Source organism: Catharus ustulatus, chromosome 16 (assembly GCF_009819885.2).
Source record: "Catharus ustulatus isolate bCatUst1 chromosome 16, bCatUst1.pri.v2, whole genome shotgun sequence".
Taxonomy (NCBI): Eukaryota; Metazoa; Chordata; class Aves; order Passeriformes; family Turdidae; genus Catharus; species Catharus ustulatus.
In genome coordinates, this window is record NC_046236.1 from 760,220 (window position 1) to 1,046,165 (window position 285,946).

A 285,946-nucleotide genomic window follows, 5' to 3' on the forward strand; every position below is an offset into this window, starting at 1 on the left:
AAAGGGGCTCCAGGAGAACTGGAGAGGGGCTGGGGACAAGGGATGGAGGGACAGGACACAGGGAATGGCTTCCCACTGCCAGAGGGCAGGGATGGATGGGATATTTGGCAGGAATTTTTTCCTGGGAGGATGGACAGACCCTGGCACAGACTGGCCAGAGAAGCTGTGGCTGCCCCTGGATCCCTGGCAGTGTCCAAGGTCAGGCTGGACAGGGCTTGGAGCAGCCTGGGACAGTGGAACCCTCCCCATGGCAGGGAGTGGAAGGAGGTGATATTGCAGGTTCCTTCCAACCCAAACCATTCTGTGAGTCTGTGAAGCTGAGGACTGCAGTCCATTCACTTAAAAACTATCAAAGAAAGAAGAACAGAATCATAATTTGTTGCTATTTTCATGTGCAGATCAAACTGAACTTCTTCAGGACAAACACATTTGCATCTTCAAATGTTCTTTGAAGCCTGAGACAGTAAAGTGCACACTCAGCTTTGAGCATGTGGTTTATGATCTATGGCATTAAGCTAGGCCTTAAGGGAATACTGATAAAAAAACATTGTCTTAACACATCATCTGTTGTGGTTTTTTTCCCCTTCCCACCAAAAATTGCAATTTTATCCATAATATAAATGTTCATAAAGGATTCTTGATTTCAACCTTCTCTTGAATCGTCCAAAATTCCTGAGTTAGAATAAACTTATAGATAGTCACTGGTTTGTTTCTATGTTTTGGGTTTTCAGTGAAAGTGAGTTTGGTTAAAAAAAAAAAAAACAAAATCAGTTTGCTTTTCCTTTTTAAGTGGAAATAAAACAAAATAATGCACTGCTTGCTTCCTCATGAAATTTATATATTTGTATTCTCAGTTCCTGTTTTCACAATATTTTATTTTTCAGGTTGCGTTGGGAACAGAAGACTTCCCTATGGACTTCCCTGTGTCCCAGGAATTTTCTTGGGAAGGAAAGAGCTGTTTCCTGCCTAGTTGGTACATGGGTTTGGAGAACCTCAAGCCAAAAAATCCTAGACACACCAAAGTCATCCAGAGCTTTCTGATGGTGCTAATGTTACTGAGACTCTCATCTCCTCCAGCCCAAGTGTCTTTGTGGTTGGGAAATTGCAATCCTGCTCTAAAATCCATGCTGTCCAGCCCACTTTGCACATGGGAAGTGGTTTTGCCCACAGCATACAGAGCAGGCCAGTGTGTGGTTTCCCAGGAAGACTGGGACCCTGAGCAAAGGCTCCTGGACACGAGCCTCAGCCCTATAGGGTTTTGCTCAGCAGAGCTGCATCTTCTGTGGGCATCTGGGCATGGAAAGCGTGGGCACTCTGCACTCTGCAGCCCCTCGATTGAGCAGCATGAACCCCATCACACACTTCCAATTATACAACACTATTCATAAGCTCCATGGGTAAACAATCCCTGTCACTGCACAGGGTGCCATGGAGGTCCTACAGATGATAGAGAACTAATTAACTTAGTAATTGCATGTGCTGGGATATCCCTGGAACTTCCATGCAGTTTTGGATGGCTGGGATGGGTCTTGCAACATGTTTTCACCTCCTGTTTGAGAGGAAAAGGGAGAAAAGGCTTTCACTGCCTTCAATGGGGCAGGCTCAGAGCATCTCACCTCTGTGGCCATTGCAGCAGCTCCTCAGCCATCCCCTAGAGCCAGAATTAAGGAAAGAAGTGTCCCAGGCAGAAAAAAAAAAAAAAAAAAAAAAAAAAAAAAAAAAAAAAAAAGAAAGAAGAGAAAATAAGAAGGAAAGAAGTCTCAAACAAACCCAAGCAAAATACCTCCATGTCTCAGACTCAGAGAACAAAACTTTGCAAAGCATGAACCTGGATTCATGTCTGATAAACTGAGCAACTCCTTTTGGACAGGAGAAAATATATAAAAAAGATACTTCAGAATTTATGCCAACAAGCTCCTAATTCTGGGGAGAAAAGTCAGTGCACAATTCAGGTTTACTTCTATGAATTCTTATGATGTGAAGCAGAATACCACTGAGGCATGGCTCCTTTGGCAATAGAAAATGAACACGTTCCCATTAAAGCTGCATGGAAGTACTCTGGTTTTCCCCTACTGTGATTCTGGACCTGGACCCACCTCCACGTGAAGGGAGAAGACCTGTTTGTCTACCCGGACAGGTTCATACTTTGCTTCACTGTGCCCAGGAACAAAAACCAATACACCGATCTGCATTTTTATGCCGTTAGTGATGAAATGACAAGGACAAAGAGACAAAAAACCCTCCAAAAAGTACAAATTGTTCTGCAGGCATTATCTCCTGGTGCTTCACAGCACCTGGAAGAGTAGAATGTCAGCTGCCTCCAAGGGAAGCTGGCATTCCCCTGTGGTGTCCACTGCTGCCCTCAAATCCTTCTTCCCACCTCCTAGATGAGCATTGCTCATACCTACTCCAGCCCAGATAGGATTTTTAGGGATGTGGGATTGTCCAGGGGGAGCTGGTACCAAACCCAGGTGGGGATGGTGTGTGCAGGTGTGGGGTGGTGTCAGTGTGTCCAGTGGGACCTGGGTTGTGACACTCTGTGCTGGGCCACTGGTGAGGCCACTGGTGAGTGCTGGGGTCAGTTCTGGTCCCTCATGATGGAAGGACAGGCTCCCACTCCTTCCCTCTTCCTCTCCCAGGCAAGGGGAGGAGGTTGCATACTGTCCCTGCAGCCAAGTGATCCAAGCTGCTGTGTGGCCAGAGCAGCTCCTGCAGAAAAGCTTTGCAGGGCCAGTGAGACCCTCCCAGGGACAGAGCTCTGCATAGAGGTGTGGACAACCAGCTCCCAGCTCCAGACATTGTACCAGGTCTACCCCAAAGACCAGCACCTGGCTTTGGGTCATGGCTCATCTCTCTTGATGGAACAGGGCTTCTAGGAAGGGAGAACAAATTCTTAAGGAAAGGAGAGGCCCTTTTCCCGTTCTGGGGTCAAATAAAAGGGCATCAGGAGTTGCACGACTTCCATGCTGAGGGAGCATCAGGGGACACAGATATAGCTTTCTGTACACAGCCCTGACTAACACTGAATTCACTCAGTGACTTCCAAAAAGGCACTTACAGTAATTTCACGAATACAAGCCGCACTGAGTATAAGCTGCATCTCTGGGTCTTGGCAAACATTTTGTTTTTTGTCCATAATAAGCCGCAACCTGAGTATAAGCCGCTCTGTCCTTCGCAGCGAGGACCAGCGTGAAATTAGTAACAGAAACCGCGGCAGGGCGGGGTTGACTGGCTCGGCTCGGGCTGTGCAGGCTCGGCCCGCTAGGGGCTGCTGACGGGGCCAGGTGGCCCAGCCTGGCAACTGCCGCTCAGCGGGGCCGCTGGGAGCCAGCCGCCGCTGCCACTGGGCTCGGTCACCCTGGCCCGGCGCTGCCCCGTGGTGGCAGGCAGGGACGGAAGCCCCACCGGCACCCGCGGCGGCGGGCAGGGGACGGAGTACCCCGCCTCCTCCCCGAGCCGCGGCAATGGCGGCGCGGGGGCCCCCCCCCTCTCTCCCCCGGGCTGCGGCAGAGGAGGGAAGGAGAGAGCTCTCCTTCCTCTCTCCCCGCCCCCCGTGCTGCCTGCAGGGAGCCAGGCTCCACCCGCGATGCAACAGAGTAGCAATTTGTAACAATTGTGAAATGCCGGCTTTGCAGCTGCTCGGTGCGGCACTCTGGCTGGCACTTCTGAGGTTGTAAATGTCAGAAAATTATTCACATATTAGCCGCTCCTGAGTATTAGCTGCATTTCCGGTTTGGGAGCAAAATCTTAGTCAAAATGGCGCGGCTTGTATTCGTGAAATTACTGTGTAGTTTTCCACCAGTTGTGCTTTCACTCTGCCTTGCCTCAGGCTCTGAGCATCAGCAGGTGACACATGCAAAGGGAAGGGCCACCCTGCAGCTCCTGCCTCTTTGGGATATCAGTGCCTGTGGATGTCTAACAACAACCAACACCATGGGAACCTCTGCACTTAACAACCCACTTCTTCCTTAACCTGGGAGAGTGGGGTTGGTTTTAACTTGAGGCAGAAGACAAGCAAAGGAGAGAGGAGATGGGAGAAGTGCCTTTTAGAAAGTTCCTGTGCTGGCCTGCACATCCCATGGCGCTGCCTGCACTGACGTCAGTGCGGTGCTGGTTGATTTTGCACCAGCTGGAGGGGCTGGCACAGGATCCTCCCCTCCACAGTGCTCTGACGTGGGGCAGGAAGGGCTCGTGCTGGGATATTCCCTGCCCATGTGACACTGGCTGCCGCAAGGCGAGGAATGAGGAACCTCTGTGGAGCCACAGCCGACACATGTGGCTGCCCACAGAGTCCTTCCTGCACCTTGGCAAACTGCTGCCCAGCACTGATCCCCTCTGTGCCAAGGGAAGGACAGTCAGGTGGCTGCTGCAGGGGCAGCAGCACTGGGAGCCTCGCCTTTGCCAAGGGGGTGCCACTCTGGCACCTTGCTGGCAGTGTTTGTGCCAGCTGTGACACAATTATGAGCTCTTGCTTCCCATCCCTGCTCCTCTCCAGGTATTCTTCCCTCAGTGGAGGCTGTAGGGACCAGACCTGGGCATCCAGCCCTATAGCTCTGGGGTTTCACCACCCTGTGGAGGTGACTCCTTGGCACACCCAAGGTTATCTTGCTGCCTTCCAGAGCAATGAATCCCCAAAAATAATTTTTAACTTGTACTTTGCTCCCACACATGTGATTTGTGTGTTAATGTAATGCTGCACAGCATGGAAAGCATCCCACTAAACACTCCCGGAAAGCAGAGCCCAGCCCTTGGAATCAAGGGTTGGTTTGGGAGATGGATGGATGATGGCATGCTATGCACCAAGCCCAAGAAGGACAAGTGACATGCGGTCAGCAGTAGTTGTCTTTACTATGGACCACAGGAGATCAGAAAAGTAACCTTGTTAACAGGAGACCTAGTGGCTAACAAAATTGTCATGCTGTAGGACATATTAGAGAAGCACAATCCACCAGAACAAAACAGCACCCAGGGGGACAGCGAAGCCAAGGGCGTTGCAGGAGATGCCCTATAGCAAATCTCTAGTGTGGTATAGACATGTCTGCGAGTGCAGGGGGCTGGTTGCATGGGTTCCTTTAGTCTTGGACACAAGCCAAAGGTCTTCACCTTCACCCAACTCCAGTGGCTCTGGCACAATGATTACTGACTTTTTCTCAGAATAAAAATACTAATATAATTTTGTTCCACAAACTGTGTGCAAGAATCATTTCTCCAGGTGCAGTGAAAGGAGGGAAGATAGGAAAACACCCTTCGCAGGGTTGTCCCTTGTGGCTCTTGCCCTCTCCTCACTGACACCACAGCCCTCCCAGCAATTCTCTGTGGCTTTGCCTTCAGTGAATTCCAAACAAGGCTTTTCAGAAAAAAAAGGGGGAAAAAAGAGTATTGCTGCTTCTTCTTGTAATATTTTTCCTCTCTCCCCCCCCACCCTTTTCTCCTTAAAAAATGTTTATTTTCAAAAATTCCATTCCTGCAGAGACTCCTCCTGAGCTCTGAGGTCTCTGGACTCCACCCTCCTCTTCTCCAGTCAGAAAAACTGAGTCTCGATGTCTCTTTGGTTAAAAAAAAAAAAAAAAAATCTAAAAAATATAGCACAAACAAATAACACACAACCCAATATGATCCCATTCCACCCCGCGGACGCCTGATGAGAGGGTGTCTGTGGAAGAAGGAAGCATCAGAGAAGAGTTTGTCTGCTCTCTGGAAGCCAAGGTCTCCGCTTCTCTCATACAGTGGTCGCTGGCCCATTACTGGAGCACCAGAGGGGAGATCTCCTTGATGCGGACATAGAAACCTCCCCTCAGGCTGGCTGGTGTGGAGGGACAGAGGCAAGAAGTCATCGGGGAGCCACTGCTCATTCTCGTCAGCAGCAAACACCAGTCCGAAGTGGCTCCAGCTGCTCCTCATCGTAGCAGACGGCAGCCGAGCCGCCCAGCACGTCCTGCGAGATGTTGTTTCATCTCCAGCACCACCAGCTTCACCCACCTCCCTGGCAGGGCGTCTGGCTGGTGATGTGCAGCTGTGGAGAGAGAGAGACAGGAGAGATGGATGGTAAGGGGGAGGGATGAGGAAGGAACAGGGCCAGAGGCAGCACACGGCGTGGAGGAATGGTGAGGGGGAGAAACAGCTGCCCAAAATGGTGGGTGCCTGTGAGCAGGTGGCAGCAGCCTGGCACAGGCCATGAGCACTCCATGCCCAGGGAATGCCCAAGGGGTGCCCCAGCATGCCAGGGCCCAAAACTCATGGACTGCTTTCTTGCCTCCATTGTTCTCTCCTAAGCTCTTGCCACTCAAACCTTGTATGTGTCATCTATAGTTATGCTGAGGCTGCTCCACGATCTCATCACTTGTAGCTGGAGAGAGACAGTCCCTGTCCTGGTACCATGGAGGGATCTGTGTGAAGTCCCTCCTGTGAGCATGGCCCACACCCTCAGACCAGCTGGACCACAACAGCTCTGCAAACCACAACTGAAACCTCTTTGGAACATGGTGCTAAATTTATGCCCTGCACAAACTTGGGGTTCTCCCACCAACAAGCTATCCTGGTTCTCTGCTCCCCTGGGAACAGCCCTGTGAATCCCAATTCGTATCAAGAAAAACGAGCTCATCACGGCTCTGTCTGCTAACAGCAGGAGCCGCTGCTTGGCTTCAAAGACCCAAAGGCAGGACATCCATCCTTGCCCAGGCAAAGCAATGCTTCCTTTGGCGTATCTGTGAGGGCTTGAGGAGCGCCAGGAGTGCTGCCCCGGCAGGGTGGTCCCAGCCCTGGGCCCACGGGAGCACTGCCAGCCCTGAACAGCCGTGGCAGGGCTCAGCTCATTTACACCAGCTGAGGAGCCATGCCTTTGAAACACCTTTCTTCGAGAACATCATAAAATGCTTTCAAGCAGGCGTGTCCAGAGCTTTGCAATTTCAAAAGCCACATGGGCAGCCTGCCAAGAACCCGAGCGCTATGCTTCAGTTCCATGGAAATCTATGGACATTCCTCAAATGGAAAATATTATGGTGAGGCAGAGTTGTCTCTGCTAGGATGTCCCGGCTGGGTGTAGAGACCATGGCTATCAAACCTCCCCAGCAATAAACTAATCAGCCAGTTGGCTCTGTTCTTTCTCTGCCATTCCCTTAGGGTTGCTTTCAACCCAAACCAGTTCATGATCTAATGATTTTCTGCTCCATCATCCTCAGTCCTGGGCACCAGGAATGTCTTGGAAGGGAAATTTCACCATGGAAAGGATCTCCATAGCTGGGACCAAAGGAGGTCAAAAAGTCAGAGGGGGAGCTGCCCAAGATGTGTGTCCTGGGGGATGTCCTCTGTGAGGGATCCCACCTGGAGCAGGTGTGAGTGATCAGAGATGGAGGCTCAGCTCTTGGCAGCAAAGCCTTCATGGAGAGGAGTCAGGTCACACATCTGCTCCTCAGCATAGTCTGAAAAAGCATGGAAGGAGCTGCTGCCCCAGCTGGAACTGGAGTGGGTTCTGTCACTGGAGTTGCCACAGGTTGGAAACAAAAGGCTCCTGCCCTCCCTTCCCTAATGGGGCAGGCTGGAGCAGATATCACACACACTGGGGAAGGGGAGGTTGTAGGAGGAGCATGGCCAGGGCAGGGGTGATGGCCTGGAAGGATGATGTGTTTGAACAACAGGATAAGATGGCAAAGATGTGGCAAGGATGTGGCAATGTGTCCTTTGCTCTGCCTGCCCACACTGGGTGGCAGCAACCTACTGTCACCTGCTGAACCACAGACCAAGAGATGGACTTCAGCCCCACCAACTTGTCCCCAAAAATCACTACGTGTGGCCTTGGCTCACTCCTTCTGCAGCTCACTTGCTCCTGCAGAAACATCCTGTCTTATCAGGAGCCTCATCACTACAGCAGGGACAGAGGGAGTCAGGGCAGGAGTGCTGCGGGTCTCCAGGTGACCTCACCCCTGGGATGGTGGAGGATGGAGAGGGGAGTGCCAGGTATGAGGCACATGAGCCCTGCCTCTGTCCCCATCCTGCCAGCCCTGTCCCTCTGGGCATGGCAGAGCCGCTCTGCTACCTGTTACAGGCTCTGGTACCTTGACACTGGTCTCTTTGGAGAGTCCTGTTTCATACTGAGGAAAGACCCTCAAGGTGACAGAGCCCAGCTTCTTCCCTTGGTCGGCCAAGCCCCCGGGCTGCTCTGGCTGCTGCTCTGGCAAGTTCTGAGTCCACTCATCTGAGCGCATCCAGCAGACAGGTTCTGAGCCCTGCCCACCCCGGTGGTGCTCGGGGCTGGCTGTCAAGCCAGTCCCCAGCCTGAGCTGGCCGCAGTGGCCCATGGTCCTGCACTCGGTCGGGGAACTGTCCACAGAGCCGGGGCAGGACTTTCTAGGGGTGGGGCAGTGGGGCTTGGGGAAGTCCAGGCTGCTGGTGCGGACACAGTACGCCTGTCGCTTCTCCGTGATGCGCAGCAGCTCGATCTGCCGGCTGGGCAGGACAAAATCACTGTCATAGAGTGCAGGCAGCGGCCGCAACTCCTCGGGTGGTGGTGGCACCGGCGATGGGGTCTTGAGCTCGTGGCTCTGCAGGACATCCGGGGCACTGTCCTGCAAGGTGTGGGCCACCCTCCGGCTGCAGCACTCAGGCCCTGAGGAGGAGTACACCAGGTCAAGCTCCTTCGGGCTCTGTGCCTGGCTGGAGTCGTAGTCACTGTCGGTGGCCAGGAACACCTCTGAGGAGCCTTCCTCATCTGACAGCCCGTGCGAGTCTGCAAGAGGTGAGAGAAGCAAAGAGGGGCTCTGCCTGAGTGTGGGTGACCCTCGCTGAGGTGGAATCCAAGGAAGGCTCTGACGTTTAGCCCCTTGTCACACACCTGAACTGCACTTGCCACAGCACAGGCAGAGTGAGTCCAGCTGCCCTGCCCATCCTCCCGGCCCCAGCCCCGGCCAGGCCTCGGGCACAGCCACTCTTGACCACGGGGCACGGGTAGCCCCTGAGCCCACCCAGCAGGAGCTTGGCACAGCCCTGTCCTTACCAGAGTTGAGCTTGCGGCTGGTCTCTGGTGAGGGCACGGGGGACGGAAGGTAGTCAAGATGGGATGAGGAGGATCGGGTTTTCTCCTTCATCGGCCCCCTGGCCTCATTGAGGAAGCCACTGAGAGAGACCCCACAGGAGGGCTGCTTGTAACGGGCATGCTGCAGGACATCCATGATCCAGCGCATCTCTCGCCAGATCTCCTCCATTTGCTGCCAACAAAGAAAAAGGAGGAGCCCTTTCACACAGCAAATGACAGCAACAAGAAAGTCCCATGACAAAACAAAGTCTGTACACACACCTTTCCCCAGAGCTTTGGGGGAATCCCTGAGCTGGGAAATGCAAAGAAAGTGCTCTCAGGTAGGAGGAGGATGCAGCTGCTAGTTCAGCAGGGGTGCTGGGGACAGGGGCAGTGTGGGAAGCTCTTTTGCAAGTCCATCCCAAAATGCACTTGCAGACCCTTTTCTAGCTAGGATGGCACGTACACTGCAGAAGCCTTTGGGTGTCTCCTTGGGATTTTTAATGTGATCATTGCCGTGAGAAGTTGTTTGATAAAGCAACTGCGGCCTGGAGAAGAAAAGGCTTCAGGGAGACCTCAGAGCCCCTTCCAGTGCCTAAAAGGGCTACAAGATGAAGAGAGACTTGGGACAAGGGCCTGGAGTGATGGGACAACGGCCTGGATGGATGGGACAAGGGGCTGGAGTGACAGGACAAGGGAGGATGGCTTCTTACTGCCAGAGGGCAGGGTTAGATGGGATATTGGTAAGGAATTCTTGGCTGTGAAGGTGCTGAGGCCCTGGCAAAGGGTGTCCAGAGAAGCTGCGGCTGCCTCTGGATCCCTGGCAGTGTCCAAGGCCAGGTTGGACAGGGCTTGGAGCAACCTGGGATAGTGGAAGGTGAAACTGGATGAGGTTTAATATCTGTTTCAACCCAAACCATTCCATGAATCTATGAAAGACCAGCCTGCTGCTGCCCACCAGCCACATCAAAGGAACCTCCCGGGGCCACTGAGACCAGGGAGTGCCCCTGGTGCAGATGGCGCTGCCTGAGTTCTGGCACATCAGGAGCACTGTTGAGCTGGGTTCCCACCCCATACCTGAATGTAGTCCTGAACCTGCTGGTGCCTCTGCTTGGCGGTGGAGAGCTCAGCATCAGAGAAAGCCTCCCTGAGGCTCTGCTGGGAGAGGAGTGACTCCAGCTCCAGGAGGGCAGACACCTGGCAGTACTGTGTGATGAACTCCCGGTCGTACGTGAAGAAGTGAACTGGGAAAGGAAACAAGAGGTGGGGGTGAAACACACGAGGTCCTGTGCTGTGGATGCCCTACAGGCTCCTCCCTATCACCCAAGATGAGGAGGCAACACTGTCCATTAGTCCACCTGGACAGCCCTCAGTACACCCCTCCATCCCTCCTCCCCAGGGAGTCAGGGAATTGAAGCCATCCCACTGCCCAGCCAGATCTCAGGAGGCCTCAGAGGACAAGCGGACCAGCAGGGTTGGGTTTTGGCATTGCCTCTCCTCACCCAGCTCGAAGATCTGCAGGGGCAGTGTGAGGAAGCCAGAGCGAGGGGTGTAGGGATTGTTCTGGCCTGGAGCAGTGCAGACATCATCTGATGGAGGCAGCAGCAGCAGGAAGGAGACCTGATCCCCAAAGTCCAGCACTTCTTGGCTGTACAGACGGAAGTCTTTGGCCTGCAAGGAGACAGCGGAGGTAACAGCTGCACACATGACCTGGTGGGGCCCCGGCCCAGTCCTCATGCACAGAGCAGTCCTCAGGGACCACCTGCAGCTAGGGGACATTGCAGCTTCATCACACAACCAGAGGCTCCTTGCTTCTGGCATCATCTGCATCATCTCATCACCTCTTCTCTAATTTTTCCTAAAAGTCTTGAAACTTCTGGTCAAAGTCACCATGGCAGGGTGTCAAAAATGTGCCACCAGTGATGGCTCAGCAATGTGCAGGAAGGTGCCCTCCCAGCTGCCCAGCCAGACGTCTGGCCCATGCCTGTGACTGGTGGGTTGTTTCCCAGCAGATCCTTGGCATGGTGGAAGAAAGTTTGTGCCCATGCAGTCTGGCCCCAGGGGCTGCAGTTCCAGCCCAGGACTGGCCAGGGACCAGACTGTTTTGGAGGGCTGGGCTGGTCTTGTGCTGCCTGGGACCAAATCACTGGCAGCAGCAACAAACACAGACACTGTCCCTTGGCCAGGCAGACTCACCACTCACCTGTTTGCGTAGCACTAAAATCTGGGTGTTCCAGCCCCACAAGGAGGGCCAGACATACAGTTCCTTGCCTGCTGCAACCACCATCACCGTGCTTACAGCCCTGTCCCCTCCCTCTGCCCCAGACCTTGGCTCCTGCCTCTACCTCCTGCAGTGGGATGTTCACCAGGGTCATCAGCTCCTTGATGGCGACTTGGAGCTCCTGAAACAAGGGGTTCTGGGTCCTGTCAGCTTCTGTCTCTGTGGGAACAGGCTCCTCCACGCTGGCCATCTTCTGCAGCCACTCCCACTCCTCCCTGCAGAAGGCCAGAGACAGACAGGTGAAAGAGGGCTCAGGTGGATTTGGACCCAATTACTCTGAGGGCTGTGTTTGCTTGGCTGTTCCTCTCCCAGACAGTGCAGCATCCCCAGAGATGTGGGAGGGGTGGAGGTGGAGAAGTAACTTGGTTTGCTCTAGGCTGAATCAGAATTACAGAATATGCTGAGCTGGATGGGACCCACAAGGATTGTCGAGTTCAGCCCTGACCCCACACAGGACACCCCAACAATCCCACCCTGTGCCTGACAGTGCAGCATGGCAGGGTTAAGAGAGAATATTATGCTGCTGCTGAAGCAGAAGGTGATGGATGCTGTTAGCCTGGGTGGGACAGAGCAGTCTGGCTGCCCTGGCTGAGCAGCCCTGCAAATCCCACCTGGAGATGTTGGGGTTGGAGCGAATCTTGACGTGGCACAGGATGTTGGGGAGCTGCTCTGGCACCAGCACTCGGATCTGATCCACGGCACTGCACAGCTTCAAGTAGCCCAGGTAAAGGCCTGGGGAGAGGGCATGGCTGCTCCGCTGGTGATAAGCCAGCTTGTCCTGGGAACAAAGGCACTGCTGGACTGAGCAAGTCCTCACAGTGGAGCTCATGCTGATGCAGTAGCACAGCCAGTCCAGTTGGAGAAGAGGAGTGGCACAGGAAGACAACCTGGTGTTGCCAGGGTGTATCTGGCACCAACTTGATGCCTCCCCTTGAAACAACAGCAGTTTTGGAGGCTGACTGGGCTCTGGTCCCCCTCTGCTGTGACCTTTCCAGGCCAAGGGGGAGCAGGGAGTACTGGTGTTTCCCAGGGGAGCCCACTGCAGTCCCTGCCTCAAGAGCCCCAGCACAGACCTGGATGGAGATGAGCAGCATGTCCAGAGCAGTGGGCTCCTCTGGGGATGACACTGACTTGCGGCTGCTCTGCAGCTTGCAGATGGGGACCCAGCGGACACTCTCAAAGGTCTGGTTGGTCTTCACCTCCTTCAGGGTGATGATGAGGATGTTGCCCTGTTTGTCTTTGATGGGCTCGAAGAAGACCTGCCCCAGGTCCTGGATGCCCAGCAGCCCCTGTGCAACAGAGTGGGAAGGCAGGAGAAAGCAGAGTGTCAGGGGGTATCCCTGAGGCACGGTGGGTTGGGACAGCTGGGATGTGCCTGCAGCTGCCTGCTGGAAACCAGTCTGCCCAGAAAAGCACCCTGATGGTCCCTAGCCCCTCTGCATGAGACTGCCATGACACCTGGCACCTCACTGTCCCATGGCCAGAGTCCTGCCCAGAGGATGAGGCACGGACACACAGTCATGGCCATCAGATCCTGGGTTTATCCTGACTGTGGTGCATCTGCATGCTGCTCCCAAGGGAGCTTGGCCCCCAGCATCCCACTTAAGGTGTTTGTTCCCCACCCAGGCTGACTCTCACCTGCATCTGCGAGATGGCCAGCAGCATCTTGAAGCGTGTCTGCAGGATACAGGAGCAGGAGGACTGGGACACGGTGACACACTGCCGCAGCCACAGGATCTCATCCCACATACATGACACCTGCATAGACCAGTATCACTGCTGCTGCAGCTGGGTCATATGAGGGGGCTTTGGGGAAATCATTTGCCTCTCTGAGTTGCATTAGGAATGTGCATGGGCATGCAGCACCTCTCAGCTGGGTGCAAATAAATCCTGTGTCACTGGCACTGAGATGCCTCCAGAGTCTGTACATGAGAACAGCCCTGAGCCCTGTCCACTCAGACATCTATCTTCATCTAGGACTGAAACCTTAAGTTTGAATACAAGTTAGCCAAGGTTGAGAGGGAGAAGAAAGCACTCTCCATCAGTAGATAAGGACCACCCAGCAAATTATTTTGGCCCTGAGCTGCCCACCTGCCCTTTCCCTAAGTCTGCTGACATTGGAGGAGCTGGCAGCACTTCCTTGTGCATCCTATAGCAGAGGCAGAGGTGCCATGGCAGGGTGCTGAGGGGAAGCAGTTCAATAGTCACTGACATCCCTGTGGAGAGGCAGTGCCCACCCACCCTGGCACATAGCCTGCCCAGTGTGGCACTGGTCTGTCACCCATCTTTGGGCTTCCAGGGGTTGGGATGAAATGCCATTCCCTGGAAGTTTCCTGCCATGCTGAACTCCCGCAAGCAGCAAGTCAATGGGCTGCCTGCACTGCCAAGCCCCAGTGTCTGAGCTTGAGGGGCAGCGGTGTTGCCTGATTCCTGCCTGGGTCACCCTGGCACTCCTGGCCCTCTGCCCAAGCCCAGGGTGCCTGGGCCACCCACCTTGGTAAGCCAGAGAAAATCCTGCATAAGCAGGCAGGAGTAGGTGTCATCAATCTCCACCACAGGGATCTGGTCTTCATGGGTCACCAGGATGTTGTCATCCTTGTAGAAGATGGCTGTCAGGTAGAGGCCCCTGCATGGGAGGGAAAACAGACTTCAGTGCTACCCCCAGCTGTCAGCTCCATCTCCCAAAGGGTCTCTTTTCCCAGGAAAGAGGAGATGCCCTGCCCCAGGTCTCCACTTGTCTCCAACAGCCTGTGGCAGAAGAGGCTTGTGGCTGGTACGACGAACAGGAACCCAGTGTGTCCCAGCAGATACCATGGCCCATGACCCTGCAGCACATGGGACAGAGATGGGGAAAATTGTGCAGGGGATACTCTGGTCTGGACAAGGTGGAGTGACAGGTGACCTTCAGAGGTGGTGCATGGATCTGGGCACCAACACAGCTTGGCCAGTCCAAATGGAGACACCAAGAGAACCTTTTATCTCTGGGCCATGGGACTCATCTCCACTGACACCACCAGCTCACACCTGGTGCAGATCCTGTTCTGAGCACCCACAGCTCTTGCGATGGGCAGCTCTGCTGGGACAGGGGCTCTCACCAACCCTGTGCGCCAGCCTCTCACCGCTTCAGTGTCTTGAGAAACTTGCTGCCAGGGTGGAAGAGGTGCTTGAGGCTCTTGGAGACCGAATGCTTTCTGCTCTGGGGCTGGTTCTTGCAGGGTTCTGTGGAGCAGAGAGAGTAGAGAATGCTGCAACAGGAGATGAAGAGCTGATGCCAACCCACTGGGAAGGCTCTGCTGAGGTCTCCACTGCCTGAGCTGCCTCCCTGCTCTGCTCATCCATGGCACAGCCCTGTTCCTGCACACCACCCCAGCTCTGTGGCTCACACCACAACCCTGGGGGACTCAGCTGTCCCCTACCCAGCCTCCCTGGAGCACTGTGCTGTGGGCTCACCGTGGCAAATGCAGTGCTGATGGACGGTCTTCACCTGGCCCAGCAGATGGTCCAGAGCCTCAGCCTGTCCCCTCCGCCTCGGCGCCCGGCCGTCGTACTCCCGCCAGTCTGTGGGGACACACCAGCATCACCCCTGCACCCCTTGGCCTGGGGGAAAAGGCGTTCCCATCCCCCCTCCCACATCACCTGGGTGTCCCCCCCTTGTCACAGCTTGTGGGTGCTGGGCACCTCTGGGTGTGCTGGGAGATGTCCAGTTTTGTACCACTCTGCTGAGTGCCCCGTGGCCCCCCCACAGTGTGGCAAGGACACACCAGAGTGAAGGAACAAGGTTCTGTCTGTTGCTGCTGCACTTCACTGGCCTTAAAAAATAAAATTCTTTCCTGTCTCTTCCTCCAGGTCTTCCCCAGTTACTCCAGAGGAGCAGTGGGAGCTAGGCTTACCTCAACAAACACATAAATAAACTCCTGCCAGCTCCACCCGCTGTAGGATGGCAGCAGGACCATGAGCAGGGCTGGGGACCTGCAGGCTCTTCTCCCTCAGCTTTATATTAATTGCTTTAAACACCCAGTGTCCTGTCTGCTGCTGTTTTCCATGGAAAGTTCAGCTCTGTTAACTTTGGCTAGAACTTGCCGCTATTTTTAGTAGCTTTAAAAACACCCAGGGAGGTGCCTGACAATATTCTGCTGGGCCAGGGAGGGATCTCTACTGAAGGGAGAAATATTACTGGCAATCAAAATAAATAAACTCCACTCCTGTCTGATTCACTTCAGCCACACTCAATTGATGCCACCTGGATCTTGGTCATAGGGAATGTGACCTGTGTGAGATGGCAAATGAGCTTTAAAGTGGGTGCAAACATGACAGGAACAAGATAAAGCCAGGGTAGTGGATAGCTGTGCCCTTGCTATGTGCATTCCTAGATACAAAAATTGATTTTTGGTGATTTCAGCACTCTGTGGATCTGCAGCTAGAGCTGTGCATGGTGCTGCACATCTCTGACCCATTACTGATCACCTCCACCTGTCCCAGTGCCCTCACTGCTCCTGGGAGCAGCAGCCCTGTTCCCTAGGTGCCTGCAGCATGGTGGTAGAGGATGTACTTCCATGGCCTGATCCTTATCATTCACAGAACCAGTCCCATGGGATGCCACACATGCACCTGTTTTGGGACTGGTGACAAGTGGTAGAAGCCATTCTGGAGACCCCTCAGTCCTGAGCTTCACTCCTTGGGCTGCTCTTTCCAGCTCAGTCTTCCTGGCTCTTCTCCACCCAGCATCTCGGGGTGCCTTGTGTGACATTGGGTGGATGTTTCCTGACACTTTTCCTAGAGCCAGCATGGGGAGGAGAGTGCTGACAACCCAGAGCTGGTCTCTGCTGGGGCTCATGACCCCATCCCATCTCCATGCCAGGGAATGCAGATCCTTGCATCTGGGCTGGATGGAAGAGACCATATGGTGGCATAGTCGGAGGCCTCTGCCACACAGGACCACTCTGAGTCCTGGCTCTTAGCCACCTCCCAGCTTCCTCTGTGGGATGAGCTGATCCAGGTGGCCTGAAATGGCTCAGTCTTTCCCAGGTGTCAAGGATAATTCAAGGCTGAAAAATCCCTATTTGGCAAAGCACCTGTTGACTGAAGGCAATATCCCAGACCCCCAGGCACAGCCTCCCTGCCTGGCCTGGGATTCCAAATTCTGCCTCTGCCCTTGGATCTGCTTGTTCCCATGCCAGCAGTGAGAGGGACCCTTGGACAGCACAGGGAGCTGCTGGTCCCCACGCCAGCAGTGAGAGGGACCCCTGGATGGCACAAGGAGCTGCTGGTCCCCCACCTACCCTATGCTGGTTGCCATGGGAGTGGTCCTGGGGGTACTCACTGGAAGGGATGGCGAAGGGCGGTGTGGAGGCTTGCGGGGGACCCCAGCCCTTCATGTTGTAGGCAGACATGCGGACGTGGTATGCTGTTCCCTGCAACGAGACAGCACACTCAGCATGCCTCCACCTCTCCTGGCTTGGCAGGTGAGGCAAGGAGGATTCCCCCCAGGCCACTGCTCCAGTACACCATGAGGAGCATTCAAGTGGGAGCCCACAGCCCAGGTCACTGGCTCTCATCCTCCCTCTTGTACAAAGTCCTTGTTATGAGACACTAGAGAATCCCCGTGGCCCTGCTGGGTGGGTTTGGAGCACACAGAGGAAGGACTGGACATTGCAAATGCCCTTCACCAGAGATGGTCCAGCCTGAAAGACTCAATGCTTTTGTGGATTGGAGTGCTGGTCATCCCCTGGAGACAGGGAGCTGGCCCAGCACTGTCAAGGGCTTGTAGCACAGTGACAGTGATGAAAGCCTCCGATTAAAGCTCAGTCAAGCTGACAGATGTTACCAGGCCTCCAGGCACTCATGAAGGAGACAGGAGCCTGTAAAGCAGCTCTGAGAGTGTGATTGATGGGCTTGGAGCAGTTCCTTTCAGCAATGCTGCTCCGGGCTCTGCTTGAGCCCCTCCTGCTACACTGAGGACAGCTCCCACCCTGACAGTGCTCCTGTGCTGGCACTGCTGCTGTGCCTAAGCCCCTCTCAACTCATCAAGGGTGTTCTCTGCTCCTCGAATCAGTGCTCCCTCCTACCCCTGGTAAGGCTGACCCACTTATTCCAGCAACTGGCCGTGTTCCCATCCTGAGCTCCACCCTATCACAGTCCCCATGTCCCTGGTGCTGGCCCAGGCATGGCTCTTGTGGTTCTCAGAGAGATAAACCAGCAGGGAGCCACATCCCACCAGCTATCACCTTGTCGAGCTACCGAAGATGGAGATGGGGCTGGTCCCCCCCTCTCGGTGGAATCGGGGCTGGGGTGAGGGGGTGGACTGTGCAGGTGGCAGAGGAATGAGCCGCTGATTTATTGCCCAGGAAGAGCCTGGGTGCATACAGGAGTGGGGTGGGGGATGGAGGATAAATCAGGCGTTGGGTGAATGAGCCCATTCTGCCTGTCACTGCTGAGTCCCCAGGCACCCTGTCAGGGAGGCTCCCCACTGTCGGTGGCTGCAGCCATGCAGGGACAGACAGATGCCTCTCCTAGCCCCACGCTCTTGGCTCTGCCCAGGCTGCGTCCATGGCACGCAGTGTGGTACAATCCTATTGTTCCTGCTCAGAATGATCATAGAAACAAAGAATCATTAAGGTTGGAAAAGGCATCTAAGATCACTGAGTCCAACCACTGCCATGGACACCACTAAATCATGTCCCCAAGTACCAAATGCACATCTTTTGAACATTTCCAAGGATGATGACTCCACCACTGCCCTGGGCAGCCTGAGCTAGTGCCTGATCCCCTCCCCATGGGCTGTGGCTTTTCCCAGCTGTGGACTCTCCCTGTTGAGCCCCGCCCACTGTGGGTAACCCCGTCACTCACCGACACCAGTCCCTGGATGGTGAAGTGCAGCTCCTTTAGTTTGTCAATCACGGCTTCTCCCAGCAATGGCGAGAAGCTGGGGGAGCAGCTCCACTCCACTGCAAGGAGAGAGACCCCAAGGTGCCATGAGGCCCTGCAGTGGGGACAGGCCACCAGGGCTGGCACAGCATGTCACACACAGCAGCTGCAGGGGGACTACAGACAGCACAGGAGGTGGAGGCAGCAGAGTGAAGGCAGGGGAAAAGGTGATTCATAGTGGGTGGAAGGTCATGGGGACCTGCTCTCCTCATCAAGCCGCGTAAGATGGGGTCAGCACCTTTAATTGGTGGCTCAGAAGTGGGGGATGGAAGAAATTCTTCCAGAACCCAAAAATATCTGGTTTAAGTGGGTGAGGGGTGCAGGACAATGGTCTTTCCAGAGTGCAGCATGAGGGGGCAGCCAACAAATGACACCCCAAGTTTTGCCTTGGTGCAGGATGATGTTTGGTCTAGCTCAGAGCATTTGGGTGGTGGCCAGGGTGTCCAGCAGCCCTGGTTTCTTCTGCGCTCCAACATAAAAGTGGCCTGACTGAGGCTTGGCAGCATTGCCCATGGCTCTGTTGTGTTGACATGGGGTGCAAGGGGTGCAAGGCACCTTCTGTAGCTGTGTGGCACTGCCCTGCTGCAGGGATCCTGGTCCTTACCCTTATACTTGGTGACAACAGCAGAGTTGATGCTCAGGGGCTCCCAGAAGGTCACCTGCAATGAGGAGCTGCTGGCCACAGAGAGATGGACGCTGCTGGGAGCATCTGGCACTCCTGGGGACAGAGAGTGCAGGGAATGCTACAGTGAAGATGGTTGCTCCTTATCTCCCTGTGTCCCTCTTGGGCCCTTCCCCAGCCCCAGGGACATATTCCTTGATGGAACAGGTTCTCCCCTCCATGCACCCATATTGCAAGTCCTGGCCACAGGGTGCAGGGACCCTTTGATGGGTGCTGGTGCCACTACTTCCCCCACAGCAGGGACAGCCCCCCAGCCCTCCTGCGGTCACTCACGGGCATGCTCAAACCCTGCCTTCATGCGCTTGTAAAGCCGGAATCGCCACTCCCAGGCCTTGAGCTGCTTCTCCTTCTCGGAGCAGTCAGCATTGGGTGCCTCATTCACCACCTGTGCCATCAGCTCGTTGACGCGCTGCTCTGCTTCCCGCACCAGCGTGGAGAGGTGCAGCAAGCGGCTTTCCAGGCTCACGACTGTGAGAGGGTAGCCATGGCCGTAGGGCCCAGGGGGAAAGGGAGGAGAAGGTGGTTAGGGTAAGCTCTAAGATTCAAGATTCATTGCCACAATGAATCCCCACCCTGAGACCCCATCCTCTCCTCCATGTCCTGGTCCTGGGGTCCACCGGAGTGCATGATTCCCCTCGAGCCCTGCTGCAGCCTGCACCAGTCTCCCAGAGCCCAGTGATCACCTCCCCACCTGCATCCAAAGCCCATGGTGCCCCACTGCACCACGCCCATGTGATGGGCACAGCACAGCTCCCTGTCCCAACTCACAGTGTGGGCTCTCCTTCGCTCCCGCCTGCAGCAGGGCCCTGGCAATAGGAGCGTTGTTGGTCATGATGGCAATGTCCAGGGGCAGGAGCCCCTCACTGTTGGGGGTGTTGAGGTCCAGCTCCTCAGGGCTGTAGTGCTTCAGCATCTCCTGAACCCTGTCAAGATCCTGCAGCTCCACGGCCTCAAAGAGGGCAGCATTGCTCTGGAACTGGGTGAAAGGAGAAATGCAGCCAGGCTGAGCACAGGGCACCCTCCTCCATCCCACCAAACACCCTGGACCCTTACTAGCACCCAATGAACCCAATCAAGGAGACAGTGCCCTCATTCCAAGGGCTTGGGAGCATCAGCTCTTTGCAGACACAGCTGGATGATGCCAAGCAAACACCTGGACCAGCTCCAAATGAACTTGCTACAGCTTCACTCAACACACTCTTTTGCTCCCACCCAGGCTCCTGCACCACCCACACAGGGTGCACAGCCCACGCAGAGCCTCTGTCCCCATCTGGACAGAGCCAGCAGGAACTGACCAGATAAGACTTGCGGAACTTCTCCTTCTCGCCCCGTCCCACCAGGCTGCCCTCATCGAAGGATGTGTAGTTGACACGGAATTTCCCGGACAGGTTTCGGTAGAGCCTCTTGGCTGCATTTGGTGAGGAAGGGCCTGGTGGCTTCCTGGCCTGCGTCAGCTGCAGGTCCCGCATCTGCTGTGTCATTTTAGGGGAGGATGACCTGGGAAAAAGCAAGGAGGGAAATGAGGCATGGAGGATGTGCCAGAAAGGCAGAGGCACAACTGTATTATCAGGACCAAGACAGGAATCAGAACAGCCAGAGCGCTCCTGGGCAGCACCAATGGGAGCAGCTGCAAGGTGGAAGCCAGTGCCAGCAATGCCCTCACCCATCTGTTTTCAGCTGGGGCAGATCTGTTCCTTCTCCTCACCACTGCTGCTGGCCCTGCAGGGGTGCCAAGGGGCTTGCATGATGCCTGCAGGTAAGTAATTTCCTTCCAGACACAAGCTGGGATGCCCAAAGCAATGTCAGGCTGCTCAGCTCTACACCTGGTCTGGATCCATCTCACCAGGGCAACCACTCCACACCAGTCTCCACCATACAGCTCCTATAGACTGCACCATCCAGGGATGCCCAGCCTCCTCAGCAGTGCAGACTGCAGGGCCTGGCAGCCCCTCAGAGCTGTGCTGGGTGAGTGCTGTCCTTCACTGTTGGCTTGGGACAGTCTCATGTACTTTCTCCACACCCACCCTGTGTCTTGCACTTATTACTATCCCTCAGCCCCCAGTACATGACTTTTCTCAGAGTTGTCATTGCAGCAAAGGGCACTCTCTGGAAGTGAACTGGAAGCAGGGAACATTAAGGGCCATTTCTAAGACAATGCCAGGTCCTGATGGGGACCAGTGACCCCAGTCTTCTGTTCACCAAGAGATCCAGGCTCCATAGCTGCTCCTTACCTTCTCCACCCATTAACCTACAAAATCTTTTCTCCTCTCTGATTATAACATCACAGACAGGTTTGGGTTGGAAGGGACCTTGAAGACCATCTAGTTCCAATGTCCTGCCATTGGGACATGATTTTGATTCTTATTTTCAATATCTACAAATCACAAGGAAAGCTGGTGTCTTTTCTGGGGCTCTCCAGAGTGGGAGCTGTCCCTCTCCCTGCAACCAGGACCTTTCTGTCTCCACCAAGACCTCATCCCACCAGTCAAAACCCCCTGCTTTGGTGTGAGTGTGGCCTTGTTGCCGCATGGGCCTTTTGCCCATGAGTCATTCCCTACGGCATGGGGGGTGGTTTCCAGTGTGTCAAACATCTGATCCCAGAATTCAGCATGACTACACTTAGCACAGTTTCTCTCAGTTTTGACTCCATCCCCCTGTGTATAAGATATTTAGTGGCAAGATCTTCCCCCCTTGCTTTATTGGTTAAATATCAAGTGTGATAAAAGCACGACATTTGGCTGAAGGTCAAGCCCAAATACTGCAGCGAGGCTGTGCTTGTGGTAAGGATGTTTATAAAGCCGTAATTGTGAGACACGATATTAATAATCCCTCGCTCTGCACTCTTTGTCGTCCTCATTTCAGATGAGGCACAGTGAGCTGCAGGATTCTAATGATTTTACCTTTTATTACTGTGAAATTTAAGAGTGGAAAATGCTGCAGAGGTTGGCTCCTGGCAATCATTCACTTGCCAGCTTCAGCCTGTGCATTTAGAAGTCTCCAGTGCGGCCCAAGCCACAGTGTCAAGTTGCTGCCCTGCGTTGCTCCAGGAATGGACATTATCTGAACACAGGGCTTCATGGATCAGACAGTGAGCACTAAGCACACTAACCAAAGGCCCATTTGCAAAAGCAGACAGGTATTTTGTCACTTCAGGTGGCAAAATATCCCTGAGCAGTCATGTGGGAGTGGGTGAGTTTTGAGCAGCAGAGTCTTACTGGTTCCGGTGGGAGGGGATCAGCAGCCAGGGACATGTCACCATGGTGGGAGAGACCTGCACAATGCAAGGAAGGTCCTGGTCTCTAGGACCTGCCTGGCTCTGGAGAGCAACATGGTGTGCTCCAAGCTCAGGAGTCCTGTATATACCATGTGTTATCATGGACAGGGAGTAGCTCCTTCCACGGCCTCTCCTGAGAGCTCCTCATGCCAAGGGCTCACACACAGCATACACAGCCTTCTGCAGAGGGCAGGGACAGCATCCTAAAGGGCACAGGGGCCGAACAGCAGCAGAGCTCTGCTGTCACTGGTGCTCAGAGATGAGAGAAAAGCCACCTGTGCCTGAGCAGAGCTGTTCTGTCAGGAAGAGACAGGAAGGCAGGTCCTGACCCTCAGGCAAAGCCTGAGATGCAAAGCACTGCCTGGCATATGCAGGATAGAGAACTCACTCAAGAGATTCTCCAGCAAAACCTTGCCCTTCTCCTGTGTTTAAGAGTTCCCTGCTGCCCAAGTTCTCTCTCCTCTCCACCTCCAGCTGTGGCTCAGAGGTGAAGGTGGCTCTTTCAGCTGGCTCATCAACAAGATGTGTAAATGATACTGTGGCTCCCCTTCTTCAAAGGAGGCAACAATGCTCTCTCTCCCACACAGAATGCTCTCCCCTCTACGGAAGCTGGAGCAAACCCTGTTGTAACAGATCCCTGCTCCATTCGTTTCTGCAGGTTTTAAAATGGAGTGGTGCTTTGGAGAGAAAGTCCTCTGTTCTGCCAAATACACAGCAAATGACCCAGTGCAGGCAGACTGCACAGTTGGGAGGAAGCTCTCAGAGATGGCAGAAACAGAAACAGGGAGAAATTTCTCACTGTTTTCCCTTCTCTGATTTGCTTTTAATGGGAAGTAAAGAGATGGAAATTATTCAGTGCTCAGGAGTGAACATCTACGTGTATTAAACCAGCTGCCCCCAAGATAAAAGACTTTCCTGCCCTGTGGTTATGAGTCATTTGGACTCAGTGAAATGGTCTTGATTTATCTAGAGCTAAACTTTGCCCTGGAGCAACTGATAGCTGAAAACAACACCTACAGATGTCCTGCCCTCAGGGGCTGAGCAGCCATCACCAGCTCACCCACGGCAAAGCCCCATCCTGCAGGGAGGTGTGGGAGGAGATCCCACCTCCTCTGCCTGAGCAGTCCCAGTGCAGCCAAATTTATCCCAGCCACAACTGGTTCTTGTTGTTAATTTTTGTCCTGCAGTTTGCAAGGAGGGGACAGGTGCTTTGCCTGCCCCAGCAGTTCAGCTCTCTGGCCATGGGGGATGTGTTTGTGACCATCAGGGAGGTGATGTGGACAGCAGGTTTGCAGTGCTATAAACCCATACACCAGCAAACTCCATCACCCTCTTCATGGAAGAGGCTGAGGTTCTGTGGAAGGATGAACTGGAACTGGTCAGATCTCTCTGGGTCAGTTCTGGGCCTCTCATGACAAGAAAAACCTTGAAGGGCTGGAGCATGTCCAGAGAAGGGAACAGAGCTGGAGAAAGGGCTGGAGCCTAGGAGAGGCTGAGGGAGCTGGGAAAGGGGCTCAGCCTGGAGAGAAGGAGGCTCAGGGGAACCTTCTGGCTCTGCACAACTCCCTGACAGGCGGGGACAGCCAGGGGGTCGGGCTCTGCTCCCAGGGGACAGGGACAGGACAAGGGGAAATGGCTCAAGTCATGCCAGAGGAGGTTTAGATTGGGTATGGGGGAAATTTCATCCCGAAAGGGTGGTCAGGCACTGGCACAGTTGCCAAGGGCAGTGGTGGTGTCACCATCTCTTGAGGGATTTAAAATTGATGTGGATGTGGCACTTGGGAACATTGTTTAGTGGTGGCCTTGGCAGTGCTGGGTTAATTGTTGGATTTAATGATCTTAAATATTTTTTCCAACCTTAGTGATTCTAACTATGATTCTGTTTCAGGAAACCAATGCAATAGAGGTAGTTTTCTTTTTTTTAAAAGCACGTGAGGATGGATGAGCATAAGGCACATTCATTTCTTCCCTTCAACATCAAATACAAGCAAATCTACTGGGTAGTTTATAATGTGGTTTATGGATACTCTGAATGTTAATGTTTGCAACACTGCAGATCTTGGCCTAGTAAAAAGTGTTAACAATTGTTGCAATTCCTTGATTTTAAGGGCATTTTGTTGAAGGGCGTAGCCCCTCTGAATCTCCAACTGAGAAGCAGTCCCTGACAGACAGGGCTGCTGGGCCCATGACAGAGCCCAGAGCCCACCCTGAGCCCAGTGGGTATCTGAACAGGCAGGCAATGACCACCCTGCCAACAGGTCATCAGGTCAGACATAAAGAAGAAATTTTTTACCACGAGGGTGGGGAGGCCCTGGTACATGGTGCCCAGAGCAACTGTGGCTGCCCCTGGATCCCTGGCACGACAGGGCTTGGAGCAACCTGGGGTAGTGGAAGGTGCCCCTACCTATGGCAGGGGGTTGAAATGAGCAAAACGATCTTAAAGGTCCCTTTCAACCCAGAGCAGCCCACGATTCTATGATGTGACTGGTGTGGACCATGGTGGCCATCCCACAGACCTGTCACCACCAGCTGCCTGGGCTGTGAACAGCTTGTGTGGCAGCAGCGTTGCCTGGTCCCTGCTGCATCCCCAGGCTGGCTGTGGGAAGGAAAACCTCCCAGGTGCCTGCCCAAGGTGGCAAGGAGAGGGCAGGCTCCAGGCACAGCAGCTGACACGAGCTCAGCACTATGTTCCAGTCCCTGGGATCAGTGTGGGTGGCTGTCGCTCCAGGGGGCTGCTCCCACCATTCCCAGCCTGATGCAGCAAACAAGGAAGCAGCAGTGCTCCATGTATGAGAAAAAGGGACCCTGAAGGATGGGGGATGAAAGGTATTGACGGCTTTCAAAGGACAAGGAGTGGTATTGGGAGCTGAAGAGGAACTGGGCCCTTGCAGAGTTTGCTGAAGCCTCACAGCCACGTGGATGTCAGTGGTGTGTTAGCACAAGATGCCAGGGATGCTCTCCTGAACCATGCTCCAATTCAGCCCACAGGGGTACCCAAGGATGGAACAGGCAAAAGACAGGAGGAGCCTAAAAAACTGTTATCAGAGAGATACACCCCAATCCAACCCAGCTCATCCTGGCTGGATGTCACAGCAAGAGGAGACCAGCACCAAGCATAGGCAGCAGGGCAAGGGGGTGAATCTGCCCCTCTGCTCTGCTCAGGTGAGACCCCACCTGCAGAGCTGCCTCCAGATCTGGGGCCCCAGCACAGGAAAGTGAGTCCAGAAGAGACCACAGAGATGCCCCAAGGGCTGGAGCCCCTCTGCTCTGGAGCCAGGCTGGGAGAGCTGAAGGTGCTCGCCTGGAGAAGGGAAGGATTCAGGAAGAGTTCGGAGCCCCTTCCATGGCCTAAAGGGGCTCCAGGAGAGCTGGAGAGGGACTGGAGACAAGAGATGGAGGACAGGACACAGGGAATGACTTCCCACTGGCAGAGGGCAGGGATGGATGGGATATTGGGAAGGAATTGTTCCCTGGGAGGGTGGGCAGGCCCTGGCACAGGGTGCCTAGAGAAGCTGAGGCTGCCCCTGGATCCCTGGAAGTGTCCAAGGTCAGGCTGGACGGGCCTTGGAGCAACCTGGGATAGTGGAAGGTGTCCCTGCCCATGGCAGGGGTCGAATTGGATGGGCTTTAAGGTTTCTTCCAGCCTGAGCTCCATAACTGTATGATCCTATGAAATTAAGTGGCAACATCAACATACAGAGTTTTCTGAGTGAAAAATCTGAGTGTGGGAGGTCTCTTCACACCTGAGCACACGTGACCCAGGTCCAGGGACACACTCAGCCCTGTGCAGCAGGAATTCACAACTATGGCCATGGACAGTCGGACACCAACACTCTACAGCAGAGACCAACACTGAGCAGCTCTTCTACAGCCATGGGGACAGGAATAAGAAGTGGCAGCTCTGACATGAAGAGAAGTTGCTGATGCATTTGCATTTCCAACTCTTTTTACCCAAGCATAAGCAATTTTTCATGACTGACAAAACAGAGGCTGGATTAAAACTGGAATAAGAGTAGGGGAGCCCTTCCAAAGAGTGGGATTTCATAACCCATCAAAAAGCATGCTCAGAACTAGGACCAAATGCCATGATCAGCATCCCTGCAAGGCAGCAGGGCTCATGGAGCAGCAGGCACAGCACTTATCCACCCTGGGCTGTGCAGACCACCAGGGCATTTAGGTGCTGTGCAGTGACCTGGCCATGTAGACACAGAGCAAAACACTCCTGGAAACATCTGTGTGCCTAGAAAATGCACTTGTTTATTGAGACCTGGCTCCAGGGAAAGGCACCAAAGCAGACTTTGTTTGTTTGTTTGTTTGTTTGTTTGTTTGTTTCCTCCAGCTTTTCTCTTTTCTCCCCATTTGGCAAACCTGCTGGGTTTTGTTTTGAGTGGAGCTGAAGCGAGCATGCCTCTTTTGTTTAGCAATAACAACTAACTTATATAGATGCTGCTCCTGCCAGGACATTTTTATTGGCGCTCCAGAAGCCCAATGCTGTTAGACCCCAATGCTCGGAGGAGCTCAGGCCCCTGAGTCAGTGCAGAACTTCCTGACTACCGATGGCAGCACATGATCCTTCTGTCCCCATGCCAGGCACACACCATGGTGTGTCTGTGCTGCCCGAGGAGCTCATGGCCCGTGGCAGCAGAGAACATCCCCTGGACACAGAGCCCACCCTGGTGCAGCACAGCTCTGGGAGTGGAGAGCTCAGTACCCACATGAAAAGCACATCCTGAGTGAGATCTGCAATATCCAGCAGTGCCCAGCACGCTGCAGCTCTCAGGGATGAAAAGGAGCATTCCCCCTTGGAGCACTTCCCCTCCGAGCATTCCCCCTGTGCCATCCAGGCTACTCCCTAAATTAGAAGAGTTTTGCACCCTTTTGAGGAGCATTTGTGATGGGAGCACAGTGCAAGGATCCCCCCCCATTCCCCCTCCCGGGTCCAGTCCTCATTCAGCCATGGCAGAAGGGACTCACACAGGCTGGACACATGAGATCCCACACCACAAGGCCAGCTGGGAGTCAGCAGTGTCCGCCTGAGGCACAGCCATGTCCCCTGGCGCAGCACAAAAGAGCCTGCCCAAATGTCTCACCCCCACTGCATCTCCCTCCTAAATCACAGGCTGATTTGGGAAAGACAGAGACTTCAGGACTCCGAGAGAAGCTCGGAGCCAAGCAAGTAGATCACTCACTGACAGTGTCCCATAAAACAGCCCAGCAGTGCCTTTGGGGAGGAAGGGATCAGAGATGCTTGAGCAAACTCTGCAGCAACACAATAATGCTGCCACTTCTTGCTTTTATTTATTTTTTTAATTAGACCTTCCAATCACTGCTTAAGAGTGAGACCAGAAGGATCTTGTGGTTCAATGTCCATTGAAATGTACCCCAAATTACTTTCACTTGCAGTGTCCCTGTGACATCTGCCAGCACGGTCAGGACTGCTGCCAGGCAGGGGCTGCCATCACAAAGTGCCACCGCCCCAGCCGTGCCATGAACAGGCATCCCCTGCACCCCCACCTCAGGCAGCACTGCCAGGGCATGAGGGCACCTCTCCCTGGGACTGTGCTCAGGGACATGGCACAATGACTGGTTCACCACCCAAGGCAGGGGATGCTGCCAACAACAGCAGCCCATGAGCACCACCTTGGTCTGCAGTGAAGGGGGCACCAGTGGGCACAGTCTGGCTCTTGGCATCCTAGCCTGGCTTCAGGCACCCCAAACCATCCCTTGAGGGAGGAGATTCAACATTTCAGTCTCCATCCACAGATCTGTGTCAGGAAGGAGATGCTGGAAGCTTCTACACCCAGTCCAGTCCTGCTGATTTTACTGTTTTCACAAGGATTTACCCCAGCAGAGCTCCTGCATGTTCTGCCCAGAGGTTCCTACCTAGAAAATCCACAGAAAATCCACTTTTCTGCTTCTGTGCCGCCAAACGCCTGTGGGGATGGAGCTGAGCAGTCTATGCATTGCTAACTGAGAGCATCTCTCACTGGAGAGGATCGGGAGCTGCTGCAGGGATGCAGCATCCCTGTGTGTCTCTGGGGCACCTCCCAGTGCCAAAAGCGGTCCCTCCCCACCGGCACAGGCACCGGGATGGCTGAGCCCTGGGCTCCTATCTCCCGGCCAGGGCAAACTTTCCTCGCTGCCTCGCCACAAAGCCAGCTTTTAATTGCTGCTTGACATTAAGTATCTGAGCAAGGAAGTCTTGGGTAAATGTTCTTGCTATGGGAACACACAGTGCTGAGTCTCTTTAATTACATTGTTTTTGTTTGGCTTTTTTTATTAGTTGTGCTGCGGCTTCCCCTCCCTAACAGGCCAGCGAGGCTCACGCTAAATAAGGCCGGGTTTAAAGTCCGCCGTGAAACCCGAACCGCGGCACCAGACTGGCTGGACGCGGTGCAAGCCAGGGTTACGCGGGACACGCATTCCAGCCGCCGGGTCCGGCCCGCGCTCCCCCCGCCCTGCTCACACTTCGAAGACTCTCTGAAACAACCACCACGCTCCAAACCACCTCTACAGCTTCCTCTTCCTTGCCCTGTGAAATCCTCCTGTGAACAGCCCAACCCTGGGCCCCAGGCTGCTCCATTTCTGTCATGCTCATCACTTCCACGCTGGCCCACATCTCCATGGTACCCATCGAGCCTGTGTCCATCACACCCATCACTTCTGTGCTCTCCCATCCCCAAGCACCCAGCCCCACACCTGCTCAGCCCACCTCCAGGCTGCTCCTCAGGGTCAAAGAGCCTCCTTCCCACTGGCCACACTGCTTTCATCTTCCTCTGCTCTCCTTGTTATTTTAAAGGCATTCCAGCGGATGCTGTCAGGCTTGGATGTGGTTTGGTTGGGTTGTTTGTTTTCGTACTGGAGGTTTTATGATCGCATTGGGAACAAGCCCTAATTGAGCTGCAATTCGGATTGCACTCCGTGGGTATTTGTTTCATTTTTGGAAGGGCTCAAACGGCTGTGCAGCTTAGGCTGGAGAATGCATTTGGTTTTAACTGGAACCTGATGGAGACAGGACAGAGCAGGACAGGCTGCCCTGAGTCATGATCAAAGTTCCTGGGGAAGTCCAGTGTGGTCAGCCTGGTGCCAGGTACCCACGACACAACAGGCAGTGTTGGTTGTGATCACAGCCCTGTGACCACCCAAAAACCCTGGCACTGGCAGGGAGAAGGCAGAAAGAGCCAGAACTCTGATGTCAAGAGCCAAGCACACAGCGCTGGGGCCTGGCTTGGTGGAAGCTTGCAGCCACCCTGCAAACCTCTGCCCCTGAAAAATACTGTCCCCTGCAAACCCATGTTCTACAAATATCTGTGCCCAGCAAATCCCTGCACTTTGTAAACCCCTGTTCCCTGCAAACCTCTGCAGGGGTTTGTGACCTTGTGCTTGCCTGGCCCCCTAAGAAAAGGAGCCCAGCATCCCAGAGGGAGCTCAGCACCACTGCTGACTGCTCCTTGCTGAGTCAGGAGCTGCTCCAGACCAGAGCTGCTTACAGGGAACAGGCAGCAAGAAGGGGTAGGACCTAAAGGTCATTGCCCAGACTGCCCTCATGGGAACTGTGTGGTATCACCTTCCACTGACCATGTCCCACGCTCAAATGTGTTCAGCCCCCCACCCAAATGCACCCGATGCTTCCAGCACCAGCAACCAGCCAGACCTTCTCTGGTAGAGATGGGTGGACAGGTAGACAGAGGGACCAGAGAGTACCTGCTCTGCTCCTCTCCACTCCTGTCCTGCCAGGATCTCACAAGCCCAGGTCAGCAGAGCTCTCAGAGATACCTCCAAGCCACTACCACCACTCTGGTTAAATGAGACTTCCACATGGGAAAGCAGATGAGCTGTGGGGACTCGCTGGCCCTCTGTCATGAGGAAACCCTATCCCAGCCTGGCCTGCCAGGAACGAGCAGCACTCCTGCCACAGCATGAGTGCAAACCCTGCTCCAGGGGATCAAATGCAGGAGCTGAGTCATACGACGACTGAAATCAAAGATCACTGAAGGCAAATGAAGGGAGCAAAAGTATCCCTGTGGGTTCATAGGGACCCACTTTGGATCCAACAGGAGCAGGAGGGAGATGCTCAGCACAGAGATGCCCAGGGCACAGCTGGCATACCGGGAGGAGTGAGAAGGGATGTAAGATCACACTCACCCAAGCCTGGTCCTGTCCTCTTCCTTGGGTCCTGACACACACTTTTGGGGAGGAAGCAGGGCAGGGGGCCGGCAGAGCACATGGGGCCAGCGGCTGTTCCAATGGGAGAAGGAAGGGGGCTATGATGGCAGTGTCCCAGATGCTGTGAGGGCTGCTGCCATGTACCTGCACCCCACCAAAAAGCCTGGGACCTTCCAGGAGCCAGGAAGAAGCACTCACCTATCTGTGCCCAAGATAGTTTGAGCTTGTGCCAGAGGGATATAATCTGTTTTGTCATGGCCCACCCCAGGGTAAGGTTCCACTGTCTCCTCACTCCCCTGACACCACCAGGGCTGTCCCTCTGAGTGTGGCTCCTTTGCCTCGCTGTGCCTTTTCCTGGCATGGTGGGTTCCACACTCAGAGCCCCCACTACGGTTCAAAGACTGGGCCAGCTCCTGGTTCTGCTGGAAACAGGGCTCCAGGGAGCCCCATCGCCACTGCCTTGCCCTGAGGCTGGTCTGTCATGGGAGCACAGCTCTGCATGCTGGGGCCTGAGACCTGCAGACTCATCACAGCAGTGGGAGGCAATCCATTTGCACCCAGCCCTGCAGAGAACCAAATCCTTTAATCTCCTGCGCCATCTGGTGCCCCCGGGAAGGACGTGCCACCGGGATGTGCCACCCGACGGGAACCACCTTTTCTCCCAAACCATCAAATTGTAGGAAAATGGCCCAAGAAGATCTTCTGGAGGTCCCCCGAGCTCGCTTCCCCATGCCTTTGGCCAGGCTCCATCCTCAGCCACCTACATCCCACCTGTACTTCCCACTCCTCCAGTCCATCACTGGGATGTTTCTTCTGGTGGAAACCCACCTCCATTTCATTGTCCCACACAAGACATCCAGTCAGATGGGACCAGCACTCTGATGGAAACCAGGCTGAAGACTTCCAGAGCTGCACCCAAAGGGGTTACAAAAGGGAGCCCACAGCCATTGATCTCGGCAGGGAGGAGGAGACATCGGCCAAGTCACAATGGAAGAGCAGACAAATGCACACACCCGGCTCCAGAGCTGCTGCCCAGCTGGTTAATGTTACTGGAGTCAGAAACCCGCTTCCCACTGGAAGGCACCCAGCAGGAGCCAGCCAGCAGTGCTGGGCATGCTGGCCACTGCCCACAGACTGTCCCTGGCACGGCTACCAAGAACAGACACTCCCACTGGGATCTCCCTGGACCAGCATGTCCCAGCCTGGCAAAACTCTTGCCTGGCACAGCTTTGTGCCAGGATTTGCTCCCAGCTTGCTCCAGTTCTGCTCCCTCCCCAGCACTCACTGGGACCTCCCCTGACCACCCCAGCATGTTGCCCTGGGGCTGGTCTCATGCCAGCACCACCCAACACATGAGTAATACCAGAGGGGCTGGGCCACTGCCACCCAACTACAACAGCATCTCCATGGAGTCAGGGTCCAAAGCCTGCAGTCCAAGAGGAGAAGCCAGGCTTTTTTTATACCATTTTGCTAGAAAACACCCTACAAGTGCCCAAGTGCTCTTGTAACCACACTAACAGGGGCAGTAACCACCAGCAGGGCCTCCTTCCAGCTGGGGATTGCCTGCTCCTTCATCAGACTAGAGATTTCCCAGCTCATGTGTCATTCCTCTCTCTGTAGAAAGCTCTGAGGTACCATCAAGTAGAGAAACCCCAGCTGAAGATAAGGGAGTCTGTGGAGGAATTTCCAAAGCCCCCAGGACAGCAATTTCCACTCTAATATAAAAAGGCAACTTTGAAAACCATAGGGATCACCAGGTCAAACCTCTAGCTACCAGGACCTGCTCAGCCTGGACTTGATGGCCTTGAAGATCTTTCCCAGCTATAATGATTCTCTTACTCTGTCCTTCCATGCACTGATGTGATGCTGCTGAGCTCATCCATGGGACAGGCAGGCCTACAAACACTCTTTCCCAGGTCTCACGTAGCAGGAGTGTTACCTCAGCATCTCCTCCCCTCACAAGGCACTGCCCAAGCTGGCCTGAGCTCTGCTCCTTCTCTCTGTTGAGGGTGAGAGGCAGGTGATACCCACAGTGAGTGCCACACATGAGAAATGGGCACAAGGACAACGTTGTCTTGGGTAAACTGCTGAGACTTGCTATTGGGAAACAGCTCCTTCAGCCACCACTCCTGACCTGTACTTGTGTGGCAAGGAGGTGTCCCTAGAGAAAGGGACAGGAGGACACAGAGTGGCCAGAGTCCCTTTGCAAATGGGGACATCAGCAGTTGGCCCCTGAAGAGCTCCTCCAGGCATGCCCAGCCACGTTTTCCAGTAGCTAACAAATTGACCAAATCCATGTTGATCTCCAGCAGGAATGCATCTCTGCCAGATTTCAAGCCTCTTTTTCAAAGAGTGGAGACACCAGAAGCCCTCAAACAAAGAGACAGGAGGGGGAAAAAAAGGAATTGGTAAAGCTACCATTTCCCACAATCTTCTGCTGAAAACTGGGATCAATAGAGAAAAAAAAAAAGGAGAAAGTTCAACCTGAGGCAGAAAAGCATAGAACAATCCAGCCCAAACAGTTAAAGCCTGGTAAAGGTTAAAGCAAAAAAACTTCCACTGGGAAGTGCTGTACAGCCCTACCAAGGGCAAGCTATGGTGCCCTCCTTGCCCCTCCATGCAACTCACAGGGATGACTTCCCTGCAGCTCAAAACAGCAAGGGTGGCAGGGGCCAATGGCTGCAGGTGGTCCTGGAGACGAGAGGTGGCAGGAGGGCAAGAGGAGACAGCACCTCCAAGATCTCCCACAGACTTGGGACATCCCTTCTCACACAGTTACACCAAGCAGGACCTTTGAGCCATACACAATCAGCTTGGGCCTCTCTAGCACCAAGAGGATGGGAAATATGGTGGCCCCAACACGTGGTGGGTGCTGCTGCCCCCTTCCTCCCCCTCCTCATCACCTGAGCAGTGAGGTGAGGGGTGGGGATATGCTCATGCTCCTCAGACACCCATCTCTTCCCACCATGCTGCTCACTGTGCTTTTTCACACGTACTGCAAGAGCTTCCTCAGGACCAGGATGCTCATGAACCTGGGAAACCCCACTGTGCCCTGCCACAGGCTGGCCTAGGATGCCACAGCTTCTCCCCGTGTTCACACGAGCGGCTCATGCTGCAATCACACCTTCCCATCAATGACCCAACAGGCCCTCAGCCCTGAGGGCCTCTCTTGCTCCATTACCCCAGTTTTTCTGTGGACTGAATGCAGACAAGGGAGGTAGCAAGAGTGATCTCCAGGTAAAGTGTGGGAGCATAATGAGGAGGAGGATTTAACTCTCACAGGCCACCTGGGTGATCCTGAGCAGGCCACGAAGGCCCTGGTGCTGCGATAGGGTGCCCACCAGGGAGAGCAAAAGTTACAGTAGCACATTCCCAGTGTAACACAAGAACAGCTCCACCTGTCTGCTGGTGCTCCTGCCTGGACACCAAGAATTACAGAATCCTGGAGAGGCCAGAGCTGGAAGGGACCCACAAAGGTCACAAGTCCAGACCCTGACCCTGCACAGACACCCCAACAATCCCCACCCAGTGCCTGAGATCAATGCCCAAACACTCCTGGAGCTCTGGCAGCAATGGGGCCGTGCCCATTCCCTGGGGAGCCTGGGCAGTGCCCAGCACCCTCTGGGGAAGAACCTTTGTGAGAAATCCAGCCTGACTCTCCCCTGGCACAGCTCCAGCCATTCCCTGGGTCCTGTCCCTGGTCACAGACAGCAGAGGTTGAAGCCGCCCCTGTCCTTCAGAAGGATGAGGTGATCATGCTGGTGCACGAGAAAGGCAGCCTTGGGTCGCTGTGCAGCGCAGGATCCCAATCCTGACCTGCCTGCATCATCAGGAAAGAAAACAGCCAAAGAAACTTCGAGTTCATGTGAAGTTCACTCAGTTGAGCTCTGCTCCATAAGCAAAACTTTCCTGCCTGCCACGAGCCTTCCAGAGCTCATGACCGGGGCAGAGCAGGGCCAGGACTGTGCTGGGAGGATGGGATCTCCTGGCAGAATCCATCTTCCACTTGCAGAGATCAGGCAGGAATTCCACCTCGTGGCTCCCACAGCTCCAGGAGTGTGCTCACCGCTGGGACCCCAGCTTGAGAGCAGCAGGACACCAGGCACAGACAGGGAAAGCAGGACCATTGACTAAATGCCACAGTAGCTTATCAGGGCACAGGAAACCCAATCCAGGTCACCTGCTCGCACAGACCTGTGGGCACAGCAGGACTTGGCTCTGGAGTCCCGCTCGTGCAGGGAGGATGAGCAGGAGGATGGGGGCACAGGCAGGGACAAGGCACATGTCAGAGCTTGAAGAACCTGCACCAGCAAACCCTTGCCTTTGCCTGGTCCCACTGCTCAAGGAGATCCAGAGACAGGGCAGTCTGCTCTGGGGAGACCACAGCCCAGTCCAGTCTCACCAGGTGCCTCTGTGCCTGGGGCTGGTCCCTGGCATGGGACAGCAGGGACTGATCCCCCAGGAGTCTCTGATGGGTAACTCCTTCAAGACTTGTGTCCTCTGACACAGACCAGACTTGCCTCCAGCACACAGGTGGAGTGAGCACCCTACAACTCCAGGGCCTGGTGCACAGCGACATTTAAACCCAAAAGAATTTGGTTTAAGACGATACCTGCCTGGATCTCCCCAGATTACTTCTGCTCCTCACTGCCTCTGACCCCACTAACTGCCCTCTCCTCCCCACGGAAGATGCTTAGAAATGAGAATGCTGCTTGGGAATGAAAAAAGACACTTTTTTTAGACCCTGCTTCCTGGGCAGAAGTTTCAGCCTCTCTGGACACAACTTCCAGAACAGAAACTCTGAACTTGGTGGTCTTAGCTGCAGTGCCAGCACAAGCTGATGCACAAAGCCTACCAGGAAAACCTCACCTGCCAGCCTGGAGCTCAGAGCAAGCCCACAAGTCAGCTGTGGGTTTGGGGGATGGCCAGCACAAGACCTCAGATGCCAGGTGTCCTAGAGCAACAGCAGCTCCTTCATCAGCAGCTTTTTCATAGAATCAGAGGATTCTGGAAAGGTTTAGGTTGGAAAGGACCTGAAAGATCATCTTGTTCCTCTCCATGAGCAGGAATGTCAAAGTGCCTGAAAACGGACATCAGCATTGTCATGCTCCTTTTAAAGGCTGAAAAGCTGAGGGACAAGGAGGGCAAGCTCTTGTCCTCACTGCTCAGTGGGCCAGGAGAAGCCATAAGTACCACAGGTACTACAGGTACCAGAGGTACCACAGGTACCCCAGTCCTCTCTGCAGTGGGTGAAGCTCAGAAGCTCTGGTAAGTCAGTTTGGGTTCTGACCTTAAATGTGGAGTCTTGGGGTGGAGAGGAGAAGCAAGACCAGGGGAAGAAGTGAGTAACCACAGTGCCAGGCAACAACCCTGCACTAGGAAACCTGCAGGGTTTGTATGGAGACCACAGTTCAACAAGACAGAGTCCCATCCAAGGTGATGGTGGCTCCTTTTGGGGCAGTGGGCCAGAGCCCATCCTGACAACACCAAGAAGAGATGCTCCTCAGAGCTCTGCTCATCTCAGCAGCTGTTCTGAGGCCATGCTTAACAAACCCTATGTAATGTCACATGTTCATTTTTCAAAGCTCACAAAAACCAGCTTTTTACAGCAAATCAAGAATGCAGCACAAGAAAGATGCAGACTTGTTGGAGAGACTCCAGAGGAGGCCATGAAGATGCTCCAAGGGCTGAAGGCCCTCTGCCCTGGAGACTGAGAGAGCTGGGAGTGTTCAGCTGGAGAAGACTCCTGGGAGACCTCAGACCCCCTCCCAGTGCCTAAAGGGAGCCTGCAGGAGGGCTGCAGAGGCAATTTTTGGAAGGATACACAGTGATAGGACAAGGAGGAATGGTTTTAGGCTGAAGGAGGGCAAATTTAGATTGGGTATTGGGAGGAATTTCTTCCCTGCAGTGGAGGTGAGGGCCTGGCACAGGGGGCCCAGAGCAGCTGTGGCTGCCCCATCTCCAGAAGTGTCCAAGGCGAAGTTGGACAGGGCTTGGAGTAATCTGGGACAGTGGAAGGTGTTCCTACCCATGTCAGGGGGTTGGAATGAGGTGATCTTGAAGGCCCCTTCCAACTCAAACCATTCCATGATTTTATGATTGAAGGCTAAGGGAAGCTCAGACCTCTCTAGGGAAAGGATGGGCAAAATAGAACCCACTCCATGATTTTGTGATGGTATGAAACCATTATTAAGAACCCTGCCCTCATAGGGCAGGAGATTTGTCTCCCAGTTACTGCCTGATGAGCCCTGACAGGCCCTGTTGGGACACTTCTTGGATGGAAATCAGACACTGAACAGACCTGGAGGGGGCTTGGGAGAACCTCTGCACTGTGGGTAGAGTGAAGACCACATGCAGGTTCTCAGGGTGATGCTAGCAGCTGCTTCCAAGTGTCCAGTTCCACTTTGGACACAGCCAAGCATGAACCTTGCCTTTTCCTGGCCTGAAATCTATCAGACCTGCACTATCTGGCACTGCCCACGTGGAAAATTCTTGTCCACATTGCCCAACAGTTCCTTGTGGCAGAAAATCTTCATCCCTGTCTGACCTTCCCTGTTACCAGAAAAATAAAGGCAGCAAAAGCAAAATGAGACAGGGAGATGAATGCCCTTGGGGAGGGAACTGCTGGGGAGATGGATGAATAGTTTCATTTTGAGGAGACAGGGAGGAAATGTGGAAGTCAGAAGTGGAAGGGAACATAACTTCCCTCTCTGACCTCCACCAGGCAAAAGGCTCAGCAGGTATGGAGGCCAGCTGGGCACACAACTTCCCCGAAAAGATCCAGCCCACACAGGAAGAGTGAGTATGAGGGATGGGGAAGAGTCAGTGTTCAGTAAGACTCCATCAAAGGTGGAAAGAAGTCCCAGCACATCCAAGGACATGGTCCTCCTTGTCCCAATGTCCTGGGCTAACTCCTGCCTTCCATTTGGCCTCCCCACAGAGTGCTGCCCATCCTGTCAGCATCCAAGCCAGTAGATACAATATGAACCTGTCACTGTGAGACACTCTCCAGGAAGATAAACAGGAGGCTCCTGAAGCCCTGGCAGGCGGAATTGTCTATGCCAGAGGAAACTATCCAAGAGCAGAGGAAACCTGCCCAACAGTGACTGCCACTGCTCAAGGGACAAGGAAGGATTAAAAGTACTGGAATACCTTGGAAGTGTCAGTTGTCAGGACTATCTGGATATGTCCACGCTTCTCTGTTTCCTGACCCAGTGTCTCCAGAAGCATCAGCAGGGCCAGTGCTCCCTTCTGCTCCCGGGGATGGAGGGAGTGCAGCCTGGCATTCCAGAACAGGAGTGAGTTGCTGCCCTTGCTGGAGCTGCTCTAAACACACAACTCTTCCACACTGCCCTTTCCCAAGTCCAAACTGGCTCATGGGGAAAGAGGTTCATGGCTGGAGAGCTGAAGACCTGACCAGTAGTAGGAAATCAAGACTATTATGGATATTCCCATTAAAAGAAACATACTGAGATACTTTTGTGTGCTGGATAAGGAGTCTGGGAGAGCAAAGACCTTCCAAATCCAGCACACTGGCACTATGCAGTGATGAATAAGGGGGAATGGCTTCACACCAAAAGGTTTAGGCTGGATATTAGGAAGGAATTGTTCGCTGTGAGGGTGGGGAGGTCCTGGCACAGGGTGCCCAGGGAAGCTGTTACTACTCCTGGATCCCTGGAAGCGTTCAAGGCCAGCTTGGACGGGGCTTGGAGCACCCTGGGATAGTGGAAGGTGTCCCCGGACATGGCAGGGGATGGAATGAGAAGAGCTTTAAGGTCTGTTCCAACCTAAACTTCCTATGATTCCATGGGAATACCAGGTGGTGTGAAAGGCTTGACTTGCACTATTTAGACATTCATGAGGTTTCCTTTTCATACCAAGGATTGCAACATCTCTGCAATTTCCCCAGTATATCCATGGGGCTGCCTACTGTGGAAATCCACTGGCACCTTCCAGTCAGAGGCACATACATGGAGAAGAACCAGTGGAGATCCTGCACAGCATCCATCACACTCTTCAGCAAGAGACCAAGGCATTCATCCTGCTTTGCAGATCCTGGCCATGGGGAATGGCAGAGGAATGATAACAATAAAACAAAACAAATTAGGCAATTGGGCTATTTGAGAGAAATTAAAGTGTGCTGAGGGTAATGGACTGAAAAATAATCTTATCTGAGATATCAGCTACCAGCAGAGGGAAACGGTCAGAGCACAAAATCAGCATAATATTTTATATTTGTCTTTTAAATGTTATTTGTTGCCTGTGCTCTCAGAGAGGAAGGGATGTGTCTGAGGGCTCAGGTCCCAGACAGGGAGAACCTGGACATCAGTCTTCTCTGAATATTTTCCTTCTGTTGCTTCCCCAGAGGGCTCAATTTCTCCCACCGCACTGACATGAGAAACAAATGGAGATGAGAATGCTGGACCTGCTGGAGCCTACAGCAGCACAGACAGGATCCAAGCCTCACTATGCTCTCCAGTCTCATTGTAATCACAAGCTGAGCTGCCTCTCCTGAGGAGAAAAACTGGATTCCCAGAGGCTTGCGGCATCAGGAGGGGAGGCACAAGATCTCTCCTTTCCCATCTGCACCCAGAGGTCAGGATGCTCCTGGCTCCCTGCTGGCAGCATGAGGCAGCAGAAGCAGAGCTGCAGGACCGTGGCTCCTCTGCCAAAGCTGCATGTCAGTCCCACCGGGACCAGCAGTGGCCTCCAGCCCCTGCCTGCCCGCAGGCAACTCAGAAAATGAGGATAAAAAAGTGATCGTTCACAAGTGAATTATTCCTTTGCAATGCCTTCCTAAGGTTAACTCGACTTTCAGGGAGATGTTTGGAGGGCTCACTCCTCCCCACCCCCATTAGCATGTTCCTCACAGTCACTGTTAAATCATTGTCCCTCCAGCTCTGAGGAGGGGGATGTGAACCCCTGCTCTCCCTGTACATCCAGAAGCACTGGCTATAGCCATTCTCAGTCTGCTGGGGACACCACCAGGGACACCACCAAGGTCTTGAACCACATTGCCCCACGTGTAGTTCACCACTGGGACCTCTGGGGCTCCCTGCCTGGCACCCACCTCATTCCCAGAGAAGTGAGCTGGGAGGACGGCAGCAACCACGACTGCAGCAGAGCCCCTGGCACAAGAGTGTCTCTGCAGACAGAGCCCTCCTTGTTCGCTGGGGGCTGCAGCTCCTCTTGACCACATTTATTGCCTCTAAACCAACTGTGCAGCGTCCTGCTGATGGCAAGGTCCGTGTGCCACACGGGGGAAGCTGTGGCTGCATGCAGCCCCGGACAAGGGACCCTGCCGCGGGCTGGCTGCAGGAGCCCGGACACCCGGCAGAGCCCGGCGCAGTGTGCAAGTCCAGCTCCCATCCGGCTAATTCAATAAGTCACAGATACCATGACTTCATAAGGCACAGAGGCTCCACAGCTATTAGGAGAATTGGGAGCAGGGGGAGGAGGAGCTGAAATGGAGAAGGGACGGAGACGGGGAGGGTGGAGAGGGGGAAGCTAAAACAAGCAGCAGAACAAAACATCCCATAAATCATGAGGAGCTGCTGAAATACCAGAACAAATGACCCCATAGCTTGGCCATTGTTCCCGAGCGAGGGCTTAAAGCGCTCCCAGTTGAGACAAAGCGCCTCGCCTTTCATTTCAGGGCCACGCCGGCCCAGCCAGGACCTGCGCTCGGCACGCCTGGGCTAGGGCTGTGCTTCATCCACCTGGGATCACACCCGGGCTGGGGTTGTGCTTCATCCACCTGGGATCACACCCGGGCTGGGGCTGTGCTTCATCCACCTGGGATCACACCCGGGCTGGGGCTGTGCTTCATTCACCTGGGATCACACCCAGGATGGGGCTGTGCTTCATCCACCTGGGATCACACCCGGGCTGGGGTTGTGCTTCATCCACCTGGGATCACACCTGGGCTGGGGCTGTGCTTCATCCACCTGGGATCACACCTGGGATAGGGCTGTGCTTCATCTCAGGGCTGGTCACCCACAGAATCGCTGCCAGCGCAGTGCCTGCAGCTCAGCCTGCTCAGAGCATCTCCTCACTCCTGCATGCCCCCACAGCTCCCAAGCTCTCATATTCCTCCCCTTCCACTGCAAGGCTCAGGGTTTCATTTTCTTTGTTTTCCCTCACTCAGGCTAAGAGCTTCCTGGTCTGGGAAGAGGAAAAGCTCCAAGATTTCTCTGCAGCGAGACAATTTGAGTAGGGCTTGGAAAGGAGGAAACTTGGAGGAGCTCTAAGCCATCTTCATGATGCTGCTACTCTTTGCCTCCCAAAAAATTGATGACAACTCACTGTGCTGGCTGGCTGACAAAGGGACAGATGTCACACAGTGAGTCCTAGGGACAGTCCCATACGACTGTGGACAGCTGTGGGAACAGCACCAGGCTCTCAATGAGCTGTACAACAGCAGCACTGCCATGCACTGCATCAGGAACAGCGAGACAGATCAGTTGGCAGCTTGGCACCTCCCCCAAGCCCTGTAGCTCCACCAGCACCACAGCACTTGGTGCCAGAGGTGAGGACCCCACGGACGGGGACAGGTTATCTGGCTGCAGCAACAGCACCAATGTTAGGAGGCACTTCCACAGCAGGGATTCCATGCCCAGCCACACAGGGAGAACCTCCACACCACTCGAGAATGCTTAAAGAGGAAACATTATACTGTGACACTTTAAATGACCTTCATGAAAACAGTTCCTTCAAAAAACTTCTTAATAACCAAACCCAAAGCATGAGGCAGAGTGCAGCAGCATCACATGTGCCACCTCCACCAAACAGATGGTGCCAGCAAGGTTGCCATGTCCAGTGGCTCCTACTCACCTGGCACTTTTCACCCTGGCCTGTGTGGTCTGCACAGTGGCTGCTGGGCAGGTAGCTCCAGGCACATCTTTCGGCAGCAAGGAGCTGGGATCCAGGGGTGTGCCAGGGGTCAGGCAGGAAAGCAAGCCGCAGGCAGGGCTGAGCCCAAGGCAGCAGCCTGTCACCAAGAACAGACACGCTGCTGCCAGCATGGCTTCAGCCTCGTGGTGGGCAGCCAAGGAGCAGAACCGAGATAACAGCATGGGGAGAGACAGGAATGTGCTGCATTTTTCCTGAGCTGCCATGGGAATAGGCTATTCTGACAAGGAGGTTGTCTGACAGGGAAAACGAGAGGAGCCCAAAGAGAAAAAGCAGTGAGTAAGCAATGGAGAAGAAAATAGAGGGAAATCAGGGTGAACAAGTGGCGAGTATGGGAAAAGGAGTGTGGGGGAAGAGAAAACCCAGGAAAAAACAGAAGAAGGAAAACCAGAGCTAGAGCTAGAAAAGAAAAGGAAAAGGAAGGGACAAAAGGATTTCAGAAGGACAAACCTGCCAGGGCTGTAGCTCCCAATGAGCAACGGAGCTGAGAGGATGTGAGAGGGAACAGAGGCTCCCAGCTCTGCCCACACAAGAGCAAACCATGGATTGTAGCCCTTCCATTGGATTAAGCTTCTCTTAAGAGAGAAGATAGATAGAGAGCGTATCTCAGGTAACAGGCATTGGAGGAGAGGAGGCCTCAGCTCACTCTAAGTGGGGAGAATAGGCATTGTTGGAGTTTTGGCATTGCTGTAGGACAGTGTGAGGTCTCTTGGGAATCACCAGCTTTCACCTTCTTCACCCCAACAGCAGAATATGGTGGGCTTCAAGTCAAGAGCGCTATAGTAGCCTTGTGCTGTTTAGGCTTGGGAGCTAGATTAGGATCAGAGACCACAGAAAGCAGGGCTTTAATAAAAGAAATCCCAAACCCTTCCTTGCCTCCGTTATCAGGTTTTGCCTCATTGGGAACACAAGCTGCCTTGGTGACCCAGCATAAACCATCCATCAAAGAAGAGAAGAGAATCAGCAAACCTGAGCAAAACCAGACCTGGGCAGCCCCACAGGTTTCTCCCAAAGACTGGAAAAGCTCCTCTCCAGCACCTCCCAGCAGCAGGACACCAGCACAGGGAGCCATGGGCTGAGGTGATCCAGCCCATACACAGGCCCAAACACTGGGGACTTTGTGGCGCTAGCTTTTAAAAAAATACCCTAAAAAAGCCTAATAATGAAGTATTTATTTCAGTAAACAACGTATGAATGAAAGAAGTGTTTTCTCAATACTTCACTTTTTCTCTGCCTTCTCTCCCTTCCCCCCAGCAATTTTGTTTTTAATAACTGGAACTAACAGGGCTTCGCTCGCTGCTGGCCTGGCAGGGGAGCAGGGCTGTGCTGCTGCTGTTCCTGTAGCACAGGAACACGTGCCATGAGAATAGGGCTGCCTTGTGCCTGGGGGAGCATGACCCAACAGTGCGTCCCAGCCACTGAGCCAGGGAGATGTGCTCTGATGGATATACACACTGTGAGACCTGCCTTGGGAGCATCCCTGTGCTTGGCAGCAGCACGGGACATTCACTATGGCACGAAGAACTGCACCTCCTGGCCCAGGGCTCCTGGCACTGGAGAAGGGCCAAGTGGAAGTGAAGGCATTATGTCCTGTCCTGTCCTGCCTGGCTGTGTTCAGTGCAGGAACACAGTGTCAAGCTGACTCTGACCCTGTGCAGCTCCTTCTCTTCTACCTCGGCTCCATCCACCCCTACCTGAGCACCTGAATAATTGGGAACACTGGAAAGCTGTCTCAGCTTGCCCTGTGTGGGGATGGGTTGCACTAACAATGCTTTAGTAGGAATTTCAAGCAGGAAACTCTAATCCCTGCCCCAGACTGACACCCAGCTTTTCAAAGCAAAGAGCATAGATGATGTCATGCTTTTCTACCTCCTCCTTGGCAAAAGGCAACAGCAGGTTGAGAAGCTGTCCTTTGCTTCAAGCCTTGGGATCAAGATGGGTAGAATTCTCAGAAGCTGCTGATTGGGGAAAACATGGTCCATTGCTCTTCCATGCCACTCTTACCCATGTGGGATGAGCTGAACCCATCACACACAGTGTGGGTACTCACCTCTGTGCAGAGGCAGGTGAAAGAAAGGATGCAGCGGTAACCCTGGATTGTAAATACGGACAGATTTGATGCAAGAAGGTATTTGCTCTGGAAGACACATTAGACGTTTGTAGATTTGCCAGAATATGAGCCAAGTTTCCCATCAGCTAGAACACTGAGGAGCAGTCTCAGCTGCAGCCCAGGATGGTTTGGAGTGACTGAGGGTGCTGATCCTGCTGTGATGAGCAGAGATCCCTGGTGATGCACAGGGAACACAGAGAAAAGCTGTTTCACACCAAGGAAAAGGCCAAGAGATCCCTTAGCAGGTCATGGCTACGGAGAAGGCTGGAAAAATCTCCGAATGCCTCTCTGAGGACCTGTGCATGTGAGATGGATGGGAGCAGGCAGCAGCAGGGTCCCCAGCCCACTGCCACTCCTCATAATTGTGATCATCTGGGGTGACGTCTCTGTGCCCTGCTAGCACCTGAGCTCCAGGAGCCCAACCCACTGAACCTGGCTGCCTGGGTGATGTCAGATCCAGCTCAAGACGTCTTCAAGCCAAAACCCCCAGTACAGGGTGGGAGTCCTGCCTGGCTGTGCCTGTGTCCCTGCAGGACACGACATCAGGTCTGTCTCCCTCAGCCTCACAGCCCAAGCTCTGGCATGATGGCATACGGCAATCCAAAGGCAAAGGCAGTCCCTCCTCATCCAGAGCTCCTTTCCAGGCTGCTCCACAAAATTCCTCTAAAAGAGCATCGTCTACCACTGCTGCGAGTCACTGCTGCACAAGGTGGTTTGCCAAATGCAAGACAGATGGTTTCCCCCAGGAAAACACTATGGAGTGGGGGAAAATGTACCACAAATATCCCCCAACAGGGTTAAACTGGGACCCAGGGGCTTCAAAGACACATTTAGAGAGGAAAGAGATTTGCTGGCTTCTCATGATTCTTTTTATGAATAAAGACAAACTCTGATTGTTTTTTAATCAGCTCTTTGTTGTTTCCCTATTTTCTACATTACAAATTCCCATATTTGTCTCCTTGGGAGATTGAGAGTACAGTAATTTCACGATTATAAGCCGCACCATTTTGACTAAAATTTTGGTCCGAACCCACAGTGCGGCTTATAATCAGGTGCGGCTTATATATGGACAAAGAACAAAAAGTTGCTGTTTTAGTTTGGAGGACAGGTGTCTGCTGAGAAAGGCAGGAACTTCTCTTTAAAATGGAGAATGTAAACACCCTCTCTCCAAATTATTATAATTTGGAAATCAAGGGGCTTTCAGGCAAAAATATGGAAATTAGGAATAACAGTTCTTTTCTAGGGAAATCAAAATAGAAATACAGTACTACAAAGAAACAAACTCCAAACCCCGACAAAGTCAGAGTACAACCTTACACCCTGTCAGGCAGGGTGTTGGCAGCAGTCCCATTCCATGGTGGCTGCATCCTCCTGCAGTGACAGATGTGGCTCAGTTGGAGCAGTGCTCCTGTACAAGGTGCAGTTTCCCTCTGGAGGTCCAGTGGTAATGTGGAGAAATCCAGTTTTCCTCTGGAGTCCAGTGGAGAAAGGGCTACCTTAGTGTCCCAAAGCCTCTGTTTTTATCTTGGTAAGAAATGTTGGGCTCTTCCCCCTGGCTGGAGCAACTTTCAATGGGATGCAGTAATTTTATCATTCCCACAGTGGGACTCAATGGGCCATTAGCAGACAATGACTCCCTAGAGGAAGGATGGGGTGTGAAAAGATAAAGAACAATGCCCTGCCTGGTTTCAATGGATGGCCCGTTAGCAGATTATCTACCATTGAGATAAGGATCACTGTCCCCACCCTCAACAGATGGTGATAGAACAGATACCTTTTATCACACTCTGTATTGTAACATGCGGCTTATAATCAGGTGCGGCTTATATATGGACAAAAAAACAAAAAGTTGCTGAAACCCAGAAGTGCGGCTTATACTCAGTGCGGCTTATAATCGTGAAATTACTGTAATTGCAGACCAGGTTTCCTCAATATATCATCTGAGCAAAGGGAAAAAAGTTGTGTAAGTGGAGAAGAAAGCAATCTGTCCTCAAATATCCAGAATTCTTTGTCTGGTTCATTAATACCTGGTGAGCTTTGATATTCAAGGAACCTCACAGACAGAGGAAGCCTTTGAGGAGGGCTCCACACCCTCACACTGAAGTGTTAGAACACACAATAAATGCCAAAAAGACCTCCAAAAAAAATCAGGGAAATTGAAAACCAAACTCTACATTCTTGCAATTTCTAAGTATTTTTCTCATTTCTCATTTTCTTTTCTTTTCTTTTTTTCTTTATTTTTCACTTTCCTTTTTTCTTTATTTTCTCTTTTCTTTTCTCTTTTCTTTTCTTTTCTTTTCTTTTCTTTCTTTTCTCTTTTCTTTTCTTTTCTTTCTTTTCTTTTTCTTTTCTTTTCTTTTCTTTTCTTTTCTTTTCTTTTATTTTCTCTTTCTTTTCTCTTCTTTCTCTTCTTTTCTCTTCTTTTTTCTTTTTCCCTCCTTTATCCATCTAAGGAAGCAGAAAGCAATGCAATTTCCAACTCTTTTAAATATCCTTAGCAGGTCACCTCTAATGCTGTGATGACTGGGTGTGATCTGCTTCCAAGACAGTTGCATCAGAGCTCGAAGCCCAGGATGTCCCCTGCTTGAGTGGGGACAGTCCTTTGAGATCTGTGTTCACATCAGGGGCCCCAGGCAGTGCAGCAGTGGGGAAGGAGGGAGTACTGTGTCCCTCTGGTCCATGGGGCTGCCCCCAGGGTGGCTCAGGCTGAAACAGCCTGGGACCCTCTCACTGCTCACTCTGGATGTGTCCCTGAAAGTGTCCCTGCAGATCCCAGAGCTCCCACAGCGGCTGAGGCCACCCCACTGCAGCTCTCAGCTCTGGCTGATCCCATAGAGGAGCACTGGGCAGTGAGGGACCACGGGATGCATCCTCCAGCATCTTCCCTATGGCTTCTTATTCCTGCTCCTGGGAGAAGGGAAGGGAAGGGAAGGGAAGGGAAGGGAAGGGAAGGGAAGGGAAGGGAAGGGAAGGGAAGGGAAGGGAAGGAAGGGAAGGGAAGGGAAGGGGAAGGGAAAGGGAAGGGAAGGGAAGGGAAGGGAAGGGAAGGGAAGGGAAGGGAAGGGAAGGAAGGAAGGAAGGAAGGGAAGGGAAGGGAAGGGAAGGGAAGGGAAGGGAAGGGAAGGGAAGGGAAGGGAAGGGAAGGGAAGGGAAGGGAAGGGAAGGGAAGGGAAGTTCCGGGAAGGGAAGTTCCGGGAAGGGAAGGGAAGGGAAGGGAAGGGAAGGGAAGGGAAGGGAAGGGAAGGGAAGGGAAGGGAAGGGAAGGGAAGGGAAGGGAAGGGAAGGGAAGGGAAGGGAAGGGAAGGGAAGGGAAGGGAGGGAAGGGAAGGGAAGGGTGCGGTGCAGGCAGTGGTGGGAGTTGCCAGAGGCTGTGTGCTCATGTGCCCCAGCTCAGCAGACACCCCCATTACCCACATGAGCCCTGACAGACCTTCATCTGGGGGATGTTCTGTTTTGACACCTCAGGGTGTCAGCAGGTAGAGAGGTTTGTAGGGGTGCTGTCCCACAGGACATCACTTCGACAATGGCAGCAGTGGGAAAAGGGGACATGAGGGCAACTGGAGAGGCAGAAGCTTCTTCCCCCAGCCCTGTCCTGCAGCTCTTACCATTCAATGCTCAGAGACCTGGGCCGGAAGGCAGACAGCTCGGCAGAGCCATACTCAGCTTTCCTTCTCTTCTCCTGCTTCTGCTTCACCGACAAGCGGTGGGCAAACCTAGCGAGGCTGCTCTCCGACCTGGGGAGGGGAGAGGAAAGGCGTTAATGGCACTGCAGCCCTGGCTCCAGTGGTGCACCCGGGGCACAGCACCTGCAGTGCTCAGTGCTGAAAGGAGGGGTCTCCCAGCGGGGCAAGGCCACCAGTGCTGGGGTTGGGAAGTGGAGGAGCAGCAGCAGGTTTGGTATTGCTCAGCAGGCCAGGACCAGCACAGGTCCATGTCAGCTGAACTGGAGCTGCAGCCTGGCAGGCTGAGAGAGGCAGGTCCTGCTCCCTGTGCAGCAAAACCACCTCCCCAGATTCCTCCCCAAACTCCAACTGGTGACAGCCAGCACCAAAAAAACAGCCAGGGACACGTCAGTGGAGAGAACCAAAGAAGACTGAATCAAAGGTCACACACTCCGTTAGAGAAACCCTGGAGCCCCTGTGGCCTCCCAGCTGGGGTTCGCAAACACTGGAACTGCTTCCCTGAGGAGGATAAACATGAAAATCAGCCCACATTGGAGAGGTTTTGGAGGAGGAAACAGAAAGGTGTGGGAACAAATGGATTCAACTGAAGGACCCATCTGTGCTGACAAAGCCCCTTCCCACCAGGTGGGAGGCTCCAGTGTCACTCTCAGCCCCTGGGACCAAGAAAAGCACATCAGAAGGCTCTGGGAATGTGCTGCACATTCCAATCCATCCCAGCCCTGTCCAGGGGAGACCTGTTGACACAGGGCACACCTGCCCTGTCTGCAAGCCCAGTGGCACATGGGCACACAGGCTGAGATTGGCTGAGGAGACGCCAAGGGTGGCACCACAGCCTGTCCCTGCTGCCAGCATGGGGGACGAGCCTGGGGACCTGCGACACCCGGACTCGGGCACACAACCAGGCACTGGGGCCGTGTGCCAGCCCTGCCACGCACGCTGTCACAGCCACTGCCTCTTTTCCTCCTTTAAGGTGCCAGCACAACCTGCTCCCACTGCTCAGCCAGCCCCGGGCTGGGCATGGAAGGGGACAGCAGGGATTTGAAAGAGGTCCTAGGGGATGAGGGACAGAGTTGGGGACAACTTTGAACCTACACACATTGCTAAAGCAAATCTCCTCTCCTCTCCTCTCCTCTCCTCTCCTCTCCTCTCCTCTCCTCTCCTCTCCTCTCCTCTCCTCTCCTCTCCTCTCCTCTCCTCTCCTCTCCTCTCCTCTCCTCTCCTCTCCTCTCCTCTCCTCTCCTCTCCTCTCCTCTCCTCTCCTCTCCTCTCCTCTCCTCTCCTCTCCTCTCCTCTCCTCTCCTCTCCTCTCCTCTCCTCTCCTCTCCTCTCCTCTCCTCTCCTGCCTCAACCAAACAAAATGCCTCCAAAGAAAAAGAGAAGCCATTTCCCAGAACTGAGAGCTCCCTGCCTTTCCTCACAGTAATTAGGCCAGCCCCAATCAGCTAACAGTTTCTTCCCTGATACATTTTAAACACAGACATCTTCAATTCATTAACTGGTTATTGATTTATTTTTCAGCTTATGAATTGCTGTTGCTGGGCATGGGGTGGAGACAGCTTTCTGGAGAGGGCTTTGTCTCTCCAGTCTCCAGTTGGCAAAGAGCTGTTCAGACCTTCCAGGGTCATTCTTTACATTCTTGAGAAAAAATTCTACTTTGATGTAAAGGATGAGGTTTGCCTTAAAAGAAATCCAACAAGAACACCAAACCCCATCTTTCCCCTGCTCACAGCTGGCAGAAGAGGCGATGAAGAGGAGTGATCCTGGTGCCCATAGAGCAGAGCCCAGCACCAACACCATCCCCACCACCTCACTCTCCTTTGATCTGGTGCCAAAACTCAGCTGGAATTGAGAAGATCCCATTTAGGGAGGGGTGATGGGCATTGGCAGCCAGTGCTCTGCAGCCTCAGGCATGGTGTGGACACCAGGATGTGCAGGGTTGACCCAGGAATGGGTCTGAGCAGTGGGAACAAGTGCTACTGGTTCCCTATAGCACCTCCTCAGTGGCATTTGGCTGTTCCTGCCTCTTCCCACCTGCCTAGGAGGAGCTCCTGCCACCCTGCAGGAAGAAGGGCTACAGCCCCAGCTGAAAGGATGCTGGGGGTGTTCATTTCCTGAGATCTGGGAACAGCCTGGAGAATCCTGTCCTGTCTGCTGTGCTGACCCCACCTTCACCACACTTCCTGCACCATTACAGCCACCCTCCCAAACTGGTCCCCAGCACGGATGAGGGGCTGGGAAATCCTAGATGCTCTGCACAGATGCAGGAAGGCAGCAGTCTCTGTGACAAGAGCTTCTGTGATGCCGGTACACGGCCCTTGCAATGACTACCACGGGGACAATGACACACCCAGGAGCTTTACCTGGATGTATCCACCTTCCCAAGCAGGGCAGGAGCAGCCACTGCATCCTTCAGATTGGATAAAGCCAATAGCATCTGTCAAGAAGAGCTGGTGGGTGAAAACAGGGCAATGTGCCACATGTCATCAGGGTTAGGGATGAAAGAGAGTTAGCCCTGGGAGCAGGGTGGGCTGGTGGGGCTGGAGAAGGCACCTGGGTGCTCAGGAACATGTGGCCTTGCTGTGAGTCGCCAGACAAGGCACAGGGAGACAGGAGATGGATGCTCTCCAGGCCAAGGCAGGTGCTGCCCAGATCTGCCTGATGCAGGACAGACAAGCCAAAGCCAGTCCGCGTGCGAGTCAGAAGTTGACTAAGAATCTTGGGGTGCTGATTTCACCCCCCAGACCTGCTGGCCACAACCTCCAGCTGCTATAGCCCAGGTAAAGGAATGGCTGTGACAGCTCTGACAGCCCAGCACTTTCCCCCTGAGAGCTGTCAGCAGCTCATCCAGCCATGAACCACCCTCTCTCACCTCTGACAGATCCCAAAGCTTCAGCAGAAGCACCACTAATTAGAAGACAGGAACACATTACAGATTCTCTGGCAATTTATCCAGAGCTGCTTTACATAAACCATGCTGGAGAAGGGGGAATGAATCATACCTGCTCTGCCATGGCTGCACTGGGAGCACAGCCGAGCCACTGCCCCTCGCCCCAGCAGGGCCCTGCTGCTGCCTCAGCTCCTCCAAGCCCCTGTGCTGAGCTGCTCCGGTCCCCCAGGATCAGAGTGCTCCCAGGGCTGGGGTGCTCCCGCAGTGCTGGGCACTGTACAGAGTCTGGGCTCTGTGGGTGGCGCTGGGGGTGAGCCTCTAGCACAGGGAGGGGGATGCTGTAAAGATCATAATGTTACTTTCAAGTGCTCTCCAAACAATAATAGATGTCCCTGCCTCTTAGTGTTAGGGATTTTACAGTAGAAGCAGGGAAACTGAGGCACGAGAGGAAATGCAGGTAAGACAGACTCTGTGGTTGTCAGCATCCTTCCCCTTGTGCACTTATGTGATGGGTATGGTTTTGGTGCCTTCCCCCATCTGGACCACACACTCAGCCCCACGAGTACTGGTCTGGGGAACAGGTAGCTCCAGGTGCCACTGTCATCTTGAGCCAGTTCCATCCCAGCCATGGGATGGGGACAGGGCCAGCACTGGTTCCCCCAGCCCTGCCACTGCACGGCACTGCTCTAGGTCCATACGGCCAGGATCTGGACTCACCTGCCCAGCCCTCCGTCAGAGGCAGCATCTCTGCAGCAGCTCAGCGCCAGAGCAGTCAGGGCTGGGGACTGCCAAGGCAGTCCCCACACACCAAGGGGACTCGCGGGAAAAGCCATCAATTGGAACGTCAACCGCAGCACCAGGAAGAATTGTCTCCTGACAACCAGAGGAGGTTGTTCAGCTACTGTGCTGTATCATAAATCACACCTCTATGACTTGCCATCTGTCAGCCAGATTACACATGTTCAGAGTCCCATGTCAGCATTTAAGTCAGAACACGGCATCTTTTCCCAGAAATAATTACCAGTGCTGAAGGTTCTTGCAGCAAAATATCCATTCTCAGCCTTTCTCTCCAAAGCTCTGGACAGAGGAGAGCTGATGTTCCCAGAGGGCAGGATCACCACTGTGGCACAGTGATGCACAGCCTCCATGTGACCTGTACCCCCTAAGTGCACTGCTTCAGGCACAGGGAGGGTCAGGGTCTGGCATGGCAAATTGTCCCCTGGCATCAGCCACAGCACCCAGCACCCTGAACAGAGCAGGCAGGGATAGGCAGAGGCAGATGCTAAAGGGAGACAGGGACAACGTTGTCCACAGCCTGGTATGTGCTGACAGCCCAGGAGTGTCCAACCAGGATGAGCAGAGTGCCCAGAGCAGCACTTGGACCTCAGCCTGGCCAAGGGGGAAGAGTCCAGCTAAGCACAGGGCACAGGTCCCATTGCCCCGGTGCGCTGTGTAACATGAGTCTGTACCCATCCCTTTACGCCACAGGGGAGCCCAACCCCACAGGGGTGACTGCCAAAGGCCCCAGCCTGCTGAGGCAGTGGGAAGGCAGGCAGAGCACAGACGTGGTGGGCTGGCAGCCTGTCCCCATCCTGCCTGTGCCTCCGGCACTGGACACAACACCCCAGCACACAAATCGCTCAGCTGCCCTGGGATGAGGACAAGGGGTTGAAGTGCCACTCTCCACCCCCTCACTGGCCAGGCAGGTGGATGAGCAGTGACATTTCCCCAAGCTCAGGACAGAAATACACAGGCACTGGATTCATCCCCCTGGCTTCACCCGCCACACACAGGTGTGAATCTGGCTTGGGGGTTTGCAATCACCACAGCATTCCCCACTCCACAACTGGGAAGTGATGACAAGCAAAATCCTGATCTCTCCCTCCCTCTCTCCCCTGTGATGATCTGCTAAAAGCCTTTTGGCAGTTTGCAGACGCAGGGGTAAGCGTGTGCCCGCAGGAGCCCGGGTGCCTCAGCCCCTGCTAGCACAGCACCACTCTGCCATGGCCAGAGCTGCAGGGGCACCAGAGCCATGGGAGAGCAATGGCCAAGGCCACAAGAGTGCCAGCCCAGGCAGCAGCACAGGATGACCAGCACCAGCAACACCAAAGCCCTCACCACTACACGCACCAGCCATCCCACAAGGTATCACATCCAGGCACAAAAAGCTCCCACTTGTTGCACACTCCTTAGCCTGAGACTTGGGAGCCAGCACGTGCCTGTGGCTCTGAACTAACCCAGATGTGTGTAGGCATCTCTCAGCCTCTTTCATCAGCACAGGCAACAGTCCCAGGAGGAGCCATGGGCTGCAGGCAGCCTGGGCAAACAAGCAGTGCTTCAGCTGGTCCTCTCTCCTTGGGGAGCAGCCCCTGCACGAACAGCTTTGAGCCAGGCTTATCCTCAGCAGCAACCTGGCTGCAGACGCTCTGGGGAAGGTGGTAGTGCCCAGGGTGAGCAGTGCTGGGGGCATGCAGCCCTGCACTCCCTGCAGTTGTGGAGTTTGCTTGCTGCCAGTGGCTTATTTGCACAGGTACAGTCACAATAAAATAGAGGGAAAATAAACAAATCTGGAAAGGTTCTTCCCAAGCAGGGAGCAGTCTTTTGGAAGAGAGAGGGTTTGGAAAGGACAGATTCATGGCCATGAACATGCAGCTAACCTCCAGGAAAGCACTGGCTGTGCACACCACTCCGGCAAGCCTCGCTCACCGGCAGCACCACAGTCCCAGTCACGAGAGTGTCTCCAAAGCAACAGCCTGTCCCCGCAGGGCCAGGACCCCAGTGAGCCATGCCCAGCCATGCCCTGCAGGACAGAAGCCCTCAAGCCGCGCAAGCAATGCTCACTCACCTGCACAGCCTCTGCTCCCTGTGCTCCTGGTGCTCGGCTCACCTCCTGCCACAGCAGCAGCTCATCCCAGAGTGTTTCTTCAGGAGAGTCCCTGTCCCCTCTGTGCATGCTCCCATCCTGAACAGGGTTCCCTGCTCCCATCCGCGTAGCCTGACCTCCTCAGCTGCCACCTCCGCTTCCCTCACCCATCACCTCAGGTTTCTCATTTGCTCTGTGCTTGGTTCCTTTTTTCTTTTATTTTTTTTCCTCCCAATCTTGTTTCTATAGAAACGAGATTAGCAGAGGGGGAAATAAAACAGCCCCATGTGACTCAGATTCCGACACTGAAGAGATCTCCTGGTTGCGCCTGCCGTGGTTTTACATAACCAGGAGCCTGTGCGGGCTCTGACGGGGGTACCAGGCTCGGACAAGGGACACAGGGCTCAGCCAGGGACAACCAGGCACAGGAGAGTGGGATCAGGCTCAGGTGAGGAGTATGAGGCTCAGCTCTGAAAGGACTACCAGGCAGAAGGCAGTGATGCCTCACCTCCACTTGCTTTGGGTTTGCTGTGACACCCCTGATGCAATGACATGTCACCAAACCCTTGTGGCACCCCATGAGTCCTACCTGAATAGCCCTGTCTCAAGGGGACAAAGCACAGGCAGGGATGCTGAAAACTACTCCGGGTCCCACCAAAACTTCTGGAGTCCCCAGGTGAGCTTTGGAGGAGGAAGCCCCAAGACTGCCCCAAGCTGCCAGGCTATCCTGGCCCTGCCCTCAGCACTTGGGAAAGTGCTTTGGGCCACTGGTCTCCAACCTGCATGGGCTCATGGGTGACCATGCAGGCAATCTGGTGAGCTGCAGGCAGCCACACATTCCTCTGCTGACATTCCTCCTACTCAATCTCCCAAATCTGTGAGCAGTGTCCATGGCTGGTGCACACAAACCATGACTGCCACTGTTTTGGGGACTGACACAGGACACTGCACAAAGTGACTTGCCAAGCCCAAACCTTAGCTCCAGGTGAGCTGGGAAGTGATGAGCACCCTGCCTGAGGACCCCCCCCACCCCATGTGTTTCCTTAGCTTGGGGACAGATGCTGATTGCACATGGCCTACACAGTGCTGCCTGCCAGGGTGACTTACCAGGGCTTCTGCTGATGAACTCCCATGTCTGCATGGGACACTGGACACTGCCCTTCTGCTGCAGCTCTGGAGGCTCAACCCCCACTCACTCACTGGTGAGTAGGACCAGGTACTGCCCAGGACTGAAAAAGACGCAGCATGCCCTTTCACTTGGATACTTTTTATAGTGATAGGACAAGGAGAAACAGTTTTAAAGAGGGGAGATTTAGATAAGACGTTTGGAAGAAATTCTTTGCCTTTAGTGTGATGAGACCCTGGCAAAGGATGCTCAGAGAAGCTGTGGCTGGATCCCTGGAAGTGTCCAAGGCCAGGATGGATGGAGCTTGGAGCAACCTGGGATAGTGGAAGGTGTCCCTGCCCATAGTAGAGGGGTGGAACAAGATTATCATGGAAGTCCCTTCCAACCCAAACAATTCCATGCTTTTTAGGATTCTACGATTCTATGAATCTATGAATCTATATCTATGAATCTAGGATGATCTCCTGCAGAACACAGCAGTGAGATGCCTTTCCCATGGAACAGCACAGGAGCTCAGCTGGGCTAGTAAGGCAGCAGAACATCTCAGGAGGTTTGGCAGGAGCCAAAGGACGGGGCATTGGCTTATCCAGTTTCTCCAAGTTCCTGGTTTTCCTTTGGGATTTCAGTGTCCCACTTCTCAGGCTGACTCAGCTGTCATTAGCTGGTGAGCTCTGCTGCTGTGCCAGCCCCAGGCCTGCCTGCAGGATATGACATTAGGAAGCCTCTCCCCTCCAGGGCACACTGGTGTTCAAGGGGGTCTCAGTTCCCTCCCTGACGAGTTCAGGACAGATTAGACATGTCAGAGCAGCTGTGGGCAGCCACACTGAGAGCAAGTGATGAATTTGGGTAGATCCACCCAACCAAACATTTCCATCCCAGAGGGCTGTGGATCTGTGTGATGTGCCAAGGTTGGGTGGTGCTGCAGAGAAGGAGCCAAAGGCTCATGCAGTGCTGAGGGGATGTGCTCTTTTGAGGGCCCTGGCTCAGCCACCTGCTGAGGACAGTTTCACACCCAAACCACCCTGTCTAGTGGGAGCCAGCAGAGCTGGGGATGCCTGTTCTAACCCAGTGAGGAGGGTGCTCAAGGCCAGGATGGCTGGGCAGCAGCCCGAGGCTTCCCAAGGCCAGGGAGAGGGAGCCTGGGGATGCTGTACATGGGGAAGAAGTGCATGAGAGGGCAAAGAAGGAACGTAGAAGGTTCATCAAAAGGGAACAAGGAGAGATGTCTGACAGCCCTGGGTCATGAGGTTGCAGCTCTAGACAAGTTGATCCTGAGACTCTGAACCATTCCTATCCTTGCCACAGCTCACCTCAACAAGAGCCATTGCTTTGATTACCCTAAAAGAGTAAAGGAAAGATGGGTCAGAGTGCAACCCTCTGAAAACCACAGTCCAGGCAGCCCCTTTCATTGGCCCAACACAGCTGTGGTCACTGTGGACTTGAGGAAGGGATTTTTGTAACAGCAAAAGTCTCAGTGGTCACTGACATTTGCCAGATATTGAGGGGACATAATCAGTGCTTAAAGCCTGCCAGTGAGCACTGCTGTGCCAAGCCTGGTTCTTCACAAGCTGAGCAGATGCAGGCACCAGGACTGATGCTGGGCTGGCCTTCCCTGGAAGGACCAAGCTGGACTCTGCAGGACCTGGCTCTGCAGCCAGAAGCCAGGCAGAGCAGATGGGGTCCTCTATTTAAAGTATGATAACAGGGTCACAGAAATGTCTGCCAGCAAAAGCACTTGGATACCTTGATCTAATTATAGCTGGCATTATCAGGCTGCATTACAATTAGCAAGTCAGTGGCCAGTCTCTATTTCTGGTCTGCAACACGAGGCAGGTCGGTATTCCAAGGAAGAAGGAGAAGGGAAGCAGGGGTAGCAGGATGGAGATACCTCAAAGTATGTTTAAATAAGAAGCACAGCTGCTTCCGAGTGCTGTGGTAAGGCGAGTTTTATTTGGAGGGTGTTTATATGGAAAGCTAAGGAGAGAAACACAAGCCATCCCTTCAGCACAGCCTCCATCAGTCATCTGCAGGCAGCTCCTGACCCTGCAGCCACTCGTTCCCCTCGATGGTGAGGGCTGTCTGCACCTCCAGGTGAGCTCTGGGTCCCACCAGACCTGTGGGGTCCTGTGCCTCAGAGCAGAATCCTGGCTCAGCTTGTCATGGAATTGTTAGGGTTGGGAAAGGGCTCTCAGATAATGAAATCCAAGCATTCGCCCAGCACTGCCAAGGCAACCGCTGAACCGTGTCCCCAGGTGACACACCCACTCACCTTTTAAACCCTTCTGGGAATGGTGACTCCACCCCTGCCCTGAGGCAGCCTTTTCCAGCGCCTGACCACCATTCCAATGCCTGACCACCCCTCCATTTCTTCCAGTGAAGAAATATTCTTAACATCCAATCTTTTCTAAGCTACTTAGAAGCCAGATTAAAACAGCATCCAGGAGGGAACCCAACCACACATCCTATTTGAACTCCACAAAGTCTATTCCCATCAGCCTGTCCAGTGCTCAGCACCAGACCAGTAACTTAAGGACAGCAGCCAGAATCCCTGGAAATGGCTAGCATTTTTAGAACATCTTTTTGTTTTCTTTAAAAACCAGAGCTTTGTCAAACTTAGAGCATTTGATGCAAAGTACATGATGCTAATCGAAGCAGAAGGAACCATCTGATGAGTCCCAAATTAAAATGTTCCTTTGTTTTGGCTTTCAAACATTGCATTTTAATACTAATGCACAATCTGAATGGAAGGTAAATTTGCATGTCCTTCCCCTAAAAATTATCTCTCAAAACAGTAATTTTACTCATTTGCATTTTGACAATAACAACTGTCCCCTCTCTGACCAACATCTGTGCTGTGACAGAGATGCTGGGCACATCTGCCATAGCCTGGTGAGTCATTCTGCACCCCAGTGTGCCTGTGCCACTTGGGGGACTGGACATACAGCAGCATCATCTCCCCCCTGAGCAGATACCTTCCAATTGGAAACCCATCCCTCAGGAAGCATCCCAAGGGTGGACATAGCAAGGAGGCAGCAGGATGTGCAGCTGAGAGCCCAGGGGTATGAATGTGTTCTGGAAAGGGACTACAGGACCTTGGGAGAGGTGGGATCCTGAAAGCAATGCAAGACAGCCAGAAAGTTTCCTCTCTCTCCAAATTCTAAGCAATATTTAGGCTGGGATCTGCACACCTGTGCCACTGTCACATGAAGATCCTGTTGGTGAAGGGTTTGGGGGTGCTGCTGGCTGAGAGCTGGAGATGCCCTGGCTGTGTGCACCCAGAACCCCTCAAGTCAGGGCTGAGCCCCAGTGTGGGTAGCAGGGGAGGGAGGGATTCTACCCCTTCAGGTGAGACCCCACCTGTGGGGCTCTAGCCCTGGAGTCCAAGCCCAGGAATAACATGGAACTGCTGCAGTGAACCCAAAGGAGGCCACAGAGATGCTTCAAGGGCTGGAGCCGCTCTGCTCTGGAGCCAGGCTGGGAGAGTTGGGGGTGCTCACCTGGAGAAGGGCCCAGGGACACCTCAGGGCCCCTTCCAGAGCCTAAAGGGGCTTCAGGAGAGCCCAGAGAAGGACTTGGGACAAAGAATGGAGGGACAGGACAAGGGAGAATGGCTTCCTACTGCCAGAGGGCAGGGACAGATGGGACATTGAGAAAGAATTCCTGACTGTGAGGGTGCTGAGGCCCTGGCACAGGGTACCCAGAGAAGCTGTGGCTGCCCCTGCATCCCTGGAAGTGTTCCAGGCCAGGCTGGACAGGATTTGCAGCAACTTGGGATAGTGGAAGGTGTCCCTGCCTATGGCAGGGGTGAACAAGATGAACATTAAGGTCCTTTTCAATGCAAACTGTTCCATGATCCTATGATTGTATGCAAGCAAAGATCTTTTTCTGACTCCCAACCATGAAACAGATCGTTGCCAAGGACCATTTAATGATTGGCACATGCCAGTGTGCTTCACTCTCAAAATTAACAGTCTACTTTAAACCCCAAAATCTATCCATATACAGACAACAAATAAATAAAACCTACAAAATAGCACAGTCAAAAACTCCATTCCTTTGGCAAAATCCCCACCATTTTACTTGTTTTTAAGAATTCTATCATTTCCCTCTGTGATTGTTTTCAATGAAGATATCTATCACTTCTTCCTGAGCAGCAGGACGGAGCACTTGGGCTCTTCCAAGCGGGCTGTGTGAGCATGATGGATTGTCCATGTGCCAAGTCAGAGGAACGTGCAGACTTTCTCCTGTCTTGCCAAGAGCCAGGTTTTCAGAATTCCCCTACTACCGATTACAGTTTTTATTCTAATTAAAAAGATACCAGAGAAAATAAAGAAAATAATGAAATCCAACCAATGTCTTTGCTCACGTGCAATCAGCAAGGATGGGTGAGGCGGTTCCTGAGGGGCTCAGCCCTCCTGAGAGCTTTGCCTCCCTCCAGTCCCTCCAGCTGAGCCCACACACAGTGAGCAGCCCCATGCCGTGCTGGTAGCCCCTCCATGCCATCCCCAGTCCCCAGGCACCCCCAGCACCTTGTGTGTGCCTGCAGCCTGCTCTCCCTGTGCAGAGTGCAGGGACAGACACCCTGGGGGACGTGCCATTGTTTAGTCTGTGTGCAGCCCTGGCGCTGCAGCCGCCTCTTGTTTTCCATGGCCCCGCGTCCCACGCTGTGCACAGCAATGGAAAACCTTGTTATTCTGGGCTGCTGGGCTGCCAGGCCCTTCCAAGAGCACAGAGTACTGATGTGGTTAAGGCGAGCCGGCCGCAGAGCCTCCATGCTTCAGCTCCTGGCTGGCACCCATCTCCTCCAGCAGACCACACCGCCTGCACCAGTGCGACAGGCAGGTGACACCAGCTGCCTGGGCTGCGCACACTGAGGGGCTCTTGTGTCCAGGTGTACTCACACGGGCCTGCAGGGAAGGTGAAGGATGGGAGAAGGGTAACAGAAAACAAGTGCAGACCCCAAAGGCACCAGGACATCTGCCCAGAAATGGATCCCTCAACATGGTATAAAGCAGGGCCAGGACATGTCCCTTCACGTGATGGAGCACTGCAACAGCGTGCCGGAGGGGCTGGGGAGTCTCCTTCCCCGGATATATCAAAAACACACCTGGGCAAAATCCTGTGCCACCTCCTGTAGGTGACTGTGCTTTAGTAGGGATTGGACAAGATGATATCCAGAGGTGCCTTCCAACCCCAACCACTCCCTGATTCTATGGCACACACAGCTGACCCATGGCTCTGCTGCCTGTGCAAGATCTGGGTAGTTGGGGGTTCTTGTGACTCCTGAGGGTGACCAGTACCTCTGTGTTTCACTCACAAAGTTTCTCAAACTGGTAAAGACCTATCAAAGAAATTAAGACCTATTAAATCCCAACCTATGGAGGATACTGGGCAATCAAAGAGAAAAAGGACAATGGCAAAATTCCACAAGTCTGATTATGAGCTGTAACACTGGTGCTCATCAGCACCAAAGACAAAAAACTCATTGAAGTATTTTAATGGTCAGAACAACATGACCACTGTATTATCACAGCACTATTCTGCCCTCTAAGGTTCCTCTCCTACAGAGAGTAAGTGATTATTAGGGACAACTGTGCCTACACCACAGAATCCACTCTTCTGCCAGCACCTCCTGGTCCCAGGATGGGCTGCAGGAAGATGCAGAGCTGGGGCACCTGTGGAACTTGAGCCCTGGTCCCTGGGTGGATCTGGCTGGGGGTTGGGAGGTGGAGACCCTCCAGGCCACAGTTCCAACCTCATCTGTCCATGCTAAACAAAAACCTCCCTCCCTGGTTTTCCCTCAGGACTTGTGAGCATGTCAGGAATTAAACTCCACTCTCCTGGGCTCATTGCACTGGTGCAGGAATCTGAATCTTTTTCTCTTCCCTGTGTCCCAATCCTTCCAAATTCAGTGAAAACCCGTCAACACCTTTCCCAAGGCACTTCAACACATATGAGGATGCAGGACTCTGCTTAGCAGCCCTTGAAATAATGGGGACCAGGAGAATGGGAAACACATCCCTACAGGCACACCATGGCTTCTTCAAACTTCCTCCCAGTCTAAAATTTCCCTTGAAAAGGCATGACAAGGAGTTACAAAAGTCCCTCTTGCAGGAAGGAGGGAAATGCAGGACAGAAAAGCCCTTGGTGTGCCTCCCCCGCAGCCAGCTCGGGCCCCGCGGCTGCCATGGACGTTTGAGGGACTTGAAGGGATTTGCGACGCAATAAAAACATTCCTGTTTGCAAAGCATGAAACCCCAAAAGTTTATGGGAAACCACTGTCTTCAGGATGTCTGCATATCTTCAGGCATCCTGGGAGCTGTAGTTCAAAGAAACCAAGAAAAAGCTAGCAGTCGATAATGATGGTTTCTGGATGGAGGTTGTGTGACTATTGGCTCCTACACAAAAGCCTGAATTTCTGGGATGCTGAGCCCAATTCTGCAGCCAAGTGAGAGGAGAGCTCCTTGACGCCTGGGGCATGGGGGACTCCAGCACCACAGCAAGGGAGAGTGAGAGGCACCCAGGGAAGGACAACCCAAAACCCAGGCACTGATGACTGGGAAGAGGGATGCACTGCAGCAGATGCCCAGACAGACAGACCAAAGCCATTTTCAGGGTTGGGAACTGGCTGGAGCACGGCCTGGTCTGTGAGCTAAAACCTCCGTGCCCCAGTTTCCACACAAACTCATTGTCCCCCTATTGCCAAGGGCTGTGAGGATTGGCCTTTGCTGTTTGTACACTCATGGGGAGCTGAACTCCTCAGAAGCCAGCGGTTCACATGGCACCAGCAGCATTAAATCACCTCCAGCCCCATTTCCTCTGTGCCCATGAAGGACAGCTGTACCAGCCAGGCTGCTGAAAGGCACTTTATTCCCATACAAGACCCTCTTCACACAAGAGTCACCTCCCAGCAGGAGAACCAGCAGCATCTGATGTGACATCTTCCAGATGAGGCAGTGCTCATCAGCAGAACAGTCACATCTGAAATGCCCTAGGGTGCAGGGGCAATGGTGGGAGGACAGAGATGTGAGAGGCTGTGTATCATCCTGGACTGAGCATGGACTGATGCAGGACATACTTTCGTCTCCAACCAAGGAATCCTGGAGCGAAGATCACAACCTGAGTAATGCCAGGGCTGGAGACATGAGCCGGGCAGGTCATCTTCTCACTACCTGCTTTTTATCATGGGCTTGGGCTTCACAGACCAGAGCATGAGACTGCCCCATGGTTGTGCAAGGGCCTCTCTGACACAGGACAACACCTGCCCACCAACACACCATGGCACAGAACTGCAGGAACAAACCCACAGTGTCAGACTTTGCACCAGCTGACACAACCAACCACAGCCTGGTGTGCTCTGCTGGCTGCTGTGAACCTGAAGGCCTCAAAAGTGGTTTCCAACACTTGGAAAGCAAAGATAAACCAGAGGAGAGTTTGTCCCTGCGGAAAACCTGTAGCCTTGAAGAACAAAAAAGAGATGGAGCATTTACACTGGCAATAGCAGTATTGATGCTATTCAACAGATAGTCTCCAGCTGTGGCATCTTCCCGCTCCAGAGCAGAACATGGTGCATGTTGTTGCCAAAACCACACACTGGTGCTTGCCAAACACTGTTCATGGGGTGGGAACACCACAGGAGACAGGTCCCCAGGACACAGCACTCTTCATACCTCACTGCCACTCCATCCAGGTTGTCAGAGAGCAGGGGCTTTCTCAACACCACTCTGGTGTGACAAGGCAGCAGGTCCACAGGCCGCTGCAGCCCAGAGCTGAGTTTCTGGAGGTTCTGCAGACAGACACCTTGGTTTTGCAGAGCTGAGCCCTCTGCTCTGGAGAAGAGTGGCCAGAGTGTTTCTGGGCCAGCTGTGCCTTCACAGGCAGTGGAAAGGGTCAGAGTCAGGGCACATAAGCTGAAGACTTACCAAGATTTAGGATATGATGCTGGTACCTCTTGCTTCCTTTGCCTTGACTGCCAAACTCACACAGCAATCCTAATGTCCCCTGGACAGATGGACTGAATCGACCCAGTGGACACAGCCAGTTCCCTGCTCTGAGGCTCCCAAACTCCAGGCAACATCCACAGGCCATGGCCAACGTCTGCTCCACCTCTCCCAAGGCTGGAAGGCACTGTGGGCTTGCAATGGTTGTCCCTGTTCACTTCAAACCTCAGTTTGGAGCCCTCGTCCTACTCCTTGGAGCTGCTAAAACACACTTGAGGAAGATAGTGGGGGCTTCAGGAGCAGAGCAGGTGCTCAGAAACAAGGACTACCTCCCAGCCAAGCTCAGCTAAAGCACAGCATGTGCCTCCTACACCCACCTCTTGCACTGCAGGTCTTCTCCTGCACTGCCCAGCCGTGACTGAGCCTTTTCACTGCACCATGAGCCTCAGGAATGGACATCTTCAAAGCAGAACCTCAGGGAGAGAAGGAAGGAGCAGGAAGCTGCTGTTACAGGCATTCTTGAAAGGAAAAGCAACCATATGGGTTCAGAGCACCTCTCAGCAGCAGGAGGAACACACAGGCAATGCCGTGGTTTGAGACAGGTTGGCTCAATGCTCCCCAGCATGTACCCCAGGCCTTCTGCAGTTATCTCCCTTTGAATTAACACTGCTTTTCAGATCTGACAGACAATGCTGATGTCTGTCTATTATACCAGAAATCATTCCCAAAGCTTCTGTATCTCTTCCCAAAGAAGCCAAAGCAGCAAAAGGTTATTAACCAGGGAGACAGTGAGTACAGGGAGGGAACGTGCTGTTCTTTGACAGGAACTGTGCTAATGAACATTACAGAATTAAAGATCAGGAAAACCTCAATGACAACTTCAACCCTAGAAAAGCTGCCATTCAACCCCAAGGAAAATAACCAAGAAAGAAGAAAGTTCATTGTGGATTCTGGGTCCACATTCCAGAACTTTCACCTCCAGTACCAAGTTGCTCCATTAAAGCAGAGTCTGACATTAGGATCATCACAGAGGAATCCCAAGGCCCTCTGCTAATTCTAGGTATGATTCCAGCCTGCCACCACCCGATCCTGACGGGAAGCAGTTAGGTGATAGCTGACCAGGGCTTTGCAAGGCACTAAGAGCACCATGCACACAGGGATCCCCGCCTTTTCTTCAGCACATTCCTTGGGGACAAGCAGCCCTGGTGTCCTCTCTCCTCGTGCCTCCTTGGAGCTAGTTAACCCACAGAGAGGAAGAGGAGCTGCCACACCATGATGTTTGGGGCCTAGCAAGTGGCTTTCAGGTTTGCTTGAATGGTTTGCTTGAAAACTTGAGCTTCAGGCCTCATCTCCTTGGCCACTACTCCTTGGACTGCTTTTACAGGAGGATGTCCAACGAAACACTTCAGCATGTACTCATCTCCCAGATAAGAGCAACCTGTGGAGAACAGTGTTCCAGAAAAACACTTTCCTGGATGTGTTGGAGATGCCAACATCAAAGCCCTACCTGAGTGAGACCTCTCAGGGCTGCCTCTCCCCAGGAAAAACAGCAAACCTATATTCAGTATCAACCTACACTTTAGGTGTTTAAAAACACAAAACACTCTGCTCTACAAAATAGCAAAAATCCTGGAAAGAACAGAGCACAAACTGTACCTTCATACATGTTCCACCCAATGTCAACACAGGGTAAACGGAAGCATCTGAGTCCAAAGAGAGCCACATTTTCTAGGGAACATTAATGCAGCCCTGGAGCTAGTGGTGACAGGTGAGCCACGGGCTCCTGGCTGTGCAGGACTCAGTGGGAGACGGAGCTGGACCCCCATGGGACGGATGCTCTAAATTGGGAATGCAAACATTGCCCCCCGGCTCATTAGAAGGGCACACTCAAAGTGAGCCCTTGTCTGGGACAGCCAGTGGGCGAAGCAAGGCGATAACAACAGCCCTGCCAGAGTCCAAAATATACCCACAACTTGTTTTGAATTACTTTGTGCTGTGCTTTAAAATATGCTGAAAAATTTCCATCCAGCCTGGCTGTGGAGTGGCAGGAGGAGCCTGAGGTTTGTTTCCACGTACAGTGATGCTGATCTGAATTTCTCCCCATGGGTGGTGAAAAGAGAAAACACTCAGGGAGCAGCAGTGCTGAGAGGACCAAGGGGACAAGCAGCCGCTCAGTGTGCTCTGGCAGTGATTTTGAGTGGGGACTGCACAGTACCAACACCAGCGGCTGTGGAGGGGAGCGAGGCTCCTTCCCAGCACAGGGAAGCACCCCATGGACATAGGAAGCTGAGTTAAAGCACAGAGGGAGATCTGCTCCCTAAGCACCCCACGGAAATATTAAGCTGAGTTAAAGCACAGGGGTAGATCTGCTCCCTGGGCACAGCAGCACAGCCCCCACCAGTGCTGAAACCTCTTCCTTGCAGCTCAAATCAACATGGTTCCATTACAAACAAACCTGTGGGAGGGAGAGGCAAAGAAAGAATCCCTCGAGGAATCTGCAAGGCACTGGAGGAGCTAAAAATAACCACCACCACCAAATCAATCTAGAAACAGAAAGCTAAAATCCCTAATAATAGAAGGTTGCCAGGTGGAGGAGGGAGATGCCTGGCACTCTGCCTACCAAAGATCCTGCAGAGAGAGGGGGCACAGGAATGTGGGACTGAGGGGCTCTACCCCCAAAAGACACCAGCTCCCATACAGGGAAGTGTGGCATGGTTTTCCTGTTGTTTCTTACCTTTGCATCTTCAGATTGTCTCTTGAGGTGGGCCAGCTGACTCCAAGGAATCAAGGTGCTTCAGCCAAACTCTCCAGTCACTCCTCCACTCCATCCAAGCTCCAGAAATTAAGCCAAATCTCGTGTCCTTTCCAGTTCTGGTCAACATCTTTCCCACATCCCTCTGGTAAAATCAGTCTGATCTTAGGACTCATCTCCCTATCTATCAGTGCTTGACTCTGCTATTTTCCCCTCCCAGACCCCTCCAAAGATGCACATCCCAATCCAGGCCTCCCACCCCTGAACATGTGCCATCACAGACAGAAGCCTCAGAGTGTGGGTCACAATGATCTCACAACTGTAAAGTAACAGAAACACTCTTGGAAAGTGGATAAAAGGCTCTAGATGGCAGCTCAATTGCAATATGAAATTCAAATGTGTATTTTAGGACTTCACAGGATCAGAAGAATCCGGCCTGGATGTGGTAAGTGAGCAGGGTGGAAAAGCCCTGGGCTTGTTCACCAGGCACACAAGAGAATTCCCAGCCTGCTGGAAGGTCCCAGCACTTGGGCAGAGAGCTGCTCCTGTCCTCCACATCCCCAAGGCCAGCAGGGAAGAATGGCTCCCAAGGGGCAATGGGAGAGCCTCCCATGTTGGTGCCATCCCCAGCCCCCAAGATGCCATCCACAACAGGATGGCACGTCCACAGCCAAGCAGAGGTGTGTCATGGAGGCTGCACCTATCCATGGTCTGGGACAATGTCCTTGGTCTGTCCTCACCCCAGCCATGGCACAGCTCCCCCGGATCTGAAGGGGGGACCTGAGGCAAGGACAGGCCACCCAGGAACAGGGACAGGAGCCCAGAAGAGGTAATTTGATGTCTTGCCCTTGCCTTTCCCAGCCCAGCTCAGCTCGGGTGACAAGCGCTGCAGGAAAGGGGATGCTGCTTTCCTGACACGGTACCCGCTGCTAATCCCACGACTTGATCTGTCACATCCTGCCTGGCTCCCGGGGTCCTGCATGGCCTCCAGCTCACCCAGCTCTGCTCCCTGCCTGCCTCCCAGCCTGCTTCCCCATCCCAGCTCCTTGCTCCCTCCTTTGCAATAAAAACTAAACCAGGGGAAAAGGGTGCTGATGGGGTGTTTATTAAATCAAATGAGCTAGGAATGAGTGGGAGCCTCATCAGGCAGTGCTCCCAACTCTCCTGCCCAAAAAGTACCTCCTTGGGCGGGAAGGGGAGAGCAGGGCTGCCGTGGGGCTGGGGACTTGCTCGTAGGATCCATGCCCACAGGCAGCAGGTTTAGCACTGGGCAAGGAACTGTGGAAGCACAGGAGCAAAGTTCCCAGTGGCCACCAGCCCCTGCCCTCTTGTGTGCCTCCCTGCCCCACTGCTCCCTGCAGGGACCCCTACAACCCTCACATCCCCAACCTTCAGGGACCAGCAGCTTATCCTGACATTCCCATCCAGCACCTCCTCTCTGGCTGTGAAGCAAGAACCCTGTACATGCCTGGAGGGATCTGCCCCAGGGACACAGAGCCCAGCCCGGGGGTCCCCATGGCAGAGCCCACCTGGGCCAGTGTAGCCCCAGAGGCAGATAACCTGCACTGTGCAAGTGCTGGGGCATGCAGCTCGGCAATAGCCCAGCTCTCCAGCTCAGGAATGTCCAAATAAATACAGAAATACATAAAAAGGCCATAAATAAGGTTGCCTGAGATGGCTGTTTGTCTCCTGCCTGGCCAGGACCCCTGCTCCCCCACTGCTGTTTGCCTTGGCAGATGACAGCTGGGTAATTTGTTTCCATTGCAATGAAGCCCCAATTAACTGGAATAAACTTTTTACACTAAGTGTGTTTGTTTAACAAACTGGCTCTTTCAGAGCCTCACCGAGACCTGATTGATGCATTTGAGGGGAGTGGAAACATGCTGGGTGTTTGGACATTAAAGCTGCAGTGTCTGAGCAGGCTGGGGCTGAAAGGGCTCTCTCTATGTTTGGGAAATCAAAACTGACACCTCTGATGTCTGGACTGGGACAGGGATTTCAGCGTGGCCTTTGTGTACAAATATTGACAGTGTCTCATTCGCTGTGGCTGACACCCCCTCCAACGTCCCCGTGTGGCAGGAGATCCCCCAGGGCCATGCTCTGCTCTGCTGGGAGAGGGTGGGATCCATCACCCTTCTAGGATGCACATGGTCCCTCCTGGGGACAGCACTGGGCACTCTAGCCAGCCAACAAAATCCCAAAGAAAGGTTGGATTGTCTCCACAACGACACTGTTAATGAAGCAGAGCCAATGTCTGCAGAAAGCAGCCATGCTCCTCCTCCCAGCCTTCAGAGATCAGCTTCATGGCTCATGAAACCATTGATTTACAGCAGCAAAGCCAAGATGGTGAGAGGCCAGTCTGAGATGGCTAGAAACTGCGTGGGAGCCTGAGTCTGGTTTCTGGTTCACACCAGAGTTTTCAGCAACACACTCCAGGTGAGGGGAGGTGACAGAACAGAAAAACCTGATAGAAGCCCAGAAGCAGAGTCCTCCTCATCCTCAGTTGGGATGGAAATGGCAAAGCCAAGTGGACAAACGGCACAATAGGGACCTGGCACAACTGAGACCCAAGGCAGGCAGTGAAGGGGCTGCCTGGGCACACCTGGAGACAGCAGCTCTTGTGCTGTGCCTCCTTTGGGAACATCTCTGCTGGGAGCACCCTCAGGACAAGCAAAACTAAGCCCCCACATCTGCTAGGTGGTGGCCTAGGATGTAGAGGGACAAAAGAGGAACACTGTGGGGAAAAGATGACGCAACCATCCCTAGCAGTGGTGCCAAAGGCAGGTACCAAGCACCAGTGCTGGCTCTGGTGGGATGTCCCACGAGGAGGGAAAAGCCACAGTACAGCTCCATGGCAGAGCCCATGCCAGGACCAGCCTCACACTGGAGCTGTGTTCCAGCTGCCTGGTGAGACACTGCATGAATAATAAGCACTTCTGGAAAACAAAGCACTTCTGACGTCCAAGGGGACAATGAGTGCAGCTGAGCTTTCTCTCCCTGGGTGCTTTTTCCTTCCTACCTCAAACTGTAAAGGAAAATCTCTGACAGACCCCACTTGAGAACAATCAGCTCCAGAGGTATTCTTGAAGCATTCGCTGGGAAGGCATTTCTATTTCAACTCTAAAAAAGGGAATTTGCAGGTCCTACAGTTCCTTTCATCCACTTCTGTAGTCCATTTGCTCAAAGCACCACACACACTTCCATTTAATGTGGGACAAGGTGGTGTTTTCCTGTGGCTGGGAGTTGAGCTGATCTCCCACAATCCCTTAGTAAAATGCTCCAAAGTCTGTGTGAAGTCAGTCTGCCTGGATTGTCCACAGCTTGATTCAGTCAAGTCTTTAATTTAGGTGTAAATGCCATTATTCATTGTTCCAGGCCCTGGCACAGGGTGCCCAGAGCAGCTCTGGCTGCCCCTGGATTCCTAGAGGTGTCTAAGGCCAGGCTGGACATTGGGGCTTGGAGCAACCTGGGATAGTGGGAGGTGTCCCTGCCCACGGCAGGGGGTGGGATGGGATGAGATTTAAGGTCCCTTCCAACCCAAAGCATTCTGGGATTCCATGATTCTTCAATGACCATTATCAGCTTATCCTACGTTCAGGATGCATTGAAGCCACTAATGGCAAGCACTGATGGCAGAACTCTGTACAGTCTGCCCAGACTCCCTGTGCAGTCCGTGGGGAGATAAGAATTCATTTCCCCATAAATTAGATGGAATGCTGGTTGTGATGCCCTTTCACATAATTCCTAAACCTGAAGAGCAATAAGCACTCTCACCCTCATCCCTTCCACTGCACAGCCACTGCACTACCCTAAATCTTGTGTCTGTCAATGCCTGTAGGAAAGCTGAAATCCTTGGATCAGCCTCCATGCACATGGCACTGTCAGGATGCAGGAAAGACAGCACATTTCCTCCTTTAACACCTTTAGTGGCACTTTTCCCTGAGCAAATCAGGTCTATCTCTATGTGTCCCTGCAGTCTGCCAAGCACAGCCCAACCTTGCTGACCAACCCTCCCAGAGAGAGCTGGGGGAGCTCCCAGAGATCTGGCTGATTACTCACAGAACCTGTGGCTGCCCTATCCCTAGAAATGTTCCAAGAATGGGGCTTGGAGCACTCTGGGGCAGTGGAAGATGTCCCTGCCCATGGCAGGGGGGTAGAACTAGATGATCCTTAAAGTCCCTTCCAACCCAAACCCTTATGTGGTTCTCCAGTGCCACAGACCATCACTGAATCTGGCACTGAAGGTGGGAGCATGGAAAGAAAATACCACAATGGCATTTGAATAAAAACCCAGATTAATCTGTGGCTGTTCTGAGAAACCGCATCAGAGTTCTGCTTGTGCTGTACTGAGGGACAAAGTTCTTGAGATGATGTGAGGCAGGAAGGTGGAGAATGGAGAATGAGGAATGGAAAATTCTCCCTCGTGAGCAGAAATTGAAGGCACTCCACACTCCTGGAACTGCTCCGCTGCCATACGTGATCGGCAGTGTCTGCGTGGGAGGGTGGCAGGGAGTGAAGAGGAGGGCACTGCACACTTACAATACACACCATTATACATTTTTCTTTGCAATTACAGATCTTTTAGCTGTTGGTGCTTGAATAAACATGTATTTGCCTTCCCACCAAGGACTGGGACAAGGCACAGTACATCATACCTAAGCCAGCTGCAGGAGCTCAGCCTTAAATGCACATTCCCAATGGATAAGGAATAATGTGTTACCACACTGGGAGACTCATAGAGCCAGCAGTAAAACATGGAGTCATGGGAGGGATTGGGTTCCATCTGGTTCCAACCTCCTGCCATGGAGTGCAGGATAGAGTGGTCAATACAAATTAAATGCTATAATATACAGGAAATTTATTATGGAAACTAAAGAAGGGGAAAATTCATGGCTGGACCTGGAAAATCTGCTATTGGGAGCCAAACAAAGTCCAGCAATAGGTCCAGTTTTAAGGAACACTGGGGCTACTTTAAAGTAGAGTCTGTAGGATGCTCAAATGATGCAGAAAAAGAAAACATAGTCCATATTTATTATGTGTTTGGGAAATATGTGTGAGTAAAGTAATTCCTAGGAGAGATGAAGCTCTCCTAAATCATTAGCATCCAGGTGAATCAAATGTGACCAAATAGCACCAAGCAGCCAGCACAGCCAACACGTACCCAAAAGCTGGGGAGAGGCTTTTGGGCTCTGCTGCTTGTTTTAAAGTTCAGGCTGCCACATCCAGATGGAAATGGCTCCTTCCCCCAGCATTCCTACCCAGCACTAAGGGTGACCTAGTTAACAACCAAATGGTCAGCCTGATAGACGACCCAGAAGGCAAGGCTCATCTGGAATTAAATCAAGAAATAATTAAAGGATGTAAGTTCTAATTAAAGTCAGTCACTGTGTCTTGGTGGAAGAGATCTTATCAAATGAGCCTGGTGTCACTCTGTAATGAACACTCACTTGCAGGAAAAGGCCCTGTGCACATCCCGGTTGTGCAGGCAGAGCTCTCAGTGCTCCTTGATGTTCTGATCTCAGAAGATGGAACTGGGCAGTCCAAATCAAGTACTTTAAATAGATTTAGAGCCGGCTGACAGGTCTCACACAGGAGGTGTCAATGGGGAATCATTAGCGAGGCTCCATGGGGAACACACCAGTCGATATTTCTATCGATGATCATGATGAAAATACAAAATTCTCACTCAAAAAAATTAGTGGATGACAGGAAGATTGATGCAATGGTAAATATTGATGAGGAGAGAGGGAAATGTGGGCTGCCTGGTAATGCAGAGCCCATTCAAACTCTGCACATGATAAAGCAGCCCAGCACAGGATAATGCAGCTCCAGAGAGGGATTTCAGGCTGTATTTTTGGACAGGGACTGGATCCTAGCCAAGACGGAGCCTCCAGAATGGGTCAGGGGTCACCATGGGTGAGCAGTGCAGCACAAGGCTCTGATGTGATGCTGTGATGAAAAAAGCTGACGCAGTTCTTGGGGGAGAGCAGGAGAGCTGCACATACGGCACTGCTGGGACTGCTACTGCCAGTCCTGCAATTATGGTGTCCACGTTTAAAGTGGACACTAAAACAGCAGAGCCTGGAGGGATGAGTCACAAAATTGACCTGGTGGCTGGAGAAAATACCATGCTGCAAAAGATTTGAGTTATATTGAGTTTATTGATAAAAATTTGCCACCCACCAAAAACCAGAGTGGTGCCAACTGCTTTTATCAGTGAGACGTGCCAGGAGGCAGGGGCTGGGAAGTGGAGCCCAGTAAATTCGAGCAAGTTTTGGGTCAGGATTAGCTACATCTCAGGGAATGCTCAGAGAATTAGATTACTCTCAGAAGGCAACGGAAACCTCTCCAGGAGCTTGTGGGCAATTCATACCCTGCAGCAGATGGGAGACCAAAGGACTCATCTAATGGACCTAAATCCCAACAAACGGAATCCCAGCAGACAACTGGAGTCCAGGGCTAACTTCTGCCATGCACAGGAAGAAGGCTCAGGAGGGGTGTTTCATGGCTTTAAACCAACAGAGAGCAGGTTTGAAGTAAATGCTAGGAAGGAATTGTTCCCTGTGAGGGTAGTGAGACCCTGGCACAGAGAATCTGTGACTGTCCCATCCCTGGAAATTCCAAGACCAGGCTGGACAAAGCTTGGAGCAACCTGGGACAGGGGGAGGTGTCCCTGCCCACAGCAGGGGGTGGAACTGGATGAGTTCTCAAGTTCCTTCCAACCCAAACCATTCTGGGATCCTATGAGATAGTCCTGGCCTTGGAGCAATGAAGAGCTGGGGTGGCACCAAGCTCCTCAAAGCAGTTCTGAGTTACAAGTCCAGCTACCTTGAGGAGTCCCATCAAGTCTTGTGCCAGAAGCAAAGCATGAGGGAAAGGATCCCTCTGTCTCAGAAAAAGCCCAGCAGGGACTACTGGCTCAGCAGCTCAGGAACCACCTCTCTCCACTTGTTCCTTTTGTACCCAGCTGTCTTTGGGACTGATGGCTGCTGTGGGTGGGAGCAGTACCTCCCATGGCTAAAGCATCTCTGTGTTGACTCACTGCAGCAAACATTTTGCTCTCTTGCTTAGGGGAGGATGCAGGCTTCGTTATTTGTTAAAAAATGTCCACCTTCCTACGCTCAATTCCATTCCCATGATTAATGCCAGGCACCACAGTCGTGGCAAGGCTGCAGCTGGTGCTTAGGTGGCTCCTGTGCCAGCCTGAGTGCTGAGCTGGCAGCATCGTCCTCCCAGCACCGGAGGCGAAGGCAGCCCCGGGCTCAGAGCAGCAGGGCAGGCAGATGCCATCCCAGTGTCTCCACCAGTGGCCCAGGGAGTCCCAGTGCCCAGGGACGGACGGGCTGTCCCCACTCTGCTCTCTCCTTCTGGAAAAAGCAGCAAGGAGAAGGACCCCATCATGAGCAAGGAGTCTTGTGCTGTCCAGAGGCACTGAAAGGGTACAAGGGCTGAGCCCCAGCCCCTGCTGCCATTTCATGGGGACAGAATCCCCTCGGTACACAGTTCAGGGGAACACATGCCCTTCAGCTGGGACAGCAGAAAGCACAATAGAAAGACTTGGAGTCCTTGTGTGGCAGTGCTGGTGACAGGGAATCAGGCCCAGGCAGGTTTTTTATTGGAACGGAATTGAATTTACAGGGAAGACAAAATCCAACCCTGCTTTGGTGTAAAGAAAGGGGCTGGGGGAATCAGGGAAAAAAGTCCTGCAAGTTTCTATGACAACTGGCACAGTAAGAGTCCACACTGCAAGTTCACTAAACACGTTAAAAGCTACAGGGAAAGAATGAAACCCAAAACTTTACTTTATACCAGGCGCAGGAGAGCGGGCACAGGGCCTGGGGTTGGTCCAGTGCCCCCGTGGCCTGTGTACTCAGTGCAGGGTGAAATAAGCCAGCCCCAGCAACTCCTCTTGCTGTCCCTTGGGCTCCAGGGACCACTAAAACCAAATCCTTATCCCAACCTTTCTTGGGCCAACATATTTAATTCTTGTTATCAAGGTTCCCAGCCAGGGCTTCTGTATTCTGAAAAGCCATGGATCCGGAATGGTTTGGGTTGGAAGGGACCTTAAAGTTCATCCCATCCCACCCCCTGCCATGGGCAGGGACACCTTCCACTATCCCAGGCTGCTCCAAGCCCTGTCCAACCTGGCCTTGGACACTGCCAGGGATCCAGGGGCAGCCACAGCTTCTCTGGGCACGCTGTGCCAGGGCCTCCCCACCCTCACAGGGAAGAATTTCTCCTCAGTACCAAATCTAAATCTCTTATTTTACTTTAAAATAATTCCCTTTTGTCCTGTCACTGTCTGTCCATGTAAAAAAGTCACTCTCCCCTTCTTTAATAAGCTCCTTTAAGTACTGGAAGGCTGAAACGAGGTGCCACTTGAAGCCCCCATGCTGAACACCCCCAGCACTCCCAGCCTGTCTCCAGAGTAGAGGGTCCAGCCCTGGAAGCATCTCTGTGGCCTCCTCTGGACCCATTTTGTGTGCAGAGCATCCCACCGTGATCCTGCAGGCCCAGTGGGCACAGAAGCCCAGGGCAAGCACTCTGACCCAAGGAGCAATAAAAAAGAAAATGAGTGAGAGCTGTGTTCACCCCAACTTCACCAGAGCCACGGTCTGCAGCAAGAGCTGCCGGGCACACACTGCAGTGCCGCCAGTGCTCCTAGGGTGCTGTGGGGAGGGCACAGGAGCAGGACACTCAGGCCTTTCGCAGGGGACCCTGCTCTCATCCTGGGTACAAATTGGTACCAGTTTCCAGCTTCCCAAGCAAACAGCAATGTTAGCCTGGGCAGGGAGACCAGAGACCACAGTGCAAAGCATCGGGGTGATGGCTCCTCCATGCCTGAACTGTTGGAACCCTGCCAGCACCACTGCTCCTTGGGACCCTGTCCCATTCCCTCCTCAGCCCAAAGAAACAGCGTGGACCTGGCTGTTCTGAATCAGCAGGAGATCAGCTGAACTCCTGTACCCACTGCAGAGATCCAGAACAATCCTCTGCCGTGCCATTATATACCCGCTAGTTCATTCCCACTTCTGCTAATTCCCAGCTCCCTGCTGTTTCCCACTGCTCATTCCTGCTTCTCCTAACTTCCCAGGCTGCTCAGGGTCAGCTCTGCTCTCCATTCCCAAACTGGCATTTGTTAAATGACTACATTTCTCCAAAGTGTCTTTCCAGGATTCCCTTCCTTTCTCTGCACTCCAAGGTATTAAAGCCCCTCCACCTGCCTGGAGCTCAGACTGAATCCACTGGCCAAACTCCAGGAAAAAATATTTTGTAAGTGTGCTGTATAGTTTCAGTGGCTCAGCCCCAATGTCAGGATACCCCAACTAGCACCAGAATCTTCTTTAATTATGTTGTGTGTAAAGGAGATCACTCGACTCTCCAGATATCTGCCTTGGCAGATCTGGGGTTGGAAGGGAGGAGACCGTGTCCATGATCCCTTCTGTCCCTTCTCCCCTTCAGCCTCAGCCCAAAGAACACCCACCCCACAGATCCCAACACTGCTCCTCCACCCTCCCCAGCTCTGCCATCCCACTGCCACCAGAGATGTTGGTGAGGGTGCTTCATCCTTTCCTATAACCAAAGCTGGGAGCATTCTCCAAACTAGTGCAGGTGGTTTGGGGACAGTTTCTTGCATCATTGAGTATCCCAGTGAGTACCCTTCAGTACAGGGAGATGGTCTTGGCATTGTTTCTCCTACCCCGCAGCTTCCTAGTGTCACTGGCATCACCTCTTCCTCCCTAGTTCCCATGTGTCCTTCTCCCTCTGCTCAGCACTTGGACCCTGAACTCCCAGCTGAACAACTCTCAGCCACCATGGAAGAAGTCAAGCACAGTCTGTATGTGTGTGATTATCATCATTACTATAGCAATAATGTCTGAGGGAAGGAGGTACTGAAATTAAAACCTGGCTTAGGAACACATTGCGCTTATTATGATGGTCCTTAATGCTTCCAAAATGTAAATACTGATTTCTAGAGCCTTAAAACCACCAATGTTTTATGAGATAATGATTCAGCAAGGAAATACTTTCATCTAAGTGCTTGCATGGCAAGACTGGAGTCTGGGAGATTAAATGTTACGCTGTAAGGGCCAGGTGACAAAGAATTAGCTGCAGAGACAGCTCTGTGTAATGACTTTGAGGTAAAACAAACAGGAGCTGCTGCTTTCTGAGAGATGGTTTCAAAGGTTCCTCGTGTGTTTGCACATCTGAGGCTGGAGAACAGAGGGTGGGGGCAGCCTTTAATCCAAGATGGAAACAGAGCCACGAGGTGACTGCCCAAGAGGGCGGTGGGATCTGCTGCTCCGAGACAGCCGGACCCTTCCGCACAGCCATGATGTCCCAGGGGACTGGAAGAGAGGATCAGTGGAGAGTGTTTGGTGTCACTACAGCTGTGTCTCTCTGACACCTCAGAATGCCTAACAGATATTCCCTGCTCCCGCGTGACAGGTCCCTGACAGCTGAGCATTGCCATCAGCATCAGAGGCAGCATGGGGGAAGGGATGAGGGCAGCTCCCACTGCAAAACACTGACACTTAATTAAGCCAGGTATTTCAGCCTGCACTTGCTAGGGGGTTTATGGGTGTCATTACTACCAACATTTCTTTCTGTTATAAAGAAAATGAGTTCCTGACACTGAAGAGCAAATATATGCCAGGGGCAATTGCAAACATACTGGACAACCTCAGTTCCTGTCAAGACATTTCCACCCAGCCCTGCCAGGAGAGTTATTACCTCCTGTCCCAAGAAAGCCTATTCCTGTCTCTGAGCATGGTGTCTTTGCCCCTGTGTCCTCAGCCAGTGGCTTCTTGCTGCCTTGACAGAAAATTCAGGGCCCTGTGTTCGAAATCTGGAAGCACCTCTGGAAGTCTGGATATTCTGACAGCATTACAGTTGTATTAGCACCTTCCAAAAGTGGGGTGACAAAGCAGTGAGCAGCTCAGGGGCTGGACTGATACCACCCTATGTTTCTTCCCCAATCCCCACAAACTCTGGTCAGATCCCAGACAGAGCAGAGCTGCAGCCCGGGCTGCACTGGGGGAGGCATGTTCCCACACTGCATCATTTGTTAGGTCAGGATAAACCATTCTGACATGGGAACACACTGTTTTGGAAACACAGGGAGGCACTTGTACCTCTTCACGTTGGACTGCTGAAGCAGTCAGCGCAGGTGAGGATACCTGTGCAGATGATGACTAACAGCTGGACTTGTGGCAATTCCCAGGATGCCAGGTTCCTCTCTCAGGTATTTCAGCTATGGGAGCTTGTTATGTACCTGTGCTGGTCCTTCCTTGGCTGGTCTCTACCCTTTCAGTTCTCAGTTGATACAACTTTTCTTAAGATTAATGCTTCAGCATTCTCAACTCCGTCCTGCTGGATTCTTCCATCTAACACAGGAAGAGGGAACATTACCTCCCAGACTAAAAACCAAGAGACCCAGCTCCTGACATGAACCAGCTCTATAGGTACTACCACTGAAGCCCTCACAAGCAGAAGGGCATCCCCCAGAGCAGGCAGCAGCAGCACTTCAGCTCCAGTAGCTTCATTCTGGGCACCTCTGACTTCCTATGGCTGAGATCCACCTGCACTACACCTCCCTGTGTGCTTTCTGCTGCATCTTGGGGCAACCCAGGGGACATCTGTACCTCAAAACCTCATGGATGGACTGGGAGGAGGGTAAGGGCCATCAGAGGCTGATGGGCAAGGGTGGACACGTCTCCATGCCCTTGATCAGCACTAGGATACTCCAGGAGCTTAGGAAACACCCACCTGCTGGCCAAGACAGACTGACGGGAACTGTGGGGTTAGGACAGCATTTCCATTTCTGAAGGGAAGAGGAAACAAAGGAAGGAAAGGAGTGACTCCAGGAGACACAAAGAAATTCAGCAGATGGACTATCTGATGTCCATTGAGGAAGAGGGCATCTGATTAGAGAAAGCTGAACACAGGAAGCTGAAAGCAGGAACGAAGCAGCAAGAGTCATTCCCAGGACAAGCAGAGACAAAACTCACTGCTGTGATTTCTGGCATGTGTCTCCTTTTTCTGCTTTCAGGATCAACACCTGCTGCGGGAGAGCCCAAAACCTGACACAAGCTCAGGGCTGTGGTAGCAGGTGAGCCAATGCCTCAGAAGCCAGAAAAGGAAAAGCAGAAGCACAGTCAAGTTTGCTCTGGCACATGGGAGCTGCAGGACCAGCTACACACTGCCAGACTTCTCTCAGCTCACCAGCCTCATTGCACAGATGTGTCCAGGAACCATCACAGCTCAGCTCAGCTCTGGGAACCAGCTCTCCCCATGCTCTGGCTGCTCGCCACCACTTTGCCCAAGCCTCAGGGAATGGTGAATCTAGGCTGTGCAGCTGCTGCAGAAGAGCTGAGCTGTCTCAAGTCCTTGGCAGGGCCACCCGACCTCTGGCATTTTCTAGCAACCCTTCTCTGCTGAGGAAGACCAGCTCCAGCCCTGCCAGCAACTGAAGGCCTCCATAGAGAGCACCTGGTCCAGCCTTGCAGATGGGTTCCAAAAGACACAGTCTGGCATCAGCTGATGGATCAAAAAGCCAGATGGGATGGGGGCAGTGGTACCAGGCCACATCACAGCCACAAACTTACCCATCACAACCCCAAAACAGCCACTGAGGAGTGTAAATTAACCAAAGTCACAGTGTTCTAACCAGCCAAGTCACAGTTGCTGGGCCAAACTGTGGAGGTCCCACGGCCTTGTGGCACAGAGAAACAAACACCCATAAAACATCCTGTATCTACAAGAGCTCCTGCACTGGCACCACCCACTCTGACCCAGCAGCTCCACACCTTCAGCGACATGGGAAGACCATGTTCTCCCATTCAAGGTAGAGAAACATTCCCCACTTCTCAGAGGAGATGAGTTATAGATCCAGCACCATCAACTGTTGCTACCAACCGCCAAAACCACAGGAAACAACATGAAATCTGAACAGTAAGAGCTCTTTACAGATTTCCTCCAAATCTCCTACTTCAAGCCTCCCCAGAGCTTCAGCTGGAACTGAGACATGAGAGATGCTTCCATCTGTTCTAAACTTGCTTGTCAAAACAGACTCCTCACAAACACAGCACTACACTCCGGAGCACCACAATCTTGGACAGCTGTTGGGAAAGGTCACAACAACACAGCCATGAGCTCTTCGCCAAATATGTGTTCATGTTGTTGTGGCAATACACAATGATTCCATAACCTCCTTTGATATTCCTCTGAGCTCACAGAAAGCCATGAGGCATTAAACAGATGTTCTGTATTTCCAGAAGTCTTTATCTGCCTGAAGTCTTGGAAAGCCAATGAGCCACACTGCCTTGGGGTGAACAGGCAGAGGAGCTCCCTCAAATCAGACTTTCAGTATAGGCCTAGAAAGCAGCACCTAGTTTTAAAAACTCTTTGTTGCATAAAGAAGAATCAGCAGATAACTGAAGAACATACACACATCCCACACTTGCTCTCCCACCACAGACAGTGAGCAGGTAGATCCATACAGCATTCCCTGACACAGTCTGTCACCTCTGTACCTGCTCCCTCTGAGCCAAGCCTAGCTCAGACCAAAGATGCTGCCATGCTGCTTGAACTTCTGGGATGCAGCTCTGCAGGAATCCTTGGGAAAGCAGCAAAGAGTGAGCAAGAGCAGAAGTGAGCTTTTGGAGGAGCTCTCATGCTCCCCTGACAATCTTGCCCATCAGAGCACTGTCCCACAACTTCAAATCCACCTATGCTTTTTGTTTTTTTTTCAGAAGAAAGGTGATAACCAGAAGACCTTCACTTCCCCAAGCAAAGCAAGGTCCCACAGGTGACATGCTCAGCAGCACAACACATAATTCAGTGCCAGGGCAGAACCCAACCTCACAGCAGGGCTTTTAACAGAGTTTGCCACTATCCAAATGATAATGGGAACAAACCTATCCTTCCAGCAAGCACAACCTTCTTACCTGGAAGGTGCCATGCTGTGGTGAGGTTCTGTAACCTAATCCACACACCAAGTAACCAACTGCTTGTGTTGGTGGAGTGGTTTGCAGTAACTTTCTCATGTCCATAGCTCTAAGAAACCCCCTTGCCCTCCTCTCCCCCTTCAGCTCCCAGTGCTGTACAGGTGAAGACAACGGGTACAGCATTCATACACAATTGTGGGAGCTGAGATCAGCCCACTGTGACACACAATGAAACCCTTCCATCCTCCAAAGCAGCTCAGCTGTGCAAACCAAGAGAAGAGGGAACCAGAGGTGGGAAAGGTCACCTGTGCACTCTCCTGTCCCAGCTCTGTCCCCCAGGCTCAGTCAAGCTGTCATGGTTCCTTCTGTCCTGATGGAAGGATTTGCATATGCCCCGAAGCCAGTATGACTGACAGTCCTTCCACTGTTATCCTCACTTGTGTAATTGTAGCAGCTATTCTTGTACACTGAAATGTCTAATCTTAGCAAGCCATGGAGCTGCTGGGTAATATGGACCAGCCGGGAATTTCCATGCAATTACTCACTACTGCTACTGGCACTTACTTTGGTTGGTAAAAGTCCTTCTTGTCTGTCGACCCCAGGCTCTGCAAGACACAAAAGACAGATGTATTTATTTTTTTAACCCTTTACCAAGCAAGTATCACTGATGAAGATGTGTGGGGAAGCACTGAAAGGCACATGTCTGTTATTTTCCTGCCCGATGAGTCATAGTGTGCTAGCTGGACAGGATAGCTTGGACCTCCAGCCATAGGCAGAGCCCACAGCAGCCAAAGATGTAAAAATAGAGAGTTAAACTAGAGGTGAGAGGATGCATTAGATCTGAACTCAATGTACTCAGGCATATGTCTCCTGCAGAAGTGGGCACCTTGTGTCAGGAGGGGAGTCAAGTTCTTTCAAGTCTGCCCAAGCTGGAAAGAGAACAAAGTGCACATTTCAGTGGAGGGGCTGAGCCACCACCACTGCAAAGACCCTCTGGCAAGTCAGAGGCTGAGCCCCAGGCACACAGTTTCTGCCAGGAGCAGGACAATAAAATTCTTCTGCCAAGAAAATCACATCAGGCCCCAAGCACATGCAAAACTGGGAAGCAGAGACAGCCCTGATGCTTGCTCAGGTTCCTGTCTCTCCAACTCCTCTTGAAGCATGATGGAGTAGAAGTCTGAGAGCACCACAGCTGGGCTGTGCCATGGACCCCAGTGAGGCCAAGCCCCGCAAGGGGCCCATGGGAGCAACGGGCACTGCTCAGACCCCATCCAGGTGCGTGGCCAGGTGTGTGCATAGCACACATGAGAGTGTGTGTGCAGCTCCTCACACAGTAAGGACAGGACCATGTACCCCACACGCATCCCGGTCTCTTCTCCAACACACCTTGTCCCAGAGATGCCCACAGCAGGGATGGCCCCCAGCCCTGCTCCAAGGCCCCAGCGCATGACACAAGCTCCCTGAGCACACAGTGGTACCTGCATCAAGGGTTGTGCAGGGCAGGCTGTGCCAGCACTGTGAGATGCTCATGGCAGACAGCACCAGGACAGACAAACACAGACCCACCAGACCTGTGTGTCACCAAAGCTGTTGCACCACCACAGCCCTCTTCTCCTCCTTCTCTTTCTCCTTGTCCTGGAGATGATCCTTGTCCGTGCACCGTGTGGGGTGGGGGGCAGTGAGCAGCAGTAGGGGTGGCCGTGCCGCCCTTGTCCCCTGTGCCGGTGTGCGCAGCCTGGTGGGCACTGCTTGGGCTCGGGGCTGCTGTTGTAGTTTTGCTCCCTGGTTGCCAGGCAATGGTGAGCTCCAAGTTGAAACAGCGAGAGCAGAGGGGCCGAATACTAATCAGGCCTGCAAGAGCCTCCCAAAGCTTCCCCTTGCCAGCCAAAGCCTAAGAGAACTCCCACTGAAGCCAGCAGGGAGAGGAGGACCCCAGTTTTTAAGCAGGCAGGGATCCACTGTCACCAAAACATAGCCAAAAGGGAGCTCTGGCCAAGCCACAAGATGGGCATGTGGTTCTGTGGTGGGTGACCATCCCCATGACACAGAGACGAGGGCTGGTCACCAGCAGAATGGGGAGGCTGCAGGTACCCAGGGCACAGGGTACATCAGTCTGCAAGTGTGACGTCCTTGTGCTCAGCCCAGGGCACACCGAACTCTGGGGGTAGAACTGGGAGCACATGAGGAGCAGCCTCCCTTTGGGGTGGAAAGCTCATTGGAAATGGCTGCAGCCCTGCCAGGGGAGGTTCAGGTTGGATATCAGGAAAGGCTCTTTCCCCAGTGGGTACTGGGCACTGCCCAGGCTCCCCAGGGAATGGGCACAGCCCCGAGGCTGCCAGAGCTCCAAGAGTGTTTGGACAGCGCTGCCAGGGACGCACGGGGTGGGATTGTTGGCCAGGGCCAGGGGGCTGGACTCAGTGATCCTCGTGGGCCCCATCCACCTCAGGAGATTTTGTGATTCTGTTGTTCTAAGATGTCACCTGCCCTGGTACTGATTGTCAACATGCAAGAGCTCTGAGCAGCTCCTGGCTGTCCCTGCTGCTCCTCTGATCCCACAGCAGCAAGAAGCTGCAGCAAAGCCCCATGAATCAATGACCATACAACAATTGGGCTGATCCAGCACTAGCACAACCTGCCCAGATAGGTGGTGGAGTCTCCATCCTTGGAGACATCCAAAACACACTGGACATGGTCCTGGGTGTCCAGGACAATCCAAGGTAGGTGATCCTGCACTGATTGGGCTGAGAGATCTCCAGGAGATCCCCAGATCTCCCAAACCACTCCATGCATTCCTGAGGTAGCAGAAAAATGAGTAACTGCTCAAGGGTGAGTGATGGGACCTGAGCAATGGGAGCTGTGATGTAAGCCCACAGCACATTCAGGAACAGTTCCACTCCTTCCAGCACAGCATTCCCAGGTGGTATTTCCTTACTTCCTTAAACTTGCACCCAAAACCCGAGCCACAACAAATTCAGCTCCTTCTGCTCTCTGTTCTAGTGGGGATCATGAAGAACTGCTGATATTTACGGAGAAATCGCTCACAGTGTTCTCAATGCTATTGAAACAACATCTGGAAAATCTGCACCTCACATAGCCAGACCCTCCACCCAGCCACAGCTGAGGTCCATAGGAAAAGCTCCCATCAATGCCAGTGGAAAACTAAGGTTTTAGATATGTGGGATAAAACAATGAGGAGCTAATACTGCAGAGAGATTTAAAAAAAGAAAACAACAATAAACTGGGTAGTGATTACAGCAATGATGAGCCAAAATTACTAATTTTAAAGCTCATGAAGAAAACAGTAAGTAAGGAGGAAAAGCAGAATTTCAGCAACATGTCCAAGGAATTGGGCCTGGAGCAAGACCAGGAGCTTTGAATCAGCTGGTGGCTGTACCACCAGCCCAAAGTCTGGCCTCGAGCCATTTCTTCCCAGCTTGTGCCTCAATTTTCCCATATTGCCCATGCACAGCCTTTTGCCTCCTTACTCTCTTTCCAGAAGAGAATAGGACCATGACCAGCAGGCAAATGCACAGGTCAAAAAGTGGCCATGGAAAGGGTGGGATGTAAGGAAGCAGGGTCAGGCAAAGGGAGCACACATCCTGGATCTTACGAAAAATGTTCTGTCACTGGGTTTGAACAGAGTTTTAACACCTCTGAGTGGGAGGGATAGAGCAGGTTTTACAGCACTCACTAAACAAACCAGTGTAGAGAGGACAGGTCTTGACCTTACTGGGAGCTGGGACTGGCTTTTCCTTTCCTGCCTGTGCCTGAAGCCTGGGAACTGAAAGAGGCAGAGGAGCAAAAAGTGGCCTGCTGTTTCCCCCAGCCATCCTCAGATAGAGGCAGAGCAGCATCAACCAGTTCTGAGTCCCTGTGAGCCCCACGCTGCAGCATGAGTCACCCCCCAGCAGGACCCACTGCTGCTCCTCGCTTGCTCACTTCACTGATGACTCAGGGCTGAGGAAGCACAGTTTAAGGCCCTTAATGAAATAATTTTTATTAGCTTGTCTTTCTAAAACAAACACCTCAAGCGAGGCTTGCACCCATCTCCACCCTTTCCTCCTGAGACACCAAGGGAAAGGGACTGTAGGCATGGGCAGCACAGAGGCACCTGTGGGGGCAGGAGCAGGCCCTGCTGCCTTGGCATGTGGCACTGGGCAGGGTAGCCACCAAAACCTCCCAGGATATGCACTCCATCCCTCCAGTGCCCCAGCAGGGCCAGGAGAGGAAGGTGAGACACAAGGCTGCTGTCCCAGATGATGAATGCCCCATCCCTGGAAGTCTCCAAAGACAGGTTGGATGGGGCTTGGAGAAACTTGGGATAGTGGTAGCTGCTCATGGCAAGGGGTGGGACAAGACGAGATTTAAAGTCCTTTCCAACCCAAACCACTCTTTGATTCTATGAATATGGGCCAACAGGAACGTTTGAATTTGTTAATTTAATTTCACTTTTCAGGCACTAACTAAATAATTTTGTGAGCTACACAATATAGGTAATACAGCAGTCCAGATTCCCTAGGCCAGCTCATCTCCAGAGGCAGCCCTGCTGGTTCCTAGTAAAAATTAGCACAACATGCTGCAGACAGAAATGATGAGTGATTTAAAGGAGTGTGTTGAATTCCAAAATTCAACCATGCTGGGGAGATAACAGATCTGGGGTTGGAAACAAGGATGTTCGTGGAGGGGCTGAGACAGAGGTATTGTTTTATTTATTTCTTCCTGCCGCAGACATCAATCCTGTTGTACTTTTTTCCTCTCATAAATGTTGCCAAGCATAATCTTGGTTCATCTTTTTTTCTAGGCAGTGTCCCTGGGAGAACAAAGTTATTAGCAAGGCTGAAGAAGCCTCACGCAATTATTTAGAAACTACACTAAAATAATCCCCAAAGACTGGTGGCTGCTCACAGGTGGCAGCTTTCTATGTCATTCCAATAAAATCTGGCTTGGTAACTCCCAGCGTAATCAATGCCCACACAAACAAACCAGAGGAAAACTGAAGGATGAGTGATTTTTCCAGGCTAGAAGAGGATTCTGCAAAGCAAACTCACAAGCCATCACTGGCTACAGGCTGTGCTGCCACACTGCCACTGTCACCTGCTCACCTGCCGGGACCTCAGCATCCTTGAGCTGCACTTGGAGCTGGGCTGGACAGATTGCAGGAGATTTGGGCATGAGCAGGAGATGCTTGGCCCCCAGGGCAGGTCAGGATTTGGGGACCAGGGCTACATAGCCTGTTCCCCCCAACCCAGCTGTCCTCCTGGATCCTGCTGGTTCTGCTCCCAGGCACAGCCATTCCTCAAACTCTGTGTATCTGCAGCATGCTGCAGTTATGAGTAATCAGGAGGCGATGCCTGACTGTCGGAAGGGGAATAAAATTCAGAGTCTGGGATGTGAGTGGTTGGTTGGGAGGAGAAGAAAGGAGATGGCAGCCCCCACCCCAGCTCACAGCATCCTTGCACAGGACTGGAGCAGGGCCAGGCTGGGTACTCCATGCACCCCATCTCCCTCCAGCCCTCTGGCAAGGGTTGGCTGAGGAGCCAAAGGGCTCTGGGAATGCTGCCTCCCCTCATCCCACCTGCCCCCAACACTGCACTCCTCAAACAGCCCCAGGACTGCCAGGGCCCTGAGCTAATATAGCCCCAAGCAGCCCCACAACATCAGCTGAGGCCAGATGAACCCTCAAATCCTAAAACTTGAATTTCATGCTGGATGAGCCAGATTGCAGAGCTGAAAATCACAGAGGTAACTCCTGCCTTCAGTGTGGGTCCCAGCCTGGAGGGAGCTCCAGGTCACCAAGCTGGGGGCAGCCCAGGTTCCCTAAGGCCATCCTGGATGGAGAGCAGATCCTGCCTGTGTGCTGAAGTATGGAGAACCAGGAATGGAGAACAAGGAGCGGAGAACCAGGATGTCTAATACAGGGTGGGTGACACAACAAAACAAATCTGGTGGCACAGAAGGGTCAGGTGGGGCAGGGAGTGCTGCCCAGATGAGAATGGCTGACTCAAGGAAAGGAGGGAAGAGAACACAACCCACTGAGAATCACAGAAGGGTCTTTGTGGGAGGATGGTATTTTTGCAAGGTCAAAGCACCCATGGGACCATGGGGAGGAGGGGTGTGAGCCACCAGCCTCCCACCAGCATGATCCTGCCTCTCCTGCCTTGACTGCAAAGGATCCAAGGAGGGGTCGTGATTGCCCCCAGACCCACCCCAGCCAGGGCAGGATGCCAATGGCTCCAGCACATTCATTCTTCCACAGCTGCCTCATCCCAGCCAGCTCAGAGCAGGAGCCTGACCAGCTCTCACACTTGCCTGCAAACACTTGCCTGACCCTATGCATGCACATGGGTCAGTAATGCACATCCAAGCTGGGCTTTGAGTCCAACAGGTGAAAAACAAGCTGGAAACCAGAGAAAAGGGGGGTTGGGCCACTGAAGGGGGAAGGAGAAGGGAAACATGGCTATGCACACACAGTACACTGAAGTAACCCAGAGAACAGAACCAAGGCCCTATTGCCACCCCCAGCAGGGCAGCAAACCCCACACTCGGGAGCTGGGAAGCTCCTGGTGTTCTCTAGACACCTGCCCAAGACACACAGGGCAAGAGGGGGTCTATGTTTCAGTGTCTCCCTGATGCCACACCCTTGCTCAGACACCAACCTGACCCCAGCCCCTGACAATGCCAGGACATCCTTCTGTGAGCAGGTGGGCACCACCCTGCTCCAGCTCAGCTCAGCAGAGGCTCAATGGCAACTCTGGCTGCTCACCCACCCTCACAGTTAGGACCCAGGAGGCGAGGCGTTTTTCTGGGGCCTGAAACACAAACATAAACCTGGTTCTTCGGAAAATGGGGTGACCATCAGAGGATTCTGGGGTACTGCCCAGGTTCCCCAGGGAATGGGCATGGCCCCGAGGCTGCCAGAGCTTTGGGAGTGTTTGGACAGAGCTGCCAGGGATCCACAGGGTGGGACAGTTGGTGTGTGTGTGCAGGGCCAGGGGTTGGACTTGGGTCCAGCTCTTAGGTCCAACTTGGGTCCAGTCCTTGTGGGTCCATTCTAAGGTATTCCATGATTCTGTGGTCTCCACTCAGCCTCTCCCTGAGCCCCAGGGCAGTGATGTGATGGGCACTCAGGGATAGCAGCCCTATCACTGGCCCCTCACTCCAAAGTATGTCTCTGCAGCTCAGCCTGGCTCTGCCAGCAGGTTGTTACACTCTTCAGGACAGGCCAAGCCAGAACAGTGTCAAATTTCCCAACATCATTAATTCTGCTTCCTCTTCCTTCTCCTCCAGCTCGGAGTTCACCCCTACAGGTGCACTGCACAGTGGAGCAGGGATCTGTGTTGGAGCAGGAGGAAGGAGCCAGGCCCTGGTTCCACAAGCCATGCCGGCATGGCTCCAGGGGCCCCCAGCCCCCTCTATCTCCCTCCCTCAGCAATGATACCCACACAACTGGGCTGGCTGCAGCACAGACCCTCACAGTGACTTGGGCTTCCCCATCAGCCATGAAAGGAGGAACAACTCCATCCCAGCCTGCCTTCCTGCGGGAGGAAAAGTGAGTCTACTTGTGAGCATCTGCCAGCACCCCCATTAAACAAGTCCTTTTGCACTCCCTCCTTTCCCTCCCACCCCTTGCAGCATCTTCTCAGCCCTGCTTTCCCCAGCTGAGCCTCTTCCCAGCCACATTTCCCGTGCCAAGGGGAGCTCACCCGCAAACGCCTCGCAGCTCACACCAAGCTGAGACTGACCCGAGCTTCAAAGCATTTCTTTCCTGAGAGCTCATCCAGGAAGCTTTGCTATCCCCAGTGCTATTGTAGCACTGCATGCCTGTAGGAATTCATTCATGCTCAGACAGCCACACAGGCACGCACAGGCTCTGTGCTGGAGTCTCCCTGTGCAAGGAGCTCCCAGAGCCCTGACGGGGCCAGCACAGCCAGACCCTGCACTTGCTGCTTCTGGAAGGAAGAACTTGTCAAACTGCTGGCACAACCACAGGGGCTTGTAAACCTGCCAGCCCCACAGCACCCAGGTCTGGGCACCTTGGCTCCCTGTTGTCATTCATCCAAGCCTCGGGAGCAGCAGGAGCTGCAGGATGTGCCCGAAGAGCCACAGGCACGAGGTGCACAGTCACCCATTACCAGTACCACCAGTGCTGGGCTGCACGCCCTCCCTTCTCCATCTTCTTTTTCCTTCTTTTTCATGATTACAGCCTGCAAACCATTACAGCAGCTTGGAGCACATCGGGAAGAAGCTGTGCTTGGGCTTAAGTGTTTGCAGGATCAGGGCTGAGCTGTGGAGCTGAACTTGTTGCTATTTATAGCAGGAAGCCCTGAGCACAGCACGTGCTGGAGAGGAGCGTGGCCGGGCCTGTGTTCCTGCTAAAACCTGCTGGATTTTTTATTTTGCCTCATTTTGGGGACGTCAGCTGCCTGATCATGAATTGCATTCATGTGCTGCCTGGTATTTACAAATGGTCTTGTTATTTTTTAATCATTGGGAACACCAGGTCATAGAATCACAGAGTGGTTTGGGTTGGAAGAGACCTTAAAGCTCATCCCATTCCACCCACCTTCCACTATCCTAGGTTATTCCAAGTCCCATCCATTCTGGCCTTGAACACTTCCATCCTCCTACATATTTATACTGGTTTATAGGTGAAGTTCTATCTTTCATCACCGGTTAAAAAAATAAAACAGGCAAGAAAAGAATCTGGATCCAAGTAGTAAGCTCCCAGCTCCCAGGGCATGCAGCTAATTAATTACACCCTGTCCTGCAGCGTGCACTTCACATGTGGCCCTGCGTGCCCACAGCCAGGTTGGGTGTCAGCAGCCTGACAGCAGCTCTGCCCACCAGCCCAGCTAATTATAGCATGGGGAGCAAACGAGGGTGTTCTCCCTCCCCTTCTCTTCCCTCACTTCCTCTCTCCTCCCTCCCCTCCCTGCTGGTTGCTCCAGTGGGACCCAGGGCTGCAGCTTGGGCTGGGGAAGACCTTTCCCTGAGGCACCCAGGGGGACCAGTGAGCAGCACAAGCATGAGAGTCTCCAGGAGACTGTGTCAGGGGTTGTTCAAGGGTGCTGACACCCCCAGGGGTACCTTGGCAGGCAGCTAGCCTCCACCACATCCCCATCCTCACCCTACCCCACTGCTGAGCCAGGCTGCTGGTCTCATCCCATCCCTGCTGTCCTTCCAGCCACCCCACCTCTCCTTGGACAGAGCTCTGCATCTCCGTTGTCTCTCGCACTGCCTTCATACACCCCTGGCACCAGCTCCAGTCTGCCTGGAAAAACAAGCTCATGGGAATGTCCCTCTCCTCCAGCAGCCTCAGCCCCTGGACAGGGAGAAGGCACCAGCTGTAAGTGGACCACAGTGGGGTGTCCCACCTCCACTGCCTGGCGTTTGCTGCCAGGCACCACAGCACCCTGTTTGCTGTCTGGGCACCACAGACCCCTGAGCAGCAGCAATGCCTTTGTCTCAGTGAGCAGGACCAGGACCAACAAAGCACCCCCAGGAAGTGTCCCCTGTCATCAAACCCCTCCTGGGGTAACACATGTGGAAAATGGGGAGGATCTGAGCAGAGCAGGGATCCAGGGGACCTGGTTGTCACCCACACACAAGTTATTAACAACCAGAGCACACACAAGACCTGTAGGGACATAAACAGAGCCCACACTCGTACGAGACACAAAACCCTACAGGGCTGGAATGGATTGGAAGCCACCTTAAAATCTCATCTCATTTCATTCCCTGCCATGGGTCTCTAGCTCTGTCTTGGCAGCCATGGCTTCTCTGAACATCAACATCCACCCAGAGTTCAAAACACCACTGGAGAGCAGTTTTTTCGTACTTTTGGCCCTGGAAGTGTCTCCTCAGGGTCATACAACATCTGACTCAATCAGTGTAGAAGTGAATCCCCACTCCCAGGAGTGTGGCTGCCACCACAAAATTATTTTAACTGCTCCTAGTCCTTCCTGAAGGAAGAGGAGGGCTGTATGCAGAATGACATGCCTACCACAAAACAAGGATGCTCCTCACAGCTGGCCTCTTTATCATCCTCCTCTTCCTCTTCAGTACCTAGCACTGAGCCCAATGCATGGGAAGCCTGCTCCTCCTGTACTGCTCATCCCCAGGGAGCTGATGGGGCTGGGCAAGGTGTGTGCTACAGAAGGCTACAACATGCTCCTGGAGTGCTGCCTCAGCTTTGTCTCAAGCCAACAGCAGCTAGCATAGGGTTTGGTCAGGACAGGGACAGATGTGACTCAGAGGGAGCATATGAGCTCTACCAATACAGAGCAAACTCACTGCTTAGACATAGCAGGAAAATTTCACCGCCTGGATAACAATGAAAGGTCTGTTCTGAGCATCCCTTTGCCACCATCACTGACCCAAGGTAACTCCTCTAGGCCTAAAAATTCACTTTTACTCTCAAGTGAAAAGTGGTTTTCTGTTTGTTTGTTTGTTTGTTTATTAGGGCTTGTAACGTATCAACCAACCCATTTTGGAGCAGCAAGCTCTCTGAAATTCATATGAAGCTGTGTGTGCCCCATCCCTGGAAGTGCCAGGCTGGACAGAACTTGAAGCAACCTCAAATCATGGAGTGCGTACCTGCCCATGGCAGGGGGTGGATGAGATGGGCTTTAAGGTCCCTTCGAGATGGGTCCCTTCCATTCCAAACCACCCCATGATTCTAAGATAATACAGCACAGGTTTTTGGGAGCATCACCAATGTGAGCAGAGAAAAACTTACAAGAACTTTATCTATTTTGGCTACAGGTAGGGCTTTAAGAAGAAGGAGCCCCTGGAGCTTTGCACATTTCTCTTGGAACCGCCTTTCCTGAGGGATGGAGGCACTGGTTCAGTCCTGGCCATCCATTTCTCATCCAGATAGGAGGGAAGAAGGAGCCAAAGGACAAGGATGCCCCTCCATCCCCAGGAAGCACACAGCTTCCCACAGAGCTACCCCATCTAGTAGTCAGATTGAGGTCAGCAGTAAGGTAGGGACAATGATGACCTTGATGTCCCCAAGTCCACCTTTCCAAGTGGAAAGGGACTGGGATAGTCCATACCTCACTGCTCCCACAACTGCATCCAGACCCTGAGCATTTACACAGGCTCCAGCCAGCCAACCACCACCAAATATTTAGGAATCAGACTCCATAAAGAACCGTAAGACACACTACAGAATAAATTGAGTACATTAGAAAAAACCCAGAGAGGAAAAATAGATTTTTGGAACGTGTTCTCAATCTCATTAATTGGGAAGACAGCCTTGAGGAGGGCGGGGAATGATTATATCCTCCCCAAACCATTATCCGCTCTTCAGAGTGTATCATATGAAAACAGTTATATAAAAGAATAAATTATATTTGGAATGGCAAAAACCCCAGAATAAAGCTACAAACTCTGATGTTCCCATATAAAGATAGGAGACAGTTATCTGTTCCAAATTTTCCAGTTTTCTGCTGCGCCAGTTCAAATTCACTACATACCAGCATGGCCATATAAAGGGGACTCCACCCATGTGAGCTTGGAAAGAGCAGTAATCCCCCAAACTATCAATTTAATGTATGGGGATAGAAAATGAGGGAAGAATGTACTCCCAGAAGGAGTGCTCTGTTAATGACATGGCACAGGGCTCCAGAACGTGCACACAGGAATATCGTTTACAGGGACTTTTGCATTGTGAGACCCAAGCTGAAATCAAGATTTCTGCACGCAGACACCATCCATGTTGCAAATTAAATGTCCATTTCCAGATCCAATGTGAACTTTATTTTTGTTTTATTTTCTGCTATTTGCTCAGTGTCATGTTTCTTGGCCAGCACTAGGAAATCATCTCTTCCTTGGGGATTTTTTAATTAATTTTCAGCCCATCTTACCCAGACTCTCCTGAGCAGCAGAGTGAGGATGCCTCAGGGCAGGGCAGGGTCCTTTCAGCGTGATGCTTGTGGAGGTGCTCCAGTCCCAGCCTGGGATGTGGGTGCTGACCAAGGCACTCAACCATGCAGGAATGCCCCCACACAAGCAGCCTCAAGTTCCCCCTCACTCTGCACTGGATCTGAGGTGGATAAAAATCCTCCTTTTTCCTGGATTTCTGCAGATGCAACACAGCACTGGGGATGCTGTTAGCATGAGCACATGGCACTGGTGTGGACTGGGGCATAGCAGCAAGGGCTGTGCAGGTGACACTAATATGGGAGGCAGAATGTGACCCTGAATCTGGCAACACACTCCGGAGCCCCCAGGAATGTGTTGTAACGTTTGATACAGCACAGCAAGCCAATTCTTCTCCTGAACTACACAAACAATACACAAAGTGCAGGTAGTATCTTTCCAAGTTTTCTTTCCTGTTTGGAATTCCTGCGCAGAAGACCCAGGGAGTGCCCTGGCACCTCCATATTCCTCCCACCAGACCTCTGGAGCCACTGCTCACAGCAGGAGGTGAGAATACAGGAAGGGTGGTTAGGAGATGGAAATCTGTGCCAGGAGATGGTAACGAGGGCTACAGCCCATCTTTTATCAGTTTTTAGTCAAGGGCTGGGCACAGAGCGCCCTTGTCACCAGTCTGAAGCATCCAGGTCCCCCTCCCTGGAAGTGGTCAAGGACAGGTTAGATGGGGGACAGGTATGGTGGAAAACGTTCCTGCCCCATGGCAGGGGGTCGGTACAACGTGAGCTTGTAATTTTCCTTCCAACCCAAACCATTCCATCATTCTACTAAGGAGCAGCCTGAAGAAGAAATTATTTTCTCCAGCTCTACCAATCTAAGAAAAATCATTACAAAAGAAATAAAAAAAATCAAACCTGAAATACAAAAATCTTCTAGAAAGCACCTCTTCTCATGTCCTGACAACCTGATGAGGAGCAGCAGCATGTCTGAGCTCCCCCCGCACCATCAGCACTGCGCGGCACTGGCGCCGGAGCCAGCAGCGCCCTGGAAAGCAGTTGGAGCCAGCAGTGAGCCTTGTCCAAGCCATCAGGATGGATATGCAGATAAACCAGGTCACAGAAGTGTTTCCATCCCAGCCAGACAGTGTCTAAGAGACGGTACTAATTTGTTACTCGGTCCAAGTTTAACTTTTCAGACCAAGAAGAGCCAAATGGTTGTTCCAAGTGAAAAAATACTGCAGGATGCATTCCTTTGCCCTGTCCCAGGAATACCCAGGGATTCATGATTTCAAGATGGAGTTGACAGTTCTTTCATATATCACTAAGAATAACAAACCAACCTTTCTGTTTTTCTTTTCATTCCCCAAATGCTATGTACTGGTCACAAGAAGCCACACGTCATGTTCACACAGCGCTCCGGGGAGGTGGGGCTGGATGAGGTCCACATGCTCTTAGCACAGCACATCAAACCAGCACAGACAACTAAAAGTTGTTTTATTGGCAGTCCTGCTGTCAGCATGGAGAATTAAGTGTGTGTGAGGGAGCATCCACCTTCCACCCCTTTCGGGACTCAACGGGAAGGCTCCTGGGAGCTTTACCAAGGATGTGAGACCGAGAACACAACTGATAAACCCTTTGGAGCTTGAAAGCCCTTCCAAATTTATTCAGTATTTGATAACTTGCTACAGCACCTGTGCCTGTTGCACTGCCTGGTTGGGACAGTCCCCACATCACAGCAGGTACAGGGCAGCACCTCTGTGCCAGGGTGCAGGGAGGGACCCCCATGCCCAGGTGAAGGCACAGCAGCCCAATGCCTCACTGCAGGGTCCAGTGACCCCAACACCAATAGAGGATTGGGTATCACCTGAACCTATCACACAACAGCCTTGTATTAATTTTTGCCTTTTAGGGCATCCAGAAAATGGAGTTTTCAATGGCTGGATTCAGAGATTCATCCAACATCATGCCAAGATGGTGGCAGCTGTGTCCAGGGAGAGGCACCCCCAGCCCCACTGGTACCCTTCTGTCCCTGGGCTGAGGCTGCAGGGCGTGGGGCACCACAGGGTCCCTGGGATGCCCCACACCACTACAAAGCAGTTGTTCCTGCAGGAAGAGGAGATTTGACACTGTCAGCCAAGTGCAGGACAGCAGAGATCTAAACAAACACTGCCACAGTGCTCACATCCAACTCTGTCTGCAGATGGAGCAGAAGGGGATGCCCATGACATGATACAGCCTCAGTAAATCCTGCCAGAGAGCTCAGACCATGTCATCCTCGCATCTTGTTTTATAAAACCATGTGCTGTCTCACAGTAGGTCAGGTCAGAGCTGTGCAGAGCTTTCAGCTCCAACATTCCTCTCCTGAAAAATTCCCAACCAGCTCTGCCAAGGGACCACGATTCAGAGCTCCAAATCCACTTCCCTGTGGCCACCCAGCATGAGCTAGTACCACACACTGCTGCCCAGCTCCCTTGGAACCCAAACCATCCCTTCTCCTCCACCACTGAGGACCTGGGAACCAGTTTTAGTCCATAACCAAACAAGCCTTAGGAATGCCTGTGGGACAGCGGCGTGATGGGAACACCCAGAGAGGCTGAGCCCTACAAAGGACCTTGGTAGCAGCACGATGTCACTTGAGGGACAGCACAGACAGTTCTCATACCCCCTGACATGAAACCAGGGAGACAGGACCCACCCAGGTCTCACCTTTACCTCCAGTAAAACCCCAGCCAGCTCCAGCTGATCTGGGCTGTTGTAGAAGGGCAGCCCAGCCCAGCATCCCTGCAAGGCAACACTCACAGAGAGAGGGCTCTTACATCGAGGCAGGGCATGCTCTCATGGCAGCCGAGGTGTCACAAGGGCTGTGCTGAAATGCAACAGCTGCTCAGGAGGCAGGTGACACATCCTGCGTGCAAAGGGCACATCTCCAACCTGCTGGGGCTTCCAGGGCTTGGCAGGGCTCCTGCTCCTCCCCGTGCCACCCACACATGTGGCACCTACTCCAGTCTCACCCTGCAGCTCCTGCCATGTCCTCATGCTCACCCCATCCCACAAGCTCCTGCCCAGCTCCAGCTCAGGGGGCATGGGAACCCCCCAAAACTGGGGTAAGGACTGGGCCAAACCCACACCCCACTTAGCCACAGCTCAGAGCCAGAGTGTCCCCTGCCAGGCACAGCCCCTCCTCTGGCACATCCTCCCACACAGAGGGGTCTGGGCAGAGTTCACCTCTGCACTCCACACGGCAGCAGTTCCCCAAGATGCTTGCTCAGCCCATCTGGCCTTTACCACAGCCAGAGCCACAAAGTCTTCATGAACCTTGTGAAAAAAACAACTGCCTTGAATGCATTTTTGCTTTTTCCCAGTAAATCTCTTTGGTACTCCCCCTAGTCTGATGTGAAATCACTCACCATCTCTGTAGTACTCAGAGCTGCACAGAGGTCCTTGCTTCTTCCCTATTGTTCTTGTCTTCCTTCTCTCCTTGTCTTCCTCCTCTCCCTCCTGGGTGGCCAGGCTCTCCCTGCTGGGAGGGCAGCAGCCTATTCCAAGATTCCTATCCGGCCGCCCACAGCCTCTCCCAAAAATTACAGGCCTCTGCGTCTGTCCCAGGTAAGCAGCAATGACAGACCTCGAGGCAACTTCATGGAAATGTCTGTTCAGAAGCAGGATTACCTGTCTCTGACAACTCCTGCCTGAAAAGGAGCATCCTGCACACCCCAGCAGCATGATGATCCCAAACAAATGGACAGAGATAAATGAAATTACACCAACCTGTACCTAAAAAACAAGGATATAAGTATTTCCTAGGATCCCTGAATCATTCCAGTGGAACCATCCCCAGTCCCATGGCTTCTTCCAAGCACAGAGAGGTCTGCAGGGCTGGGGTGCCCACCCCAAAAGCTTGCACAAGCCCAGCATTTGCAAAGGCAAAGTGATCCTTTAATGCCACGTCCACATCCAAAGGTTATTGGTGAAAATCCACAGGACAACCTTTGGCAGCCACACTCTAAATGTGGGGGCTGGGGCACTGGGCAGTGCAGGGAAAGGCCCTGGGCAGTGGCTGCAGGAGAAGCCTCAGCCCCTGAGCTCAGGGTGCAGCCGTTCCCAAGAAGGCATAGTCAGGGGTGGCAGTGGGACACAGAGGTGATGGGTTGTGGCTCTTCACCTCTGATTTCCTGGGTGTGATCACCATGAAAGCCCACAACCCCCATCCAAAGGGCAAAGCTGGGAATTTCCAATCACAGCAGACACCAAGCCCACACTGCTGATACAGGGTACAGCAAACTTACAGCTTCTCTCACCACAAAACTCTCCATACTCCACAAGCAACAAATGACATTGTTCTCCTGTCCTGTCTCACAGGAGCCACTGAAGGCATCACTCCCCTTGCCTTATCCCTGTATGACTCTAAGCCCTGCCCAGCAGCACTGGCCCTGCCAGATTAAGGCTCAGCACAGACTCACCCCAGCTTCCCTCTACTTTGAAAACAGCAGCCTCTGGCCCTCAGGAGGGGTTTGTGCCCTCAACAGTGTCCCATGTTTCCCACTCCCACAGTCTGTCCCATAAAAGCCCTCACACCTCCGCACTAAGCAGGACAACCAGGACCCCCGTCCTGTCCATCCACTGCCAGAGGCAGCAGCACTGCAAGCAGTCCCCTGGTCACTTCCTGTTGGTCTGTCTGTGTATTTTAGGGACATGTGGCAGATGGGCACAACAGGGAGGATGCAGGAGCCTCTGGTCCTGCACAAGCTTGTGGCAAGTGAACAGCACCCAGATCTTGCTGACCACAGGTGGAGAGAATGACTTAGAAATAAATATGAGGATAGATCTTTGGCAAGGGTGAGGAGAAAAAACATTGAGGAAGAACTTCCTGAACTGGGATAAAGAAACTCTTGCATCCAGACCCCACTTCTCTCCAGAAAGAGTCAGAACCTTAACAGGAGCCTCTGATCTTCACTGGGGTTTCACCTCTGGATACTACATGTTCACAGAGCCAGGGACAGCCACTGCCCCAATTCAACTTTAATCCAAATAACATTAAAAAGATACTCCAGGGATTAAGTGACCTGACAAGCTACAGGCACACCCAGGGACAGAAAACTAATGGTGTGTGCCACAACAGGGCTGTGATTGCATGGTCCTCCTGGTACTAACTCCCCGTGCCTCAGTTTACCCAGCCATTATGGGCAGGTGAAGCACTGCCCAGCTCCTGCAGGGCAGGGGCAGGTCAGGTGCATATCACAGAATCATGGAATCATGGAATGGTTTGGGTTGGAAAGGACCTTAAAACCCATCTCATCCCACCCCCTGCCATGGGTGCCATCTCCCACTGTCCCAGGTTGCTCCAAGCCCCAGTGTCCAGCTTGGACACTGCCAGGGATCCAGGGGCAGCCACAGCTTCTCTTGTGTGCCAGGGCCTCACCACCCTCACAGAGAACAATTCCTTCCCCATATCCCATCTAATCCTACTCTCTCTCAGTTCAAAGCCATTCTCCTGTGTCTTATCACTACATGCCCTTGCAAATATATAAATGTACATATATATATATACACACACACACACATACACACACCCTCCCACCCACACATACTATATATGTATTTGCATTTTATGTTTAATAGTGCTGTTCCCAGGACTGCTCCCATGGGAAGCACAGCCCCATACTGCTTTGGCTGGGGGTCGGGATGAATAAGCAAAAAGAGGGAGGAAAGCCACGGCCCTGGGGGGTCTGCCTGCAATCAGGCAGCATTTCAGCAGTGGTGAGGGAAGAAATTAAAGAAATAAATCGTATTTTGTTCGTGCTTAGTGAACACTCTCTAGAGAGTCATGATGAAGCCACACATATGCTTTTCCAGGCAGGAGACAGCAGGGCTTGGAATCACAGGCTGGCCCCGGGGTGGCAGAGGGATGTGGGTACTCACAGCAGGTACAGGATGGATGCTGACAGGGAAGGAGGTGTCAGAGCAAAGGGAGCTACAGCTGGGGATGTGAGGTAGAGCAGTGGTTTTGCTATGCTTGAAAAGCTGGGCTGAGATGGGATGGTGGGAGAGGAGATGAGGGAGGAGAGGGGAGGTGCAGCCTGAGCCCTGCAGCTGGCACAAGAGGGGCAGCAGAAAACCCCCATCACAGGAGAGACCCTGCCCGATGCCACCATGGTACCTGCTCCCCTGCCTGTCCCCTGACCTCACGAATGAGCTGTCCAGGAGCATCCCAACACCTTGAGATTCCCATCAGCAGCAGAGTGGGCATAGTGCCTGCTACAAAAAATGAATTGGGAAAGCCACTTTTGAGGCAAAAGGGCTGTTTTTGGAGAGGATGGGAGAAAAGAAAATAATTAAAAAAAAAAAAAAAAGAAAGAAAGAGAGAAGAAGAAAAGGGAAAGGAAAAGACAAAACCGCTGTGTAAGAGATGAAGGGAAGGGGGGGGTGGGGGGGAAAAGTTGAAAAGAAATCCCTGGGGAATTGTGGAGAAGAAGAAAGAGCATAGACACGCCAGGCGAGCTGGAGTGAGAGCCAGGGAGCAGGAAGCGCCTAACTAGGATGGAGACAGAGATACTACAGAACCCTGGTGACGTCATGCCGGAGTCGCAGCGGTTTCCAAAACAACTCCAAACTCCAGTGCCCTAAGAGGGAGTGAGGAGTGCAGGAGAAGTGGAAACGAGATGGGGCTCGGCGCTCAGAGGGAGCTGGAACAGGAGCTGGAGGCGTCTGCGGAGCTGAGCCTGCTCCCAGCTCCCCATCGGATTGCTCTGGCGGGACGGGCTCTGGGGAGCCGGCAGCCACGGAGACAGAGGTTATTGTAGAGCCAGGCAGCATCAGAAAGGAAATTCCTGAGGGTGTTTTCCTAATTGACACGTACAATGAAGTTACAGTCCCCCAAAGCCCCTGCTGCAAGAAGGTAAATGCTGGATGCTCCCAGAAGCAGAGCCAACGGCAGAGCCGGCGACCCAGAGGAAATAAATCTGCACTAAATAGGAACCACACACAGAGAGTTGTCCCGATGGCAGCGGGCGGCTCTGCCCCAGCCTGTTCGGATTAGAGGCTTTTATGGCTGTGCTGGCCCTGGGGAGCCCGGCCAAGGCGGCTGGGTCGGCTCAGGGCTCTGTGAGGAGGGCGGAGAACAAAGTGAGAAGGCAGAGTGAATGCCCAGGATCAGGCTGCGGTGCTCTTCATCCGGGGCTTGCAATGTGGGGCTGCCCCCTGTGCCCCCAGCCCAGCCCACAGCTGCTGGATGGGTGTGGTAGCCCTGGCCCCCACACTATGGATGAGGAATGGTGGCATAACAGCCTGGTAACTTTTCCTGTCGCCCAGCCCCAGGTGTGTTTCTACCCTGCCGGAGGCTGCAGGAATTCCTGCAGGTTCTCCACTGCCTGCCTGGCAAGAGCCAAGCCCAAGGCAGCACCTGGGTGCTCCCACACCTTTGCTCTCCCAGCTTTACCTCCTGCCAGGCTGGAGCCTGCCTGCTCTCATAGGCCTGTGCTGCTGGTAATTGGCACATAAAAAAGGTGTAACTGGGCTGATCCTGGTGGTCTGGTATCCTGCAGCAATCCAGGCTTGGATCCTGCTGGGTTCAAGGATCCCCACTCTGTAACACTGCTGCGCATGTGATGAACCTGCTTGGTGTCAGTACTGTCCTACAGCTCCCACGGCTTCTGCCAAGGGCTGCAGCATGCAGGGAACACTTCCAAACACACACCTGCAGGCTGGTGGAGGGGTCCAGGGTGGGAAAAGAACCCAAGAGGGGTGAGCAAGGCACAGTCACCACAAAGCAGGTTTGGCCATGAGACCCACCTTGCAAACCACCCAGGGAAATCCACAGGAAGGCAGCAAGACCCCCAAGCTGGCGAGACAGGCAATTGTTAGGATGGAACTGCCAGGAGATGCCCTCGGTGGTGGCACAAGCACATCCCCTCTGCACATGCTGGCTGGCCACAGCAGCAGCTCCTGCCTGTCACCCTCCCCTGGGCCCCTTCCTGGCTCCCTGGTTAAATCCCACCACGGCTGCTTTCCTGCCCGGGAGCGAGGAGAGCCTGACTCATGCACAAGCAGAGATTAATAAGCAAGCAGAGGAGCCGGGCTCATCCTCTGAGCCGGCAGCTGAATCACCGGCCCCGGCTGCCTTGTGCATTGTTCCAGCGCTGAGTCAGTGCTGCTGTGCTGGGCAACAACGCAGCGAGCAAAACTTGTGGCCTGTGAAATGCAGTAACACAAGAAATTAGACAAGAAGTGTTGCTATAAGCAAGCTAATAGGGCTACCCATGGAGTTCCAGAAAAGCAGTGCTCTGGGCTTCAGCTTCCACCCCAGAAATCCAAACCCCCAGCCTCTCACAGGGGCACCATGCTTGGCAGCAGCAGCTTTAATTCTGCTTAAAAGCTGCCACCTCTGTATTTATCATTTTTTATGTTCAGCCTTAATTGGATGATGTGGTCTGGTTGTTCCTCCCACCCCATCTGGGCTGTGCATGCACTGCACGCAGATATCCCAAACCTTTCCTGTCCCTGGCAGTGTCCAAGGCCAGGCTGGACACTGAGGCTTGGAGCAGCCTGGGACAGTAGAAGGTGTCCATGCCCACGGCAGGGGAGTGGGATGGGATGAACTTTATGGTCCTCTCCAACCCAAACGTATGCTATTCCCACAGCTCCCAAACTCACGGTCCTGGTCTATCACTTCCTCCTGAAGTACAAGATGGGATTTTGAAGGATGAGCGACAAACTAATTCCTGGAGAAAGTGCTGTCTCAGAGCAAGTGAAAGCCATCCTTCTCAAACTCTCCAGATCATCTCTAGCTGCCAGGCTGCCAGGGTTCTCTATCTCTCTCAGATAAGGAGAAAGTCCCACTCCAGCCAGGTGTGCCAGCCCCTTTTTGCCACCCCAGAATAGCTCCTGCATACAGCAGTGTGGACAGCCACCACTTGCTGGACTTTGCAAAATCGATCATATTTCACCTCAAAATGAAGCTAAAGCCTTCTTCACTCAACATCCTGCTTCCTGAGGTTAGGAGGGAGTGTCTCAAGTCCTCTTAGGGTCCTTGTCTGCCCACAAGCAACACATCTGGCAACCTGCAAAGTACTTTGCTGATACACAAGACACAAAATCTTGGAGAAACAAGTGACTAGAACCTAGATTAATGGAGCAGAGAGATGGGAATCAGCTTGAGAAACAGGGTCAGCTGCTGGTCTGTCCTTAAACACAGCCCTGAATGACAAACATCACTGTGCCCTAAGTGCCTCTTTCTGATTCTACCACCCCACAATGAGTCTCAGCCTCCTCTGACACCAGCTAATGACTGGGTTTTGAAGATGCTGCATGGCAGCAAGTTCTGCGGGTTAATGGGAATGTGTGGTAGCGCTGCATCTCCTTCCTTCCAGCCTGGTGTGATATCCTGCCCTAGAGAAAGACCAAGTGCCCAAAGAACACACCAGGAGTCACGGCATCACCCCATAGCCAGCAACCCCCAGTGCAGCTCTGGGAGCCTCTGCATCCCAGATGGATGGTCCCAGCCTGAGTGCTGCCAGCAGCCCCTGCCCCCACCCTGCCCCACTCCGGGCTGACCACAGTGGTGCTGCAGATCCCACACAGACACAACGTGCAACTTCCTTGTCCATCACCCAGCCCAGTGTCATCCAATCTCCAACCACCCCAATCTCAATGAACCATCAACCTGAAATAAAAGAAAATCCACTCAAAATCCCAATGAGTGCCAGGTTGCCTCTGTTTGCTCTTACAAGGATCTAATTCAGGTCTAATAGGACAGTTATGATATATTAAATGAGTGGCAATTGATTATTAAGAGCTTATTCATTGGACCTGGGCAGATGGGTAATCAGATACTTGCCTATTACATGGCTGTGAAACCACTCTGAATATGCCTCTAATGATCAAGTGATATTTACTTAACATTCAATATCCATCACTAGGAAAGCTCTCTCTAGATTTAATAAGCCTCTGTTATTTTATGTTTAATTAAATACCATCCACTATTAAAAACATATTTAACTGAGGTCAAAACCAGTAAAAACTGTATCTTATAACATAGCTGTTAAACCTCAAATATCTTCTTAATGATTAATTGGGATTTAGCACACGATCGCTGTCCTACCAAGAGCGGATGGAAAGAGGAAGCTCAACGATTCAGGGACCAAAGTGCTTTGCTTCTGCAAACAATTTTGCTGGTTAAATGGTTTGGCTAATAGAAATAAAACAGAGCAGTAGGAGCCTCTGTTCCTACATCACCCAACTTTGGGAAATTCAGAATACAGCACAGTTGCTTCACAGTGCCCAGCAACTCGCAAGGCCATGCAGGGAGCTGAGATCACCATCCTCCTCCCAGCGATCTGGGTACCACAGGTACATTCCTGCAGGCCACAAAATCAGCAGGACCTTTCCAGAGCTGCTCTGCCCCAGCTTCAAGGCAGAAGCTCTGGAGCAGTGGGCCAGGGGACTTCTGATGGAACAGTTCCAGTTGGGACTGTGAATGGCATCCTTTCTGCTTGGGCTGACCAGCTGGGGCAGTTCAGTGGTCCATCACACCCACCAGTTTCCCCAGCAGAAATAACAGTGCCTAGAAGAAACTGGAGACTGACTTCATAGAATCATGTAATGATTAGAGTTGGAAGGACCTTAAAACTCATTCTATTCCAACTGCCTCCCACAGGCCAGTACCCCTTCCATAGACCAGGTTGCTCCAAGCCCCATCCAACCTGACCTTGGCCACTTCCACGAATGGTCCAAAACTTCAGTGTTAGAAACAAAGACATGTTTTCAGGCCAAGAGAACAGGGAGCTCCCAGAACCAAGGTCCTGGAATCCTAAGTCCTGCAGCAGCAGCAGACTAAAGACAGATGTTTCTGTCACTGCCCTGCACAAGTGTCCTCCACGCCCTCCACTACAGGCAGCTCTGGACAGACACAGCACCACATATCACATGCTTGCTTCACCCCTGGGCACAGGGACAGCTGACAGGGGAAAAGAGCCTCCAGGCAAGGGGGAATAAGCTTAGACAGGGAGCAGGGAAAAGTCCAAAGCATGTCAGCACTTGGGAAAAAGCCATTCCACCTCAGTGACCTCCTGCAAGAGGATTTATTTTTATTGGGTTTGTTTTGAAAGACCTGGAAAGCAAAATCTGATACTACCAAAGTATTAAATATAGCAATACAGACCCACATGGATTGCACAAGAAAAGAATTTCAGAATAGGAACAGCAAGAACGTTTAGAAACACTGAAAAAAATACCAAGAGACGGAAGCCAAGAGGGTCCTTTCTTTCTGTTGTTCCCTTCACAGCCTCAGGAACACTGGGGAAATCGGGGTTAGAGCATGGTCTGCATGCTTCAGTCCTAGGAAATGAGTCAAGAATCTGGAACGTGTGCTCAGCACCAGGCACAGCCAGGGCAGCCCTGGGCCATGAACTCCTGAGCTTCCTAGGAGGGACCCTGGTGGGTCAGACCTGGGCTTGTGGTGTTCCAGGGAGAGGCACAGAGGGAGCATCCCAAGGGAACTGCTGGATGGGCTTGGAGATAAACAAAGCTCTTCCCCAAAGACATGTCCCAAGAGTGAATCATCATCCTGCCATGAATGACATACCAAAGGGGTAAGAAAACATTTCCAATGTCTGACAAGACACTGTGTTATGCATGAGGGGGTTTCTAAATATCCACATGGAAAAGATGTTTTTTGGAGGAAAACCTCACGGCTATTCAGTGTTCCTAAAAACAAGAGACTCTGGGAGTCATAGAATCTGGAAGCATGGTTTGTGTTGCAAGGGACCTTAAAGCCCATCAAGTGCCACCCCCTGCCATGGGCAGGGACACCTTCCACTGTCCCAGGTTGCTCCAAGCCCTGTCCAACCTGGCCTAGGACACTTCCAGGGATTGGGGTAGCCACAGCTGCTCTGGGGAAGAACAAGTCTTTTTTTTCTTTTCTTTTCACCAGAGAAGTCCAAGAGAGTCCAAGCACCAGAGACCCAAGAACCTCAAGCAGAGGGAAGCTGTTCTGAGCAGAGCTGGGCAGTAGGCTCTGCAGGCCAGGTGGAGGTTGCCTCCACAGAGGCTCCATGGAGAGGACATTAATCTCTTGGGAGGACACTCATGGAGTACCCTTATCATCAAAAACACTCTATCACTTCCCAAATTTGAGGACCAGGAGGAAAGTCCAGCTGCATTTCATTTCCTTCCCCAAGCACTGCTGTGTCTGTATTAGTACATATACAAATACCCAAACTACCTCCTCACCCTCAGCACCTCCCTCCCATGCAGGAGCCCCAGCACCAGGGCAGGCAGGCCCAGAGATATCATCTGGGTACCAGATACCATCTGGGCTGCTTCAAAGCCACACAGCTGATTAGGGAAATAGCAGAGGTGCCTGTCTGGGGGATATGGTGATGAAGGATGTCTCCATCTCCAATCAGCCTTGGAGACTTTGCTGGAATATTGAGAGTGCCCCACAATGCCCTGGGAGTAGCTCCACACCTGATGTGTCCTGTCTTTTTCTGGAGAAGTCAGAGAATGTGAGGAGTGAGAAGGAAGCCTCTCTCATCCAATGGAAGAGAGCAAGACATCTGCTCCAAAAACATCCATCTCCACTGGACAGGGCTGGACGTTTTCCTTTTCCCTCTTTCAGACAGAAACTACTGCTCATTTAGAGTCAGTTAATCTCACTTTTGATCAACTCTTAACAACAGCCTCACAACCTACAACTGCATTTTGGTCTCTGCAAATGACTCCCATGGGGTAAGGGAGGCCTTGGGAGCCGCCCCAGCACCAACACAAGGGTTTGCCCGCTTCAAATTTTCTCTTTGTATCCTCGCAACCCCAAGGTTCCCAAGAAGGAAAGAAGCACCTTTTCCACCAATCCAGTCCTCCCGCCGAGGCTCTAGGCCATATTCTGTTGAGTTTGAGTGTTTCCAGGGAAACCTTCAGAGATGAACAGGTGGGTGTCATGGATGTGTGGGTTAAGGAAACAGAGATGGGCTGTAAGAGCCTCCACAGAGGTGCCCTTGCAAGTTTCCTTTTATAACAACCAGGACACTCTTGGCTCAAAGCTGAGGTGAGGCTGGCCAAGCCCTCCATGGAGGCAGATAACTAAACACACACAGAGCCAAATCCCACTCCTGCTTCTGCTGCGTGCTCCTCACATCACTTGGGAAACATCACCAGGCCCATCTTCCTTTCCATGCCTGCAGCAGAGGCATCTTCTCCAGTCCATGGCAACACGGGGATATCCAGATGTGCTCCTCTCCTGCTCCACGCCCCCACCCACACAAATGGGCACTCTGGTGATGCCCATTTCCCTCCACCACCTCCCATGGCACTCCAGACACCCAGCCTAGACACCACTACATCTCTATTTGGACAGGCAATTCCCATCCCTCCTCTTCCCATTACTCAGTTTCCCCCATGGGAGAAGCAAACCAGTCTGTGGGTGCCATCCCACCCCAACCCCAACAACACTGCAAGGCTTAACTCATCCCAGCCTGCAAACTCCCTGAGATCTCCCTCCAGCACCACGTAAATCCTGAGCTGGTGTTTGTTTAACCTCGGTGTGCAGATGGAGGCAGGCACCCTAACCCACAGCCCCACTGCCTTCTCACAGCCCCACTGCCTTCTCACAGCCCCACTGCCTTACCACACAGCCCCACTGCCATCTCACAGCCCCACTGGTCACCCAAGTGGCAGCACATGGATGGGTTGCTGTGAAACAACAGCTTCCTTCTTTCTTTTTGCTGGAGTTAACTGAGTTTAGACTGGGATTTCAGTTCCATTTGTGGGCAGCCTTTCTGGAGACATCCACCCGCCTGATGCTGGGGAGAGCTGTCTGAAACCTCGGGCACTTCGTGTGTGTTTGGATTCCAATCATGCTGTTGTTCAAAATCCTGGGAAAATGAATTGATGCTGACGAGGTGAAGTTTTTGGTTTGGAAGTGTTAGACTGGAGGTAACTGGCTGTGCAGCCAAGCTGCTGGGAGTTTGGGCTCCCTCCTTTGGCTGTCCCATGCCTCCCTGAGCAGGAGTTCACAAGGACCGAGGCTATATGCATGGCCTCTGGGACATTTGGGGGCTTGCAGAGCAGGGAAGCACAGGCACACACAGAGCTGCCCTCTGTCAAAATCCGACACCGCTCTGGAATGCAGAAACTGCAAACGATACTTTAATTCCACAGTCACTCAACAGTAGCTCCAGCCTTGGGAAATACTGGAAAAGGCTCAGCAGCACTTACATGGAGCACATCCAGCCCCAGCCTAATCCATGGGCTGGAAACCATGCTATCTTTATCAAAACTTCCCACCCCCACCAGTCCCCATACCTGCCTGCCCTTGAATGAGCAAGAAATGCTGTGAGGCATTGGCCAGGCCTGGAGACAAAGCTCAGCTCAGTTCAGCTCCCTGCCAGTGCCACGGGAAGAGACACTGGCAGTGGGGACACTGCCCACAGTGCCATCCTGCCACCCACACCTGGATGGCCACAGAGTTGTCCTGCCACCCACACCTGGATGGCCACAGAGCTGTCCTGCCACATCACACTTGGATGACCAAAAGGCCCTCTCATCCATGGGCACTGTGAATGTCACCACTGTCCTCCCCTCCCAGGACACTTGTGTGCTGAATGGTTTTGTGCAGATGCCCCTCTCCCCACAGGGCCCATCCCAGAGCACAGCCCAAGCCCCGGGCACGGGGGCTCTGCACTAAGTCCTGCTGGCTCCTAGCCATGTCTGGTGCTGCCGGATCAGCGCTGCAAGAGCCTGTGTCCCCTGTATCCCCTGCCCCACAGCAGGGATGTGCTCAGACACAGCACCTAAGGAGCCAAGAGAGCCTGCAGGACTCACTTGGCCCCCAAGTGCTCTGCTCCACCAGGAGCTCACAGCTTCTGTGCTTTCACCCTGCTCTGCACCTTCAGCCTCCCCTTCAGGGGGACAAGACATCACCAGCACATACGTGGGGACCACGCGGTGGTGAAGAGTCAGGACAGACCCACAGAGCAAAGGTCAGAGTACATGGTAAACTCAGAACAGCCGCATAAGGAACTCAACAATGGCCATGGTTGGATTTATTACCAGGAGGGAGGATGTGAACTTCAGGAGAGTTTGCAGTTAGAGATTTAGCACCTCTCAGTGCTCAGGCAATGACCCTGGGGAAGAGAGCTCAGCACATTGGGATGATGGCTGGTCTCGCCTTTCAGGAACTTCCTTCCTTCCTTCCTTCCTTCCTTCCTTCCTTCCTTCCTTCCTTCCTTCCTTCCTTCCTTCCTTCCTTCCTTCCTTCCTTCCTTCCTTCCTTCCTTCCTTCCTTCCTTCCTTCCCTCCTTCCCTCCTTCCTTCCCTCCTTCCTTCCTTCCTTCCTTCCTTCCTTCCTTCCTTCCTTCCTTCCCTCCTTCCCTCCTTCCCTCCCTCCTTCCCTCCTTCCCGCCCTTCCGTCCTCCCGTCCTGCCATCCTCCCTTCCTTCCTTCCTTCCTCCCTCGCATCCTCCCTTCCTCCCTGCCTTCCTTCCTTCCTTCCTTCCTTCCTTCCTTTCTTACTTCATTCTTTCCTTCCTTCCTTCCTCCCTCCCTTCCTCCCTCCCTCCCTCCCTCCCTCCCTTCCTCCCTTCCTTCCTTCTTTTCAAGCTGTTCCCTTCAAAGTGGATGATTTTGGAGATCAAAGAATAAAACAATTTGCTTCCCCATTCCTTAAAAGGGGCTTTCAGGTCCCTGCTGTCATGCTCCAAAAGCTCTCAGTGGCACAAGGGCCAGGCTGGGCATTCCCAGGGCAGGTGCCACATGCCACAGCTCAGCAGAGTTTCCTGGGCCCCTGCCGGTGCTTCCACCTCCCCGCCACTCCTGCTCAACCACCAAGGGCACCACAGGATGGGCTCCTGTTCCTGTCTGCAAACTCCTCCTGCCCTCCAGCAATGCACTGCACAGTGACAGCTGTCACACAGCTTACTGCTGTCACCTGACATGTCACACCACGTCCTGTGTGTGACACAGCCCAGACCTGCAACACGAGGCCCCTCTCCACATCACAGCCTGTTTGGATGGAGATACACTGTGCCTGCATGTCAGCACAAGAATTCAATGCTTCTTCTGCCCTGGGTCACACAGCTACTATGACCTTAAAACCTCACCTGCACCAGAGGCATGCCATAGGTGACCTGCACTGGATCAAGGTTATCATGATGGAAAAAACCTACGGTATTTAGTGTAAAACCCTCCTCTAACCTCTGGTACTGAACTAGCCCCTCAAATCAAGGCTCTGCATGGTAAACACGCAGGGTTCTGGATCAGGGACAGCTATTGCTCCCCCTGCCCTGCTCCCCGCTCCCCAGTGTATTCAGACACACTCCAGAAAAACAGGTTTCTTGCTATTTCTTGTGTCAAACACTGGTTCTTCAACAGAAAAGACTCAGTGGGATATCTAAAGTTTTGCACAAGCTCTCATTAATCCTGCATGTAGCTGATTTCTGAGTGTTCCATAAAATCACAGAATCACAGAATATCCTGACTGAGAAGAGACTTACAGGGATCATGAGTCCAGCTCTGGCCCTGCCCAGACACCACAACAATCCCACTCTGTGTAACCCTGGCACTCGTGGAGTTCTGGCAGCCTTGGGGCCGTGCCCATTCCCTGAGGAGCCTGGGCAGTGCCCAGCACCCCCTGAGGGAAGAACCTTTCCCTGATATCCAACCTCAACCTCTCCTGGCACAGCTCCAGCCATTCCCTTGGGTCCTGTCCCTGTGACAGAGAGCAGAGATTGGAGCTGCCCCTTGGGATGAAGCTGCAGTCACTGATGAGGTCTGACCTCAGTCCCCTCCAGCTGAACAGACCAAGTGCCCTCAGCCCTTTGTTTGGCCAGGTGAGGTCCCTGCACCATAGGCAGCAACACCCAAAGCTGAAGGTTCCCATATCCTGTGGTACCAGAGTCCACCTATACCATCTCCAAGGGTCCTGCTTAGTACAAGCTCTGTCTCAGGTCAGGGAGCCTGGCACAGGGTGTCCAGAAGCACAACCACCACTCCAGGAACCACTGACCACAAGGTGGTTCTTTGGGAGGCTCAGATGGCAAAAACATCCATTGGAGAACATCTCTGCCTGAGTGCTCTTCCATGTAGCTCTGGTTTCCTGGGGAGGCTCGACTTGTGACCAAATCCCTCAAAACCACGAGTCAAAATAGAGCTCTGGCTACTTCAGGGCGTGTGTCACATCAGACAGTGGGGAGGGCACTGCTCTCCCAGTGCCACCTGCGCTGGTTTCTCCTCCCAGAGGGCCCTGTTTGCCGCCTGGAGTGAGCAGCTTCCATCTGCCTGTATGTTGTCACTTCCCAGCAGCGATTCCCTCTTCTCACAGAGCTCCTGCAGGCCAGGACTGGGTTTGCGCTCTATCTTAGCGAGGCAGGGAGGGAGAAGCCCCTTGTGCCGTCTCGCCAGAGCACCATGCCGTGCGCTGGAGCAGGGTAACCCGAGCTGTGGCTTCCCGACATTCCTTGTGGCTCCAGCTCCCCAGCCAAAACAAAACCAACATTTTCCCTTTTTTTCCTTTTTTTTTTTAAATTCCCTCTTCTCCTTGAGGCCAAACAGGAGGAGGGGGTCCCCCACAGCACTCGCCTTGGCTGGAAAGTAGCTATTCCCAGCTGATTCCCTACTTCCAGTCCCGTTCCTGCAGCCCTGTCCCCACAGCAGCCCTTGGGTGAGCAGGGCACAGGGGGGTGACACTGTGGGATGACACCGTGGAGCAATGCTGTGGCACCAGGGCATGCAATAATCACACAGGGATGTTGTCTAATCCTGGCTCATGGAAATCACTGCAGCTCCTGGAGGAGCTGGGGAAGCATGGCCGGGTTCCACTGACAGGGAGCCCAAGAACGGTGAGCGAGAGAAAGGACAATGCAGCTCCGGGGTAACACCAGTCATGTTCATGTGACACGTGGCCACATCAAGAGCTGTGAGGCTTCCCAAGGAACATGAAAAATGATCTGGAGGCCGTCCCCTAGGTGGTGTGAGCACAGCAAGTGTGGCCCAGGTAGAAAGGAGGGAATCACACCTTGAGGCTGCAGAGTGGACACAGATTCATCCAACATTCGGAGCTGGAAGGGACCCACAGGGATTATTGAGTCCAGCTCTTAAATAAATGGCCCACATGGGGCTTGAAAAGAGCTCTGTTTGTGCCAGTCCAATGAGCAAGTGGCATCCCCATCTGTCACCTTCACAGAGGCTCCTGCTATCCACACCACCCCACAGCAGGGCTGGCAGCCATGGGATGGTGTCAGGAGGAGGGTACAGCTTCACTGCTGTCACCAAGCATCCAAATCCACCATCCCATGCCATCCCACTCTGCTACAGAACACAGCGAAATGCAACTGGAAGGCAGGCTTGCTCTCCAAAACACTGGGGCACAGGGACATGCTGAGCCCTGTCCCCAAGCAGGAGAAGTAGCAGGGAGCAGTGAGGAGCCTCACCTGCTAGGGATGGCTGGGGTTTACCATGACTTGCTGCCCAGCAACCCCCAAAATGGTCTCTTGCTCCCTCTCCTCAACAGCAGCCCCAGAGCTGCAAATCCCAAACAGCTCCGAGCTGGCTTGGGAAGCCGCATAGTTCACTAAAGCAAAGCTCTAATCCCACAAGCCCATGGTGTTGAGGCACCATGCAAAGGTGCCAGCCTGGACAGGGCAAAAGGGGCCAGTGCTGAGCTGTCCCATGCAGAGCAAGTGCTGAGCAATGTGGGCACATTAGTCCATTGTGCCAAGGGACTCTGGAGATGGCAGGAGTGTGAGCACAGTGCCCTCACCGTAACAGGCGTTTTTCAGACCCATGCACAGTGGGCAGAGTTGTGAAATTTAACTTTGATCACCCCAGGGCAAACCCTGGCACTGCTGCTCTGCAGCTGAGTGCAAGCTCAGTGAGAATAGGATGAGAGCGGGGTGAGCAGGGGCTGCCAGCCTGGGTATCCTCCTGCCTGGGTGTCTGTTGCCAACACCAAGCTGAAATTCTCTGCTTCCATTAGAGGAGCACAGATTCAACAATTACAACAGTTGGACCAGTGTGTCAAGCCCCATCATATGAGGTTTAACAAGGCTCAATGCCAAGTCCTGCTCTTGGGTCACCACAATGCCCTGCAGCTCCAGGCTTGGGGCAGGGTGGCTGGAAAATGCCCAGCAGGAAAGGCCCTAGGGCTGCTGGTGACAGCAGCTGAACCTGAGCCCAGGTGTGCCCAGGTAGGCAAGAAGACCAATGGCACCTGGCCTGGATCAGCCATAGAGTGGCCACAGTCCCAGGGCAGTGACGTGTGCTGGGCACTGCTGAGGCACCTCCAGTCCTGGGGTCAATTCTGGCTCCTCATGCCAGAAAAACCTTGAAGGGTTGGAGCAGGATCAGAGAAGGGAACAGAGCTGGGAAGGGGCTGGAGCACCAGGAGAGGCTGAGGGAGCTGGGAAAGGGGCTCAGCCTGGAGAGAAGGAGGATCAGGGGGAACCTTCTGGCTCGGCACAACTCCCTGACAGGAGGGGACAGCCAGGGGGGCTCAGGCTCTGCTCCTAGGGAACAGGGACAGGACAACGGGAAACAGCCTCAACTTATACCAGGAATTTTAGATACCGGGAACATTTCTTAACAGTAAGGGTGGCCAGGCACTGACATAGGCTGCCCAGGGCAGTGGTGGAGTCCCTATCCCTTGAGGGATTTAAAGGCTCTGTGGATGTGCCACCTGTGGCTTGGCAGTGCTGGGTTAATGGTTGGACTTCATCTTAAAAGTCTTTTCTGAACTTAGTGATTCTATGGCCCTACGATTCTATGCTGAATGGCTTACAAAGCAACTGCTGCCTGCTGGCCATAGGAGGGGAGTCTCCACGATGGAAAAAAAATTACATTCACCAAGGAATGGGAAAAAGGAAATGCTGTCCTGGTGAGCAGGAAACGTCACCACAGACAGGGCAGGAGTACATATAAGTGTGAGGTAGGAAATGGTCTCAACTGGGCTGGTACAGCCAGGATGCAGAGGCACTTCCCATGTGGGGAACATCCACTCTGGAAATGCTAAAACTGCTCGTTAGTTACCAGGAGAAGGAAAAAAATCAGAGATGTGCCAAATTTAACAGCAACCAATGCCTTGTCAGTTAACATGACTTGGTAAATTCCTAACTAATTCAAAAGTTCTGTGGTAAAATATGCCACATTCTGCACCCCTCAGTCATATGGGGAGAGACCATGTTCCCATCGTTCTTGTCCCTGTGCCTGGAGCAATCTTGGGACAAGAGATCCCCCCAGGGCTGGGTTTGAATATCTCCAGCCCTGCCCATGGGACAGCAGCTCCTCTGCAGAGGCTCCCACAGTGAGCTGCAGCCTAGGGAAAGAGTTAACGCTTCCCCCGTTTCTGACAGTGTTATTCAATACATTATTGACGTTGAAAAGTCGTCACATTACAAGCCAGCAGTCCACGAGTATTAGGGGTAAAGCAGAGGCACGCAGACACACAGAGCACGGAGCTGTGGGCCCCTCCGAGCTACGGTTACGTTACCACACACAAACTCCTTTCCCAGACTCATTTTCCTCCCCCATTTGGGGCGATGCCGACTCGTCTGTTATTTGCATTTAATGCCACAGTGAATCCCTAAATCCAGCTCAGGGAATGGATTACTGAGGGGGAGGGATGGCTGCACTGGGTTTTTTTTCTCAGGCTTCAGCAGTTCTGATGCTCTAAGGTTGAAACGAGGAGTGAGACAGTGGTGCTGGGGACTGGAGTCCCTTCATGGTTGCTTGGCCAGATCTGTGCCCCCAGACTGGACCAACCTCCCCAGCTCTGCTGGCTGCAGAGCCTCTCCCAGCAGAGCCCATGTGTTCTGCCCAGCTCACCCCTGCCAGCTCCAAGTGCTGAGGTTCCCATGGAGCCGGGGCTGGCAGCTGTCTGTGCCAATTTCACAGAATCCCAGGATGGCTTGGGTTGGAAGAGACCTTAAAGTCCATCTTACTCCAGCCCCTGCTATGGGCAGGGACACCTCCCACTATCCCAGGTTGCTTCAAGCAATGTCCAACCTGAACGGGAACACTTCCAGGGATCCAGGGGCGACCACAGCTTCTCTGGGCACCCTGTGCCTCTCCACTCTCACAGGGAACAATTCCTTCCCAATATCCCATCTAGCCCTGCCCTCTGATAGTGGGAAGTCATTCTGCCTTGTCCTATCATTTCATGCCCTTATCCAAAGTCCCTCTGCAGTTTTTTGGAGCCCTTTTAGGCCCTGGAAGGGGCTCTGAGCTCTCCCTGGAGCCTTCTCTTCTCCAGATGAGCACCCCCAGTTCTCCCAGCCTGGCTCCAGAGCAGAGGGGCTCCAGCTCTCTGAGCATCTTTATGGGCCTTGGAACCATTAATTGCAGAACACCAACATCATGATAGTTCACAGGAACAGCTGTTTTTTATTCCCTGTCTCTTCCTCCAGCCCACACCTCATCCTCACTCTGGAGAGCCCACACTCCAGACCCCACGATGGTGATGGTGCTTTTCTGGGGAGGTCAAGTCCAGCAGCAGAAAAAGAAAATTTAAAAATAATTTAAGGACTGTCATCCCTATGGCCAGTACTGAGAAGAGGAATCCCACTGTGGTGCACATCTCGAGGTCAGAGCATCCTGAGGGCTTCAGGTTCCACCAGTTGCTCCAGCATCTCCACCCCGCCAAGCCTATGGGAGCCCCAAACTGCACCTTGTGCCTTGCCCATCCCAGGTGAGCTGGGAAGGTCATGAGGCCCCAGGTGATGGCAGGCAGGGGCCAGCAGCACCTGCACATCACAGGGCCAGCCATGCACAGGGCAGAGGAGGCTGGATGGACACAGGAGGCTTGCCAGGCACGCTCCCTCCCTGCTTGTATTTTATTTCATTTCCTGATGGGTGAAATGTGTCCTTAATTTGTTCAGAAAGAAAAAGCGAGTGAGCTGCATTCTCACACCCCTAACGAAGACAACACGCAAAGCCCTTTCAAAGCCGGCGCCACACACACGACATGCTGCCTTGTTCTAATTAACAATGTCTTTTCTCATTAGCCACGGCCACGCGTGCTCTGGGCCACGTTGCCTCTTGGGTGAGGGCCCCATGGAGCCCACTCCTGCCCCAGCACCGGCTGGGCACCCCCTGGGCTGGAGCTGAGTAGTGATTCTGGGCTCCGTGGCCGGGCAGGGGCAAAGCAGCACATCCAAGCCCTTCCCAGACTATCTGTCCCCAGAGGGCTGTTTCTGGCTTCGCTGGCATTTGAGATAGAGGGGTGCATCTGGTTTTAATCTCACCCCTCGCGGTAGCTGTCACCATGGGTTTGCTGTCAGCGTAAAAGATGCCTTCACACAGCCCCGTGCCAAAGCAGCAGACATGGAAACCACAGGCCACAGTAAAGCACCAATGTCCTGGGCTACCCTGGGCTCTTGCCCTGACCCAGTGGGTAAGGCAGGGCTATTACCCCACGCCATTACTCACAGGGCGCACAGCGGGCACAGAAGCCCAGGGACGTGGCACTGGGGAGCACACACCTCCCTGTCAGCCCTGGGATGTGGGCATTGTGCCAGGCACTGCAAACCCCCCAGGGCCGCTCGCCTGACCTGCAGGGTGCTCCAGCCCAGAGTCTGGGCTCCAGTTGCCTCCTCCCTTCTCACAAAATACACAGGGAACCACAAGAACCACAAAAATGTCTCTTGTCCGCAGCACAGAGCCTGTGTCTGAAGGGCAGGGCAAGCTGCTGGAGGACCGGCCACACCACTCACCCCGCCCATGCTCCTGGAGAGCCGCCAGCCTTTGAAAGCAGCTGTCACATAAAAGCAAACACTGAAAGCAATCGCACTGACAGGGACCAGCTCTGATGCCCGCTCGGCTTTGACGTTGCTCCCTCCCGGTTCAGTTCAATGGTTCCCCCCCGCAGCCCCTCCTGCGTGTTCGTGCCTGCCAGGAGCCTCCCCCTTGGGATCACGGCGCTGTGACATCACCCTGCCATGCCACAGTGACAGCAGTGACATCACAACTCACAGAGATCAGCAAAACTACTGCCTTCCCAAGCATGGGTAGAAGGGGAGAGAGCAGGGCAAGAGGCAGATGGTGTGGACATCACAGAATCATGGAATCATCACAACTAGAAAAGCCCTCCAAGACTGAGTCTACCACTAACCAAGGACTGCCAGGTGCCTCACTGAACTTTGTCCCCAAATGTCATATCCACATCTTTTTTGAACACTTCCAGGGATGGTGACTCCACCAGCAATGTCAGCAGAGGCTGGAGCAGAGCAGCACCCAGGCTGTCCAAGCAGGAACTGACCTCCCCCTATCCCCAGGCCATGTGGTCATTCCATTGAAGGAACCTGCAGGGTAATGGGTTGGAAGGAATCTTAGAAGTCAGATGAGCGTTCCCCAGCTGTATCTGGGAATATCAGCCAGCACCAGTGTAGGAAAATCAGCTCCCCTTGCCATGTCCTGGGATGTCCTGGCACGCATGACTCCTCCTGCACCATGCCCAGCTGGAAGAGAGGCCAGCTCCAAACTACCCCCAGTCCCATGGGCCATGTCTTGTTCCACACCAAGGGGCTCCAAGGGCGTCCTCACTGCCACTCCTGAGACCGACCGGGGTTTCACCTTCCAAATGGGGTAACAACCCAAGAAAGCCAACAGCATCCCTGGAATTTCTCCAATGGACTTAATCAGGAGCAGTAAATGCCAGTAAATGCCAATTTGCAAATACAGTTATTTGTATAATAACTGGGTCTCATGAAAGGGCAAGGTCTGGCTCTCATGAAAGGCCCTCATGGATATGCATCCCAGTAACCATAATAAAAAGTGAAACATGACAGGATTTATTGAATTTCATGGACTGGTGTCCCCTCTCCCTTTTAGAGTAATGAGGAACAAGCCCTTCCTCCAGGCTGCTACCCCCACAGCAAGACCAGGAATGGCTGATGGGCTGGGAAGAAGCTCCCAGCTGGTTGTGGTGTCCTGGCAAAGTTGGCAGCAAAAGGCTCTGAAGCATAAAACCCCCAACCCAGCCAGTTCCTTTGCCTGAGCTGAGCAGCTGCAGCTGCCAACATCCTGGCACCCGAGGATGGGGGAGCAGTGCAGCTGCCAGCACACTCCAGCTGGAGTGGCTAAGGAGAGGTCACACTGCCAGGTCCCCATCCAGCCCCCAGGAACACTGAGCCCCAGATTTCAGTGGGCACAGGATCTGGGAATGGTGCTGGCAATCCTGATAGAAAACCTGAGCCGAGGCAGCACCTGCCCTGAGCTGGCCAGAGGGAGGGTGGAGGGTGCGAGTGCCACGACTCCACAGCTGGACTGGCTCCTCTGACTCTCAAAGACTTCCATTCTGCCCTTGGGTTTGCCGAGGGTTTGCCGCCTCGTCCATAAGCCAGAAGAGTTTTATGGATCTCAGAAAGGACTGGCACAGCCTCAATGGTCGGGAACAAGTCTCTCCCTGCTGTGTCCCTGCCCAGCCTGCAGACAGGAGGCCTGGAGGTGCCAACTGCCCCCAGTCCCGCTTAATAAGGTGTTAACTCCCGGCTTAATTGCCACCACTTAATATGTCAACACCCTTCACCTCACTGCTGCTGAACAAGAAGGTTTGAACCAGCACAGTTCAGTGTACACTCATGTGTTTGATCCTTTGTTTCCTTCCCACCTCGCACCCCTCCATCACTCCAGGGTGGGAACCCAGTGTACCCCCATCTCCTCGAGTCCCTCTCTCCAAGCAGCAGAGCATCTCCCCTCCAACCATCCACGTTCGGCCCTCCCTCCTTCCCCTCACATTGACAAAGGGAACTTTGCTTACAGCATCCTGTTGTTTCACAGGAGAAAAAAAGGCAGGAAATTAAGAAGGTTCTTGTAACAACAGTAATAGAGCTGCAATGCACAGCTAGGATGTACATAAAATACCTTCTAAAATAACTTCTGGGGAGTCCAGCCCCTCCCCAGAAAGGCAGGCCCACGCCAGTGCCTGCATCTACACAGCATGGGATCAGTGCAGAAGGCAGCACACACATTTGCCATGATCACAGCCGTGTCCTTCCAGTTTTTTCTGAGATTTTTCCAAATTTGGCCATTACCGTGTTTTATATCTATTCACATCACTCCATCTTTTGCTTTTTAAGGCACAGAAGATGGAAAAACAATAAAATCAGTCTCTGAGTTTAGTCCTCTGCCCCATTTGCACAGACAGTTTCAGCAATTTATTTGAAGCTGCTGTCATAAATGCCTCTTGCTCACGTCCTAACAAACTGGCAGCACAGAACTCTCTAGAAAAGTGTGATTCATGCATTATTTTTCTTTTAAAAGGCTACTTCCTAGAGCATCCAAAGCAGCTCTTCCCTGCTGTAGTTGGATATAGTTCCCATCCTTGCAGAAGTGAGTAGGAGAGCAGGGATGGGCTCAGGACTGCGAGAGCCAGCACCAACACTCACCCTTGCAGAGTACCTGCCCAACCCCCTGAGGTTCAGCCAACACTCCAACTTTCAGCAGAGCAGAAAATTCACCTGGTCTCCAGCTGGTCCAGCCCTTCCACTGTTCTTTTTCCAAGCACTCCTCTGCAGAGTCCCAAGGGATGAGCTGATTCCACCCTGGCATTGTGGGCCCTTGGATTCAGTGTGGAAACCCATTTTGGGTGATCAGGCTTGCTCCTCACCCACCTCATTCCCTGACTTGGAACCATAGTCTCCCTGTCTGGCCCTGGCTTTGAAGGCCACTCCAAGGCTTGCAGAGTGTCTGTGCTATGGACTGGCAGCAAATTCATGCCCTGAAGTTACAGGGCAGATGTCAGCATAGCCATGAGCTTCCATGCAGATGCCCCCTCTCAAAGCTGGGGTGACCTTGAGAAGCAGAGGCTCCAGACACTTCTGCAATGATGCTAATGAGATGGACATTGATCTACGTGTGTTGACTTCACCCTTTGGAGACACGCCTGATCTCTCCCAGGATTCTCCCTGGGATGGATGCAGGTGAGGAGCCACAACCCTGACTGTCACAGTGAGCTGTGTGGGACACAGCCTAGCCTCCTGAGCCTCCTACTGCACATGGACACCCACCAAACCTAGAAGAGCTCATTTTCTGCACCTTATGGCTGTCCTGGTTCCCCCACTCCTTCTTCACCATGGAAAGAGCCAAGAGCTGAGCAAGTCAAAGAGTGTCCTTGGCCACAGCTACCCAGCAGACACCTGCAGACACCCCAGAGCCTGGCAGACCCTCTCACAGCCTGGGTGGAGTGGTTGAGATGACCTGACCCTCCACTGTAGTCACAAACTCCCTTACAGGACTGGTCCCATCGCTGACCCACCAGAGACTGAATGAGAAACAGAGAGCCAAGCCTCTTGGTCGAACACAGTCAGGTCTCCTTCCTCAGCTGTCCACCTTCCCTGAGGTCCTCCCATGAGCGAGGAAAGAGAGACGAAGGAACAGGGGGGAATTACCCTGTTCCAGACTCTGGTTTATTGCCAGGACACCCCACTGGAGCAGGGCAGGCATTCTGATGAATGTGGTGGCTCATCCTGATCTACACACCAGCGAGGGGACAGGAGCTCTCCAAGAATCCCACTCAGAGATGGCCCCAACCAACTTCTAGCAGCATCACAAATTAAAGCTCAACTTGAACCGAGGAAGGGGATGGAGAACCTGCAATGTGGTCAATGCCATGGGAGAGAGGAGGGAGGGCCTGGAGTGGATAAAGGAAGAGGAATGGGGAAGGCCGGGTTTGGGAAAGCAAAAGCCAGACAGCCAAGGGATTGTGCTCCATCACCAGTGTTGGAGCCACAGCCCTGAGCGCTCAATGGGGATGTGAACAGTGAAACCTGATCAGCTCTTAAGCCAGGAATGTGTGGAAATGGCAACTGCACATAACTCCAGGGAATCCGCCAGCGGTGCCCCAGCACCCGGAATCACACGGATAACCCGCGCGCTTCACGCATGAGCTCATCCTGGGGATAATGCTCTCACATGAGCCCAGCCAGCAGGAATTCTCTGCACGCTCGGTGGGATGGGGGGGGCGCTCAGGGGGACACCCTTCTCCTCCTGCTTCTTTCCTCTAGCCCTCCTGCCACCATCCCACATTTCCCACGGACCGCACGCTGCACCCTGGGAATGCGCGGGTCCCAAAGCCCTGAGAGCTGTGCTCTGCAGGGCTGCAGAGTGGCTGGCACACACCCCACAGAATACTGTAAAGCCAGGGGGAAAGAAAAGGAAGGGAGAGGCACCTGTGATCCCACATTCCTCACACTGAACCTGCTTCTTTCTGTTCCTCCAACCTGCTGGGAAAGGGAATGTCTTCCCTGTCTCATCCACATCCAGGCTGCTGCTGGTGTTTCGTGCACCCAGCAGGGCCCAGCAGCACTGGGAGCACATTGGTCACCATTAGGTGCTGTACCAATCCTCACAGCACTGCATCCATGCAACTCCTCTCCTTGCCTCTGCCTTCCCCTTTCACCATAGCCAATCTTGTGGAAAGAAGCTAGAACCATGGAGGTCCCCCTTCCCTGGGAACCATCCAGCAACAAACACAGCTTCCTTCTTGCAAGCAGCAAGTGACCCGCAGAAGAACCATAAATAATATTTGCTTATTCTGTTCCTTCCCCTCCCAAATGCATCAGCCCAGAACTTGCTGTCTGCTGAAAGGGATGGTAAAAGTCTCACGGAGCAGGAGCAGGACTTGACCTTTGATGGAGGATTAGCTGTGCTCCACAGGGCAGACATCCAGGTGGTCTGGGAAGCCAGCTTGGCTCACAGAGGACATGTCTGTCACCGCTCAGGCACTGACACCTCCCTGCCCATGGTGGCTTTTCTGGGGACCATCTGCAAGTGAAAATCTGCCCCTTCCACACCTCAAGGCGTCTCCTTCAAGCAGCTTCCCTGTATCTATCTCTTGGTGGGAGCCAAGGAGAGACAAAACCACCCCAGGTGGAAGAAGAACTCAGACCTGCTTGGCAGGAATTCAAGCTGAATTGCACCTGGCACCAGGAGTGCTGCAAAGGGAGCTCCAAGGTCCATCGGGTCAGGGGGACCAGATTCAGCTGTTCAAACAGCACCCCATCCTGTCTTGCGGGCCGGGCTGCATCCTGCTGGGATGAGATCCCTTCAGAGCCTGGCAGGGGTATCTTGCAGGGGGCACAGCACTCATGCCCAAAGTCAGGTAATTCGAGTTTTGGAAGCAATTCCAGGCTTTTTTGAACTACCTCCAGAGAAGCAGATCTACCTTTGAACTGAATATCTTTTCACAGCCAAATCCCTCCCTCTCCAGTGGCTCAGCTCTGGAGCCTCTGATGTCACTCACCCTGGAAATGCCAGGGCAGGAACGAAATGAGCCAGCCCAAAAACAGCTTGGCCAAGACAAAATGCAGGCAGCACATGAGAGTTTGGGTCTATAACCTGTCCTCTTCTGGTTGGACAGGCTCCCAAAGATGACTGGAAATGCAATTTAATGTGCCAGCAGAAGGATACTTTACACCTGGACAGCTCTGTTCAAGGAGGGGCCACACTGGGCTGTGGGTCTCTTGGAGACCCCCTCTCCCATCCCAATATTCCCCATTTTCTCCTCCAGGCAGGGCTCTCCCCCTCCATGGGGCAGCAGGAGGTGCCTCAGGACCCAGGGGTGGGCAGAGAGCTATCAGTGGGAGGAGAAGGGACCAAGGCTCAGACTGCAAAAGAACAAGAAAAATGAAAAAATTAGGCCAAGAAAATGGAAAGATGAGAGATAACACAACAGTGGGGCAAAAACCCCAGGGGGGCAGAGACATGGGAGACCTCACAAGTAGCCTGCCCTGGGGGAGAGGGGTAGGAGCAGATGCAGAGTTTTGGCCCCTTCCAATCCTGCAACCCACCCCAGAGCTGGATTTCTGCTTGATCTCCAGTGCATGGGCCATGGAGCAACAGGAGATGAGTGCTCCTGTCCCGGGAGTTCCCAGAATTCCCCAAAACGTTGCCCACACCGTGTCACCGCCGTGGACTGAGATTTTCCCAGAGCTAGCCAAGAGCCCTGAGCAAAGCACTGGCACGTGAGACAGCCCGGCCCTGCGAGGAGGATGCCCCGGAGCCCGCGGGGCACGGACACCCTGCAGGGACAGCGACTGATGCCCAGGGAGAGCGGGGAGCCTCGGGGCGGGGGAAACGGCACCGGGTGGCACCCTGGGAGACCCCCTGAGATCCCCAAAATCCCAGCAGACCTCCAAGCTATTTCCAAGTCACAGACTAGAGTCCTGCCAGCCCTTTCCGTGCATGCCAGGCGATGTGGCAGTCACGGCTCCGCGTGACTCGTCCGGAGCCAGACGCCAGCAGCCACCGGAGCGTCCCGCGGCCAGGCTGGAGCAGCAGCAGCAGCAGGAGGAGGAGGCCGAGGGCTCACGGGGGACTCGCTGCTCCAGCGCGACATCTAAAGGGCTCCGCGGGCGGGTGCACGGGAAGGATTCCCCCGCTGCATCCCTGCTCGCACCGCATCCCTCCGGCTGCAGGCACCGCTGCGGGGCGGCTGAAGCACCGGGCTCCCCACCGGGCTCCGAGCAGAGCGATGCGGTGCTGGGATTCAAATCCCGCAGTGACTGCACAACTCACCCATAACAGCACGTATTTTCAGCCCCAGAGGGGACGAGTGTGTGGGGGCTGCAGGGATGCACCAACATCTTATCAGCTCTTTGCCCTCCCTAGGAGCCACAGATACAACAGCTCTGCCCCTTGCAGACACATCCAAACCTGGCCCAGGCATCTCAGAGCTTATGGATGGAGGTGCAGGATGCTTTGGAAGGTGAGGAGCAGGGCTCAGGCTGCAGGAGCAGAGTGGGGGCTGCCTTTTATCCTCTACAGAGCTGTGGGCTGATGCCACACACTCAGTTCAGCCAAGGAACAAAACTACTCCTGAAAAGAAAGATAAGCAAGATGGAAAGGTGCAGAACACAGCAGGTTTGGGCACAGAGACAAGAGCAGCCTCCACATCCAAAACTTCTGATTCTTCCTGCCCTGCCCTCCTCTGCTTCCCATCTGACACCTGATAAATGCCTAATGGCAAAGTCCTGCAAGGAACTTCACAGGTATCAAACAATTAGACTGTTCAAGACATTCCTTTGAAACCTACAGAGTTTACTATTCTTGAGAGTCTTTGCTGGGCTTCTTATACACCAGCCCGAATTACTCCTCAGCAGGCACAAAATTCTTTCCTGAATTCCAAACAAAGGTCTATTCCTAACAAATTACACTCATTGCTGTGAAGCCCCAGCTAAATCAGTGGAACCCACATTTTGCCCCATTCCGAGGAAGACATTTTTTTCTTTCAATTGGAACAGGATTTTTCAAGCAGCCACAGATGCAGGGAGCAGAGGTGGATTTGGCTTAGTACTTCGACTCCTAAATCCCTACAGGTGATGAGTCGGCTGCAGACAGAGCTCTGACACCAGACCTCAGGCAGAAAACACGCGTGGGTGTTGCAGGGCTCAGCATGTCCTGAAACAGCTGAGGGATGGAACACCTCTCCTATGGGGAAAGGCTGACAGGGTTTGGAGTGATCTGTTCTGGTGGAAGGTGTCCCTGCCCATGGCAGGGGGGTGGCATGAGATGGTCTCAAAGGTCCGTTTCAACCCAAACCATTCTGGGATTCTGTGAACACCCTTCCCTCAGCTTCCCATCCAGCTCCTCTCTGACCCACCTCGGCACAGATCTGTCCTTGGAGGGGACAACCAAGATGTCCCAAGTGCTTCAGAAACTTATCTTGTCAGTCCCAGCACCTTTTCCTTGTCCAAAGTTCCTCAGCAGCTCTCTTGTAGCCCCTTTAGGAACTGGAAGAGTCTATAAGGTCTCACCAGAGATTCCTCTTCTCCAGGCTGAATAACCCATTAGAGGGGGAGAGAGACCCAGGAGCCAATGGAGCCCACTAATTACCCTGGCTAATTCACTCAGTGAAGCCCCAGGTCAGTCCAGGTGGTGGGAGGAGGGGGTAGGGACTCCCTCAGCAGCTTTCCCAGCCAGTGGGGGGCAGGGAGAGGGGCAGCTCTGCCTTCCCTGCCAGAGTCTCCTGTTTCCAAACACCTTGCTCTCATCTGCCAGGATTGCATCAGCTCCCGCACTTGTATTTATAACCAGGGTTTAAAACCTGATATTCCATTTCCAGTAGCTCGGTGGGGGTGAGCTGAATCCACAGGGCCCCCAGCCAAGCAGCTGCTGCCAGCATGATCCCTCTTCCCTTCACATCCTGCTCAGAAAAGCTCCCACCGTCAACCTGGTGCCACAGCTTACTGGCATGGGCTCTTTAATTAGCTGAGCAAGGCAAGAGGCAGGCTCTCATTAAAGGGTGAGCTAATAGAGCCTGGGCAGGGGGACAGGGAGCTTGGTGGTGTTTGACACGGTGCTGGTTAATTGAGCTCAGTGCATTCTCAGGCACATCGCTCCTCCCCTTCCCAACCAGTATCACCACCAATCTGAGGCTTTTGGGAGTAAAAAGCCCCCCCAACAGCTACTTTTTATACTGATGGATGGGTGGGAAGAGGTTGGGTGAGAGGAGCGGGGAGTCCCTCTCCATCCTGAGTACCATCTCTCTCAGCACAGCCTTTCCTTGCAATAAAGGCCATCGGCTGAGAGGAGCTGCAGGTCCTTCTCCAGAGGAGGATCCCAGCTCCCGCCACCATGGCTCCAGGACTCACCCTGAGGCCAGCTCACAGGAGGCTGGTGACAGCAGGACCGACCCTGCCATCCCTGCCAGGGCAGCTCCAGCACCTCCACTCCCTCCAAGAGGGAACTTCCAGCTGCTTTAGGTTATAAATAAAGAATGACCTGATGAGAACAGCCAATCTTCTGGCACCAGGATCAGTCACACACCTACTAAGTGTACAAAGCTACCTCTCAGATTAACAGCAATCCATAAACCATCAGGAGCAGATTGAGAGCTTGGCTGGGACCCATCACCCTGTCTGCTTCCATGTACCATCTAATTCCACTTTTATTTTGCTTTAGCTACCTTTTGTGGAGAATCATAGACCCAAATTTGGCAAAAACAGCATGAAACAGAGAACTCAAGCCAGGAACTCTTAAAGGAATCCTCTCCCTCCACACTGTGTGTCTCTGTGTGTCTGCAGAGGCCAAGCAGCTCCTGTGTGCCTAAAATTGCTTCTGTGGAAAAGGAAAATAGCATTTACCGCCTGAAAGGGACAGTAAAAAGATTGTCTATTATTTTAAATGTGCTTTGGGAACCTCTGCTGAAAAGTATTTGGGGAACACAAAGTAAGCCTGAAATTATCCAGGCTGGATGCTGCAGCACTGCTCCACCTCCACCTTGAGCACTGAGGACCAGCTCATTTTTTGGGGTATTCGGGGAAGGAGGGGTGGGTGTCCAGCACATTTCCCTGCTTTTCCATCCAAAGCAGCCCTCTGGCCCTGTCCCATTCCCAGGCACCCGATGTCACCTCACTGGCCCCAAGCCCTGCTGGCCAGCCCCTTGCAGCACAGCACAGGGCACTGGCTGGGAAAACCTGCCACAGAGGGAAAACACTGCACAGCTCCAGCCCTGGCGGGACATTCCAGCCACCCAGGACTCATGGCTGCTGCAGGGACAACCCCGACCCTGCTGGCTGCAGGTGTTCCCTGTGGAGCAAAGCCATCACCTGCTTTCATAAAGGCCCGACTGAGGAAGGTGAGGAATTTCCTGCTATCCAGCATGGGTTTCAAAGCACTTATTTACAGGGGGAGAGTTCCCCTCCATACTCAGCTCTCTGTCATCCTTTGGGACTCCCAGCAGCTGTAGGGATGGAACAGGCTGGAATCACCAGACATTCTGTGACATTCAAGGCAGGGATGTGATTCCATTTCTGAGAAAGTAGCAGTTACTGTCTGATAATCTCAGAGAAGAGTCTGAGCAGATGCTCAGTGAAGATGAAAAATAAATGCAAAATTCAGTCCTGCTGCAGACTGGTGTTTGAGGCCATACTGAAGCCCATCCTTCCCTGATGGGTAACTGTTTTAGACAAAGGTTTTTCTGGCACCTACAGAGCAGGAGAAAGTATGGGGGTGTCCCAGCAGTCACAACAAACTGTTTGGAGCTGAAAATCCATTTGCCTGTAACAGGGAAGCCAGGCAGAGCTTAACTCTGATCCACCTCCACCTCATTACCCCCAGGCAGCATCCCCAGGAGGGAGGCAGCCTGTGTTAAGGAGGGACAAACAAGTGCCTGCAGATCCCCTCCAGCAGTGACAGCCCCTGAGCCTCAGCCCTATCACTGGGGAAAGAGAAGAGCATCCTCAGGAGCCTTTTCCTGGGCAGCTTCACCTCTGAAAAGCAAAGACAAACCTACACCCAGAGGATAACATCTATCATAGAATGGGGTGAGTTGAAAGGGACCTTCAAGATCATCTGGTTCCGACCCCATTGCAGGGACACCTGCCACTAGAACAGTTTGTTCATGGCCTTGGACACTTCCAGGGATCCAGGGGCAGCCACAGCTTCTCTGGGCACCCTGTGCCAGGGACTCCCACCCTCCCAGGGAACAATTCCCTTCCAATATCACACCCAGCCCTGCCATCTGGCAGTGGGAAGTTATTCCCCCTTGCCCTGTGACTCTAGGCTCTTGTCCAAAGTTCTCCAGCTCTCTTGGAGTCAGTTTAGATACCTGAGGGTTGCACTCACAATTTCTGCTTCAATATGGAATCACTTCATCTGCTCTATCCAATGACTCCACTCCTGCTGTGTTACAAGTGGGGAATACTTGAGCCATACATGGCAAGAGGAGAGGAATCCCATCCCTAGCCTGTGTGGGTTTGCTGAGCACATCCTAACCCTGCTGCAGAGCTGCCTCCTCTCCCAGGGAGTACAAGGACTTTCTGCCTCCCCACTTGCTGGACAGCTTGGAGCTGTCTCAGCTGAAAGGCACTACAGCACCACAAACCATGAGTGTGTTTGAAGTTGGAAGGATTAAGAAACACTCATCGTTATCAGTTTTAATATTGAGATAAGCCTTGTACCTCACAAGCTGAGCTGAAGAGATCCCAGTGCCAGAGGCAGGGAGGTGCTGTCTGAGATCCTTATCTATGACAGCAAGATGCTTCCACATGATACCAGCACCATGTGTTGGTCATTACCTTGCAACTACCCAGAAGTCAAGTTTTGTTTGTGCAGAACTGGTACCAAGCCATTGTTTCCATTCCCATTTCCTCCCCAGTCAGAGGCATCATCAGAGGAAGGCAAGGCAGGCGGATAGCCAGGGACAGCAAGCAGAGCATAGCTAAGTACACATCGCTTTCACGCACCAGACTTGGGTTGTCTGGATAAATTTCATTCTCCACCTTCAAGCAAGATGGCTTTGGATATCGCCACACACTGTGGTTAGCACTGAGCAATCCAGCAGCTGAGATTTGGATAAGAACTCCAGGCTGAATTAAACCCATCAATCACTCTAACCCCAAATCTTGGGAAGCTGCAGGACATGGCAGGAGGACTTGCAGATCTGTACTCAGACATCTGCACGCTCCTTTTAACAGGGAAATGGGATTTTCTTCTCACCCAGCTGTTGTGTAGGCCTCTGTGAAGGCAATAGGTGGGAGCACCCTGGGAAAGTTGTGTGTCTGGTTTCCAGCTGGTCCCAGTGACCCAGGACCAGGAGAGTCTGGAGGACAAGGGATCTTCCTGCACTTCTTATTGACCAGCAAAGGAAAGTGGAAACAGAATCACAGAATCACAGACTAGTTTAGGTTGGAAGGGACCTTAAAGCTAATCTCATTCTACTACCTACCAATAGGAGGGACACCTACATTGCCCCAAACCCCGTCCAGCCTAGCTTTGAATACTTTCAGGGATGGGACATAGCTGCCTTCCTGCCATAGCTACTTGTCACAGGCAAGGACAACAACAAGGCTTGTGACACCTTTGCTTTGATTGCAGGTTCCCTGTAATTAAGAGCAAGAGCTACTGCAACAAAACAAATTGCAGAGCAAATCTTCTGCATGAGCAATGAGGGCCCACGCAGAGTCATCACCATGTGTAGGGGAGGGTAAGGTGACAGCCCTGCAGGTTTCAGTAGGTTGATGGTGGTCAGATGACGTGCCTAAATTAAAATCTGGTTCTCACTGGACTGAATGATAAAGAAATGTAGGAACTGGCAATCCCAGCTTGCCGGAGCTGCTGTATCCCAGTCATAGGAGCCAAGGCATCTTCAGGGTGGCCACTCATTCCTGCCCACAGACCACTCCTGTCCAAATGCAGACAATGGTCAAGAGCCAGGGTGCCCCAAGAGCCTTGACAAGTCCAAAACCAAAAATACCAGGGGTGCAGAAAGGATGCTATATCCATAGCAGACCTTGTGACCCACCAGGAGAGAGGTGACTCAAGCGCAGAGCCTGCGGCTCCAGCTGGCATTCCCAAAAAACTGCTCTCTGCTTACCCCACAGGTGAGCCAGCAGGGTGGAGCAGAGCCTGTTTGCACAGACAGGCACCTGAGAAAGGAATAAGGGCAGGAAAACCCCCAGGGGTTGAGAGGGAGGCATTTCCTGTTGGATGAAGGTATCTGGCAATGGCCAGCTCTTGGCTGGGGGAAGGAGGCAGAAAGTGCCTGGGCTGTATTGCGAAAAGCCCACAGGAGCTTCCTCCAACACAGCAGCCAAAGGCCATGCAACCCAGCATGGAAATGTCAGAAAAGCCCATAAACACAGAAGTGACCCCTGCAGTCAGGACTGCACAGAGCACAGATGGGAGCCATGGTCTGTGCCAGCCTCACAGACAAGGAGCACCATGAGACAGCCAGAGAGCACATCCCAGCATAAACAGAGAAGCCCTCAGTGGATTCTGGCAGTCAGCCCAACAGCCTGAGATGAGAGATGTCTCTCCTGCTGTCACCAAGGGGGAATACCCCTACCTGCTGCTCCCAGAAATCTCTGAATAAGCACAGGTGGTTTAAAATACCACCTCTCCTCAGGTAAAGCTTCCTGGTCCTGAGAACACCCAGCAAACCAAAAGCCAGCCTTGCTCAGCTGGCTGAAGACAGCAGTGACCCCAAGGGTCCAGCCCCACACCTGCAGCAACAGAGAAGCTGAAGGGAGAAACCCTTCTCTTGTGCCTTTGGAAACCAGAATCCACCACTTTCAGGTTTTTGGTGAAAATCCTGGACCAGGAAACACATGGGAGTGTGAGAGTTCCTGCCTGGTTGAAGGACAAACCACCTGCTGAACCTTCCCACAGGTGAGATTCTTTTAACCACCTCCATCTCCACTCCTGGCTTAATCCTGGGCAATGGAGCACTTAAAAACCTAAGATTTCTAAGAACCAACAGGTACAACATCCCAGTTGGACTGAGATACTGAATAAGATGGAAAACCTGATCCTTTGGATCTTTCTTAAAGACATAAAGAACCTAATTTTAGGAATAAAGAGACTTTCAACAATTATAACTTTTTATTCCTTTAGAAACAAAACCCAAAAAAACATCTTCTGGGTCTTTCTCAGTTATTGAAGAGGAAAAAAATAAAAAGCAAGGGAAAAAAGGGCAAAAAAGGAAAAAAAGGGGAAAAAAAAGAGGCAAAAATCCATGTTTCTAGTGTAAAAGCAAGTGTGTGCACACACACATGAACCCACACACAGGTAATTGCACCCTCTGACCAGATTAGTGATTTGCAGGTATGTGCAAGTGCAGCTCCTAGCACAGTGTGTGTGGTAGAGCACAAGGGTGCCTCTGGAGCTTTGGGGGTTCTGCTGTCATGCCAGAGGCACAAATTCATTGATTCCTTCCCACGGAGGCAGAAGAACTACAGTAACTGATTTCCTCCCTGCTCCTGCTCCTTGATCAGCACTTGTGCTATTGGGAAGATCTGCTCCTGAGGGAGCCAAACCTTCCTGCCTGTTAATGCCACATTCATATAAATGATAGGGAGTAAAAAAAAACCACACTAGCCTCCTTCCCCTTGGCATTGGTTCTGCCCACTCCAGAGATGAAGGACCCACTCAGTGCAGCACTCAGTGACTCTAAGCAGCTGCACTGCCAGATTCCAGGGCACAGATTGCTTCCAAAGCCAAACAACCTCACTGCTGGCAGGCTGGGACTGTGCTGATTTAATGAAATCTGACTGCAGTGCTCAGGAGCACCCCTGCAGCAAACGGGACATGCAGATGTTCTTCTGCTCCACAGCATTCCCAGTCCAAGGCAGGCAGGCTCAGGCTTGGGAGCAGAGCTGAGGTTTACAGTGCTGAGCAGCAGTTCCAGCTCTTATCTGAAATGCACTGATGCCAAGAGAAACCTTGAGGCTGCTGGGGAAAAGCCTCTGCCCACCCTGCCAAGGCCTTGGAGCAAAGACAGATGATCTATGTAAGCAGCAGGGTAAGGCCAGCCCAGGGCATGATCCAGACTGAGCTGCCTAGAGGAGAGATGCTTGAAAACACATCACTGGTGTGGACAGCCAGGCCCAAGGGAAGCAAGGACTAGCCACTTCCAGAGGTGACTCCATGGGGCTCTGGGGGGCTTTAGAGGCTACAGCCACCTCCTCATCCCCTGGGCTCCTGAGGCAACCTCTGCCCTGAGCTCAGAGCAAGATGAGCAAGCAAATCCTCCTTAGGGTGCATTTGCTGTCCTTGAGCTGGTCCCTCAGGGTGATGTTCTTACCTGGGGGAGGTGTCCTGCCTTGCAACTGCCCATGTCCTGCTCTGCACTGCCCTGCCCAGGGGAATGGGCCCTGTCCACACCCCTCTCTGCCCTGCTGGACCCTCAGGAGATCACAGAATCCCAGCATGGTTTGGGTTGGAAGGGACCTTAAAGCTCATCCCATTCCACCCCCTGCCATGGGCAGGGACACCTTCCACTGTCCCAGGCTGCTCCAAACCCATCCAGCCTGGCCTTGGACACTGCCAGGGATCCAGGGACAGCCACAGCTTCTCTGGGCACCCTGGACCAGGGCCTACCCACTCTTACAGGGAAGAATTTACTCCTTAACATCTGGTCTAAATCACTCCAACTTCAGCCTAAAGCCATTCCCCCTTGTCCTGCCAGTGTACCTTAAATCAAGATCTTACAGCAAGGTCCCATTGGGGGTCAAGGAAGGCAGGTGACAATCTCCACTATGAAGAAGGTTAGCAGCGGGACAAAGATTTTTACTCGGAAGATCAGCTGATGGCACGGTGGGTAAAACATTCTCAAAAGTTTTGCATTATGCCTGGTCCTAACACTGTACTGAGCTTAAAATGGTGCAAACCACTCCTGCATTCCATCCTGATGGGTGTCCTAGTGGAAAAAAGACTTTGCAGAGGGTAGAGCAAGATCAGACCAGAGACTCCCTGCAGGCAGAAAAGCCATGTGCTGGTTTGGTTTGGATCATTACTCACACTCCAGCACTACTCCACCCCAGTAAAGTGTGCAGCAGCTTGAGGCTGGACATGAGGACAGCCAAGCAGCTGCCATGTCTTAGCGTGGCAGTGTGGAGACAGCTCTGTACCAACAGCAGCCAAGTGGCTGCCCAGGGCCACCAGCAGAACTGGTGTGAGCTGGCCATGTGTCCTGCAGGCATCACTCTGTTGCCTTCTCCCCACACACCCCGGGGCTGCGGGCTTCAACCTCCCCACGTCCCAGGGGCATTCCCTCCCAAGCTGTTCCCAACCCTTCATGCTCTCCCAGGCTTGGGTGGGCAGTTGTGATGTTTGGGGGACATGGCGGGGTGAAGCAGAGCCTGGCTGAGCTCTGGCTTGCCCTGCAAGCACCAGGGATGTGCCTGTGCCCAGCTCCACCAGAGCCTACCTGGGGACCGGTATGCTGAAAGGAGCCAGAGCCCAGAACCCAAGGCATCGATTCACTTTGCTCACCCTCTGCTGCAGCTGCCCAGCTGGGAGCTGGTGAGAATTCCCTCTAAAGACACAGGGATTCATCCATACCCAGCTGGAAACCAAAAGGGGACATGTCCTGTCTTCAGGCAGCGCTGGGCATGAGCACAGGTACCAACAACAACTTGAGAGCACTGTCAGGGCTGGGGCTGCCCCTTCCTCAGCCCCATGAGGGGGATGGAGAGTGAAAAGGCCTTTGCAGTCTCCTCCAGATCCCAGCAGCTCAGAGTGTGTGAGCAGCAGTACTCAAGCCCAGAGTAGCACCCTGGTGTCTGGTCAAGACGGATAAGTGAGGTGTGCCTGGGGATCACAGCCCCAGATGCGCCATGGGGATCACAGCCAGGTGTGCCATGGGGATCACAGCCCCAGATGCGCCATGGGGATCACAGCCAGGTGTGCCATGGGGATCACAGTCCCAGATGTGCCATGGGGATCACAGCCAGGTGTGCCTGGGGATCACAGCCCCAGATGTGCCACGGGGATCACAGCCAGGTGTGCCTGGGGATCACAGCCCCAGATGTGCCATGGGGATCACAGCCCCAGATGTGCCATGGGGATCACAGCCAGGTGTGCCATGGGGATCACAGCCAGGTGTGCCTGGGGATCACAGCCCCAGATGTGCCATGGGGATCACAGCCAGGTGTGCCATGGGGATCACAGCCCCAGATGTGCCATAGGGATCACAGCCAGGTGTGCCTGGAGATCAAAGCCAGGTGTGCCACCACACACAGCCACCTGGAGATTACTTCATCATTCACGTTACCCAACATGACACCACGAGCCAAACAATTGGGTATTGGAAGTGCCAGACCAAGAGCTGCTATTAAGGGCTTTAGACAAGAAGAAACAGGGTAGGGAATTGGTGTGAGCACTGGGATTTGTCCCAAGCATGAGAAACTAAAGAACAGTTTTGTCTGTATCCTACTGGGAGAAAAAACACACCAGATCTTAATAATAGAGGAACCACTGTCACCATTTGGAAAGGTTCAATCCCTGCAGCCCAAGCACGACCACAGATGAGCTCCCCACTAGGAGAGTGTCTTGGGTTACAGTACAGGATGTGATAAAAGGTATCTGTTCTATCACCATCTGTTGAGGGTGGGGGCAGTCATCCTTATCTCCATGGGAGATATTCTGCTAATGGGCCATCCATTGAAACCAGGCAGGGCATTGTTCTTTATCTTTTCACAACCCATCCTTCCTCCAGAGAGTCATTTTCTGCTAATGGCCCATTGAGTCCCACTGTGTGACTGATAAAATTACTGCATCACATTGGAAGTTGCTCCAGCCAGGGGGAAGAGCCCAACATTTCTTACCAAAATAAAAACAGAGGTTTTGAGACACTAAAGTAGCCATTTTTCCACTGGACTCCAGAGGAAAACCGGATTTCTCCACATTACCACTGGACCTCCAGAGGGAAACTGCACCTTCTGCAGAATCACTGCTTCAACTGAGCCACATCTGTCACTGCAGGAGGATGCAGCCACCATTTAATGGGACTGCTGCCAACACCCTGCCTGACAGGGTGTCAGGTTGTACTCTGACTTTATCAGGGTTTGCAGTTTGTTTCTTTGTAGCACTGTATTTCTATTTCACTTTCCCTAGAAAAGAACTGTTATTCCTAATTCCCATATCTTCGCCTGAGAGCCCCTTGATTTCAAAATTATAATAATTTAGAGGGAGGGGGTTTACATTCTCCATTTCAAAGAGAGGGTCCAGCCTTTCTTAACAGATACCTGTCCTCCAAACTAGGAGAGAGGCCAGAGCATTTGCCAGTGGAGGTGCTGACCACAGAACTGGCCATGTCTTACCTCTTCTCCCAGACTTGCCCAACCATGTATTCCAAAGCAACAGAAGATTTAGGGCACAGAGGTTTCTGCATTTTCAGGGGGGTTCTATCATCCCCCCATCATGCCCAGTTCCACTGGGAAAAAAAATATACCACCAGATCCTTTAAAAAAGTGCCAGGCTGGGACACTGGGAACAGGGATTTTGCTCAGGTGAGTGTAAGAGGAGTGAAGGTATCTCTTCCCTTGTCCATCTGCACAGCACCTGCCTACCTGCCCAAAGATGCTGCAAACCAGAGAGCATCCTTCAGCAGGAGATGGGCCTTGGAACCCCCTGTGGTCCAGTGACAAGGACAAGGGCTGAGGCTTTTAAGCTGAGCAGCAGGTACTGCCACAAGCTGCCATGGAACACAGGCTGGAGACAGCACGTGCAGGGAAGGGCAGCAGGAAGAACAACCCCACAGCTCACACACTTCTATTTCTTCAGAAAACTTTGGAGCTGAAAGGTGGTCGCTGATGTTGGAGTGTTTAAAATTCCATCTGGGAGGAGGCTGGGGAGGCAGTGCGGGAGAAGCACCATCGCTCCCGAGATAAATGAGAGCCAGTGTTTGAGCTTGGAGGGGGAGCACCACATGGGGGGCATCCCTGGGCCTCCCCCCTTCCCCTCATCAAAACTTTCTGGGTGGGCTCTGCTCATTCCCTGCGTTCCAAGGAAAGTTCAAGTCCACGCTGGGCGAGGGCACGGAGAGCTCCAGGATTTACGGAGATGCTGACAGGCAGCTGGAGGGGTGACCTGGGCTCTGCAGCCTGCCGTGACCGAACCTTGGGGGGTGCAGCAGCACCAGCACGGGGGCAGCCCTGGGAGGGGCAGAGCTGGCCCCAATAAACACATCGGGTTCTCCTGGGGGCTCGTGCACAGTAACCACTAAACATACACCCAACGGAAAGTGTGGAGTGATTTATTTTTGTTATTGTTGGTCTGACGTCCTGCCAGTGCTGCTGAGTTCTAGGCACTGGCTGAGCACACACCAAGCACTATCAGAGATGTGTCATAAAGCAAATATTAGCAGGGCTTATGCTGGAGGTGACGTGGGGCCACCAGAGCCGAGAGCAGCCACCACACAGCAGGAGCCACCGCAAAGGGTGACATAATCCTGCAGGTCCTGCAGCGGCCCAGCCACCATCCATCGGGGGGAGGAGGAGGAAGACCATGGCATGATCCTGCCTTGGGAAGATGCCAGGGTGGAACAGGCTCAGCTGCATCAGATCCCAGCCACCATGCATGAGGCAGGAGAAAAATCCCCCCTGGAGAAGGGGTCTGAGCTGCCTGGCTTTTCCCTGGAGCCCATCTCTGGTAGCAAGATGGAATTCCCTCAGGAGCTGCCAGCCGGGAGTTATTAGCCTTTCGTCATCCAGTGTGCAGATGAATGTTATAAAAATCCCAAAGCTACTATGGACTCCAGATACCCAAACCACCCAAACTCAGGCGTGCATTTCTCTGGGACATGTTTCCAGAATTTATTTGGTGCTGGAGGGGAGGTCACTGACAACAGCAGGCACCTCCCTGTTTTCTCACAAGGGTGTTTCCCTGCTGCCTTTCCCTCCAGTGACCATGGCATTGTCCTGTCTGTGTCCCCATCACCCTGCACATGCCTGCAAAGAGCAGTGACCCTTTGCCACAGGGTGGGCTTTGATGGGCAGCAGGGAGCCCTCACCCAGGTGTCTGTATTCCCAGTAGAAGTGCCCATCCATGGAGAAATTGAGAAAGGGGACAGGAAGGTCCCACCAGGACAGGTTCACAGCAGAGGTTATGCCAAGCTGCAGAGTTGCACTGGCTGCATGGGTGAGCAGTGGTGCAGGGCCATGGGTGCCTGGGTGGACCCTGGGCAGGAGAGTCAGAGCTCCCATGTCCCCTGGCAGTGGAGCAGAACCTGCACTGCCTCTCAGCTCCCCTGGCCCCATACAGGCAGCCCAGGGCAGTAGGTTCCTTACCAAAACAGCAGTGACAAGCTAGTACCATACTTTGGGAAGTTTTGCCCTCTGAAACCATAATTCCCCCTGTACAGGCTGCTTCAGGTGTGGAGCAGGATACAGAGGGGTCCAAGCTCAACCTCAAAACCTAAACCAGGAGATAGGCTGTTTTTTAGGCAGCATCATGCTGTGCAAGCTTGAACCCTGCAGACACACAGGTCACAGCTCCTGAGCTCCAGCTCATGAAATGTGCTGATCCTTGCACCTGAACCCCTGGAACTGTGCAGATCCAGAGTCCATGGCAAGGGTCAGGGCAATCCCCAGCACAAGTACAGGCTGGGCAGATAATGGATCAAGAGAAGCCCTGAGCAGGAGGAGAGGGGGTGCTGATGGATGAAAAAGCAGCCATGGCCCAGTTGTGTGCACCCAGAAACCCCTGTGTGTGCTGGGCTGATCCCACAGCATGGGCAGCAGGGCAGGGAGCAATTTGGCCCCACTCAAGTGAGACCCCACCTGCAGAGCTGCCTCCAGCAGCACAGGCACATGAGTCCAGGGGAGGCCATGGAGATCCTCCAGGGCTGCAGCTCCTCTGCTCTGGAGCCAGGCTGGGACAGCTAGGGGTGCTCCCCTGGATAACAAAAGGCTCCAGGGACACCTCAGAGCCCTTCCAGGGCCTAAAGGGACTCCAGGAGAGATGGAGAGGGACTGGGGACAAGGGATGGAGGGACAGGACACAGGGAATGGCTTCCCACTGCCAGAGGGCAGGGATGGATGGGATATTGGGAAGGAATTATTCCCTGGGAGGGTGGGCAGGCCCTGGCACAGGGTGCCCAGAGAAGCTGTGGTCGCCCCTGGATCCCTGGAAGTGTCCAAGGCCAGGCTGGATGGGCTTAGCTGGGCTAGTGGAAGGTGCCCCTGCCCATGGCAGGGAGTGGAAGAAGATGAGCTTTAAGGTCCCTTCCAACACAAACCATCCTGGGATTCTGTGATTAGTCTATGATAAGGTTGCACTTGGGGGCATGGTTTAGTGGTGGCCTTGCAGTCCCATGCTTATGGGTGGACTTAATCTTAAAGGGCTTTTCCAACCTAAATGATTGTAGAGTCCTACAACCACCACTTCAAATGCCTTCACAAAGCTCACCCATCTGATGGTGTCCCTGCCCCATCCCGACCCAGCTCAGGAGGCAGCAGCCTGCAGGAGCATTACAAAGTGCTTACTCAGTGCTGCTGACTGCTGGCATCTCCTCTCTCCTGGGGGCAGAGGGGTGCAGAGCTCAGTGCCTCCCCCTCCCATGGTCCCATCTCACCCTCACCATCCCAAAGCACATTCTGTCCTGTTAAACCCTCCAGGCCTCCCTCCTGGCTCTCCCTCCCTCAGCAGCTCCTGCACACCCACACTCGCTCCACGCAAGAGATGGAGAGCTGAACAAGCTTCATGTACAGAAAATTAAGACAATCAACTCTCCCTACAGATCATCTTTAAAGTTGTTGGGGATTTTTTTTCAAATTGTCCTTCTTTATTATTCCCAGACAGAAATCTGAAGCCCCTTTTAAAAAAACAGAGATACATAATGATTTTCAAAGCTGTATCACATAATTAATGTCACATTTATCTCTTCAGTTGTAGAGATAAAAAGAAACCATCTATCCATGTCCTCATTATTTTTTATTCTCCTTTTAAAGCCAGAGTTTAAATCCACAGGATGGGGTACTCTAGAGGGGGAAGGTCTGGCTTTCCCTTTACCCCCCACAACTATGGTGATAGAAAAATTCTCCCGCCCCTCTCTCTGCTCCATTTGCTCCATCATTGCTGATCTGAGGGTAGAGTATCCTTTAAGCAAAACCTGTGTAACTGTTCCTCTCCTTCCCTCCTCTGTCCCACCACCCTACATTCAACAGAGACATTCCAGTAGCCAGGAGCTTTTCTCCCATTTTCTTGGGCCAAGCCAAGGGCCAACCTTTCAGGGTCTCCTGTGACACACAGCCCAAGTCCCAGAGTAATATTAGTTTTTAAAAGCCATGGACATTTTCCACCATTGACACGGTTTTGATTCATCTCATGTTGCATTTTGCTCCATTTAGGGGGCTGCTGTCCCCATTAAAATGACATTTAACACTGCACCGCTGCCCTCAGAGTGGGACCACCAGTGTTTCTCCCATGGCTCTCATTCCCACCCCTTCCTCCCCTCAGCTCAAAGTTTCCTCCTCCTGGACCAGACAAGGATGTGGCAGTCATAGCCTTACAACAAAGCTCCAAGAAGTGAGAAGTACCCTTTAAGATCTGTGATGGATGTGGATAATCTGGTTTCCATCAGCTTATGACAGCTCTGAACATCACAGCTGGAGCTCTCAGGGCTTGCAGCGTGTTTTGTGTCCCACACATCCACAGTCAGCTTTCACTGAGCCCCACAGGATCCCTCTGCCCCCAGCCCCTGTCCAGGACCCCATCACTGGGTGTTCTCCACAAAGCAGGGGTTGAATAACAGAGAGATTCAAACGCAGCAATCAGTGAATGAGTTGGAAGAGAAAGGGCTGCTGGGCCTTGGGAAGCACAAGAGAGCCAAGCCCTTGCCAAGGACACCTCTCCCAAGGAGACCCCTCCTCTTCAAGCAAGCACCCAGGATGACTGTGCTGATACTGAGGAAGTTACTCCTCTCCCCAAATAGCCCAGAAAGCTGAATGGTATTTGGAAAACTCCAGGAACAGAGATCACCACATCTCCAGACCCCTGTATCCCACTCAGGGCAGCATAAGCCACATGGCTCCTCCACAGACTGCTGGCACCAGCAGCTTGGGCACAGGATGTGGGCCTTCTTTCACCAATGGCAAAGGGAAAAACACGCCACCCCCTTCTCCCCACTGTCCAGGATTCTGCAAGTCCACACCCCTGGCATGTGCTTAGAAGAAACACATCAAAAAGAGCAACCTGCCCTTCTCCTGGTGCTCCAAGGTAAGGTTTTTGGTGGCATACAAACAGCCTCAGATGGCAGCTCTGGCACACCCACATCCCAGCTCACTGCCAGCAGGTCAGAGCCCTTTCATCCCACATGTGCCTTTATCTGAACCAGGGTCAAGCAGCTGCCACACACCCACACAGGTCACTGTCCCCTGGGTTAAAGCAGCACTCAGCTAAAGAAACATGCTGCTGCTGAGTTTATCAATCAGCGCAACCCATGGATAGCTGTAAGAAAGCATTCCTCCCTTCACTGTGGCAAAAAAGTAGAGTCATGAAAGAAAAACAAGCCTGGAGCATCCTCTGGGCTGGGAGCAGCCCAGGCAATGCAGCCCAGCAGCAGCCTTTTGCTGGGGGAGCATTGCCAGCCAAAATCCAGCTCATATTCACACTTGTTGTGGGATGAAGGTGGTCACCTCTGGAACAGGGTCCTGGAGCAGCTCAGGAAGGGCAGTATGAAACCAGGGAGAGCTTTGCCGTGTCGAGGCACCTGAGCAGTGCCAGGATCTGCAGTGCCAGCACAGAAACTTAATCTGTGTCAGCTCTTCCTAAGGGGTGCTTTTGCTCGACAACCACTTGAACACACTTGCAGTCATCTAACCCTCTCTTGAGAAAGGGGAAAGAAAAAGCAGGACAGTCAAAGTGCCTCTTCACTTGTTCCCACTGAGCACGTGGAGTCTCAAAATCAAGCAGTTGCTCTGGGTAAGGAATCTTCAACACACAGGTGCTCACAGCACACCTGAGCATCAACACTTCCTTCTGCCCTGAAACACACACAGGTAGCCAGAGAAAAGCATTTAATGGAGGAATTCCATCTCACAGAGCCACTGACAAACAAATTACAAATTGAAATTGTGGCTTGTCCACAAAATTACTTCTAACCAAGTTGGTGAAGGGCAGGAGAAAAGCAGCACCACTGAGGGGAAAGTGTCCCTGTGCCTCCAGAGTGAGCTGCACATACCCTGAGCATCCTGTGTGGGACACGCAGGGAGAGGCAAGAGTGCTCCCCAGTGTACAGACACACAAGTGGCAAACAGGAATAAAGGACTCTGCAGGGAGCATGGAGCTGAGAGAGGGCTCAGCTGTGTCCCTGTGCCAGCAGAGGGGCTGGGCTGCTGTGACAGCTCCACTCACGGAGCTGTGCCCTGTGCCCCAGCAGAGGGAACGGGGCACTTTGGAGTTACCAGCTCCCAACACCTGAGATAGAATAACGGAATGGTTTGGGTTGGAAAACACCTTAAAACCTCATCTCATCCCATCCCCTTCAAGCCTCCCACTACCCTAGCTTGCTCCAAGTCCCATCCAACCTGACCTGGAACACTTCTGGGGATCCAGGAGCAGCCACGGCTTTTCTGGGCAACCTCCCTACCTTTACAGGGAAGGATTTCTTTCCTATATCCCATCTATCCCTGCCCTCTGGCAGTTTAAAACTGTTCTCCCTTGTCCTGTTGCTATCTATCCATACAAAAAGTTCCTCTCTTTCATTCTTATGAGCCCCCTTAAGGTTCTGAAAGATGCAGTGACAAGTGGCACTAGAGAAGAGATGGGAGCCCTTCCATGGGGTTTCCAAATGTGGGGTGCTCCTCCAACTCATCTCAAGCCCCTCTGCCCCTGTTCTCCTCCTGCCCCAGTGACTCCTGCTGTCTCAACCCCCTTCCTCCTTTCGCAGCCTTTCTCCTTTCTCTTCCCACCTTCCTCCTCCAAACCCCTCCCCAACTCCACCAGCAGAGCCCAGAGCCTCCCACAGCAGGCTGTGCCCTTTGCAGCCCAGTTTAGCCAAACAGCCACTTGGGTTCACTCAGCAATTCTGGGACAAAGAATGATTACAGTCCCTCTTGGAAGGAACCACCAGGACATCCCATCTCTCTGGGCTTCAGGTTGGGAAAGAGCTCTCTTGCACCTGTGCCCAGGCAAAGACACCATTTTAATTTGGCAGGGGCACAAACACCTGCACAGGACAAGGGAAGCACAGGAGAAGACTGGCTCCAGATCCAGCAATCTGCATTTCACCTTCTGGAACAACCCCACACAGCATGTCCCCACTGTGGGCAGCAGGCCCAGAGGGGGATTCTGTCCCTCTGCTCCATGTGGAAGGACCTCACCTGCAGAGCTGCCTCCAACTTTGGGGATCCCAGCACTGAAGGGACCTGGAGCTGCTGGAGCCAGTCGGGGGAGGCCACGGGGATCCTCCAAGGGCTGGAGTGCCTCTGCTCTGGAGCCAGACTGGTACACCTGGGGGTGCTCCCCTGGACAAGAAAAGGCTCCAGAGAAACCTCAGAGCCCCTTCCAGGGCCTAAAGGGGCTCCAAGAGAGATGGAGAGGGACTGGGGACAAGGGATGGAGGGACAGGACACAGGGAATGGCTTCCCAGTGCCAGAGGGCAGGGCTAGATGGGATATTGGGAAGGAATTGTTCCCTGGGAGGGTGGGGAGGCCTGGCACAGGGTGCCCAGAGAAGCTGTGGCTGCCCCTGGATCCCTGGCAGTGTCCAAGGTCAGGCTGGATGGGGCTTGGAGCAACCTGGGATAGTGGAAGGTGTCCCTGGACATGACAGGAGATAAAACAAGATGATCTTCAAAGGTTCCTTCCAAATCAAACCATTCCATGATCTCTTCAAGTCCAGCTGTGCTTCCCAAAGCCAAAGCAGGTTTCCCTTTGGGCACTGTGAGCTTTGTCTCTCCTGATCCAACAGCCATGATCACAGCTGGGGCAGAGCTGCCCCTGTCCCTTGACAGTCCCAGCCCTGGTTCCCCCCAGACCTGACCCTGCTCTGAGTCACAGCCACACCCCTTGTGAGGGCCAGTTGGGGCAGGAGCAGCTCCCAACAAACCAGTTCCTTACCAGCAAAGCAGGAGTCCCTTCTCCCTTTTTGGCTCTGTCTGAGCCATGGTGTCACCAGAGCCAGGGCCACCACTGGAGCCCACCCCCACTGAGGATAAACCCTCCATCCACCCCAAGGAGAGAAGGGAGGCTCAATATCTGCTGTGGGCTCTGGAAGAATCCACCTGCTCCACCATCCCATCCTCCCTTCAAAGACCCCTCCCAAGACAGGTCACTTTGCCCTGTTCTTGTCAGTGAGATTTGCAGACACATCAGAGCTTGTGTGCAAGGACATCCCACAGCAGCAACCCCTTTCTCTGTTTGTTTATTTATAGGAAACTATTTTTGCAGGGTAGCACACCCCTGGAGACACAGCCACCCAGCTCAGACACTCCTGGCTCACAGGAGCAGCCACATACACAGCTCCTGGGGGAGGATGTTTAACTAAACCCACTCTGGACTCACACAGAGAACCACACCCAGGCAGCACAGGCTACTGAGTAAACCTGGATCTTGAGCACCTGGAGACTTTGAGTCTGGACTCTCTGTGCTTGAGGTCTCTGGCAAGATACTGAGCTCATGTTCCCCCACAAGGAATGACAACATCTAGGCAGCTCAGAGCGGGGACACAGGCTCCAGGCTGGTCTTTGCCACAGCTATCCCTTGAAAACCCCCTGAAGAAATCCCTCCTTTATCTTGCCCCAGCTTGTGCAACTGTAACAGGGTACCCACTGCCCACCATGCAGGATTACTTGCTTTGGGGAAACCCCAAAACCCAAGTCAGACGACAGCACCTCCACCTTTCCTTGTTGTGGTTGCACCTACAGGTCCATTTTCTGCTCACAGAGCAGGGAGGAGCAGATAATGGCATGAGATGCAGCCAGGTTAAAACATGAAAAGCAGCAGCACTGGGAAAGAGAGACCAGAAGAAATTTCCCAGACACCACCTTGTGTAGAGACAGATTTTGTGGTTCTGCCCATGGAAAATGACATCCCTTCTACTTTTAAAAGAGGAAACACAGGCTTCTGATCCAAACAGGAAATTTGGAAAGGCTCTAGAGTTGGGCATTTTATTTCTAAGAGAAAAGAGCTGAAAAAAAAAATTGGTGGGAGAGCAGCCTGTGTGCCCAGGCAGCCTGTGTACTTCTCCAAGAAATATGTACTGAAGCCATCAAGATCTGTGCTGCTGTATTCTCCTCAAAGAAGAATCCAGTTTTCAAAAACCACTTCCAAGTCTTGACCTGCTTACATGGACTGGGGCAGGATGCCAACCCATGAGCCCACAAGCCCCAGAGCTGTGCTGCTGAGCCCTCTGGGTCACTCAGGGCAGGGTCTTCTGCCCTCAGCAAGCCCAACCATCATTGCAGTGATGCTCTTCCACCACTGGGGAAGTGCTGCCAGTGTAAGGCTGTGGAGCAATCTGGTCCAGTCCCTGGCAGGGCATGGAACAGGATGGGCTTTAAGGTCCCTTCTAACCCAAATCATCCTGGGATTGTGCCCCAAACACAGGCATCTTCCTCCCAGCATAAGGATCAGCCCAGCCCTCCAAAAAGGGCTGGCACAGGGGAAGTGCTCATCAGAGGTCTGAAGGATGTGAAAAGACAGAAGAAGAAAGAAGGGCCACCTGTTGCACAGTCTGGGTTAGGGGGTTAAACCCTTCCCTTTCTACCAGAGCAGGAAAGGGTAAAAGAACACAGGAAAGCTGGGCATTGGGAACATGATCAGGAGGCTCTGTCAGCATGGAGAAGGTTGGTCTCAGCACAAGTGGAGTGAAAACAGCAAGGGAAGAAACAGACACAGAAAAAGTCCAGAGCCAAGGCAAGGGCTTCCACCAGCCAGCTGGGGCTTCCAGAACCTCTTCCCCACTGCACACAAGTCATTTCCTCCTGCACCAACGCTAGTCCCAGACCTGAGGCTGCAAGCCCAGTACCCACAGCCCCTGCTGGGGACCCCACTGAGCCCCACAGGACCTTGCACTTGTTCTCCTTCTCCAGTCCCACTCTGCAAAGCTCCTGTACTCCACTCCAGAGGAAGGCAAAGCACCTCCTCCATCCCTGGGCCCTGGTCTCCATCTAAATTAACTCAGGGAAGAATCCCAGTCTCTATTCTTCCTCCCACTTTCACCCAATACACTTTGGCACAGTCACTTCACAGAAGGAGAAAATAACCAAAAATTCTTCTTCTTAACATTCCTGCACTAGAAATCCTAAAATTCTAAAAGCAAAAGGAAGAGGGCAGCACCTCCTGCTGCCACCAGCAAAGCCCCTGGTGCAGCTTGGGGACAGCACAAACATCAGGAGCAGCAGCTGGGTCAGCACTGACATCTGCACCAGGTCACACATTGCTGCATTGGGAAATGTGGAGGGTTTAGACTGAGGTAGATATTGAAAGGTGAATTGTGAGTAAAATTAATTAATTTGTACTAAAGAAACCTGCTAAGGTGTGCACCACCTTATCTCACACTGCAGGCAACTACTGAAAAGCAGTTTGTCAGGAATTCTGCATCCTGAATTAACTTAGTTCGTTTTAACAAATGCAGTCAGTGCTGAATCACGGACCCTTTGTAGCCCACTGAAAAATCAGTGTCCCAATGCTTACCCACCGCTGCAACCCCCATGACAGCAGTGGGTCCATCCAGAGCCAATAAAACACACCCTGCTCACCCAGCTGAACACACAGCACTGGAGATTCCTGCACAGCTCCCAGTCCTTGGGTTGGGCATTCACAGCAGCCATGCAGGACTGCAAGGTGAGATGCAGAGAGTGGTCTTCTCCCACAGCTCATCCCAGTGAGGCTGGCACAGATCCTGCCCATTCTGCTCACCCACAGGGGCTCAGAGCTCTGACAGGCCAGTTTCTCTGTCCAGGGAGCATCCTCTGTGGAGGAAGACAAAGGCCTGAGCTGAGTGTCACCACAGGGACAGGATGTTCTGCTTTGGTGCTGCTCAGCATCTCCTTCACTCCCAGAACAAAGGGCAAAGTCACAAATCACAGAACCCCAGACTGGTTTGGACTGGAAGAGACCTTAAAACTCTTCTCACTCCAAACCCCTGCCATGGGCAGGAACACCTTCCATGGACCACACTGCTCCAAGCCCCATCCGACCTGATTCCAGTGGCAGGGGTTGGGAAAGGACTGGGATACTTGGCTCTTTGACCCCTCTGTGATGTCTGCACACCTGGGGGGTGGTTTTTGCTTTGCCTCTCCTCAAACCATCTCCAGCTGCTCTTCCATCACTGCTCTCTTCTGCAGGTTTTCCCCAACTGTGACCAAATTCCACCTTTCTCAGCACCACCAAAATAAAGAACTGATGGTAGAGCTCATAAGTGTGGCCACTACCATTCTTCATATTACTTAGACTGGAGGAATTTTCTTTAATTTGGTCAACGATGGGTTTCCCACCTATTTTTCCATGTGAAAAATGGAGTGGCAGTTGATATGTCTCTGTTAAACTGTCCCAAAGCAGGCAGAGAAAATGCCCTGAGCTGCTGCTGCCCAAAGCCCTGCTGGTGACTCACCTTCTCATATGCAATAACACTCCCTGCATGGAGCCACCAGCAGGCTCCACTCCGTGAGACCAGTCTGGTGGAGCTGGTGACACAGATTGCTGTGTTTTTCTTGGAGGGAGAGCAGTGGGAGATGTGGACATTACTGAATAAAAAATCATTGCTCCACATGAACAACGAGCTAGTCATCCAAAGGCAAAATATTTCCCCCAAAAAGGCAGATAACTCTTTAGGCACTTTTTGCTGTGTGGCTCTTCGAAGCCCATAGAAACGGGCTGGGCCTCGGCCTCCCCTGCACATCAGGCCAACACAGGATCCTTGTGCAGCACAGCTCGGATGACCAAATCCTTCCAAGCACCAGGAGATATCATCAACACTGCAAAGTAATGAACGCCTTGAAAATCCCACTGGAAAAGGCAGGCGCTTTTGCTGCCAAGCCCACCAAGAAGGGATGAAAGGGGAGCCCTGATGGCTGTAATTTGCACCAGGCTGGATAAATGGAGAGCTGGGTGTCACCAGTTTTCATCCCAGATACTCTGCATGGATGGGGCCGACCTTGGAGCCACACCTGCTGATCATATGCGAATCACAGAATCCCAGAATGGTTTGGTTTGGGAAAGACCCCAAAACTCATCTCACTCCAACCCTCTGCGATTGGCAGGGACACCTCCCACTATCCCAGGGTGCTCCAAGCCCCACCCAAGCTGGCCTTGGATGCTTCCAGGGATCCATGGACAGCCACAGCTGCTCTGGGCACCCTGTACCAGGGCCTCATCACACACCCAACCAAGAATTTCTTCCCAGTATCTCATCTAAATCTCTTCTCTTTTAGTTTAAAACTGTTCCCTCCCACTTACGGAGGTGACAGCAGAGAATTCCTGGTGGTGGATGAGCCAGACCCAGGCAGAGCCAAGCTCCATGGTCCCCAGCCGTGCAGGTCCCTGCTGTGCCAGCCACCCCAGCCAGAGCAGGAACACCCTGTCCTGGCTCCATTCCCCCAGGATGCCAGTCCAGTAATGCTCTGCTCCCACCACAGCACCCTGACTGGACCTCTGAACCACATGGAGGGACAACACCAAGAAACTCTCCCATCCAAGCACTGGAGCCAAGTGCTGACACCATTAAGAAGAAAAAATAAATAAAAATAAAACACACTGTGTTCTCTGACCGCCCACTGGTTCACTCCTGCCATTCCTGGGCCTGGGCTGTGCAATCCGTCTCCCAGCTTGGCGCCCGAGCTTCCCTCAGAAATGCAAGTCTTTACCCAGGAATTCACGGCAGGAGAAATCAAGAAGAGAAAGAGGAGGGGTGGAAAAACAAAAATCACTTTTTGTATTTTATCCAAAGTGTTTTGCAGGTCTACTTCCCCTTGGCTCACTCACTCTGCTGGGTCTACCAGCATATTTTGGGTAATGAAATACACATTTTCTGGTCAGCCCTAATAGACCCAGAGGGACTGGGTTTCACTTGTGTTTGTTTTAAACTTAAGGGTGTTGTAAAGTTTTTCCAAGGGCCCAGGGCTGGGATGATAAGCCATGGCAGGCAGTGCCTAGTTAGTGGGTGGTTGTGGTGTTAATATTTATCCTATAACTGAAGGAAGACATGACAACATGAGCAAAGCAAACCACCACCACCACCACACTTCCTCACAGGGCACACACTGAACCTCTGCAGGGACCACCACAGAGGAGGCATTTAATACAATCCTTGTGTATTGCAAGAAAAAGGACAAGCTCATTAAAAAAATAAAATAAAGCAGAGTTCAGCGTGAGAATCAGGCTGTCTAGTCCCAGAGACTTTCCAGCCTTCAGCACCCATGTGTGGGACCTGTTAGAGTGAGTCCAGAAGAGGCCATGGAGATGTCCCAAGGGCTGGAGCCCCTCTGCTCTGGAGCCAGGCTGGGAGAGCTGGGGGTGCTCACCTGGAGAAGAGAAGGCTCCAGGGAGAGCTCAGAGCCCCTTCCAGGATCTAAACAGAGTTTTAAAAAGGAAGGAGAGAGACTTCCCATGCAAGTAGACAGTGACAGGATCGGGGGGGGAATGACTTCCCACTATCAGAGGGCAGGGATGGATGGGCTATTGGGAAGGAATTGTCCCCTGTGAGGGTGGGGAGGCCCTGGCGCAGCGTGCCCAGAGAAGCTGTGGCTGTCCCATTCCTGGAAATGTCCAATACCAGGTTGGACATTGGGGCTTAGATAGTGGAAGGTGTCCCTGCCCATGTCAGGGGATTGGATGGGATGAGCTTTAAGGTCTCTCCCAACCCAATCCATTCTATATTTCTGTCTTCCTTGGCCAATGCTCAGGTCCCAGCTGCACACTGGACCATTACTATGGAGCCCATCCAGCCTCAGCCCTCCCAGCCTCAGGATGTGGCTCCATCCCTGCACTGTCAAACACTCCATGGGCAAGCTCTGCTTCCACCTCCAGGCACTCTGCAGATCACGAGTGGAGTTCACCTCTCAAAGCTACAGGGGAAATCTCATGTAAATCGATTCTGTGCTTAGAAAACTGAAGATACCTTATTCTCCTTGAACAGCAGCAACAGGCATCCTGGAGCATGGAGCAGGCACCAAAAATTCTGCAGAGGTACAGATCAGCAAACACCAGGAGCACAGTGAGAGGGCAGGGAAGCTCCAGCTGATGGGAAGACAGCACTGACCAGGCCATCACTGTCCGTGGAGACCTGTACCCTGGGTGAGCAGTGGGTGCAAGAGGGACAAAATCCCCTGCAGAAATGACAATGTGACCTAAAATCACTGCCAGTCTGGGGACAACAGGGCCAGCTTTCCCTTGCTTGAAAAACACACAGGAGGAAGAAAAAAGTTTCCCAAAGCACCGAGCATAAGGAAAAGTGAGGTGAAACAGTGTAGGGAGATCCGGAGACCACATGTCTGCATTTGGGGATGGAGAACACAACATGGAGACTCCATCCCCATGACTTACCCACCCCCTCCGCAATGGGGAAAGTGCTCAGGTACTCAGCTCAATGACAGGGGAAGACTTGCCACTCCCTTGGCAGCCTCTTCCCTTCCCAGCTCCCTTCCCTCCAGACGAACAGCAAGAGATGGAAAGGAACACAATTACTCATAAAATCCCCCAGCTGTGGGCAAGAACCAAAGCAATTAATGACACTTAATGCTTGTTGGATATGGAACATGGGTGAGGAAGGGAAGAGCTGATGTGGCCAGGCTGCTGCAGAGCCTGGGAGTCCCACTTCCCCAGCAAGGAGTGAGCTGGGACAACCTCAGGATACAGAGCCATTCCAAAGCAACCTCTCATCTCCTGGGGTCACTTCACTTAACTGTAAAGCAGCTGCTGCTACCCAGCCCAGAACCTGCCTAAAACCCAACACAGGCTGCCTTTACTTCAAGATTTCAGAGACCATTTAGTAGACCAAGTCTGTGCAAAGCCATAGTATCTGGGTGGTACTCTGCTAAAAGTAAAAGGGGAGTTGGGATTTCTCCCACAGCCACACACTTTTGTCATCTCAGATTTGCCGGAGTCTGTGGTTTCACTCTCAGTTCTCTTGTGCAACACAGGTCCAGATTCCTACATGGAGAATCCTGGATTGTTCTCACATCTGAGCTCCCTTGGCATAGCAGGAGATGCTCAGTTCAGCATCCTCCCACTCCAACAATCTCCATGTTTTCCACTGCTGTCCTTTTTTTCCAGAATAGGCAGGACTTTATTTATGGTATTATTTGGTTACTTGCAGGAAAACACATGCTCATCTAGGCAATCAGAAACCCTGAATGAATGGCTTAGGGACAGAAATTCAGTTTATCCCAGTTTTAAGCACTAGAAGCTGACACAACCTTGTACTGCACAAGGTGCTTGGTGATGCATTCCTGCAGCTGATCTCCCTCAGCTTAATCTCTTGTTTGGACAAAAAATTGGAGGTGATTGACCACCAGTTCTCCCCCTGCACACAGTTTCTGCCAGGCTCATTTATGGAGAGGCTCTGGGAAGAGACAAATACATGATTTAAATTAAAGTATTTTACACCAACAGCACAATTCCAACTATTCCAACACCACACAAGGCTTATCCATGGTAGACAACATCCCTGCCCAATAAACCCTTTAAAGGTTCACTGATCACAGCTAGACATGTCATAAACTTCCCTACATAGTTTATTATCCCCATAAATCTCTATAAAACTATTTTATCTCATCTGGGTTGGCAATGAAGCAAACTTTGTTCTGTTTATGGCTTCCCAAGCCAGCCTCTAGTAACAACACATGTGCTGCCTAAAAAGGGGGATGAAGATCTCGGCCCTGCCCAGCCCTCCCTACCACACATCCTTCCAACTCTGTATACCACAGGCACAGCAAACACCCCACGTGCTCCATGTGCTTCCCTCCAGGAACAGACCTACTATCAAATAACATTTCTTCTACTTTCGTATCTTCCAAATGTGCTATTTAAAGTGGGGGAAAAAACAGCTTGGAGGCTTACTCAACCCACTCTTCCAAAATGTGTGTCCTGCATTTCATTCAAAGAGAATTTTTGTTCCTGAGAGCTTAGCGGCTACTATGCCAAAAGCTTTGTATTGGGAAATAGTGATGTTTTATGGTTTCATTTAAATCAGGTAGGTGGCTGAAAAACTATAATCTGTTTGGCTTTCAATTAGAAAACACAGAAATAAAAGCACTTTTCACATTGTCCTACCTACTACATGACTTCCAGCTTTTCCATGCAGCCCTATCCATTTTTGCTTTAGAATCCTAGGATGGTTTGGGTTGGAGGAGACCTTAAAGTTTATCCCATTCCAGCCCTACCATGGGCAGGAACACCTCCCACTATCCCAGATTGCTCCAAGCCCTGTCCAACCTGGTCAAGTAAGACCACAATCCAGTGGATCACCTTCCACCCAGGCCTGGTGCCTAAGACAATGCTGCACCATGCATCTGTCACCCACCAATGCCACAACAGCCTGTGTCAGCCATGGTAGAGCTGCCCTTGCCCAGCACATCAGGCATGACCACCAACCTCCTGCAAGATGTGCCCACGAGCCCCTGACTACCACAGTGCAGCAGAAGACAGTCAGAGATCATCCTGAGAGCTCCCAGACACCGCTATCCCTGCAGAGGGACCCAGAGAAACCTCAAATGCCCCACTGAGCCCTCCTTTCATGCTGGAATTCTTGGGGCTTCAGTGCTCCTCAGTGGAGCTTGGGAAAAACATTCAATGCCATCACATGCACACTCCTCTGCTTCCCCAGTCAGGCAGGTCCCACAGCCCTGGGAATTTGGTTCCTACACCACCCACATGGCCTTAGGCCAGGGCTCACCCCAAGTTCCACCTGCCCTCTGCTACCACTCCCACACAAATCCTTCATGCCACGCCAGGAATGGGCAACTGCCCCTATCACCACCTCGGGAAGGGACCAGGAACCTGTCCAGCACCCAATGGAGAGGTCTCAGGCATCGCTGGGGAGTTTTTAATGAGCAAATACCTCGCACCCTCAGACTCCAGGAGGGTGAAGAAGCTGCAGTCACTTCAGGAGCCTTTAACATGAGCTGGGGTGACTTCTGGAAGAACCTCACCCTAAGGCAATGGTTGCACAGATGTAGGCTACAACTCCTGGCAACAGGAGGAGGCAGAACTGCTTGGTCATGGAAAACAGGGGCCAGGAAGTGACCCACCACCCACACTGCCACCAGCAACACAGGCCAGCTCTTCTCCTGACTGCCAAACTTCAGACACCAATAAAAAGCCAAAGTTACAACTATAACCTGCTGGATGGGAACACTGCTGATGCTACCCATGCCCCAGCCCCCTGCTGCTGCAGGGCACATGTTGGCCTCCAGACACCACAGTACCAGCCACAGGTCCAGCAGGAACCATGCCACCTGCCCATCAGGAACCATGCCATCTCCATCAGGAACCATGCCACCTGCCCATCAGGAACCATGCCATCTCCATCAGGAACCATGCCACCTGCCCATCAGGAACCATGCCACCTCCCCAGCAGGAACCATGCCACCTCCATCAGGAACCATGCCATCTCCATCAGTAACCATGCCACCTCCCCAGCAGGAACCATGCCACCTCCCCAGCAGGAGCCATGCCATCTCCAGCAGGAATCATGCCATCTCCAGCAGGAATCATGCCACCTGCCCATCAGGAGCCATGCCATCTCCCCAGCAGGAGCCATGCCACCTCCCCAGCAGGAACCATGCCATCTCCCCATCAGGAACCATGTCACCTCCCCAGCAGGAACCATGCCATCTCCAGCAGGAACCATGCCACCTGCCCATCAGGAACCATGCCACCTCCCCAGCAGGAACCATGCCATCTCCATCAGGAACCATGCCACCTCCCCATCAGGAGCCATGCCATCTCCCCAGCAGGAGCCATGCCACCTCCCCAGCAGGAACCATGCCATCTCCAGCAGGAATCATGCCATCTCCCCATCAGGAACCATGTCACCTCCCCAGCAGGAACCATGCCACCTCCCCAGCAGGGACCATGCCACCTCCAGCAGGGACCATGTCACCTCCCCAGCAGGAACCATGCCATCTCCCCAGCAGGAATCATGCCATCTCCAGCAGAAACCATGCCATCTCCAGCAGGAACCATGCCACCTCCCCAGCAGGAACCATGCCATCTCCAGCAGGGACCATGTCACCTTGCCATGGTCACCCCCAACTCCAGTGCTCCAGCAGGCCAACCCAACCCAGCAGATGGCAATTTCCGTGGCAACACAGGGATGCCATGGCAGAGGATTAAGCTCCAGTGGGAGGGGAAGCAGCAGGACCATGGGGAGGGAGCTTGATCAACAAGCACCCAACAGGAACGCTGAGGAGGAACGGAGGCCCATGGCAGCGATCTTCACGCCCATCTTCCCCTTTCAATTCTTCTTTAGCATGAAAGTCCCAATTAAAATGGCAGAATTTGACACCATTAGAAACTATCAGACCATTTAACACACTGCCCCTTCCTCCCACGTCACTGCACCCACAGCTGCCACAGGAATAAAGAGCACTGCAAGATCCAGACATCTCCCAGCAGTCCCGGCATCAAAGTGCAGCATATCTGCGTCACACAGAGACCCTTTGAAAGAGGATGAATGTGAAGTGCAGGGAGAAATGATTACTTTATTTGTAAAGACCATGTCTCTTGTCATTCTAATTCATCCCAAATCCTCTCAGCACTGGACAGCTGCAAGTTTAATCATGAATATACAAATCAGCAACACATGAACAACAAAGAGTCTCCAAATGCAACAGACAAGGCCTAGAATTTTTCAGTGCAAAAGAGGGAGGGAATGAGTACAGCCAGGACCTGCCACCTCCTCCTGCCACCATAGTGCCTCTCCCATTGAATCCCAGCCATGGGAATGATGCCTGCACCTCTCCCTGCTCTGACAAAGCGTGCTCAGCACTGAGTGGGAAGAGAGGAGAGGGAGAGGAGAGACAAGGGCTGGAGGGAAGGAGAAGCTGGGTGACAGAGCGGGGCTGGATCTGCACAGGCACTCAAGCTGAGGGAAAATGTGGAGTTTAATCCATGCAGAAGATGGAATTGCTCACTTTGTGCAGCCCTGGCTGGGCAGAGTGTGGGAGTGGCACCACAGGACAGGGGTTCCCAGAGGGGGCTGCACCCCAGGGAGGGTTGCAAGTCCCCAGGTAGGCACTGCTACTGCTACACTCAACATCAAACACCAGCCCTGCTAAAGAGGGGCTCTTCAGGGGCTGCTGCTGCCAAGCAGGCTAAGGACCGTTCCCAAGCATCCAACACCTGCCTCTGCTGCCTCTCAGGTGTTTTCTACACACTCAGATGCTCCAAGCAACTGGACACGGGGCAGGCAGTGATACCCATCAGTGCAAAGCACTGTGTGCCACATGGGAAAGAGAGCTGGAAAGCAGGAGCTATCCAGAGCTTCCAGAGGCTTGTTTCACAGAAGGAATCTCATCAGGTCTACAGCTTCCCCAGGAGGGGCAATGGAGGGGCAGCTCCAATCTCTACTGTCTGTGACCAGGGACAGGATCCAGGGAATCGCTGGTGCCCTGCCATGGAAGGGTCAGGTTGGATTTTAGGAAAAGGTTCTTCTCCCAGAGGGTGCTGGGCACTGCCCAGGCTCCCCAGGGAATGGGCACTGCCCCAAGTCTGCCAGAGCTCCAGGGATGCACAGGGTGGGATTGCTGGGGTGTCTGTGCAGGGTCAGGAGTTGGACTCAGTGATCTTTTTGTGTCCTTTCCAACTCAGGATACTCTGTGATTCTGTGAAAAGGGCAGGGACTGAGTACAAGACAAGGCTGAGCATCAGGCCAGCACAAACCTCATCTCTCCTGCTCCTGGGAGATGGGCAGTGCTCACCACCTCCCAGCTCTGCTTGCCAAAACTCAGCGCACACCACAAGGAATTTTCTTTCCAAGGGCCTGAGATCCTGCAGGACATCATGTCAGAGATCTGGACTGAGGTGTCAGTTTTCAATCCAACGCTGTTTCTGCAGAATTACCTGCTTTAACTTTAACCACTTTATGGAATTATTCGTTTGATCTGGAGTATTGCTTGCCTAGAAGTGATAGGAAGAGGATGATGGGCTTCCAAAGTGCAAGCTTAAGATATAAAAATAACCAAACCAGTCAGGGGAAAAAGTTTTTGAGCCTCCCAGAGCACACTCAGCCTCTCTTTTGGGCTGCCAGGCTGCACTGGGGCTGTGGATGGGACATCAGGCAGCCTGGGAAACCAAAATCTGTGCAAGGCATGGCTCCAGCAGTCAGTCCCAGCAACATCTTCCTGTGTCACAACAAACTGCTCCACATCAAGCTTTAAAGTTACATAGTGCTCATATTCTCATGCAGTGGGAATCAAATCCATTTTGCTGCCCACTGCAGTGCAGTACTTGGATCCCAACAGGGCATCTACATCCATCAGGTTCCAGAAGGGAGGAAGCAGAAGGGTTCCATCCTCTTCTCTTGCACAGGGACCTTCTGACTCTCCACAACACCCTGACAGGAGGGTGCAACCAGGTGAGGGTCAGGCTCTGCTCCCAGGGAACAAGGATGAGAGCAAATGGTCTCAAATTGCACCAGGGGAAGTTTAGATTGGATATTGGGGACAATTTCTTCATGGAAAGGGCAGTCAGGCACTGGCTCAGGCTGTCCAGGACAGTGGTGGAGTCACCATCACTGAGGGAATTTTAAAAATCTGTGGATGTGACATATCGGGACATGGGTCAGTGATGAACACAGCAGTGCTGGATTAACAGTTGGACTCAATGATCTGAAAGGGTTCTTCCAATCTTTATCATTCCATGATCCCCAAACAGGTTTGCACATGGAGGGAGAGAGGTGTTCTGGGGGTTTGCCTGAGCCCTTGAACTTGCAGTGTCTCTGTAACTCCTTCTGCAGACTCCCCCACAATATCTGATATTACTGTGGGGGTATTTGAGCTTTGAGGTTCCTGAGACCCCCAGAGCACCATTCTTGGTGCTCTCCCTCTCTCCAGCCCAGCTCCAGAGAGCACCTCCAGGGCCAGCCCACTCCTGACACCCCTTGCCTCCCTTCTATCTCCACCATAGGACCACGAGACAAAGCTCCCTCCAAACATTACATCAGGTTCCCACATCAATCCTGGGGCCACCAAACACCACCAAATGCAGAATGCTGACACAATAAAAACCACTGTATGTAAGAAAAAAGGCCAGTTCCGTATCATGGAAAGAATCAGGAATAACCTCTCCCCTCCACTACCACCAATCTGGAGCCTCCAGGATTCCATAGGTAATCAGCCTTTGTCCTCTGGGCAGAAGCACCTCATGGCAATGCCACGATTACCCTCTCTGCCATAGCCCTCCCAGCAAATCCCACATCTGCAGGGTACCACAGGAGTCTGCTGTGGGACTGGAATTACGTGTGCAAATATCCTGTGTGATAAATTCAGTGTCAAAATAAAGAGCACCAGAGATGCCTCACCAGCCAATCCCATTTGTAACTAAAATTACCACAAAGCCACTTGCTCCACATGTGATAAGTCCTGAGCCCAGCTGGGCTGTGAGGGCTGGGACAGCTGTGATGTAACCAGCACGAGGTGGGGATCCAAAGACATCCACATCCCTACAGTCACCACCAAAAGGAGACCTCAGAGCCCCTTCTAGTAACTCCAAGGAGCCCACTGGAAGGCTGGAGAAGGGCTTTGGATGTAGGGACAGCGCAAGGGGGAACAGCTTCCCAATGGCAGAGAGCAGGGATAGATGCAATATTGGGATGAAATCCTTTCCTGTGAGGTGGGGAGCCCTGGCACAGTTGTGGCTGCCCCTGGATCCCTGGAAGTGTCCAAGGCCAGGTTGGACAGGGCTTGGAGCAGCCTGGGATAGTGGGAGGTGTCCCTGCCCATGGCAGGGGTGGAATGAGATGAGATTTAAGGTCCCTTTCAATCCAAACCGTTCTGTGATTCTAAAACCCCTCCACTGGTTTAACTGGTGAATCCAAAGCCCAGTGAGCAGGAAAACAAAAATATTGATGCTTGCATGGATAAACACACCTCCAAGACTGCAAACTTGACCTGCAGCCTTTTCACCATGGAGCTCTGATGAGGGGTGGCTGCCCCCAGCCCCACAGCTGGGGCTCCCCAGGTAGTTGTGCACACCCGTGGGAATTGTCACCTCTGCCACAAACCACAGCCTGGGGCTGGGACGAGCTGTCAGGGCTGCACTTGACGGAGCATTCACCACTGAGAAACACAGATAAACCCACAGTCCTCCTGGGATGGGTTAGTGGCTTTTCAGGGATGGCCTCAAACCACATCCTCACTGGGAAAGCCTCTCCCCACAGGCACAGGCTCAGTCCTAGCCCTGCAGTGCCACACTGACTCAGTTGGCAGCATGTTGGATGGGGTCCCAGGCCCCACAGCTGGCAGGAAGCAACACCCTGAGTACCCACACATGATTGATTTGCTTCCCACTACAGACACAGGCTGGATTTCACACTCCCTGTCTCCCAGCCTCAACAAGGAAAGACAGGGAAACACTCACATGCCCTCCCATGCATGAAGCCGAGAGACCCTGGGAACAGCACCAATGACAAACCCACTCCTGTGCCCACCTCTGCACACTGTAACTCATCTGTCCCTGCAGCAAGAGAGAAAAGGGAGTTGTACCCCCCACCCTCCTTAAAAATTGCCTTTCTTTGAAAAAACATTCCTTGAACAAATGGCAGCAAATCTCAAGGCAGAGCTGCACAATGGACACTTCAGTCTGTCCAGGGGAGGAGAGACAGGACCTTCAATGCCTAAATAAATGCAATTTGCTTGTTAAGAGGGGGCTGGGGGAGGTTAGGCTGAGGGGAGCCCTCGTTATTCACTTCCCCCAATTAACATTCCAGCAGAGCTGCTCTGTTTTCTAGGAACAATAGCTTTTTGGGAAGGGGGAGCGATGCCCGTGGGGGCATTCGATGGTCCTGGAGAAAGGAGACATGTCCAAGGGTGTGAGGGTGCATGTCTGTGTGTGATGGGAACTGCTACACAAAACCAAGACTAAATAAAAATGAAAAAAGAACCTGAAAAGTAAAACCCTTCACATTACTGGACCAAGATTTGCCTTTGCTGCTGATCTAAATGCCTTTCTGAGGAGGCCCACACAGAAAAGAGGAGGCTTGGCACTGTTTGGAAGAGGTCTCCAAATGCAGGATATTTTGCACCACCACATCTATTTCCTTACCAGGATGAAAAACCTGTCTTTCCTCAGCAAAGCACTGATTTCTTCAATAAGGACTTTGCAGCACACTTGGTGGTTCTCATGGCTTACCCAATGCTCTCCTAAAGAAGGCAACTGGGCTTTTGTTAGACCCACACACAGAAAACAAGAAGAGTGAACTGAAACCAACTGTGGCTGGGATGGAAAAGCAGCAGAGGGGCTCTGCATGCCAAGCACTGCCCATCCTGCCTGGCAGATCCTCAGAACGCTCCCAGGAGAGCTCCCACAATGCAGGACAAAGCCTGACCCCAGAGGCAGCCATGCCTGTTGCTGTCTCAAGCACTGCAGGCCTGAAAGGAGCAGGCTCACCCTGGCAAAGCTGAAAGGAACTCCCCAGGAACGAACAGGTCCATCCATTCCCCCAGGCACACATACTGGGGCAGATCTATTTCACCACACTACAGTTCCTGAGGATTTCCATTAAAATCTAGATCAAACAAACAGATGGCTGCAGCTTCCAGCCACCACTGTCAGCAAGAACAGGGCACCCAGAAGCAGGACTCTAGCTGGACAAACACTCATCCTGAAGGGAGGACAGACACCCCCAGAAGGAGCTCAGTGACATCATCTGGGGATGCCTGTGCCAGGGTAGGTAAGGAAAACACTCTGATCTGCTGAATGTGGTGGGAATTAAACCCAGTTTGGTTGGTTGGTTTGACACCTGCACGAGAACATGCCCAGCTGACAAAGCTCTGGTTATGCCATGTTCAGCTGCTCCAGCTCCATGTGTCCTGTAGGACTCAGAGCAGGCAATGTCCAGGGCTGCCCCAGTTATTGATTCACTCACAGTAACACACAAGCTGAAGATTTGCAGTTTGCCCTCTTGGCTTCCCAGATGCCAAAGCAGCTTTGCTGATATACCAAGCAATACATAATCACATCCAAAGGCTCTCTGGTGGCGATGCCATCTCAGGAAGAAGATGAAGGATGGCAGAAGGGCTGCACCTTCCTGAGAAGGTGCCTCCTCACAGGCTCAATGCAGAAAGGTTAGGAAATCTGGATCAGACCACCAGTATTGTTACAGAATGCCAGAATAGTTCAGGTTGGAAAGACCACTGGAGGGGTCATCTGATCCCACCTCTCTGCTCAAGCAGGGCCATCCCAGAGGACTCAGCACAGGATTGTGTCCTGGTGAGTTTTGAACATCCCCACTGAGGGAGACTCCACAAATTCTCTGGGCAGCCTCTTCAGTGCTTTCCAGAAGTGAGATGAACAAAACATCACCCGGAGGCTCTTGGTAAAAGCACACAGAACCACAGAACAGCCAGAACTCTGGGGGAAAGACTGGATTCACCTGAAGCCCACTGGAACTCTCCAGGCACACCTCCTGCTTCCTGCCCAAATCCTTCCCACGGGCTCAACAACAAAAAGGCTTCTAGGAATGTGGTCTGTGTGCTCCTTTTGGAGCATCACAAGGCTCAATCCCAGGGCAAAGGACTTAGTGCCTTTTCACAGCAAGCAAAGGGCTGCAGCCCTCCCAGGCCAGCACCAGGCACTAGGACTCTATTTTCCCTACTTTTAGAGCAGCCAGTGCTCCATCCTACCACCATTGTACAACAAACTGCTGCAGAGCCAATGCCACAGATGTCACCAGCGGTACCTGGTGGCCACACGGAACAGTGAATTTTGTCACCTGGACAAAACCTGGCTAATCAGCCGAGCTATGGGGTTTGCTACTGACTTTCAAGCCTGAAACAGGAACCCACCCACAAAGACGTGGAGGCAAATTATTGAAAGAGAATGACCCCTGCCAGAGAGGAAGCAGCACAAACCCCAACCAGAGTGGGCACGAGCCCCCTCCCAGCCCAGGTGCCACAGCCCAGTGTGTGGCTCCCCCTCCCTGTGCACCAGTTACTGCCAGAGAGGAATGCAGGGGCTGGACCAGAGCCCAGGCCCAGCAGGGACCTATCAATGTCCCTTGGAGCTTCCTGACATGAAGTTCCATCCCTGATCTGCTCCAGCAATCAGTTTCCTCCCTCTCTCCCCAGGAGGTAACAGAGGCCCGGACAAGACCTGAACACCCCAAGTTGAAACTGGAGTCTTTCCAGGATCCCACCACCCCCACAGGGACACTGCAAGCATGTAGGGTCATTCCAGGACAGCTGTTCCATCCTGCTTTCCTCAAAGCGTCCAGAAGTGCTGAAACTTATCACAAGGCTGGACATATCTGCTGTCAGGGAACAGGGGCATCCAGAAGTTGAATGCTGTCATGCTGATAGCCAGACATTTCAGAAAAGGTCCTCTCTACCTTGGAAAGTCACCTCTGTAACAACCAAAGAAACAGGGACATTTTCTCCTGCAAAAACATCATTCAGCCTTCTTACTCCCCTGCCAGTTGCTCCTGGGTGCCAGGTTCTCTTCTCCTGGGCTGTCTGGAAGCTTCAGCAAAGACAGATTCAGCAGGGCCTCTCTCTGTGCAACAGCCTGGGCACTCTCTGCCACTGCAAGTGCTCCCTTACAGAGATAAGGCACAGTTGCTGAACCTCACCAACTCGCCACTAAAAAATAAAACACAAGTGAGATGAAAAAAAATGCTAACAGGAGCCCCCAGGTCAAACCGCCTCCCTGTCACCAGGGCCCTCCTCTTGCCAGCACATTCCTGTCACTAGTGAGGTCCCATCACTTCCCCCTCCCTCCTCAAGTTGCTCCTGGTGATGTAAATCCATCGTCTTTGTTTCTATTCTTGGAGTAAAACCAGAACCAAAGTAGCTCTTAGGTTTCAGGATCTTTTCTTTTTCATCTTTCCCAAGTGCACCAAGGCTGCTGCTGCAGTCAGAGCAGGGTGACACCTGACCCAGACATCAGCTTGTTCCCAGCGGAAATGCTCCACTTAATCTCCAACCTTCAGGTCCCTTTGAGATCACAGCCAGCTCCTTCCTGAGCTGTGCTCCTCAGGAAGCGGCAGCCATCCCCACAAGCCTCCTGGAGAGGGAGAGAAGCTGTGGGGGCCCTGCCAGGGACCCTGGGATGGCAGAGAGCTCTCTCCAGCCCCAGTCCTGACCAGACCTTCTGCTGTCAGCCTTCCCCAAGAAGCTGAACCAGTTCCAGCCTGTGCCCCAACTCATGGTGCCCACGGGTTCCCGTGTGCCAGGGTGGGCACCATGCAACAAAGGGGGAAAGGAGACACATGGAAACCCCAGTGGAACAGTCAGCTCTGCCCTGTACGTGCCAGTGTCCCATGGAACAGGGTGGCACTGTCCTGCCACACCCCCCTGCCAGGGGACTGTTGAATGTCGGCTCTGTTACTGTGAGCCCTGCGGGATCTGCAGGGCAGGAGGGACAGCTAAGGCTAGCTGTGTGCCACAAAAGCTATGTTCAAATTGAGTTCTGGTCTGTAACAACATCCCCCCAAAGTCCCTCCTGCCCCACCTGAGATCAGCAATACTCAGCCAGCAGCAAACCCTCCATGAGGTGCTGGGACTTGCAGCAGGGCAAGCACGCTCCAGGAGCAGCAATGTCATGTCCCACCACTCACCTGGACACAAGTCACCCTGGAGAGTGGGCAGCAACAGAGCTGAGCCTTGGTTCCATGTGCACGGACAGCACAGAGTCCTGACAATTCTCACTAATGATAGACAGTCAGATGTCACCACTGGGTGCTGACCCAGTGACCCCCGGTGCTGTGGAGAGCTTTGAGAGGTTCCCACAGACTCCCAGGCATAATGAGTGGGGAAATTGTGAGGTACAGGAGAGCTAGAGAGGGCTTTGGACAAGGACTTGGAGTGACAGGACACAGGGAATGGTGTCCTACTGCCAGAGGGCAGGGATAGATGGTAAATTGGGAAGGAATTGTTCCCTTGTGAGGGTGGGGAGGCCCTGGCACAGAGAAGCTGTGGCTGCCCCTGGATCCCTGGGAGTATCCAGGGCCAGGCTGGATGTGGCTTGGAGCAACCTGGAATAGTGGCAGGTGTCCTTGCCAATGGCAGGGGGTGGACTGGGATGAGCTTTAAAGTCCATCCCAACTCAAACCATTGTGGAATGCCATGATTCAGAGTCTGAGAACTCTGTAATGAGAGCAGAGGCAGGTAAAATCCAGCACCTGAGCCAGAGGAAGTAAGGAAAACTGAAGCAGCTGGGGAGCAGCAGCTGCAGGCTGGGTGTGTGAAGCGTGGTGCTGCAGAGACCTCTTGCAGCAAGCACCTGCTACTGCAGCACATAGCTGTTGCAGCACACAGCGGCTACTGCAGCACTCAGCGGCTACTGCAGCCATGCTCCAGCACTGCCCAGCAGCTCAGAGCTCCAAGGTTCCTCATGGAAAAACTGCCTTACAGCCTCCTGGGGATTTATGCAGTGCATCCCAGGCAGGCTGCACCTGGAGAGGCTCCGCAGCAGCAGCTGATGGCACCCAGAACACATGAAGTGCCACCTCCACACAGCCACTACACCCCAGTGCTCCCAGTCCTGCAGCTGAGTCCACCTGAGTCTCTGTGAAGCCACAGCCGTGACCCAAAGGGCTCATTCAGGCACAAGCATCTCCCTGCAGTAATGTGCTTGTAGGAAAAGTGCTCTGAAGGATTTAAACCTCAGGCTGTCAAAGCACCTTCTTCACTGGCACGCTCCAGGAAAGGCAGGAAAAGCATACGGGGATTGCACTATTTGCTCACAAACCTGGGGCACCTGGCTCCCTCACACCACAAGGACCCAATGAGCTGCAGACTGTGGGTCTGAGCTGTAAGAGGACACATTACAACAGTCAGATTTCCTTTCTGAGATCTAGGAAACAACTGCAATGGGCTCGGGAGGAAAAGCAGAGGAATGTATCTCCCAGGAAACAAAATGAAGGATTGCAGGTGGACTAAGTGCCCTCATGGGCAGCACTGGATTGTTGGGATTTAGTACACCTGATCTGAGCAGTGACCTGCGTGCATCCAGGCACTTTGGGATTAACAAGAACAGCCCCAGCAAGAACCTCTCTTGCTGAATGTCAAGGCCAAGAAGGGCCTGGGCAGCAGACATGTGGCCACTGTCACCATCACAGCCAGCTGTTGGGAGGGGACAACCAGACAAAGGCAGGTAAGAAGGTGAAGCATCCCCTCACACAAACAGACACTGATCTGGTCATGCCAGCAGAAGCCCTCATGCTCAGCAGAATGGAGCCAAAAGCATTTGTTTCTCCACACAGCTGAACCATTGCTGGCTGCAGCCCAAAGCCCACCCTGCACTGCCAAGAGCCTAGACAGGGCTGAAGTTCCAATCCAAAAAATCTTGTGATTTTCATGTAAGGCTCCAGTCCTGCCACATAAGAGGAATAGTCCAGCTCATAAAAGAGTGTCTCACTTATTTTAAATCACTATGGTTATTTTCTTTTTTCACACAAACTTCACATACCAAAGGACATGGTGCACATTTTTGGTGAGTCTGGCATGTAGAAGCAGAGTAAAATTGGATGTTGGCAAATGACTCTGCTCTCCTCCTCCTCAGCCCTGCTGCTCACTGAGCAGTTGATGTTCCTTGTGCAGAAATATAAATGGTAACACATCAGAGGTTGGAAATTTCATAGAATCATAGAATAGATTGGATTGGGAAGGCCTGTTAAAACTCATCCCAACCCCTTGCCATGTCCAGGGACACCTTCCACAGTCCCAGATTGCTCCAAACCCTGTCCAACCTGGCCTGGGACACTTCCAGGGATCCAGGGGCAGCCACAGTTTCTCTGGGCACCCTGTGCCAGGGCCTCACCACCCTCCCAGGGAACAATTCCTTCCCAATATCCCATCTATCCCTGCCCTCTGGCAGTGGAAACCATTCCTCCTTACCCTGTCCCTCCATCCCTTGTCCCAACTCCCACCCCAGCTCTCCTGGAGCCCCTTTAGGCCCTGGAAGGGCTCTGAGGTGTCCCTGGAGCCTTCTCTTCTCCAGGTGAGCACCCCCAGCTCTCCCAGCCTGGCTCCAGAGCAGAGGGGCTCCAGCCCTTGGAGCATCTCTGTGGCCTCCTCTGAGCTCTCTCCAGCAGTTCCACGTCCTTCTGCTGTTGGCCAAAGGGCTGGGGCAGCCCTGTGGGTGGGGTCTCACTTGAGTGGGGCAGAATCCCCCCCTCCCCTGCTGCCCATGCTGGGGGATCAGCCCAGGCTTGGAGGGCTCTGGGTGCACATGGATGGGGCAGGTCCAACCCTCATCTACTAACACCTCTAAGTCCTACTCAGGACTTCCTTGATCCATTCCCTGCCCAATCTGTGCTTGTGCTTGGGATTGCCCCAGTCTGGGTGCAGGACGTTGCACTGGGGCTTGCTGAAGCTGCTCCTTTGTCCCTGCCAGCCTGGGGGATGCCCCATGCTCCCCAGCACTGCCAGCCTTCACCAGGTGGATCCAGGCTCTCCTCGCCAGAGCAATGCCAGCAGAGGGAGCAAACACTGCGGGTTTGCAGGGAGAGCCTGCTGGTTTCTCACTGTGGGTGTTGTATTTTGAATCCAGAGGTTATCTTGTGAGAGTTTGCATAAGTTATTTGGAAAGGCCCAGGTTAGGACCAAAGCTAGCCTGCATATTTTCTTGGAAAAGGACATGTTAATCTCCCTAGTACTCACCCTGCAACAGCAGCACTGAAATCAAACCCAAAGTCTGGTCCTCAGCAACAAACCCCTTCCAGTTTCAAGTTCAGGATCCTACATCTTCTGTGTGTTAATTTTAGATTCCTGTGCTCTCAACCTTCCCAGCACTGGGCCAACCTTTCTCACAGGAGAGGCTCACTCACCCCAGCTCATATGGATTGTCACAGATATCTGCTCCCAACCTGTCTTTGACAAAGTGGGATGTCTCACACTGTCCCCAACCCCACCAGAATCCCCTCTCTGCCAGCATTCCCCACAAACTGCTCCTCCACTTCCAAATTCCTCCCACAGGAGAACCTCCCTTTAAGTGGGATGGTGAGAGCAGTCCCACAGGACGCTGTGCTCCTCCCGACCATCCCTGCTTTACTATAGGCACCACGAAGTGCCAACTGGGACGTCACAAGCTGCTGTTGTAAATAAAACCACGTTCAGCAGAGAAATGAGCTGGGTACACTTTGGTTTCGAGCTTTGCTGTGCCTGCTCACTCCCACACTAATTTGCAGAGTGGGGTGATTCACAGGGAGCGTCTTCCCTGCTCTCCAGGGAATGAGTCGCTCTCTGGCTCCAAACACGTCATTTAGCAGGTTTGTGTTTTTCTGTTAAGCACTCAGTGAACAACAGTCGGCAAGTGAGCAATGTGGGGAGGAGGGGCTAGACACAGGAGACACAGGGTTCAAACTTCACCTGCCTCAGCAATTACCTCCCTCAGGCAGGCACTGCCACTCTGCTCTGGGAGGTGTGGCAGTCGCGTGGAGGTCCAGGATGATTCTCATTGCTCTGCTCCAGCTCCTCACCAAGCACAGCTGACCTGCCTCTCACATGGCCATTTCTCCAACCCAGAGAAGCCATAGCTGCATCCCCCAACCCCCCTGGAAGTGTCCAAGGCCAGGTTGGATGGGGCTTGGAGCAAGCTGGGATAGTGGAAGGTGTCCCTGCTCATGGCAGGGGTTGGGATGAGATAATTTTTAGTGGTAGGTAGTTTTAACCAAACTGCCCTGTGATTCTGTGATTTCTTTATTTTTATCACAATGAACTACAGACACAGCCAGGAATCCTGTCTGCTTGCTGATCCTTTCTGAAATCAGGTATGAGAGTGCATGGTTCATAGCAGTGTCAGAAAAGAACCCAATAAAACACAGCAAGGAGAGAGTGGGATTTCACTGGCATCATAGGCATCGTGGCAGGGTGAGCCACGACCTTGCTGTCACTACAAGCATCACACCAGAGCCTCCAGCAGGCTGCACCCAGCCGACTTGGGGAGGACCCTGCACACTTAGGAACAAGATCAAACCACTGGGATAACACACAGATGAGTTCTACCAAGGTCCTACCTTGTCTTTAGCTCACCTGGCACCCAAAACCCAGATCAGGATAATCACACCTCTTGGACTGGTGCTGCTCTGGGCTGAGGCAGCTTCTGCACACCCCAACATCACTGCAGTGACCACCAGGGACAGGAAACCTGGACAGGTACCTGATGCCAGCCCAGGTGCTGTCAGTGAGCCCCAGATGTGACCAGGCCTCTACCACACAGTGAGTTCCTCCACCCATTGCCTCCCTTCCCAGACTCTGCTATCCCAATTCACCTTGTCTCTGTCATCATCACTTTGTTAGGCAGGGATTTCCTCTGCTCAACTCATCTGTAGAACTCCCAAGACAAACAGAGTCTAAGTGTTTCCTGCAGGGCACAGACATTTCATATCAGAATCACTGCCTGGAAAAATATCATACACAAATAATAATAATTTAAAAATAAGTGAGTGCATGAGAGCACTGAGTAAAATTAATTAGTGCAGAGGCAACCTTAAGTCACCTACTTGAAACCTGCAGGAGCTACAGCAAGCAGAAGTGCCAGGGCAGCTGGGGTAGCACCAGGGATACCATGGCAATGCCAAGGGCTGCTCTCCTCCACCTCCACTGCACAAACTGGGTGACTCCTCCATGATGCTTAGAGAGCAGCACGTCATTTCAGAGCTGCAGAGGGGTCAGGGTAGAGACCTCAAACCAAGCTGGGTCAGCATGTTGGACCCCAGGCACTGCTAGCTCCTCCACTTCAGAGGCAGCAGGATCTGTGCCACAACATCACAAAATGAGTGGGCAATGCCAGAGCAACTGGCCTAGATACAGAGAACTTGAAAGTCCTATGGGGAAAAGGGAAGAGCACAATTCCCTCAGAGCCTTGCTGCAATCTGCACTGACTCTCCTAGCAGCCACCACAGAGAGTGACTCAGCTCTGGTGACCTCTTTTAATGCTCCATAAGGTTAATGCTGAGTTTAACAGGGTTAACTCTGCCTTTAATGACCAGTTTTCCAGTGAAGACAAGGAGAGCAGCACAGTCTGTAACTCAGCCATGTCTCACTTCTCCTCCCCCAGCAAGGGACACTGCAGAAGGTCCCATTCCTACTCCTGCTGCCCATCTCAGGAGCCAGCTGGGCACAAAAACAAAACAGTCTCTTGGCCACCACCAAGTGTCCCCAGACAACATGCCCAAGCTCACATAGCACAGTCCCAGCCTGGCCATGGTCACTGTCTCTGTGACAGCTGGAGTGACTGGGACAAGGCAGGAGATCCGAGTGAGAGACAGATGTCAAAAGCAATCAGCTGCTCCCCTGTCTCCAAGGCAGGAATGCTGACAGCACTACAGGCCTTGGAGGAGTTAAAAGGAAAGGCTTATTAGAAAGAAAACTCGTTCTGACAATCACAAAAATTGGAATAATTTAAAATTCAAATTATGCAAATTCCAGTAATCTGTACGTGCAGATCCATCACACAGCAGAGTGGGACTGCAGACACCTGCCACTAGTGACATGGCTGGAGAAATCCCACCCTCCCCAGTGCTCTGGGAGGAAGGCAGGTGTGCTGGCCTCTGGCAGGCACAGGAAGAGTGGCTGCTCCAGGACAGTGCGGCCAGGTAGGATTTGCAGGTGCTCCCCCTGTGCTAAAAGTTGCTTCAGCAGCCCTGGCAGCACCCAGTATGTTACAGCAAGGGGAATAGGGAAGGCAGACTCCAGTGTTCTCATATAAATTATAGCAAATTCTCCCTTGGACAAGGTCAGGTGCCCATGACCAGCACAAGGCCTTGGTTAGGCAGCACCTGATCACATGGATGTGAGATGGCCACACGGCACTGTGTGCACGTGGGCAGCAGCTCTGCCCCGTCACCATCCACCCTGCCATGGGAGGGGCCCACCCAAAGCCTCAAGAGCCTCTCCCCTCTTTCAGCAATTCCAAAATTCCAGTTTTGGGGAATTTTAAAACCAAGCCAAGCAGCTGCTTTGCTCACACAGCAAAGGTGGCTCAAAGTGTTAGCAATGAAACAGCAAAGCCAGAAACCGACATTACAGGCTGGGGAAGTGCAACAGCCCAGACAAATGAAAAAATGAATCCAGCTTCTTCCGAAAAGATGAGCCACTGTGATACAGTAAATTGTGCTGTCTCCTGTATGTGCTGTGCCATGCATGAGGAGAGCAGATCCCACCCGGCAGCGACTCCTCCCCCAGCCAGGGCTGAGCAGAGCCAGTGTCACAGAGCCAAAGCACAACACACGCCCAGGGGAAGATGCAACACCTCCAGCACAAAGATGGAAAGTAACTAACCCAGCCCTGGAGGACACAGAGCTCAGAACTGTTCTTGGAAATAACTTCCCCAGCTTGGCAGGATCTGTACTTTGAACTTACAAACCAGGCTCTGGGGCTGTGCTGGGAATGCTGGTCCTCTACTGGCCCAAGCCTCAGCCAAGCGCTGCCAGTACACCTTCCTCCACACTTTCTGCCTCTGCTGAAGGGCCTCTGGAAGCCCTTTCCGAGCAGGATGAGTCTGCTTTTCTCAGCAGGTCTCACAAGGTCAGAGCCCATGGCTGAGACTATAGCAACAACTCTTATGTTGGAATGAGCCAGAAATGATTTAGCAAGGAAAAGACAACCCCACATCCTACAAAAAACCTGCTCTGTTCCTTGACAGTCAGCTCTGTGGGTATACCAAAGAAAACTAAAGGTCCCCAAACTCTGAGTAAGTCAAAGGCCAAATCAAACCAGCCACAGACAGCACAGAGAGGTGCTGGCATGGCACCAAGCAGGGAGGGACAGGGGGCTGCCCCACATGGAGGGCAGAAACCCAGTTCTATGCAGGTACCAGGACACTGAGCTTAAAATACAAGTGCTTCCACATCTTTTGCGCCCATCTCCTCTGCAGCACAGAGGCTGTGGGGAACAGGTCTTACAGAGATACTGGACAAACATCCCTGAAAAGACAACAGTCCCCAGAACCTCAGCACCCTCCCATCCCTCCTGCTCTCCTGGGTACAGCTTGGAGCCACAAATCCAGACAGACAGAAAAAGCAGACAGTTCCTTACCCCACAACAGGGCCGCCTCATCTTAAACATCTCCAACATCTTTCAGCCACTCCTCAGGTGCCCCATCCTGCTCGTGCCGATGTCCATCCCCTGAGGTTTCAAGTGCTTCCTGAGCCTGAGGCAGCAGCTCCCAGAGAGAAGGTTCACTGGCAGCACTGGGACTGTGAGCAGCTCCCACAGACTCCCCCACAGCACCCACTGCTGCTCCAGCACACTGCAAGACTGGAGCTGCCCTCCTGGGACAAAAGTTCTGGCTGCATCCAACAATGCAGGCACAAGCAGGGAGGGTGACCCCCAGAGCCACGCTGCCCAGCTGTGACACTGCCCAGCTACACCAGGAGAAACCCCCAGTGCGTGTGAGCCTGGAGGGACCAGGCCTTGTCGTGAGGCACAGGAGCTTGCAGGGCCCCAGCAGATCTGTCTGTGCACAGCCTGGGGCAGGGGGAACTGTGCTGCCTCAGCCCATTCCCTGCTCCATTCCCATTGTACCGACTCTCTCAGCCATTGCCACTCAACACCAAGTGCTTCTCATCACCGTGACACCTGAGCCCTCATTACAACCCCAAGCGGGTTAACGAGGCGGGGGAAAGACATCTGAACCCCGGAGTTGGGTGTCCCTGGGAAGAAGAAGAGGCAGAGCCCATTAAACATTGATCAGAGGCTCCCACAGCTGTGGGGCAGCCCTGTCACATCCCTGCTGTTCTGCTACCCAGAGCTCCCAAGGGCCAGGGTCTGAGCTGCCCCAGGGACTTGGTGCTGGCTCACTGTTGCCCCAACCCCCCACCGGTGGCCACTGCAAACCTTTGGGAAGGTGCAGTGCCTCACAGACACAAAGCTGAAGACAGGAAAACTCATTTCCTGTTTTCAGCCTTGTTTCATGCTTTGGACAGCAGTGCCCAGAGTGCAGGCCCTCGTCTCACACTTCACCCAGCTGAGCAGCAGCAGCCCAGAGCTGGTGAGAGCCCATCGGGAGCCAGGGGGGACAGGAACCCCCTAGCAGAGGGGCTCTGTCACGGGCTGGGCAAAGTCGAGCTGCCACCACCATCTGCTCCACCACTCTGGAGCAGCCTCTCTTTCTGTTGTTTTACTAATGTTGGGCACAAAAATAGCTCTCCAAGATGTCAGCGTTTTTGGGAAGCCGCGTGTGTATGAACGTGGGGGGCCAGAGCCCAATACTCACGAACTGCCGCCGCAGCTTGGTCCTGACGCGCTCGGCCTTGCTCTCGGCTGGGTGCACGGCGTAGCTCAGGGAGCCCAGGTGGTTGTCCACAGACAGGCTCTTCCTCATGTAGCAGGAGCGGCTGCGGAAGAAGCTGAATGGGGCATCCTCCACCGCCGTGCCCAGCTGGGGGCCCCTGGGGGGCTCTGAGCAGTCATCCTCCAGCCGCCAGGCCTCCCCTGCCAAGGACAAGGAGAGGCCTCCCCATCAGAGCATGAGCCAGACATGTCCTACTCCTCCAGCCAGCTCTCGAGATGCTCAGTGGGCATCCCTGGACCCCCTCTGGCCATTCCACAGCCATGGGGTACAGATGCTGGGAACTTAGAGGGCAGGTCCCTCCCACAAATCCCAGACAACAGCCCCTGCACCCAATCTGCACACCCTAGGTACCCACAGCCCCCACCATCTTCCTGGCAGGAATCAGTCAAATACAGTTACAATCATGAAATGCTTTTTGTTGGAAGGAAGCTTAAAGCTCATCTCATTCCAACTTCCTGCCTTGGGCAGGGACACCTTCCACTTCATCAGGTGGCTCCAAGCCCTGTCCAACCTAGCCTTGAAGTCTTGCTTTTTGAATGGGAAAAATGAGGCATCACCAGTGTTACAAATTACAAAAGGATTTATTGCTATCTCCTCCTGCAGGAAAAAAGAACAAACCCCTTTATGGCACAGCCAGGAGCAAATCAACAGCCCCATGAAGGACAGAAGCCAGACCTCCCTTCTTCACCCGCCCGACGCCAGCAACAACAGGATGCAGCAGTGCAGGGCTGAGCCCTGGGGACAAACCTCACCAGCACTGAGACAGTGGCAGAAGTGGCACAGGACAGCTGGCACCATGCAGGGCTGGTGATTGCAGGGCAGGACTGACCACATTTCATTGCAACAAAAGGGAAAAACAACAAAACAACAGGAGATGTTTTCACAATATCACTGCTGTGCTCTTTTCCTTTCGCCTCATATTGTCGCCTGCTTTTTGTTGCCAATCTCCTCTTTACATCTGGAGCTTTCCTTGCCTCCTCCCCTCAGCAAAAATCACTGCTCAAGCCATGACAAACAATCAATGAAAGCCTCTTCTCAATTATTAACCCCAAAGAGCATCTCACAGGACTGCCTTCAGGGGCTCTCCCCCTCCTGCAGCCTCTTACCAAGGCAACATCCTTGGCCTCTCATTTCTGAAAAACCCAGCCCATTTGAGCATGAACGACTCTGATCCCACTACACCAGGGCTGAGGAGCAGAACACTTCTGAAGTTTAAAGCAGATAATGGCCCTAAGCCCCAGTTCAGCAGTGCAGTCCAGTTTACCCAGGAAGCCTGTGGGGTTTACATGGAATATGATGAGACACAGGCTGGACTACAAGCCACCAGAGGAGGAACCACCTACACACACTGCCAGAAGGTAGGATTAGATTGGACATTAGGAAGGACTTGTTCCCTGGGAGGATGGGGAGGCCCTGGCACAGGGTGCCCAGAGAAGCTGTGGCTGCCCCTGCATCCCTGGAAGTGTCCAAGGCCAGGTTGGACATTGCTTGGAGCAACCTGGGATAGTGGGAGGTGCCTCTGCTCATGGCAGAGGGGGTGGAACAAGATTATCTTGAAGGTCCCTTCCAACCCAAACCCAAACCATTCCATGAAAGAGGCAACCCAGAGCACAGCACTCCAAGCATCGTGTAGATTCTTCCTCCCCTACTTTCAATTTAATAAGCTGCTGCTGCTCCTCTCCAAATGTCACCTCACACAACACAGGAACTGCTATTTGAAAGCTGTGATTATTCCATGCACAAACACATCAATCGGAGGCAGATCCTGACTGCCATTGTAAGATAGCATCGCTCTGGGAGCACAGCAGGGAACACTGGCACAGGAGACACAAGGGACACGTGGGGAAATCGCATATGAAAGGAGGAACCCACCCCCGTGCTCACCTGAGATGGCCCAGCCACTGCCTGCGCCACACTGTGTCCTTGAGACTGACCCCTCCCAGCCCCACAGCTCACCCAGACATAGCCCCCATTGCTCTGCTGCCCTGAGCAAGAAAGGGCCAAGGCCATGTGCTGAAGGAGTGAAAGGATTCACCTGCTGCACTCACGCCTCTGCGCAGGGCACCACACCCAAGCAGGAGGAGTTGAATTTCAAATCGTACAGAGCAGCTGGGCCACACCTGTTCTCACTGATCCCAGTTTCTCAAGGATTTTGCTGATTTTGGTCTTTTCTTTCATCTACAGGCTCATGCATTCTCCTGCATAGGCCAGGAGCTGGACCAGAGGCAGGTGCTCCCTGGTGTGCCCAAGGGGTGGTCCTCATCAAACTGGCTCAGCCATGTGCAAAGATCCGCTCTGTGCACAACTTTTGGCAGAATTAGTAGCACCAGGAAATGAAATGCAGCCTGAAAAGCATCAAAATTAATCCAGGGTTTGGACAGCTACTCTGCTGAGCAACACAGGGATCTGACTGTGAGAGGGATAATTTTTTTAAAAAATAACACAAAAATTAAAAAATCAAGGGTGCTGTTTGAAGGGAGCTGTTTTATAAGGATTTTATTCAGCACTGGACCGTCTGCCCTGGCTTCCAGGCCTTATCTTTGTTTCAGGGTTAATAATTCGCTTTCCTATCACTTTTATAGTCCCAGCATGGTTCTGCTGGCACCAAAAGAACTGAAACACTTTGGCCATCAGCAGCTTTGCCAAAAAACTTGCTCAGAACAGCTTGCCCAGCTGTATTAGTACTTCATCAGGATCAGCATGAGAGTAGAAGAACATGATAAAAAACCTCAGGGCTGACCCAAAGGCCAACACACAGTGCTAGGCTGGGAGCATTTGCAAATCTCCAAGGCCAGGGCCGTGATGATGTTCCTGCCACCTCTCCTGGGTGGAGACCAACCACAAGTGTCCTGAAGCTGCTCTGTGACACAAAAAAAGAGGCACCTGTGCCTGTTGCATTGGCCAAGGAAGCCCTAGGGTGGTATCTCAGGCAGAAGGTGCCAAGCATCACCTCTCCACCTCAGGTGGCTTCCAACAACTGACTCTTCTTTTTCACCAGCATGATATGAAGGATGGGGAGGTTCACGTATCACAGAAAGACTCAACCAGGGGCAAAAGCCCCAAAAGTTCACCAAGAAGGGCTATTTTCAGAGCAGAATAAACTGCATGTGGGCTGGAGTTGGATTTGTACCCCTGGAGAAGCAGGAAAGCTTTACTGGGATCCTGTAGCCACAGAGGGGCAGGCGCTCACCCTGCACTCACCGGCAGAAGGGACCGTGCAGCCTTTCTGGTGCTCAGAGGCCGAGGGCTTCTTGTAGGGCTTCTGCTCCGGCATCTCGTCCCTGCGGGCTGTGGGCTCCAGCAAGGGCAGCCGGTTCAGCACCGGCGACTGCGGGATGCTGGGCAGAGTCCGAGACTTCCCCAGGAGCGGCCGCTGCCAGCTTCCTGTCCAGAGACCTGCAGGACAGAGAAAAGGGCAGGGGCTTCAGGAGGGACAGGACACAGGGCAGGGGCTGCTCAGGAGGGGGACAGGACACAGGGCAGGGCTTCAGGAGGGACAGGACACAGGGCAGGGGCTGCTCAGGAGGTGAGAAGGTTCCTCAGGCCAGGACCCCTCTGTGACACACACGCAGGCCCTCGCTGAGTATAGCACCCTTGAGGGAATCATGGAATTGTCCAGGTTGCAAAAGCCCTCTAGGATCAGTAAGTCCAACGATTACCCCAGCACTAAACCATGTTCCTAAGTGCCACATCCACAAGTCTTTTCATCACTTCCAGGAACAGTGTCTCCACCACTGGCCTGGGCAGCCTGTTCCAATACCCTAACACCCTTTCCGTGAAGAAATTTTCCCCAAGATCCAACCTAACCCTCCCCTGGCACAACTTGAGGCCATTTCCCCTTGTCCTGTCGCTGCTCCCTAGGGGCAGAGCCCTGACCCCTCCTGTCAGGGAGTTGTGCAGAACCAGAAGGTTCCCCCTGAGCCTCCTTCTCTCCAGGCTGAGCCCCTTTCCCAGCTCCCTCAGCCTCTCCTGGTGCTCCAACCCCTTCCCCAGCTCTGTTCCCTTCCCTCAGCCCCTCCATGTCTTTCTTGTTGTGAGGACCCCAGAACTGACCTCAGGACTGGAGGTGCCTCAACAGTGCCCAACACAGGGTATGGTCACTGCCCTGGGCCTGTGGCCACACCTTGGCTGGCACACAGCCAGGTGCCACTGGTCTCTTGCCCACCTGAGCACAGCTGACTCAGCACCACACTGCACCCTCTGTCAGGAAAGCTGCTGCTGTGTCAGCAAAGCCTTCTCCCCTGGCCAGGTACTGTACAGTAAATTCACAAATACAAGCCGCACTGAGTATAAGCCGCATCTCTGGGTGTTGGCAAATATTTCGTTCTTTGTCCATAAATAAGCCGCACCTGAATATAAGCCGCTCTGTCGTTCGCAGCGAGGACCCGCGTGCAACAAAGTTGCCAAATACTAACAGAACGGCGGCAGGGCGGGGTTTACTGGCTCAGCTAAGGCTGTGCAGGCTCGGCCCGCTAGGGGCTGCTGACGGGGCCAGGAAGCCCAGCCCGGCGCTGCCGCTCGGCGGGGCCACTGGGGGCCGGCCGCCGCTGCCACTGGGCTCGGTCACCACGGCCCGGCGCTGCCCTGTGGTGGCAGGCAGGGACGGAGCTCCCCGCCGCCTCCCCGAGCCGCGGCAATGGCGGCCCGGGTCCCCCCGCTCCTCCCCGGGCCGTGGCAATGGCGGCGCAGGGCCCCCCCCGTCTCTCCCCCGGGCTGCGGCAGAGGAGGGAAGGAAAGAGCTCTCCCTCCTCTCTGCCCGCCCCCATGCTGCCTGCAGGCAGCCAGGCTCCACCCGCGGTGCAACAGAGTAGCAATTTGTAACAATCGCAAAATGCCGACTTTGCAGCTGCTCGGGTCGGCACTCTGGCTGGCACTTCTGAGGTTGTAAATGTCAGAAAATTATTCACATATTAGCCGCTCCTGATCACTAGCTGCATTTCCGGTTTAGGAGCAAAATCTTAATCAAATTGGTGCGGCTTGTATTCGTGAAATTACTGTAATTAGGATTTGCATCTTGAGCTGCAAAGCACAACCGGCACAAAAAGAATTCAAGCCCTTAGCTCACCTCAAAACTCCCAGACAATCTGAATTAACCAAATAAAGAAACCAGACAGTTCAAGACTGAAGGGATAAAAATTTCCTTTGAGACAGTGAAACCCCCATTAAACATCATCCAAAACACCAGAAAGGGACTTGAGGTAGAAAACAGGTCACTGGACAGGTACTAGGGAAGGTCCAGACTCCAAAAAGCCAGACTCACACAGCAAGGATTGCAGAGGTCCCCAGGGTATCATGGAACATGTAGAAACATAAATTAAATGTCTCTGCAATGTCAAAACTCAACTGAGTTCGATGATGGGGCTCCAAATCTGCAGGGGTGACCAGGGAACACATCCATGTGTCAGCACGGCCACACAATGCCTCCTCTTTCCTAGGCCCAGAGGCAGCCCAGGCCTGCAGGGGCATAAGAGTATCATGGCCCCCTCCTCCTGCTCCAGCCAGAGCCAGGGGATGGTCTTCAGGTGACCCCTCAGGGATGACACTGGCCCAGGCCATGCTCCAAGGATCTCAGAAATGCAGTAAAAAGGAGCAGAGCCCAGGACTGTTGTGGGGTGTCCTGTGCTGAGGGTCACCCCAAGGCTGTCCCTTGTCCCCTGCTTTCACAGAATCCAAAACTGAGCCCAAAGGAGCTCCCCAGCACACTGAAAGGCTGTTCCAAAATCACAGAACCACAGAATGCTTTGGGTTGGAAAGGACCTTAAAGATTATATTCCAACCCCCCGCCATGGGCAAATTTCATAATGAATGGTACAGATCCTCCAAATTTCCATCTAAAACTCAATTCTTCACCACTTATGCTCATTTGTTCTTATGCCAATATTAACCTTTAGCTTAAATAATTATCCTCCCTCAATGGTGTTTGCTCCCATGATTAATTTTCATTATAATGAAGTTGCAGCCCCTTTCTGCCTGCACTTTTCAAGGCTGATTAACACAAGTTCTTTCAGTCTCCTCTCAACAAAATTTCCACATGGATGTTTCCACACCCCTCACTGCCCTCCCTCTATCTTGGACTCAGCTTTCTCCACCCATCCTGGAGCATCACAGAATCCCAGAATGGTTTGGGTTGGAGGAAACTTAAAGCCCATCTTATTCCCCTCCCACCATGTCCAGGGACACTTTCCACTCTCCCAAGGTGCTCCAAGCCCCATCCAGCCTGGCCTTGGACACTTCCAAGGATCCAGGGCCAGCGACAGTCTCTCTGAGCTTCCCCATCCTCCCAGTGAACAATTCCTTCCCAATAACCCATCTAACCCTGCCCTTTGGCAGTGGGAAGCCATTCCCCCTCATCCTGTCCCTCTATATCTTACCCCAATTTCCTCTCCAGCTCTCCTGGAGCCCCTTCAGGTGCTGGAAGGGGCTCTGAGGTGTGCCTGGAGTCTTTCTTCTCCAGGTGAGCACCCCCAGCTCTCCAGCCTGGCTCCAGAGCAGAGGGGCTCCAGCCTGGTGATTATACAGACCTGAGCTCCTGGTGCAGACAGCAGGGCAACTCCTCTGCCTCCCTGCATGTTCTAAATTTTATCCCATTTCACATTCCGGTGCTCAGGGTCACGCAGGCAGAGCCTATCTTGCCAAAGCTCCTGACCCTCGATGCTCGCCTGTCACTGTGATGTTTGTCACCATGGGTCCTCACTCCCATTCCAGCAGTGGCAGCAGTTTCCAAGTGGTGCCAGTCCGATGTCACTCAGGAGAGTAGGCACAGGGCCAGAGCAGTGCCACAGCACCATGCAGCCACCTCCCAGGGACACAAGTCACACCCAGATCAGTGCCACAAAGGTGCAGCCACCTCCCAGAGACGGTCACACCAAGCCCTGGGCTCACAGTTGCAGGCAGCAGCTGGGGCAGAGGGCAGCACAGGCACCCCTGCCAGCCCTCAGACACAGCACATCCCTCACAGCAGGGCTGGGCAGCACATTTGGACATTAGGTCAGCAGTTTGTTGGTATAAATCAATCATGTTCTCTCTCAATTCCCAGGTGCTGCTGCTCTTCTGCTCTCTGGGTAGGGACAGCAGTGCCCTAGGTCTGGCCACAGCCATGCCAGGCACTCAGCACCATCCTGCCCACCCCAGGCCCCCCGCTTCAGTGGGATCAGCATGGAAACAAGCTGTGCCAAGAGATACAAAGCCAGAATTAGCTTCCCAAGCAGTTTCCATTCCAGCAGAACACTTGTACCTCTCATCGTAACATATTTCACTGGCACAAGGCAACAGGGACAGAGCTTAACACATCACTGTGCTGCATAAATGAGTTCAAAACATTCCTTTTTCTGTGCATGTAAATCCCAGGATACCTATGTGCAGCTCCATCACCTGCAGAACCCCATTAGCATTTTAGTGCTCCCGTTCCTTTTGTGCTTACAGGGCCACTCACAAGAGTCACATGCGGGAAAAAAAACAGAAGAATTCACTGTTAGAGAGCAATTTTCAAGCTATGTATCTTCAGGCAGCTATTTATATTGTCAGAAAAAGCAAAGCAACTAGAAACGTGTTTAGGTCTGAAATCTGAACTCAAATTCCCAAGAAAAATTCAGCTCCATGGATTTACTATCCCACTGGTCATTGTTGAATCACAGCTGGCACATAAGTACCACACAGCCCCTCATTCATCCCAACCCCCAATGGGGTGAGCAGGAAAATTAGGAAAGGGTAAAACCCATAAGCTGAGGTAATAATTGAAATAGAGTTGTTGGTGGTGTTTATTATTATTATCATTATTTTTCTTATTATTGTTATTATTGCAATGAAAATGAAGATAAGAAAAAGAGAGGAATATAATCCCAGATGGATAAGTGGTGCCCAATACAGTCTCTCACCATCCAAAAAGCCCAGCCTGTTCCTCAGCAGCTGCAAGCTTCTCCCAGCCAACCCCCCAGTTTCCATACTGGGTATGACATTCCATGGTCTGGAATATCTCTGTCCTGGCCACGATCCCTCCCAGTTCTTGTCACCTCCCCAATAGCAGAGCATGGGAAATGGAAAAGTCCTTGAGTTAGGGAGAGCATTTCCCAGCAACAACCAAACCACCAGTGTGTTATCAACATTGTTCTCATCCTGAATCCAAAGCACAGCCCTGGACTAGCTATGGGAAGAAAATGAACCCTATCCCAACCCAAAGCAGAGCTGGTGCACAGCTCCAGAGGCCTCAGCAGCCAGTGCCAGGTGGACCTGACAGCACCAGGAAGTCACATTGCATCTCCGTCTGCTTCCCAAGCAGGCATCCCAGCTGGGTGCTATCAAGGATGCTACATTCCATTAGTAAAGATCCCTGATGGAGTGTAAAGCTCAATTAGAAAAGCCACAATCAACGCTGTTACAGCATATATTTAGCTGCCGTTTGGCATTTGGGTAGGAAGGAGAGCACATAATCGAGTCATGACAGGGGTGGAAAAATCCTCCTGGCTGCCTGTGAGAGCTCAGGCAGGAGCCCAGTGACAGCTCTGTCACTCCCAGTCTGCAGCCAGATGGGGAAATGTGGGAACATCATCAGGGCCAGGTCCCTGCCCCCAGCCCTGGGGACAGCTGTGGGGCAGCAGTGACTGTGCCCAGCAGGGGCAAGGCTGCTCCAGCAGCCCCTGACACACAGCAGCACAGGAAGAAATGAAGAACTCATCTCCAAAGCTGTACTGTGTCCAACACCTTCCCCATGGTGACATCCTTCTCCAACCCAGGAAAGAGAGGGGAAGGGCTCAGATAAAGGGAAGGGAGGGAGAAAGAAAAGTTTAATGCAAATTAAAAGCCAGCTCCTGCTCATTTCTGTGTGGGAGAAGCTCCTCTCCAGAGGGCAGTTCCAGCCCAACCCAGAGAGTGTGGAGTCTGCAGCTTCCCAGGGCAGGATGGGGGAGTTACCACAGCAGCCCAAGCAGAGCCCCAGCAGCACCAGAGAGAGCAACAGGAGGGGAAAATAACCCTAATCTCACTGCTCTCACAACCCAAAAAGAACCCCAATAAGCCTTTATACGATTTATATGATTTGCCCAGGAACAAAGCAAGGACACCTCCTGAGTGTGAAATGGTGACCCTCCAGAGATGTCCCACTCCTGGGAACAGGGAAGCCTTCATCCTGCTACAGCACCCAGTCCAGCAGCTCTGACACAAACCTGAGCAGCCATTGTGCTAATCCTTTCCCAGAGACAGACTGCTGGTGGAACACAGCAAGGAGAAGAGGAGGTTAATCTGGGGAGGAAGACTAAGGAGGGAAAGAGCAGCAGGGCAGCAGTTACTCCAGACCTTGCCCACGTGTTCCAGAGTTGTGACTTGGTGACAGCCACACACCCTGTGAGGAACATGTGAGGCCACTTCCAAGATCCAAGGGGGACAGCACGTGTCCCAAAGAGCTCACAGCCCCAAAACTCAAACCAAAAACAGAGAAGACCAAGGGCTGCCCCTCCTCCTGCAGCACTGCCCAGTATCCCACAGGTAACTGGAGGGGGCTCCCCCATCCCCCGGTTAATAGATTCACTAAATCTACCGAGTAAAGGATAAAGCAGAAGGTTTGGGGAAGAACAGCTAAATGTGGTACAGGCTGAGAGGATGGCAGGGATGAGGGCCAAGAGAGTCCAGTTATTGCAGAACGACACTGCTCCCAGATCTTCCTAGCCCGTGGTTGCTCACTCACTACTCCGCCCGCTCCTCCAAGGAGGTGTAACTTAGCAACCTGACCTTAAAAACTCGGCAAGGGTTCCAGCTGGATTCAGGAAAATGAGAGCTGTTACAAGCCAGGAGGAGCCATTACCCACCAAACCCACTCTCAAAGCAGAGATGTGGGGAGGGGGTGTACCTCCTGCCCAGCCTGTGCCCCATGACAACACAAACGATGGCTGGAAAATGGAAACAAATCAACAAAACACCCACATCCATTCCTGAAACAGCTTGTGGAGATTGCAGCTGGGGTGTGACAGGTACGGGGAGAAACACAGGTCCCAAAGGGCTCACAGTCCCAAAGGCAAACAAGGGTTTTAAACAGCCAGGGTAGGAAGAGCACTGCATTCCAGGTCTGGGGCTCTCAGCATGAGAGGATGTGGGACTGCTGAACAAGTGTAGAGGAGACACAAAGGTGCTCTGAGGGCCAGAGCAGAGCCCCTCTGCTCTGGAGCCAGCCTGGGGAGAGACAGGGGGTTCAGCTTGGAAAGAGAAGGCTCCACAGAGACCTTAGAGCCCTTCCAGTGCCTCAAGGGGCTCCAAGAGAGCTGCAGAGGGACTGTGGAGTGACAGGACACAGGGAACGGCTTCCCACTGCCAGAGGGCAGGGATAGATGGGATACTGGGAAGGAATTCTTGGCTGAGGGCTGTTGAAGCCCTGGCACAGGGTGCCCAGAGAAGCTGTGACTGCCCCTGGATCCCTGGTAGTGCTCAAGGCCAGGCTGGACAGAGCCTGGACTCACCTGGGGTAGTGGAAGGTGTCCTTACCCATGGCAGGGGTAGAACAAGATGAACTTTAAGGTTCCTTCCAACCCAAGCCCTTCTGGGATTCTGTGAGGTTTCCACACAGTGCTCAGCTCCCTGGCACAGAATTCCTCCTATCCTGCCATGTGCCTCACCCCACTTTGTGTCTCTGCCCAGGGCAGACACAGAACTTGCTCCTGTAGGAAGGAGCTGGGATACTCCACCAGGCTGGGCTGCAACCAGGCCAGCCCAGCTCCCAAAGCAAGGCACCACTGTGCCCCTGACACCCCAGAAACACACAGTGCTCACTGGGTGTGAGCTCTGCTGTGAGCCATTGGGCTGAGCAGAGATTTGAGCAAGGATCTTCTCCCTCCCCATTCTGACAGTAGCAGGAGACAAGCCAACATCTACCTGCAGCTGGTTTCTGCAAAGGGGCTCTGCAGGAGAAGGCAGCAGCGAGGGAGAGGGGAAGCACAGGAGGCTGCTGTGCCCCAGAAGCTCTTTCTAGACAGAAGCAGGGGTAGCAGTGGCAGCAGCCCCTGGGATGCAGTTCAGGGCAGTCCAACACCCAAAGCAGTGGCAGGACCCCATGGAGGGCAGGGAGTGCAGTTTAAGGGGATCACACAGCAGTGGTGAAGCCTAGGGAAGGAGCACGAGAGAAGAAGTCAAGTGGTAACACGCAGAGTAGCCTTGGAAACCAAAGCCTAAGGATTTTGGCAGAGCAGAGCCTTCACAGGGCATCCTCACCTGTTCAAATCACCAGTTCGCTCTGCAAACCCTATCAGCTGTGAGCAAACCCATGAGTCACTGGCACTATTTCCAGTGACCCTGTGGATGACAAAAGCAGAGAAAATCACTGAGAAATCTTCCCTTTGCATTCAAAAAACATCCAAACAAAACACCTTCCTTCCTTTCTGGTTGGCTGGTGTATGTGTGTGAAGAGTAGAAAATGAGAGCTGGAACAGGACATCTTTCATCTGACTGTGAGACAGTTTCAACAAGCCAAACAAAACCCAGAACAGCATTCGGTGTGCAAGTTCAGAAAAGGAGAAAACTAACCATGTGAAACTATAAAAATACCTTCCCAGGCTCAGCTGTGAGCTGGTAAATACCATGATTTCCACCAGCTGGTTTCCAAAAGCTTCTTCTCCTGCCACCTTTCCAACTTGCAGACATCTCTTCAGCGGGCCATTGCCCAAGGCGCTGAACTAAACCACCGCCAGCATCCATGGAATAAAGGCTCCCATCCCTACAAACTGCATTTTAATTTGGAGGGGTGTGGGAGGGCAGGACAGGGCGTCACACACCCCTGGTGCTGAATGCAGCCCTCAGGAAAACATTTCAGAGCTGCCTGGAGGAGGATTCAGCACCATCCTCCACTATGAGCGTTCTGTGTCTGAAGCCCAGCCCTGCACGCAGCACCCAGAGGCTGGGAGCCCTGAAAAGGGCTAGAAGTTCTTTTTGTGGTAAATGCTGCCTGAAAAGCCCTAAGTTCTTGGGTGTCACACCAGCTACTGCCCCCAGCCTCTCTCCCACCAGGTATTTCCCCAGTGCTAAAGAGCTGCTGCTGCTACTCACCCCTGGCACCACGACATCCTGGCATCCCGGCACGCCAAGCTGGGCAAAGCCATCCCCAGGGAAACAAGGTGAAAAAACACAAACCCTTCACGTCAGCACTCACAAACTGTGAGCTGTGGCTGTGTTTTGTAGCAACGCCTCCATTTCACCATTTACTGGAATCCAATTGTTGGAACGGATAAGGAAATACATTGTGAGTCAGACACCGCCATTCATTCATTTCAAAAGTATGTTGGTTTCTTTGTTAAAAGAACCTTTTTTTCCAGCTCTGTCACAGGCAGTGAATGACATCCCCAGCCAAGCAGATGCTCCTCCACTCCCCAGCCCAGGAGCAACCCCACGGGGTCCTTTCTGGCAGTCCCCCTAACCTCTCTGTCACTCTCTGTCCCTGTGGTGCCACCAGCCCATTCCCTCCACAGTCTGCAGGTGAGAGGAGCCCTGTGCACTCCTCGCCCTCCTGCTGCCCTGATCACACCCCCATAACAGGGCAGAGCAGGGTCCAGGCACTTGGGAAGGCTCTGGCAGAGCCCAGGTCAGACCTGCTGGAGCCGCACCTGAACTACAAAACGTCAAAAGACAAAAATTCCCTAGGGCCAGGGAAGAAGCAGGATATTCATGGAACATGAACTTTATCCTGCTCACACAGTTCTCTCTGATAAATGGGGAGAGATGGCAAACAAAGGTGAAAAGACTCCCAGCATGACAGTAGAGCAGAGGAGCATCCTCCCTCCTGGCAGCTCCATAGTGTGACCTGCATCCTCAGGGATCAGCGTGGTGACTGTCCCTGGGTCGCTGTGCTTACAGCCAGGCTATGCCGACGAAGCAGACAGGATGGCCAAAGGCATTTGGGATGCTCACAAGAGCTCCAGGCATCACTCTCAGAGGGAACAGGGTTGAGGCTTACAAAGAAGGGTGTTTGAGATGCAGAAGAAAGCTCTTTCCACACTGAAAGTCAGCTCGGGATGTGACCCCCAGGGACAGCAGTGCCTGACCAGCCCCCAGGCAGAAGAGACACAAGCAAGTGGGCTGGAACACAGGAAGGGCAGAGAGAGCACAGAGCAGAGTGGAGCAGGCAGGAACAGCTCCTGCCTGGGAAGGAAGCACAGAGCCACCCTGGCAGGAACCACCACACTCCGGGAACCCGCCAAGGCCAGGACAGAGCCACAGACATTGCGCCCAGGCTCCTGGATTTTCTTCTGTGGTGTTTATGTATCCCCTGTCTCCCCTGAAACATTTCAGAGACAAAAGCTAACGAAGCACAAGGAATGGATGACAAACATCCAGCTCCGATGTTCAAAGGTTGGCTAATTTACAAGATACGTAACATCACACAACTGCTTCCTTTGCATTTACACCTTTCAGGGAGGATGTGAAGGGGTTCAGCATCACAGCCACCTCCAGCACACACCTCCTGCCTTCTTCTCGTCACCCCTGCATTCCCAACCGAATCCCTAGAGCAGGACTGGAGCCCAGATGGTCCTGCAGGACAGCCCCCAGCTCCTAGTCCCATTCTCAGTCTCATGACACAGGACCGGTCTCCCTATTGCTTCAAAGTCCAAGTCACACGACAGAGGAGACAAAAAGCTGCTGAGACCATTTGGAAAGGATACTGCTGCTCCTGAAGGGGAGGGGCTTCAGGCCTTAATTTGACGTGCTCCAGCACAGAAAGACACTCCAGACAGCTGGTGGAGCTGCTTGGCTTGCTTGAAATCCTAGAATTTCTGTAGCATAACCAAGTTTTCCAGCACTGGAGGTGAACAGGGGCTGAGCTGACGTATCTCTGATTATTAATCCCTGGCAAAAATAATTACTCATATATGTTTTGCTCAAAAAGCAGATTTATAATCAATCACATGGCATGTTGTTGTTTTAAACCTTCCTGGGCACCTCCTTTCAACTAGAGCCTTAGGCTGCTTTTCATTTTCCTCTGAAGCACACGAGACAGGTCACCACCATGGTCAGAGAGACAAACTCATTGAACAGGAAAAATTTGTTATGCCCCCAGTGTATCACAGTAAAATTTCTTAAAAAGAGGGTTTTCAGTGCAGGATTAATGAAGACTGAGGGAAGCTGGCAGCAGAGCTCTGGCAAAGCCCAGCAGCTGCTTGTGGCCAGGGAAATGGAGTTTATCTGTCTTGTGAGGGGAAGAAGAGGAGCAAGCAGCCCCAAAATAGCCCAGAGGAAGGCCAGCCTGGGCAGCAGCACTCGGGGACAGGATCCCTCCAGGGCAGAATCAGGTCTGGGGCTGAGCCAGTCCCAGGGTCCCATTGCACAGCAGGAACCATGGGGCTGGGATGGGGGCTGGCCATGGGGTGCAAGGAAGCAGAGCCCAAGAACTTCCTATTCCAGACAAGAACCCTGGCACAGTTTCAGCTGCCAGGCTGTCTAGAGAATCACAGAATCATCAAGGCTGGAAAAGACCGCTAAGATTATAAAATCCAACAACCAACCCACGACCACCATAATTTTCCATGTCCTCAAGTGCCACATTCACAGATTTTTTTTAGTGCTTCCAGGGATGGGGACTCTGCCACTTCTGTGAGCAGCTGCAGCTCAGCACCCACAGAGGAAGGCAGAGCCAGATTCTGCCAGGGGAAACACATCCCTGCTGCAGGAAAAACATCCCCTTAAAATCCTCAGTTAGAATAGCCTCCCACTCTCCAAATCAGGAATTTGTGCCTGCCCCATCCGTGGAGGTGTCCAAGGCCAGCTTGAATGGGGTAGTGCAAGGTGTCCCTGCCCACGGGGTTGGAACAAGGTGAGCTGAAAGTTCCATTCCAGCCCAAACTGTCCTGGGATTCTGTCATAAATTTTATCAATTTGTTCTTTTAAAGCAACATAAAAATGCACTGGAGCTTCCCAGTTTTTCTACAAACATGGATTTGCAGCCAAAACATTGATGTACCAAGGACAGGCTCACAAATCCTGCACACAGGGCAGGCAGCAGAGGGCCTGAAGCATCCAAGCAGCCAACAGGAACACATGCCAGCTCAAGGGACTTTCAAAGACCTCTGGAAGCACATGGATGCTCCAGGCAGCAGCACCCATACCCAGGGGCTGCCTGGGATGGGGGCTCTGTCTGCTCCCCCTATGCCAGGGGCTGCTACAGCCAGGGAACCAGAAGGAGCTGCCTTATTCCCATCTGGCTTCTTTCCATCAAAAAATCTGAAAATTCAAACTAAAAATATCTGGCATTAATTTGTATAATTGCCAAGTATTCCTACAGGAAAAAAACACAGAATTTTTGTGGGGGAAAAATGTTTTAATTATTAAAGTAAGTATTCTAGTTTTCCCATTTGAAATATTCCCAACAGTAGTGTCCCTTTTTCCTTTCCTCTTTGAAATGCTTCTTCCTGGGTCCAGAGAAAATCTATTTTGTCGACACATCCCCTCTCCCTTCCTCCCCAGCTCTCCCTGAGCTGGCTCAGCCCATTTCCTGCAGGACAGCATCACCTGGGGGCTCTCCCTGGAGCAGCCCTCTCCTCCCAGGGCAGCTCTCCCCCACCAAGGGGCTGTTTGAAGGACAGAATGCCCCCAAACTTCCCCACAGGAGGGTGCTGCAGGAGGGCTCCTGCACCAGGGGCATGGATATTCTGTGCCCGGACACCTCCAAATCCCAGTGGCATCTCCTCCCTGCTGCCAGGCTCTGCCACCATCCCACAGGCACTCTCAGCTCTGACGCTTCCATCCCTCCACTGTCCCCACGTGCCACTCAGCTCAACGTGACACAGACATCAAGCCCCTTCCCTTCACCCCCAGGTGACACCACTGCAGTGGGACATTTCCCAGGTGCTGTGGGGCAGGCAGCACCCCATAGCTACCCTGTGCCTGGCAGGGCCCCCCCAACTCCCACTCCCACATGGAGCAGAGTGATAAAGCCACCCTTGCCACCCAAGCCAGGACCTGGGCTGCCCAGTGTCCCCTTGCACCCTGGGGGCCCACAGGTGTTCCCATACATCCCACAGGATGCTCTGCATGCCCACACATCCCAGGGGCTGCCTCGTGTCCCCATACATCCCAGGGGCTGCCCAGTGTCCCATCCCACCCCACACCCCAGGAGCTGCCCTGTACAGTCAGGAGCATGCAGAGGAGGGCACCCAGGAACAATTCCATTCAGAATGTTCCCCAGCCAGCCACCACTTCTCTCAGAAGCTGTTAACATTCCCACTGCTGTCTGGAATCACTTCCTCCTGTCTCTCCCTGCACAAATCCCGGTGTGAATTGCTGGGGCTTCTGTTTCCTACCTGCACCTCCACCCAGCTGTGACTCAGTGCCAAAACAGAGGGAATTAGGAATCCAGCAGCCTTTCGAGCAAAGCGTGACTCACAGGCCAAGGCTTTCTGCTAAGGAGCCGGCTCCTACAGTCACGCTCTGTAATTCCCCTTAATACCAGTTTCATTCCCTTCCTCCCACTACCCCATCCAACTAACACTCCAAAATAAAGGATGCCCATTCATCTTTTTCTGCCTAATCCAGGCAAAGATGAGCTTCAGCTTGTGCAGAAATTAGGCAAGTCCCAAGCTGATCTCCCATCCCAAAGATTGGCCTTCAAAGGAGACTGGAAGCCAGGTAGAAAGGGAGAACACTGGTGCAATCCTTGTCTTTAGCTAAAACATGGCCCTGAACCTCAAAAAGATGACCCTGAGAGCTCAGATGTGGTCTCTCAGATTCAGGAGACTTTCCCTGACAGCTCTCAGCCCACACATGTGCACTTTTACGGGAGAGATCTTACACATCCCTGGGAGCAGGTTTTTGAGAAGCAGGAGGAGGCACAGGCCCAGAGCATCCCTGGCTCTGTCCACATCACTTCCCCCTGCACCTCAACAGCACAGGAGAGGACAGAGCCACAGCCCACAGCGAGACCAGGAGCTCTGTGGAGCTGAGACCACATTCAGTGGAGCTGGAACTTGGAATGCAACCAGGTGTCCCCCTGTGCACAGAAACCACAGAGAACCAGAAGTCAAGGCTTGGTGGAGAGGCCCCTTGCAAGGACAGGTCTACTGGGGAGAGATTTCTTCTCTGTGCTGCTCCCCAAGCCCCTTCCTGACAGATCCCCGCAAACAGCAAGGAGAACAAAGCCAAAAAAAGCTTTCTTAGGTTTAATACACAAAACCCAGGCAGCTCAATCAAGCAACAAAAGCTAAATGTCATTTCCTCCCGTGGCACTGCCACTCTGCTCACAGTTGCTCAGTCTGACAGCTTGTCATTGTCAGACACCGGGACACAGCCTGGGGAGAGGCTGGCACAGAGGAGAGGGGAGGAAGGCTCAGTCCTGCAGCTCACCACAGACACCAGCACCGAGAGAGATGGGCACCTGCATGAGCTGAAGGGCACAAGTGACCCCAGCAGGCACAACCACACAGGGTAGGTGGGAAACAGCACAGAACCACGGAATGGTCTGGCGTGGGAAGGACCTTAAAGACCATCCCATTCCCACTTCCTGCCATGGGTAGGGACACCTTCCACTATCCCAGGCTGCTCCAAGCCCCATCCAGCCTGCCTTGGACACTGCCAGGGATCCAGGGGCAGCCACAGCTTCTCTGGGCACCCTGTGCCAGGGCCTGCCCACCCTCCCAGAGAACAATTCCTTCCCAATATCTTAAAATCTCCCCTCTTGTAATTTGAAACCATTCCCCCTGGTCGTGTCACTGTCTGCCCACGTAAAAAGTCACTCTCCCTCTTTTTATAATCCCCCTTTAGGCACTGGAAGGGGCTTTAAGGTCTCCTCAGTGTCTTCTCTTCTCCAGTTCTCAGCCTGTCTCCATGGCAGAGGGGCTCCAGTCTTTGGAGCATCATTCCAAACAAGCCTCACACAAGAGATGCCTTTGAAGACAGCCCCAGAGAGCTGTGCAGCCTCAAGCACCCCAAAACCTGTCACATTTCCAGCCTCCAGCTGAATCAGGCCTAAGTTTCCAGCTCCAGTTCCTGAAGCTCTTTCCCTCATTCTTGCCCAGCCAAGCTGCAAAAGTGCTGAGGCTTGGCTGCCTGTTCCAGTTAAGAGGATTAACGGATGCTCTGTGAAACAGGGATGGGCTGAGTCACCCACACTGGATTTAGGATTTCCAGCACCGGCACTGACCACTTCCATGCAGTGGTGATGGACATCCATTTGTTAATAGGTTACAATGATCTGTTGCAGCAAAAAATTGGAATTCGTGCAGCTACACAACTTTTCCTGCTGGTATCTCAGCAGGCAAGGGAGGTGTGAGCACTGGGAAGTTTGGAGTACAAGTGTCACAAACACCTTATTGACTATTCCAAGTGGAGACATTCCACTTAACCCAAAACACTTCCAGGTTCCTTGCTAGTTTTCTCCTTTAAAATGCAGATATCTTTCCACATAGACGTGTCATTTGGAAGCAGAAAGGTCTTGTTCAAAATGTGCCAAAAACAAAGCAGGAAAAGTCAATCAAACTCTCAGCAATGTAGAGCAGCCCCTCAGAGTCACCCGTTTGGGCATCTTTACCTGTCTCACCCTGTGTGCTGCTAACACAGGAGCTGTTCTCTTGGAGCAATTTCCCAGCCCCAAAATTTGCCAGCTCCTCCTGGCCCCCATCACAATCGTGTGCTTGAACACAGATGTGCTGTCAGAGCTGAGGAGATATTTTTAAGCATCCAAAAACAACTGAGCGAAATCCTGCCAGGAAAACATTCCCCACCACCCCTCCCCACCTCAAAGCCCATCACACTGCACACTGAGGACATAGCTCAGGTTATCAGTGTGGAAAGGACCCCTGAAGGAGTGGAGGTAACAGCTCCCCATAGCAAAAAGCAGCTCCTTGCTCCAGCTTCCTACAAGGCTTGGGACAGGCTCTGACCCTGGGAGCAACAGGAATGCCTGGACCTGCCTCTGCCCTCCAGGACTGTAAAGATGGAGCATCACCCCAAGCACCCCTTCTTCAGCTGGAGATTATCTAATGACATGGCCAGAAACAGGCCCAGCAAGTTGGAATTTCTATGTAATTTAATTCTTACATAATCTAATTCATTGTTAATTAACACCAACTTCCAACTCAGGTACTTTGAGAAAAAAGGCAGCAGAACCCTAAAGCTGCCACACTGCAGGCCCAGCACAGCCAAACTCCTCTCCTCCCCTTCCCCACGCTGAGCTTCCCTGGCTTTCACCAGAGGCCACCCCAAGCCAGAGAGAAGTTCCTCTCCTGGAGCCCATTGAGGACACAGGGTCTTCACCCCGAGGTTTCTGGGGATTGTCAGCTCTGATGCCTCCCCCATCATGAATATCTTCTTTTCCATAATTAGGCAGTGATCTCCTGAGGAGTTCATCAAAGCCCCTCTATGGGGATCCTGGGAGGCTCTGAGGACCACAGAGAAGGGGAGAGGTCAAAGAGGGAACAGGCATCACCTTCCTGATGCCAGGGAATGGATCTATCTCAGAACTGTCCTGGGCCAACAGCGAAAGTCAGTGAATCAGTACACAAGTCCCTGCCTAGAGGAGAAAATTTCTCTCAAATGTCACCCCTGGCCAGGACTTTAGATTTTTGATGACTTTCAGTTGGGATTTTGAATGATTTTTTTACTAATTATTTACTGTTGCAGGTTACCTCTGTGGTGATAGAACTGGCATTCTCAGGCAGCTCTGCTTTCCTGCATTGTGCCCAGAACAACAGCAGCTCCAAGAGAATCCTTGAGTAATTCTCCCACACCTGTTAACTCTGACCTGGGATCCCTGTCCTGCCAGAATCACTGCAGGCCCCCAGGGTCCCAGCCCAGTGCTCTGCCAAGGTTGGCTCACTGCTACCTGGCAGCCAACAGCAGCCTGGGAAGTGCCACCATGCTCCAAGAGTTCAAGCCCACCCTGGAGCCTTCCTGGCACATTCACAGCAGGCCAGGGCCATTCTCTCAGCCCAGTGACAGCACAACAGAACAGTGACATTCTGATCCACTTGGCAAAAGCTGCAGGAACCCAAAATCAGTTGTCCAGACCTTTCAGTTTACAAATAGCTCACTGAAAGAAGAGTTATTTAGTATAACTTGGCCTTTCCCTTCCATTTCTCTCCATCCCAGAGAGGATCCTCTGTGCCCTTCCAGACAACACACAGAGCTGGGCACAAGCACCTCGAGGCTGGCACCACAAAGTAACACAAAGAACAACCCCCCAGAGCTCAGCAAGCATCCCCAGCCCCTCCTGTGCTTCATTCACGGGCACCTACACCCAGTTCTGCAGACAAACACTCATAGCCCCGCGATGCTCCAGGCTTTCATCCCTCACAAAGCTCTCCTGCTCCAGAACCTGTCAGCTGGAGTTCCTCGTTCATCCATCACTGCTCCTGCTAGATGGAAAAAAAAATGCTGCAAATAAATCAGCTGCTCTCCTGGGCTGGGCTTGGCTGGGGAGTTCACTCACACTGCTGGTCCCTGTCCCAGCAGAGCTGCACAGGGACAGCCTGATCCCCCACCTTGTCACACCTAGGACCTCTCAGCCCCAGGGGACAACTGTCCAGGTGATGGATTTAATAACAGGAGGCAGCTGTGCCACAGCCCCTCCTGAAGCGCAGGGCTCAGGCTGACACAACACGGAGGGACAAACCAGGACACACTCTGTGCCACAGGTGGGGGCAGAGCAGGAGGGCAGAGGCTGAAGAGCTCCTACAAGCAGCGCCTTTGCCAAAAGCACCTTGAGTGAGATGATCTCCTGCTGGGCTCCACAAGTCTGAGCCCACCAATCTCAAGCCCAGCAGACTTACTCATCCTAGCTCACTCATGTTGCTTATCTGGAGGCGTAGTTTAAAAATGCAGGAATATTATTTAAAACCATAACTGCACACCTGCTGATTTCTTTGAGGTCCTATGAGAATGCGTGGGACCACTATATTTAGAATTTAATAACTCCAGTCAATGCACGCTCTTGACTGAGTACTTGCCTACGTCTGTTCCCTGTGGTCCCAGGGGATTATGCAACCTTGGGAAGTGTGGTGGGAGCCTGGCTGCCCTGAGCAAGACAGGGGTAGGGTGTGCTGAGGGCTGTCACACATCACCCTGCTGAACCTGGGCTGCAGGATCTCTGGTACCTCCACACACATGGAAATGTGCGAGCTGAGGATCTTATCTCCATGCTTCACTTGCCCATGACAGAGTGAAGAAATGAAGTAAAAGCAGAAAGTTGATCAGCAGAGCTGGAAGAAGCACCATCTACAGGAAGGGCAAGGCCAGACTTTGCAGCAGCTGCATTGTATTGGCTTTTGGAACTCAGATTTCCTGGGGCTTCTCAAGGTACAGACATTGGTAGGGGGTGGGAACAGGCAGAAGCTCAAGCTGCTGGGGTGACAAGTGACACTGATTTCAAAGCACCCCACACTTCAATCAACACTTAGTTTCACTTTCATAATCAACTGCAGCAATCAAGGCAATGGGCTCAGCATCCTCAGGTGCACTCCAGCCCTGTCACTGTGGGGGTGAGGGACACCAGGAAATCTGTCCACACACTTGGATCTAGCCCAGAGGAGCTGCCCTGGAGCAGCTGCATGACCCAGGGGGCAAAACAGGCAGAGCACAGCTCTGTGCAACTCGAGCTTGGCCACAGCAGAGCACCTGGGCATACACAGAACCTCAGCTGGGGGGAAAGGGGGTCACCAGCTCCAGAGCTAAGCCCTGACAGGCAGTGGCCCTGGTGGCCACACCTGATGCACAGAGAGCCACAGTCCTGCACAAGACGACAACTTGTGAATGGTTTGGGTTGAAGAGACCTTAAAGCTCATCCTGTTCCACTCCCTGCCATGATGATGCCAGGGATGCCTTCCACCAGAACAAGTTGCTCAGAGTCCCACGTCCATAGAAAGCATCTCCTGAACAATTTGGTACATAAGCTACACACCATCAGCGCCACTTTTGTGTGGCTCACGTCTCAGAGCTAGGAAGGCACCATGACATCTCCCATTAGAGAGGAAACCACCCAACACACCCCAAACCCCAAGGTCCAGGACTGTAGCACCCTGTGCATGGGGCAACACCACCTCCTCTCCCTTGGGCCAGGCAGTAGCACACAGCAAACCCCAGGCACGTACTGTGCTCAGCAGCACCTGGACAACAGACCTTCCTCACAACCAGCTTCACATCAGTACAGCAAAAACCTGAGGGCAGGAACCAGGGTTTCTGTCCACAACGCCAAAAAGGAGCAGAACAAAGCTCCTGTCTCTACCAGGAATGTTTCTGGAGAAATGAGTGAGCAGGGAAGAGGCAACTCCTGTTCAGCCACCCCAAAGAAGGGAGACAGCAGTGGCTGTGCACACCTCACAGCAACACCAGCAGCAGGAGGGGCTCCAACTTCATCTGAATCTGTAGATATTTTCGTTACCTTTACAGCATATAAAGTGCTAAACGACTGGGGAGGATGGTGAGTGAACACCTCGGTGTTGTTTTTTGTTTTGTGTGTCCCTACACAGAACTACACCCCACAGCAGCAGGGAGGCACCGTCTGAAGGTCGACAGGAAATTTGGGGACACACAGCTCAGGCTGAGCCCACACAAATGGGGAAGAGCAGCACCAAGTGCTAGCCCTGTCCTACAAGCTGCACAAAACATCCAAGGAGAAGCCACACAGAAACAGAGCAATTTTCTTAATTGCAGTAACTGTGTTTACATGCAAAACAAGGATGTGTGCAAACTCCCCAACACAACTCCAAGCATTCACATGTTCCTAGAGGTTTTCTAATCAGCCCAAATGCTGCCCTCCCCATCCCCAGCGTGATCCCCTCATCAATCCATACCCCAAACAAGCTGCTAATGAACCGTGTGTCTGTCTGCCCAGAGGAGCTCCCCTCCCCACTGCCCAGATCCTTCCTATATGACAAGAGGCTCCATCAGCACCTCATATACACTTCCCCTGAGAAACCACTTCTTACAGAGCAGCGATTGCGTGAGGCAGGTGGAGGGAATGGCCGATTTTGGTGCAATGACCTCGCTCCTCTGATGAGGGGACAGTGCAGTAGCACAGCAGAGAGGACCAGGCAGAAGCAGGCAGGCACAGGTGCACGTGGTCACCCAGCAGACACCCAGGATGGGCCGCCAACACCTGGGACATGCCCTGGGCAGGGATGCCAGGTCACAGAGCATGTCACAGTCATCCCACAGCAATGAGCTGTGTGGGACCCCCAGAGAGGAATGGGGTGATGCTTCCAGAGCCCTTGGCTTGCTCCCAGCCCCCTCCCAGCCCCAAGAGAGGTAAACAGAAAGCAAAGCACCGAGGATTGCACGTCCCATCCCACAGCCCCTGGACACACACGGAGGCACCAGGACAGTCGGGTCACTGCCACCCCGTACCTGCACTCCGTGACACTACAGCAACAGCTCCCGCTCCGCCGACCCCAGCGCCTGGAGCGCAGCTCCGGCCTCGACTTCCTCAGGCTGAAATACTCCGTCAGCTTCCCAAACGAAGCCATGGCTCCCGCTGGTATCCCTGTGTCCCTCGGCACACTCATGCATGCAACACCCCAGTCATGCCTGCTGCCAGCCCTTGGCACCAGGAGGGAGCAGAGCTGTGGGGACCCAGCACAGGGCAGGAGGAGCTCAGCCACGAGTTATTCGGACAGTCCACGCATGTTCCAGTGAGCGCTCACTGTTCCAGTAAATTCTGGAGGGTGTTAAGTCTTGTCTCCCTGAGCCAAGCACAGGGCAGCTGGCGGCTGCACATGTATTTCATGTGATGCTGCAGAGCTGAGTGAAGGAGGAAGAGGAAAAATTTAAAAGTGCTCGCTGGAAAGGGTCCCTTGGTAGCGCTGGCACAGGTCTGCGAGCCCCCACGATGAGTGGCACTGGGCAGGCTGGAGGAGCTGCCCTCTGAGTAGGTGGCTTAGCGTGGCTGTGGTGGCCCTCAGATGAGGAAGGAGATGGGTTTTGATCTCAGAGGCGATGAGAAACCCCAAGAAATCGGCTGCTCGGATGAACTTCCAAAGGGTCTACAGCGTGAAGAGGATCCCTGCTTGCTCTTCCCAAGGCTATTCAGAGTCCACCAGTTCTCCTCCCTCCCTGTATTCCAGAGCAGAAGGCACCCTTAGCTGCCAGCACCACCTACCTACCATGACTTTCCAGCCTGCCACCAAACACCTGAGCCTAAGAAGAGGGACAGGCATTTAAAGCAAGCGAGGTTGATCCAGGTAGAGGTCACCTGTGAACTCTGCTCCCCACGCTCCAGCACAAAGCCTTTCCACAGCAGACAGCAGACACAGGGATGCTGCGAACCCAAAGGGAAATCCTCCTGCCAGCCCTCCCCTAGTTAGGAGCACTTGTCTCTGCATCCTCGGCGCCTGACGCTAGCTGGGCGGAGAAAAAAACAAGGGCTTCAGAAAAAAAACCACCCAAACCTTGCTCCAGCCCCAAGGAGCAAAGCCAGATCAAGTCAGTGAAGCGTGTCCAGGGGAAGGGGTGTCTGACGGCAACTCCCAGCCATGCCAAGAGAGGAAACAGCATGAAAAACTGGTGGTAACCCAGCTGGCAGAGCCCCAAGCTCCCTGAACACCCTTTTATCCCTCCGGTGTGGATGCCATGTTAAAAAATAAACAACCTGCATTCATTGCTATTTCCCTGCTTAGAGGCATCCCCTGCAAGCAGCCCCCTCGCCACAAGGGACAGCCATCTGCCGCCGAAAGCCCTTCCTGACCTCCACTTCCCTCCTCCCTTATTTTCTCTCTTTTTCCTGTAGACTCCGGCTCAGCTTTTCCCCTTGGAATTAAATGCCTGAGCAGCCGGGTGTGCCGCGCGGAGCACGGCCCAGGGACACCCGGGCGGCCGCCCCCGCCAGCTGCCGGTGACGGCAGAGTCACAGACCCCGTCCCCGCTTTTTGGGGGGGCACAATTTGTTTGCAGCATCCCCACCCTGCTCCCCGCTCCGGGCGCTGCCATTCATCCCGCAAACGCAGCGAGCCGCAGACCTACACACAAAGCAGGGGGCTGGCGATGCTCGGGGGGCTCCGCGGCCACAGGGGACCCTGCCAGCAGCTCCACCGGGCAGACACGCCAGGTGCTCCTCCGGGCACCTTCTCCCTCCCTGGCACACACGGGGAGAGAGCGGGGGCTGCTCCCCTCGGCAGCTGGGAAATAAAGCTGCTCACACACTGCTCCGCACAGCCACCCTCCCCCGGCTCCCACCTTCTCCCTCGAGGGGCTCCGCCGCAGCTGGGGAGGGTCCGAGGCGCTCCCCCGGGTCGATGGGTTTGCGCAGAGGGCAGAGCATCCGCCGGCTGGCTCTGCGCGGCGCAGCCTGAGCCGGGAACACTGTCACTAACACTGTCACCCCTCTTATCTGCCATCGGCTCCCCGTTACCGAGCACGGTGAAATGCAACACGTCAAAGGAGGTCAGATGAGCCGAAGCAGAGTGAAGCAGCCGGGGGAGAGCAGAGGGGGCTGGCAGCAGGCAGCGGGAAGCAGTCGAGGGGGAGATCAGAGAAGGGGAGGCAGAAGGGGACAAACTCTTGTTTCTCTGCTATGGAAAAAGGAACAGCACTGGCCCTCCCGGAGGAAACTGCGCTGAGGCACACACACCTTGGAGTGTGAGGAGGACAGCGGGGTCACCTGGCAGCAGTGATGTTACCTGCTCCTGCCTATGCCAAGGCAACAGGAGAGGGGACTGGACAGGGCAGCAGAAGAGTGGAGAGGAAGAGCGGTGTTAATTTGAATGCCTCTTTTCCCCCTTCCTCTCATCACCTGTTGGGAGCAGCGACGCTGCCGCAGGGATCCTCCTGTGGCATTTGCAAACCAAAACTGTTTGGAGACAAAATGGTAATCTGGAAGACCGCAGGAAAAAAAAAACAGCAGGAGGATTCGACAGACTGGTGGACACAAAAGCCAAGGAACAAGCCAGTCTTCCCCAGTATTCCAGCTGTAAAGGGGACACCCCTACAGTCAGGGACAGCACACATCCTGCAGTACCCTCCTGTGGGGGGCAGGAGCCACAGCTCCTGGCAGGGAGTCAGGCTCCCACCAAGGCTGCAGAGCTCAGTCCATAAGCCCAACAGTGCCAGCTCTTGGAAAACAAACAGGGAGGAAATATTGCCTTCGTGAAACCTCTGCGGAAGCTGGGGGTGGTGGCACTGGAGATGAAGAAAGCTCAGACAACTCCATAAACACCTCCATCTGTGCCCAAAAAGGGGATTCCAGCCCCACAGCCCCCCCCAGCATACCCCAGTCAACTGGACCAGGCTGACTGGGACCCATGTGGGTGAAAGCACAATCAGTGCTGGAGCAGAGGCAGCACAAGCTCCCACATCACTCCTCTGAGTTACAGCCTCTGCTTTTGTGCTGGTGCCTTGGGGCAAGAGAAGGGCTGCCTCCTTCACCCCAAGGACATGGAACAGCCCTCAGGCCCTTCCTTGCTCAAAGAACGAGTGGTCAGCCCTTCAGACGGGGCTGTCAAACTAGCAGGCTCCCAGAGGAGCTCGGTGCCTCCTATTAGGCAGCAGAGGCAATTGCCAAGACACTGCTGAACTCTAATTTCACATTAACAATCTGCTGTGCTGGGGTTTGCAGCCACGTACTCAGTGATGCGACAGCTTCCCACTTCCACTTATCAGTGGAATGAAACACTTCATAAGCGAAACAGTGGTTTAATTTGCAGAGACATAAACTGATTTTTAAGAGGAGCTGTGGAGGAGATGTTAAAGCAGGAATCAGAGCCCACATGGCGCTGGGACTTGGGGGATACTGAGCATGGCTGCACAGCCATCACCCAACCCTGGCACAGGCATCTCACGCTTCCGGCTGCAGCATTTGGGAGGAGAAAAATACCCACAAGTCAAACACAGCCTGGTTGTCTGGGTCATCTCACACATTCCTGTGCATGTACTGCTTTGGGCCCTAGAGAGCAATATTCCCCATTTCAGAACCATCCAAACACAGTGAAGCCATCCAGATGTGGGAACCAGCACCAGTCCCAGCTTGCAAACAACCAAAATGCTTTTTCAGGCAGAAATCATCACAGCTACATCCCAGCACCTCAATCATCCTAAGTGTGAACTGGGAGGCTTCTCTTCCAGGTCCTGTGTCCAGCTAGCACAGTGGGACAAGCCAGACAGCCCCGAAGGTGGCCCTTGCACCATTCCCAGAGATGCCCTGCAGCCTTCAGTCCCAATGCTCCTGAGCCCATGTGAGCAAACCAGATCTGGTTACATCTCTGTGGATTCCCCAAGCAGCTTTTGCTCCAATTACACTTCTTAAATAAGGATAGGCAGGAGCAGGGAAACAGGGAAAGGGGGCTCTTCTGAGCTGACAGCTTCTCCATCCACTCCTACAGTCCAAGAGGACCCTAATTGTATTTCTCCAGAGCTCCAGTTTCACTCCACACCTAGACCACTCAACAACAGTTGAACACATCCATTTCCCAGTCCTTGCTCTTCTGGGGAGCTGCATCCCTAAAAGCCACTCAGCAGCTGATGCAGAGCCCATCCTGTTCCTCCTTCAGCCATGCTTCCCACAGCTCAACCCTCCCCCAGGACAGCAACAGGAATGCTCACCAGTACCTGATCTCCCAGTCTTTGGGGGAAGCAATTAAAACAAGTTTCAGCCATTGTGGGAGCAGCCACCCCAACTGTACAAGCAAAACCTCGGCTGGTTGAAGGCTCCCTTTCCCTTGGTCCCTTTCCAGGCTGGCTGGTACCTGGAGAGCAGAACTCCACACAGAGCTCTGGAGCAGAGAACGGAGTGCAGGATGCACGGTGGAGTCCTAGACTGGAGGTGTGACACTGAGCAGTGACAACAGCAGAACACTCTAGAAAAGCTGCCAGGTGGGCCAAAGGAGGAGCTGGAACCTGAGCAGCTCATCAGGAACAGAGCCTGGAGCAGGAGGGACTGCTGCCTGGTCATCCCTGTGCCAAAGGGGTCATTTCACCAAGGGAGTCCTGGTAATCCAGTTCCATCTGTTGTCATCAGAGTCCCTCTCCCCACAAGGGAAAAATACCTGCTGAGATCCCCAAAACTGGGTAAGAGAAAGCTTCCTAATCCCCTAAGAATACCTGTGTTCTCAGGTCAGCTGGAAGAGAATTTCTTATGATCCTTCTCCTAGTGCCAGCTCAGGAGGGACCAGCCTCTCCAAGTTACCTGGGAAGTCACCTGAAAGCACCATGGGGACTTCAAAGGACTTTGGGACGGGAATTGCTGAAACTTGCCACTGATGTCACACATGAGCTTCCAGTCAAATCTTTCAGCCAATTTGGAAGAATTTGGATAGTCTCTTTTTGTTTGGGTTGGGTTTTTTTCTTTGTTTGTTTTGGGGGGTTTTTTTGTTTTGTTTTGAACTTCTGAGCACTGATTCTTGGGATTTAGGAAGTAAACTTCTTCCACACTATTTTAAATACAGCCACAGTGACTGAGTCCAGATTTTTCACTGCTGGTTAACCCACCGTACCAGAGAATCATCAAATGTTTTGGGATAGCTATAAAAATAAAATTGGAATACATTATTTCACAGGATGTTCAAAACCAATTATCAACACGTGCATGTGAAGACATATGTTAAATGCAAGTATGAACTGATTTAAGAAACAGATGCACAAGAGACATTGGAACAAATCCAGAGGAGGCCATGGAGATGCTGCAAGGGCTGGAGCCCCTCTGCTCTGGAGCCAGGCTGGGAGAGCGGGGGGTACTCACCTAGAGAAGAGAAGGCTCCAGGGAGAGCTCAGAGCCCCTTCCAGGGCCTAAAGAGGCTACAGGAGAGCTGAGGAGGGACTTTGGAGTGACAGAATAAGGGGAAATAGCTTCCCATTGACCAAGGGCAGAATTAGATGGGATATTGGAAAGAAATCTTTCTCTGTGAGTGCACATGAGTGGGCTTGGCAGTGCTGAGATAACAGGTGGACTCGATGATCTTAGAGGACCTTTCCAACCTAAATGATTCCACCCAGAATTCATGAAAGCATTTCATCTTGATTCTAAATGTGCCCATGCTCTATGCAAACACAAGCCCACAATGGCACAACACACTGCAGGTCCTCTCTGGTGCCCAGCACCATGGAGAAACACATCTGGAGGTCCCTGGAGCCAGCTCCTGGGAACAGCACAGCTCTGGGAGCAACACATACTTGCTGGCAGAGCTATGGAGCCCTCTGCAAAGTGCTACATCTCAACACAGCTGTAATAAAGTGCAGAGTGTGCAAGAGGCTCAATAATTTCAGTCTAAGCAGGCACTTTGCTGTAATTGCCAGCTCTATTGCATTACTCACACACTTCTGTGCTGGTACCTACCATGAGCCAGCCACATCAATTTACTGATTTACCCAATGTACCACTTAGCACAACTACTCTAATTCCAGCAGCAAAGCCAGATGTGCTGCCCAAATTAAGGTAAAATACCCTCATTCTCAAATTAAATTAAAATACCCTCTTTCTTGGAAGTAACATAGAACCATATAAGGAGAGCATTGCACTGCAAGGATGGGGAAGGATTTGGAGGGGAAGTCATAGGAGGAGCAGCTGAGGGCACTTGGTTTGTTCAGCTGGAGGAGATGGAGCACAGAGCTCACCTGGGCTGCAGCTCCTCCTGAGGGGCAGCTCCAATCTCTGCTCCCTGTGATGGGGACAGGGATCAGCAGGAGCTGTGCCAGGGGAGGTTTAGGTTGGAGATCAGGGAAAGGTTCTTCCCCAGAGGGTGCTGGGCAATGCCCAGGCTCCCCAGGGAATGGGCACAGCCCCGAGGCTGCCAGAGCTCCAGGAGTGTTTGGACAGCACTGCCAGGGATGGACAGGGTGGGATTGTCCAAAGTCAGGAGCTGGACTCGTGATCCTCATAGATCCTGCCTATGATTCTATGAAAATTCACCTTCCCAGAGAAGCACCCAGGAAGCAGAGGTGGAATCACCACCAAATCCAGTGTGGCAGCACAGAGGGATCCCCAGCCCCCAGTACAGAGATTCCCGTGCTGATCTAGTAACCCATCTGCAGTAGCTGATCAGCATCTGTCCACATGGGATGTGCCTGCTCCTGAAATCCAATTCCATTTTTAACCCCCCCGATCAATGGAAATTGCCAGGTTGTTCTCCCCACTCACAGCACTGTGCAGTTAAATCATGGGCATACAGGGATAACAACATCCCAAAGCAGGGCTGTCCCTGGAGCTGCTCCCTGACAGCTGCATAAAAACCTGGCTCAGGCTTGCAGGGAAGAGATAAGGGCAGGGAAAAGCAGCCAGCAGCACAGGCAGCTGGAACACCCACATAGGCCTTTAGATACTTACTAAGTGAAAAAAGGAGAGAGAAAATTGGTTAATACCTCCTAAAAATAGTTTGTTGAGTTCAAAAGGACTGAAGAAAGTCTAAAACATCAACAGTGAGGTGACAGGAATAAACACAGCTAAAGGAGAAACAAAGGCAGGATAATTTGGGGTCATTTGGAGCTGGCACAGATGTCTTATGGGCAAAGGGTGCTGCCTCTGCTGAACCATTCCCCAAAGCAGCACCCTTGACTACCCCCATGCTGCTTGAGATCCACCCAAATTCCATTTGATCCCCAGGGAATGATCTCAGCCTCAAGGCTGCCAGAGCTCCAGGAGTGCTTGGACAACTCTCTCATGGATGCAGAGTGGGATTGCTGGGGTGTCTATGCAGGGCCAGGAGTTTCACTCAATGACTATTGTGGGTCCCCACCAAGTCAGGACATTCTGTAATTCTATGATTCTTTTAAATCAAAAAGGGGAAAAAAAAAACCAGATCCTGCCCAAGTTGGACAAACTGGGACATGTATAATCCCCACTTACTCATGCAGCCTGGGAACAGACCCAGCTCACTGCACACCAGTTGTTCTTTTTCCTTGAAAAGCCAAAAACCTGAAGCAACAATTGGAAAACTCATTACCATGATCAAGGGTTTCAGAAAATGGAAAGGAGAATAATTCATGCAATTAGAGCCCAGCAAACTTCATCAGTCTTCAGGAAAAAAAAATTGTAATCAATATAGAGCAAGCAGTCTCCAGGCTGGGAGAGCAGGGGACTGGATCAATGCAGCTGCTGACATCCCACAGACAGGATCTCCAAAGAGGAGCAGCCCCCTCCCACAGCTGGCTCCTGACAATTGTGTCCCCCATCACCCCTGTCACACCCAGGGGGACTGCTACAAGGGTTTCCTTAGCAACACACAGCCCCCAAGGCTTCCCAAAAGGGGCCAGGATTGGCAGTGTTGTGGTTGGAGAAAGACAAGCAGAAAAGGGATAGAGGGGTTGTGCCCAGTTGCCAGCCTGTGGGGTAAAGCCACCCTGGCCACACAATTTTCACTGTGTGCTGGGCTGTCCTCACTCCTCCTGGTCCTGTACACACCGTGGTGACTGCTCAGGGAGCCCCTGCTGCTCCCAGCCTTGTGCCCACAGCTTCCCAAACCACCTGTGACTGCTGGGCACTGCCCACGGCAGCTATGTCCTCTCAAGGCAGGACATGGAGGTGGCACCAGTGGCCACAGGCTGGAGGGGGATCAAAATTCAATTAACAGCCAGACATGGGAGATCACCTCATACACAACAAGATGAGCGGGATGAGCACCTGACCAGCTCCCTCTCAGAACTTGGCATGGCCAGCTTAGAAGGGAATTACGGATAAATCATAGACTCATGGAATCACAGAATACTTTGGGTTGGAAGGGACCTTAAAGTTCATCTCATCCCACCCCCTGCTATGGGCAGGGACACCTTCCATTGTCCCAGGTTGCTCCAAGCCCCATCCAACCTGGCCTTGGACACTGCCAGGGATCCAAGGGCAGCCACAGCTTCTCTGAGCACTCTGTGCCAGGGCCTCTCCATTCTCACAGAGAAAAATCTCTTCTAATATGCAAAAGCCTCTGGGAAATTACTCATCCACAGCATCAAGCTTCCCTCTGGTTTGTATGAAGTCCTTCCACTGATCCCATGGACATAGCACCTCTCCTTCCCAGGGCTTCACAACTCAAGCTCATCTGAACTTCAGGGAACTGGCAGCAGACTCAGCCTGGCAGCTGAGGTTTGTGAGGTGGAGAGGTTGTTCCAGGAGGAGACAGTGCTCAGATCCCATAGGAATTTGCATCCTCCCTACTCCCCAAGCAAGCACCACATCCCTCAGGAAGCACTGGCCCAGAGGGGCACAGACATCCTCAACAAGCCCAAGATCCAACACCAGGCATCATTTCTACTTCCAACCATTTTCTTTTCACCTCTCAAGCAGTAATTATTCTATTTCTGCATCAAAACAGAATCTATTAAAATCTTACCTCTTTCACAAACAACAGATTAACGTAAACCTCTTACGCCACTGAGCTGACTCTGCCTGTTGCAGTCAATGATTGCAAACTTTCAAGCCTGGAGTAAAATTTTAACTTTTCCTGTCAAAACTCTGAACAGCACAATCACCAGCTAGACAGGGATGTTGGATTTACTTAGAATAAGGCTTTCCATTTAAATTAAGGCCAAAGATTTCCCCCAGGTTATAGCAATTTAATTAAAACAAAGATAAAACAAACCTCTACACTTTCTGAAATACTAGTTGTGTAAAATTAAAACCACCAGGACCGCCAGAGTACAGAGCCCAAATAGTACCCAAGAGAAAACAAATACTTTTACTTATTTCAGGAAAATAAGACAACTGACAAGGCAGATCACATCCAATCCTCCACAGTATAGGCAAAACACGTAAAGCCCCATTGGGCAGGACAAAGATAATTACACAGATGGTCAGTGCCACCAAAATGAGCAGCTGCATGGTGAAACTCCTCACCTGAGAAGAACTCTGCTGCTGTGCAGCTCCAAGGCACTACTGTCCCTGTTCACATCCCCTGCAGGCAGCAGGGACAGAGCTCCAGTCACAGAGCTGCTCAGGGCACTCACATCAGCTCCCTAAGCTCTGGCACCCCAGGGACACCACAGGCCTGGAAGCCGGTGGGATTAGGGGCATGGGGCAGCCACACACCAGAGTTCCCAGAAGCTCCATTTTCCAGCATGAGCCCTGAGGAGCCTGGTTGCTTCCAGGACTCTGCTCATGTGCTGATGTTATGCTCGTGCCATGAACACCTGCTTCAAACCCGACACCACAGCCCTGTGTGCTGAGATCAAGGTTTGTGCTGCTGCAGAGAAGGAGGGAGATCCTGGCATCCTGCAGCATCAGCTCTTCTCACCTCTATTCCCACCTTTACCTCACTGCTGCCTTCAAAGGATGCCGCCCTGCTGCTAGAGAGAATAGAGACCTCAGAGAGGTGTCTGTGCAGGCTGCTGGGAACTGGCTGTGGGACAGGTCTGTGTCACATTGAAACTCAAACCACCAGCAGAAAGGAGCAGAAATGAGTCAGCTCAGCTGATCTGCTGAGAACCAAAACACAACCCAGTCCAACCATACTTCCTCAGCACCAGAGTGAGCTGATGCATCCCACAGCCACGCATGCACTGGACCTGACACAGGGGCAGGGGAAGAAGCGGGGTCCTTCCAAGGCTAGAGGATTTCGGCTTTGCCTCAGCACCCACCAGGGGATGAGCAATGTGAAGTTGTGCCCTAAAGAGCGGTGGGGAGACAACACCTCAGACCTTGCAAAGCATCCTAGGATCCTGTTAGAGCCTGGACCACCCCAGGAAAGGCACTATAACTACTGCACATCCAGCACATTCAAACCCCACCATTGAAGTGCTAGCTAGCCAGAGGGTTTAGCCAAGGAGATTTCTGCCAGACAGTCAGGGACAAGGATCCACTGGGTTCCCACCATAATTCAGTGCCCTTCTGCAAAGAGAGGGGGAGCAACAGCTGTAAGGCAATGCCTTTTATGAACACCCCACTGGGGTCTGCCAAGCTCTGAAAAACATGGGAAGCAGTGTGGAGGAAGGAGGTCCAGCATCACAGCCACGTTTCACAGCAGAAAACCCCCCAAACTTCCAACCTTATGGTGTCAATGTGGTGAGAAAAATAACTCGCAGCACATGCTCAGCACAGGCACTGCTAGGAAACAGCAACCACTGACAGGAGGGAAACACCTTCTGCTTGAAAAAGAAAGTGAATTAGAAAAGGAAACTTCTCCATCAGTTACCAGCTGCCATGGGAGAGGAGATGGTGGAGCACGAGGCACTGAGGTCAGTGGTTCTCCCTGACAAATACCTAAAAGCAGCATCACAAGTGTGAGACAGAATAAGCTGCTTACTACATCTGCTCTCAGCCTGTGAACACACAGGTTGTCTTCAGCTAAAATGCCAAGGAATCCATCTCTCAGTATCCTCAAAAGAGGAAAAAAAGCTTGAAGTACACCAAAGAATTGTTCATCACATTGCTGTGAATTCAGCCCAACATGCACAAGCAGAGACACCAGCACACCTCAGCCCCATCTCTCAGTGCACAGGTAGGACCAGCACCATGGTACCTGCAGGGTTGACCAGCTTCTCTGTCCCATCCAGCAGCTGGCAGCAGCCAAGACACCTCTGCCAGCACCTCAGGCAGCTCTGGGAGCTGTTTTGCCCTCCAAATGCTGGAAAGCCCCATCCAAGGTATCTGCCTCTACCTGGGTAACACAGCCAGGTCTCTCACTGCCCCAGGTTTGCAGAAGACATCGGTGGGACTCAGGGGAGCATCCTGACACAACACAAACCTGCCCTTCCTGCCTCCTCCCTGGGTCAGAGGCCCCCGGGCTCAATGAACTCCCTGGGGCAGAGGCACCGCAGAGCTGCCAGAGTCAGGCAGAGCTCAGTGCTGCAGCTCAGCATGGAGCAATTCCCACACCATTAACATCGGGGATACCACCCTTCCCTCAGGCCTGCAGGCAAAACTCAGGGTGCTGCTTTCCCTCCCAGGCAGGGCTCAGGAAGGGTTTTTGGGCTACTTCCAGCGCTGGAGCCCCTCAGCTCAGGAGCCAGGCTGGGAGAGCTGGGGGTGCTCACCTGGAGAAGAAAAGGCTCCAGGGACACCTCAGAGCCCCTTCCAGGGCCTAAAGGGGCTCCAAGAGAATTGGAGAGGGACTGGAGACAAGGGATGGAGGGACAGGACACAGGGAATGGCTTCCCACTGCCAGAGGGCAGGGATGATGGGATACTGGGAAGGAATTGTTCCCTGGGAGGGTGGGGAGCCCTGGCACAGAGTGCCCAGAGAAGCTGTGGCTGCCCCTGGATCCCTGAAGTGTCCAAGGCCAGGTTGGACAGGGTTTGGAGAAATCTGGGATAGTGGAAGGTGTCCCTGCCCATAGCAGGAGGTGGAATGGGATGAGCTTTAATATTCCTCCAACCCAAACCATTCTGGGGTTCTACCTTACTGCATGGTTATCCCAGGTGCCAACAGCTCCCCAGCTGGTGCCAAGCTGGCTTGAGGGCACAGGAGAGGTTTCCCTAGCTGTAACACCTCAACAGAAAAAGGGCGAAACCAAGAAAAAAAAGGAAAAAAGGAAGATTGCATCTTAGCCCAAGCTGTCAGTGCTGGATGTCTCTACTTTGGTCCCCGGCTCACAGGCAGCAGCTTTCCACCCTTTTGTCACACCATGATCTCATCTACTGTCAGACCCTGAAACTCACCTCAGCCTTCACTTCCAGTTGAAGGAGCCAGCACCTTTGTGAGCCCCCAATCCACATCGAAAATTGTCAGCTGGGGCCTGGAGCAACCAAGGGAAAACTCCTCACTCCCAAAGGCCCCAGAAGAAATTCTGGAAAAAGAAGTTCACGACCTCACCAAAATCAGAAGCCCTCATTATTCTCTTCAGAGCTGATCCAAATCACCTGGATCTACCCACAGCAACCCTCTGGCAACACATAAAAAGCAAAAGCTGAACACAGGCAGACACATTTCAAATGCAGGAGCTGATGGGTTTCCCTGGTGCAGCCTCACATGGCTCACCTCCATGGGTCCCACCACAGCTCTGTCCCCATCTCAGGGCCTGCAGCATCCCCACAGGAAGCAGTAGTTTTGGAATGCTCAGCAAATCCCTAGGGCTCCTTCACATCAGCTGCTGCAGAGCATGGACAGAGGAGAGCAACAGAGCGAGGACAACCAGCACCCACGATGGGCAAGGCCATCCCAGGCTGCCCTGCAGCACTCAAGCTGCCAAAAACAGCCTGGGACTTCTTCACTCCAATATCCTCAGGCTCTACCCAGTTGGGCAATGGTTCCAACTCATCTAGCCATTCATTTTCCAATAAAGCTTAGCTTTCCCCCCGGGGCAGTGAAACCCATGGCCCCCCTCTGTTGTGGGGGCTATGGCAGGACCAGGTACTGCACTGGTACATGGCAATCCGTGCACTCAGCCTCCTTGTTGGCCAGAGATTTGGCCACAAATGGGTGGGAATAAAGAGGTCAGGGGATAATTTTATGCTTTGGGCTGGCAGCAGGGCTGGAGAGGTGTCCCTGCCTGCCTAGACAGGTGTCAGGATGCTGCTCAGAGCCCACGGAGTGACCACACAGGAACGCTGCTCGGCAGGACCAACCTCCCCAGCCCTGCACCAGCAGCTTAAAGTAGGGATAATGCACCAGGACAGCAGCCTCTTGTCCTGCAGGAGGGACGGTCACCAGAACAACTGACCAATGTCCTCCCCAGTGCAGAGAGCCTGGCATCCCTCATGCCACCCCCAGGGATGCAGAGCAGGCAGGGCACAGATGCCTTATGGACAAATCCTCATTCACATCCAGGAGAACACGTTTTAAAGGTCACTCTGCGTTTCATGCATGGAGCAAGGAAAATTGCAAACGAGCAGTGAAGGTGGCAAGTAGCAGAGGACATCAGCCAGGCCACACCATCACTGCTGGCAGGTTGGTGGTGTCCCAGCCAGGCAGAGATGGTAGCTGCCAGCAGAGCAGATCTGTGAACGCTCATGAATTAATGCTCTTGGAACAGCACAGGCAGCCCCATGGGGCTCAGGAATAAGAGGAAGTGATAACAGGGCAGCTCTGGCACTTGGAGCAGCTTTCCTGCTCCAGACACTCAGCCCAGAGCACAGGAGTGGTGGTGTCTGAGCCTGGTGTTACCCATGGGGCACATATGCCACACTGGGGGCCACTGCCTGGGAGACTGGTCATGGCTGAATCCATCTGAATGGCCTGAGATGTAGGCAGTGAGTCCAGTAGGAGAAGAAGGGCCAGGACTCCTCTGGCCCTGGATTAGGTGCTGGCATCCCAAGAGTCCAGCCATGGGAGCACAGAGAGGCTTTTTCAAGGTACTAAAATGCAAATAAAAATAGATAACGTGAAAATTAAAAATAAACAAATAAGGATGCAAAGCATCTTTTTCATACACAGAAAAGCCTCATGCAGAACTACATCTACAGGAGCCAAGCTGTGCAATCCAAGCTTAATAACCCTCCCTCCAGCCTCGCAACTCTGGTTACCAGTGATATGCAGGCTACTCGGGGAACAGTCACAGCCCCAAGGCTGCCAGAGCTCAGGGATGCACAGGGTGGGATTGTAGGAGTGTCTGTGCAGGGTCAGGAGTTGGACTCAATGATCCACATGGGTTTATTCCACTCAGGACATTCCATGATTCTGTGATAAGTCTGAAGCCATCCCAGCCACCCTCAGGCCCCTTTTCTTTGGGAAGCTGCATCCCCTGTTGAACTCTGCCTGATTTGCAGATGTGTCTTTGTTACCTGCCCACTATTTGCAGAGGAAGACATCAGATTAAGGTGCCTCCCAGGCATCAGCTTTGAGTCTTTGATTTACTCTTTCACGGGTCACTGTCTCTGTAAATGTCTATCAAAGGCAATTGTCTTTGCAAAGTCAACAGCTGCACCAGTGGTTGAGCACGAAAAATGAATGAGTCTTTCCTCCCAAATTACTCCTGCCTCACAGAAAAGGCTGAGAGACAGAAAGCAGGGGACAGGAAAGGAAAAAAGGTCAGAGAATGCAGCAAATGCAACATAAAGGACAAATCAGCACAAGTAGGATGGGACAGCATGAGCTGGGCTAGCAGAGCCCTCTCTCTCCCCTGTCCAGGAGCAGGACAGACAGCACCAGGCTCAGCAAAACGTCACCTGATTTCCAAAAGGTATTTTATTTTAAAAAAATACCAAAAATGACAGTCAGCAACCCTGAAACTCTTAAGAAATTGGGGCAAGCAAGGATTTTGGAGGATGGAAAGAAAAGAAATCACAAGCAGAAGCAACCTGCTGGAACAGCGTTTTTGGTAGCAGCCCTGCAACAGCACATCCCAAATTCTACAGTTTATCTCACATTGTTCCAGCCTATGTCACCCAAGTACACACAACACAGAGAGGATCCTGCTCCCCTGGCACACAGTGGATATGGCATTACAGAAAAGGACAGGGAGAAAGCAGGGCAGCAATGAAGCCCTTTGCCACCCCAGCTCCCTTCCAAAGACTCCAACTGCAGCATCTCCAGGTACTCCAAAGGAGAAAGCCTCTCAGGTAACATTAGGGCAGTGCAAGAGCTCCACAGCAAAGGCAGAGAGCATGACTATTCTCCCTTAGCAGCTGGCTGCATTAAAGATTTAATGCAATCGGTCCCTTTGGAAAAAATTACACAGGCTATTAAGAAAGATGTTCCTCTCTCTCATCTGATGAAATCCAGCAAACATTGCAGCTCTCCGGGCACCCGAGCGGCTCTGTGGAGCAAAGGAAAAGCTGCAGTTGCTCTCGTGAGCCCTTTCTGGAGGCAGGAACCAATGGGTAAAGCAGCAGCTCCATTAGCAGTAAAGCAAATATGCAGACACAGCCGTGCTGTGTCTCTGCCTCAGAGAGTGAGGCAGACCTTGATTCCAATGGAAGAAGCAAAGCAATGCTTGGCTGCAATCACTCACTGGTTCCCACTGGAGTCCAGGGGCTCCCAAGGCTGCAGGAACAGGACAAACAGCCCCAGACCAGGGGCAGCAGGGAGCTTCAACACCTCACAGGGTCTTCTTGTGAAGAGAAGAGTGAGTGGCACTTTGGGAACCCAAAGCACTTGCTGAGGCTCGTCCTGACAGGCAGGCAGGAATTAACCCTGGCTCCCTCACCCTGACCCAATCACACAGAGGAGCACAGCATCAGGAGCATCATACGCTAAAGAATCTCATGGTTATCTCTCATGGGGAGATAGCCCAGTTTAGTACAGCATCATTTAGGTGTAGCAAGTGGCGCTTGCTAAGCAGCACAGACTACATTAAATTGGACTCCAACACCTCCTCAGTGTTCAGTACCTTCAGAACTGAGACTGAGCAGTAAAACACTGGACTTGTCCAGAGGAAGTAAATGCAGGGGAAGAGTTCACATAGCAGAGTTCCTATTGGCATCCACAGAGCCCTTCTGCAAAGCAAATGCATCCACCCAGCACGAGGAACCTGCAGATCATTCTCCCAGGGAACCAGAGCTGACACCATGGGCTCACTCACAGATGCACAGAGCATTTCCAGGTCCTGGGTGTGAGTTTCCAGGTCCAGCACCTGCACACCTCAGACTCTTTCCTGCTCCCTGGGCTTACAGCTGCCGATTCCCATTCCTTTCCAAGGAACCTGTTGGCTTGGATACTGCTCCTTTCTCTCTGCTCCATTGCAGAGATGCAGGTGCTTTCGCAAGCACACAATGTCTGGAGGAGGGTTACACTCATGGATAACACTCCTCTGCAGTGGATCTCTGGTGTAGTTTGCTTCCCACATGCTGTACACACCTGGAGACAGGTGCTTGAAACAACTTCTCCCACCACCTTCACTGCTGTAGTGCTTTGTTCCTTGGAAAGGTCATTCCACAGTCCCAGCCCAGCCTGGCTCTGGAAACGTCCCATGCAGCCAAGCACTACCCTGTGGTATCATTCCCCATGCCACAGGGCTGGGCTCAGTTCTGTAAACACAGCCTGTCCTTCACTCCCCAGCACTGTCCTCCTCCCCCAGATCCCTCCAGCTCCCCATAGCAGGGTGAAGCTGAGCCACTCAGGTCCTCTTCCAGCCCTTCCCCACTCCCTTTAAACCCCTCATGGCTCAGGAGCTTGTGTGAAAGCTCCTGCAGGACCCAGATGAAGGTGGATTTACAGATGAAAATAACAGCTAAAATTCAGTTGCTCTGATCTAAGCAAGGATGCCCACAGATTTCCAAACTCTAATGGGGAGAGAAGTTGGAAAAATTGGAAAATAGATTCCAGCAGACCGCCTGAAATGACAACTTGGTGTGAAATGACAACTCCTGGCACAGGTGTGGGAGGCACTGCAGGGCACTGCCCTGGGCTGGCCCTTGTCCAGCTATGTCCCCCAGCACCCACAAAGCTCACAGGGCTGCTACAGGCAGGGCACTCATCACCTCCACGTTTTTCTGCTACGAGCACCAGCATGGATCCAGCAGAGAAACCCCAAAGCCATGGGTGCTGCCTGTTCACTCTAGGAAAGCTGCTGGCTTTGGGGAAAGCCTCAGTACACAGGGACTGCAGTCCCAGGAGCTGCACACCCCTGTTTGTCAGCTAAACCTGTCAGCTTTGAACACTGGTGCTTTTGGCAGCTCCCTGCGGCCAAGCACAGAGCGCAAACACATCCCACTGCTCAGCTGGTGAGTAGCTATTTGCAGGTTATTAATAAATCATTTTCTGTTTATTGCAATCATTCTGCCAAAACACAAACAGAAAGCATTGCAGTCACTACCAGCAAAGCTGCCTGTTCACTCAGATCAGGGAAACAGACGTTTTGGGTACTGCCTTCTGAAAAGGGGGTTTACAGAACCCTGGGTGGCCCAGGTTCCTCCAGCTGTGACAGTTGTGCCTGTATGATGGTGTCCAGGACAAACTCTGCCTCCTGCCAAAGCCCCTGTGCAGAGGAACAGCAACAGAATCACTCCCTGCAGAAGTTCCCCCGAGGAGCTCATATTCTCTCCAGACACTCTTTTACAGGACTGCAGGGGATCCAAGCAGGGCTGTGGGTCTCTCCTCCACCTTCCCACAACTGCAGCCATGAACCAAGCCCCCAAGTCAGCCCCAGCACTGCACACAGGTCCAAAGGCTGCTGACAGCCTCTTCACTTTACTTCCTCCCAAAACACCATGGAAAAGCATAAAAAGGAAAGAAACTGCCAATCTGCCCCTATTTTGCTGTTAAACAGGGAATCTGCTTTCATCAGCACATCAAGAGCCTGTGGAGATCAAGGAAATACATTCCTCCATACACTCTCCAGGGCATGGAGCTATTTGCAGCCTGAAAAAACAGCTGCTGTCACTGCACATCTGAGGATGATCCTGAGCACAACAACGTGGCTTTAAAGGAACAAGTACTGCCCATGCTGCAGCTTGTTGCATGCTCCCTCCGAAGTGGCTCTGGATAGACTAGAAAGTGATTTGCAGGCACGCTGCAGGGAGGACCAGCACCACCCCATCCACAGAGACAGGGCACAAGGATCCCCCAAACCCCAGCACTACCACCAGATCTTTGCAGACCTGCTGCTAGCAGCCCCTCTCCAGGGCACTCCAAGATCCCTGTGGCCAAGGCCCACTGTGAAAGCCCTGGCCAAGGTGGAGGTGCCCATCCCGAGCTGGAAGGTTGAGACATGGCCTTGGGGACATCAGTCACAGAGACCTCCAAGGAAGAAGAACAGCAGCATGAGCTGAAGACCAGAATTAGGCTTGCTGCTTAATCAGAGTGAAAACAAATAAAAGGACCAGAGCAAGACACAGCTACATCATGATGTGCTCCCCCCAATAGGCACCTGCACTGTGCATATGCCCTTGGGACACCTGGGGACAGACCAGCACCCGTCCTTAAGCCAGGAACCCTGAGCAGGTTGACCTACAGTGTTAGGAGTAGACATTACCCTCCCTCCCCATACTCTCTGAATAATTAATCCTCCAGAAATTAGTCAAGTCTTTAACTAAGCCAGCTCAGCAAATGTAGTAAGGAATTTCTAGGTCAGAACTACAAGTGCTGGAGAGGGGAAAAAGGAAAAAAAAAAAAAAAAAAGAGCCTTAGTGCTCTGTCTCCTGTTCATTCCCAAAGGATTAGCACCCTGCTTTGCCTCTCCCTACAAGAGCCAGCACCTCATAGCAAGAGCTTAGATGGAAATTGCACCTTGTCATCCTGGTATCTCTGACACCTCAGCTGCCTCTGACACCACCAAAGAGCACATTTCTGTGCAGAGCATCTCTCTCCATCTCATGCAGCTCATTCCCAGTGCCGAGAGAGAAGCACCCCATGACAATTATATTTGTTACATCTCTCCCGCTTCAATGCCTTTGATGTTTTAACCACCATCTTCTGCAGAGGCGTTTTTCCCTCTCCCAGAGCTGTAACCCAAGCATGGAGGTCGCAGCAGAAGCCCCAGGAGCACCAGATTTCATAGCACCAGAGAAAGAGCAGCCTCTGTGCTACCATCCATCCCCCCCGGCAGCACAAGGGGCAGGTGGTGACCAGGCACAAGGGACAGCAGCAACTCCCACAGGGCACTGGGGGACAGATGCTCCTTCAGCAGGAGCTGTATTCAACACTCCAACAGCATGAGCTCTGTCCTCATGAGACAAGCCTTGTGAAAATGAAGAGGTTCTGAGTTCTTCAGAAAGATGGAACTTCCATGAGACAGATATTTAGCCATCCAAAAGAGTCTGGTGCTGAGGGAAGAGCACACAGAGGTGGGTGGAAGAAGGCTGTGGGATTGAGACAGGTTGGAGAGTTGAGCACAGATGAGGGGTTCCAGCAGTGCATCCCAGTCCCACAAGTGCCAAAGCCATAAGAGAAGCAGTGCCTCACTGCCTTGTTGTGCCTCTACCTCACACACCATGGGGACATAAATTACTTCCCCCTGGAGACCGCTCCCCGAAACAGCTCCCCTCTCCTGCTACTCCCTCTTCTCCTCCCACCTTCATCCAGAAAGCAGGAGGGCTGTGTGGGGGATCAGAGACCAGGGCAGTGCTTGCAGTTTCCCAGTTCTCAAGGAAAAAATTCACCCTGGAATTCCACTGTAGGAGCATGGAAGATGGGGAAGAGGGCTCTAGTAACAGCTGCCAGAACACCCAGACCATCCCCATGCAGACAGGATGCAGGAAGGAAACACAGAGAGATCAAACTCCTGCCAGGAGCCTGGGGTGGAAGGACCCATAGAAACCTGCTCCCAGCTTTGCTCAGGCACTAAAACGACCCTGATCACCATTCCTACAACCTCTGGGCAGCCAAGGAGGTGTTCACAGGCAGATCCAAAGAGGGAGAGTAGCAGAAAACAACCAAGGGACACAGCCCATGCTGTGCCCACCTGCCACGTGCTGCTTTGTGCCACCTCTCCTTGCAGCACTCATAAAGACCACGTCATCTGCAGGCAGCTCCAGCCAAGCTCTCCCTGACCACACTCCTGTTTGTAGTTACGGATGCTGCAGTCCATACTTGCACTTGGAGAACACACAGCACACGTGCACCAAGGCCCTGTGTGGATCCACATCTACCAAGCCCCTGTCCCAGCTCCAGCATCCCCAGCACTATTGTCATTGTCCCTGCACTATTCACAGGCTGGTTTTTCCACCTTCTCCTTCTGTAGTCTGAGACAGATATGGGCAAAGGGAGAGCAGAGGAGGGCAGGGAGTCAGGCAGCAACAGTGAAGAGGGTTGGTCCCTACACCTGGTGGGCTACACACTCTCCAAGGGGCTCCATCCTCTGTCCTGTGGCAGGAGCACTAAAACCCCACTGGAATGGGGAGATCCCACACTCCTTTCTCTCACCCACATGGCAGCAGTGCAGATGCCAAAGGCTGAGGTTGGTGAAGCTCCATCCAAGCAGGAGCACGTGCTTTTGGGATGAATCCTCCTCCCCGCTTGGAGGAGGTGGGCAGCCAGAGGACAGGTTCCTGCAGGAGCAAGGGGACCATGGGGACAGCCAGGGTCAGCACAGCAGCTCTGTGCCCCAGGCAGGTGCAAGGGGGGGCACAGCCAGCATCCCCTGCCTGTACCCCCAAGGGAGGCGGGGTGGCCACAGACAATGCCAGCATTGAGTAGCCACTCGCCCCAGCCCATCTGCAGCTCCAGGAGCCCAGGGCACACAAAGCCAACGCTGGGCCATGGTGAGCCCTGCCAAGGCAGGGACACAGACCAGTCTTTGTGTCTGCAAAGGCAAAGTTAGCTTTGGGAGAAAGATGGGGGAGAGCTCCACCACTGGAGCCTCTGCTTTGGCTGCTTTTCATCTGGAGGTGGTAACCCACATGCAGACAGCAGTGAAGTGTCCAACACTCCCCTTCTCCTGCCTGCCCCACTCATGAGACCAGGTAGGGGGACCACCACAAGGTACCCCCTTGTGCAAGGCCCTGGAGCACACAGAGGGCCCATGAGAGCACACTCATATCAACAGAAGACCAAGACAAGAGGGGTTTCATAGAATCACAGAATGGTTTGGGGTTGAGCTGGGAAGGACCTTAAAGCCCATCCCATTCCACCCCTGCTATGGGCAGGGACACCTTCCACTGCCCCAGGTTGCTCCAAACCCTGTCCAGTCTGGCCTGGAACACTTCCAGGCGCAGCCACAGCTTCTCTGGGCAACCTGTGCCAGGGCCTCACCAAGAATTTCTTCCCAATATCCCACCTCTCCCTGCCCTCTGTCAGTTTGAAGCCATTCCCTTTGTTCTATCACTCCAGGCCCTTGACCCAAGTCCCTCTCCAGCTCTCTTGTAGCCCCTCCTCTTGTATGGTTTGACACATCCCAGTTGAAATTCCTGTATCATCCCTGTTTTTCTTTTGCTCCCAGACTGGCAGAGAGCCAGGGGCTCCAAAGAGTTCCTTCAGGGGACCAGAGCCAAGTGGGGCCTGTGCTCCTGCCCTTGGACCTGGCCCATCCTGTCCCTTCCCAGCACTTGCACTTCATGTCCCTGCCAGTAATGATTTCCATATGCAGAAAAACAAATCCCCAAGGACAACAGGTTTTATCCCACTTCCTTCATTTCCCAGCTCTGGGATGAGGGCAGCTCTGCTGCCTGCAGCGAGCCAGTGCCTGGCCTCACTGCTGCCAGAGTCACACAAGAGCACAGGCACTGCCTTTACTCCTACACTACACGCACAGCTCAGCCAGAGTGCCCAATTCACTCACTCTGACAGTCATTTATTAATGTCATGGCCCCACGCTCGTTAGCCTGCAGCCCGGGGTGTTAACAGAGGTGATGTGCCCTGCTCAGATGCCAAGGCACCAGAACTGCTGGGGAAAGAGAAACCCTCCCCTCAGGAGGGGGAACTGGTGAGGACCAGTCACTCTGCAGGGAGAAAAAGCCCAGCACCATGTACCCAGGTTGCCCCAGGCCAGCCTGCCACTGCCACCCCAAATGGGGTGAGACCCTCAGCAGACACTGGTGTGGGATGAAGGGGTTGCTGTCCAGGGGAACAGCTGATGCACAGGGAGCCTGGGGCAGTGGGAACCACAGCCCCTCTCATGGCACGGTGCAAGCTCCCCTGAGGGCATGCTCACTGGGATTTTGCTAGCAAAAACCAGGGAGTACAGGGAAGTGCCAAAAGCTGTCAGGACAGAAACCTTCAGCATCAAGTATTCCTCCATTAGGGATAATAGAGGAAAATCTTACCTACTAAAAAGAGGCCTCTTAGTGCTTTTTGTGCCCAACACTGATCCATTTTCCTCTGCTCCAGCTCATGACACCTGTGCTTTTAGCCCCCAAACCCTGACATGCCTGTCACTCACTGCCTGTTGCACATTTACCCTGTGACAGACAGAAAAAGGCAGCTGCCAGCTTTCAGCATCACTGAATTTCAGATAAATCTGAGCCTGGCTTCAGTCTCCACGGTGGAACTGCTAGTGGTCCAGCATTTACATTCAAAGCAAATTTGTGGGAGGTAAAAAACACAACAGAGTCCATGACGTGCAAATCATTATTTTTCTTCACTAGAACTGGACACTGATGCAAAAGGAATATTTGAATCATATCCTTAGTCACACCTGCTTATCAGGGCTCCTGCTCTCAGCCAGCCAGGACTGAAACTGGATTAATGCACACAACCAAGTGAACTGCTTCCCTCGCTCCTGGCCCAGCCAGGGCTGCCAAGGCAGCAGAAGGTATCTCCCAAAAATTATTTGGAATCTCAGAAAATATTACAAACTCCAGGCCATGATGTCCCTGTCCATTGCAAGGGGGTAGAGTAAGATGATCTTGAGGATCTCTTCTGAGATTCTATGACAATTGACAGGTGGAAGCCCGGAAAATCCAGTTTCAGACAGAATTACTTTCCTGATTGTAAATTTGAGACTGCAACCTCAGCAAAGCAGATATGGATCAAATCACTGTGTCTGACATGGAAAAAGGTGTCAGGGAAATTTTATTGCAACACAGTCAATGGGGTTTGCCCTTAAGCACTCAACAAATCTTCCAATTCATCACCCAAAGTTAAGAAACACTTCAACAAATTAGAGATTGGAAAATTGAGGCTGCAGAGCAGCTCTCTAATTTACCTTAAACTGACCCACAAAAGAAAACATTCCATCTGTCCCTCCTGGTCACCCTCACCACACAGCAGCCCCATCAGTAACATCCCAAGTGCAGGGCAGCAGTAGGCAGCTAATTACAAAACTGCTTTCCCCTCTGTGAGCATCTCTCAGCCAAGGGATGCTCTTCCCTGGTTTGCCTGGAAAGCTGAAACAAAGCTGAGGCATTCTTGGGCTCCTGAAGTACTAGGGAAGCATTAAATTTTTGACAAAAAAGAAAGTCTGGAAGAAAACTTCTGCTCACTCAAGTGATGCGGATTGCAGAGAATTTAAAAGGCAACATGCAGGCAAAAACAATGCAGCATGCAGGATGAGTGCAACTGCCAAGGCCATGAAGGGCATCCTGACCACAGCCAAAGGGCAGCCTGGTCATCACTTCTCTCCCCAGTGACTCTGCTGTTCCACTTGTGCTGCTCCTGCAGCAAGGGAGGGAGGTCTGCTGGAGGCAGAGGACAACACCAAAGGGACCTGGGCACTCTGTGACAATCCCACACACCAACAGACACAGGGGGCCTGTGCTGCTGAGGAGCAAAATCACAGAATCATGGAATATCCCAAATCAAAAGGGACCCAAAAGGATCAATTTCTGGCACAGACACCCCAACAATCCCACCCTGGCAGTGCTGTCCAAACACTCCTGGAGCTCTGGCAGCCCCAGGGCCGTGCCCATTCCCTGGGGAGCCTGGGCAGTGCCCAGCACCCTCTGGAGGAAGAACTTTTCCCTGATATCCAATCTAAACCTCCCCTGGCACAGCTCCTGCTGATTCCTGTCCCTGTCACAGGGAGCACAGATTGGAGCTGCCCCTCAGGAGGAGCTGCAGCCCAGGTGAGCTCTGTGCTCCATCTCCTCCAGCTGAACAAACCAAGTGCCCTCAGCTGCTGCTCCCATGGCTTCCCCTCGAGACCCTTCCCCAGTGTCCTGAGGTGACTCATGTCCCTCCCTTGGATACTCTCTAACATCTTTAGATGCTTCTGATATTGTGGTGCCCCAAAGTGCCCCCAGCATTCGAGGTGAGACCGCCCCAGTCAGGGACAATCCCCTCCCTCACTCAGCAATGCTGGGCTGATGCATTCCAGGATATGTTGTCTCTCCTGGCTGCCAGGGCACACTGTGACTCATATTCAACTCGCCAGTTACCAGAAGCCCCAGGTCCTGACGCAAGGAAGGAAGGTGGAGAAGAGCTAAAGCAGCTGAAGATGTTCCTCAAATGGTGGTAGCCACAGGAACCAGCTTCACCTGGTGCTTCAGGAATGAAGATCATGCTATGGCTGAGGGTAGCAGGGGCCTCTGGAGATCCCCCAGCCCAGACCCTTCCCAGCAGGGCCAGCTACAGTGCCCAGGACAGCTTCTACTTGAGTTTTGAATATCTTGAAAAAGATACCCCAGAAGACTCTCTAACCTCTCTGGGACTAGCCCAGTAAAACCGCAATTTTTGTGTTTTAAGTGTAATTCCCGTGCTTTAGTTTGTGCTCTCTACCCCGGTCCTGGCACCAGCACCCAGAGACAAGCCCTGAGGGCAAACCCCCTCATAATGGTAACAGAGCTGGGCAGGGCTCACTGCCAGGACCTGGCAGATCAGATTCCTGTGGGTGCTGAGCACTTCAAAACCCACCTGTGGCTGTGGATAGGAAACCACAGCACCTAGGGTGGGAAGGAGTAGTTTCCAGCCCTCCTCCCAAATCCATGCAAAACCAGGTTTTACCACAGCAATACATTTCCTCCATAGCCAGTACAAGGCAATGGAAATTCTCATGGAATGGAAAAAAAATAGGTTTTGGCCCTTAAAGGACAGACCCAAAAGGAGCTGTGATGGGATGCTGCCTCTTGTCTCCCCCAGAGCCTGTTTTAACACCTCTGGCCATAGGTTTGCTCTCCAGAACTTGTCCAGCTGGGCCAAGAGATTGAGGAAAGTACATGCAGGAAGCTATGAGCACCCACACTTCCCACTTCAGAGAGGCACCTGGCTTTTCCCTCTGCAGAGACAGTGCTTGGGCACAAACCCACCTTGGGAAAGGCTCCCTGTTGCTGTCACTGCAGGACAGAGCCAAAGAGAAGCAAAGCTCTGCTACTACAAAACCTGGGCTACTCCTTCCACTTTTCCAATGCTGCCCCAGGACCTGGAAAATTGTTCTATCAGACAAAGTAAAACGGTCCAGGTGTGCATAGGACCAGAAGGATACTCACTGCAGGTTTGGTCCCATGGTACTGCAGCAGCTGCTTCCCTGAAGAGGATTTATTCCATACTCCAGGACATTACACTGACAGCCCACACAAACCCACAGCCCACACAGGATCCCTTACAGGAACAGCCCCACCTGTCTTCTCTCGAAAGAGGGTTGAGCTCATACAGGGCCCAGTCACTGCATTTTTAGCTGAATCTTCTGCAGTATTTGCAGGGTGAGGATCACTGGCCTGGTAACCTCTTGCTTTTACATTAATGATTTTGACTTCTTTGCATAAAATGGTCCCAGCCAAGCAAGCCAGGAAATAAACAACTTCAGCAGGTTCCTTCAAAGAAAGGAGAGAAACACCCCTTTTGCCAAGAGCAAATACAGACCATTCAAGAATTCCTACGAGCTTGGGTTGGTTTTGTTTGGCTGGTCTCGCTTTTAATTCATAGTCACTGAAAGAGTTTTGTGCCCTTAACTATTGCATGTGCCACCAGCTAAGCACTTAATGAGGAGGAAGTGAGACTTACACAGTCATTGCTCAGGAGGAGGGAGACAAAGCTGTGCCAGCCTCTGCAGCCATCCTGATCCAGAGCAGCTGGCAGGACTCTCAATCCCTGCCCACCCACCCCGTTGCAGAACAGAAAGCTTCACACCAGGCACCCCACCATGCCAGGAGCCCCATCTCCCTGGGCAGGGACAGCATGATGTCACAGGCACTGCACAGCCCTGCAGCCCTCACAGGGACTGCCCAAGCTGCCAGATCCCCCCATCCTTTCCAAGAGCAGGTACCTGGGAAAGAGAAGGATGAAAATGAAATACGGAGAAACTTTCAGGCTTCATGTGGAACAAGAGCAATGCCACAAACTCTTGCCACAGCCAGCTTGGGGTGGAGATCTGGCACAGCACTGCTGTGAGTTATAAAGTTTCCCTCAGCTTAGGGAGGGAGCAGAGCTGCACTTTTGCACAGGAAGGGATACAGACACACTACTCATAGGTTGGTACGACACAACGTCTCCTCAATACAACAGAAGAGGGACAAGAGACCAGCCAGACAGTGCTGCATAAACAGCCTTTAAACCCCTTGGGCTGGGCTTTGCTCCCCAGGCTGAGATCAAAGGGACCTTGGTTTGAGAAGGCTGCTGCTCTGCTGTGGGTTAGACCCTCCAAGAGCAGAGCAGGCAGCACCAGACTCACAGGAACAGCACAGGGCATGAGCCAGAATCCAAGAAGAGGAATTAACCCCACATCCCACAGAGCCAAAAGCATTTGGAAGAGGCTCAGAGGTGGGAGCTGCTAGCTGACAGAGACTGTCTGCCACCCTCCAGCCCTGCCACAGCAGGGAGGACAGAACCCTGCTCCTCTGCAGCTTCCCCTCCACACTGCTGCCCAGCAGGAATGGGGATTGCTGCACAGTCCATGTAAAACACTCACCCTGTTAGGATTGGCAAGCACTCAGGAATAAGCTACTTCCTTGCCTGCCAAATCGAGGAGATGGAGAAAACTCATTAAAGACAAGACAGTCTCTCTGGATGCAGAGCAAGGCAGGACAAGCCTTCCCAGGCACCCAGCAGCATGTTTGGATGGGGAGCTATTAGCCACACCCTGGCAGATGCAGGCAGGGTGGGCTGCATCACTATGTCCCCAAAACAGCAGCAGCTCTTCCATTTCATTCCTTTACAAAGGCAGGCAGCCCTTTTCTTTCAGAGCTGGCTCCAGACGTTGCAGATCCCAGCTGGAGCTATGCAAGGGGAGCAGACCATGAAGAGCAGGGACCGTGCCACACTATGACAGTCGCAGGCTGCATCGAAGAGCCTTTGCTGCTTTTTTGCCCAAACATGAATTCTCTCTGTCCATGCCCCAGCCAGAGCCCTGGCTAAGCTGTCCCCAGCACCATGGCAGGACACAGTCCCCACACATGGTCACAGCTGCTGCCAGAGGCACCTGCCCACTGCTCCAGCATCCAGCACACCAGAGCTGCTTCAAATTGGGTTCCTCTGCCACAGACACAGAAAAAACATCATAGGCAGAGAAAATTCCAACCCCCATGGAAAGCAAGCACCATAACTCACAGGGCTCCAAACAAGGTCCCAAGAGGCCGTGTGTCCCTGGGCAGAGCCTGGCTCACCGAGAAGCACATGGTCTGGAAGAGAGGGCTAGGCTGTGTGCCTGATCAACACAGCCCAGCGCAGCCACATCCCTGCTCACCAGCACGATAAGGAGAACAACAGCCCTCACTTTTCATGGCATCTCTTCTCAGTCGAAGAAGAAAAGGGGCATCACAGGAGCTGTCACTGATTCCTGGCCAGAACCAACACAAAGGAGCCTCATGCAAACCCGCATCCCCGTGACATGCTGAGACACCATGGACCACCCCAGCATCCCAGGGGTACAGCAAAAGAGCAAGAGGAACAGAGCTACGTACTCATCGTGCACCAGGAGCCCCGCGGGCCCCTGCGCCAGGCTCAGCCGGGAAGCGCCAGCTCCATCCAGGTTGGTCGCGCCAAGGAGGGGTGGGAGCCACCTCAGCCTCCCGTCCTCATCACCACCAGCACCGTGCAGCAACAGTTTAATTCACTGATCCAAGGAAACAGAAGAATCGGGAAGCTCTTCTGCCACCCAAGGCAAGTGGTTGCTAACAGGCACAGCCTGGCACGGCTGTGCTGCCCCAGCATTTGCAGCCCTGCTCCCTGCGACACTCCAGCATGTCAGCAAGCAAATCCTCTTTGCCTATGGCAAGGGAACTGGAGCAGGGAGGAAAAAAAAGCATCAAGAAAGTCTTTGTCTACAAACATCCCAGCCAGGCGCACGTGCAGCATGAGCTTCCTGGCGAGGGTGGAGGGGGGGGCCTGGACTTGGGAGCCATCATTTCCGCTGCAGAGCCCTCCGCTGACTTATTGTCTTCTAAAAATAAAAGTAAACACCGAAGAAGACCTCTTTGTTTTTACTCCTGCTGTGTCAGAGATTTCTCTTATAGGAACAAGTTTGTGGGGCCTCTTCCCAAACCTCTGGGAGCTTCCCCTGAGACCAGCACAGTGCTGAGAAGGCAGTGGGTGTCCCAGGGATTGGCAGGGAAAAGAAACTGTCCTGTCTTCCCTCCAACCTGCAGCTGCTCATGGTGGGGACCATAAATCCCAGAATGGTTTTGCTTGGAAGGAATTTAAAGCTCATCCCATCTCAATCCCTGCCATGGGCAGGGACACTTTCCCCTGTCCCAGGCTGCTCCAAGCCCCATCCAGCCTAGCCTTGGACACTGCCAGGGATTCAGGGGCAGCCACAGCTTCTCTGGGCACTCTGTGCCAGGGCCTGCCCACCTCACAGGGAAGAATTTCTTACCAATGTCCAATTTAACCCCACCCTGTGTCAGTTGGAAGCCATTCCCCCTTGTCCAGTCACTCCGTGCTCTTATGATGGTGAGGATTACCTGTCTGGGGTTCCCACCAGCACTGGGCAAACCATCTTCCCTCTGTTTCAGCTCACAGAGGAGGCCATGCCCAAAGTGCAGGAAGCCTCAGTTTAGGCCACATTGCTCCCCTTAATAAAGCAGCAAAGCACAAGGAAAGCCATTTTGACACATAAAATACATATTCTAAAAATAAGATTGAGATACACATGTATATCTCTCCCTGGTCTTGCTTCCCAAATCTCTCTTCCTGACAGGCCTAGCCGACAAGGCCAAGCCTGAGCCCTACACAGCCAACATCACTGATTAAACACAAGCACAGACTTTCTCACTAGGCAGCTGCCCTAATCTAACCATCTCACGGCTTTCCCAATTGTTTGTTCAGCTTCTTCCTTTACCATGGAGCTGCTCTACAAAACTGCAGGGTAATGAGACACACGCACACACACAATTACCTTATTTTTGACTTGCATTAGGAGTAAATCCAGCAGTAATAGCCCAAAGCCTTAGGTATCCTCCATGATTTGATAAAGTTGCTTATCTAAGCAAAACCCTGCAGGGACCAGTCTCATTACTCAGAGCAAAGCTCTTCCCCCACACCCTGATTAACACTGTTTCTTTAAATTTGCCAGCTCCAAAAAAACCCCACAGATTAAAAGAGAAAGATAAGAGTAGACATTTGTTTTCTCGATTTGAGTGCTCAAACGGCTTCCCAAGGAAAGTATCATGGGACCTGTCACCAAGCTGCTCAGGACACCTCAGGGATGGGCACGTGCAAAGAGCAGTGGGGCTCCTGGGAGAGAGGAGTCACCCATCCCAAAGGCAAGGGGCAGCTCAGAGGGACAGGAGGAGACACGAGTGGAGCCGCAACTGCCATGGTTCCCTCGGGAGCACCCAAGAGCTCCCAGCTCTGTCCTCCTCTGGGACAGGGACCAGCTCTCCGCCCCTGGTGGGAACAGATGTGTTCAAAGATAACGGGTTTGACAGGGCCCCAGCTCCAGTACAGCAGCTCCTAAGGGAAAAAAAAAAGTAGGGGGGGGGGGGGGGGGTGGAAGGAAAAAAAAAAAAAAGGAAAAGAGCTCATGATTGCAAACATCCTCCCCAGGGCCTGATTACCTCTGAGAGTAATGAGCTGCAATAACCAGTGCTGGGCCAGTAAAGCAGCCCAGCCCTGAGTAATAAAGCAGCCTGGGAATACACACACCAAAGTCTGCTGATAAAAATGCTGTTAATTCCCAAACCATCCACTTCTTGGCTGCCAAGTTACCCACTGTGTTTGCCTGGGTGTTTTTTCTCCTGTAGAGCATTGACAGTGCTCTGTCCCCAGGCGCAACTTACAGGGCACTGCAGGATCCTCCTGCAGCTCAGCACAGCTGGAGGAAGGGGAGCCTTCCCTCTCCAAACACAACTCAGCCCCGCAGAAACCCAGCAGAACTCTACAGCTTCAGATGTAACAATTTAGGAGTACTAGAGTATTAAAAATTAGTCATTATACCCATTATGTGTCAGGCAGGGACTCTGGGGGCTGGGCTGCCTCCCCCAGCCCAGGCTGGCACCATCATCCTCCTCTCCCTCAGCCAGGCCCTGCAGCACCATCCTGCTGCTTCAGACAACGAGTTCCAGCATGGAGGGAGAACTCAGCAGGGCAACCTCCCTCCAGCTCTGCCAGCATTTTTCTACGCTAACAGTTGGGTCTGTCACAGGAGGCCTCATTCTCCTCAGCCATCCAACCTCTCCCTCTTCCAGTGGCTCTGTGAGGCTGCACATCAGCTCTAGTGACCTGTCACCATTTCACACCACGCAAATAAAACCCAAATCAAATCCATGAAGCAAGAAAAGAGAGAAAATAGCTTTGTTTCTTGTTAGTTCACCTATGAGCCAGAAAGCCAAGTCATACCAATAAAATCTGTGGGTAAGAGACAGCGGGATGTCTGACTGATGAGCTTACAGCATCCTCCACTGCAGCAGGATGAACCCAGGACACAGGAGGAGCTGAGATCTAGGCAGTCCACAAGCCCTGTGTGCCCAGAGACACCTGGACAGTCAGCTCTCACCTTTGCCTGGCCTGGCACAGCACACCAAAATCCCAGAATCTGAGAAGCAATGCCAGGCACAGCACCAGGGCCAAACTCAACAGCAGCTGTGGGAATGGCACAGGGACATGACCTGGATGTGTCTGTGCTGCTGGAAGTGCTGCCATCCTGCGTGGGATGTGCTGGCACACAGGGCCAGCTGGCAGGAGCAGAGTTGTTAACCAGGACACTTAAAGCAGACTGTAATCGAAGAAAAGCCACATCCTTGTTAAAAACTGACCAGAAGCAGTGTGAAAGAACACCACTGTCCTTACAGGGCCCAGGCATTGCAGCTCTAAACTCTCGGGACACAGCTCACAGAGCTACCAGGATAAGCTGCAGTGCTTAATTAATACATTGTGCAGTTACAACTTTTACATGTGTATAGATTGATTTTCCCAATGCACATCTCCTGGGAGCCCAGGGAATGCTCATCAGCTCCCATCTCAATCTGACTTACAGCCCAGAGCTGATCCAGGTACAGAGGGACACTCAGGCCTTGAGCATTCTGCTGGGAGTGCCTCCACCAGGAGCCATGGGGTGACTTTGGCTGTCCTCCAGTCATCTTAATTCATTGCAGTGTGCTTCTTGATGCTGGCACTGGAGGTAAAACTAACAGTAAGAACTTTCCAAGGCTCTCAGCAGCTGCCTGGAGGCAGGGCCAGGCCAGGGAGCCCCCTGGGTAGGGCTGGGTGCTGGCACTGCTCAGGCACTGCTGTCATCCTCACATCTCCCACAGCCTCCAACACCTCACCCTGGGCCTTGTCTGGAGAAAGGACCACCCCCAAACCCCAGGCACAGGCACTGCTCTGGGCTGCACGCACACATCTGGTCAGGGAAAGCTTCACAACCACTCCATGCAATGAGGCCATGTCCTCCTCAGCTGCTTTCCCACCTGCCTCTCCTCATCCAGCTCCCCATGATGAGCCAAGAGGACAAGAACAGCCAGAGCTCCTCCAGGACATCCACCACCATGGAGGCTATCCTCTCTGAGAACACAGCCTGTTCTTACCCACCAGGAGGGGAGGAGTGGCTGCCTTGGGAACCACTGTACACAAAGGCACTCCACACTGTCAGGACATGCTCAGTATTCCCTGGAAGATATCATGGAAGGCAAAACCCAGTCCTCACCCCTGCTGTCCCCTGCATCAAGCTCTGTGTAGGCAGTGCAATGCACCCAGGATGGGTAATTCTGATACCTGTCTCAGTTAATTATTACCATTATTGTTATCAGTGTTTCTGTGCAGGGACAGCCGTGCTCAGACTCAGGGAAGAAGGCAAAAGTGGTTTCCCAGTTGCTGAGCCCCAGGCAGGCTGCCCAGCTCATCATGGCCCCTCTGCACACATCTAAAGGAGAGCAGAGCAGGACTCCCATCCTGAGGAAGTGGGGCACAGAGAGGTGCCACAAGCTGCCTAGGCAAGCAGGGTCACACTGCCTCTCCCAGGTGCCCTATCCACTGATCCTTATCAGCTCCATCCATACACAGGAGGGGCAGTGAAATGAAAAGCAGGACAGCTTTGCTGGGTTTGAGCCCCAGTACCTCCAGCTGTTCTTTGTCTGCCACCACAGCTCATTTCAACCTCTAAGGATCTCTCCTGGAGCACACTCACCTGCTCCTCTTCCAAGTCCCCCTCCATGTGCTGCAAAGCCAAGTACACCACTGCCCGTGCTTGGCTCCAAGGCTGGTTCCAGCATGCTGCCCAAGGGTGTGGCAGGAACAGAGACTTCACAGGGGCTCAGAGGGTGGAGGAAGAGCCCAGCAAACCAGGCACAGAGAGGGCAGGGCTGGCTTTGACCTGTCCAGTTCTGCCAAATCTAACAGCACACCTCTGCTACAAGAGGAGGCTTCAGCAGGCAAACCAAAATCTCTTCAAAACCCCTTCAAATCTAGAAGTTATTTCTAAGGCATATACAAAGGACAACACCACAGTTACAGGCCAGCCCTCAGATCTAAGAAGATCCTACTGCATTTTGCACCTCCACTGAAGCATTCCTAGAGAGCCAGCAGTTAAAAGAAGTTGCAAATCTTATTTGCACCACCATTAAAGGGAGGAAAAGGAGATTAAGAGGGTATGATAAGATCAAGTGCCGTCAGCCTCAAGCAAACCTCAAAATTAAGTCCCAAGGTAAGAAGAGCAAAGTAATCACTGAAAAGTTTTCCCACTCAGGACTGGGTGTGTTCAGGGGAAATGCTCTTTGATGCAGTCAGTGGTACCAAGACTAGGCAGAGACAAGCCCATTGCAAACCTTCCTCATGTTTCTGCATGATGCTTGCAGTTCCAGCTGCCATGTTTCCCCAGGACAGGGAAGGGATGTGCATGTGCTTTCATTTCTGCAGCTGCAGCTCCTGGGTCCCTGCTAAATGCAGCAGCCTACCCAGAGGCCCTTGGCAAGGGTATAGAGTCACCAGTTAGTGATGAGACTTTTAGGCAAGTTATGTCATAAATGCAGCCAGGAATGTGTCTGCCTGGAGGGTAAATCTGTCCAGTGACCTTATTGAGTCACTGCCTGCTGACTCACTCACTTGGGCAGCCTGAGCTGATTTGTAGCAAAGATGTCATGGTGACGAGGACTCAGCGACTGTCCCCTCACACAGAAGTCTTACAGGTTCTCCAGGATGGCAGGAGCTTGTTTGCAACAGCAATCAGCCCCACCTCTGCTCTTCTGCACTCACTACCACCTCCTCATGCCACAGGCCATCATCACACGGGAAGGGACTTCAGCTGCTCTTGTGACAGGACAGCTCCCGGCAGAAGCAAGAGAAGTTGTGTCACTGTTCAGTGTGCCAAGGAGTCAAGTGGACAGGAGCAAAAGGCCACAATGCAGCACAAAGCAGAGAACTCAGAGCCAAACCAGCAGCCAGCCCCCAGGCAGCATGCCCTGACCTGCTCCATGGTAGCCTGGGCTGCAGTACCACACAAGCTCCATGTCCCAGCCACCACAGGGCACACCTATGTTGCTCTGCCCAGCAGAAGTCAGCCCTCTGCAATCACTGCCTCAGCCCCAGAGAGCAGGCATGAGGGATGCAAGGCTCAGCCAGCTCCTTCCCCCTCACAAACACAAAGATCTCTTCACTGGAGCCACGTGAAAGGGTTGGTGTCAGTGCTTGCTCTGGGAGCAACACACAGGGTCAGAGCTCTAATATTAGAGCACAGATGATGACAGGGAAGAAGGGAAGGAACAAGAAAAAGAATCATATAAATAGCAGCATTGTCCTTACTGGGTTTCACAGGGCATCTGATGTCAAATAGGATCATTCACTCAGAGATGAAGTCTCTAATTGATTCCCATCTGACAGTTTCTTATCCAGCACTTGTTCACCGGCCAAACAAGCTGAGTAAATATGCTTTGTTCTACCATTAAAGCCAGTGACAAATCATTGGCTTGCAACAAACCTAGTGTAAACAGCATCCTTCCTCCCGGGCCAGATCTCCTCCTACTCTCCTGACACCCTCCCACTGCTGCACTTGGATGTCCTGCCAACCCCAGTCCCAGCATGGGGTAAAGACCTACACGACAAGCACCAACACACATTTGGCTTTGAGAAGTTGTTCTCTCAAGAGGGTTTGGGCACCAGAACACCTTTGCAGACCTCAAGTGAAACCTGCTGCAGCCCAGAACATTCATTTAATAACAGAGACATCCAGTCTACAGCCTAGAAACAACAGTCCTTGTAGGAGGCAGACTCTGATCTGAGTAGAGCCAGTTTAGACTGGCAGTGCCACAGACACATTTTATGGTCAAGCAGAGTTCAAGACACACTGGGGATGTTCCTGCCCTAAACACATTTGTCCTGACCTTTGGAGTGTCCCCAGCAGCTTTCAGCATCCCCAAAGACCATCAGTAGCTGCCAGTTTTTCTGCTCTTCTTCTCCAAAGAGCCTGCTTCGGGAGAACACAGAGCCTGGGTGCTCCATGACCCATTCCTGGCATCCACAACTATGGGATGAGGTGGATATATCGCAGGTAAGTCCTTGCTGGATCCGTCTATAGACCTGCTGGCCAAGAACGTACCTAGTGCCTTCCAAATGAGCCACCTACTCCCGCAGCCTCCTGCGGCATCAAGGTCAAGGTACAGGCACTTGTTAGCTGCTCGGGGAAGCAGGACCTCCCTTCATCCTTTTTCCAATAACTACCCCCAAGTTTCACTGCCAACTTCTAGTTTTTGTGTAGAGAGATGAGGTGAGCAACAGTTACACCTTCCTCTGACTCAGAGCCTTCATGATTCTGTAAGCCTGGACAAGGTTTTCATTTCCATTCAATCAATGCACATTTCATTTCACTCCTGTTTCCAGACTGCTGATGAAGCCCCCACACCAGTCCTGAGGTGTTACCACCACTGACTTCTCCATCCTTAACACTCCAAAGGTGACACACAGCTGACCCTCTGCCTTCCATCACACAACTCCTTTCCAACTCTATCACCTGAAAGACCCTTCTTAGAAACACAGAGTCGTTACAGATGGACAGGATGTTTAAGATCAGCAAACCCAACCAGCAAAGTCCACCCAGTATCACCACTGTGTTCACCTCATCTTTGTGTACTGGAGCACCAGCAGTGACAAGTGGCTGAGCTGAATCCTGCAGGGGCACATCAGGCCAAGGGCACTGCTCACCCAAGAGATCACCTATCCAGGTGCATCCCACTACCCAGCCAGCACCTGGACCCATCAGCACACACCAGACTCCATGGAAAAGCCAGCTGGTGGCACCTGAGGGAGTGAGAAACACATTGTGTGTCTCCTGGTGTCCAGCTGCTAGCTGGAACAGGCTCAGAGGCTCTCAATTCTGTGCTGGGGGTGCAGCATCCTTCAGTGCAAAGCTCCTGGCTCACTCTCCTGCTGCTATGACCAAAAGCAAAGGCACAGTTTGGGCAAATAGCCATCACCCATCCCAACAGTAGAGCAGCCCAGCGCACGAAGCAAACACTGCTGCCTCAGGTCATGCCTCACCAGGAGGCTTTGCTCAAACACCCTGTGATCCCAGTGTAAGCTACGTCTTTGCTTCTTGACATTTGCTAAAACCCAAAGTGCCCAGCTTGGAGAAAATCCAAAGAGAGGAAAAAAAAAAGTCTAAATTTTTCAAACAAATGATTGCTGAAAGCTAAGGAGACCTTGTGGTTTTGTGAAGAGCCCACTCAAAGCATATATTGCTTTTCAAACCCAGTGAGAACCACTGCCAAAACAAGAATCTTGTATCCATTTTGGCCCCAGTGTGGAATAGAGAGTAGTGGGTGAGGGTAGAAATTTAGTGCAGGTATTTGCTATAAGGGCCCAAGTCCTACCTTAACACGTGCCTGTCAAGGAACACATCTGAAAACATGTGAGGAAGCACAAGTATAAACTTCTACCTGAGCCCTACTCTTGGACATTTCCTAAATTGGAATTTTCCTAAGCAAAGCTGGAATCACATCACACAACTCCAGGGGAGGCAGCACTGAGAGCCCCAGCTCAAGCCCAGTGGGAAGGGATGGCTCTGACCAAACAGGATGAATGGGACCGTTGGAGTCACACAGAGGATCTGTTTTCTTCCCAAATCGACTGACAAATGCTCTGGCCAGGGCACCCCCAGGTGGTGCCAGTCCCATGCCCTCAGTAAAACCTCATGAGAGAGTGTCACAGCTACCACTCTGAAGGCCACTCTGCAGGAGTGACTCCCAGTCCCCTGCTCTGGAGGACTGCAGTGTTCTGTCACTTGAAAGCATTGTTGTCATCATCTGGGAAACAGAGGAATAATACAATCACATGTTTCTGGTATCTCTGTTTACAACTAAATTTCCAAGTCCTCCCAGAAAACATCTCTTGGGAACATTTCTGTAAGCACAGCTTAGCTGAAAAACCTTGTGCTCTGGCTCAGAGATTACAGCAAATTCATCTCACGTGGCTCACAGTGAACTGGGAAGAAGTGACAGCTTGGGGCTCAGCTGAGAGCTTAAACAGGAAAAGGGGAGGGAAAGTGGGAACATCCTCAGGTACACTTAGCTGGTCACAGGCTCCTGGTTTAGCACATCCTGAGCTAAATATGGTAAATATTCTCAGCCAAAAACCACTCAAGTTTATGCCAAGACCTCCTCCCTCAACTCTGCTGCCACTGGATTTGGCCCCAGGCAATCCCATAGTGATTATGCCAACCCAAGTTACACATAAGCCCTATTGCAGAGTCAGACCCGCAATTGTAACTTCTGCAGGAGAATTCCTCATTATGTTTGAATTTTAATGTCCCAACAAAAAGGAGAGTTTATGATCCTTTAAGTAGTGCTCCCTGCTCAGGATTTGAAGGATACTCTTCACAGTTTCTAGTATGAGTGGAGGTAAGACTTACAACATCCTTAAACTGTCCACTTCCCTGCCTTTAAGTGCCTGGGGTATATGAATGATGACACACATGACTGCGCCCCAAACCACTATCCCTCGGAACCCTCTCAGCTTGGGAACTTCCCATCTCACCCCATCAGCTTGAGGTACACGTGGAAACATTTCTTCCAAGTTCCCAAAAGGTGTAATGAAGACTACAAAGATCACAGCAGCTGATGTGTCAGTCAGTGAACAGTCAATGAAACCCAAAATCCTTGGGGATCTAGCTTGAGGTGCTCCTAGGGGGCTGGAAACACCACCCTCACACCCATGGTGTGCCAGTACCTCACCTTCCCCTCCAGCCAACACTGTCATGTCCCATTCTCCTATGCTGCCCATGACAGAGAAGAAAACTTGACTTCCAAATACTTTATACCATCCCTGCCCTTGGGAATGGCTCTCTCCTGTAGCACATCATGCCACCCTCTATATGGAGAAATGCCTAACTCTTCAGTATTTCTATTCACCATTTCCCTCCAACCAGGCCCAAAGGATGGCCCAGAAGGACAGAAATCCCAGCACAAAGTCCCAAAGCACTTGGCTAGGTCATGGAACTTCACTGGACTCCACAAAGGGCTGCAGCTTCAGCCCCTGCACAAAGGGTTTAGAGTCCGTTGCCTGTGCCCACCTCCATTCCAGGCAGATCTTGATGTCGTGCAGATTGCGAGACAGTCACAGGTGTGAGGCACAGGTCTGGCAGAGGTGACAGGGTCCTGCAATTCCCTGGCTGTGGAAGACCAGCCTTACCGCTCTGCCAAGCAGTTCAAGATCTGAACCTGAAAAGCAGAGCAATGAAGGACCACGTGAAACATGAAACCTCAAGTTTCACAGAGCTCTCATCCCAGGGAACTGCAAATATTTGCGGTGTTTATCCAATATCCCTCCGTGTTTGCCCAGTGCCCAAAGATAAATGAACAGGTCACATACACTTAAGATATAAAGATTTTATAAGACCTCAGCACAAACACCAGCCAGGCACTGCTGCCACAGGGAAACAATCAGCATCTGCCAGCAATCAGGGACCCAGACTGCTGGTGCCACAGCAAGTCCCCATGCCCACCTGTCACTGTCCCCTAGCCAGTCCCAGGGATGTGTATCCAGATTACATACACCAATTTGTCCAAGTCAATGCCCACTGTCCCCACAGCCCAGCAGAAGCCACCCCAGAGGACTGAGGCAGCATGGGCACAGCCATGGCTGGAGGTAAGTACACTTTCAGGAGGTGAGGTTTACAGCAAACACCTCTGGGACCCTCTTCCAAAATCTCCCCAAATGCCACATGACAGCATGGCCTCAAGCTCTTTGCACTGAACAACGACACAAGGAGTTGTATCCCTCATGCTTAGTTTGTGTGGCAGCACCCCAGAGCCGGGTCTGGATCTCCACACAGGCGGACAATCCATCACCAACAGCAAAATCTATTCCCCCTACATACTCCTTTTTCTGCTCTGTTTCTCCTAGAAATGCTCCTGACCAATCCTAGCAGCCTGATTTCTGAGCTTTGGCTCCCTCTCCCCTACAGCCTGTTTTCAATCATGTGTTAAAAGGGCAAGTAATGCAGAAACAAATCTGCACTAAAGGTCAGGTGGCTTCCCCCACCCTGCAAGGCTGAAGAAAAGCCCCTCTAGCTCCAGCAGAGCAGAGCCTCTGATCCAGCTGCAGCCATCTCTCCCTCCCCCACCTCAGCCCCAAAACAGTTGGACAAGGCCAGGGCCAGATGTGTTAAGGCCAGGAACTGGGTGCTACCAGCCCATGTCATAGCCACAGTGGGAGAAGCCTCTCCAGAACATCACCATTACAGTTCTGTACTGTTTCTCCATTTTCCTGGACATTGTGATCTCCCAAGACCGCCCAACAGCATCACACCAGCACCAGGATTCTGTGCTGGTCCAGCCTCACCTCGAGTCCTGGGGGCAGTTTTGGGTGCCACAATACCAGAAGAACCTAAACAGGAAAACATCCAAAAAAGGGACATGAGGATGGTGAAGGGTCAGGAGGGGCCATATGAAGAGCAGCTGAGGGTTCTTCAGCCTGGAGGAGACTGAGGTCAGACCTCTTCAGGATCTGCAGCTTCATTTCAATGGGGCAGGTTCAATCTCTGCTCTCTGTGACCAGGACAGGACCCAGGGAATGGCTGGAGCTGTGCCAGGGGATGTTTAGGTTGGAGATCAGGAAAGGCTCTTCCCCGAGAGGGTGCTGGGCACTGCCCAGGCTCCCCAGGGAATGGGCACAGCCCTGGCGCTGCAAGAGCTCCAAGAGTGTTTGGACAGCACTGCCAGGCACACACAGGGTGGGAGTGTTGGGGTGTCTGGGCAGGGCACGGAGTTGGACTCTACAATCCAGGACTGGATGATGTGCCCAGTCCATCTAGAAAGCTCCGTTGAAGAAGCAACTGCTATGCAGCCCCTTCCAGCATCTTTCTCCCCCTCCTTCAAGACCTCCTCTGCTACATGGGCAGCAGCCACCACTGTCATTTCAGAGACAGCAACTGACCACAAAAAATAATGAGCAAGAGCACAGCTGCCAACCTTTCTGCTTCTCCAAATCCCTCTCGTAGGTTGAGAAAATAACAAGCTCACCCTCAAGACCTGCTCTTCCCCCCAGTAAATTTGCTCTTCCCAGACAGAAACCCCTCAATCCCAGGTAACACAGCTATCAGATGGAGGCAGAAAACAAGAATGTTGGATGGTAACCACAGCGAAGCCCCTGCCAGCATCTGCACCGTGAGATAAGAAGCTGGGAACAGCACAACCAAAGCTTCCCACCAGAGCAGGGGACTGCTGGGAGCAGGGCCATCAACATCAATCCAGAAGGGCAGGCTTGGATCTGGATTCAGAGACACCCGTGGGTCCCTACATCTTGGGAATACACAGGGAGAAGAAGCTTGGTTGTTTTATCCCCCCCTTCTCAGAAGATCTGGCTTCAGATGAAATCAGCCTCACAAGGTCAATGCTCTGGCAGGGACTGGGAAACTTCCAAGATGATGTCTGCTGCTTTAATTTTAAAACATTGCAGGACTGACTCAAATAATAATTTCAATTGTTCTCCGGGTACTCAGACCCCCAAGCTGGGGATGAGAAGCAGAATAAAGACCCCATAAATTCCAAAAGAGGAGAGAGTCAGCAAAATGCAGCACTGACACGCAGAAGTTTCTGAGGCCGGACGGGATGCTGAGGAAGGCACTGGAAGAGCTCTTTGAAACACTTTCTATCATTTACCAGCAGTCCTGGCTCATCCAGCTGCCTGGAGATGCCAGTGTGACACCCAAAGGGTTGGAAGGAGAATCTGGGGAACTGCAGGATTGCAAATCTGACCTCCAGGGGGAAATTCATGGAGCAGATCATCTTGGAGCAACCACATAGCACGTTCAGGACAACCAGGTAATCAGGGCCAGCCAACACAGGCTCATGAAAGGCAGGGCCTGCTTGAGCAACCTGACCTCCTTCTGTGACAGGGTGGTCTCTTCAGCTGATGAGAGAAGTCTGTGGATGTGTCTACTTGGACTTCAGTAAAGCCTTTGCTACCCACAGCATTCTCCTGGGGAAGGTGGCTCATGGCTCGGACAGGGGCACTGTTTGCTGGGTGAAAAATGGGCTGGATGACCGGGCCAAGAGGAGTGGGGATCAAAGCTCTATGCAGCTGGCAGCCAGTCACTAGCAGTGTTCCCCAGGGCTCAGTGTTGGGGCCAGGTCTGTTCCAAGTCTTTGATGAGCTGGCCAAGAGGGTCAAGGGTACCCTCAGATCACAGGTAACACCAAGCTGGGCAGGGTATCAATCTGCTGGAGGGCAAGAAGACTCTGCAGAGAGATCTGGACAGGCTGCATCCATGGGCCAACACCCCTGTATGAAGGCCCAACAAGGCTCAGTGCTTGGTCCTGCACTTGAGTCACAACAACCCCATGGGATGCTCCAAAACCAGAACACAGTGGCTGGAACATGCCCAGTGGAAAGGCCCTGGGGGTGCTAGTCAAACAGTGCAGCTGAATGAGATAGGCAGGCCCGAGCGGACAGGAAGGTTTACACCAGCAGCAGCATGGCCAGAGACCAGGGCAGTGACCATTCCCCTGCACTGGGCACTGCTGAGGCATATCAGATCCTGGGGTCATGCATAACCTGCATGTGCTGCACGGGTGCTCAGCAGGGAGCCTCACGCAAGAAAAGACTGTCCAGGAAAGACAAAGCTCCATTCAAACACACAACCGCAAGCCCAAAGCCACAAGATGAGTTTTGTCCCCAGAACTCCCTCCAAGATGAAATAACACAATGTCTTGCACTTGTGGATCCTGCTGCATTCCCCCTTGGAGTGGCAGCAGCAGAGCCCCCTCAGTGCACACCCACACACAGAGACCAGACCAGCTTCACCACTCCTGTGGTTCGGGGTGTATTTGCACATTTTTATCATATTATGCATGTTTACCCAATTCATTTCACTAAAATGGGAGAACACTCTGCAGAAGCAAAAGTGTTGAAAAAAGATCAAAGGTCCATAATTTAAAATTAATTAATTCAAGCTTGAACTATTAACATAAATTAAAAATTCAAACCACACACAAGAATATAGCCCTTTCCAAGTAATTTTCAAGAACCTCTAGTGCTGCAAGATAAGGTAGTGGCACATTCCACTAATTTGCAGGATGCACAGTGGAGGTTAACCTCCACTTAATTAGAACTAATTGCAATCTTGTGGGAATAGGGCAAGCACACATTGTAAGAGATCCTCTTCACATCACACCTCAGAGGGAGGGTAGAGAGCACTTTATGCCACCTCTCCCTACACGCTCATCATCCCTCTGCAGCCCTCCATGCAGGCTCAGTTGGAAGAGCAGAGGCATTTCACAAGGGACCGTGGCCACCTGGGCAATAGGAGAAGAAAGCAGAGGATTTCACTCCCACATCATTCCTGCTATGAGCAAAGGAAAGGCACATGGACACTTAAACACCAGAGTCACTGCAGGAAGGGATGCAGAGAGCTGAAGGACCAGACTGACATCGAGTAACATGTAAGACCACACAAAGTTACAGAGGAGAACCAGCACTGAATCCTTCTGTAGTCATGCCATATCCTGCAAGGTGCGACAGCTTGAGAGGGTGTGGGAAGGCCGAGCCTTGGACAGCCCTTCCAAGCAGTGGAGCAGGGTGAAACCCCAGCGCCCACCTCCCTCCCACCCAACAGGGCTTGGAGCCAAACCTGCATCTGCCAGCACTCCCACAGCTCCAGGCTTGGCCCAGCATGAGCCCTTGGCTGTTCCACACACGGCCCTTCTGCCCTGCTCTTCTTCCACACTCACTGCTCCCTGAGCACAAGGTAAATCCCCCACTCCAGGAGCTTCACCCTGAGTCCCCACCCACCAAACCAGCCCTGGCCAGAAGCCAGCACCCAAGTCAGAGCCTAGGAAGGCTCCTGGCACCGTTGAGCACCACCAGCTTCACCACCAGTTCTGCCTGTTCCCCAGCCTGGCCCAGCTCCCAGAACAGCTCCATGCACACTTCTGGTCTAACATATGCAAAAAAAAAAAAAAAAAACCAAAAACCAAAAAAAACAAAACACCACACCATGGGATGGCCTCCAGCTCCATCTCCATTAACCCAAATCAATGCAAACTATAATTCAAAGGGAGTTAAAGACATCCACCCTAAAATTTTTAAGATTTGCCTAAGTAATCTTAAAAGACTCCAATTCCAGTTCTGCCCAAAGCCTCTCTGCAAGTGGAAGGAATTGCTGCAGGGTCACAGGCTGCACTTCTTCCACCTGGGCCAATGCCACCCCTGAAGCCCCCAGGAGCCATGGGGACACCCACTTGCCTTGCCCGGGGACTGACACCCACCTGAGAGCCTGCCCAAAGCACCAGCACAGCCTGTGCTCACAGGACACAGCTGAGGTTTTGCTCACACCCAGTGGAGGGAGGGGAAGGATCAGATCCTACACACCAGAGATCCCTCTCTGTGACAGCTATGTTAAACCTGCCCACAGAAGGCATTGGAATGGAGATGACCTTTAAGGTCTGGTTCTATCAAACACTCTCCTCTCGCACAGCCAGGCACTGCCCAGCTGCCAGCTCAGGGACCGTGCCCAGCACACAGCACGTGTGCCCCTTTGCTTTTTACCGCCTGAACTCCTTATCCTGCCAGCACCGCTAACAACACCTCCTGCCACCACCAAGCCAAGTAAAGCAGTGACTTCATCACAGCTTCCTTCACCTAAATTGTCTCAGAAGATCCCGCTGCTGCTTTCCAGCAGGCGCAGCATCCTCCCCACGCAGCTGCACACCCCCGCTTCCTTCCTCTGCGCGGACCTCTGCCTTGCATCCACCCCTTGGGCCTGGGCTTTAACCTCCAGCTTGCCCGTGTGCTCCAGGACAACCCAAAGCAGTCATGGGCTCCTCCTCTACAGTACTCCCAGAGGCTTCTCAGGGTCCATGGGGCTGATCAAGAACCAAGCTGAGCTCCTGGGGAGAGCAGGTAGGGCAGAATCCTCACCAGCTCAGGTTCAAGCCCAAGAACAGGCAGCAGTAACATCACCACACTCTGTCCTGAGCTCAGAAACTCCTCTGAGGATCAGGCACAGGCACATTTGCACACAAACCACCTCCCCTCTCTCAGGCCAACACTGCAGGCCAAAACTGTTCTTCAGACCATGCTTTTGTCCTCAAAACACTCCCCATGTTTCAGCCAGGCTGTTCTCTTTCACAGAGCCGTAATACGGTGGGAAGGGACTTTTAGGATGATCTCACCTCCCCCCCTACCATCTCCAGGGACACCTTCCACTCTCCCAAGTTGCTCCAAGCCCCATCCGATCTGGCCCTGGACACTTCCCAGGGATCCAGCAGCAGCCACAGCTTCTCTGGGCACCCTGTGCCAGGGTCTGACCACCCACACAGGGAACAATTCCTTCCTAATATCCCATCTACCCCTGCCCTCTGGCAGTGGGAAGCCATTTCCTCTCCCTCCATCCCTTGTCCCAAGTCTCTCTCCAGCTCTCCTGGAGCCCTTTTAGGTCCTGGAGGGGGCTCTGAGGTGTCCCTGAAGCTGTCTGTTCTCCAGACTGAGCATCCCCAGCTGTATCAGCACTAGGAGTGCGCTTTAAGAACGGAAGGGGCAAAGTTTCAATCAAGCCAAAACAGACCACAGCATCACACATGGTGTTTGTTATTTCATATTTTCTAAATTTTTAGATTTGATAAGTTTGAACAGCTCTATTTCCCCCTTAATTGGTGCAATTGTTTTTAACCCTGCTCCTGGAGCCACGTTGCCATAGCTACCCCGCACAAGCCTGGGCGAGCGAGGTATATTTTTAGACTTGCCAAAATACACATCTCTAACAGAGTTTTTCTGGACAGAGCTCTCCTTGTTCCATGACACAGGAATAAGGGCATTCAATGGAATTAAAATGTGGGAAATTCAAAACAGATTAGGAGAGAGGCCCATGGTGCAGCAGCCAGTGCATGGCTCAAGCCCCCCCGCCACAGGATGGTGCCTGGAGGGAGGCAGGGCTGGGGCACAGCTGAGGCTGCAGCCTCCCCAGGGCCACAGAACATGGTGGGACAGCTGGGTGACCAAGGGTGGCACAGATGGACACAGCCTCTGTGGGACAGCAAGGAGGAGCTGCTCAGGGCCCATCAGGCTGTGCTTTAGGAGAGCTGCCGAGCCTCAGGGCTGGGGAACAGACAAACACAGGCGACATTGTGGTGGGTGGCAATAGACCTGCTCAGGGCAAAGCAGCTGAGACATTCTGGTAATGGTAGAGGTTTCGTGTTTGAAGATCCTGATCCTCAGGGATTTCAACAACTCAAGCACATGCTGGAGGAACACCACTGTGGGAGTCAAGCAAGACAGGTGGCTTCTACGGAGCACTGGTGACAGCTCCCTAACACAGGAGAGAGGGGACAGCAGGAAGGGACACTCTGCCGGGCCTCACCACAAATGAGGAAGAGGTGGTGAAGGGATGTGAAGGCCTTGAGCAGTCTTGGCCATAGTGCCCATGAGGTGGGGGGACACTGATGGAACAGCAGAGCCAGGCCCTGTATGCTCCTGACAAGTGACACTTCACTAGTCGTGGCCAAGCAGACAGGCAAACCCTAAGGTGCAGAGATCCAGCCCTCAGACTGCCCCAGCTCCAACACCTCTGGCACCCCTCCAAGCATCACTGCCCAGCAGCAGCTCCCTCAGCTTCAGGCAAGAAAACACATCTGAGCAGAACCAGAAGAAAATATGAGGAAGGAAATGGAAAGTATAGCAAGGATGAACACCATTTTAGCTGAAGTCAGCAAGTGGATTAAGGGGACGGAAAGCTGGAGACTCCAGCATAAACTCATCCTTTTGCAGGAAAGAACCACTTAAAAAGAAACTGCAGAGCTGTGGCACTGAGCCTGACCCAGGCTCTTGCAAAGACCCATCAAGGAAAAGGGAGAGAGCACAACCAAAAGGAGGCTACAGTGCCAGCAAGAGTCATTCCCTGCCAACTCTGCTATCCCTGAACTGCACTCCCAGGGAGCTGACAGGCAGATACTGGAGAAGAACCAAAGAAGCTTTCACCTCCAGCATGGGTGGGATGGTTGAGTTCAGTGTAATTTTTTGATCAGAAGCTGCACTCTGACTCAGTTTACGAGTACAGGACTAATGAGAGAGACCAAGGGCACTGCAGGTCCTGTGGTCCCACAGCCCACCCTGACTGCCCTGAGCAAGGCACAGCAGGTCTCCATCATCACAGCTCTTCTCTGGGTGGGCAGCAACTGCACGTGCAAAAGCCACATGCACAACCATCACACCTGTAAGGGAAAGCATGGCCTGCTGACAATCATTCCTCCTGAGCCAGGGCACCACCACAGCAGTGACTCTCAGCACCCTGTCCATCCATCCTGGTGGCCACAGGCTGTCTTTTCAGGAACACACCAATGACATCAGGAAAAACAAAACAAAAAAATAAAGAGAAGATTCTAGAGGTGCAAATACCCAGGAGTGAATCTTCTGTTTAGACAACAGCTGTATTTGAGAGCTCCTGGGGTCTTGAAAATTTGCATAGACTAGAGAAAAGAATAGTTCAGAGAGACATTTACATGCTGTAAGTCAAATAGATAAATCATAAACATGAAGATAATAGCAGAGTCCAAAGATGTTCCTGCTGCTAATGCCTCTCTGAATCCCCCCTCTGGCCACTCCTTCCAGAGGCACCATGCTATGGACCATGACTACTCCTGGCTGGAGCTGGGCTCTGCCAGCATCACTCCAGGGGCACTGTGCAGCTGGAAAGATGCCCTCTCAAAAATCATCTGCACAATTCATTTCAGAAACAGAGCAGTCTGCCAGCAGCTCTAGTCATGCTGTCCCATCCCTTTCACAAGGACATGAGTAATTATTGAGCACTGATTAGAGCAAAACAAACTAATTTTGTTCCAAGACAATGATCTGACCTCGTTAACAATGGTAGTAATGCACTAATAATATTTTTCCCTTACACACTGATGTCTTTCATTAGCATTCAAGCTGTTTGGTAAAGGAGTTTAGTACTTCCTTTAAGCTCATTTGCATAGGAGGAAACCCAAACCAACACCCACGTATCCAGAGGCTGTTCCCTGGGAAGCAGTCTGGGGATTGAGAGCATGGAGAAACATCACTCTGCAGCCAGGAACAATAACCCGAGGGGTTATTGTGCAGGGCCGGTGTGTGGGGCAGCCCTTCCTTCCCTGCCTCTCCAAAGCAGGCACCAGGACAAGCTGCTACATCCCAGCCACGGCAGATCCCTGCCAGACCTGCACAGCAGGCTTGCGCCTCCTTCATCACAAACCTTCATCTCATCTCTTCTTTGGGAATGAAGAGAACAACTCCGGGCATCCACACTCACTGTGAGGGCCCACAGAGATTTGACACATTTCACGCCACAGTTATTAACCTCAGGGAACACCCTGTGTGTGTGTAGCTGACCTAAAGCTCTCACACATCCCCCCTTTACGAGACATTAGCCACTAAACAGAGCTACCAGCTGCCCTCAAGTCAATCTGATCTCCTGCACGAGGTACCAGCACACCAGCAAGGATCCTTCCCAAGTACTTCCATGAAGAGCCACCTTTTCAAATTGTTTTCCCCTTTTGTGTGCTTACAGACACCCCAGGGACATTCAGCATGTACCAACCTCAGAGCAAGCTGCCCCAGCAAGGGCATCTCTCCTCACACCCAAGAAAGAGAAGCTCGGATCTGCCAGGTTTCAGAGACAAACCAGAGGGAAGACCCAACTGACGCCCAGAGGGCTGGAACAAGGATCCTGCTGCTCAGGAGAGCAGAGAGGCTCCAGCCGGGCATCAGGGGCAGATTGGAAAGCTGGCTGTGGCACAGGGGGAATTAAACACGCCTCACTCAGAATCACCGGTGGTCAGGGTCTGACTTACCCACCTGCTCTCACAGTCTTCTGCTCACGGGGCTGTGCTTTTGCACCTCAGGTGCGGGCACTGCACAGCTCCCACTCCAAGGGCAAGCCAAGTTGGAACGGCAGGGACAAAAAGACCTCAAGATAGTGCTGATAACACTCCCAGCCTGACTTTCCTCCTGCCCTGTAGCCAAAAGCCTCCAAGCATCTGCTAATCACTAATTAACAAGATCTTACAACTCTGCTTTTGAGGAGGGCTGGGAAATCACTTCTCCCCATCTCAGAGGTAAGGAAAAACCCACCCAAAAGGAGGAGATGATGCTCTTTGAGCTTGTCTGGAGTTCAGCAGCTCAACCCACCTGGCCCCGCAGGGCTGCACTAGAGTGCTGCCTGCACCTGCTGTGAGGTGATGGGGGGTTGTGGCAACGTGCCTTACAGTTCCCAGCCAAGGCTCACACCCAGATTAAATGCATTTAAAGAAAGGGTTAGTCCAGTTTCCCCTCTGCATTGTTAGAAAGGGATATTTGTGCAGCAAAATAGCTAAGAGGTCTGATCTAAAAAGCTCAATCACAGCCAGAGGGCAACCGCTCTCTTCCCATTGAACCAGCACAGCACTGTAGGGCAGGGGGCAGCTTCAGGTGAAAGCAGAACTCGCATCCCAGGGTCTTCTGGGCCCTCTTATCAGGTCATACATTCTTAGCACTCTATGAAATATTAAAAGCAAGACAGGCAGCTGCCCTGCCCAACTTTTACCGCTTGCAGGCTTGCAGGCAGCTCTCAGTGTCACTCACGATACTCTGAGAGGCAGAGTCACCCTCTGCCAGCAAGGCTGCTGCAGACACGGGCACAGAGCACCTCAAGGGATGTCCCCAGGGACCTCCTGCAAACAAACACAGGCCAAAACTGAGTGTTAGGCTGTTTACACATCCCCAGAACCAGGCTGGATACTGGCACCATTGTGACCTGCCAGCACACAAAGAACATCCATCTCAACGTTCTGTAACCCATGGCAGCTGTGGGCAAAACAGGGGCAAGCTCTTAGGACAGGCAGGTTTCTGCCTCTCTTTTGGAAGAGGGCTTATAAATGCTAATCCCAAAGCACCCAGAACAGAGACAGCCCAGCACTACATCCCTGGGAAGCTAGAAGAGCAGCAACAGAGAGATGACAGCTCAGAGGCAGCTGCTTCAATGCACACAGAGCAACACTGGAGCTGCCAGAACCCTGCTCAGCACAGCAGGATCAGACCCCAGTTGCCCCCACCAGTGGGAACAGCATCAGAGGAGCCCTGCAGACCAAGGTGCCCAGGACCAAGCAGTCTTCAGCCTCCCTCATTTTAGCAGTTCTTTTTTCCCAAGTTACTTTTCAGTCACTGAAATCCCTGTACCAGACTGGAAGCCCTTGTGCCTTGGTGTCTCTCCAGGAGCTTCACAGCCATCAAAAGGAAACAATTCTGCTGAATTCTCCCTGCTCCTCTTTGCAAATCCCTTTCATGCAGACACCAAATCTCTGAGGCAGAGGAGCTCAGCCCAGGACCTGAGCCTTGTTTCACACTAAATTTGGTCTGCCAGACATCCAAAAAAAGATCTCATCAGTCATTCTGCTTCAGAGCTGGTTTCTCAGCATGGAAAATTACATTTCCTACATGTAGCTAATGCATGAAAAGCTTTGAAAGGTCAAAAAATGAAGCCATCAATTTATCACAAAAAGTAACTTCTTATTAAAGCTGCTGAAAGCCTGGACTCCCCGGTGCAAACACTCCACCTAGAGCCAGCTGTGCCAGCCCTGCTTGTCCAGGGCTGCCAGCACCAGCAGGTGACTCGGCATTGCCACTGGAGCCCAATGAGGCCATGCCCACAGCTGGTGCCACCAAACATCAGCCACTGCTCTGGAGGGGACCCAAGCAGACTTTTGGTGGGACAACCTCCCTGCTTGTGCAGGGGGTCTTGGCAGAGAGGACCCTCACTCCTAAAAACAAAAAAGGGACCTATGCTCTTGCACTGCCTTTCCTTTGGGCACCATCCCAGAGAGGTCACCCATGAGGTGATCACAGCCAGCAACACCCTGTCCCTTTGTCCTTAGTGGCTGAGCAAAGCACAGGTGCAATCGCAAAGCATGAAAGCATTGGGATGGCACCAGAGCTCCCAGACACACTGCCAACACTTCCCACTAGAAGGGAGAGGAGCAAGGGAGCCTGAGGGCCCCAGCCACACAGGATTCTCTCCCACTCAGCGGCTGAAGGGGAGCAGACACCACAGTAACTGGTTCCACCTTAGCAACAGCATCCAGCCCACCCTGTAACTGTGCCCAGGACAATTCAGTGCCACTGAAATTGCTCTGTGTCCATCCTCCAGCTCTGTGGTCGTTCCTCACACCTTTTTGCATCCCAAAAAGAAACTGAGCAGCGCTAGCCAAGGCAGGATTTGGCCCCCATGCTCTCATTCCGGTCCAGTGAGACATAGGTCAAGCGTGCTACAGGTAAGTGAGAGACTGCTGCAGCTGAGCAGGACAGGCATGGAATACAGGAATGCAGCAACAGGATTGTGGGGCTGCTACAGGGGTTGGCACTTGTCCCTTCCTGCCTCAGGGCTGCAGCAAACAGGCTGTGGCATTCCACAGAGCCTCAGCAGGACACAGCATCCTTCACCTGCCACAGCTCACCACAAAGATGTCATTTAACAGCTCAACTTCAGAGCTGGGAAAAACTTGAAGCAAGCTGGAAGGGGAGTACAAGACCAGCCTGGAGAAGACGCAGGCTGCAAGGAGCAGAAACTCCACCCCAAGCTGAGCACAGCTCTGGCCCTCGCTGCCATCCTGGTGCTGGGGAAGCTGGGGGCACACATTTCTCCTTTTGGGACAGAAACAGCCCCACAGAGAGTGGCTGCCTCAGCACTGCTGCACCTGAGAGCAGCCAGGGCCTGCCAGCAGTGCTCCAAGGCTGTCCCCACAATCCTTGCCAGCTCCTGCTGCTAGGAGCCAGGACAGACAGAGCTCTCGGTTACACTTTGACTCAGCTTCCCCACAAGCGACATCCTCTGCAGCTCTGTGTCCAAACACCACCTGGGACTCCCCAGGCACTAGCTCCAGACACACAAGCTCTGCCCCAGCCCTCACTACTCCTGTGCCATTCCCAGTGCCAGCAGTGCTGCACATGGATGGGGGGGACAGGAATTACTGCAGCTGTGCTCTGTGCAAATGGTGATAACGCACCCTCTTAAAAAACTAAAACCTTAGAGATGACGATAACAGTGTTCACTCTTAAGTTATGACTCGCTGGAGGTTAAGAGGCATTCCCATTGCCGTAATGGCCACCATGCTAGAGAGAACATCTGACCCTCTCTGACCACTGTTCTAATCATCCTGGAGGAACACACAGGACGTTGTCACTGAGTTCTCTCCCAGACGAACACTCCAAGTTCCCCATGAACATCACAGCAGGTGTGACTGGAGAAGGTTGTGATAGCTCCTGGCACTGCACAAGGATGGAGATGCCTCATCCCAATGAGCTGCTCTCCAGAAAAAACACCGAGGCGACATCACTTTCCCAGCAGGGCTCTGGCTCTTTGGGGAACAATCTCACCAAAAGCATTTGCCTTCCCCACACTGGGAAGGACCATCTGAGACTGACACAGCTCCAGGGTGCAAACAGATATAGACTGTAGGTTTCCTGGGGCTGGGAATCATTTAAGCAATTATTGTCAGCATAAAAACAGATGTGGATTATCACATAGCAGAAGGGGAGCAGGATGGTCTCTACCCATCTAATTCATCCAACTATTATGACAAATTTCAACTTTTCATAATAGATGAGACAAGTCACTTTAAAAAAGATTTATCAATGCTTTGCTGAGGTGAAAGCTGTAAAAGTCAACTTTCAGGCACCCAGCAACAGGCTGGGATAGGAAATTTCCCGCCTCTATTTTAGGGAAGAAGAACTGTTGTTCAACAAGTTCTAAACTTCTCAAAATGCAGGACAACTCCCAGGGACCACAGAGGAGTTCTCAGTGACACAATAAAATTAATTCAGAGAAATTAAGCAAAACAGCCAACCCCAGAGCATAATATCACTGGAGACAGCCCAGGTTTAAAAAGCACAAAGCAAATTTCCCTGTGTTTAAATGTTTTTGAGGTTACTGTTCTACAGGTAATATACTTATTATAAGGAAGGAAAACAAATTGCCCCCTCCTTATTTCACTGCTGGAATTACCAGTTGAGAGCAAAAACAGTGCCCTTAGGGGGAAGACAACAAGGAGAAGCAAGTTCCTGAGCACCACATTGCATCATTCCCTTTTGGGGGGAATACTCAGGAAAACTGATATGAGAGACAAACTGGTCCTTCACTTGCAGATGTCCAATGGTGCAAACATACATCCAGCCAACCCAAAGACCAACTCCAACTTGCTCATCCCATCCCCACATTGAAGCATCCTGCTGACTCTGGGCCTCAGGAATCAATGCCTCACCTCTGTATTTATTTCTATAGAACACACATAACTTGTTGCTCATATTCAAGAATAAACTGTTTGGGGAGCACGTCTGCATATATACTATATTCTCAAGGTTTGGCTGGCTGAACTTCAGTGCCACCTGCACGAGAAATTCCCCCCATTCTCAGACAAACCTGGAGAAATCCAAAGCTGGAGAAATCCAGCTTTCACCAACAGAGGGGGAAAATCGGAGCTGCTCCACAGTGACAATCCATGGCTGCAGGAGCCAGCATACCAGCCAGGAGGCTGGGAAGCAAACAGCCCACTGCCAGCATCACCGCTTCCCTAGAGATCATATTCTACGGAAACTCCCAAACTAAAGGAGAAAAGCCCTAGCGATGGAATGAACCTGCCAGATGAGGAAACCTCTGGGCACATACCGGGATTACTGCGAGACCCGCTGCTCAAAAGAGCAAATCTCCTCCGAAACCAGGGCAGCAGCAGAGACAACGAAATGGTCCTTACAAGTGAAAACCTGCTGAGGAAAAAGGACGCTGGCGGCAGAGCAGCGCCCGGGGCAGCACCGCCAGGCAGGCTCTATTCACGCGAAAGGACTGAAACCGAACAGCAAAACAGCATTGCAAGAGCATGAAGTAATCCCACCCCTGCAGTTCGTGTTTTCCTACCCAATTAGCTACTCCAAATGTAAGAGGGAAAAGGGAAAGCAAAAAAAAAATTCAACGTGCTACAAAGCCAGGAGATATTTTGCAATTCCCGGGCTCCAGCAGCAGAGCCCTGCGCTCCCGACAGCCACGGGCGAGGCGGGGGGACCCACGAGGAAGGGAGGAGAGGAGGGGGAGAGCGAAGAGAAGAGGGAAGAACGGGGAGAAGCCCGCTCACTTGCTCCGCCGTCCCTCGGGCCCGTCCCGAGATGCAACCCCGCTAGTGCCGGCAGGGAAGGCAGCGGGCTCCGGCCGGGGCCCGGGGGAGGAAGCAAGTGATGGGGGCGGCCCCGGAGCCACCCCCGGCCGCCGCACAGCCCGGCCCTCCCCGCCCCGGGATGCTCGGCGGCCGCGGGGGACGCGATGGAGCCGGGAGTGTGTTCGGGCCCGGGCTCTGCCCCACGGGGACAGCGGTGCTTACCGTGCCTCAGCCGAGACGGGAACTCCCTGCTCCGTTGCAGTTCGTTCGCGAGTTTAACAAAACCGCTTTGAAATCACTGTCGAGAGCGCTGGGAAAGAGCAAGGAGCAGCAAAGCCCCCGGAGCCTGCTGGAGGGCAAGGGAAGTGCTCGGAGCTGCTCCGAGCCGCGCTGGGCACGGGCACTGGGGTAGCCACGCCGCACGCCGCACCCCGCCCGCGCTTCCTGCGGCTTTTCTGAGTTCTTAAGTGGTTCTAAACTCAATCTGGAGAGATCTGCTAGAGCAGGATGCTTGGAGAAAGTGAAATGCCGTCCCAGGCTAGATGTTAATTTTAAATCGAGCAAGGCTACAGCGCTCGTGAACAGAGGCAGGACGCTGCGGGCAGGACACACACTGCTCCGCAAACTCACGTGTGAGGTCCCTTTGCATCAAGGCAGGGAGCCAAACCCGCACTTTTGATGGCTTGGGGATTCCCCTCTACCCTAACAGAAACCACTAAGGCAACACTGCCCTGCCATCACTACAAACTCCTCTTTGAGAGTGGCTGCTCCTCCCTGTGCTCCCTCTATCCCCACTAATCATTTCGTTTCCCCTCCACCGCTTGTCCTGCTTTCCACTGATGATGCAGCTGGAGCTGGTAATGCTTCCCAGCTGGAGCCTGCAGCCCCAGCCGCCTGCACCCCTCTGCCAGCTGCCTGGGGGCACCTGCAGCTCCAACCCACCTGCAGATCTAACCCACCTGCAGCGCCAACCCACCTGCAGCCCCCATCCAGCCTGCCACATCACCCCCATGCACTGAGGCCAGGGAGTGCAGACAGCAGCTCTGATGGTTTTAGGAAAGTGCTTTTGTGCAGCCCTGTGTACTGGGGCTGCACATCCGTGTGTGCCAGTGTCTTGGGGATCAGCTCCATCACCTGCCCCAATGACAGACTGCTGCCACCACCACTTCATACAGCTGTGCTGCAGTGCAGAGCAACAGTGAGCTTCAGGCTGCTCTGTTCCTGGTGTGTTGCCCCAGACTTGTGCACAGAGATGCAGATTGAAGCAGCATCAGGGCCTCTTTGTGCAGACTCATCAGCCAGCCCAAAAATTGGCTTTGTCCATTCGCTGGGGCTAGGTAGGGTTTTCTCAGTTATGTCCAGCTGCATGGGCAGTGCGGGGTGGGCTGGAAACCATGGAAGCTTTTGGACACAATGTCCCCCTGATGTTAAGTCCAGAACACATTACATATGCACCTCTGTTAAATTCAGGCAGGGAACTGCCTCTGTCTCCATGTTCTCATCGGTAGTATGTGCACATCTACCTGTCATGCTACAGAGTCACAGAGCATTTAATTTCAGTTAAAAAATTCTAAGAACACTCACACTGTGGTGATGTGTATCAGCAGCCTCTGCTGCCAGCCTAAGGTTTATGTGACTGCCTCTCATTAGCAAGATTTGGATGTTAAAGCTTCTGGGATTTACCAGTGGAGATAACTGTGCTGATGGGCAGCCCAGGGAACATCTGTGAAATCCTGTGTTAGCATTAAGTTTTTTACTGGGAGTAGCTAGGCCTCAACAGTAGGAAGGAATTGTTCCTTCCAGCCTGTGAGGTTGGTAAGGCCCTGGCACAGGGTGCCCAGAGAAGCTGTGGCTGCCCCTGGATCCCTGGGAATGTCCAAGGCCATGTTGGATGGGGCTTGGAGCAACTGGGGATAGTGGAAAATGTCCTTGCCCACGGCCGGGGCTGGAATGAGATGAGCTTGAAGGTCTCTTCAAACCCTAAGCATTCCATGATCCTGTGATTCACCACTCTGCCGTAGCAGGGAGTAAAGGCTGCTGCAAAGGGCTGACCTGGTGTCATGAGCATCCTTCTCCCTCCAGTCAGTGACTGCCACTGCTCCAGTCTGACCAGTCATGGCCGGCATCGCTTCCCTTGTCCTGTGCAGACTAAACCCCACCACATCTGCCCAGTAGCTGTGGGGGCACATCAGACCCCAGCCAGTGAGGGCTTACGTGTCTGACTACAGATCAGTGTCAGCTGGGGTGTAGATGTTAGGGGATCAGTTGAGTTAACCCCCTCGGAGCAGCAAGCTGCTCTGCAGTTGGGATTCTTCCATTGTGTCAGGGTGCTGTCTCAGATAGCTCCACAAGGCTGAGAACCCTCACCTCACTGGTGCAACCCAGCTCATTCTGAGTTACTCTTCTAAACCTTAAGAAATCAGAAGTCACTCAAGTAGAATAAATTCCACTGGACGCTATATCAATTCATGGCGCTATATTCCAATGCTGATGGAGCTTAATTGGGTTCATTTATTGAATTGGTTCAATAAAAGCAGTTAATCTGGTTTAACAGACAAATTCTCCTGTTTTAACACATCTGTTTCACTTCTGGGACACTTGCTGGGCCTTTTCTTCTGCTCATCAGTGACCACACCTTTCCTACAATGGCTCCTACCTATAAACTATATTTATGTTTGTGTGTCTATGAAGTATAAACTATGTTTCTGTTTATGTTGTCTATGGTTTGAGACCCAGCTACAAAACCTTGTCTAACTCCTCTCTTAATTTACAGGCTTCCAGTTCAGACACAGGTAACAAACAGGATTTATAATGAAGGCAGCTCCTAATGAGCTGACACAAGATGCAGCATTGGATCTCACTTGCTTTGAGAAGCACCGATCAAAGCCCTGTGCTTTCTGGTAGGAGAGCATAATTAACAACAATTTTCAAAAAGTCAAGTTTGGGTTGATTAAAAATGCCATCTGACAGCTCAAGAGTGTTGTGATGTCTCATGATCTGCTCCAGAGACACAGCATAAACCCAGCATGGTGTCCCTCCTCCCCAGGCAGGATAAGGCGTTTTGTTTCTTTCCCAGCAGGCTCGGTCCCTTGGCTTTGCAGGGTGATGGATCTGCCCCAGAAGGGCTCAGGGCTATGGGACCATCCCTCTGTAGGCAGCAGGTACTCAAGGTTCTTGTGTTGCCCCACTTGCAGAGAGGTCTGGCATATCTGGTGCATCCCCAGATCTGGTGGGGATGGAGGGGTCTGATGCCATCAGCAGCAAAGTGGAGAGCCTGCTACAAGAATGCAGACGGTATAGTACTTTGGGAGATTCCTGCTTCAAAGGAAGAGAAATGAAAGGAATGAGAGCTGCTGAATCCTTCTCAATCTTCAGTATAACCAGATCAAGGCTGTTCTTTGGGTCTGGACTCTTGAGTTTCTTGCCAGGCCACAGACTCCCAGGTTATGTCCTAAGCCATTAACTCCGGGGGTCTATTCCTGCCCCTGGCAACACACAGGGGCTTAATACCCCCTTTCTGAACTCCCACTTCACCTTGAAATCCTCCTGCTTAACTCCTCAGCCATCTGAGGTTTAGAATACACAGAGACATTTGACCAAACAGTCCCAACCACAAATTTCTGAGCACATCACTGACACCTCCCATGCCTGTCGGGGAGAGGGAACCGCTGGCGAAAATCACAGGCACATGAAATGCACAGACCAGATCTGTGCATCTGTTCTGCTTCGGGAAAAGAGCCATGGCTTTGGCTGGCCCCCTCCTGCCTTCAGCTCCTGCTAAAGCTTATTTCACCTGACACAAGAAAATTCTTTATTCCTAGTTTCTAGTACTTCTCCCCACTCTGTCCACACCCTGCTCCAGCTTGGAGGACAGCAGTCCTTCCCAGATGATTTCTTTGTCAGGGGAACAACACCTGGACAAACAACACCACTACAGTCACAATTAGCTCCGGACAAACAGCATCACTACAGTCACAATTAGCTCCTTATCCAGAGCTTTTGAATCTGAATGGAGGCCTTGGCCACTCAACCCCGTAGTAAGAGAACTACAGAACAACTTTGTACAGTCAAATTAGAGATAAAAACTGAAAACAAAGGTGGTAAAACAACTTCCTGGTACCTGATCTAGTGAGTTGGAACAAGATGAAGTTAAAGGTCCCTTCCAGACTAAATCATCCTGTGATTCTACTATAAAGTACAGGAGGATGTTTTTTGGGGGGCATCAGGGTCTCTGAGACCATCTCAGCCACCCCATCAGCAGCTCTGCACTGATTCCTGCACTCCCCTCACCTTACAGAAGCTGGACCAGACTCTTCCTCATTCAGGCCAAAGTTGAGTTCAGCCCTAATCAAGATAAAACCCAATTCACAGGGAATGGATGTGATACAGATCCTGTGATACTTCTGGAACGAGGTATCTGAGTTATTATGATGGAAACAAAACCTCTTAAAAGTTTGCTGTGGTCTTGCAGAGAGTTAGGCATGACCGAACTGCCTGGGGTAATTAGGAGGTTATGGAAGAGGGTCTCCATGGCTGGCCTATCTTAGAAAAACTGATTTATAAAAGCCATAGCAGCTGATTAGGACACAGCACCTCTGATGGCTCATAATCAGTCCTTGCTTCAAAGCACAGAGAATTGAAGCAACTTTTTGCTCTGCAGGGTGATCTGGCTCCATGCTAGGAACCAATAACAGCCTCTGCTGATGGCTGAGTTTTTGTCCCTCGGTCCGACAGAAACTCAAGCATTCAGTGGAGATGTTGTCAAAGTGTGGAGCTGCTCAAGACATGGAGAACTCCTGCTTTGAGAAGATGACATGGTATGGAAACAGTGACCCTTCCTAGATGATCTAGGTGCCCACCACTAAATATTTCTTCCCAGAGATGAGGCATTAAAATGATGATACAAGAAATGAATTTTTATCTCTACAGCACCAAAAACAGCAGATAGGGAATTTTTTTTCCCAAAAAAAATCTGAGAGCTGGACCCATCTGATAGCGCTGACGTTCTCCACAAGGATGAGAAGATGAAGGTGATTTTAGTACAAATATCACTAGAGAAAGAAAGGATGAGCAGACATGTGAGTTAGAAACTGAGTGTGAAGCAGAAATCAGAAGCCCTTCCAGAGATGACCTGGATGTGTTTGCACATTAAGATAGGTGTATATGAAAGACTTTTACTCAGTTTCAACTGAATGCCCTCAGAGAGATGCAAAATGGACAGCTGAATTTGTAAGTGAATTTCGATTGCCCTGAAAAACTTCAATTTAGATCTTAAATCAAGTTCAGGGGTAATGAAAATGAGGTTTCCAGCACATGAAGACCTGCAGTAATTTTTGAATTCTAGAAGGGGAAGATGAAACTGAATAAAGAAAAACAAGCTCAATTCTGAGCTTGATTGCTGCCCACAGGGAACAGGATGGAGCTCATCAAATGCTCTTACCTGAGCAATAGATGATGTGATGGCCTGGAGCTGAAAGGTCTTATCTGAGACCAGGAGCAAAGATAAAGATGATGTTAATCTGAATTGGTTGATCAGAGTTTAATCTGGCAGTGATGTCTGCAGAAATTTAGATACCTTCCTCCACCTGATGCAGTCTTCTCCATCATCAGCTTTCACGTATAATTCGACTTAATCAAGTTTTGTGCAGAAGACACAGTGTCAAGTGCTTTAGTAAAATCTAAATATATTACTGCAATCTCTTCTAGCATCAATCACCACATCCCAGACTCAGAGCTGACAATTCCCTTCTCATCTAACTCCTAATTGTTAACTAAATAGGGAAAGTAATAAAAGACAGGGAAGAGAAGCAATCAATAAAGCCATGGCTTATTGTCCTTTCTTTGCTACCAGCAGAGCCCTGTGGACGCTGATTGTGGATCTCTGGATACAGGAGTACAGGAGTATCAGAGGTTTTTCTTTTCCAGTCTTTGCTCCTTTTCAGTTAGCACTGAAGCAGATTTATTTGTACAGTTACTGCCAGCTCACTTCTCTCTTGTGCCTTTGCACCACATGGTTTTCCAAACGTTTGGACTTTCACCAGTTTTAATTTTCTGTACCACAAGACCACCTCCACCATGACCATACACAGTCCCATCAAGCACTGCTCACACAGCACAGGCATCTGCTCCTTCAGCAGGCAGCTGGCACCTGGGCAGTAGTCAGAAAGAGCTCCTACTGCAGTGCCCAGTTTGCCCAGTTGCTGCCAGTGGGCAGAGAGGAATCGTGGGACTGTGGGAAGATGCCTGCAGAGCTGGCAGAGGCAGTGGGGCAGTGTGGTGCTCAGGCTGAGCCCACCTGTGCTCTGCTCCATTCCCTGCACAGACACCTCCCAAACAACCCTCACTGTGCTGGCCCAAAATGTCCTGAGATGGCAAATCTAGGCCCCAGTCAAAGGCTTAGTGCTCTTTTCTTCAGGTAGAAGGCAAATATTTAGGAGTAGATGAGAATGTGTTTGAGTCTTGCCTTGCCTCTCCAAGGTGTGCATGCCCCATGTTTGAACTTTCTCCATGAAGCAGCCAGCAGCGTTTTTGCTTTTATCCAGGAATATTATAATGGAAGACAAGAAAATACATTTGTTGTACACTTTATTAGCAATTCTGAGGGAAATAAAAAAATACTTGTCTTTGGCCCTTGCTCCTCTCCATCCTCCATGGGGCTCAAACTTCCCCAAAGCTCAGATCTTTGCATTTCCTTTCTAATGGTGTTTGGGCTTTGATCTTTCTTTTTGAGTTTTGCTAATAGTTTCTTTTTTTTTTCCCCTTTCAACTCATGCAAACTTTGGTATCCATAACCTCCAGTGGTGATGAGCCCAGAGTTCACCCCCCATTCCCAGAAACTGCACTATCCAGGGAATTAATGGTGCTGTGCAAACACTCAGAGCATGAAATGACCATGCAAATCTCACAACCACACTTGGATTGTTTAAGGCCTTGCATGAAGGCTCAGCAGGAGAAGCACTGGTCAATGGATGGGTGCTCTTTGTCCCACAGGAACCCCATCTCCTTTTCTCAACAGTCTGTCCTGTGAGAAGGCCAGAGAGAGGGAAAAAAAAAAAAAAAAAAAGAAAGAAAGAAAGATAGAAAGATCCCTCAGGTTTCCATTTGGCTGCATTTTCCCAGACTGTAAATCAGGTAGCGAGAAGCCTGGAGGGCAAAACAGCCCCATAAATACCTCAGTGCTATGGGTAACTCTGCAAATAACTGGGCAAGGCCCTTCCTTTGTCCAAAAGCTCTGAGGGACATGGTTTTCATTGGGTGTGAACTGAGACCTCAGCTTGGGCTCAAGATTTGGAATATGTGTTAATCTGATGATCCTTAACACATTCGGTCCCCAGAGGCAGTATCAATCCACTGCTTTCCCTGTGGTTTATAACTCCTGGCCTGGCTTTATGGGGACCTGCATGTGTTAAATGCATCATTTTCTACAGAAACAAGGAAAGACTCCCTTGTTACTGCAGCATGTCAAAAAACCCCAGTGGCAGAGTAACACAGCAAAGGCAGAATGCTCCTGCACATGGTGCTCACAGGGGCTAGTGATGAATTGCTGCAGATGTTTTCCAAACACCCTGGCCAAATCTCAGATTCACAGCCTTCCCTCTCCCCAGGTCTCACTCCACAGCCCAGCTCTCCCTGTTGAAACACCAAACCACAGCTCCTCACTTACTTCCCATACAGGGAAGGCCAGACAGGATCTCTTGAGAGCCGGCCTGGATTTGCACAGCCTGGCCAGGGATCACCTGCACCACAGCCTGGGGCTTTCGCTCTGCCATTGGCAGGAATTCTTGTGGGACAGCGGATCCTCCCGGCCCTGCTCTGCTCCAGCAGTGAAATCAGAACCTCTGGAGAATGCTCATCCCAGCAGCTCCTGTGTCCTGGTGAGGGAGCTGCAGAGTAAGCAGTGCTGGAGCCCAGGTGACACAGAACAGGGAAACCCAGAGCCCTGGGTGCTCCCTAGCCCAAACTCCCAGCTGAGTCTCTGAATGAGACCACGTTTGGAAAGAAGTTCCCTTTTCTTTTGGATTGTCTCACCTGAACTGCAGTCTGTTCCAACTTGGATACAAATTGTAGCTCCATCTTGAAAGGAATGTGGGACCTGTGGATCTGATGGTAAGTAAAGCTAGATACTGAGATAAAAGAAACAATGGGAAGGATTCCACTGATTGATAAATGAAATGAGATTTGTCTTCACAAACAAACTGTAGGTCTGCTGATAAATTAAATTGAATACTGAGATATGAAAGAAACAGTGGAAAGTACCATAAATTCAATAAAGAATTTCACTGAGTGATACAAGGATAAGACAAAGAGGGGTTATACATTAGAAGAGGGTCTTAGTTATTAGGTGTTTCAGAAAGCCTGTACCTCTCAAGTACTTCAGCCAATGAGGAAAGAGAGGAAATTTGCAGCCAGGAAATTAGGATAAAAAGGAGGCTGAGTCCTCAAAAGATCTGAAAGACCCCAGAGGAAATGCTCCATGGCCTCTCTCTTTATTTGAATAAAGTTACAGAACTCCTCTATCTCCTTTTTGGACATAAACCTCTGGTGTCTGTGGATTAATTTTCCTGACAATCTGTTTCATGTTTCTGCTTCCTTTGTCCCCCATGTTTTGTTTCAAACAGGGCTGATCCAGGAAGAGGGTGAGGATACAGAATATTTCCTAGTGAGAGTGTTCCTGCTGTCAGCATTTTTCACCTAGCCAGCTGAAGCAACCTCAGGTTCTGCCAGGGGACGTTTAGTTTGGATATTAGAAAAAAATTTCTTTACCGTAAGGGTCGTCAGGCACTGGCATAGGCTACACAGGACAGTGGTAGAGTCACCAGCTCAGGAGGTGTTAAAAAAATATGTAGATGTGGCAGCTGGGACATGGTTTAGTGGTCGGCTAATGGCTGGACTTGTACAGAAAATCACACTATGAAAAGCCAGGGTCCATAAGAGACAGAGGAGTCCTGCAATTTTATTCGAACAAAGGGAGGGAGTCCACCAGGGCTTGTTTCTCTCCGGGTTTCAGAGGGCACAGCCTCCTTTTATCCCAAACTCCTGCCCGCATTTTGCCCTCTTCCTTTCCCCATTGCTGAGGTAGCAGGATGGTACAACTCTGTCACAGGTAACAGGAAAGAGTCCTGCTGTCCTGGCCATGGTTGAACACCTGCCTACCCAGGAGAAGCAGGGAATTAATTTCTTGTTCTGTTTTTCTTGCATGGCTTTTGCTTTCCCTGTTAGACTGTCTTTACCTCAGCACATGAGTTCTCTCCCTTTTACAATGCTCTCCCCCATCCCACTAGGGAAGGGGTGAGTGGGGCTGAGTTGCAGGCTGGGGTTAAGCGACAAAATGCCCGTGTACATAGGAAGGATTTTCCTGTGTCAGCTCAGCAAACAGCACTGATCCCCACGGGCAGCACACAGGAGGAGCACAGCTCATGGAATAATATAATACAGCAATAATATAGAAAGTGTGGGGAGGTGTATTAGTGATGAAGTTTATCTCCTGATTTAATTTTTTTCTCTTCTTGTTGCTAAGTGACACCTACTTGAATTTTACCCAGGGAATCCTACTAAGATGGGTTATGGGCATGGCTTTGTCCTAGGTTACAATGTAAAGACGTGCCCAAAAGTATGTACTCTATTGCCATCTGCTGACACCAGGTGGGGCAGTGATTCTTATCTCTGTGGGAGATATCCTCTGCTAATGAGCCAGCTGTTAAACACCAGGTTGGGGCAGTGCTCTTTATCTTTTCCAGGACCCATCCTTCCACAAAGGAAGATATCTTCTCTTAATGGCCCATTGAGTCCCACTCTATGCCTGATAAAATTACATCATCCCATTGTGAGATGCTCCACCCAGGGAGAGGAGCCAAACATTTCCTACCTTGATAAAAACTGATCTTTGGACCACCAAAGCAGCCTTTTTCCACTGGATTCCTGAGGTTAAGAGCTAGGATCACTACTTCAAAAAGACCGCTTCATCTGGACTGCTAGCACCACCCTAACTAGAAGGGTGTCAGGTTGTATTCTGACTCTGTCAGTGGTTTTCTTTTGTACTATTGCTTGTATTTTATTTTTTCTCTTTTGTCCTATTAAATTGTATTTCTGACTTGGAGTCTCTCACTGGTTTTCCTTTCAAAACAGCACAGGCTTTCCAAGAGCTTTAGGCACTCAGCAGGAGATCCCAATGCCTGGACAGTTATTTTTATTAGCTGACTGGTATTTGAGAGTTGGGCTCTCAGGAAAATAGAATTATGGATTGTGGAATATCATCTGGTACCTGTCAGTCTGAACAATGAATGAGTGCTGACAGTGTAGCTTCCATTGCATCTCACCTGTGTAAGATTCTCATGACTTCAGGCCCAAAAATAACTGGTGCCAGAGCTGTGTACCAGCAGCAGCCCCATCACGCAAGTATTTTAACGTGTCTCTTGTAACTAAACCTTTGCACTAGTTGAAATGTTACTTAGCATGTGTGCCATATTGAGGTACCCAGCATTTTCCCAGCAAGCAATGTCATGAGGCAGAAACACAGTTCAGACTCTGTTAGCTTAAAGTCCAGGCCCAGGCACAAATGTCTCCTATGCCAGCTGTGCCACATGAGGTCTGTACTGGTGCAGGGCCTGTTGCTACATGAACAGAATACAGCTCTTCAGTGCATTTACCCATTCCAGCACAAGCTGCTATCAGTGAAAACACACCTGGGACTTTTTCCTCAACTGGCTTTGTCAGATGATCCACAGGAAACTCAACTACCCAGAAGAGAAGGCAGGAACTGATTTACCCAGCAGCTGCCATATTGCAAGGCTCTTCAGAAGGCGAGGCAGCAGGAATCCATCATGGAGGTGCTGAGGGGAGTAGGAGAGAAAAGTGGGAACAGCTGGGCTGTGATGTCCAGTGTCAGCACGTTTGAGAGCCCCAAGCATCAGCAGAGGAGTGGTTTTATCTCTGTCAGGAAGTTTCTGCTCTCCACCTGCCAATTACCCCAACGTCTCTGCTGTGGTTTCACCCATGGTTTAAACAGTGCTCGCTGCAGCTGGAAGAGGCAAGGTAAAGCCCTGCCTTCACCACCACACTGCCCCTGCTGAGTTTGTGATAGCAGCAGCCCTTGCCTCACCTAAAATTTAAACCAACATGCAGATAGTCATCTGTCCTTCTTCCCAGCAAGGTGCAGCTTAACAGCAAAGTGCCTGCATTAAAGCTTTCCTGTCTGTTGGGGGAATTCTACTGCCTGTGCAAAGCCAGAGGCTCGGGAGGGGCATACATTTGATTCATCTCCTGTACAAAGAGATCCTTGGGTTTTGGGGATCATTTTTAGCACTGCCAAACCACAGAGACTTGATGCAAAGGGTAGCCATATCAGAAGTGCTGCTCCCGCAAGCTTCATGCCTCAGGTGACTTTGCCAGATTACAGCAGCCTGCTCTCTTTTCTAGTTGTTTTTAATACTTAAATGCCAATAGCATGCAGGTGTTTGAGGAGAGGTGTCACTCTCACAGCCCAGGCTGCGCTCCCCCTGGGACAGCAGGTGATGCTAGAGGCTCCAGGAGTCCAGGGCTCCATCTCCTGGCCAGTCTCAGCGTGCAGGAATCTACCTACCCAGGGCACAATTTTGGGCACCACAATATCAGAAGGATCTAAACTTAACGGAGCACAAAGGAGGGACATGAGGATGATGAAGGGTCTCAAGGGAACTAGAGCTGTGTGAGGAGTGGCTGAGGGCATTTGGTTTGTTCAGCTTGGAGGAGACTGAGGGCGGATCTCACTGGGGACTGCAGCTTCATCCCAAGGCCCAGCTCTGATCTCTGCTCTCTGTCACAGGGACAGGACCTGAGGGAACTGGGCACTGCCCAGGCTCCCCAGGGAATGGGCACAGCCCCGAGGCTGCCAGAGCTCCAGGAGTGTTTGGGCAGTGCTGCCAGGGATGCACAGGGTGGGATTGTTGGGGTGTCTGTACAGGACCAAGAGTTGGACTCATGGTCCTTGTGTGTCCCTTCTGATTCAGGATATTTCATTACTATAGAGAAGCAGCTGTCTGAAAATGAGCTTTTCTTGTCCTGCTGCTGTGCTTGTCAGGGTCTCACAGCATTGCAGCTGGTGACTTGGTTGATTAAACTATTTTCTGAGTGTCTGACATTCCTGTCAGCCCTGCTGAACCCAGGGATATCTGGCTGGGCTCTACCTTGGCTCATGCCTCAGAAGCGTAACTGTTCACAGTGTTCTGACAGTGAACTCACACTTCTTCACAAGATTCAGGGCAGGAAGGGGCCAGGCTGTTTGCCTGATTTGGTTGCAAAGTCCACAGAGAGAGAATCATTCTTTTGCACCAAAAATGCAAATTACAATTGGAAGAATGTTGAGTTCATGAATGCGGAAACTCACGATGTGTGATGATTTTTCTGATACTTTGTAATGTTTTATAAGGGGTTTTAAAGTCCTGTCTCAATGAATCACCTGGAATTCTCAACTTCTCTGCTAAAGTCTGTGGTCACACGGCTGCAGAGAATCACACGCATCTCAACCTCAAGATTCAGCCATTGAAGGCAAAGAACCGCTTCCTTCCTACTTTCTAACTTTTTGTTAACTTTCATTGCTGTGCAAGAGGGAGGACTGTATTTCTGCTCCTCAGTTGCCTGAACAGACAGTGCCGAGTGCCAGCTATGGGCTCTTCTGGAGAACTGCACTGCTCCGCAGGAAGAGCTGATTCTGACGGGATCCAGCAGCACTCGGAGTCCGCGGTACCAACCCGGCAGCTCCCACAGTCGCAGGGCAAGGTAGATTCCCCTCTCCATCAAAAAGCCCCCGCAAATTCTCTTTTACGCTGATGCAGACCATGCAGACGGTAGCAGCAGCTCGCCGTGCGCTGTGTCGGCTGGGCTGAAGGTGGTTCCGTCAGGGGAACCGGGCTGGCACCGGCCCGGGCGGTCCCGCTTCCACCTCCTGCTGCGGGCGGGGCTCTGTGTTCTGTGGGGCTCTCCACTGCCAAGGCTGAGGGGAATAAATCCCCTTGGTGTCCTCGCCCCAGGAGAGGCCGGGTGTCTCGGGCTGTGGGACGGGCCCGCGGTGCCCGAGCCCCCTCAGACGGGGCAGCGAGAGGGAAGCGCCGCAGGCAGCGGAGGAAAAGCGGCTTCCCCAGGCCCAGCGAGGAATCCCCGGCACTGTCCCGCCCGCGCCGGGCAGGCACAGCCGGCACAGGGACCTCCTGGCCAGCACCCTCCGGGCTGCGGTGGAGCAGGACCCCCACGCCACCCGGAACCCCTCAGGCCGGGGCCGCTCCCGCCTGCGCTGCGCGGGACACGCCCCGTCCTCAGGTCCTGGCAGGGCGGTAGCGATCGTGGGGCCGGCGGGAGCAGCGGCGGGGAGCGGCCGGGCCGATGCTACCTGCGGGCCGCGGCCGAAGGTGAGGGGCAGAGGGGCAGGGGGCCAGGGCCCCGCCGGGCCGGGCCGGGTCCCGCGGAGCGCTGACCGCGCTGGGCCTTGCAGGGCGGCGGCGGCGCTGAGGGCGGCGCTGGACGAGGGCGCGGAGCGGCGGCGGAAGCTGGAGCGGCGGGCGGCGCGGAGCCGGGCGCTCCTGTGGCGCTGGTGAGTGCGGACCCGGGTGTGTGGTGACCTGCCTCGCACCCCCTCCTGGTTCCCTCCATTCCCGGGCGGCCCGGAGGGAGGAGGGAGGCCGGGGCGCTGGTCCCGCAACAGTGTCCGAGGCCCCGCGGGCCGGGGGTGCAGATCCCGTCCCGGTGCAGCAACGCCGGTCCCGTCGCTCTTTGTTCCCTCCAGGGACGATGAAGAAGGGGAGGAGCCACATCCACAGACAGGCTCCAGCACTGAACATGGTAAGCGCTTCCCCCGCGCCGCTGCCTCCTGTCACACCGTGCCCGGGCCAGTTGTGGTGTTAGGAGTCATTCCAGTGCTCTGCATCCACCACCTAAATACTCCCTCTGCCTTTTTCCTCCCCCTCTCCTCCTTGGGGTTAGCTTGGAGTCGTGCCTCGTTAGCCAAGGCCGGCAATAAAGTGACTGTGGGCCTAACCCAGGTGTGGGAATGTCACTTGTTGAGGTTGACTCAGGAGAGCTGTCCTCCTGTGGCGCACATCCATCCTGGGTCTTCAAAGCTTCTGGCAATCCTGCTTGCATCCTCTGTGCAGTGGCTGTTCCCACAGCTAAAAAAATACCCCTTGCACCATTTGTTAGGTTTCGTTTATTTCTGGGCCTGGAAGAGCAAGTTAGTGAAGAGTCAAATGGGGAACATGCAGGTTTAAGCCTTCTGACATGTTTTCTCTTCTTGCAGAAGACAGGCCTTCACCCAAGGAACTAGAGGAGCTGGAACTGCTGAACAGGGCCTTAGAGAAGGCACTGAAAGTCAGGAAAAGCATCTTGAAAACTCCGTTAGAGGCTCAGGGAGCTGCAGGACAGAAATGGGCAGGTGAGGCACATGCTCCCAAGAAAGCTGAAGAGCAGCAGATGCTTGTACCTGTTAAGGATGTTCCTGAGTGCAGGAAGGTGAGAGCTGGAAGCAAAAAGCCCTTTCCATACCAGTTAAGAGCCCCTTACAGGACTGACCCAGATGTGAAGAAACTGCAAAGGAAAGTCCCAGCCAGATGTGTTTCTCAAGGCCCCAGGACAGCTGGGAAGACTTCCTGGAAAGAAATTACTTCCAAACAAGGAAGGAGTCACAGGACAGCAGCTGGTGCCTGTGCTGCAGCTGAACCCCAGGAGACACCTGGTTTGTCTGAATCTGCCCCAAATGAGCAGCAAAGCTTTTCTGGAGGGGATTCAGCTGCAGGAAAGAATTCCATAGCTGTTGGCAAGCAGTTACTTGATGCAGGGAAGAAAAGTTGTAGCTTCCTGGGAGAGTCCATTGAAAAGGAGGACACTGCAGGTGCATGGGGAAGGAGAACCTCACCAGGGACAGGCACCCTGCAGGAAAAGGGGTAAGTGTGGGAGATGGGCACTTCTCCTGTTCTGCTCCACACTCACAGGCATGTGTACAGATCCTGCTGGCTGTGGCTGCTCTGGGGTTCTCAGCCTGGCTTCATCCTCCTCACATCCCTCTCAAGAGGAAGGATCCTATACGGTTTAAAAGTCTTTATTGTGGTTGAGTAAGTGTTTTCATTTTAAGGGCTTATTCTTGGATGGCTGGGACTTTGAAAGCCTTTCAATTAAGACTTTTGATGTTTCATAGTCCCTTGTGCGTGTTTTGGAAAGTTGTCTCTGTAGAGCTTTCTTGAGCCTTAGCTTTCCTCTGAGTGTACTCTATTATAGCATATTGATTTTTTTTTATTTATCCTGTTTTTTACACAGTGATAATACATAATGCATGAATTTTCTCTCTCTAAAGCATGTGCCTGGTGCTGTTTGCAGTGATGGCATCTGGATTTAATACTGTCCCTGTTAACCTGTAACATACTGCCCGTGTAACTGTACAAATCAGGACCGACTAGAGTGCAGTTGTTTCAAGGGTTTGGTGCAGGAAGGATTATAAAGGGAATGTTACTGAGGTTCTCTGTGTAAAAGTGGCAAAATAATACTTGGAGGATTAGCTTTGCATTCATGTCTTAAGTAATTTCTTTCCTCTTTTGCTTTAAAAAAATATTGAAGCTCAATCTGATGTCCCTGGAAAGTTTTGAGGAATATTTCTCTCAGCTGCTGCAACCTAACTTTTGTGTTTGTGCAGGGAGGAAATTATCTCTCTTCACTGCTATTGGAAGGGCCCCAGGACACTTTAGTGACAGTTGCTGTGGGAACACTGGTCTGGATTCAAACATTTACTTAAATTCCTGGCTGTGGCCTTGCATTCCTAGTCTGCATGTGACTGACATCTGCCAACCCTCGTGTTTTTTGTAATAACAATTTAGGGATTTTTCTGCTTCAGGGTTAAGAATCATATTCTCAGTGAAAGTTGGAATATCTGTTTCCTATTTCTCTGAGTGTGATATGGTGCTAAGCAAGGCTGCCTTGTCCTGCTCAGGTAGGGTAACAGGGTATGGCAGAGTAGCTTCCCTGAAGGTGTTGTTTCCATGTCTGTACTCTGCTGTACCATGGCTCTGCTCCCAGCTGCTCACCCTGGATGAACCTCTGATTGGTGGCAGGATGCAGGAGCTCTCCCAGCTCAGCTCCATGATGCCTGTGGAGTAAAATGAGCAACCTAATCTTCCTTCTTTAAAGACAGTCTGAAGACAGTGGTGGATCCAATCTCCAGAGCTGCTGACATCTCCCATTGCAGCTAAATTAATTTCAGATGTTGACGAAACAGCATTCTCCCTTTGGAAGACAATTGCTTTCCAGCTGCCAGGATTGATCCTTCTGCTGTTTTACAGATGCCAGCTGAAGCTCCCCCTTCTCTACAGGAAAGCCTATTCCAGGAACTCCAGGTAAGACCAGTCTGACCAGTTCAGTCCAGAACTACCCTCAGCTTCAGGGCTGTGAGTTTGGTCAGGTGTGGCTGTTCTGTGTGCCCCAGGAGGCAGTGATCCCACAGGGCATGGGGCCTGACCTGGGAGCAGGAAAAGCTCCCATACTGCAAGGCTGCTGCTGAGCATGTGTTCTCCTGTTATGGTAGCCACTAGTGCCACTTTTGTTTTCTGAGTGCTAATTAGTATTAATCACTGAGTCGTGAAGTTCCTGGAATGCTTTAATGATGGGTCTCTGCTGGTGCCATACACCTGTTGAAGGCAGGATACCCCCTGGGATGAGTGTGTGGATACACTACCCAATGAGAGTTTCTCAAACCATCCCTGCCCTGCCTTTGCAGCCTGGAAGCACCACAACTGTGTGTGTTTGAGGCTGGTTTGTGCTGCTGAATTCTTACACAGAGCCAGCTACAGTGTTACTGCAGAGATGGTGCAGGTGGTTGGGGTTTGCATGCTCTAGTCCATTCTCCAGTCTTCTGGAAAGGTTTCCCACATTTCCTTTGATAAATCTTGCCATAATTCAGCTCATTATGTGCTTTGTTCAGATATTAAGCATAAACCCTTTCTTAAATCTAACTGTAGCCCCTTGTGCTGCCCTCAAGAATTCCTCCTGCTCTTGGAAACTGTCATTTATTAGGGAACAGTTTGTTAGTTGCCCTTCTGTGAGTTATAAAGACTATACCCTTAATTTTCACTTCTAAATTGAGCCTTTCAGCATTCTAATCACTTTGGGGTAATTTTATACTTCTCACTATTGCTTTCAACTCAGTAACAGATTGAGAATAACCTTTGCACTAAAGATCCCTTGTAGAGGATTTGCATCTTGCCTGGGAACTTCTGTTCTTTCCTGTTCCATTAACCTTGCCACTTCTTTGCATAATGTATTTCTGAAATCTGCAGATTCTAACATGATGTAAAAGACCCATTAGGCTAGAGAGAAGACACATGCACGCTCAAGTCAGGCACTGCAGAACTATTTTAAGCTTCCTCCTGATGGCTCTCACTTACTGTGGCAGGTTTTGGGAGACAGTCCTTAAGAAAAGGATATTATGGGGACTGTGCATCCATGAGGGTGTTGAGCTCTGTGAGTGAAATGCATCTCTCTGGTAGTGCTGTTATTTGTACAGTGCTTTATCAATTGGTGGACTCTGGTGTGAAGTCCAGGCCAGCTTCCTCATGATACTGTCCTTAAACCTCTGTCTTGCATCCCTGACATGCTGCTGTCATTCTGCTTGCCAAACACTGCTTTTTTCTGCCCTCAAAAACATTATTAAAGAGGAATCTTGAGGAAATTTGGAATATGAAGTAGTTGGGGTGAGAGTTTGTCCTCTCTGTTCTTTTTTTTTTATACACCTATACTAATAGAGTAAATGTACAGAAATGCAAATGACTTACTCCTAAGAAACGAAGGGAAGATTTTTTGTTTCCTATAGGGTATAAACACAGGCAGGACAATACAACAGAACAAGGGATGTGCTGTAAGTTCACACTCTGCTTATGGAAATGTGCTGTCTGTCTTCTGACCCTTCCTCTCAAAACAAGAGGAGAGAGTAAGAGGTGTTCTGCAATGTCTGATGCTTTCTGCAGGGTGTCCTTATTGATCTGATAGCAGTTGTAGGAATGAATTGGGAATGGCTGGTAAATAACCTGTGAGAGAGAGAAGGGAGGGAGACACTTGTAATTAAAGCACTGATATGCCACACTGCTGTGTCACAGCTCAGCGTGAGCACTGTCTGGTACAAAGGAGTGTAACTTCCACCTCCTGCCCCTTTGGAATTTCAGGGCATGGGAGAGATGTCGTCTGTGCCCAACAAGTGCAGATGCAGCAGCTGCAAGGACCCGTTTTATGGAGAGGATCCAGACAACTGTATCCTTTCCTAGCAGGTACAGGGCGCAATTGCAGTGAGCTCCCAGCTGGAGAGAGTTATGCCTCAGATAACAGCAGTTCCAGTTGGGTCTCTAGGCAGTGGGTTTTTTCACACTACAGCTGTTGAGCATTTTTAAAACTTCTGATCCAGCCAAATGTGGCCACAAGGCAAGCATGCCCTACAAAGCTGTTGCTGTCCTCACCTTCCCCCTGCAGTGGAAGGTGCACTTCCCAGCCTTCTGGCCTGGCTTGGGGCTCGGGATACTGCACAGAGCTGGTGCTGTGGAACTTTCCTTAAACTGCTGCTTGAGTTTTGCTCCACAAAGCTGACCCCCAGTCCGGCAGAGATAGAGGAGGAACTAAGGGGCCTCCAGGATGTCCCCTCCTATCTGAGGCAGTATGTGGAAGCTGAGCCTGCAGGTAAGGAGGAAGAAAAGGCAGTGGGAGGGCAGAAGGTGGAATAAGGATGATTTGGGCTTCAGTTCCATGTGCTTTTGAGTTCTTGGTGTGTGCTGGACATGAGGGATGGGAACATTCTCTGCCTGAAATGAAGGCTGGTGAACCCAAGGCCACTCTGGAAGCCATTTGGGGAGGAAGGTGCTCACACCTTTTCTCTGCTTCTCTTGTAGACCATCCCACTTTGCAAGGAGAGTATGAAAGCCTTCTGACCTTGGAGGGTTTGCAAACCGCAGTGTGCCAGTGCCTGCAGAAGCTACAGCTGCTGCGAACAGGTGAGACAGTCCCTGTGTTTGTGGTCAGGGTTGAACCTGGCCTTTGCCAAGTTCAGTGTGTAGGACACTGGACCAAGGTCATTTTTCTCCTGATTGTCTTTATGGTAATGGAGCACTTAATTCTCTGATGGCAAACAAATCTGTGGTACCTGTGTGCCACCCCTCTGTGTTCAGGAGAGACTTGGAGCTTTGAACTGCAGCTGCAGTTCAAGAGGGCTGGGGAGGGGACAATGCAGACCATAGCTTAGGGTGTTCTGATTGTGCCATGTGTGAGGAGCTTACCCTGATTAATATAGTGTCTTTAGTCATTAGTTTCTGGGAATAGTAAGTAGATCATAAAGTCTGCAAGTACAGATTTAACTTGTATGTTTTTGCCTCCTGCCTCTTCTTGTACCCTGGCAGCTCTGGAGTCCCAGCTGAGGCTGTACCCAGACTGCACTGGAGATATGGGTAGTTGCTCTCCAGCCTGTGTCCCTGCCAGAGGACAGACATGTGACAGTGCAGACATGCTGGCTGTGCCTCTCCTCTGTTACTCCAGTCTCCAGGAGCTGAGGGACCTGTTTGCCTTGAAGCTGCAAGTGTCAATGCTGCACCAAGAGATTGCCTTACAAAAGGTGGGTCTAGAGAAGTGTCAGTGCTCCCGGAGCAAAAAGGGAAAGAAGAGGACAATTGTGGGGCAGCAGCTGCTGTACAAGGTGTTGATGGGCAGCAGCAGCATAGCAAGTTCCCCCAGTGATGTTTCTGTGTTTATGCCTTGTTCTCTTTGTTGGTGAATGGGACTTTTTGTTGTTGTTGTTAGGGCCAGAGCAGAGGCCATTACATGCCTGACCCTCTCCTGAAAATATTTTATTTATCTGTTCTGAAAGAATTTGGCAGTGGAGGATGTTGTTGGTAATGCCCCTCTTGTCAGGACTTTATAGGTCTATTACGGCACCCACTCCCTTGTTCCCTCCTGTGTAACTTCCAGCTGGTGAACTCCTCTGTTCTCTGTTGCTGCCCTTTTAAATCTCTAACCACTGTGCTGCTACTTTTGTTTTTACCATTCTGAGACTGTAAGAACAGGTTAGGAGGTGTCAGCTTATTCAGTAGCCTGAGCAGAGAGTTTGCCATACAGGGATTACTTCTTGTTCTCAGCCAGCAGCAAAGGGCAGAGAAGATCTGTGAAATCAGATCTTCTCCTTTGACCTATTCTTTACCGTTGGCCTGAATGATAGAGGCTTTGGAAAAGTAATTTTTTGTAAGCCAGAGAGGCATTATTAATAACTGTCTTCACCCCTGTGGCTGAAGACAGATTGCTACCTGACTTCAAATGGGATTTCAGCATTATAATCCTGAATTATGGATTATGAAGGGTTTGGGGTTTTTTTAATCCATCCAAAATGAAGTGGTGAGCAAAGCCTGATACCTGCTGCTCTGTTGGCTGACTCAGTTTCTTCTGCACATGTACCCAAATAGGTGCTTTGTGCCAGATGAGCCCTGAGAGTCTGAAGCAGCTCTGTGCAGAGCGTGCAGGATAAGTCAAATTCTTGGGATAGGTGAAGTGAGTAGACATGGAACAAAATAAATACCCCAGAAAAGGATGTACCAATTTCTGGGCCAAGCCTGTCCACTGCCTTTCCATGGAGAAATGCCAAGTATCATAGAAATTCTTGGTAGCTCTTAGCCTGTCTTTGATGGTGAAGATCTGTTTCTTAGGTATCGGGCGCAGAGCAGGTGGAAGGAAGTGGAGCAGTGCAGCACTCCTTCATGTGCCAACTTTCCCCTAGGTAGCTTCTGTGTCTGTAGAAAGAAACTTCTAGAGATGAGCAGCTGTATGCTGCTCCCCTGTCCTTGCACAGAGACTTGTGTAGAAGAGGAGAGGGAGCTTCCTGCAGATACCCTGTACTCTGTTCTGTTTGGGTCTTCCTCTATATCCACCAGGGAACAATGATGGAATCACAGAATAACTTGAGTTGGAAGAGACCCACAAGGATCACAAGTGCAACTCCTGGCCCTGCACAGACAGCCCAAGAATCCCACCCTATGCCAGAGAGCGTTGTCCAAACACTCCTGAAGCTCTGGCAGCCTTTAGGGAGGTGGCTGACACATGAAGTTTTCTTCTCTCCTGGCCAGGCAGATTGTGCAGCAGGCTGGGTGGGTTTTGGTGTGCAGGCTGCTTAGACTTCATAACCTCATGCCAGATGAAAAATGAAAGAAAATCCCAGGCAAAATGTCTATCTGACCATTAATTCAAGAGTGGGGCACCAAAGACCAGCTTTTGTCCAGTGATTGAAGTGACCTGTGCTTGAGTTGTCAGACCGTCCCAGAGCTGATACTGATGCTGCAGTGGATTGTTTGACAGCATGGGCTGAGATCCCAACATAGGCTTAACAGAGCAGCAGCCAGGCCAAGGAATGTTGTAGAGCTTGAGCAGTCTCTGTAACCTGTTTGGGCTGGAGTTGGCCATTTGCACCTCTGGCATAACTGGGACATGATGGGAACAGTCCTGAGTGCAAGGTTGAACTTTCCCCTGGGTGAGTGAGCACTTCACTGTGTGGCTGCAGAGCTCCTGAACCAACATCAGCTTCAGTTTCTTGCAGGATGCTGATCTCATCCCAGTACTGGGCCTTCCCTGCAGCAGAGCAGCAGCACTGCCACTTGTCTCACTGCTCTGGAAATGCTGGGTGGCTGCTGAGGTAGTTCATGAGCAGAAAATGAACCACTCTGCCTTTATTAAATATGACAAAAGGAAGTATCCATCAATAGGTTAGCCTGTTATTAGTCATACTGCTCTGATTAGATTTCACTTGTTATGCATCATTTCAAGGAATATTGGAGTGCTGCAGGCTCTGGTGACAGTGTGTCCTTTGCTCCTGCCCAGGTGATGATGGCAGAGCTGCTGCCTGTCCTGGAGCCCAGACCATTCCTGGAGGGCTCTGCAGGGCTGTTCCGGGCCATCCACACCCAGCTCTGTGAGGGGGGCCAGCGCTTCCCTGTGCTGGTGAGCGACGAGCTGCTGGACTGAGCTGGGGAACCTCCTGCTAGTCCTGCACAGAGCCAAAGACAGCTCTAAGCAATAAATCTTTTCTATTAACTTCTTTACTCTGCCTGTTTATTCAGCTAAATTCCAGGGGCTTGGGGTTTTTTGGTTGTTTTGTTTTGGTTTGTTTGTTTTTGGGGTTTTTTTTTAATTTCTTTTTGTATCAGGAGGACTGGAGCCTCTCTGCTCTGGGACCAGGGTGTTGAGCCCCAAGAAGAGAAGGCTGCAGGGACACCTCAGAGCCCCTTCCTAAAGGAGGCTCAGAGCCCTAAAGGGGATCCAGGAGAGATGGAGAGGGGGCCTGGAGGAACAGGGCAAGGGGAAATGGCTTCCCACTGCCAGAGGGCAGGGATGGATGGGATATTGGGAAGGAATTGTTCCCTGCAAGGGTGGGCAGGCCCTGCCACAGGGTGCTCAGAGCAACTGTGGCTGCCCCTGGATCCTTGGAAGTGTCCAAGGCCAGGCTGAACGAGGCTTGGCACAACCTGGGCTAGTAGGTGTCCCTGCCCATGGCAGGAGGTGGAATGGGATGAGTTTAAGGTCCCTTCCACCCCCTGTTGTTTTATATCACTTTCCTGACCTTTTAACTGAGATTTTCTAAAGCCCCTTCATGGCTTCAGAGATTCTGATTTTGGCTTTTCTCCCAAGGCTGTCTCTGCCAAGGCTCCTGGATGCAGACAGTGTAGCAGGGAATAAAACATGGTTTTATACTGATCAGATAGCCACAGCATGATGGGTCACGACCTTCCAGCATCCAGAAATCCTGAGAACCTGAGCTGCTGCTTCCCTAGTAGTCTGTTCACCAGCTGGCGTGTAGGGGTCATGTAGTATTCACTAATTGTTTTTGATGAAGGAAGGAGGGCAGGAAGGAAGCTCGCTGTGCTTGCGCTGCGTGTCTGGCTGTGCCCTGCAGGTGGCGGGCGGGTCCCGCGGTCCCTGTTCGAGCCGGAGGGACCCCGCCAATGTCCAGCCCTGCCGTGGAAAACGCAGGTCCTGCAGCAGATTCCACCTAGTCACCGCGGAAAAAGGCCAGCTGCCGTTTCTTCTTCATGCTGGGTTTTTGCGTGTAATCCCCAAATTTCCTGGGCGTTTCAGTGGCAGGTAAAGCTTTGGAGTGAAGTGGAAAACCTCTGCTTGTGAGTATACTTAAAATTCCATTCAAAAGCCTAGTAGTATAGTCTGACCCACACCACATCTCTGACCTGGACTCTGCTGCTTTTCTTTTTTTTTTTTTTTTTTTTTTTTTTTTTTTTTTTTTTTTTGTGTGTGTGTGTATGTGTGTGTAATTCAGCTCTTAGCAGTGCAAAGATATTTATTATTTTTTCCATATCTTTTTTCTAGGCTAGGTTGCTGCCTGGCTTTTCTGAATGTCTGACTCTTTCTGACACTCAAAATTCAATAAAAATTATTTATATGATAGGTGAAAATCAGCATCTCTTACTTTCCCTTTGTATTTTTGTCGTGGAATCCCAGAATGGGTTGGGTTGGCAGGGGCCTCATCCCACCCCTTCCATGGGCAGGGTCACCTTCCACTATCCCAGGTTGCTGCAAGTCCCATCAAGCCTAGCCTTGAACACTCCAAGGGAGCAGACACTGCCTCCTAAATTAGCGTGGTCATACACATGAACATGTCCCTGTTTGAATGGGAGAGCTGACATTTGGTATTGTTAATTTGGGTGCTGTTACGGATAACTTGTGTCTGCAAGCACTGCATGAGTCATGGAGCATCTGCTGCTTGGTGCAGAGCAGGCCAGTGGAAATTGGCAGCAGCTTCAGCACCACAGCAAGGACTGCAGAGGTGGGAAAGGGTTGGCAAGAGAAGACAGCCCACAAGAGACGGTTCACAGGGGTTCTTCCAAACTCAGAAGGCAAGCTGTCACTGTAGAAGTTGTGCAGAAGGGGTGCAGAATGTCAGGCAGCTGGGCTGTTCTCTGCCTCTGGGTGCAGTGGGGTTTTGTTTCTTTTCCTACACATTTTAAAATCTTCAGAAATGTGTAAGACTTTTAATTATTTGAATGACTCACTCTTTCAAACCAGTCTTGTACTATAGCCAAGCTAGAGAGATTCAACAGCAGTTGAACTCAGGGGCTGGGTTATAGAATGTGCCATTGTCATGGGAAGAAAGTTCATCCATCTGAGATGAGAAAACAAAGATGTAAGGTAGTGTTTGATGCCAGGGGATAGAATTACAGAAATACAGGAAATGAGCAGTATTTTTGGAAAGTGATAGATGATCTCAGTGTTGTGTAGACATGAGCTGAGAAAGCACAGCGAGAGTCAGGGAGGATTAGTAGCTCTTATTCTTTCTTTGTCCCCTGCAGTAGCATTTAAAAAGTTTTTTGGTTCTCTTTACTGAAGGATGGGTTTTTGAGGAGGAGGCAGGGTTTTTCTTTTCTTTCCAGAATCTGTGACTTTCAATATTTCCAACTGCTACAGTTTGTCTTTTCCCCTGCCTCTCTTCTCTCATTCCCCTCTACAACTTCTCCACAGACTGTGCTTGTTTTGCAAATGTGTTTGGCCAGTGGAGGGACAGTAGCAGTGCTTCTGTAAGTGCACACTGCAAACAGCAGAGCCCCTTGGAGGGTTTCACATGCACCAGTTGTCTTTGGTTAGTGTTAGAGAATAATAGAATCACAGACTGATTTGGTTTGGAAGGAACCTTAAAGCTCATCTCATTCCATCCCCTTCTATGAGCAGAGACACCTCCCATTATCCCAGGTTGCTCCAAGCTCTGTCCAGCCTGGCCTTGGACACTTCCAGAGATCCAGAGGCAGCCCCATCCTCAGCTGTGTTTGGTTCTGAAGCTCTGTTGAGCCCTCCAAGGGATTTATCCTGCGTGTGTTACCAGATCTGCCACCAAGTGCTGCTGAAGCCCCTCCTTGGGTGGTGCAACATGTAGAGACTCAACAGTGGGGCTTGAGGGGTGCTCCCAATCTAAAACAGAAATAACTTGAGTCTTGGTAAGAGGGATGACACCAGTGGTGTGGAGGAATGTCCTGCCTCTTCCAGTCCTTCTGAGGGGTCTGTCAGCATGTGGGTGGTAACAGAGCATGCCACCCTGTGCCCTGCTGCTGTGACTGTCCACAGCACACTCCCAGCCCTGGGAAAAGGGCAGGAGGAGCCCCCTGGGCCAGAAGCACATGTTAGGGTTTGGAGAGGCAAACCCTGATGAGCTGTGTGAGGGATAAGGGAATTTCATCAAGGAGCAGTTTAAGATGGTAAATGCTGAAGTGGGAGGAAAACTCCCAGCCCCCTCTGTAGATGACAGATTTGCTGTTGATGTTCATCTCTAAATGAGCTTTCTGTGAGCTCCAGAGAGCAGGTTACTTGATTAAAACTGTGTGTGAGTCAAGCCTGAAGCATTAACACCTGACTCAGCAACTTGCTGTGCCAGTCTAGAGTTCTAGAAAGAGAACTGGTGCTGCAAAATGCTGGGATAGAGCTCTTGGATTTTAGGGGAGCTGCTTGTGGGGAGCTGTATGTCCTCCACACACATTTTTAGTTTTTATATTCTTTTATGTAAATCGATCTCTCCCTGTGTAACAGAATTCAGTATGTGCTTGTGATTTCCAGCTGAAGCTCTGCTGAGAAATTTTGTCCACTTCTGCTAAATCTGAAAGGGGTGTGTTTGGGTTTGTGCAGAGTGCACTGAGGATGCGGGATGTGGGAACTGCGGGATGCAGAGAGCTCCTCCAGACTGTCCCAGGGTGTCTAATTATCAGTATACTGTAAGCAGTGAGTGGGAAATGCTTTAATAGCCTTATGAATGCCAGGAGAAGGAGCCAACAGGGATTTTTTGTGGGCAGGCAGCCAGTTCATGGCTGTGCATTTCCAGTCCTGAGTCCTGTCACCATTGTGGAGTCACTAAGAGGCTGCAGAGATGATGGATCTGACACCAGGGCTTGTCACTTGTTATCTGTAAAACAGAGACTGACGTGACTCACTTGCTCATGAGCTTGGTTTTGTATGTCTGTGCTCTCTTGTTCTGGTGGATTTTGGTTGATTTTTGTAAGCATGTACACTTGGACTGGTGCAGTTGACATCTGGTTTCACTAGCAGCTTCCTAGTCCTCCTTCACTAATAACAACCTCACAAAAGAAAAACCCTAACCATTGCTCATTCTGACATGAAAAAAATTCATTAAATAGGTATTAAAGTTCCTACCATCCACCATGCAGATTGAGTACTATTTTTATAACCATCACCCAGAAGAAAAGATTTATCATCTTGGTTTTAATTTGTGGAGAAATAAGGGGTTTAGCATTGTAATCAAGAAAAATCTATGCTGGTTAATTAATCTGAGCTCAGTTAGAAAGAAGAGGGCAGGAAGCAGTATGCCACATGTGCCAGGGAGCAAAGAGCTGGGAATGGAAGCGGGAAAAAATTAAAAAGGTGTTCTGAACTGTAATTTCAGAAGGTGGAAATTTACAGTAATGGATTATTTAGGCACACAAAGGAAGATGTTTGACTTATTTTTAGCCAGAACAAGAAAGATGACCAGTGGATCAGGAGTTTGGATAAGAAAAAGTAACTAGAAGCAAGGTGTGAGAGAGAGGAGGAGCCTGGTCTTGTAAAAAAGTTTGTCTGGAGTCTTCCCTCCTGGTTTCTGGGAACACAAGTTCCCAGATGTGCTCATGCTGCTGTTAGGTTTGTCCTCAGCACTTACATGTTGTAGAGGGAAACTATTTATTTGTCTCATCTGTGCTCCAGCTTAAAAGAAAGACTCAAGGGAGGCCTAAGGCATATCCAGGTCAGCTGGACTCCAGTGGGGCTCCTTCCTGCCCTGCAGATGACGTGGGGTTGTAGGTTCCCTTTCACTGCAGCTCTGCAGGATCTCAGCATCCTTTTCCCTCTCTCAAAACCATTGTGCCACAGCTGTTGGTTCAGCTGGCACAGCCTTGGAGCTTTGCAGTTTGCAAAGTTTGTGTTCTCTGAGAATCTCACCCTTTGGGGTTTTGTTTTCCTGCTTCAGGCTCTGAATTTCAGAATATACAGCAGTTTTCTCTCGAGGTGAAGTCTCTTAGAGGACATATTAGCAGTAGATCTTGCTTTGGAATTGTTGGGAAGCTGAGTGTTGTCATGCAAGGTGAGGGCATCTGCAGCTCTCACTGCCTCCAGGACGGGAGTTTTGGACACCAACCAGGCACAGGAACATGAAGAAGAGAACACAGGAATCAGAATTATTTAGGTTGAAAAGACCTTTAAGAACTTCAAGTCCAAATGTTCCCCCACTGCCAAGACCACCACTAAACCATCTCTACACATCTTTTAAATTCAGGGATGGTGACTCAACAACAACAACAACAAAAAAACTTTTAAAAATTTGGTGAAACCATGAATAGTGCTTTAATTATAATATTGTGCTGACTGCATAATGGGATAGAATTCATATGGTTGGATACTGGATGCAGAGATGAATCCTAGAGTATTTTTTTTATTTAAGCAAGTTTGGGCATATAAATTTAAACATAGCCACATATTTCTGTGACCGTTCCAGGCTCACTGGAATTAGGGCCATTAGGAAATTCAGTGTGTTTGCCAATATCCTTTCAACTATTTTCAATCTTAACTACCTGGTAATGTCTCAGTTTTAAATGGTGTTTGTTGTGTTGTGCTGTTCTGGGGTTTTCTTGAGGGTCACAACTCTCAGCAAAGATCCTGATGTCCTTGCAAGAGTAAACTCACCAGATTTAATGGAGCTGTTTGACTGAAAAAGGCATTGGTGATTTGAATCATGTGATTCCATCTCCCTTCCTCCTACCAGTGGGAGCACTGCAGTCTCCATTTGCATGGAGGAGTTCAGGGTCTTGCTTATGACAATGCAAACAGCATTATTTGGGGTTTGGGATTTTGATTAGGTTGTGGGGGTTTTGATTTGTTTGTTGTTGTTGTTTTAAGAACTAATTACAGTAAAATAGCTTATATCTATGTATTAGGTGCATTTCTTATCTGTGAGCCTTAAAACCAGTGTGCCTGGTGTATGAGTCACCCGGCTCCACTGGTGCCTTGGCCAGCTCCCCTGGCAGCGCCAGGAGTACCACAGCTCCTTCTCCAAGGGCAGAGGATATCAGCAAAGCTGCTGAGCATCTCTTCTCCCAGTTTGCAGTTTTTCCTGTTTCTGGATCACAGCTGGTTCTCAGTGCTGTGTGTGCTGAAAGCTCGCTGTGGCCTGAGCTGGGCACTGAGGAGCAGCAGAAGGAAGGAAGGTCCATACGAGCTCAGCCCTACTGTGGCTGTGGCTGAGGAATGATGTAATGATCCTTTTCCATCTGCTCCCATCCATCTTTGAATTCACAGGAAAGCATCCTTCTTGTGAGACACGTGAATCCCTCATTTCAAGCCCCATCCCTGGTTTGGAAGTTCCTCTGGAATGCTGTGGCTGGCACTCTTCCCGTGCTGATGGCCCGGAGGGGCTCCCCATGCAGTGTAAAGCCATGGGCTCAAAATAACTCAGAGATGTCACCCAGCAACTTGTCATAGTTGCCAAAGTCTTTGTTGGAGTGGATCAAGGTGACACTTGGCTGCTATTTTCAGCCCCACACTTCCTGGTGGCTGTTGGTGCTTTATTCCCCCCGCTTTGATTATTTATTTATTTCCCTTTTGCTGAATCATAGACCTGGAAAATACTTCTTAGGTCACTGAGGATCCAAGAATGTGCCTCCTGATTTATTTTGCTACCTGTTTTCCAGCTTTACTTGGCACGAGGCAGCTTAAAATGGACTGAGATGCCACCTGTGCTCCTTTAATGACACTTGCCTGCTGTGTGAGTTTCTGTCCTGTTCTCTATCTTAAAATTAATGGAGCTGCTCAAAGCTTAACACTGGTTTTTGCCAGGCTTTTTTCCACAGTCAGCTGTGGTTGTTGGTGCCATATTCACCTGCTCTCATTTCTCTGCAGCTCTTCATTGCAGTCAGAGATTATTTATGGTGGGGCACAGTTGTGCAATAAATTGTTATTCAGTATTTGCTACCCCACTCTTAATCTATCATGTGGCTCTTGCATGAACTGAACCAGATTTTCCTCATGAAAAGGGGATCAGGCACTGACACAGCTGCCTAGGGCAGTGGTAGGGTCACCATCCCCAGAGGGATTTAAAAATTGTGTGACTATGGCACCTGGGGACATGGTTTAGTGGTGACCACAGTGGTGCTGGGTTAGTGGTTGGAACTGATCATTTTCCAACCTTAACAATTCCGTGATTCTGTATTAGCCAAATAAAGGCAGAATTATTAATTTCCTCCCAGAGCCAAAGGAAAAAACCCTTGTGGGGATTTCTAGATTTTTACAAACTGGTGGGGTTTGTTGCTTTTTTGAGTTCTTCTGTGTGAAAAGCCAATACCTGTGGTCTGTTGGCATTTCATTTTTAAGTGAGTGAGGGTCATTTGTTGAGAGCACACTTCTCTGTGTGAGAAGGCTGCAGGACTGACAGTTGCTGGATTTCTACAACCTAGACACCAGTTTTGAGCTGTGTGTCCCAAAAATGAGCATGAGTGAGTATTACTTTGACTCATGCAGGGGCACATGTGAATTGTGTTACAGAGCTTCTCTTTGGTTATCTTTGTCCACAGATATTCCTGCCAGATACGTAGTTTTCTTTTCTTGTTTCCAGCCCCATTACTTTGTAGTTCTGGAGAAAATAAGGCATAATTCCTTCATATACAAAATTGCCCTGGTTTAGCTCCAGGAGGGAGTGTGTTCACCCTGAACACAGCAGGACCTGGAGCCATGAGCAGAGCAAGGGGCACAAGGGTGTCTCTGCATCCTGGCCCTGCCTTCTTTGCTGCAGCACTTCCACATGGTCTCCAAATTATTTTGGCTCTAATGTCTGCTTTGAGATGGTAGTGTCAGTGTCTCTGGTCACTCACATAATTATGGACCATGGGACTCCTTCCTCCTGCCACAGTGCTGGGCACTGCTAGAGAACGTGGATCTCCTGCTCCTTACTTCTTCTCGGATTCCCTAATGGTGCTCAGCATCAGATTTGATTCTGGGTTTCCTTTCTTCAAAATAGGAGAAATGAATCTATTTTAGAGGGGTCCTGGCTTCCTCATCCTTCCTTTCCTCCTCATTCTCTTCTAGGAGTCTGGGTTTCTTGCTCAACCACCACCATTCTATCACTCACCCAAGCCATTTCTCTTCTCCTTCTCTTCTCCTTCTCTTCTCCTTCTCTTCTCCTTCTCTTCTCCTTCTCTTCTCCTTCTCTTCTCCTTCTCTTCTCCTTCTCTTCTCCTTCTCTTCTCCTTCTCTTCTCCTTCTCTTCTCCTTCTCTTCTCCTTCTCTTCTCTCCCAGGTTTTCCCTTCCTTCCTGCAGCTCTTTGCCAGGCTTGGGAGCCTCTCCCCCAGCCCAGGGCACCAAGGCAGGCTCTGGGCAGGGTTCTGACAGCAGGGAGAGCTCCTGTGCCCCATCCATCACCCCAAGGGTCCCTGGGAGTGGCTGTGTGTGGAGGAGGTGTCATCCTTCTCTGCTCCTGCAAAGTGACTCATCCAGTCCCAGCTGCACTTTCATCTCCTGTGGGAAGAGGGAGGAGGATTCACAAGTCTCTATTTCTGCTGTGAAAATTACACCCTTAGGTTGGTTACAGAAGGAGTGTGGAAGGAAGGAGTGGAGCACCCAGGCAGAGGAGCCTGTCAGCCCCACCAAAGGTGGAAGATTCAGTGCCCAAAAATATGGACTCACATCATGCAGCCCATTACACATTTGTGAGTTTATAGAAAACAACTATGGAATCAGAGAAAGTTGCCTGAATTTGGCCTCTGAATGAAGGAGGGAAAATTAATCCAGCTGCCTTCCACACAAGTGTGAGAAATTTCCTGGTGGTCATCTTGTCCCAGCCGGAGCCCTGTGCAGGGTTGTCCTGGTCCTACTTTTTCTTTCAAACCAGGAGCAAAGCAGCATGGCTCTGTGACATGCACTGGGCTCTCTGCAGATAATTTCTTTGAAAGGATCCATGGAGTTGTAGAGGTCCTTGGTTGGACATTGCTGCCACTGCTGCTTTGGGAACACTGGTGAGCTGTGTCTCAGTGGAAGTGGGGAGCAGTTTGATACAGCCATGTTTCCTGCAGATGGTGTACACCTGTGCTTTACTCCTGTGTAACTTCAAGCAGTGGCAGGTGTGAGGGTTGGGCCCAGGAGACACAGGGCTGCTACAGCAGGATTACATCGGTGTTGCTGAGTCAAATACTCAAAGCCCTCATGCCTCAGACCTGAGATATGGGCATTTTTCTAATCAGCTGGGACTTGTTTTCCTCACTGCTTTTTCAAGACCAGTCACTGCTCTTCAGCACCACTTAAAAACAGGTACAGCTGTCAATCCGAAATGCTGCTGGGTTTTGATGGAAGCCAAGACTCCTTTTCAACCTTCTGAGAGGAGGCTGGAGGTGTGGGGATGCTATAGGGGGGTAGAACCAGCATGGGGGGCTGGAGCTGTGTTTAGGAGTGGCACCACAACACCAGTTTCCTGAGATGAAGTTTGGGAAGTGGCCTATTTCCATGCTCATTCTTGGAGTATTTTCTTCCAGACCCCACTGTCAGCAGCAGCTGAACTATTTTAGCTGATATTTTCTTTGAGGGTTCAGCTCAGGGTAAATTTAAGCCTGAACATTTTCAAGTTTGACAAAGCTTCACAAAGCTGAAACTGGAGCTTGTGCTGGGCGGTATCAGCCTTCTGCCCTCGCTCAAAGGGCGTTGACTCATGGAGTTCTGCTGCTCTTCTTCCCCTCTAATGAGCAATCAGGAGAGTAAATAACAAAACTCAGTTTGCAGAGCACCGTGTGCTGCATGTCTGCCTTAGCTGGAGTGATTTTCCCACTGCTATCTCTGTGCAGAGCCACAGCCCCTCTGCTCAGGTCCCTGGTGTCTGCAGCTGCCTGCATCTGCCCATACCATGGGAGTTTTGGGAATTCAGCTGATACCTGATCCACTTCTGTTATTTCTGAATGTTCTTTAAGAAACTGGGAGCAAGAAGAAATGCCAGGAGTCTTGCAGACCCAGCCCCCTCTGTTTTGGTGCTCACAGATTGCACACAGCTTTCCAGGCCAAACCTGAAGAGGGGCAAAGTCTGATCCAAACCAGCTTTATTCTTTGCCAGAGTGGCACAACTTCCCTCGGGATGCTGTAGGCAAGAGCAATGCCCACAAAAAAAAGGAGGATAATACATCCCCTGTGCAGACTAATGCCTGAACTTCCCCTTTCCTGGTTCAGTCCCATCAGCTCCTCTGATTCTCCATCTCAGCTTCCACAAAGCCTTCCTCTCACTGCCCAGGTCTGCTTCTCCTGCAGTGTGGATTTTCTTCCATGTATTTGGCTTCCTCTCAGTTGATACAGAAACACAGCTGGGGCCCATGGCTCGGGAGAAGCTCTGACCTGGGAAAGGCCCTAGGTCTTCAGGTTCGCTGCAATAGCTCATTCCTTTCTTCTCTCCTTCAGGAAAACCAATTAAAAAATAAAACAGTGCAGGAGAAGCCAGAGGAGATGGGAACTGTTTGTGCCCTCTCCAGTCTCTGATTCACTCATGGTAAAGGTGACATTAAAAGCTTTTGCCCTCAAAACTAAGTCTCCACTGATGTTCAGAGCTGGGAAGGAGGATTTTGTACTTAACCTTCTCCAGGCTGATTGTGTCTCCCTCCTCCCTGCCCAGGAGCCTTGGGTGGCTCTGCCACATGCTGCACATGTGTGGTTCTGTGCTGGAGCAGTGCAGAGCCAACATCACCTACAATGTGCTTAACATTGCTGTTTGAAAATGGTTAATCTTGACAGTGAGGATGTGAGGGAAAGGAAGCAGTGCCTAGGGGCCCTGGTGAGTACAGTGCGAGTTCTGACAGCCAACTCCTCCTTCCTGGGAGAGCTTCCTGAGGCCCTGCTGATCTCCTCCTGTTCACGGCTGCCTTTCAGCATCCTGCCCCCCTTGGATTTTACTCTGCTGCAGCCCTGCCTGCTCAGCAATCATCTCAAATCCCAAATCCTCCCGCAGCTCAGCTTCAGCCCTTTCCTTCCAGGTCCCATGACTAGTCACTCCCTGTTCCCCCCAGTGTCACCCGCAGCAGTGTCCCACCAGCATCACCAGTTCAAGGGTTCCCAGTGTGACCACCCCCAAGCCCTGTGCCAGGGGACAAAGCTGGAGAGAGTGACACTGGAAGAAAAAGCAACTTGGAAGGACGTGATTCTGTTGGCACTGCCCACGGAGGAGGCAAAGGGACTCGGGGCAGCAGCTGAAGTCCTGCTGCCCGTGGGGCTGCAGCAGTGTGGCTCTGGGGGCACTGGGCAATCGGGACAGCATCCCGCCCCAGCGCTGCCTGGCCAAGGTCCGGGCTGCCGAAAACAGATGCAAGTTGGAAAAGCACATCCCAAGAGCGATCCCAGCTGGGCTGCAGGCAGCTGCCTCCTCACACCCGAAAGAGTTAACAGTCAGCGAGGCCGAGCCGGTCCTCCCACCGTCATGAGATCACCGCTGCCAGCGCCAATCCTCGCTCCAATCCTCCTCCAGCCTCGCTCAGTCTGGCAGCAAAGGAGCCGGGAGCCAAAGCTGCGAGTGAGAGCAGCGGCAGACAAACATCCCGGCCCGTCTGCACCTTGAGCCGCCGGGCAAAGTGACCATGTAGGATCCGGAATCTTCCCTCCATCACCGGCACAGCGACTCTCGTGCGCCCAAGACGCACCTTGTGCCACTCCTTCCTGGGCTTTCTTGCCAACATGATGGGCTGCAAGTCCAACTCACTCACTTGCCTGCAGGGAGGAAAACCAGGGCTGCCCCTGGCCACAGCCACCGATTCCACGGCTACACTCAACAAACTGGCCCTGGCCACCGGTGGGACCGAGAAATCCTGGTACCGCTGCATCTTCCCGTTCGGCATCGTCTCCGTAGTCATCGGCGTCGCAGCGACGTGCATCACCTTCACCATCAATGGCCCCCAAATGGACATCGCTAAGGTGGTCTCGGTGGCCACCTTGATCTTCGGGGTGGGCCTGCTGGTGGCTGCCTATGTGTGCTGGCGGGCCAAGCGGGAGCGGCAGCGCAAGCGGCAGCGCCAGGAGCCGGTCGCCCTGGAGCAGGGAGCCCTATGATCCGGGCTGGGGGCACAGGCTCAGCTCCGTCGGGAGACCTCCTCCGCGAGAAGAGGGGTGACAGCACCGGCTTTGTCGCATCCGAGGAGGTCCGGACCCTGCCCGAGGTCAGCTTGCTGTCATTCTCCACCCCGCCCGCGCCAGTGACCGGCCATCCCCGCTCCCGGCATGGTGTAGGGGCAGCCCAGCCACGCCAGGAGCTCCTCCTGCCTGCCTGCCTGCGACCATCATGGAAAGAGCCCGGAGAGTGGCCAAGGAGCAAGTCACCAAGCAGGGACCCGCTGCCTGACCCTGCCGTGCGCCGCCGGGGAGCTGAAGCGAGCCCAGGGCGCTGCTCTGTGCCGGGGAAACCGAGGCAGCCCCGCAACCCCTACTGGGTGCTGGAGGAGTCCAGCGTCACTTCGGTCCTCTTGCGGTTTTTCCCAGTGGCGAGGACCCGTGTGGCGCAGGACAGAAGGAGTTTAGAAGGAAATTGTCTGGGTGCGGGAAGCTGCGTGGCAGGATGGGTGTGTGGGTGCGGGACGCAGCAGAGATGTGTGAGCAGGACCGGCCTGGCAGGGAGCCACGGGGACAAGCGACGGCGACAAGGGCAGGTCGGGAGCTGAGCCTGCCGGGGGCAGCGGATCTTGGGCAGCGGCAGGGGGGAAAGGGCAATGGAGGGGCTCAGCCTGGAGCGGGCGGCGGCTCTCAGGGCTCTGCTGTTCGTGGGGGCGGAACTCGGGCTCTTTCCGTGCCCTTGCGGGTGTCCCGGGCTCCTGGGATGCCCAGGGGTGTGGTAGCTCGTGCTGTGAGCATCCCCCGGGTGTGGGAGTCTGACAGCAATGCTGTTGTGGAGAAGGAGCTGGAGGTTCATCCAAAAGGAGCAAACACATTTTCACCAGTTTGTTTAAAAAAAGAAGTCCATGCTCCCATTCTTTGAATTTAGCTTTGAACTCATTACTCTAAAAGTAAGTGTGAGAGCTGAGCACGGGGATCCCTCTGGCTGCTCCTGGAGGCTGCGGCAGAGCCGGGCTGCTGCCCTGCCCCAGCTGGCTCCGCACACGCAGAGCCCTCCCAAAACCTCCGTGCTCCTGCAGCGCGGCCGAGCCGTCCCAGGCACGGCACAGCCCGTGAATGGAGCCGGGAGTCACGAGCAGGGCAAGGCTGAGCTTGTCCCGAGTGCCCGGGGCACTCCTGCGTGTGCCGTGTCACACACAGCCCTTCCTGCCACAGCTCTCCTCCCCACCGGCTCGTCTTCATAATTCTATCGTGTTCCACAGCCCAGGGAGCTGCTGCCTGTCACAGCATGCATGGTCCGAGCCACCATCCCCAGGACAGGCGGATAGCTGGTACCAGGGCTTGGAGGCCCAGTCCTACAAATCCAGGCTGAAATACCCACAGAGTTTGGGAGGCTTGGAGACATTTTCAGTCTCAGATCTGACCAAAGCTTTACTTTTTCTTTTTTTGGGACAGTGTCACAGAGCCCTGCTCTGTGGCAGATGATGACTTTAGCAGACACTGAGCTCAGGCTGTTCTTTGTGTGCCTGTTCATTGTTTTGAGGTGTTTAAATAGTTTGTGGTTTCAGCCTGTCAGGGTCAGCAAACCAGGGGTTTCCAGCCACGGGGGTCAGTGGTGGGTGTATGGTGTGGGAGATGCTCAGTTATAAGTTCATATATTGAGGGTTTGAGGTGCCAGCTCAATTTTATTGTAGTTATTTTTTATTTCATTCTCCTTACTATAATACTTCAGCAAACACATTTGTGGCTGCCTGCAAATCCCTCTGCTCTCACCTTGCCCATCACCACCACCAGGACCAGGAGTGCTGCTCCTAATCCCACCCAAACTTATCTCACGTTTCAAGTGCTCAGCCCTTCTTCCCCCTGTTCTGAAGCAAACCCACCTAAACAGGATGATGGGATGGTTGTCCAGGTGCACTCGAGGAAAGCCTTGAAGCCAGCCCAAAATATATGGCATCAGGCCCTGTTACATCTGACCCTTCTTTGATCTTGAAATCCAGTTCTCCAGAGCGAAATCTCTCTCCTGCTCCCAATGAGCTCCCTCAAGGTGGCTCTCAGCAGGACCTGGAGAAGTGGAGCTCCTCCCAGAGACAGCCTGGATGAGCCGGAATGCCAGCCCTGCACAGGCAAACATTTTGTTTTGTTTCTGCTAAAAGCTTGAAGGGATTTGAGTTCTGCCAGTCATAACCACCCTTCCTGCTGCCTCAGGGTTTATTTACGTGGAGGGACTCTGGCAGTTCCCCTACAGGACTGAGCTGGTTGAGAGCAAGTCCTGCGGAAATTCAGCCTCTTAAACAGCACTGAGTGGGGGTTGTGGCTGCAAGAAGAGATGGCTGGGAAAGTTACACCCAGGTCAGCAAAGAGCTTGGAAGGAAGGAGATGAAAGGAGCCATGTGGTCAGTCTGCACTTACAGAGCAGCTGGGGATCCAGGATTTGCCACAAGCTGGAACCACCCCATGTTGCTCTTCCTTGTGCAGTGCAGGATTGGAGCCAGTGGCTCTGTGTTTGCTGGCAAACACTGCCACCGTAACACCCCCCTCAAGTGGCATGTGGTGCCACTGGTGGCTTCATAGGTGTGTGGGAGCTGCTTGGCCATAGCTCTTCCCTTCTTTGTGCAAGCTGGAAAGGCTCCAGAGGACATTCCCCCCAGGTACCCCACTGCAGCATCCCATCTGCACATCCCACCTGGGCATCCCAGCTAGCCTGCACACTGGCACTGCTCCTGGGGCCCAGTGCCCAGCAGTCACCCTCCACTCCAGGTGCTTCAGCCCTGCATCCTGGCAGAGCCAAGGGCCATCTGTCCCACCCCAGCACTGTTTTGGGCGAAAGTGGCTCACCTGGATGCCCATGAGTGTTGTCCAAACCCAGCAGCTGAGGTGTTGGCACAGGAACTGTTGGTGCACACATGGATCCATTCTGCCTCCAGGAGCAGGAGAGTGCCCTGGGTGGGCAGTGCTGTGGCTGCCTTATCACAATCTGGGGCTGAAAGACACTCTTCATCCTCTCCAGAGGAACCAAAGCAAAAATTAATAAACCTGTCAAGCTCACTCAAACACCAGTTTTCGTCTGCTTTGCCTTGAAGCTGCAGCCAGGTCCAGCTGTGCTGCCTCACTGCCTGAGATCTGCACCCTCCAGAGGCCTCTGTGCCCCTGGCAGGAATTCTTGAGGGAGGAAAGATGGCTCAAAGGCTATGCAAGGCACCCAAAGTCATGATATAAACTGCCCCCTGCATTGCACCAACAGCCCCCTCAGGGGCTGCTCTTTCTGTGCAGGTAGAGCATTCCCTAGCCTAGGGACACCCTCCTCCAGTGACAGCTTCCCCAAGGCTTCCTGCCAGGAAGCCACAACCACCCATCCCAGAAATGTATTCAGCTGTTGTGACAGCCCTGGCCCTGTTTCTGACAGATTCACCTCAATCCCCTTTCAACTCTAAACAGGACTCAGGGGAAAAATGCAAGTTTTGTGGTACCAAAGGGGGAAGGGTTAAGAATTGTTGCTGCCAGATTGGGAACAGTTGCAAAAGGGAAACATAAAAAATAAAAACATGCATCCCTAAAATAAATCTGGCATTCATTTCTTATCCTGGCTGACATGTGGGGCTGCTCCTACTGCCTGGGTTTGGCTGCAGAGGGTGGAGCTCCTGCCAGAGCCCGGGTCTCCTCAGGGTATCTCCAGTCCTCACCAGGACCATGGGCACTTCTATTCCCACTCCTTTTGTGGAAACTAAAGCCTTGAGCCCTTCAGAGGATCAGTGACAGAGGGACAGCTGGAGAGGGACTGTTTTTCCTAGCAGCTTCAGGATACCAGCAGGGCTGATGGAGGAATGGAGCCCCCACGTCACACGGGGGTGAGGTGGCTGGTGGCAGAGCAGGTGCCTGGAGGGCTCCCTGTGACAGGGACATTCCCTGCTCTGCCCACTCTGTTCTCCCACTGCCATGGCTGATGTGGTAAGGGAAGGACCTGTCCCAGAGCACAGAATTTTGGGCTAGGCATGCACCTGAGGTCACACATATTCCATCAGCTGCAGCTACGCTGTGTTCTCTCTCCTGGTGAGTGGAGGTGCCAGGAACCAGCTGTGGCCAGTGGAAGGAGTGACCCAAGCCCTGCCCTGCATAACTGTGTCTGTGCTGCACCCCAAAAAAACACACGTTTCATCTTCCTACACAAGCTACACAGGCTTAAAACCACATTTAGCTTTGCTGCTTTTCCAGGTGTCAGCTAGGTCTGGAAATTCCCAGGAAAGAGGAGCAAAGCTCTCCCAGCTACAAGCAAAGCCCAGGTCTAGGACAGCTCACAGCACTAGTGCAGGTCTCCTTATCCAGCCAGGAGCAGAGAAGCTGGCACAGCCTGGGACATTCAACCCTACCAAAAAATCACCATTCCCTGCACTTCAAAACATGTTCATGTGCCCAGGGAGGTGTGGGAACAGCAAGCCCAGCTACTTGGCTCCACTCCAAAGCTACCAGCAAAATAATGAGTAACTCTGAGACAGCTGGGCTGAATTCCTGGCTAATCAACTAATTTATTTACTCCTCTGATAGTTATTTGTTGTGCAGGGACACAAATGGAAATTTTAACAGCTTTTTTCTCTATCTGTGCATGGAAAACTCTGTCTTCCCAGGGCAGGGACAAGGGCAGGATGCCAGGCAGCAGGTGGGCATTGGGAGCAGATCTTTGGGAATATGGAAATGACCAACAGACTATCTTATCCAGCACTCCCTCCCAGGGGGTTGCTCTAATCTAGGAAGCTTCAAATGGACAATTATGGAATATTTTTCCAAATAAATGCAGTTTCTGATGGTCTGTGTGCATGCAGGACTTGTCGCAGAAACATCCTTGCAGCCACCCTGTGTCCCTGCTGCAGGGCTGTCCCAGTCAGCTCCAGCTCCTCGTGGGAGCTCTAAACAACTCAAAGCTGTCTCTCAAATGTGGCCATATCTTAAATTTGGAGTCCCCCCAGCAGACAGAGTGCATGTGGTGATGCTCCAGCCCAGGTAAGGTCCCCATCACTGCTGCAGGAGTGGAGGGGATACCTGGGGGTGAGTGGGGACTGTGGGTGGAGCGAAGGAGGAGGCCCCTGCTCATCTCTAAGATGAGATCAACAGGTCCACACCTTCTCAGAGGTTCAGTTCCTCTCACTGCTGCCTGCTTGAACCCTGGTTTCGGTTTATATCATCTTCCCCTGGGGTTTTACATAGATTGTGAATCCAATAAGGTCCAGAAGGATTTTGCAAAATGTATCCCAGAGAGATGGCTCAGTGCAGCAGAGGTACTGGTGGTGGTCAAAGGCCAAAGCTTGACAGGACATAGGGAATGGCTTCCCCCAGTCAGAGGGCAAGGGATGGGATATTGGGAAGGAATTGTTCCCTGGGAGAGTGGGCAGGCCCTGGCACAGGGTGCCCAGGAAGCTGTGCCTACTCCTGTATCCCTGGCAGTGTCCAAGGCCAGGTTGGACAGGGCTTGAAGCAAGCCTGGGATAGTGGGAGGTGTTCCTGCCCATGGCAGGGGGTGGAATGAGATGAGTTTAAGATCCCTTCCAAGCGAAACCATTCAATTCCAAGAATCTATATGCCTGCATCTCTGCTTCCCTGGTCGAGGTTCCAGATGTTGTGACCCAAAACTACCTCCAGGCTCTCATATGCTCCCACTGAAGTTTTGCAAGCGCTGCTGATCCCTCCCCAGAGCTCTGGTGGGGTCTGGCAGCTCTCTCCCTGTGTCATCATGTGCAGGCTCACTTCAGAGACTACTCCAGAGCTCTGGGACAGGCCAGCTGTGCTCCCATCTCAGGTTATCTCCTGCATCAGCCCAAACTTTATTAACCTTGTTTGTCACCATCACATCAGAGCCCATCTTAAATGAACAGCTTATCCTTCCTGCAAAACATCATGGCACCATGTGACACCTTCAGTGCCCAGGAGTAAAGCTCCGGTGACACTGCATGGCAGGTGACCCAAGTGGGGACTAGAAACAATGTGGGTTTACCACAAGGCTGAAAAGAAAGCCTTTATATAAATTTTTGCTGGTTGTAAGGTTTTGGAGCAGTGTCTGGAGCCTCATCCATGGGCAGTCATCCTTGGTACAAGCAGCTGCCTGAACATCATGGAATCCCAGAATGGTTTGGTTTGGAAGGGACCTTAAAACTCACCTCATCCCAACCCCTGCCATGGGACACCTTCCACTCAAGATGATCATGCTGTGAAGAAAACTGGGAAATATTTTCTTCCCCAGCCAGAATGGAACTGAGGCACAGAAACCCTGTGATTTGATCTCATTTCCCGCATGGAGTTTTCCAAAGCTGAGGCTTGAGCTCAGCTCTCTGTGAGCAGAGCAGCCGGTGCTTGTGCAGGCTCGGAGCAGCTGGGCTCAGCCTTGTCCAGGCAGGGCTGGATGTCACCGTCCCCAGAGCTGTGCTGAGCTGGCAGCCAGCCCGTGCCCGAGCCGGGGCTGCCATCAGGTGGGGAGGAGCACAGAGGACTTGCCACACTCAGCACCTGCCAGGGACACAGCACAGAGCCCACAGGGACAAACCTCTCTGTCCTTCAGCACTGGCGCAGCCCGGGTGTGAAGAGCAGATGGACTGGAGTGGCCAGTGTCACACGCCACGGTGGGGACAGGTGGGGACAGGTGGGGACAGGTGGCTCCTTCCGCCAGGCTGCGATCCTGCTGCCAGGGGAGGACAGGGAGATGGCTGTGAAACCCTCCTCAATTCCTCCTGGAAAGGAGCAGGGGGTGCAAGCCTGCAGCCCAGGCACGAACTCCCTGCCCTGGGTTTGGCTGGGATAGGGTTCATTTTTTTCCCCTAGCTGGTCGAGGGCTGTGTTTTGGATTCAGGATGAGAACAATGTTGATAACACACTGGTGGTTTGGTTCTGGGAAATGCTCTCCCGAAGTCAAGGACTTTTCCATTTCCCATGCTCTACCAGCCAGGAGGTGACAAGGGCTGCAAGGGATCATGGCCAGGACAGCTGATCCCAACTGGCCAGAGGGATATTCCAGACCATGGAACACCATGCTCAGTATGGAAACTGGGAGGGTTGGCCAGGAGCCAACTGCTGGGGACGGGCTGGGCATCAGGCATGGGTGGGGAGCAACGGCATCACTTGTCTGTCTTGGGCTTTATTGCTCTCTCCCTCCTTTTCATTGCATTATCCTCACTATTAGTACTTCTATTATGTTTTATTTTAATTATTGAACTGCTCCTAATCTACCAGGTTTCTCTTCTTTCTGGTTCTTCTCTCCCACAGGGGGAGGGGGAAGTGTCTGAGCCAGCTCTGTGTTGTTTCCTTGTTGGCTGGGGTTAAATCACGACCCTCCTCCATGGGCCTCTCTGCCCATTATGAAGCACTGTTTTCATTCAAGAATGAGATCCATGGGCTCCATCACCTTTAAAAATCTGTCCCATGACCTTTCTGCCCATGGCCCCATTTTTTTTTCTCCATTTTAGGTCTGTGTGTCAGTCACCCACCCCGTCCTGACAGCCTCTGAGACCAGGGAGAAGCTGCCCACGGCTGCTCATTCCAGCAAGCAGCAATTCCATTTAAAGCACATCTGACAAATACAGGCTGTGCTGTGCCTAGGGAAATAGGAAAGCACAGCACTTCAGACATTCAGGATGCAGCTAAACCATCCATGGAATGCCAACTGCCAATCTTAAAACAAAATTCTGCTGGTTTTTTATTCAAAATGAGAATATGTTGGTGCCCAGCAGGCAGTGCTGAGGAGTCTCTCCCAGCTCACTCCTACTCAGCAGGAGGAAGGAGATGTTTTAATATGGGACTGAGATGCAACAGGACAAGAAACCTGCATGTTCCCTACTACCCTCCTTGGGATCAGGGAACAAGGGCAGAACCAGAGGAAACAGCCTCGAGTTGCACCAGGAAAGGTTTGGATTGGATATTGCTCTATCTTCCTCAAATGGATGGTCAGGCACTGGCACAGCTGCCCAGGGCAGTGGTGGAGTCCCCATCCCCAGAGGGAGTCAAAAGACACATGACACTTGGGGACATGTTTTAGAGGTGGCCTTGGCAGCCCTGGGGTAACAGTTGGATTTGATGATCTCAGAAAACTTTTCCAACCTAAATGATTCCATGACTCTCTGCAGAACCCTTGGTCTGTGTTTCCCATCTGGCAAGATGCAAACCCCATTTTTCCTAAATCCGTGCACAGGGAACTTGCGGAGATGGAAGAAAATGACAGGATGCATAATTCCCACTCACTGAACACCAGATACAAAGCAGCATGATGTCACAAAGTGTGGGAAAAAGGCTGTAAATCCCATGGCATCAGCAAGGTAAAATGCCAGGGACAGTTCCAGCATCAGGGCTTCCTGCCAGGCTAAAATCAGGTCCCATTGGAGGTGCAGGCAGGGGCCTCCTCATCCCACCATGCTTACAGAGGCTGTTCCTGCACTCCCAACTCTGAATAGGAAGTGAAATCTCACTTTCATATTTTAAAGGAAAAGTATATTCAGCCTAGAGAAGCCTGGAGAGGAGGAGGCTGAGGGCAGAGCATGCTGGGGATTGCAGTTTCCCTCAAGGAGCAGCTCCAGTCTCTGCCCTGTGACAGGGACAGGATCCAAGGGAATGGTTGGAGCTGTGTCAGGGGAGGTTTAGGATATCAGGGAAAGGTTCTTCCCCCAGAGGGTGCTGGGCACTGCCCAGACTCCTCAGGGAATGAGCACAGCCCCAAGGCTGCCAGAGCTCCAGGAGTGTTTGGACAGCTCTGCCAGGGATGCACAGGGTGGGATTGTTGCGGTGCCTGTGCAGGGACAGGGCTTGGACTGGATGATTCTTGCAGCTGCTTTCCAACTCAGGTTGTTCTGTGATTCTGTGATACATGAAGTTAAAAATGTGATCATTCTCCACTGTGACGTACAGGATCAAGCACACTCTGAAATACATCAAAAATCCAGGCAAACCCCAGCTTAATGGCAGCTAACCTGAAAATCATGAAAATGGAGAGTTAGATGGGCAAGGAGGATGTTTTGGGGAACTCTGTAGCACCTGTTAGCCAGGGATTGGTTTGCATCCCTCTGGAAAAGGTGTCACACAGTAGGACTGCAAAGGAAGCAGCAAGATCCTCCAGGAGAGCAGGAGGAAAAAGAACAGTGAAAGCTGTTGTAGCAGGAGGCAGCACAGCAGAGGGTGGAAAGAACAGGCTGTTTTCAGGCTCTAGAGAGGTGATAATAACCAGAGAGTCAGGAAAAATAATAATAGCTGGAATAAAGAGAGACAATAATGAAGTTCTGTTGAAACTGAAGTGGTTTTTTCTCCCAGTGTCAGGGCCGGAGAGCTCTCACTGCAGATCTCACAGGTGAACTCTCTTTGACTGAGTGAGATCAAGGCAGCAACATTTCTTTAAAAATCCTTATTTAAAAGCACTTCTTGGATTATAGTTATGAATTTTCTAACTCTCCATTTTCTAACATTCTGTTTAGATAGTCAAAAACATTATGCCTGTGAGTTTGTCCTTCTCTGCTGAGATGCCATGGAGGCTTTTGGGGGCATCTCCCAGTGGGTGGTGGTCTAACCCCACACAGGCAGTGTTCCACCCCCCCTGCACCTGGATCCTCATGCTTCCAAAACCCAGCCCCCTGCAAGCAAACCACTGAAGCTTTTTGCACCAGGGAAGGGAACAGAGCTGGGAAGGGGCTGGAGCACCAGGAGAGGCTGAGGGAGCTGGGAAAGGGGCTCAGCCTGGAGAGAAGGAGGCTCAGGGGGAACCTTCTGGCTCTGCACAACTCCCTGACAGGAGGGGACAGCTGGGGGGGTCAGGGCTCTGCCCCCAGGGAACAGGGACAGGACAAGGGGAAATGGCCTCAACTTATACCAGGGGAGACTTAGGTTGAATATTGGGAAAATCT

General features: G+C 52.3%; 2 protein-coding genes across 10 annotated transcripts; one reads left to right on the plus strand and one right to left on the minus strand.

The window, feature by feature from the left end:
• Positions 1–4,829: 4,829 nt before the first annotated feature.
• LOC117003750 (ankyrin repeat and fibronectin type-III domain-containing protein 1-like) lies at positions 4,830–216,935 on the minus strand. Of its 9 annotated transcripts, none has more exons than XM_033073944.1 (23): positions 216,917–216,935; positions 169,238–169,432; positions 165,959–166,176; positions 79,120–79,160; positions 46,961–47,089; positions 20,190–20,391; positions 19,663–19,870; positions 19,168–19,362; positions 18,817–18,930; positions 18,135–18,232; positions 16,609–16,699; positions 14,739–14,846; positions 14,408–14,507; positions 13,782–13,914; positions 12,927–13,046; positions 12,362–12,577; positions 11,900–12,066; positions 11,353–11,503; positions 10,510–10,678; positions 10,085–10,251; positions 8,990–9,200; positions 8,052–8,722; positions 4,830–6,013 (listed from the first exon to the last, which is right to left on the minus strand). In XM_033073944.1, exons 1-23 carry the CDS (start codon positions 216,918–216,920, stop codon positions 5,972–5,974), a joined length of 3,750 nt encoding a protein of 1,249 aa, XP_032929835.1. In that variant the 5' UTR covers positions 216,921–216,935; the 3' UTR covers positions 4,830–5,971. The 9 variants fall into 9 exon arrangements, with proteins under 9 accessions (XP_032929835.1, XP_032929834.1, XP_032929837.1 ...); XM_033073943.1 differs by lacking the exon at positions 216,917–216,935 and adding an exon at positions 191,159–191,466; XM_033073946.2 differs by lacking the exon at positions 216,917–216,935 and adding an exon at positions 189,335–190,317.
• A 37,727-nt stretch (positions 216,936–254,662) lies between these two features.
• On the plus strand, positions 254,663–264,087 carry TEDC2 (tubulin epsilon and delta complex 2). The gene is made up of 11 exons (XM_033074309.1): positions 254,663–254,776; positions 255,028–255,341; positions 255,486–255,584; positions 255,777–255,832; positions 256,287–256,929; positions 258,316–258,369; positions 260,191–260,275; positions 260,587–260,695; positions 260,905–261,006; positions 261,409–261,620; positions 263,867–264,087. Exons 1-11 carry the CDS (start codon positions 254,663–254,665, stop codon positions 264,008–264,010), a joined length of 1,932 nt encoding a protein of 643 aa, XP_032930200.1. The 3' UTR covers positions 264,011–264,087.
• The last annotated feature ends 21,859 nt before the right edge of the window (positions 264,088–285,946 follow it).

Bases quoted from the DNA above. Each gene is read 5' to 3' on its own strand.
- TEDC2 (XM_033074309.1), top strand. From the start codon at position 254,663: ATGGGCTCTTCTGGAGAACTGCACTGCTCCGCAGGAAGAGCTGATTCT. The intron at 255,342-255,485 runs GCCGGCGGGAGC...TGGGCCTTGCAG, and splicing joins AGGGCGGTAGCGATCGTGGG to GGCGGCGGCGGCGCTGAGGG. The intron at 256,930-258,315 runs GTAAGTGTGGGA...GCTGTTTTACAG, and splicing joins GGCACCCTGCAGGAAAAGGG to ATGCCAGCTGAAGCTCCCCC.
- LOC117003750 (XM_033073943.1), bottom strand. From the start codon at position 191,243: ATGCTCTGCCCTCTGCGCAAACCCATCGACCCGGGGGAGCGCCTCGGA. The intron at 18,233-18,816 runs GTAAGGACCAGG...CTCTCCTTGCAG, and splicing joins TGTTGTCACCAAGTATAAGG to TGGAGTGGAGCTGCTCCCCC. The intron at 13,915-14,407 runs GTGAGAGGCTGG...CCTCCCATGCAG, and splicing joins TTTCTCAAGACACTGAAGCG to GGGCCTCTACCTGACAGCCA.